Below are 249,403 nucleotides of genomic sequence, written 5' to 3' on the forward strand. Positions count from 1 at the left end.
GCTATTGCCCTGTTTGGCTGTATGCACAAGGGGGAATCATAGAATCATAGAATAGTTAGGGTTGGAAAGGACCTTAAGGTCATCTAGTTCCAGCCCCCCTGCACACCAAACCATGTCACCTTAAGGCTCTGTCCAACCCAGCAAAAATAAACCAGGAATAAACCAGGTGAAAAAAAAAAAGTATACAAACCAGTTAGATATCAATGCAGTAACAGAACGTGTAGGATGATTGGTAGCAGTACCTAATTTCAGAGCTCAAAGGTAGCATAATCTGTTAATTTATCTATGGCTGCTCTCCAGCAATAGTCAGAAGTGTGGCTGGATGGAGAAGGATATAATTGAAAGAAATCTACAGAGTTTACTCTAAGATTGGCAGTGTCAGCCAACAAAAGGGACCCAGCAGAGGAGGCCACGGCCAGGTTAGCTGCAGTGCCAGAGCAGGGCTGTTCAGCACCCAGCCACTGCTGCTTGCCACTGCCTGCACTGGTCTGCTCAGCCAGGGGTGACAATGAGGGGAGCAACACCTCCTTATATCCACCAGCAGAACCATACCTCACAGGAGAGGATTTCTCCCTCCTCCCACCTTCAAATTTCAGTGAATCTTGTTTGAAAAAAAACATGACTCTACCAATTTGTTCTTAGGTACATGTGATGTGTGCAGAAAAACTGATCACTGAAGAGCAAACTAGATGGGTTACACAGCTCCAGAGCTGGAAGACCTCATCTCTTACTGAAATCGCTGATTTAAGCGCCTGTTTTCCTTGGAGTTGCTGAAATGAAGTACATCCCACATCTCCTGCAGTTAAAAGAATTCCAGAACAGGAACAGGGGCAGAAAGAGCTATTTCTAAAACAAACAATATACCCCACTAAAAAACTCATGTTATAGCACATTCAGTGGCTGTTCCACAAATACTCTCACTCTCAGCAGCTGTTGCAGTGTCTTGGTTGGATTCCTCTCACCCAAGTTCAGTCTTCCCAAACAAGCCTTCCCTCCAATCTGAATTTGATCCCTTGGCCTCCCCTGCAGCTAGGCAGCTCCTCCAGATGGTGATTCAGAACTCCAAAAATTGCCCCTTAGGGCATTTCTGTGGCTCTGTAGTTGAATTTAAACAATCAACTGTTTTATAAAGTCCTACTTTGAGAAAACATCCTTTAACCCATTAAAGATCACTGCATTCTGTTACATGGATCATGAGACACACAGAAACCTAGATGTAAAATAAAACATCTTTTATTGTGTTTACTCTTGAGATTTCAACTGATCCTGTAAATCTGAAGCTGTAAACCAGCAGGGAGCTGTCTGGGGATGAGCCCTGAGAGCAGGATGCCGAGCTCCCAAGAACTCCCAGGGACCCCATAATAGAAATTTGTTAATGGCTTTGGCCTCATTTCTGTCTCCAAGATGTGGCAGGGCAGGACGCTTTTATTCCAGTAGTGTTACTTTTAAATTGAGGGTGAGAAAACCTGAGGTATCACCCTAGCTAGAGCAGCAGCCTTCAGCATCACAGTAAATAGGCCTTTCCTGGGCACAGGGGAGAAAAGGACGAGCAAGTGAATTGCTCTCTGGAGGCCATGACAGCCTCCCTGTGCTGCAGAAACAGCCCTGGGGCAGCCATCAGAGCTCACACAGCTTCCATGGAGGCTGTAAAGAAATGCAGCCACTTACCCCAAGATGAAGTCCTCAGCACTACAGCTTTGTCACATCAGCAGGCTCTACTTAACAGCAGCTCATCCCTCCAGGTGAAATACAGATCTTCCCAAAAGTGTACACTCCTTAAACTCTGGGTAAAAATCAGTATCTAGAACACATAGAATTGAATCCTTAGCTACTCAGAGACATTGAAATTAAAAGGGTTTTAAGACAAGCACCAAAACTTCTGGTAAAGTGGTAAACTGAGCTATTAACCTGGGCTGCTAGTGCTGTCCTCTTTCTAGAAGGTTTAGGGTGGTTTTCTGGGAGATTTTTGGATTTTTTTTTTTTCTTTAATTCCCTGTTCATGGTGGTGGGGATATTTCTGCTCATTCAGGCCCCCCGAAGGAGGTAATTTAATTTGCCAGTGGGGTAACCAAATCTGTACTTAACCTTATGACTTGCAAGCATTGGAGTCTCCATCAGTGGTGAGTGCTCACTAGCTGTGGCTAATGATGAGGTACCTCTGCAAGGGCCTTTTGTCCACACAACCCAAAGCAAAAAGGTCAGTCTTGCTGAGCAGTGACATGAGTCCTGTTTGCCTTTGCATGGCTGATGGTGGAGCTGTGCCTGCTGTAGGTCTTGAGAGCAACAGAAGCAGGTTTTTGGATTGAGCTTTGTAGATGTCTGTTAAAAGTATCTGGTGAGTGATTTCTACCTGTTTACCCACTTGCGAAGCATCTTGGATACAAGAAAAGAGCATGGCATGAGCTGGCTGCTGAAAGTATCCATGTCTTTTTTTTTAATTGTATCTGAGCATCCCTTTATCTGTCTGATTGTCAGTGTCCTTTGAAAAGTATTGCTTTTGGAGGAGGGAATTGTAAATTTGCATGTTGAAGCTCTGATACTTGAAGTTTGCAGTAGAATTAAATCTGAGAGTCATATTTCCTGGTCAAGCTTTTCTCAACCCTGCTAAGGTCTGGGCACCTATCCCTTTTGCTTGAAGGGACTGGTCACAGCCATGGACCGGTGGACCAGGAAATGAGTCTGTGGGAAGAGCTGTTCTTGCTTTGTCCTGAGGTGACATCATCTTCTGAAAAGAGAACTGCTCCTTTTGAAGTGTGTTTTAACCCCAGCTTTTAGATCACCTTCATGTGAAGACTGTGTCCTTCTTGGATGTGATACTTCCCTTTCCTCCAGCCCCAGTTCCTACAGCCTTCTCAGCTGGTGCTGTTTCCAGAAACTGGCTTTGTACGTGTTGGTGAGAAGGCATCTCAATCTATTTCTCAAAAGGCAAAACTGCCCCCTCATGTCTGGGGGTCTGCCCACCTAAATCTTGCGAGGGGCCACATGGCAGAGGGGTATTTCTAGAAAGACTGTAATCTGGGGAAGGGAGGCATCAAGCTGCTTGTATGTGACCTCAATCATAGCTGTGTATCTCTCTGCCTCATGCTGTGGTTTCTACTCTGTTGGTAATTGAACTGAAATCAAAACACAACCGTATCTCTCTGATGCTCTGGATGCTAAATAGCAGTATTGTGACTAAATCGGCGTTACTTCAGAGAATCACTTTAATATGACAGAATTGGAGCAATCAGAGGATAAACATAGATTCAAGAGTATCTGGCAAAGGAGCTGATTGGCATTCAAAGGAAAGTACTTTTGTTCAGCCTTTCTGCAAGGGGGGATAAGTATCATCCAGAGGAATGTGCTTGAAGGCTAGGGTAACTGCTCATTCCTGCTCTGTCCCTGACTTTTTACCCTGTGGCTTTATGTAGAAAGTCTTGCTTCCTGTCATTTTTTCCCTAGTTTTGGGAGCACTTACTTCCTTGGTCCTCAGTGCTATGTGAGACTGCTTATTTCACAAAGAGCTATGTGGTCAATAAATGCCTCCCCCTCCCCGATGCCAAACTAGCCAGGTTGAAGGACAGGGGATGTTTGGCTTGATAGCCAAAACTGCAGGGCAATGGTTGGAGTGACCTATTGGGATTTCAAGCAATTAATCCCTCAAGATAACTGTATGTCTTGCCTTCTCAATGATAAATGATGCCACAGTTCAGTATCGCTGCTACTGAGTGCTCCTTTGTGTTGATCTTGTGTGCATCCTGCTGTCTGCTGTCATTCCCATAATGCATTTTCACCATCTGCCACAGCCTTTAATGAGCCTGTGCTCTACAACCCTTGAACAAAAGAACTGGCCTTCAAGAGTGGGGATGGGGGGGAGGACACACACCAATCTTAAAGACAAAAGCCACTTGGGAACTACTTTTACTGGTTGGCTTGTGAAGGAAACTGGTGGTACAGGCATGGTAGGTCAGGGTGGGTAGGGAGAGGGGTGTTGACTTTACTGGATTCCGGCAGTGATGATAGGCAACAGGTGAGCATTTGATGATGAAGCTCAAGGGGTAACAGATGTTGTGGCTTCAAACTGCCACACCATGTAAATGGTGAATGGAAGGCTGATTGGAGGGGTACCTGACCCGGGTTTTTAAAACCAGAGTATCTTCTAAGTATGCTGTTGAGGATGCTAGGTTTACCAGGGAGGGTGAGCGACCCTTGAACTTGGGAAACTTTTACCGTAAGTCCATGGGTCAACAATTTCTTTTTTTGCTTTATTAAAATAATGGATTTTTTTTTTTCCCTTCCCAGTTTGAAATGAGCACAAAATCTTTCCATGTAGCATGAAGTAGCAGGGGGAAAGAAGTCAAGGCTCAGTCATGCTATCATGAGCACTCACATTTTAATGAGCTCTAAATGGTCCTGTGTACAGATAATAAAAATACAATCTGTTTTTCTAACCTCTTTCAGGATGCCAGAAAAAAGAATCCTCAACTTGCCCATTTGGAAATGTTGTTCTTTTTTCCTCAGCTGAGCATATGCAAATTAGGATTTTTGCAGATTTTATGGAGAATTATTCTAACTTTACCTGGAACTGCCTTTTATTACTCTACAGTCACATTAGCATTGCAAGTCAGAAGTAAGGCGTGGGGCTAGGTATCCCCCATCAAAAAATCATTCAATGTCACTTTTGTTTTTTCAAGTAGAAGTAATAGATATCTCAGAGAACTTTCTTTATGCATTCATTTAAAAACATATGTATTAACTAATATTTGGTTTCATTTCTGATATAGTCTTAGTTGGATCAACCTATGTTGTAGAGAAGAACCTTTCTGTGTGTGCATGCTTTATTTCAGCCTTATGATGGAAAGGATAGTCTGTAGTTTAGAGTTCTTGCTGTGGTATGTTGGCACTAATCTGACTCAATCTACATCAGGACAAATGAATCTATTGTTTCTGATCTGTAGGTCAAATCTGTTGCCTCTTGTAATTGCCTATATGAGAACTTCTGTGTGAAAGGCCTTTATGCTTCACAGGCTGGTTAAAGACACTGAGAATAGATTTTTTTTTATTTTTTTTTTTTAAACCAATAACTTCAATTTGGTCTTGAAATTTGGCTATCCTAACACTAAGGTGTTTCTTTCTCTACCTGTAGATGTTAACCTATTTTTACTGAAGCATTATATGCTTTGAAGTATGTGCCGTTGTCTTCAGTGCTATTCTTCAACATATAAGGCAAAAAATATAAGCAAAAATTTAAGGCAAAAGTGGCAATTATTTGGGTGCTATATGGGACCATCTATGGAAGTCCTTGCTCCAGGGATTTTCCTGGCATTCCCCTCATATGAGTAAAGGAGTGGGGGAAAGCATAGATGGAAGTGAAGTTCTGCATTATCAGATTTCCTACACAACTACAAAGCAATATGACAAATAATTTCCAGTGCTGCTCTTCTTGGTCAGCAGCTTCAGAAGTCTTTCCAAAACACCTTACTTATAATAGTAGCTATACACCTTGGGTGTCTGTCTCTGCTGTTTCAGAAGCTTTTGCCTATCAATACACCATTTCCCTATGCAAAGCTGCCAAACTGGTTTTGTCCTGCCTGCCGAGTTCACTTATTTTGGCTTACAAAGCCAGGCATGAGCTGGAAGAATCTCTGAATTTGTGTGGTGTGAAACTCCCTCAAATTTCATAAGCAAGATGAATACATTTGGATTGAAATGCAGTGGGAGTAACAGGCTGGGCACTCTCTTACCTGTCTATGATAAGTTATTTCCTCATGAGATGCAAGGTATTTTGCATAAGTCTTGTGATATCTCTTACTTTGTTACCCAGGACAGGGTTTACAATTAATCCGGAATTGTCTTGTCAGCACCACCGAGGGCCCTTTGATTTTTGTTTTGGCAGTTTCCATGGCTCCGAGTTACTCACAAGAGGTGTTCTGTGAACTTCACATCCCAACTCAACAGTGTGTGCCTGGCTCCAGATGGCTTGCCACCCTGCAGGGTATTCCAGGTTGTCCAAAACTCCTGAAAATATTGCCAGTAACAACAGCCTGGAGACCGATGTGATTATCAGAGTTGCAGAAAGAGCAAGACTAAAGTCTGTCTGATTTGGGGAGCTCAATAATTTGAACCTGATTCTCCTGTACTCCAAGGAAGTGCACAATTGCTTGTCCACTAGCTATGGTGGGAAGCACAGGTGGTTTCTTAATTGCTGGGGTTTTTCTTGTTTGTTTTGCTTTGCTTCCCTTTCCTTGTGTAAGAAGACTAACAAAGCATGATTTCCTCAGGAGGGATACAAAAGGAAGGTTCTCTTCATAGGACAGGGGAAACATTTCCTGCCCAGCTCTAACAGCAGTATTCCATTAGTTCAGACAGTATTTCAGGTAAGCGGTGTCTCTGGGCAGTTGGGAAACTTCTAGGGGAAAATATTTCCCCTTAAAAACATCTGTTTCCATAATTTTCTGGCTTCTGCTCAGGCCCAAGATGGTCTCTCATCTACATCCACCCCTACTCCCTCAGGACGCAGGGGATGCAAAAGGTGTACAGCACAGGAAGGGAAGGCTTTGTTGTTCATATTTGTGATTAACCAGGCTTGAAAGGCAGCCTTAGTCTGAGCTGAACTTAGTTTTGGCCAATGGCTCTCATTCTGTCAACACCAATCACCTCATCCAACTTCAAGAAAGTGATTTATAGGAGCCCCTGCCTAGGTGCTCTTTTCAGTGAAAAAAAAGCCATCAACTCCCTCAAAGATAACAGGAACTTGGCTCTTGCCTCTGGGTGAGAGTGGCAAGTACCAGCAAAGCAGAAAGCTCTCTGGCAGGGCAATGAGTAACAGGGAGGAGCAGGGATGACTTGGTATTTGGAGCATGTCATTGCCTCTGTCCCAGCCTCCTCTGTAGATTCTTAACACGCTGGTTTGCTACTTGGTGCTCCTGCGCCACTATGGGGACAGCCTGCTGCAGCACAGGCTGGACAGGGTGCCTTCTGGCCCCTACTGAGCTGCTTTATCCAGGTAGGGAGCAGTTTCTATAGGTGTTCATGTGTGCAGGTTGGTTCAAGCAGGTATTGGCATCCTGTAGACCTGCAAGTAAATCTGTGCCTCAGTCCTTAGCTGCTTGGGATCCTCCATAACAGAAAGTCTTACTGCACACAGCATTACCCCAAGGAAATATGCTTTTGTTGCTGGATTTGTTTTCCACACCCCCACTTGGAGCTTATCCCTGCTAGCGATCTCCAACATAGCAATTCCTGGTGTGCAGCAAAGACTAATATGGAACGCAATAAATGTCATTAGAAAGAGAAGTTGGAGCCTTTGCTGATCTATGCTGAAGTGTTAGATGACAGATGGAAGTCATTAAAGCCAGGACTTCTACATCTGTATTGCCACTGAAGCTCAAATGCTATCTGCTGCCTCTCATTCTGTATAAATCATCACATGTGTATTATGTAAATGACAATACTATCACTGGTGTACTTTTTGGTCTTGTTTTTTGGTGCTTCTTAACTGTTCACCAGGAACTTCTTTGTAGTCATAGAATCATAGAATAGTTAGAGTTGGAAAGGACCTTAAGATTATCAAGTTCCAACCCCCCCTGCCATGGGCAGGGACACCTCACACTAAACCATGTCACCCAAGGCTCTGTCCAACCTGGCCTTGAACATTTCCAGGAATGGAGCATTTACCTCCTCCTTGGGCAACCCATTCCAGTGCCTCACAACCCTCACAATAAAGAACTTCTCCCTTATAGCTAACCTGAACTTTCCCTGTTTAAGTTTTAACCCATTACCCTTTGCTTGTCCTATCACTACAGTCCCTAAAGAAGGGTCCCTCCCCAGCATCCCTATAGGTCCCCTTCAGATACTGGAAGGCTGCTATGAGGTCTCCACGCAGCCTTCTCTTCTCCAGGCTGAACAGCCCCAACTTTCTCAGCCTGTCTTCATACAGGAGGTGCTCCAGTCCCCTGATCATCCACATTATTATGTTCATAAGAGCATAATTATTTGTACAGGGTTACCTCTTGACCTGCTGGTCCTGGCAAAGGGGGATAAAGCCTCTCTCCTTATCTAGCTAAGTTTTCTACCTACACTGCACTGTGAGCTACTGGGTGAGAAGTCCCAAGTTATGGGAGGTTCTGCTGGAGAGACAGCCAGGAAAGGCAAGTGTGTGGAGGAAGCATTTAAATAGCAGAGAGGATTTTAACTGTGGAAGCTGAGATCCTGCACGTGCTAAGGAGCAGCATGATTCTTGGGCTTGTTAAAGGAAAACATGCGATAGATATCCCAGACCCTTTGCTTAATGTTTAGGATTTCCTGTCCAGGCTTCTTCGTTTATTTCAGGCTTAAGTAAATGAAAAAAGCATAACCCCTACTGGGGGCCTGTAACCACACAGCCTTGAACAAATTGTGAGCAGCAATTCCCAATGGTGAAAATCAAACCTGTGAACAGAAGCAGAGGGGAGAACATCTCATGGCTGCCCCAGCAGCCTGAGGGTGCTGTGCCAAGCTTTGGACCCACACCCAGCTGCAGGGACAGGACCACAACAAGGGGATCCTAATAGGTGGGTTATCAAGGCCAGCTGATGTAATGCCCAAGACCACCAGCTGGCTTGGTGTGAGGCCAGGTATAAGAAGCAGCTCTCCCTGCCCGTGGGTTTGGCTCTAGTGCTGGCCCTCCAGAGGGCTGCTGCATGCTCTTCAGCAAGTGAGCAGTATGGCTTTAGCTTTTGCTCTTCTTCTCTTATCATAGAATCCTTCATTAGCTGCTCTCCTGCCTTCATCCACCTTCCAGTGATGATGGCACAGCGATGTGGTGAACAGTGTCCTCTTGCCCAGAAAGGGGAATCTCGCCCCTCTTGCCTGTAGTGCTGATGAGTTCTGAAGCATGTTTGTAGGGTGTATTTGGGTGTTCCTCTGAGCTGGTGACAAATAAAACCAAACGGGAGGTGCTAACAAAGGAGGAAGGGCCTGTCTGCAACAGGAAACTTTGAGTGTAGGGACTTCAGGAATGAAAAGTCATCTCTTGTTGGCTTGCTGTAACTCATGTCAATCTCTGGTAGTTCTGTTTATAGATCTTGGATCCTCTTGTTTACATCAGGTTCATCCAGTCTTTGCACCTTGCATGTGAAAGGATCTTCAAAGGTTGGCACCCTCTCTGAAATTTGTGCTTTAAGCTACTCTTTTTATTATTATTTTTCTCTTAAAACAAAAAGAAATCTTCAGGCAACAGTGCTCTTGGTGGGTTTCTAGTCTGTAATTTCGAAACCCTTGCTCCTTTGTTACGTATTTCTGACACCCTATGGTAGAAAAACATACAGTACATTTAAATTGTTTACATCCTACATGGGGTTTGAAGTGGTAAAGAAAAGTATTTTCAATAAAAGAGCATTCCACAGTAGGGACTTAACCATCCAACCTCCTTAGGGAGGTGTAATGCTATGGCTTTAGAACGATGTGGGTCCTTTGAAGTCTTGTACCTAGCTTTTTTTCTGTAAGAAGAGCCAGGTTTGATTTCTCCTCTGGAAAACATATGAAAATTAACATATTGGTCTTGTCTTGACTTGGGTTTTGAAGATCCAACTTGTATCCATTTGTAGGTGCTGTGATACCTGGCTGAAAGCGTGCCACAGACTTATGAGGAAAGGCAGGAGATTCTATGCGCACAGTCTGTGTGCAGCCAAGGGGGCTACAACGCACCAAGGGAAATCAATTTGTTGCAGATGCTCCATTTGACTGAGCCAATGGAGGAAGGAGGACAGGCCATATTGTCTCTGACCTGCATGCCACAAATGCAGTTTTTTCCCTAACCAGCTTAATTTGCTGTGGAAGGTTGGGATGGATGGGAGCTCTCACTTGAAACCTATTCTGTATAGTAAAGAATTAGGCTTATCTGGCATCATTTCTGTTCTTCCCCTTTCTATCTTCCCTAGATATCAACAGGAGCCAGACAGGCTACTGAATGTCTGAAAACTGAATTTAGCAGCTGTCCTGGGTTCAGGAGTAGCAGTAATTTTTCTCCTTCTTAGTAGCTGGTGCAGTGCTGTGGTTTTGACTTTCAGCCTGGGAACAGCGCTGATAACACCGATGTTTTTAGTTGCTGCTCAGTAATGTTTACTCTGACCAAGGACTTTGTGAGCCTCGTGCTCTGCCAAGGAGGAGGGGAAGCTGGGAGGAAGCAGAGACAGGACACCTGACCCAAACTGACCAAAGAGGTATTCCATACCACAGCACGTCATGTCCAGTATGTAAACTGGGGGCAGTTACCTGAACGGGCTAGGTCACTGCTCTCTGGTCAGGCTGGGTATTGGTCGGCAGGTGGCGAGCGGTTGTATTCTCTTCCCTTGTTACTTCCCTTACCATTATTATTACTGGTGGTAGCAGCAGTGATTTGTGTTATACCTTAGTTACTGGACTGTTCTTATCTCAACCCGTGGGAGTTACACTCTTTCGATTCTCGTACCCATCCCTCTGGGAAGGGGGGAGGAAGGGGGGGGGGGGGGGGGGCGGTGAGTGAGAGAGAGGCTGCGTGGTTCTGAGTTACCAGCTGGGCTTAAACCACAACAGCAGCTAAATAAGTGAGAAACTTGTTGGAGTCCTTCAAGTTCTATAGTAAGCACTTAGTTTGCAAATCTTAGATGGGCTTTGATGTCAGCTTTTCAAAAAAGCTCCAAAGGATCCCTTTTCACTGCAATTATAATAAAAGAGAAAATACTTTTGATGACTTCTGAGACGGAACAAAAGCCTGTAACTGAAGTTCTTTTCCAGGTGCCCTATGCAAGCGCAGCAATACGTGGAAATTCAATCTGAAGGGACTTGAAGTCGGATTAAAAGGTTGTAGGCACTTGCAGGATTTCGCTATCACTCATTCAGAGAAATAGTTCTTAAAAATGAAAAGGTTTTCATCATGACACTGGGTCATCAAAAGTGGTTGCTTGTACTTTCTGGGGAAGGCTCTTTTGGGACTGCTAAGCCTTTTTCTGCCTTGCAGTTCCTCCCTTCACTGTTGACCTCTGGACTTTTCTCAGCTAAACAAACTTGACTCAAAGTACCTGAGCTAAAAGATCCCGATCTTCACAGGTCGGAGCATCTGCAGCTTCCACAGAAAATAGTGGGAAGCCTGAGCACTGCTCTGCTTGAAAGACTGACACAACCTTTTTGGCTCCTTGAAGCCAAACTGAAGGAGACAATACAGGAGAAATGCAGCTATGTCCATTTAAGGGGTAGGATCTCAGCTGCTAGTGAGATGTAGCTGAGAAAAATCTAATCACTGGTTTTTACTGCTGTTTGGGGTAGGGGAGGGAGTGTTTTTCCTACTTTCTTTTATCTGTGTAGACCCATTTCCATGAGTAAACAGTAAACAGAACCTATACTCCAGCCCCCTGTTCATGCTGTTATGCTTGGCATCCAGGGTGTGGAGGGTAAGGAGCTGCCATGTAGAACAAAGAACATTCCTCTTTTATCATTTGAAATGCTACTGTCTGGGTGAGTTTTGGTCTGTGGGTTTCTGCTGTTGTCCATGCAAAATTTGGATACTGGTAGCAGCCCAGACTATCACTCTTTGATGGCTCTGGGTTTACAAATCCTCCAGCTTCACTGTGCAGTTGAGCAGAAGTGTTGAGCACATCAGGAGAAAAACTACACTATTTTGGCTTAAACAGAGCAATATGGTTGTCCAGACCTAGCTACCTGGAAAACTGGCATCCAACACATGCTTTTTGAAACAGCAGAGCCCTGCCTTAAAGGGGAAAGCAAACATTTTTCAGGTGTTGGAAGACCATGAACGGAGGTGAGTGCTGAACTGGAAAAACAGCAGCTCCTTAGAGACCAGAAGCATTTTCTGTTTGGTTTGCCCTTAATGGCTTGGAGGACTGGTAACTAATGAGCCAGTACTTGGATGTGGTCCTTGCTGATAATGCAGCATCAGCTGTTTGGGACCTGGCTGCTCAGTGAAGTAAGGCAGGCTGTTTGGTTTCTGTCCCAGGTGCACATGTTCACACCAGGAAGCAAAATTAGAACTCGTGCTAACTGCCGTGGCTGCCAGCCATCTGTGTGCAGAGGGAGAGAGAGCGTGCCCTGGGCTCTAGGGCTGGGAGAGTATAGGCTCCAAGCTGGGGATGCTGCCTCTGCTGCTGACCAGACTGAAAGCACTGGAGAAGTCAGGCTGGCACTGACTTTGCTTTAATGGCCATTGAGGCTAGCTGGAGGTAAGTTTCATCAAGTGAAAAGTGAAGCCCTGACTCCAGACTGAAGAAGCCAGTAGAGATTGTGAAGGGGTAAACCCTCCCCTGCTGGGAGACTATGTCACAGCTTGTTGAAACGGAGACTTTTCTGCTTGCATGAAATGCCAGTGATGCAGGAGAAGTTTCACCCCTGTCCTGCATGCCTTGAGAGACCTGTTCTGAGGTTTTAGGACTACTCGTAGCTGTGTAACAGGGCTGCAGCTCTGGTTCAGATGCCAGAGCATCTCTCCTGACCCCACATCTAAGAGTCTGTGCTTAAGAAACACTGCATTGGATAAGCTGGTAGGGAATAACACCAGTCGTTACTGGCTCCCTACCTTTACTTTGGATGAAGCTCACTGCAAGTGAGATATTTATTCGGTGGAGGGAAGGTCGGAACACTGTGTACAATTGCATCCATTGGAGTTTAGAGAAGGGCTTTAGAGCTGAGCAAATAATGTTTGTGGTTTGCCTGTTCCAGTGTATGCATGACATCTCTTCTGTACATGCAACTCTGCCTCTTCTCCTAAAATCCAGCTGGGAAAATAAGTCAATCATTTCTCATCAGGCTACGAGAATTTCAAAACTCCTCTCCAGGGCTCCTTCAACACTCCTCTGCCTACATCTTAATTTCCTGTAACAGTCCTAATCTGCTTCCCATAGGTACCCGTGGGAGCCTTGTTATCGACCTCAACTGGAAAAAGGGTTGTTTCTACCCCTCATTATAATTGCTATTAACTGGCATAGTTCTTGCCTGTCTCCATCACAGGGGGCATTAACATAATAGGTCAGAGAAAGTGAGCTCTGCCTGTGGCCCTTGAAAGTGTCCCTGCAGCATGGGGATGGAGTGTGTTGGCTATGCAGGAAGCAGCTGGTCTGTCTTCCCTCCCGCTCGGGGGGCGTCAAGACCTGGGGCTGTCAGAAAGGGCATCCTTCAGCAGCATTTAAACCCCCACGTCTGGAAGAATGATGTGGGTGACAGGCTGAAACTTCCCATGGCTGCTGTTCCTTAATTGCCTGTTCCTGAAGCAGCCTCTGGGGAGAACTGGTGTTCAGTAGCTTGTTACCTGCATGGCTCCATAGGCTTCCTGAAGAGCCATTGGGTAAAAGAGATGATGAATTGTCCTTGGAACTTGCCTTTCGCCTCTGCCTTCCCAGAGTAACTAGGCACTGGACCTAGGGTGAGCTGCTGATTTAAACAGCTCTCACCCTCCTGCAGTGATGTGACAGAGTACACTGAAGTCTCGCCTTCCTCTCCAGCACTGGAAATACCCAAATATCAGACCAGGGCTCAAGTGGACTGGAAACAGATTTGGTGGCAGAAATGGAAGAATAGTGGAGTCCCATGTGCTTGTTCTAGGAGCAAGTCACATATCCTATGAGGAAGATCCTGGGTTAGCTGTGGCACCTGAAATATCCTCAGGATTTTTAGCTACCTGAGCTAAATGCATGTAGGGCAAGAGGCAAATGTAGCACAGGCTTGTCCAGGTCTTGGTCTGGACACTGGAAGGTGTTTCAGATGATCATGCCCTCCAGGGAGATGCATCCCTTCTGGGAAAGCAGCCTCTTTCCTTGCTGAGTGTTGCAGAGGAGAGAGATGCTTGTTCTGTGCCTGTGCTCTTGTATTTGCAGTGCCTTGAGCTAGTCCTTACACAGGCATTTGGGATGGGAGGGCAGACCAAAGAGACAGCCCTTCTGCCCTCTGCAGCCTGCTGGCATGGGCCAGCGATAACCACTTCTGTTGCAATAGCAGTCTCAATGTCTGGGTCTTGCCAGGTATATCCACACAGGGCTCTTGATCTGAGACAAGCTCAGTGTGTGTGCTAAGTCTGGGACAGGCCTGTAATTAAAATCTGACTGGTGTTACAGACCTCATTGCTGACATCTGCCCCGAGTATTTTCATGTGGCCATACAGATTAAGAGGAACGTGGAGGAAGAGATAAGAAAAATAAGCTCCTGTGCTGGGCAGCGGATAGTCTTTAATCCTGAAAGATCAAAAGTGTCAGACTTCAGTCTGGATAACATAGGACTTAGTGACTTGGTGATGTGCTTTTTTTTGGGGAGGGGGATAAGGGGTCTGTGGTGGTGTGTCAGAAAATGAGGTTGGAGAAGTACTCGTAGCACATGGCCAGTATGCAGAGCTTGCTAAGAGCCATAAAGACCTGTAACTGCATTTGTATGGATTATACAAATCCATGAATTTTTAACCCACAGGACCTGGCCATGTTGAGCTAGAGAAGCACAGAATTACCAGACTCTGCTTTGTGATGTGCTAGTACATGTCCTGTGGCTTTTTTTCTTACCCCTATTAGGAGCTGTCTAGTAAGGTGTTGTTGCGTTCCCACAGCCTGGGTTCTGATTGGTAGTGACGACTTTTTTTGAGAACAACCTCAATTGTACATTTAGGAGGCAGAAAAACTGCATCACCCTTTAAACTTGCTTCAAGGGACAGCATAATCAGGGTTTTATTTGAATATAATCCATGGATTCACTTACATGATCTTGTTTTCTTACTTTGGTGTTGGTTATATAAATGCAAGCAATCTTAAAATCCCAGATCAAGGTTTACATTGCTCACCTTTGCGAATAAACTCACCCCATCTTCATCTATTTCTCATTCTCTGGCTTAATGCTGCAATTTCAGGGTCCCAGTCCCCACAGGGAATAGCTCATCTCAGGCTGCTCGCTGGCATTTCACTGTCTGAATCCTAGCTCTCCCTCTTAAGTTTTGGCAATTGCTCGAATATCCCTGGCAGTACCCTTTTAAAAATGTTTCATCTGACTTAGCAAGCTAATGCCTCCTCTGGGACCAAGGGAACACTATTTCATGTGCTCATCCAAGCCTTTTAAAAACTACAGAGGCTGCTGAGGAATGTGACTGCAATCTATACTCAGAGGAGGTTGTGGCCAAATTGGAACACCTTATACATCATTAAATGTGACTGAAAGATAAAGGTAAAAATCATAAACCTCAAGGGATCAGGGCTTGAGCTAAAGTAACTGACCCCTCCACTAAGCTGTTGAGCATCCTCCATACCTCCTGAGAGTGAGGATGCCAGAGGTGCTTGTGATGCGATCATCTCACACCTGTAGCATTGAACCCTTCTTGCTTAACTGGGGAAGAGCAGTGAGATAACACCAGTTGAATATTTGTCTGAACTATGTTTTAGGTTACAAAGTTTATATTATTAATGTGGACTGAAGCCAGCCTGTGGAGGTCACATTCCTGTGGGTTCTGTACCCGTAACTTGTTAGACCCTGGATCTATTCAATGTGTTGTCTTTAAAGGTGTACAAAACCAGGCAGGGTGGGCAGATGAGTTGTGCTGTGGAGTAACCTACCCCGCAGAGACTTTATAAAAAGTGTTTGTAGAAATCCATGTTGGGGGGTGAAAACACATAAAATGCATCTTCCAGCTACTGGAGGCAGGGAAATAGCAATGCAGTTATTGAGGGGATCCAGGGCTCACAAGTGCCATTTGGGAAGTGTTGGAACAGCAGTAAATGAATTTCTGAACTCCAGCGTACTTGTGAACTGCTAACCTGATGTGACTGCTTCCTGGCATATAAAGCACTTTAAAAAATGCTTCAGCATGTGATTCTGCCATCTGCTATGAGATGGAGGCGTCTTCATAGTGGCTAATAACAGGGTTTCTCTCAGCAAGTTTCGTGTGTTCCTCTGCAAATGTAGATGGGCCCCTCAGTACCCTCCCCAGGCCCACTAAATGTCCTTTATCAGGCTGAAAGTCAGGAAATGATCCAGGGATCCATGGCCAGCCTGTGTCCCAGACCCCACCTATTGTAAATTGCCATTAATCTCTGGCACTGGGATGCAATACCTCTAGTGAAGGTTACAGGAGGAGGGGAGAGACACATGTAGCTCCACTGGCTCACATGTTAGATATTTAGCACAGGGGTGAAGGCAACTCTGCCCTGCTTGGCTTAGAACCATGGCTGGACCTGTCCAGTGCTTACTGGCCTCCAAACAGCCACACTTCCTAATTCAGAATATGTAAACTGATGGACATTAGAGTGGGTACTGGTCCTGGCTTGCCCCAGGTTAGTCAATATTCTCTTTCCTGACAAAGCTCAGAACTACCTTTCCAAAATGAAACATTCCCTCGGTTTCAGTCACACCGTGCATCTGCACTGGTGTCTATGCAGTGCTGACTGGAGAGTTAAGAGAAATACTGAAGCTTCATTAAGAAGTCTGCAAGCTGGAAATAGAGAGGAGGGCAATATGGCCCTGAGGGTGGGGAGTGGGGGAAGGTGAGGAGAAATATCATGTTCATGCAGAGCATTTGATATTTAAAACTTGGTAGCATTTGCAGGGTAAACTGATATCTGTGGTTCAAAATGGGATGTGAAATTCATCCCCAGAACTCCTGGGGATGCTCATCCTGTTCCCAGATTCAGTGGGACTTGATAGAGGTGCTACTTCTTGTCTGCAGACTATTTGGCACCAAGACCCATGACGTGACTACTGAGTCAAAACAGGATCTGTGACTCTCACCGAGTTACTTTTAAACTGGCTAAGCATCATCTAACACAGACACGGATGTGCCAGAGCTCTCATACAAAACATGCCTGATGTGTTAAAGTGTGATCTGGCTCAATAGCATGCCTGGAACACTCCAGTGATGTGATTTACGATGCAGATACGGTCTTTGCTTTGGTCCTGCCATGTCTCTTTATGTCTCCTGATGCAGAGCACCCTGTCACCGTGTGCACAGCAGCTCTTCAGCGTTGTGGAGTCATGCAAGTGGGGCAAGCTGCAGTGCAGCAGGCAGCATGGCCATCCAAAATGTGCCCAGCTGCCCTCTGAAGCTTCTCTGGTGCAAGAACCACAGCACTGATGTGTTAAATAAGAAAGTGTAGACCTACTTTTACCAGCTAATTACTGTGTCAGAATTGGTTAATTAGCCCATATCATGGTGAAAGCAGGGTCCTATATGTGCATACAGGAATTAATAGTACCAAAGGGCTGTGTGGTGGGGAAGGAGAAAACAACCCTGCAGATTATCTGGGAATATTGTGCACCCCAAAGTGTGAATTGCAGGGTCTGTTGGATAGTCCTGATTATCTATCATCTAGATAACCTCTGCCCTGATTTCTGCATGAAACATGGTACATCTGTCTGTGAGCTGATGTTTGCATTCACTTCTCTTAGTTTTGGTGGGCCAGTGGTGGGACAATCCCCCCCTTCTCCTCTCAATGTGAAGCTGATGAGAGCCAGTAGTGGGAATGGTGAGCTCCTTGCTCCTGCTGCTGAGCAGGTTGCATGGAGGGTTTCTTTGCTGCTGTGGAGTGAGTTGCTGCTTGGCAAACTCACAGTATTTACCTTATTAACTGGGTTTAGAGGATCTGTGAGGAGTGAGAAAGGTGTTTCCAGTGTGTGCAGAATGGAAATGAGCAGTAGGTAGAGGAAATTCTCTTAGCAGGAGCTTCCCATGCCTGTGCAGACCAGACAAATGGTGGGGGGCCCTCGGTTCTTTGGATTAGCTCCACATTTGGGCACAGTTTTTTGTCCTGGTCAGTGAACCTGGATGAAGGAAGCTGTCCAACTATTCTGTGCTAGGTTTGCAAGGGTGAAAAACCTGTGAAGAAAGTTACTGTCCTTGGTTTGACACAAAGCACAAAGTTTGTTCCACACGAAGTAGTCTGACATGAATAATATTGCTACTAACTCCAGGTGTGTGAGGAGGTGGTGGTTGAGCTCATCTCCTCTTTTTTTACCTCAGCTCCTCTTTTCAATAAGGTAGCAGGGTTGGGGTTTTTTGTTGGTGTATTTATTGTGATCATTAATTCACATAACACAATATATAAAGGACATACACCACCTTCTGCACTGTCTTGCTACTGACAGAATGATGGCAGTGACTAATGCTGTGGATCAGTGTGGGCAAGCATTACATATGAATATGTAACCCCCTCTGTCATGATAGATAAAACTGCTGAGAATATGGGTCCTCACTCCTTTGTGACTGTGAATATTTAATTCAAGAGATGGCTGAAGACATTATTTTTCCTGGTTTGGAAAAATGATACCTTGCTCTTCCCAAGTGATCTCTACCATTGCTGACTTACATTTATCCCATTATTGTGGTGAAAAATGAGGACTACACGTTTCCTTTTTAAAACAGCTGGGCAGCATCACCACATTAGAATAATTCCCCACACCCTTTACAACAGAATCTTTGTTTCAGCTGAGAAGAAAATATTCACAACATTTTTTGGATGAGAGGTGAAATAAAAAAATCTAAGGTAGTATTTTCCTTGGCAAATCCACCAACGGCAGTGCTGCCATCACCCGAAATGCATGATGTGCTCTGGGGTCTTACAAACCCTTACACAGAGTGACCCATGAAGTAAGTTATGTTAAACTGTGCCCTTTGCAGGGACCTGCCTTGCATCTTGTGCCTCATTGGATGAAAAGTGTCAGACTCAGGGGTAATCTGTAGCAATTTTGCAGCGTCTGGCCTGAGTTTGCTTTCTGCTCATTGCAAGAAGGGCAAGTTCCTTTCTCCCTCTGAGGGCTTCACATCCGTCCCTGAGCTCAGCTGGAGAAGTCAGGCTTGTACTTTACTTTGCACTGACTACCTTCTGGTGCAGAGTTTCAGTGACAAATGTCATCATTCCTGTTATGAGCATGAAACAGATGAGCTAAGAGAGGACTGTCTTACATCAGTTTCAAAGGAGAGAGACACACAAGGAGCCCAAGCAGAGTTCAGATGCTCTAGGGATGCGGTTGCAAATGATGCAGCTTTTTATCTTATCACCTTAGGTCAAGCTTTCTTTAAGCAGCTCAGTTGTTACTCCAAAAGGGGCAGTAAATTGTTTCCTGTGCTTAAATATTATATTTGGGTCAGTGCTGCTTGTAAAGATGCAATTCAGAAATGAAATGCACTTACTGGCTGCCATTCTAAGGATCCTGTGTATCTGTCTAATCTCAGGTTTCCCTAATGTTTTAAGAGCAGAATTTGAGAGCTATGTCAGTGGCATGCCTCTTGCCTCAGTTTTACTGCTGGTATTGCTTTGTGACTCTCCTTGGAGACCTCTATATGATCCTGCACACTCTAATGCTCCCTTCAGCAAAACCTCTTAAAGGATTACTTTGACTTGTGATAAAAAGTGTCAGGGAACACTTGACAGATCGGAAACTCCTAACAGAGCAGTCCAGTTTACTTCCTGGGCTTTTTTTTTTTTTTATTTTTTTTGGCTTCTTATTTATGTTTTAAAGCAGTCAAATTGCCTGCCATGCCTGGAAGGGCAGGTGGGATTTGGTTCAAGACTCAGTGTTTAGCCTAGAAGAGGGTGGGGTGGGAATGTGTGTATTGAAGCTTGTACTGAATGTATGTATGAAGGAGAAGCTTTCCCTTTGACAGCCCATGATATAAAGTCTTATACTGTGTCCTCTACAAGCAAGGCTGAATATCTTCAAGGGAAAACTCCAGAGGGCAGCAGCAGGTGGAAAGAGCAGCTGAAAATCGGCATCAGGCTCACAGAGGAGTGGCAGAGGCTGTGAGAAGTGGAGCTGCTCCCTGGACCCTACCTGTGTACGTGGCGCTTGCTGAAACTCAATCCAAGTCCCTCCCAAATGCAGGTCAGTGTTGTTCCTCCATGTGAGCAGAAGCTGTCAAGTCCTCCTTCTACCCAACACTAGCATGGGAGAAATTGTTCTGCCTTTTTGTGAGACTTGATAGCACCGTAACCTCTTGGCCAATGACTGGAGGCTAAGTACTGGCATTTGATGTTGTAAGTGAGGCTCCTGCTAGGGCAACTTGCTCACTCTGGGTGAGAATGAAGTTGCATTCAGTGACAGAGATTTGCAAGAGCATATGGTTGAAAACTTGTCACCAAGTCACAAGTAAAGACCTCTAACAGGCAGTGCTATTTGTGTATTCACAGAGTCTGTCTTCTATGTCATGTGCTTCATGGAGGATATCTTATGAGCTTAATTATTTTATGAGCTTAATTTCCTCTTCATCAGCCCAGGAGCATTCACAACTTCCCTGGGCAGCCCATTCCAGTGCTTCCCCATCCTCACAGTAAAGAACTTCTTCCTTATATCCAATCTAACCTAAACTTCCCCTGTTTAAGTTTGAACTCTTTACCCCTTGTCCTATCACTACAGTCCCTAAACCATGACTCTTTGGGGTTTTGTGTGTGTTTTTTATCCCAAACTTCGCTGTTGGCATTTTGAAAATCAAAGTGTTGTCCAAAGTCAGAAGAGATGCAGACCAAAAAAAGGGTCTGAATGTCCTGTGCCAGGTGAACAATGTGTGTTTGCACAGGGGACAGACTGGCCAGGAGACCTGACTGCCAGTGGGTGAGTGTTGAGTTTGGCAAGAATAGAGAGGCATGTGGATTTCATCCTAGGATTAGTGAACGAAGACAGACCAGAAATCTCAGCTTGGGACAGCCTTGACAGCATTCTGTTTTTATAGTAAAGGCATTGATAAAATTTACTAAGGACTTGCATTTACGTCCTCAAAAGCATTGATGTTTTTAAAATCCCAGAGGGAAACTGACCTCTCCCCTTTCATGCCCCTTCAATGAGAGTAGTGTTGGGCAGCATTACTGGTTATATAGGGATGACCTGGAGTTGCCTATCAGGTACGAGAAGTTCATCTCTCCCGTTTCTCTGAAATCCTTAACAACTAGTAACTGAGCTACACAGTAACCATGCAGGACTGATATATTAACTATATCTGAGCCTGGTACAGTTTGGGGTAGAAAGCCTGTGATCATACAGCTGAGCTTTGATAGGGCTAGACGGAGAACCAGACTGCCCTTGACTCATGAGTTTGGTTTTGTTGTATTTCCAGGCAGATGAGCTTGTTTTGCCCTTTCAAAGGGGGTGTGTGAACTTCTTACTGCAGCTGATAAGCCCCTGCGAAAGCCTGAGCACAGTAGCTCAGGCATGGTGGGTGCTGACAGGGTCGTGCAGCTCTTCCTCCTCCGGCGGAACTGTCAGGGTGAGCTCCTGCCTGCCCAAATTGCACCTTCTGCCTCCCACTTCAGCCAGTGGAACTAAGCTTTCTTTCCAATCTGGTGGTGTTTTGTCAGTGCTTCTGCAGTGATAAGGCGAAGATTTTATAGATGCTTTGGGCATGTGGTTACAGACAAACAACTCTGCTCTGTGTCAGGCTGGCCTCAACTTCTGAAGAGGCGGATGTGTGTGAGACTGCTGAAAACAGCTTTCTTTGAGCTCACCTCTGTGGAGCCTTAATGCCTGACAGGCATGCTTGCCTCTCCTGAGCATCATTTCAGCAGGCTTCAACCCAAAGGAGACAAGGTAAAGCTCTCTTTAGTCCCTTGGACTGAGTGTGTGTGAGCATGTGTGTGCGTGCCTGCGAACCTCTGCGGAGTGCAGGGGTGAGGACTGCCACAATCCCCCATGTCTCTGAGCTGAGGTGCAGCCCACGGCAGAGGCAGAATGCTGTGCATGGAAATGACAGAGCTGAAATGAAAAGATGACTAGCGGACAGGGGAAAAAACCTCTTGAATTCCAGTATGAAATTAGCTCCTTTTTATCAAATCTGTGCACTGTTTAGGACATGCATAAATCATATGTTAAAGGTGCTACAGGGATGAATGCAGAGTACATCTGTCTGCCTAAGCCTTTACCCAGGGGTAGACTGACTGGAGGGAAGGATAAGCACCCTGGGAGCTCCTGAACAAGAGACATAAGCCTTTTTGCTTAGGTTGCTGTATTACAGGACTGTCTGTACACAGGAGTTGGGATTATTTTCTGCTGTTGATTCAACTCCAAGAGCTAAATACCACCTCACATAATAAATGACCCAGTAATCATTAACAGTTTTAGAGGCAAAACTTGATGCTTTCCAATATCTTTTGCAAAAGATAAGCAGGGTCTGTTACCAATTTACAGGGAAAGTGAATAAAGAAATTCCTGAATGATTGTCCCCCTGGCCTCAATATATCTTCTGGGAAGAACTTCCTAAAGCCCAGGAACTAAGGCTGCAGAAGAGGAGACATTAACCAGGCCTGGTGATTCATTTATCGTTTAGGAGACACCATTGCTGCTTCATTTCTTTCATTTTCCACTACAGAAGACCTTTATTTTAATAGGATTACTAAGCATTGATATTTAAGAAGACCTAATCAATATTACATTTCCAATTCAGGATAATAAAAAACACACAGTAAAAAGAAGAAATAAAGCTGTGATGCCTTACTGTTCCCATGTCATAACCAGGCAGTATTACTGTACTGGAAGAGCTCCTCTGTGTTGCTGCGTTCTGTTCATGATGCTAAGGAGAAGTTTCAAGGAGAGTTGGGGGTTTGGTACAGCTGTAGCACATATTCACTCAAAGACTTTGGGGTACTTGATGGGAAGACAAAGAAGAAATGTTTCCTGTCAGGATTAATGGAAAGAGACTGGATTCACTTGCTACAGCTCATTATAGAGAATTAGCAATGACAAATCACGTATGGCTGTGAGAGGCAGGGTGCTCTCTTCACTTTTTCCTTCTCACTTAATGAAAATGAGTGGCAATAGGTTGATCAAATGCCAGCACTGGAGCCAAAACAAGCAGTGCCTGATGGCTATGGTGCTGGTTGCGTTTCTCTGGGTTTTCTTCTTTTGCAGAGGATGTTGTGCAGTGCTGCAAACAGATGTGCTGCCTGTTAGGTTGCAGCACAGTGTGAGGGCTGAGCAATGCCTCTGCTTCCAGACATGAGCCCAGTGCTGGCATCACCACATCCTGCCTGGTGCTACATCATGAAATGTGCCCCCAGCCACATTTAACCTGCTGGCCCTGAGGAAAGAGGGAATTTGGCTTGAAACCCTTGGCTCCTGCCTAGTCACTCTCCGAACCATTTTGTAATAGCTTTAGTCTTGGCATCCCAGGAAAGATTTACAATAAGCCCTTCCTTAATGTTTGGTTTCACTTGCCCTTTTGAGCTAAGGTCAAGATCAGAGAGTAGGTAAATAGGTTGTTCCAGCTTGCAGACACCCAGCTGCCTTGTCTGTCAACTCTACCTCTGCTGCTAAACAACAGTTTATCAAAGCATTTGTTCTGTGTCCTTTTACTTTTTATTTTTAAAGCCACTAAAGAAAATGCCTATATTTAAGGCAAAGCACTGTGGCATCCGAATCATGCATGTATGAAACTGCATTGTAGTGCTTCCTGAATCAAATGTGTTACATCTGGGATGTAACAGGAGGGTTTTCTTCACAATTTTAGAAGAGAAGGAAAAAAATAAAATCCCAAGCTTGCTTTAACTTTGAGAGTTTTTTGCTCCAATGGTCAATTCTTGCCCTCCCTAGAAATGTCTTATTTTAATGTTGTGGAGGATTCTGCTAAATGAAATAGCCAGTAGGCACTGAAACTCTTTCCCAGTGTAAATACTAAAGGATGTGAGTGGGTCACATTTTGGTCTTTAGCTGGCTAAGTTATTGGTACTCAGCTTTGCTGGTTTGTTGTGAGACAGATTTTCCTAATCTATCATCTCAGCCATTCTTGCACCTCTTTACCTGAAACGTTGTCCACTTTCATTTTGTGGGGACAGTGGAGTTGGCACCATTTGTAAAGTCTTGTCAGTGCTGTGTCCAGGTGCCAATACCATGTTCCTGCTCTTCAGCATTGCCCGTCTAAGTGGAGAAAAATAGCCTGGTCAACCAGTCAGCTGCTGCTCCAGGAACTCTGGTTATTGAAATTACAGGAGTGAACTTTGATCCAAACTCATCAGACAACAGCTGAAAACAAGCAGGTCTTGTTGCCTAGACCTTACTGTATTAGAGGAAGGAGAAACTAATCCTGGTCCTTTCAAATAATTTCATGAAGGATGCACAAGGAACTTTCTGAAAATGTGCTTTAAACAATAGGAAAACAAAATCTTTAAGTTTCTAGAAGAGCACAGAAATAGTGAGATGGATGTGTCCCTTTTGCCCCTTCCAATCCCCAAGGAGTGGAACAGGTTGGCCCTGATATCTCTAACCCAGTTCCTGTGACACTGACTCCCAGTGTAGCCCTGGAGGAGCTCCTATATCCAGTGCTGTGCCTGGCTTCAGGCTGCTGGCCCTGGGGTGCTCCTAGAGGGAAGCCTGAGAGTGTGCGCTAGCTATAGGTCTTGGGATATGAGCTGATACACATAAAATCTTGAGCCTACTTGGTAAGAAAACCCAGAAGTGTTTCCTTTGGTGTTTCAGTCTCATTGTCAGAAAAGTAATACATATGAGGTTGTTTTCTTACTGTAAATTGGACTGTCACTGTGGAAAGGTCTCTTAATTTTCCATTTCTCCAGTGAGACCCATCATGTGTCTCCTAGCTGTGACTCTGATTATTTTAACATTTTCTCTCATTTTCCACTTAGTATTCCTGTGTGGCTGCTTATTATAAACTATTTGTTCAACTTTGCAGATGATTATAAGAACAAATAGCCTAGTGATGTACTGACCTTGTGTGTATCTTTGACAATACCGCAACACCCCCTTCCGTAGGACACTGCTTTTCCAGACAAGAAAACCAGGAAAGAGTGGCTGAATGCCATGCATGTGAAGAACACAGACATTTCCTTACTCACTCAACCCCAGATGTTCTTTTCCCAGGCCTCATATTCAAGCCTTCATTAGAAATTTAAGAGAAATGCTTTACTGTGGCTGCTGGCTTGGCTGCTTTTCAGGTTCAGAAAGAATCTCCTATATTCACAGGCCTTTCTTCCTTTTTCTTTTTTTTAATCCTTCTAGAAACTTCTATTATCTTCCTTAATAAACAGTACAGAAAAATATCCACATGTGCATAGTATTTTAGAGCTTCTTTGTAGCATGTTAATCTCAGAGACTAAAAAAACATCTCTTGGTCCCAAACTCATTTTTAATGGGATAGTAAACTAAGAGGATATACATGAGGATTATTCTAACCTTACCCTGGAGCTCTCTCCAGCACTATCTGGGATCTGTTATTGAACTGCCTTCTCCAGTGCTCTAGAAAAGATGTGCTTATCTTGATTTAACAAGTAATGATAGCAAAAGTCTGAGCTGTCATGCTCTACAAAGAATGGATTAGCTAATTGATTGTGAAAAGAAATACTGGGCTGGAGCTAAACACCCTTTGGGAGCTGTCCCCTCTTTGCTTTCTCCTTTAGTCCCTTGAGTATGTCTGTACATGGGTTGGGGTGGTGTTGGTGGTGCATATTAAACATAACTAACTCCTCCTCCTTCAAAGCACATGCAACGGACTGCTTGAGGTGAGCTGCTTCCTTATCTTGCACCTTTCCTCAAGCAGTCTATTGCATGTGCTTTGGAAGAGCAAAGAACCTGGTGAAGGTTCCAACCGAAACAATTCTATGATTCCTTTGATGTGCAAAGGCTTAACACACAAAGTCTATGTACTCCTCAAAACTTTGAGGGCTTAGGGTCTTAGATGAGGACAGCACCCTGCTCCAAAATGAGAAAGAGGCTTATTTCTGTTGAAATTCATTGCTTGCGGGTGGTAGGACTTGAGTTCACCTGGAGGTGATGAAATCCTAGCAAGCATATGTGAAACACACCCTTGGAATACCACAGATGCTCTTTTACTTCTCATCGCAGCAGGTTTATCTGTCTGTATAGCTCACAGCATGTTATTTCTCTTCCTTTCACAATGAAAATAGCTACATTTTGCTGTGAGACTCTGGTCTTGAATGCATCTTTATAGACTGCTTCCGGAAGGCATCACAGAATTCCCCAAGCAGAGGCGTTGCTGCTGTCAACAGCACAATAACAGTCACACACGTGGTTTCTTTCTCCTCTCCTCCCCTTTTCATCCACACCCACCTCCCCAGGATGAAATTTCTAAAGCCTTGTACTCTGCACAGAATGCAAACAGGCATCTGCTTAGTTACAAACATTTTTCTCTTTATTTGAAAATTTTCTACCCACCAATAAAAGGCAGCTAATACATTGCAGAGTATACTTTTCTTTAAGTATGCTTATTATACAGCATGTCTGAGAAAAGGAATGATTACTGGCTCTAACTTCCCACAACAAACAGTGAAGTTAATGGAATAATAAATTAAAGTAGTAGTAGTCCACATTATGTATAAAATAAATGTTAACAGAGACAAATACGATATGAATGATGACTGATTCAGTTTGCCTTCTCCTCAGGAGTTCAGTGTCTTAATAAAGTGGTTGCATAGGTTTTTATTAAAATGCAGCAGTGCTCTGAAACACAAAATCCACACAGGCTTTTTAACTGAGCAGTATTGTCTTCAAGAAAGGGGCAGTGAGAATGAAGGTGGTCTTCTGCCTCTGTGGTGGTTGTTGAGTGAGGCAGACTTCATGCTTAGCTGGCTCTGAGGCACTTACAAGGCCTGCCAACTGTTTACATTGTGGGCACTACTTATTTAGAGGACAAAACTCCACACACCCCTCAGTGTGTGGGAGAAGGAGGGTCATGCAACCTTAGTGTACTGGCCATCATCTTGTCATCATCCTATATAAGAGCTCATAGCTGGAAACTCAGTACCTGGGGCTTCTGTGGTGTTAACCCACAAGGAGGTTCTACAGGTCTTAAGGAAACTGCTGTAAGAGACTGGTCTTGTCAGTGTGCTTTCTTTGCTGTTTATCTGAACTCAGGTGGGTTCCACAGGATGGGAGCTGATCCTGTGCATGGGGTGAACATCAGGGTGCCATAGGCTGCTACCCATGCTGATTGGGCTGCCTTGAGCAGGAGACAAACGCCTGGGTGCATTTCAGAAAGTGCCAGATCTGCTGTGGGGATGTAGGTATTGAACAGGGACTATCCAGAAAAGCCTGGAGAAAGCAACTGGTCAAAGAAAGGAGCAGCAAGAGATTGGGGATTGGAATGGGATTTGAGTGGCACAGTCCAGACAAGGTGAAGATCCAAAAGCCTTTACCACAACAAGGATGCTGGCTCATGTTTTACACAAAGAGAAAAGTCAACCATGTTCTGAATTACAGAGTTGTAATTCCACCTTGAGGATCTGATGACTACAGCAACCACCTGAGCTTTGCTTTGACAATCGTATGCTCCTGGATGGAATTATAATCCTGTTGTATGTCTTGGCTGCCTGGAACTCTTTTCCCGTCTATCCTTAACACTGAGGTAGAAGTTTCAACTAGTATTAAAACTCACAAAAAAATTGAACACAATCTTAGTGGGCTAGTAGTTCAATGACCTTCAGAATTCGTAAGAATCTTCACAATGTGGCTGTAAAATGAGTAATTGAAGAAGCAAAAAAAGGTAATCCTAAAAATGTCAGAGCAATGGTATAAAAAGTACAGTACTGAGGTGCAAGATGTTTTCTTCATCTATTGGCTTAATAAAAAAAAAAACAAAAACAAACCAGATTTCCCTTTTAAATTCTCCCCCTGCAAAAAATAGCAGAAGCAGATTTTTTTTGTGACACCAGAGATATACTGGTATCCAAGTAAGAGTACATGATGAATTCCTAAAGGCATTAACTGTTTTGAACAACGATTTAAGTATAGATCATTTATATCAGTTGGCTTCAGTTGAGCATTGGTTTTATTTCCTATAAAAATACACGTTTACGTATATATAACTATACCTGTCTGTTGCAAAAAAAAAATCTGTGTTCCTGTTGAAGTTTATAAGGAAGATCGAAGTAATATAATAGTAGCAATAATCTTTACAAGGAGACATAATGACATATCATTCATACAGTATTTAAGGTAGACAAATTACCAATGTAATAATACTTTGTGCTTTACAACCCCTGTAATACTAAAGCAAGTTTATATTAATACGCAAATGAAGCGAGTTAAGCTACTGCTATAGGGGTTGCTGTTAGTTACCTCCACTGTACTCAATACCACTGAGTAAATGAGGTCCAAATTTCAGTTGAAAGAATGCTATTAGCTTGAATTTCATCCTATTGATTTAATTATTGCAGGAACGTGAAAATGCATTCAGTGTAAGAACGCTGTTAAAGCCGAAGGAAGAGGGGGAAAAAAAAAAGTTGTTCTTACAGCTAGTTTTCAAGAAATACTCGATGTTCCAGCTTTAATGCTACATTTTTAAATCAGAGATAAAAATCCATGAGTAAGGAAGACAGATACTGTTTATGAGTCCTCAAGGAGAACATTTCACTGACATTAAAGGCAACTCTGCAGACTCACTTGAAATGTATCAATTTGTAATCTACACATTTACAGGGGCTGCTCTGCTCTGAAAGCTGTTTCCCAATCTGTGCCAGAACATGTGAGGCTGTGTAGCATACTTCTGATGATAGACCTCCAGGCTCTGTTGCTCCATAATTGATTTAGTTATTAGTTATGCAGGGAGAGAAGAGATCCCTGAGGCTTGGTAAAACAGTATTCAGTTACTAAAAGCAGCCCTTTGTGAATTAATGTCATCCTACCAGCTCTTTCTGCTCATTATTCCTTCAAGTCTTGTTTTCCTGGACACCAGCTGTCACAGAGGAAGTCTCCAGCCTTTTCTTCTGCCTCCCTTGCTGGCTGAAGTTGCATGAGCACTGTCTGGAGTGTCTCCTTCACCACCTGGATCTCCCTCTGCAGAGACTGTGCAAGCTTTATTAAGGAATAAATCTATAGGTGATTGGCAGTCCCTCTTCTCTTTCCAAGTTATTAAATAAATTCTTGTTCTGCTGCTCACAACAGATGGCCGTGGCTATCTTATTGTAGCTTCAAGTTCTTCCAAATTGTTAGGATTAAATATTAATACATTTCTCACACTTGCTTTCAAAAAGAAGAAAAAAAAAAATCCAGGCAAACTGGAGTTCTCAAGTAGCATTATTTAGCACTTTAAAAAAGAAACAGGATGGGGGATACTGCTTGGATATTGTTCTCAGGGGAAGGAAGGAGATGAAGAACCTGTACCATGCAGGCAGCAGCACTAGCTGCAAGCTGTCTGCTGGGTGGAGGGCGGACTTTTAAGACAGAGCCACAGACCTGAGTGGATCAGACCCCAGATAAAGGCAACAGGGCAGCAGAAGCAGTCTGAGATGTAAGCCAAGCGACCACAGCTTGTGCAGCTTTAGCAAGCTCAGCGATGTGTGCTACACAAGGAGTGTTGGGAAGCTAGGTAAGCAGCAAAATTAGCTTATAGCACAGAAAATTTGTGCTCTAATCTTAGCTGAATTATCAGTATAATTACAACACAAACCCCACAAATACAAAGCTATAGGAGGTTTCACAGTGAATGCTTTGAACAAGTTGAAAAGCAAAGGGATTAGCAGCAGCAAGGTTATGCAGTTGTGCATGAAAAGGAAAAAGGCCACCAGAAATGCATCTGATAATTCAGTAAATATAGTTCATTCGGTTAAGAGAGTTTTACACATTTTATTTGCCATTGCGTATTTCAGATTTCCTGCAAGGCACTCGGGAAGAAAATTATGGCTAATGGATCGGCCTCTTAGGAGACCTTCCACTTCCCTCCTTCCCAGCTCCACAACGAGAGGCAAGATAGCAGGAATGAGAAAACGAGGGGTGCAGCAGTGAACAGACTGGCAGATGAAGGAAGGATATGCACGGGAGCTAGTGGCAACTGCCAAGACACACATGATTTTTAAAGTGGAGTAGCTTCTTAGGCAGCACAGCTTTTTGTTCTGGTGACTACTCTCTCCTGGGAATAAGCATAGTTTATACTATCAATATATCAGCCTTGCTACTTATAATCTTCTGTCAGTGAGACTATTCGTTGTTGACTCAAGCACAAGGATTGGGTGTAGATCAAATGACACAACCAACCTCATTTTCTCTTCCACAGGTTACACTGTGTGGAGAGCAAAGCAAGCACAATACAAGTCAGAGCCTGCTGAAGCTGTGAACCAACGAGCAAGCCCCAGGGACCACCCCTTCCACACTGAGGCCTCCTGCACAGGTATGGCTTGAAAGGCAAGGACCCCAAAAGGTTAACCCAAGCAGGCCATGAGAGAGAAAAATATGCTCATTTCTAGCAGTAAGACACCAAATGATCTCCGAGAGAGCCACAAACTCACTTCAAGGGAATGAAACAGGCTGACACTGAAACAACTCCATTTCAGAAATACAACGCACAGGAAGGATAACACACAAGGACAGGCTTTATCCTTTACAAAGCTCATCCATTATGAAATGTTGTTTTACTCGACCCCAATGTCAATGCAATGTCAAGAAAAAAGACACCCTCAGGTTATGTAACTGTAAAAAGTGAGCTGCTATGTTTGAAAAACTGTGACTAGAGAGGACCATGGGAAAGCCATACCAATCATGGCTATTTCAGGCAGTCACAGTTATGCCTTTGAAAAGCATTTTGGCTGCTTTTGATTCCATTATCAGGTCCTCAAATTTTCATCTTTGCATATTTACATACATTTACTATGATGTTTTAATACATTCGCCAGGAGTATTCATGTACACTTCTAGTTTCTGGACAGCTCTTATTAATATAACGGGATTATGTCTGTTATTACAAGTAATAGCAGCACACATAAAACTTCCCTTAGGATCTCAAAGGGCCATACAAGGACAAATTAGTTATGCTTTGCATCTTCTCTGAAGTAAAAAACATTATTATCTTCTTATGAGCAGTCCTGGACTGCAACTTAATCATGAGACTCTGTTGAAAACCTAACCGGTAGAATAGAAATTCTTCAGTTTATGAACACCAGGAAGCCTCTGAAATTAAATTACTTCTGATGTGCACTTTCTGGCTACACGCTGTTATTTGTAATATCCCAAACTATTACAGAATCTCTTTTCAGGTAGAGGAAAAAGCAAAAATAAAACATTTCTGTACCACTGGATAAGAAACCTTGAAGGATGGATGAAAATTAAGAAGACAGGGAAAGAAACTCTTAACCAACAGGAAGATGGAGTGACAAGAAAGATGACTGCATAGTCTAACTGCAGCAAATTTCAGTAACCTCATAAATAATACCACAGGCAGCTGTAGACCAGTAACTGTCAAACAAGCCATTATACCTAGGAAAAATATATGGTATAGGGCTCAGCACTGAACCTCTACACATATACAGAGGTTATGTCTGGATATAACTTACCCCATTTTAAATATGAAAAAAAATACTCTAGTTTTGCATGGATCCACATGCAAATGTATCCTTAACGCTTAAATTCTCAGCCCCAATGCTGCAAATACTGAGCCAGTATCAAAACAGAAGCCAAAATAAGTTTCAACTAGGAACATTTTCTGGTCCTGCTGTCTTTCTGTGAAATACTGCCAAAATCTCTTCAATGTCTCATAAGCAGTAAATTCAAGTATTTAGGAACAGCTTCACATAAACACAATCCAAATTCTGCAACAATAACACAGCTCTAATGTTGTCTGGATTGTAGCTTTTCAGCTATTTGACTTTCTTTCTTTAAAACACTTCAGCAACATGACAGTCAACGTTTTGCAAAGGAGATACAAAGCAGAGCTAATTATGGCAGACTTAATTTTTAGACAAAATGGGCTCATCGATGATCTTTTGTTTTCTCAGCTCAAATGTTTAAGCAGGTATTATAAACCAGTTGCCTTACTATAGGAAAGGTTAGAAACTAAGAGTATATTGCAAAACAAAATGGAAGGCTGCAGCACATGGGTGTAAATACACCAACCTACCTCCATCATACATAAACAATACAAATGGAACAATGTTCTCTCAATGCAACACACAGTGGAAAAGGCTCACCCTCCTGTCATTTAAAATAAAATCAAAGAAGGCACCATTGACACCTCTCACTCTTGTGGGATCCCAAAATTTAGTGCAGGTTCACCCAGGATGAGATTCCACATTTCTGGTTCTGTTGAAAACCTACTCTGGTGTAAAGCAAGATTTGATGGATCCTGCCATATGATCAAGGTGAAGGGTTAGCAAAGTGACCTGCAATGCATAATGAACAGGCACAAAATTCTGATTTCAAAGAAACTGTTTAAAATGCCCATTTACGGATGACAAATGCAGATTGCTTTTATAATAATAGTCCAGCCAGGTTTCTTCCAACAAAAGCATTTTCACCAGGAGGAACTATTACAAGCATTCAAATTGTCTATCAAAATGTAACTGCTAATTAAGAACAAAAATGACTGTGAAATTGCAATATAGGCTCCATTTAATTTTAGTGGGAATTCCAAGCCTTTACTGTCAGGAAAGTAACACCTCTCATCAGCTCTGCAGACACCAGAATGAGTCGCCTTTCATCCTTTGCTATTTCCAATTAATGATGTGGACTGTTTTCATACACTCAGCAATAATTAGCCATAATTGAATGTTCTGTGGGTTTATTTGGTTATACGACATAGAATTTAGCAAATATGTCATAGTGCTACAGAGGAGATTTTCTTCCCCCTTCCTCCCCCATTGTTTGATGCTTTTTATACAAAAGTACACTTTAATATTTGCTGTGAAAGGCTTCAATAATAACTGAGAATCCCAAATCAGCCTGTGCCTATACTCAGGACTAAGAAATAGCACTAGATTTCTCTTTTGTTCAGGTTGTGCTGGCAATTATGATGAGCAGCATGGTTGATTTAAGTGCGCTATGCCACCAGAACATAGAATGAAAAACAATGACATCTGGGATTTTTCTTCTAATGCAAACTTAATTATTAATCAAAGCTATGACACACTAAACATTGGCAAATGGCTTAAGAGCATCAGGAATTTATTTTTCTCAGTGGAGTCTTCAAAAATCTTTTAATAATCAGATGACAGGACTAATTTACATCTCTGCAGCCCCCCATTAGATTTTTGACCTAATACAGTTTGTAACATTTATTTTTAAGGCAGGGTTTGTTGTTTTGTTTTTGGTTTTTTTTGGGGGGGAGAGGGGTATGTTGGGAAGGGCAAAAATAACCAGCAAACAAGAGTTTGTAATGAAAGCAGGATAAATTTTTCAATCACAGATCTTTAAGCTCCTGCTCTCAAGACTTCTGCAGATTTTTTATGAACACTGAATAATTATCCAATATTGGGATAAGAAGTTCTTTTATTTTAAACCAAATAAACTACCATGCAAACAATAGATCCATCTATTAATCATAAATCATTCTACTGAGGCAGTCTAGTTCCTGCAATATAGGCACGTTACAATGACTGAAAATTTATTTTATAGGCACTGAGCAGTTTTTACTTAAAAAACAATCTACAGGTCTGTAGCACTGTGGTAGCTATTTTTCCTCATTCCTTTTTGAAGTATAGCACAGCAATTACATGTACCAGATGGCAGCATTTTATGCACATTGATCTGGACTACCTCTGAAATAGCAACTGAATGTTAATAAGGGGTAGCCAAATTGCTGAACTGCTTTCTCTGTATGTCCCTATGTCCTAAACATGGTTTCTCATTTTGTGGCTGGTGGTCTTGCTAAGACCAGGATATCACACAGTGTGCATTTCTGTACTTAGATAACATGACCTGAATTTCACCAGCAGTGGAAATCAGATCTGTATCAGACAAGCGTGGCTTAGAACGAGATTAATTGGCAACTCTTCTCAAACTTTCAATGATTAGATTTTATTTTTTCAACTGCTTCTTGTAGTTTCACCAGCTACAAAGAAATACGCACACTCCATAGAAAATACAAATGCTACTATTTTACTTGTAGTGTATTTCTTTCAGGAATCAAAAAGCAGTTTTCCAGCTTATTTCACCTTACCTAGTAAACTGTAATCACGACCAGGCCTGACTACTTGGTTTGAATGTGAATTTAAGTCCCCTACAAAGAATCCGTAACTCAATGTTCTTCTATCGGGATTAATGAGAAAAGCTTATTTGAGAGCAAATATGCATAAAGGAGGAATTAGATGCTCTGCACACACACAGACATACACATTCATATAGCTCTGAAAAGAATGATTGCAAAGAGCATCAGGGAAACATAAATGCAACCAAGCACACAGGCTGTAAATATAATTGAAAGAGTATCGCAAACTGGTCTGTGGTATATACAAGACAATAATCTATCTGTACATTTAAATACTTAGGAAAGAAAGATTTGAAGTAATAATAAATCAGTGACTGCCTTTCTCCCCTCCGATGCAGCACCTCCCGGTGCATTCTTCCCCTCTCTGCCTTAAAGTTTCTGGTTCTGATACCTTTACAGAAACCAAGTTTCTACAATAGGATTTTGCAATATGCTGGCCATAGATACCAAATTACCTAAACTACAGTGGTATTTCCATACACTCTATTTATTATTCTCTCTCTAAACCCTCTCCTGCAGGCCTGCCTACCTCAGGTTAGGAGGAACTGAATCCTTCCTCACCTCAAATCACCTTCAGGTGTCTGTAAAGGCTCTTCTCTTAATCTCTCCAGCCTGAATTTATTCATCTTTCCTCATTATCCCATTGCCTGCCACCTCTTTTCCTTTAAAACCTAACCAGCTAAGTACTCTCATCTTCCTTAGCCTCACTGGTTCTTATTATTTTTTCTCTTTCTTAGCTGAACAAAATCTCTTTTGTGATAAGCTTTTCTATGAAAGTTACAAATGAAACAAAACTGTGCTCTTACATTTTGAAAAATGCCCAATGAATACCTCATAAAAGTTAAGCAATCTTCAATCAGGTAAGGAATGACAGATGAAGCACAGAAAGATACGGGTGCTTTATAAGACAACATCTTATCTGGTTACTTGCACTGGAGAGTTAGAGGCAGATTAAATTGCATAGGATGCCACATGATGCACCTGCTGCCCATTTTTTTTTAAAGGGAAAACCCCCAAACTACATGTGACAATATGCACAATTTGAGTCAATGATGTAGCATTTAATTTGGCTAAATCATGTTGGGAAATGCAGGTGCATGGATGCTTGTATGCATGCAGCTTTTAGTGTGCTAGGCACTTACTTATATGAGCGTTACTAACAAAAGGATTTTAGCAGTAGAATAAAGGCTTTTCAGTGCCTAATCTCAGTGTGCACAGAAATAACTTCTGTTTAAATCAGTTAAGGCTGGATCAGACCACAGTGAAAGTTCACTGTAGGAAAACTTGCTACAAGAAAAACACCCACTTCAGCAAGACAATCAATTCTCACCTTAATGTATTCAATCTATATTAAAAACTAGTATTCCATGTGAACCTGAAAGACAAGTATTCCACATACATACTTACATAGATTGATACATACCTGTAGCTCTATCAAAAAGGATATGAATATCTCCTTCATCAACTCTGCAGGCAGAACTTTGCAACTGATCTTCCAGGTGCACCAATTTCTCACTTATTGCTTTACATTTTTCTCCCAGCTCTGCTGAAAATATGAAGAACTCCTACAAGAAGTTGGAAAAGAAAAGAAGCCATATTTTCTGCTGACTACAATTGTCTACATCAAATTTGCATCAAATTAAGGGGAAAATATTAGTAAGGGGAAATGATACTTTGCAGTGCTAAGACATTGCCTGAAAGCAAATTCCCATTAGAGAGACAAAAAGCTGTTACTGTACAATAAATAGGTGGTTTATGTGAAATGGAATAAACTTGTGGTCTCAGTCTATTTCTCAGCACAAAAAAAAGTCACGATCTCACTTTCAGCAGATGATTAAAGGGGTGTGAAGACTGAACTGCTCCCCCTCTTCCCTGTTGTCTCACCATAGCAGGGGAGGAAAATCTCATGCTGACTATGCCATTTAGGGCATAGTCAAACTGTTCATGTAAATATGATTTACACTGTTGGGCCATTTAAAAATTTAAAAGAGACACCACTTGTGGTATCTCTTATAAATACAAAACATACTTACTTTTTTGAGGAAAAATATGGTTAGAATACCTAGGGACTTTGTTCAACAGACCAGAGAAAATGCATCAAAGCCTTAAGAGATTACAAAATGAAACTACACTTTTTGTGTTATCATGAAATGCTTATTTTCAAGAGTAATGCTTCTCTACTTACTTACACAGATAAACTCTTTTTTTCTATTTTAAACTGAACATTTTAAACCAGTTGCAAAGTTCTTCCCCTAACATTTGCTGCACAATAGCATTTGTATCTTCATATTTTGTACTTTTTATTTCTTTGAGAAACAACCCAAAAAAGCAGAAAATACAGGAGGGGGAGAGAAAAAAAAAAAATCAATTTGGGCAGCACTGACACAAAGCCTCTCCTCTCCTTCCCAAGACATCATGAAACTGTCTACAGTGATTGATAAGGGGTACATGTAAGGAAATATAGTGCCAAGATGAAGTTCTGCTGGAGCCATGTTCACAAAAAAGGAGTCATTCATCTGCTGGAATACAGAAGAGTGGACTTTTTCTAGACCTAATCTATACACTCATCCATAAAGCCAGCTGCACATGTGGCCATATGCAATCTTGATAAAGATTTTCTCCTTTAAAAAAGTACTTGAAGTCCTTTGCAGTGATCTGTTGCTATGATAGCAGTCCATCAGGGGTTGCTTAAGAGAAATCAAACCTTCAAGCAAAGGCCTTCCAAAGAAATTGTGCTAATACTTATTGGAATGCTGCCCATTGTGAAACAATCTGATTTTTGGTAAACGCTTTCACCAGACTTCAGTTCTGTGCTACCCTTACGCTTCATGTCACACAGTACATACACAGAGTCAAGTGTCAGAAGAACTCTGCCTGCTGGCACATCCTCTGTTACAGCACAGAGCTTTGACCCTTCTGCTTTCCTAGGTCTTCTGCCAGACATGGCCATTCAGCAGACCACACGGGTATGCATCCAGCTGCTGCTTGAATCCTGGATGAGTGAGCTGGTTATGAAAGGTTATGTTGCAAACAGCCACAGCTTAGAGAAGCACAGTGTAAGAACCAGCTGGCTGAGTCCCTGACTGCATATGAGTCCCTAGCAGCCATCTTCAGAGTCAGTACCAAACATGAGAATCTATGACAGCACTCCACAGAATTTACAGACACAAAAGTGACCCAGTGTTTCAAAGATAAGAACAGGGGAGGAGAAGGTACACATTCTCACTACAGCAACTAGGAGTGTCCTTTTCTCAAGGCCAGGAACAGAAGACGAGTAACAAGTCTTCCATCCAGCTGCTAAATCATTGTTCAGCACACCAGCAGGACTCCGCATGCTATTAGGGAGTGGAATAACCCAGGCTATTTATATCAATAGAAAGCTTTTAGGGAACCATGCTGTGACATGCATGCAAGAACCCACAACAGTGGTCTAAGAGAACTTAGGTCTCAGGCCAGAAGAGTCAGTAAACTGCAAAACCGTAGTACTCTGAAAGCACATCTAAAATTCTGAGCATCTAGAGAAAGATCCAACTCAGAACACCGATTTTCTCTAACAGCTAATTACACCTAAGAAAAACAGGTCTTCACATAACCATCATCCCAAACACAAGAAAAACAAGTCAAAAATACTCAGTTTGTCCGTTAATTAAACGCTGTTATTCCTAAAATAAACTGTTCTGTGATCGTATGGCACTAAATATTGCTCTGACAGACAAAAGCCATAGGTGAAGCTTTCCAGACCAGCCTCTTTCTCAGACTGTGTACTCTGACAAAATGCATTAGTCCTGTACATATCCCGAGGAGCTGCTATGTCATAGTGACACATAAAAAGCTGATTCTTGCTCTTACAACATCAAGGTATTGAACGCTTTAGTGTGATCCAGCACTGCTTTCATTAAAAACTATTACCATATGAGATTTTGGATCACACTAATGCTGTCAAGGATGACACTTCTAGTCCCAACTTGAAATCATCAGTTACTACAGAGAGCAAAAAAAGAACAGTACATGTTACAGCACGCTCTTGAATACCTGTGCCATTCGGCATATTTAAATACAAAAAGCATTATAAAGATATGCATTACAGTAGGGATCCCTTTCTTTTTTAGTGTACTGTTGATGGCTTGAACATTTATCCAGATAATCTCTTAACCAATTAGCAGTATCATCAGTAGCTGTAAGAGAAGATCCATTTCCTCCACTTTAAAACTGCCCTTGCGTTTCCTGTCTCATACATGCAAATACTCAAGAGTTCACTGAGCAGCTAGTCTAAATGATAAGCACACTAGATGGATTTGCCCAGCCCTGCTGTGAAGATCCACTTTCCCTGTTTGCTGTGTCAGTGAACTTACAGGGCAAAATGGGCCTTTTAGACTAACCCCCTCACTGAACTTCAGGTGGGTTAAAAGATGCTGGAGACAGCATTTAGATACCTGGTTGGCAAAACAGGCTCCAAGCTGCAAGTGTGGCCTACCTCTGATGCACACAGACCCTGAAGATCCAAAATAAAATAAATATAACTACAGCCTGAAATCTAGTGTGCATAACTACATTATAAGTGGATAACTACACTTAATGGTGTACTGCTATATAATCTGATTTCATGTTTGACATTTTCTTTCCCCTTTTAAAATAAAACTTACAGCAAAGTAAAGTCCCAGGAAGGATGGTAGTAACTAACTCAGCAAACAAGACCTCCAAGGCTCTTGGACTTCAGGTGAATGCTAATTCTGTAGCAAAGGCATCTCATGGTGCTTCAAATCAGTACAAACCTGTATTGGGGATTCTAAGACTTGGTTAGTAGCTTCTAACTCACTGCAGTTCCAGGCAAGGACTTTATTGGTATACTGATATCACACTAAACGTGTTTAGAAATAAGAGACTGTAATTTTTATCACTGGCTTTAATTCCTTTGTCAACCAAATATTTAGATTCTCACTTAAAGTAAAACGTCCATTCTATCTCAGAAGAAAAACAACAGTGTAGTGCTCCTGAACGATCACATTTTGAGTATGTAATGAATTGTCTAAAAATATAACAAAAATCCCATTTACCCTGGAAATGAATATAAAATGAACAATGAGTACTAGGACAATGTGCTCAATGCAGATTTTTTACAAGAATAAGGGAAGCCAGGAAATCTGAGAACATAAAAATCAATCAAGCTTGTTTAGGTCTTTAAACACTTGAAACCCATTTAATCATATCTATAAGGCTATAGTTGCACTGCAGTGTAACTAAAATAACTTCATAAGGTAGGGGTTATATTCTATTAATCTTAAACTCCTAATAGGTATTTTGCAGCTTAATTCCTCTTTACTACAACAATAATCGTGTATGGATAAACTACTTTTTGCACCTACATGACACAGCTGCATTTTTAGTTGAAATGAGAAGTTCCTCCATGGTTTAGACAAGCATCATCCCTGAGGAACTTACTCACAAGCATCACATGAAAAATGCAGAAAGGTCATCATATGATTTTCCAGAACATGTATATATTGCCTTTCTTATTTTGGATTGGAAAGATGAGGTCATGCAGAGAACTCTAACTGAACAGGAGGAAGAGTTACAATAGGAAAAAAAATATACTGCTCTCAAAATATACAAGAATAATTCTAAAAATTCAACCAATTCCACAGCTTCTACCCCCAGGCCCTTGTTTGAGAAGAGTTCAATAAGCCAGAGACACAGATAGGAAAGATTTCTCTCAGCGCCGCTCACGCCTAGCAACGTCACTGGTAACATTTTTATTTGACATTTGTCTATGTAAGCAGGGAAAGAGCTATCGATGACACACAAACTATTCAGAACAGCTCCTGGTTGGAAAGTGGCACTTTACACTGATCAGCATCTCTGAGAGGAGAGTGGACTCTGCCTCCAGCTCAACACATTAATAAAATACAACTCATCCAAGCTTGTAGGTTATGTCAATGCTACAAGCTACTGTAAGATTTAAAAATACTTTGGTTATTTTTGTACTAACAGCACTTTCAGGAAGCAGATAGGAAAGACTGCAGGAGTCAGAAGAGAGCTGAGATGTAGTATTGCTTTATGGATTTTTCTGTGAATGGCTGACTGTAATCTCCCCACCCCCCTTAAGCAGGTGAAAACAGCACAAATGTGGGTGCAATTTGTTATTTTTTTAAGGTGAAATTCTTCTGTTTTCTCATGCAAAGTAAAAATTTTCATTCTGTCCCAGAGATGTGAGAGTCTGATGCAAGAAATGGGAGGAACAATGTTTCAGCTAATGCACAGCTGGAGCAACAGCATCTGAATTAAGGGCAGAGGAAAGGGCTTCCACTTTAGTCTTCTGCATTCCATTTTACCCTTTTACAAATCATTTTAGTCACCTGTGAGCAACAGCTCCTTGACAGAATTACTCAAGGAAACCGTTTGATCAGCTTTTCCAGTGCAAACATCTTCCACCCTCTCTTGGATCTAGTTCAGCAATTTTACATGGAAGAATCAGTATTGTAGTAGCTAGATTAAGCTAACTCTATTAGAGACTCTATTAGGGATTAGAGCCACCATTAGAGTCTGTGGTGGTTTTGCTGAGAAGCAAGATTCCCCGATATATCCTTAAAATTAATTCTTCTTACAAGAGGAATTTTTGTAAAAAGGTGCTGCCTTACTTCCAACTAACAATATCATAACCCCAGTAAGATAAAAGCCCTAGATGACCTTCTGCAGAATATTAAAGCCTCAAAGATTAGGAGGTTTACAAAGCATAAATCCTATCTCTCCTACAATCGTTAAAATAATTCAAAATAACAACTACAAAAAGTTGGCCTTGCAGATACTTCACACTATGGCACAAGGTTTAGAACAAGTGACTTATCGCTGGCAGCAGTGCCGCATTACCCTCACCCCTTTGCAGAAGTTAATGTAAACCGTGAGCACCTGAATCTCCAGAACATCAGGCCAGGGCACCTCTTAAATCATTTCTAGAAACAAAAATGCAACCATCCATCTGTTTGTCCTGCACAAGCAGATGCTTCAGTCACATGCAAGCTAAGCACACAGGCTTTCAGATAGTGAGTTACGCTGCCACAGACTGTCCAAAGTGCAGGTGGAGGCAGGACATTTGTCCCTGCATTGTGGGCACTTTGCTGGGCAGGCCTAATCTCTTACTCTGAAAATAAGACACGTAACTCATTACCAGCACCATTAAGGTGACTGGCAAGGCTGATGAGGAAGCAGCCAGGGAGCACCAATGCCTGCTCTGTGTCTTGCAGCACTCTTAAGCCCACTGTAACTCTCCTCAGCCGCCGTCTGTCTACACAGCTCTCAGCAGCTGACAGAACAGAGCCTGCTCCAGGGCTTAACTGCCCTTGGACCGAGCAAATCTTCCTACTGCAAATTTCCCTTGCTACAAACCAAGATGGCCACATTTCATTTTATCTTTCTTCATCACACAATGATAACGAACCAGTTGTCCTCTACATAATTATTTTTTATGCAACTGAAGCCTTTGACTTTCAACCAGATCAGGATTTCTAAACCTTTTATTTCTGTTGCTTTCCTTCAGTGTGTTCCTGTCTTCTACAGTGAGGTGCCCAGACCAGTAGTCCTCTGGAGTCTTTGACATTCTCAGCTAAGCACAGTAATTATTTCTGTCTTACAACTGACATTCCCATTAATGAGGCTGCAAATGACATTTGCCCTTTCTCAGATGACGGTAATGAATCCCACTAGCTGTAGTCCACTATAATCTTAGCTTCTGCAGTATTGTCATCTTAACTGCTATTTACCACGTGTATACATAAATCCAACTTTTTTCTTCCTCAAATGCAATTTGCACCTGTCTTTTAACACATCCCATCTTATTGATTTCAGGCTATTCTTTCAATCTATCAAGAACATTTTGAATTCTAATCCTAACTGAAATTATGTTGACTGGCACAAACTCCTGGCCTGCCTCCTTTTTAAAGGCAAATACCAAGTCTGCCTTTTACTGATCCCCTGAGACTTCAAGCTTCCTCCAGGAGTTTTCAAAGAGGTTTGTTAATGGTTTGGAGATTGCTTCTCTTGGCTCCTGTGCACTCAGAAGAAATTTCATCAGTCTAGCCTGACTTGAATACATCTTACTTGCCTTAGGATCCTTTTCTGTTTTCAGTTCTTGCTACCTTGAAGTGAATATTAAGAGCACTGCATTATGGACATAGTTTATCACTTTTAGAAAGACCAAAAGCAAAGAAAATAAGGAATAGGAAAAAATACTTTTGCCATCTGCTCTCATTTCAGTATTTTCTCATTCACTTTTATTACTAGAAGACACGCATGCTTTCTCTCACCTACCCCTTACATACAGCTTATTCCTGAACTCCCTTGACATTTTGCATGTCTTTTATTTACAATACCTTAGTACATTCAAGGGTCTTGCTGATGCACTCTTACAATGTGCAGCAGTACACATTTAGGCTCATTTTTATCCTTTCCCTTGCAAAATTCTTTTGGACCACTGAAGAGTTGCTGACACAGATACATAGATTGTTACCGTTTGCTTTTTTCTGCCCCAAAAGGAGGTGGTGCTGTATTATAGACACAATGTCTTCTGGAGGTTATCAAAGATCATCTGCTGATTCCTCATCTTACAGAAACTCTACCTGTCTTTTCTCAGAAGAGGGACCAAGGCTCTTTCCCAATTACTTTTGCTCTTATTACCTCTCACTTACAGACTGCTAGCTTGTTCCATCAGTCTATGTTTTTTTTATATATATATATATATATTTAGAAGACTGCAGCACTACAACACATTCCTCAGTTTCTCATATGCAACAATTCAGGCATAAAGCTTTCCAGACTGCTGTTTTGCAACTATGTCCTACCTCCACCCCATCACCACATGCTTTTCCCACATTCCCTTTGCTTGCACTGATCGCCTTCCCTCAACCATAGGGATATACCACCACATGGGAGTGTTAAATGACACATCAAAATTACAGCCCGATGCTGGCAATCCTTCCCCTCATCTTCCATTACAGCAGTGGAGGAATGTCCTTGGAAAAGCATCTACATAGGAATAGAGGTTTCCACTGCCTTCCAGCACCCTGCTGTGGTCTGGGTGACAGCCATTCTCATCTCTAGTAGACTGAAGATCTTCCCTGAGTGCAGATTCCCTAAAATGCAAATTTCCTAAACACTACTGCACTGACTCATTTCATTAAACTGGGACAACTCCTGCTCCTGCTGTGGGAGGATGAGGCTATTTACTGACTTATCAATAAAAGTTCACAGTGGACCAGGACTTGGAAAAGAAACAAAAGCACCAAACTGTTTTCTAGTGTCCACACCCTGGTGTGCTAGGAGTCAGCACAGCTGGGTATCACTTACAGGTGGTTTCTAGTATTGTTCACTCCCATCTCTGATCCTGAGTCACTAAGATGCAAGAATCTGAAATGACTAACAGGGTGCTCTCCTGCAGGCAGCAGGGAGACTGACAACAGTGGATTAGGGGACCAGAGTATCAAAGAAGCATTTAGGCAAAGCCCTGACATGGTAAATGGTGCTGACAGTTTCAGAGAGCTGTCTACAAGTCAGCATCAATCCAGCTGTGGCAGTGTGGTAGGGCCTGGCTTTTTAGTAAATTTCCATTTCCTTTATTTGAATCATTGCTCTCTATTCTCTTGATGCAGTTTTTCCCCCTCAAAATTTAAAACCGGCAAAGTTTCTCTGCCTGTGAGGACTCTGACGTATTAAACTGTTAGTGAATACTTCTGCAGTGGCAGCCCTCTGTGCCTGTGAGCCCTGGTGCATGTGTAAACCCAGAACACACATCACACGTGCTCTGGGCACATCTCCTGTTAAGCAAAGGAACAACTTCAGCCAAGGGCTGGGTTCTACTACAGCTTTCAGTACAGGTCACTGCTGGACACAAACATGCAGTTGTACTCTCATTTGCTTTGGTCCAGACCATATGGGAATGTTTAATTTCCAGCTGTCCTGGCAGCTGCCACTTCCAATGTGCCCTCGGTGTTTTGCCCCACTGGCAGTAGAGCTTTTTGCTATCTTATCCTGTGGGACTAACTGCTCCTATTTCAGGTCATCTGTGGATACAAGCACCTGCACAGTTTTGCTTTAATTCACAACAAAGTTCAACAATAAGAAAGGCTATCTGCATATTCTACAAAGTTCACCTTCACTCTAAAGGCTTCCTGGTTTTATTAATGCTGAATCCACACACAGCCAAGCAGTTTATCCTAGGTGTGCTCTCACGTCACAGTCTCCTTGTATGCAAGGTCAGCAATCCGAGTTTGGTCTTGCAGTTAGATTATCTTTCCTGGAGCATTCCAGTTGCTCCACAGATTTCGGATTCATGGTAACTCTGAGGAGTTATCCCAACTGCAGTTTTTATTTATTTAGTATTCCTTGGCTGAGCACTTGCCACTTGTACTTTACATGTGGTATATATGCTGTTATGGAAGGTGACTGGGGGTTACTCACCTGTGTAATTAATTTTCTGGCTGGACACAATGCTTGCATACTGTATTTCCTTAATATGTAAGTTGCAACCCAAGGCATACCAATAAAAAAACCAGACCAGACTGAATTAGTACAGCTCTTAGAATCAGTATAACTCTCCTTACACATCTATTATCTAAGCTTTTAGTTTGTGTGTAGACCGATTTTCCCTCATCACTTTTAGCAAATGCATCTCCTGCTACTCAATTATCCTAGACTTCATTAAACATATAGACTAGGACCTGATGTCTTTTTAGTTATGAAAAGAGTAAAAAAAATGACAACATCCAGTATTTTATTCAGATGAAATTCCTATTACCCACTGTGCCTAACAAGCCACAAAGATGATCACAGGGCTGGAGCACCTGTCCTACAAAGACAGTCTGAGAGAGCTGGTCTTGCTCAGCCTGGAGAAGAGAAGGCTCTGGGGAGACCTTAGGGCAGCATCCAGTGTCTAACGGGGGTCTACAGGAAATCTGGAGAGGTAGTTTGTACAAAGGCATGTAGTGACAGGAGAAGGGCGAATGGCTTTAAGCTGGAAAACGGTAGTTTAAGATTAAGCTATAAGGAAGAAATTCTTCACTATGAGAGTGGTGAGGCACTGGCACAGGTTGCCCAGAGAAGCTGTGGCTGCCCCATCCCTGCCAGTGTTCAAGGCCAGGCTGGATAGGGCTTTGAGCAACCTGGAAGATGTCCCTGCCTGTGGCATGGGATTGGAATCAGATGATCTGTAAGGTCCCTTCCAACCCAAACCATTCTATAATTTTATAAGTGTCATTAGTTCTGAGGCCCAGAAAAGTCCATACAATACCACTACACTGTCTAGAAAACACTTACCTCAGATAAACGACCCTCTGCTCCAAATGAAACATCTTCTGTAACCTGTTAGAGACAAAATTATTAAGTATACGGTAGATAAATGCTATATAAACAGTAAAATTTCAATGGAACTTACAAAAACCATATAGCACATTAAAAAATTATATAAGGAGAACAATTACGTCATTTTCTTTCACAAACATGAAACATTTCAATTACATTTATAATGGAACATTTGTAGCCACCCAATATTTAAAGCTAGATTTGAGTACATTTTACTAAAGCCTGCCTTTGGCTTCACAGTTAAAACCCACAAGGAATACAGCCTCTAATGCTGAAGGACTAACTACAGATTAAACCAAACTTTTCTATCAAGCTTTTATGGATCTATACACTATTCAGGAGTCTACAAGAATTTTCTGGCACAAACCCTGTAAGTGACTTCGGGCAGGACATACAAGAGACCCCACTGACGATTTGTATTGTTAACGCATGCTAACTATAGTCAATTCCTCTTTCAAAAATTGCTTCATCTGTGAAGTCTGTAAGAAATTAGCCAAAAATTTATCAATGGCTGAGGAGCAAAGAAATTTGATGTTAATGTTATTGTATAATCATTAATTCTTATCACATATAACAGTATTGATAATCTTGCAATAAGCTGAGATAGGGCTATTGCTTTGGTAGGAAAACAGTATCACAGATATGTACATATATATAATAAAGTGCAAAATCATTACTCTGCTATAAGATCATTATTATTGCTAGGTACTCTTTTTCAGTAATCTATCTGAAAAGAGATTGCTTAGATTTCTTTTTCCTGTAATACTGATTTTTTAATTACATTTTTACTGCAAAATGCACATAAGCATTAAGGTTACCGAGATGCTAATGAGGTAGTATTTTTACCAGTGGATACTGCATATCAGGATCAGACGCCACTCAGGGGCATCATACTGCACAACAACACATGTGACTGTACAACGATGATCTGACCCTTGTGTACAAGCCAGCTGCCTGTTGCAGCAGAAACCCTTTCCAGCTTGGATCAATACAAAAAACCACTCAAACATTGACTTTCAGTGATGCTTAATGCTGACATTTAAAATGAAGATTAACGTTTCTGAATTATTTTTGCAGCTCTACAAATACAATGTTTAATTAAAACTCAAACGAATGCCAGTTTATTTAGCCTTCTAGAGGCTTTGTCCTTTACACATTGAACATTTGCCTCCTGGAGCACAGGCTATCTCAATGCACAGTAATGAGTTACAGCCTGCTGACAGAGGCTTTCTTGGTGCTTGCTATCATTACATTCTGAAAAATGTAATGTCATATCCTGTGATGATCTCTTTTTAATGACAGACACCACATTAAATATTACTATCCTTTCACAATTGTCCACTTCGTATCACTTAGAACATTCAATATCTTAAAAACAGTGAGCCACATGAAGGCTTTACAATTACAGAACATCTTCCCAACACCAGAGTGCTCTACAGAAGATCTCAAAACATTGTCCCAGATGGCAAAACTGCATTATGGAGAGGTGGGGAAAAGACAGCAGCCCTTACTCTTACCTCTGCTCCCTGCTTCTTTTATGGTGAAAATGTGAGAAATGATCTACAAAGAATTCTGACAGGATAACTACCAAAAATGCTGACTTACAAAAGGTAACACTACTGAATTTTGGTTTTTACCTTGTAACTTTAATCACCTCAATTTTCTTGAAATCTAGTAGGTGTTTCTTTCCTTCATAGTGATTAAGAGGGAGCACTGCACAGCATGACAGATAGCAGAAGAAGAAGAAAAAAGGATAGGTCAGGAACTCAAGCCTGCAGGTGCACACATACTCATGTTCATCAAGATATTTGGCGTTAGGGAGGTCCCAGCACACACACACACACACACTCCATTTATTAGTTATCTGTTTCTGGTGTTATAACAAGGTTTTGCTTACACATACATTATCAACAAGCAAGAAAAGTAAAGCAACATATCCTAAGGAGTGGTAAAAGCAGGAGCTAATCTCTGAAGAGAAATTAAAGGTTACTGTATATTTTTAAAATCATCCAGATATATATCTTAATGTATAATAATGATCATAACAACTCTGATCTCACTCACGTCACCTGCGCAAAATAACTTTCAGTCAGTTTAAAAGTATGGAAAAATTCTGGGATGAAAACAAAAATCAAGCCAAATTAGTCATAAAAAGACAAGCTATAACTGCAGTGATGGGGCACCATAATTTCATTAAGATAGCTACCAGCTAGAGAGTATACACGTATATGGAAATTCAAGAAGCAGTATCAAATACATCAGACAATGAGCTGACTTGCACGTGGCTGAAGCCAGTAATAAAGTCTATCATTTTCTTCAACATATTTTTTAAATACTTGAACTTAATGAATTACCTGTATGAGAGGAGTACATCTTAATTTTTAAGTAACTAAGAGTGCTCCATGGGATGATTTTTGCTGGCCTCACTTTATTTATTTTTGAATTAGTAACAATGGGTTCAACAAGCTGAGATGCCCAAGCATGCGACTGCCTTCCCTGGTTAACCATTATAAAGGAAATTTGATTTACCGGATTATTTTGGGATGCTATAGTCTACACAACTGAGGAAAAGAAATTCTGTACTGTCTTAGAGAACACAGTTATGAAGACTATAAAATAACTGTTGACAGTTAATAAACCTGTGCCTCACACATGACACTGAAATATTTGAACTTTCAAAGAATTTATACCTTACATATTTTATAACAGAACATGTCATATTTTATGATCTAGTGGGGATATTTAATTAAAAATGAAAGATACTCCCTCTGCAATACCTAAGGATCTAAGTGAAGGGTGCTTTCAACTCATCTACTTTGCTTTTCTTATTACCACGTTTCTTGCTTGTTTCTTTGTTTTCTAATGAAACCTATGCAGTGAAACACAGTTCTATGCGAGGAAACTATATTTATAGTGTACATCAACAAAACCAGCATCCAATCCACAGCAATGCTTAGCCAGATATGACATGATAAATAACTGGAGAGCTTCATTTACAGCATTTCACCATAAAGTAAATCAATCACTTTGGAAAATAATAGACCTTCCAAGGCATATAGGCACATATGCCATAATTACCCTTTTCTATACTGTTTTGAAGCAAGAAATTCAATAACCTGTAAATACAAAGAATGCCACTGTTTCATTCTGCTTCAGTGACCAAGAGCACTTTCTAGAAATTCCCCAATGGGGAACATAAGTAACACAGTTGAAGAGAATAGTCATTTTAGAAACATGGCAACCACATCAAGCTACTTCTCACAGAGGGACAGGGCATCCTTCTTAAATAATATCAAACAAATACATGCTTTTCTACTAGGTATCCCCACTTACTGTAAATGGCTACAAAAAGGTTCATTACTAATGGGTAACAGTAAGTTTTTCTATGAAAGACATATGAATGACTATATTTAGAGGCTAAAAGCCACACCACTGTTGCTTTGTGGGGTTTTTTTTTGGCCACAAACAAAATTATTTTTAAATAAAAACAATGCCATACCCTAGGCCAGACCACTTAAATGCTCCGGAAGTGGTTTATCTTTCAACTAAGTCCATTTACACACCAAGAGAGATCCTGTCTTGCACTTCAACATGTTCAAAACTGGAAGTTAGAATGATTTGTGTGAGGGTTTTGTTTGCTTTTATATTCTGCCCTGTGATGAACTATGCTATTGCTCTTTTCCAAAAGTTTAGATACTGCCTGTCACTCATACTGAGATCCTACCAGCTTTACTATCTAAAGTGTACTTGTCTGCGTAAAATTACTAAACACCAGAACAAGTTAAAAAATCCTAGCTCCTGAAAGTATAAAAGCAGACCAACCCTAACTCCAGAACCAGAAGATAGTCTATACGTTGGAGTTGTTTATGGTACAGTCATCACTGATATATAACTTTGCCTCTTTGATCAAAGCTGTAGGCAGCACTGAAGCAGAGGAAGGCTGCTCGACTGAGCTGTGAAATACAGCTGTGCTGCTCAACTCCTTGTAAAAGCTGGAAAATGAACAGTCTTATACTAACAAAACTGCTTCTTTTTTTCTGTCAAGTTTGTCAGTCCTAGGAGCACTGTGGAAACAGAGGCAGGAATACTGATGGGCATTTTCATGTTTATATTTGTACATTAGCTTCTGAATGGATTTTGGCATGTTCTCAAAACAGAGTTTGTTCAGGGTACCAGGACAAGCCATATCCCAGGCAAAGGCATTTATACCACAAAGTTTAAGCACTTAGATGAAATGCTGGAGTTTGGAGGTAGTCTCCCAAAGTTCCCTCTGTGGTTGACAAAGGCAGAGGGAAGTTACCAAAAAGCAAGTTCAAAAAGAAGAGCTTAATGGAAGCACTGCAGGTATGCTTTCCTCTTCCGTTAAACATATGGGGAACCTGTCTGTCTTGAGTCCTGCACATCTCTCCAGAATCAGAAGTCACCTCACTTCAGCTGCCTAGATGTCATTTTACGATAGCAATGCTGATTTCCAGGCAAACGATCTGGAATTGCAGAGGTGAAATAGGCAATCATCTACAGTACAAATCTCAAGAGTACTACACAAACAGTCACAAACCCCAACACCACCCCCACCCCAAGATTCTCAGCTGTGCTTCTGAAAGGGGAATGCAGCTTTCCATACCAACAGAACTCTTGTTACTTCATCAGACTCATCAGGAATACAATAAGAAGGGGTTGGGGGGGGGGGGGGGGGGGGGTGCAAATCAAAGTCACAGCTGTTCCTCTCCAATAAAAATGCTGTCTATGTGGAATCAGCCCATAAACCATTTTCCCTAGGAAAAGGCTGCAAGCACTCTTGAAGCCCACACCAAGAATTTTACAAATGAGAAGTTTTTACAGTAAGGTAAGGGCCTGCTTTCCACTAAGTTTTAGCCAATATAAATGCAAAATTAGGCATCAGCTTTCAATGTAACACATGGTTCAACGGCTCATAACAAGAGGTGTAATTAAGCACACTTTCAGTTTTTGTCAGTGAAATTCCAAGATAATAAAACTGACAACTCGTGTTGGAGGGTCTTTTTGTCACAGTGGTGCTGTTGGGCTGATGAAGCTTATTAACAGCTTCTTTGCCTTGGCAGTGCAGTTAAGATTATTAGGTAGCTGTATATTTTTTTGAGCATGGATGGCATTCCAAAACAGAACGTGAAAACTTAGAAATTTGTCAAACCATTTATGTTTTATGACTTTTTTCCTTGTTTTGATACTTGTTGGATGCTGGAAGCCTACCAGCCATCTGAGCTAGGAAACCTTTGACCATTTCACTAGGGGAGGGAAACTTGTTCTCCCCCCCATTTCAGCTAACATACATCCAGGCTAACAAGTCAGTAGAACTAACTCAGCTCTGACACTCATCAATGAGATGAGGAACAGCTGACAGCTTGTGTTAAATACTTAATTGTTTTTCCTTTAAGTCCTGATGTACATTCTGTACTTATTGTCTGCATAATTTCCACATTTTAAAAAGACTGTGAAAAGAAAAAGGGTTGAAGGGCTTCTGAGAAGCTAGTAAGCTATTTTATTCATGTCCCAGATTGGAGGTCAGATATTAAATTCATACTTAACCTGCCCCTCTGACCCGTCACCCAGATTCAACTCCTCCTCTCAGAAAGAAAACTAGCAGTTTGAAATACAGCTGTAGAATATTTCAGATACCTCTTCTAGCTCACTGTGCTTGGGGCAGGGAACAGAGCCCCACTCTATGCCCTTTGGAAAGTGACCTTCTTTTCTTTTCTCAGAATCAGATGGGCCATCAGCAGTCATCTCCATCTCATCCATTTGGTTCTCCTCTTGCTCGAAACCACAGCAACTCGTTCCTTTCAGTTGAAAACCTCGGATCAACAGCTGACAGGCCTCCAAGTCAGCTTCCCACACTCTTTGGAGCAGCTGGCTCCCACAGCTGAAATAAAAGCCAAAAGAAAATAAAACTGCAGTTCAGGGAGAATAGTTGCTATTTCAAGAAACTTTTGGGGTGAGTGCTTATTATTAGTTAGGAAAATAAAAACAACAAAAGAACAACAGCAGCTCAAATGCTTCCACAGAGATAACACAAGTGATTTAAAACTGAAAAGCAGTAAAATTGTGGCCCTATTACAAAGCCAATACCATAAAAAAAAATCCCTTTGTGCTAAGATGTTGCTTCCAACTGTATGTTGTACACTGGCTATATGTGTCCTTCTCTGGATCAGACCAAAGACCAGGGTCCTGTGATCACAACCAGAGCTTCATTCATCCTACTGGATATACAGGCTCGTCACCCTAAAGGCAGTCATGTGGTTTTCCAAGATTTGATGTAGAACATCATGTACAAACAATCGCACTATTCATTGCATTAAATCAGCTCTAAGTTTTGGAAAATATATACACTGTATTTCTTGTTAGGCTGAAACTTGCTTACTTCAACTCCTGTGAATTTGGTTAGATCAAACTGTAATACCCTTACTTCCCCGCAGCCTTATACTTGTGTGTATTGTCCTTATCTCTCACTATTTTGGTTTTTATTTCTTTGTTATCCCACCAAAGAAAAAACAAAAGCATTACAAAATTCAAAATATCCAACTTCCTCATACCTTTAAGCTACTGATCATCTCTCAGAGATAACCCACTTATGTTACAAATACTGCTCCTGAGATCCATCCAATAAGTATTTCCACCTGAAGTAAATGGGAATTCTAGGCATAGATAGTTTATCAGAACAAGACACCGATTACTAAGATCACACTGCTCTCAAGAGATGCGGTCACATCTTCATTTAATACATGTTGTCTCTAAGGGCCAAAGATTAGGTTGCCTGCTAAAATATAGCAGATAAGTGGCAGAGGCCAGGATGGGCCTGAAAAGCACCGAGTCTCACGGCAGTACACACTTCCAGACAGATTTCAAGGCTAATATCTAATAACCTCAGTTTTTCACAGTGCTTTTCAAATTATATTGTTTACTATATAATTGTAAGGATTATAAGTGACTAAAAAAGGAAAATAACTATTTAATTTCAGCTTTTCTGACTAAATTAAATACCAGCTTATCTTTCATTCTAAATGAAAGAGATAAAGGAGCTGCACTGTTCACACTGATTTCATTAACCTAACAAAGGTACATTTTTAACCCTACAAACTCTACAAGATGTCAAGCTGTAAAATTCACACAGCAATATTCTGAGACTGAGAATAAAATTATGCTCCAGAAGCTGAGCTTTTTCATTTGTGCTTAGAGTCAGTATATATGTTTATTGAAGGCAGAATTCAGCATGAGGTCCACAAATTGGTCTCCCCCAAGGAGTTCAGAGTATTGCTAATTAGAAAGGAAAAAAAACCTTCACTAGATTACATCTGTGTTCCATCCAGGTAGCATTTCACCTATGAACCCAGAAAAACAATATACCCTCCACAGTTTTCTCTACTTGTCAGTCACATTATCATGGTTACACAGCCAAAACATTTCCTTGCAGACATACATAATCCCATTTACTTATTTTTTGAAAAAGTTTGCTTGCGGCTATATATGGTTTATTATTATAGGCTTCGAAAAGACACTAGAAACCTAAATCATGATTTCCAGTGGATACCTTCTTTTGGCTATTCAATTTAACAGAGAGCTCTACTGACAGAGTAGGTAGGGCAGAGATAGTGATGTATGCAGAATTCACAGTGGACAAAATGGATAGCAAATATATATAAATATATATATATGTACAGAGCAATGGTCCCTGGGCTGCTGTTATTGGGCCATGTCTCACCTCATCGGTCAACAACTGACACCTGTTTTAGTAATCCGAAGTTACTGAACATACCACTAATAGCTTACTTTTAGTTTAAGAATAGCTTTGTTTTACCACCATATCTGTAAAACTCTGATACATCTTAAACGAAGACACTGAGATGTTAGGATGAACTTTTAAATTTTATCAGTGAATGCATATGTACTTGGCTATACTAAACTTATATACCCAAGCCCAAGAACCCTGCATCTTTTAGTCTGTGTTTGAAATTCAGTGCCTAAAAGCATTTTTCAAACACACTTTTTGAATGAAAATTACTTGAAAGCTGCAAGCAGCTGACAAACACATACAGAAATTATTCAAAATTATGTTGTTACCAGCATGCAAAAATCTTTAGGCTTTTACATCAGGTGTGAAATCAAGCTCAATTGAATTTCAGAGTTTGGTTTATTCATGTTCAATCCACACTAAAAGTGCATTTGCAGCCTCCATGAAGCCAAAAATATGTGGATGCTTTTACTGAATAAAGTTTTTTCATATATGCAACTTTTCAAAATGATGGATCAAGACTGGATCAGATTTTGCATTATTCCTATACTTATAAATATTTTATGATATATCAACCTCTGGGTGTTATATGCCTGTCTGTATTTTACTAACAAAGTAACATATGTGGCAAGATCAGTGGAGGTGCCAGGATCAATTTGCTGGAATCCACAGCAAATCACAATCCACCAACCATTTACAGACCCAGCAACAACAAAGCATACCTTAATCACTTACAGACTCTGAACTTCCAAGTTCACATGAGTGCTCATGAGTACAAAGTGCCAGGCTTTGTACAAGATACAGATGAGGATGTTCAAAGAAACAGAGACAACAGTGGACTGAACATGGCACGGTAGTTACAGTACAATGGTTTAATTTGTTACATCAGTGACTAATTAGTCTAATCACTGTCAAGCACACTGAGGTATCACAGTGAATGAGCATTTTAAGGCCCGAAAGGAGGCCATGAAACAGATCAGTGGATATCCAAAATCTTCACCCTTCCATAAAGGAATCATGTAAGAAAAAAGCAAAAAAGAGCAAAAAAGAGCAAAAGAGGTTAGTATAAAAATGCAATGGGCAAGTGATTGATACCAATGTGGTTTAATAAAAAAAAAAAAAAGAACAAAAGGACTGAGTAGGTGGTAAAAGACTGTGAGAAGCCTTGACACTGAAAGCTAGCAGTTACACGTGATGTGACAGGACAGAGGGAACCAATGGAGAAAAGCAAACAAATTGAAATGATCAGAAACACAGAACTTAAGGGAAAAAGAACAGTCATTGCAGTGTCAACAGCTCTTTGAATGGATGAGAGTAGGGCAGGACTGCTTTTGTCAAGTCACGGTCAGGGAAATGGATGCTGCAGTAAGATGCAAGACTCAACCCGAGTAATTTTTTTAGCTGATGGATAGCTGGAACAGGTTTTATCTCAAGGACACTATGCATAAAGAATCTACAAAAGCAGGCCTAAGTTGACTTGAAGAATGGCCAACACATCCACAGCAACACAAAAGGATGCAGCAGGGAGTATTCTGGATTAGGTCAAGTTGATGATGATGAAAGAGCTGCCAGAGAAATTGAGATGTTTATGGACAGGAGGAAATGAATGCAGAACAGAGAGGTTTATCCTTGAGTTTTCTTCATAAAGCAGCAAATGAAATTGTAATTGCAGATGCCTTTACCAAGATTCAGGTAGTCTTCTAGGAAACAACACCGGAGAACAGAGGGTAAAAGGAAACTAGAGGTTATCTTCAATTTACATGTCACATTGGGTGAAATTCATGCCAAGAGTCATATCCAACAAGGATTCTCTCTCTTCCTTGAAATCCAAAGGATATTGCTTCTCTGTCTTTTCACAATATTCTCAAAGATACCAGTGGGGACTCTCTATGTGTCTCTCAGCACAACATTATTATAAAGCTATTTATAGTACTAACTGGAACTAGGAGAACATGACTTTCCTATTGAGGGCCCTGCATACATACAAAAGGCACATTCAGTTCCTGAACACTACAGCCTAAATAAAAACATGCCCATGTAAAAATAGCAGAGGCTTTTATATTAAACCCTATTGAAAAAAAAGACAACCAACAAACCCAAAAAAACTAAAAGCCACCAAACAAAAAAACAACAAAACAAAAACCAAAACCACACACACACAAAAAAAACACCCCCCCAAAAAAACCTCCCCCAAAATCTCTTCAAAAGCAAACTAGAATCAGCCATGGAGATGGCACTACTTTAAATTTCACCATCTCTAGTGCCCCTTGGTGACTGAATTGTTAAAAGTGGTTTGTAACACCCTGAGATCTACTATGTTGGTAGAAAAAGTTGCTTAATTTCACAGGAAATGCCTGTAAGACACATCTTGAAAGCCAAGAGAGTGAGTCTGAAGCTAAAAGGCTACATCATAAGACATCTATTTAGAAACTGCATAAACAAAAGCCAACTTACGCGGTGAAAGTAAGCATCACTAAGAAGAAATACTCTAGACATAGAGGGGAGCCACTCCAAGGTGCAGATTCAAGAAAGTATGAACTTACCTTTTCCCAGTACCTAGCACTCATGTTAACACTGCATTCACTGAACATAAAGGTGGTTTTCTCTCACAAGGAAGCAAACAAAATGCAACAAAACCAGCCTGGTAGAAAGCCAGGGATTTTCATTACAACAATTAAATTATTGGAAAGTTTTGAGGCTTGCAGAATCAAAAGACTTTATTCTATATTCCTATTCTTTGTCACTCTATTGTACAAACTAGGGAAAGTTTATATTTTGGTCACCCACTTCTATTTATATTTTACAGAAAAAGGAAGGAACTAGCTTTTCTTACTCTAAATTTAGTTATGCCTTTGTTGCCGTTTCTTAAGGCAACAGCCATGCAGTGAACAAAGGAGGCAAGGGAAAGACAGTATGGAATAATAATACTTGAAGGAAGGAAGAAAACCATATTGCTTTACTGGTAGCAGAAATCCACCCCTCTTATTTGGTTTATCACATTAACTCAGAGTCATGCATTAACAGCCCTTCTTAGATTTAAGAAAGAAGTATTTACTACTTCAGGAATAAGTTTGCCTTTCTCCTTCATTTAAAAAAAAAAAAAAAAAAAAAAAAAAGAAGAGGTTTCCAGCCTGATCAATTCTTCACCTTTCACCTTAGCTGTTATATTTTGTCTACAACCAATCTGTTGAGCAAACCATGGACTACAAGGTTCATGACCCCCTTACGTGGCTCATGCAAGGCTCTAGAGAGGGAGGCATTAACCCTGTTTTCCCCATCTGGCTGGTGTGCAATGGCAGACTGAAAAGGAGAATATATAGCTAGAGCTCATTAGATCACAGCTCTCAGCTGATGAACATAAAAGAAAGAAGAAAGGAGGTACAGGGAAAAGAACAGAGAAAACCTGGAGTCTGCTGAACAGCAAAACTTACTTTATTTTTCTCTTGCCCTGTGCTCTAGAATATAAAGTCACCTCTTTTAAACATCTGAAATAAAAGTCTTCTGCTTTTTTCCTTCTTGCAAGTCTCCCTAATCCTATAAACCCCTTCATAACAACCTCAATTTCACAATTCAATTCCTTGCATTGTGTATCTTTCTCTCCAATCTCCTTAGGAGCTGAAAATCTCATGAACTGTCTTCATATTGTTCCGATCATCTGGTTGTCCTCCAGAGCAGGAGACATTCTTCTCACTCCTTTATTTCAAAGCTCACTGACAACATTTGTTTGCTGTTCAGCACTATTATTGCACTTCTCCATGTAAGAACAAAACTCATTCCCAGAAGGTCAGAAGAGTCCACACTACCCTGGCCACATGTCAACCTGCTCTAACACTTGCCTTGGAGACTAGCTAGAACTCCTAGTCTGCAGTTCGAAGTACTTTTCTCCAGCACAAGCAATTTGCTTCTCTGACCTTGTCTTCCTTATAAAACACAGTAATATCTAGAAAACAAATAACTGACCCTCTTTAAATGTGATGTTTGACCTATTAGAGAATACTCTGGCCCAGAACCACAAGAGCCCCAAAAAGCAACCCTCACAATGCCCATCTAACCTAGACTCCTACATCTTCAACAACCAAACATTTTGCTCTGGTTAACCTTTCTAATACCTAAACCCGATGAGCCATAGACAAGTCCACTGTGTAACTTCCTAGACAAAAGACATCCAGCATACCAGACAGGACATGACAGTACAGCACAGAGATGGGAACGCTACTTCCATGTATCTTTAAGAACAGCAATAGCAGTGTCTCTGCTTTCCACAGCATCCCAGTAGCAAAGGCAAATGTGCAGAAAGGGACAGATTTGATGAAACACGTGAGCAGAGCTCCTAGGCCAAACCAGCCCTCAATGTGATAGCTTTGGCATCCTCCCCTCCTCTAATCAGGGATGTAACAGGGCTGAGTACACCTGGATGTGCAGCAAGCAGCATAACTGGAGCCAGGCATCCTGTTGAGTGATCTGACCTTTATGACACTCTTAGGGAACACCCACCAGTCTTTTAAGTTATGTTGGGATTAGAAGCTATGAGCTCTTGACTTTGTGAACAAAACAAAGAACAACAGTTCAATCCCCTCCTTGCTGACATCTGCCAAATTCCAGACAAAGCCTAGTGGAGAACCCCAAATACAAGCAGACACCTGCTTATCCAATATATCTAACACTGTAGACATCCAAGGCCCAGTATAAAAAAAGTCTTACAGAACAGAACTGAAATGTAACAAAACCACTTTGGAAGGAAAAATGCCATGCAGGAACGCAACCACTCAAACACTGCACAATCTCCTTAAGACTGGTGCTGCCTGCTGCAAGGACCTTACTTTTCACATCTCTCCTTGTCTGTCTGAACTTTCACTTCAGGGACCATGTATTTCTGCAGGTCTGACTACAGGGACAACCTCCATCAGTCTTTATACTCTTTCAGTTGAAAACTTAACTCTTCTCTTCCCTGACTCTCTTTCCCCTCCATGCTATTACCTAGCAGGTAACACTGCCATTTTATTACTCTGCCATCTAATTACATGTAGTAGCTTCAAGTAGTGCCTTTAGATGAAGATCCTGTGAAAGACCATGCACAGGATAAGTATATGCTGTACTACAGAATTAACTAGCTGAGAACATGAACATCGTGTGTTATGTTTACATGTATTACGTTCTATTTTTAAACAATTTTAATTGTACTGTTTTATCCTTGGTGAAGGACCTCATGATGATACATGGATGTGAAGATGTTCATATATGAAGGAAATGCCCTTTTTATATTGTAAAAATGCTTTCCTTTTAAAATAATAGTATTGTAATTGAAGCAAAAAAATCAATGTACCATGTAACTATTATATATTTCACAGTGGTATAAAATGAGGGACAGATTTTCAAATGTGCATACCAAATTGTCAAAGCAAGGTAAACAAAAGGGAGCTGTGAGTGTAGGTAGTTTCCTGATTTGCATCTGTAGCTGAATGATTTCTATCAGCAGCTGAGACATATTACTGAGAATACAGCCTTTTGTGCAGAAGGCAAGACAAACCTTGTATTAGATGGGAGGGCTGGAAGCAAAACACTGCCCAGGACTAACTGCAAGGGGCACCACTATGTCTGATCTCCTTCCAGAAATCCATTTTTCTCTCTAGTTCCACAGATTCTGATTTAATATATCATTGTTTTACAGCAATACCTGTATGTTAACAAAGTGATGAACCAGATGCAAGCTGTAATATTTCCCATAAATTCCACTCCACACTCGTCCCTAAATTATATGCAATGAAATCTAAATTATATGTAATGAAATCTAAATTATATGTAATGCATCAAAATATTTCTCACATGAAGAGTCATTGCATTCTCACATTAATACTTGAAATCAGGTTTGAGCATTTTGTACCTATGCATAATGAGGTTATATCACCAATTCTATATACTGTATAATTAAGGAAAAAAAGATAAAATGCATTCTATTATGATGGATGGATTCTAAGATTCCTAGGGAATCTTCTCAGACCTTTTAAATGCTATTAAGTTGAACTGGCTTCATAAAATATTTCTTAAAAAATACCTTCCCTTTACGACATTCAGATTTTTCAAAGCAGCTAACAACAACAAAGAAGAAACAATATTCATATAATAATATTCGTACTTAACCCCTCACAGCGATGTCAGTAAATAGAAAAACATAGATATCTGACAGTATTTTCTGTCAAATGTTTTTCAAAAATGAAGCTTATCAGCTGCACTCATCATCCACAAATTCTTCTGCTCAGTAAAACATTACCTACTGCACCCTGGATACTGTAGGATTAGAATCTAAACTAAAATCTAAAACCAATCTGCTAATAATCATGACATCTTTCTCCTGCCCACAGGAAAAAAACCTGATATCAGCATCTTGAGGTCTGAACTGTCACTTTGTATTTTACATGAAATGTACATATTTATGCCTGCCTTTTCTTTCTTAAAGGGCCTGTTCAAAACAAGGAGGAGGAACCATTTTTCTAGTGCTTAAAACCAACAATGGACATTTGATTAGTGTTATAGAAAACAAGACACCATACAATGCCAAACAATATTTTTGCTGCTTTCTCATCAATCCGCTACCCATTTATTTTACCCAGCACAAAACTTTAATCACGGCCTCTCATCTTTCTATCAATATTCAATGCCACTGTGTTATACTTATCTCCACTGGAAACAAAAAATGATAGACTGCTGCAGCTGATGGTTTTCCCTTTGACTCTTAATGCAAGGTGGATGCAGGAATGGGACTGACATGTCGAATGCAGGAAATTAAGTAGTTTACAAGGGAAGAAGGAATGCACCTTGTAGTAAGAACTTACTGCTCAATTTCGTCCCTGCATTTACTGTACAATTTATTTTTACTGTACTGCCTAATATATAATGTGAAAATTTAGTACCTGTTTTCAGGGCTATTTATTTGTCTTTAACAAAAGGAACAAAGTAATGGTCCTCTGCCCCTACCTCCACTGAAACATCGATTAGAAATAATCTATTCTAAGAGTAAAAAACTTAACTTTGACAGATGAGGAGAAAGCTACCAGGGAATTCTTCTTAATAAGCTGTCCACATAAAGCCAGCTTCTAAACGCTTGTTTATCATTCACCTCATTCATAATCTGATAAAGCACCTTCAAGTTTGGTCCTAACTCTGATAACTCAGTCTGCATGGTGCTTGCCTTTGGCTCCTGCAATAACAGCAATGCCCCACAATGTCATTAAACAGTCGGATCAGGTTGGTTGTTTTTTTTTGCCTGGATGGGAATTGCTGGAATAAGATTATTTTTTTTCTGCACTATTTAATATTTGATCCAAAATCAGATTTAAAGGAGAGGCATCAATTAGGCCCTCATTTTGGCAATCATGCATCTCAAGATCTATGTATTCATCTAAGCTCTGCTCAAACAGCTGAGCTGCTGCACAAGCCTAAATACCTTTGTGAGATCCCACAAAGGATTCTAGTAACTTCCACCGAAACCGAAGCAATTCAGTGGCTTTCAAAGTCAAAGACAGTTCTAAATCCAAGAAAATGCATTTGTTTCCAAAAGTATGGCACAGGAAGAAAGCACAGCATTTCCATTGAGGCCACATTCTCAGCTGCCACAAAACCACTCTGCTGCAATAGCAGCAATGGCTATTTATACCAATAGAAGAATGCATTCTTACCACAGAGCAATTAGAATAACAAGCCTGATCTCTCCTTGTTTATTACAGTCTCTGACCGCATGTGTTAGAAGTATATAGAAGGGATTTACAATTCTCCTATGATTTTTATTCTGTTCTCCGATATAAAATCCAACAGTTTATAGTACAGTCCTCGCTCTGAAAAAAAATAACAGATTCAGCCTTTCACTGTCAAGTGAATTTGGGAATGTGAATCGTTCTGTGTACTACTGACTGAGCAGAAATTAAGCACACATAACAACTGGAAACAAAGGAATGTCCTTTTAGAAAAGATACAATTGAGAGAGATTATATATTGTTATGATGTGGAAATGTACCTTGAAATTCAACCTCTGTGACCAGGAAGACACACCTGGGAAAATGAGTGCTTGCCAAATCATGATGTCAATAGACGCGTGCTTACGGAGTTCCTATGAAACGTCCAAGGGCACAATATGACTGATTGTAGCTGCAGGGTTAAATAAAGTCAGGAGCCAGATCCTGTTCTGGCTCAGAAAGAGCAAGAGAGAAAGGGCAGTGTCTACCGATCCTCCCTGGCTGGATCCCGTTAGCAACAATGAAGCCTGCGCTGCTGACAGCACACTCGGAATTGCTGGGGCTTGGGTGCCTTCCCAAAATGGTACAGCACATTCCTAGCAGCAAGTACCTTAAGTAATGAATGCTTTCAAATGCCATTGGGAAAGACCATCTGGGTTGTGTGCAAGATGGAGCTGTCCTACATCTTCGTACTCATGCTATGCAGGTAGTGATACTTTATTTCTGCTTCTTTAATTATCATGATGCTTGTGTCTAATTGGCCAGTCAGAACTTTGTGCAAAGTATTGTCCAAACACAGGGCAGGAGGATTTAGCAGCACTACTGGACAGCAGGCAGATGACACAGAGACGTCCATCCTCATCTTCCTTGACTGCTCTATGTTACTACTGTTGATGGCAATCCTGCTCAAGAGAGACAACAAAGCTTCTGAGAAATGCACAAACTGTTTTTAAGTCTTGTCTTCAGGAATGCACTCAAAGCCTGCAGCAGTAGGAAAATACCTCTGAACAATTTTCTTGCTAAGTTCAGAAAGGAGCAGGTCTTTCTCACTATGTATGTGCATTTATATGCAGCCACCAAAGGGACCTGGTAAGAGAGCAAAAGCTTGATGGCATAAACACAGAGGTGACGCACAGCTTTGCATATCCCTCCCTCTCTTCACATAGTTCTTTCTTCACAACTAAGATAGGTTGAGGTTTGCATTAAACAGCTCACAGAGAAGACAGCAGAGCAGAGCTGGGCAAGGAACAGGTGATGCTGGTGGGCAAAGAGGAGTACTTTGAAGAGTTTACATCCATTATGCACTCACTTTTCAGTAAAAATAAAAGACTGGGAAAGTCCCACAAAATTGCTGGAAACAGTCGTCTGCTTAAGTAGATGTCTTTTTATCCATTTTTCAAAATCAGTCCCTAGTTTCCAGAGTGCCTCTTACCCAACACTATGTTCTTAACAAAACATCTGCAAATAACACCAGCACCTCCTGTTGAATATTTTCTCCATTATCTGGATGGGATGATGAAACCACTGTCCTTTAGCTTGAACAAGTATCCAAAGGTAACTCCTCAGCATCGATAGCACACTGCAAATGCATCCTCGAAGTTGATGGTCTTGGACCTTATCTTCAAACAACCCCTGAAAATCCCAGGATGAGGTCAACAGCTGAACATTCTTTATGAAGCCCAGTGGAGCCATAAGGCAGAAATCTCTCAGAGCCATTGGAAATGGAAAATTACTAAAAAGCAAATAACTAAAGCTCTTTATATCAACCTTTCCTTCCTTAATGCAAATGTACATTAGCACAGGTACCTAAAAGAAAAATTTTATAGGCTTCCACATCAAAAACCACACAGCCTACTCTCAGGGAAGAGGAAGCCAGTATGGCTGTTGTCAGTCATGTTAAGCATTCGCCATTCACAAAATGAGATACTCTCTGCAATGAAAAGCATCCCTGATTCACAAACAAAATATGAATATTAATTTTAAACTCCAAATAAAATTCATGCAATTGAATCAAATAGAAAGAGATGAGAAAACAGATAGGGAAAAAAAAGAAAATATTACTTCTGCTCCAAAATAGGGAAATCTGAGCACACCAAAGCAGCAAAGTGATGTAGAATTACTTATTCCTGATGAGGCAAGAGTTTGCAGCATAAAAGACTACTGTGACATTAATGAGTTTCAGCACAGTGTTGAACTCTAGCTTTTCAGGCATGACTGATCAGCACCAGAACAACGTAGCCCAAGAAAAAGGCACACAGAGTAAGAAAAGATCCTAACAAAATACACAATTACTAACCAGCTAGAAAGCCTGTGAACTTTCAGCACATTTTCTTTATAAGCAATACTTTCTGGTTTTAGAAGGGGAGACCCAGCCTTGCCCTCTGATGATTTTTGCTATGCTAAGTATAAAATGAATGGAAGACAAAGAGTCTGGAGGGAATGGGGATAGGCAGGCAAGCTTTTCCATGAATAAGCAGCAAAATCCCGTCACCTTGTCTTTCCCAATGCTGCACACTAACTACTCAAGTTAATTCTGTAACTTTGAAAAAGCCCTAATCTAGATGAAACCTGAATTAATATGGACAGACTTACTAAAGGCTGTGTGATCGTGTGCTTTGCTTCTTCTAAAGCTTTAACAGATACTGGAAACCAGCCTCAAATCTGGCCTCTTTTTTTTTTTTTTTTTCCCTAAAAACAAATTTAGTTTCAATGCTGAGATTAGATTTAAACCAAACAGAGCCTTCCCTTACTTCTCGCAAATCAGTACAGTCATGTGCCACAGGTCCCCCACTTCCCAATTAAAAAGGAAAAAAAGAAATCAATTATTTGTGACCCAGCATCCCTGAACAGGCAAAATGCAAAAAGAAAGAAAACAGACAACAACTGCTAAGCTTGTAGTTCTTGTGCCCTTCTTCACTTCTTACTGTCTCATACAGAAGTCATTCATTAAAAATGTTCAGGGCACTATATATATATACATATATACACACCAAATGTACACTGGTGTAATACTAACTCGCCACTAGGACTTAGAGTGGAAAAGGAAATTTTGTGTTTTGTCGCCTTCCCCCAGACAACTGCTGGACCCAAAAGCCTCTCCCATCACACCTCTCCTTTTCTGCAAAAAAAAAATCTTCCTGCACACCTTTATCCAGCCGGTGAGTCCTCAGGAATTAAAAAGAACCCTCCTCCTTCCCTTGCAGCAAGCAATTGTTTTATCTCTGCAGACTCAGAAGGTCCTTGCTATTGCCACAAAAGACATGGAGAGTGCCATCAGTTCAACTATCTCCTGTATCGTGAAGACCATTAGACAGAACCAATGGGAATTTTTTTGTCCGGGGTTTTGTGGTTTTTTTTTTCATTTTCTCACTTAGTGGACAAAGTAGATTGCATTCTTTGTCCTCCTTCATTTTTACTGCTCTTACAAAATGCTTTTCCTCTATAGAAAGGTATAAATATTAGTTCTGCCAGTGCTGAAATACACAAGCTCATCTGGGGACCAAGAGTTGCACCCTGGCATGAGATGCGAGTTTGCCTACCAAATGATCTCTGCTGGCACATGGCACCCTAAAGATGAAATACGTATCATAATGCAGAGACATGATTCCAAGTTCTAAGCTGCTGCACTTCCAGAGAGATTATTTCAGTTTCCATCCCTGTGAGCATTAGCTATACTTTCCACATCCAGAAACAGAAGGAACAACAAAGATTGTCCCCTTTTCTACAGACCCAGTTAATCTAGATTAATCCGTTTGCCTGTAAGATTATTTAAATTTAAATTTACTAAGAGCTTCCAAGATACTACACACTGTCTGGACACTGAGGACGTTTTCAAATGTATTACAAGTGATTATGAAGATAATGCGAACCTACACTGTGGTCATGCAGTCTAAGGTATCTCAAAAAATATCTACTGTGTTTTAAAATTGATAATAGGCTTTCTGTGAATCAAGTGCTTAATTATATTCCTGCCATCCAACTCTCCTCCCTCCAACCCCCATGATATATAGAGAGGAGATACAGAGAAATAGGTGTGCTAAGGAATGAAGTTGGAAATAGAAGAAAGAAGGTAAGAATAAAATTTACAATGTGGAAATGAGACAAGTGGGAGACAGAGAAGCTACAATAAATGAAACACCAGGAGGAGAGTAAGAAAGCTGTCTCTCTAAGGATGCTAACTTCAAAATAGAGGAATTAAAGAAGAAGAGCAAACATTAGGAAAAAAGAAAGCACACAAATATTTAAAGCAGAGGAAAACCAAAGAAATAGAGCAAGAAAGGATACTTAATTTTCACAATGGTGAATCCAATTAACAAAGTAGAAAAAACTAAATTTTCAGAACTAGTAAAAAAGAGCATGTATCTCCCAATTAAGGCTGGGCCAATACAGCAACCAAAGAATTACCTGTAATTTATTAACTAGCACACTTAGCAGTTTGCTTTTCATTATCAATCCTTTTATTTATTAATATTTTGGGCAAGTAATCTTCCCTCAGTACAACAGTAACAAAACAAAAGATCAGTGGGATCTTGCCCATTTTTCCCCTCCCCTACAGAAATCTATTTAAAACACTATTTTTGTTTTCATGTTCCTATGTTCTTGTAACCAGCTACACAGATGAAGTGATAATCCTTCAATTCATAATATCATAACCTTTCCACAGCAAAGCGCTATGACATAGGCAGTTTTCAAACTAGAGTATCAGGAAAACATGAGCCTTTAAAAACAAAGATGCCGTTTCCATGACAGTGTCTCTCATGTAGACTAAAGAATAAGGTAACTGAAACAAAGCAAATGTACACAACAAAGAGAACCAATTCTCCCAAGTAAAGTGTCTGATCATTCTCACATGGGTTTGGTGACACTGCAATGCTTTTGCAACGTTACTGGGACAAATATCCCATATAGACAGGAACAGTAGAGAAGTCGTAAGTAGGTACGAGAGCTATGCATCCACAAGGACACACAGCCCTTTTGATGTGCTCTAAGACAATCTTCAACCAGCTTTAGGACCATCAACAGTATGAAACACTGTCCCTTCAGTGTGTCACGCTATTAAGAGCATTCACACCCAGCTCTGCTCCCAGAAACATTTCTGAAACTTAGTATGTTATAAAGGAGACTTGAGACATGGCATTTAGCTAATAGGGTGGATAATAAGGGAAGAGATTAACTGCTTTAAGACTGTTCATCTTCACGTAAACTGGAATGTGATGTGGTGGCAATTACTCTTGACCTGGATCCTTCAGGACATCAGATGTCTTGTCTGAAAGGATGGAAGTCAGTGAAGATGATGTGTTCAAATGCATTAAAAGCATTGCTTTCATGAGAAAACCACAAGTTTCTGATACAGAATGCATGCTCGGACTAGGAGTTTCAGCAAGCAGATTGTCAAGTGGCATTTGACTGAAACTCTTAAAAAAAAAAAATCACAGACGCATGAGATCAGGTAAAACACACCCTGGGTTTGACTTCTGCTTCTTCAGTAAATGCAAGTTGTCCTAATCACACACAATCCTCTTCCCACCTCAGTGAACAAGGAGCCACGCAGATGAGCACACCACACAGCAGGGTAAGACCCCTCTAAATTTCCTGTACTCTGCATCCGTGAGTTGAAAAAAGCCACCATTAACATGAAAACAAACATTATTGAACTGAAAATCAACCAAGACAAACAGTGAAAGAGAATCAATTAAAGAAGAAAGGTTTCACATACATTTGTGAAGCTACCAGGTGCTGTATCATTCAAAAATGGCAAAGCACATACCAGCAAGTGCATTTATTCATTTCCCCTTTCTTGCAGAATAACTCAGAAAATAGCTCAATAAAACACCTTTGTGTAATTGTCACCAGCTACTCTTGAACAATATTATTCCCAAAAAATTTCACAATTCCTATCCAGGAATTAGAAAAAGCCACTAAAAAGTCCTGTGTTCGTGATGAATGGAAGTCACATCATAATCTTTGGAGGCCTGGAGAACAGCACAATCACATTAAATTCCCTCAGCTCAAGAAATGTCATCTTTGCATCGGCTGGTATAAAAAAAGCTGTTTGCAGCCTGAGGCAGTTATGATAAGGGATTTAGAAGCCATCACCATGTGGGCCATGAGATATAAAGGAATGCATCACCGCCTATAAAGTGTCTGCTGCTCACAATTTCAGAGCTAATGTTCTCACAGCTGTGTATGACTTAGACCAGCTGGGAAGAAGAAAGGGACTAAATGAGTCACTAGAAGTATCTAGTATCTTGTCTAACCTGCATTTAACACTCCTGCAGCAAAACTGCCGGTAAGCAAAATAAGATCAGATCATTATCCACCAAAGGGATGGGGCTGTGTGCTCTCTTGGAAGCAGAGCGAAAAACAGTCTTGGGGACGTAGGCAAAGATGACATTACAGTCTTAGCTCTGCACTCCTAAGATACTACCAGCAGCTAAAATGGCCCTCAGTGCAACTGAGGCAGGTCACAGGTCACACAAATTACTGCAGGCCATCTGGCACTCCCAAGCATGCCTGCACTGCTGCACATGAGAGGGAAAAGCTTTTGAAAAGCCTTATTCAGCAGCTTTAGCACAGCAGTTCTCTAGCAAACATCAGGCTTTCTACACAATGACATACATGACACTAGGAGCCCAAGATGAAATCTTACCCTTACAGAAAATAAAAGTCTGAAGATGGCCACAAAAGAGCTTTGTCATTACAATGCTCAACATTTGCAAGCTTGTATTTGTAGGCTTGGATACCACAGACTTCAAACAGGGCTCTGGGTGGATGCAGGATGCTAGAAAGCTCCAGTTGGACACAGAGACCTCACAGTAGGAAATCATTACAGGCTTGAGAAATGTTTAAGGACCTAATTGTTTAATTAGCAATGAAGGCAGCTCCTTCTGGGGTTTCTGCTGCTTCAGGGTTCAATTCTCCATAAAAGGTCTGGCTCTTATATTCTGAGTGCATGCAGGATAAATGATGCTCCCAAGATTTTCAGTTTCGCCTGGCATTTCATTTGCTCTCTGCCTCCTTCCCCCTCAAGATGTATTTTCACTTGTGAGATGCTCCTTCATCCAGCATCATATCTGTCATTAATTGCTCAGGCTATAGTTCAGGCAAAACTTTCAAGTTAACATGCAATGTCACTCAGGAAATATTTGGTATGCCAAAACCACCAATTCTTAGGGCAAATGTCAGATCATTCACAGCATACAGAAAAGAAATCTTCAGATGAAGTTCTCTTCTAATAATTCTGCTACATTTACTCCATCTGCTTAAGAGTGCAAACTTTCACAGATTATCAGTTTCTAGTAAGTTTCACAAGGGCAATATATTCCAAATATGTTTCAATGGATTATCTAGCAGACGGACACTTGAAAAATATTATTTCAGCCTAAATCTCATGAAGCTGATTTGCACCATTAATCTTAGTTTGGCTTAGTATAAAGAAATATAAAAAAACAAAAAGTATAGAAAAAGTTTTTTATTTAATTTATAAAATGCCTTATTTCCCTCTGCTACTGCAAGAGCAGAGTAGCAGGGTCTCCAAAGGTAAGACTGAGCTGAAAGAAGCAAAGCCTTTTGCTGCATGTTTCAGTGATGTAACTGAATTCCTGGTTTTGCACAGCACTTTATCAGATAACTGTATTTACTGGGGAACATTTACTAGCTTCTGCAAGGGCAATGGTCTGAAAGATAATTTTTATTTTTTTCAATTTTACCTTGTTCCACACATTTGTTTTCATTTCTCCAGCTATCAAATACAATTCTCATAGAGATCAATCTTTCTATGCACACGTATTCTCACACAACCTCCTCTACAATGGAAGGGAAACAGACTGAAGCTAGGACAGAGATTTAATGAAATACAGGGCACACGTAAAATGTGACAGAGACACAATTGCTCATATCACATGACTTCAATGAGATATACAAGAGCTAGCAAATAACACAGGAGATGATGGATTTTCATGCAGAAATACATATTGAAGGTTTCTTAACCATTTAAAATGCAGTTGATTTTTTTGGTATCTTCAAAAACAAGTGAATATTTACAAACCCCAAGTCTAGACTTGTATTCCCACATCTAAGTACCTAACCAAACACAACTTAGCACCCTCTCTCCATCTCCATTCATTTCAAAGGTGTTTATTGGTACCCCACACACTTTGCAAAATCTGGCCGCTTCCACTTAATTAATGAGTTAGGAGATAGAAAGCATTTAAGCACAAAATCCCGACCCAAATTTTCTGCTCTTATGGCTTTCTAGCACTCTTTTGTGGGCTCAATTCATGACCCTCAACCATTCACATGACTTCAGCTCACTTATGGCAGAATTTAGTGGCTCTTTAAAGAGCTGGATTGCTGAATCATAGAATGGTTTGGGTTGGAAGGGACCTTACAGATCATCTGGTTCCAACACCATCCCGCAGGTAGAAACACCTTTCACTAGACCAGGTTGCTCAAAGTCCCATCCAACCTGGCCTTGAACACTTCCAGGGATGGGGCACCCACAGCTTCTCTGGGCAACCTTTGCCAGTGCCTCATCACCCTCATAGGAAAGAAGTTTTCCTAACATTTAATTTAAATTAGATAATAATCTAAACACTCTTTTAGTTTAAAGCCATTCCCTCTTATCCTATCACTACACGCCCTTGTAAAAACTCACTCTCTGGATTTCATGCAGCCCCCTTTAGGCACTGGAAGCTGCTCCAAGGTCTCCCTGGAGCCTTCTCTTCTCCAGGCTGAACAAGCCTAGCTCTCTCAGCTTGTCTTCATAGGAGAGTGCTCCAGCCCTTTGATCGTGTCCATGGCTCTTCTACGGACTAGAAGCCCACTTTAGTCACAGTAATGATGCAAAACCCCAGCAGAGTCTTCACTTGGAGTGGAAAGAAATGAGATGTAAAATACTTTCTGTGGAAGAACAAGGGTCACACAAGATACTCAGATGACTTTCAGTGAGCTAGATCAGACATCTGTAAGTAAACTTCTCCTGTGCAATCCCTCTTAAATCCCTTATCTCAGGTAATGAGCTGAAGTTATCTAAGCAAAACTTCTTGCACTTCAGATATTTATACAGACAGATGTCTTCACTGAACACAGAGTTTCATTACGCTAACTTTAATCTCTTTTGCACATCTCCTGTTTGCTAACAAAAGATAAAACTTTTGTAAGGTGTACCATAGTGTTCAAGGCTGGGTTGGACAGAGCCTTGGATGACATGGTGTGAAGTGTCCCTGCCCACGGCAGGGGGGCTGGAACTAGATGATCTTAAGGTCCTTTCCAGCCTTAACTATTCTATAATTCTATGGAAGTGATGGCAATGGTTATTTACACTCTCAAAAGAGCAGCTAATGATTTAATATATAAACCCTTGGAGTGGCTTGATACATATCGGTGACTGGAAAAGAGACAGCCTGCACCCTATTTACTTATTATTTGATGGGAGGATACCATTCTCAATCCACTGCTCAGAATATAAGCTATACTTCAAAAGGAAAAAAACACTGCCAAGTGATTTGTATACTTAATGGGTTAACTTTCTTTGGAGTGAAATTATTAGAGACTGAACATATTTCCTTTTTTGTCAGTGCATATTTTCCCCTTTTTTTTTTTCTGTAGGCACAAGGCTATTAAAAGAGTTTCTAGTCAAACAGATTGACATTCTATAAAGCTACTTGAGAAGAGAGATATTTCATAGGCTGCAGTTGAAAGTATTGCATTTGTTTAAAAAAACTGAAATCAAGACCCCCCAAAAAGGCGCTCCAGTGAATAAACTAGGTTCCACCCCCACCCTCTATTCCCCAAAAAAACAAAACCAAGCAAAAACCAAAAAATATCACAAGAGGAATATATTCAAAATTTTCTTAAAAAAATAAACAAAAGAGGAGGAGAGGGGGGGAAACATTTTCATTGACAAAACTGATGCCTTTTTAACCTTAATCTTCATTAAAGCTGTTTTGGTCTGACTTTTCTCCACTAATTCTCTTGTATTATAAAAGTAGTCAAAAATTACATTTCTAAGAGTTCTATCTTATTTTGGGGGTATTTCTTAAACTGAAGGGTTTGGAATCTAGGTTTCTACTTAGAACATTGCCTAGCAAAATTATATGTTTCAGCTGGAGGAAAAACTTTAGAAGCTTATTTGAATTCATGCTGCACAGATTTGATCCTCTACTGGTTTCAAAGGCATCAAAAAAAGTGCATCCATGAGCCAGATGCAAATTCTTCCTCTGTCTACAACGTGAACTTACAATTTACTCTTTAAACTTTCTTTAGAGAGTCTTTCTTTAGGTTATGATATACGTCAGTTGCTGAAGTGAGTAGATTGAGAGAGGACGCCTGCAACACCGAAGTGGAGCAGGGAGAGATCAGCGTCCAGGAGCCTCAACTCAGAGTGACAAAAAACATTGAGGAGGGAGCCTCAAGTCCTCAACAGGACTTGCCCAGGAGCCCAGCAGCTCAGCTCTCGCGAGCAGCTGACTCACTGGGGGCAGAGCCAGGAGGCTCGGCGGCAGCTGTGAGCCATTAAAAACCTGCCCAGGGAGCGTGGTGAGGCAGTTTGCGCAGGCAGGTGAGTGGGGTGACCGCCTGATCAAGAGGACTCGACTGGAGCGCAGGAGGAGGAAGGACTGCTTGCTTGTGCAGAGAGACGTAGACAGACCGATGGACCAGATAGGTCATGGTCACCACTCGATCAAAACCTGTAGTGAGGAATAACGTGGGTACCCAGACTGAGCCTTCCTGCAGACATGCGGCCGTGCAGGTCTCTGGCTGCAGTGAATGCCTGAGCCTGGTACTTGTACTGGAGAGAGCCAGTGACACTGCTTGTGTGCGGTGTCAGCAAGTAGATGACCTGCTAAAGGAGGTGGTTGAACTGAGGGAGGACGTAGAAAGGTTGAGAGCTATCAGAAAGTGTGAAAGTGAAATTGATTGGTGGAGGCAAGGGTAGAGGCAAGTGGTTGAACAAGTGATAGATCCCCTTCCCTCCTACCATCAGATAGAAGGAGTGAACTTAAGGGACAAAGAAGTATGGAGGGAGGTCTCTCCTCAGAGAGGTAAGCGAAAACCCTCACAATCCCTTCCTTCCTCCCAGTTGCCCTTGAATAACAGGTATGAGGTCTTGGAACTACAGGGCCAGGTAAATGGAGATGGAGGGGTAGATCCATCTAGTGAGTCACCTAGGGCTTGTCACTCAGCCCCAAGTCTTAGAACTTCCTCAATGAAGAAAAGAAGAGTAATTGTGGTGGGTGACTCCCTTCTGAGGGGAACAGAAGGGCCCATTTGTCAACCTGATCCATCCCACAGGGAAGTCTGCTGCCTACCTGGGGCTCGGACTGGAGATGTTAAAAGGAAACTCTCTGATCTGGTGCAGCCCTCTGACTACTATCCGCTGCTGGTTTTTCAGGTTGGCAGGGATGAAATTATTACAAGCAAGGCAAGGGCAACGAAGAGAGACTTCAGGGCCCTGGGACAGCTGGTAAGAGGGTCTGGAGTGCAAGTGGTGTTTGCCTCCATACCTGTTACAAGCAAAGGTGAAGAGATAAATAGGAAGAGACTGCAGATCAATATATGGCTACGGGACTGGTGCCAAAGGCAGGTGTTTGGGTTTTTCAATCATAGGCTGCTATATGAGACACCTGGTTTGCTGGTGGCAGGTGGGATACATCAGTCCCAGAGGGGGAGAAGGTTTCTGGGGCAGGAGTTAGCAGGGCTCATTGACAGGGCTTTAAACTAGGTAGGAAGGGGGAAGGGGAGATAACTGGGCTGTTGGGGACAAGCCCAAGAGAAACATGCTAGGGCTTGAAGAATGGCAGACTAGGGAGAACTCTCAATCTATTGTTTCGTTTGAGGGAAAGGATAGTTGTTTAGACCCTGTTCTGCAGGGCAAGAGTTAGCAGAGCTCACTCACAGAGCTTTAGGTTAGATTCAAAGTGCGAGGGGGTTGTAGCTGGGTTTGAACTAGTGGGGCAATGTTCTAGTATGAATGAAGACCAGAAGGCCTCCCACCTCCCAAGGGTGCCACTAGCGTGCTCTGCTCGCTCCCTGAAATGCCTGTACACCAATGCACACAGCATGGGGAATAAACAGGAGAAGTCTGTGTGCGGTCTAAAGGTTATGACCTGGTGGCAATTACAGAGACGTGGTGGGACAGCTCACATGACTGGAATGTGGTCATGGATGGCTATGTGCTTTTTAGGAAAGGTAGATCAGCAAAGCAAGGTGGTGGAGTTGCTCTTTATGTGAGAGAGAGACTAGAATGTATTGAGTTCTGTCCAGGGGCAGATGAGGAGCAAGTGGAAAGTCTGTGGGTGCGAATCAAGGGACAGGCTGGTATGGGTGGCACAGTTGTGGAGGTCTATTATAGACCTCCTGATCAGGACAAAGGAGTTGATGAGGCTTTCTACAGGCAATTGAAAGCAGCCTCACGACTACATGCCTTGGTCCTCATGGGGGATTTTAACTACCCCGATATTTGCTGGAAGACTTACACAGCCAGTCATTCACAGTCTAGGAGGTTCCTCCGTGCATTGATGATAACTTCTTAATGCAAATGGTGGACGAACCAACTAGGAGAGGGGCACTGATGGATCTGGTACTCACAAACAAGGAGGGTCTGGTTGAAGTGACGGTCAATGGCAGCCTGGGCTGCAGTGACCATGAGATGGTGGAGTTTAGGATCTTGTGTGGGAGGAATAGAATACCTAGCAAGGCCACATTTCTGGATTTCCGAAGGGCAAACTTTGGCCTCTTCAATCAATTGCTAAGGGAAGTATCATGGCAAAGGGTACTAGGTGGTAAAGGGGGTCAAGACAGTTGGTCAGCATTCAAGAACCACTTCTTCAAAGCTCAGGATCAGAGTGTCCCAGTGAGTAGGAAGTCAAGTAGGGGAGCCAGGAGACCAGCATGGTTAAACAAGGAACTGCTGGGCAAACTCATATGGAAAAAGAGAATCTATGGATTATGGAAGGAGGGGCTGGCCACTTGGAAGGAATATAGGATAGCTGTTAGAGGATGTAGGGAAGCAATTAGGACACTTAAGGCCTCCTTGGAACTTAATCTGGCAAGTCGGGTCAAGGACAATAGAAAGGGCTTCTTCAAACACATAGCGAATAAAACTAACACAAGAAGCAATATAGGCCCACTACTGAACTAGGTGGGTGCCCTGGAGACAGAGGATATAAAGAAGGCAGAGGTGCTGAATGCCTTCTTTGCCTCTGTCTTTACTCCTGCAGACTCTCCCCAGGGGACCCAGATTCCTATAGCCCCGGAAGGAGTCAAGATAAAGGAGGAATTTGCTTTGGTGGATGAGGATTGGGTTAGGAATCAGTTAAGTAATCTGGACATCAATAAATCGAGGGGTCCGGATGGAATACACCCACGGGTGCTGAGGGAGCTGGCGGAGGTCATTGCTGAGCCACTCTCCATCATCTTTGGTAAGTCGTGGGAAACAGGAGAGGTGCCTGAGGATTGGAGGATGGCAAATGTCAGGCCGGTCTATAAGAAGGGCAAGAAGGAGGACCCGGGTAATTACAGACCGGTCAGCCTTACCTCCATCCCTGGAAAGGTGATGGAACAACTTATTCTTGACACCATCTCTAGGCATATCAAGGATGAGGGGGTCATTAAGAGCAGCCAACATGGCTTTACCAAGGGGAAGTCATGTTTGACCAACCTTATAGCCTTCTATGAGCAGGTAACTAGGTGGATGGATGATGGTAGAGTGGTAGATGTGGTTTTTCTTGATTTCAGTAAGGCATTTGATACTGTCTCCCACAGCATCCTCATAGATAAGCTAAGGAAGTGTGGGCTTGATGATCAGGTAGTGAGGTGGATCAAGAACTGGTTGGAAGGAAGAAGGCAGAGAGTTGTGGTCAATGGGGCAGAATCTAGCTGGAGGTCTGTGACCAGTGGAGTCCCTCAGGGGTCGGTGCTGGGACCAGTGCTGTTTAATATTTTCATCAATGACCTGGATGAGGGAACTGAATGCACCCTCAGCAGGTTCACTGATGATACTAAACTGGGAGGAGTGGCTGACACACCAGAGGGCTGTGTTGCCATTCAGCGAGACCTGGACAGGCTGGAGAGGTGGGCAGAGAGGAACTTGATGAAATTCAACAAGGGTGAATGTAGAGTCTTGCATCTGGGGAAGAACAACCCCATGTACCAGTACAGGTGGGGGTTGACCTGCTGGACAGTAGCGAAGGGGAAAGGGACCTGGTGGATAGGAGGATGACCATGAGCCAGCAATGTGCCCTTGTGGCCAAGAAGGCCAATGGCATCCTAGGGTGCATTAGAAAGGGTGTGGTTAGTAGGTCAAGGGAGGTTCTCCTCCCCCTCTACTCTGCCTTGGTGAGGCCGCATCTGGAATATTGTGTCCAGTTCTGGGCCCCTCAGTTCAAGAAGAACAGGGAATTGCTTGAAAGAGTCCAGCGCAGAGCTACAGAGATGATTAAGGGAGTGGAACATCTCTCTTATGAGGAGAGGCTGAGGGAGCTGGGACTCTTTAGCTTGGAGAAGAGGAGACTGAGGGGCGACCTCATCAATGTTTACAAATATGTAAAGGGTGAGTGTCAGGATAATGGAGCTAGGTTTTTTTCAGTGATGTCCAGTGATAGGACAAGGGGCAGTGGGTGTAAACTGGAGCATAGGAGGTTCCATGTGAACATCAGGAAAAATCTCTTTACTGTGAGAGTGACAGAGCACTGGAACAGGTTGCCCAGGGGGGTTGTGGAGTCTCCTACGTTGGAGGTACTCAAGGCCCGCCTGGACAAGTTCCTGTGTGATGTACTCTAGGTTACCCTGCTCTTGCAGGAGGGTTGGACTAGATGATCTTTTGAGGTCCCTTCCAACCCTTAGGATTCTGTGATTCTGTGAAAGGAGTAATCTGGGCACCTATATGAAGACCAAACAAAAAGAAACAGTTTCTCAAGTTATTTCTGTAAGGGGAGGTGCTTGGAGGGGAGGAAGCCTCTTGAGCTCTTGCTTACTTTTTTTAATTACTCAAGCTGTATAGCAGGTGTAGTTAATTACTTGAAGTCCAAAGAACCTTTAAAAAACAAGTAGCTATGACAAATCTATTAGCATAAATACAAAGGGATTTTAATGATGGAATATCTTAGAGACTTCTTTTTGTCAAAAATATCAGAGATTTTCTCTTTCCACCAATATTAAAAGAAATTCTCTTCCCTTAATTACTTGGGATAAACTATTTTTAGAATAATAGCATCTGAACATATTGAAAAACTGTCACGCTGTTACAGGACTCAATCTTCACCATCTGGGAGCTTGGCCAGCACTACAGTGAGTTTTTGAGGAGTTTGGTTTGGGTTTATTTGGTGAGTTTTAGGGGGTTTCATTGTTGTTGGGGGGTGCTGTTTGGGGCTTTTTATTATTTATTTTTAATTCTTAAGAGAAGGATGAAAAATTTTAGAAAGCCTGGCAACACCACAACAGTCTGTTACAGAAGCTGATGGTGAGCCCTGAACTGCATCTTGAACTGCATGTACAGCTGCAGTGATACACTTTGACTTCGTGCATTTGTGTCCTCAGCAAAGGCTGGATGAACAGTTAACAGCAAACCTTTGAAGCCTGGTTGCAATAGAGAACCTAGACTGAGGCCCAGGTCTATGGGGTATTCAGAAAGGCAACCCTTGCATACAAAAGCAACAAATTATATTACAATATTTTACAATTCTTTCATCTTCTAAGGGAACTTTGAAATGGTCATCTACTGTTCATCAAAATATGGTTCCAAATAGTGCCAAAAAGAGGGTTTAACTTTTAATCATTCCCCTGAAAAGATACTTTTCACAGAAGTAGGATGAATACCAGCAGTTCAGCATGGAAATGTCTCCCAGAAATAGCAGGAAGAGTGGAAAAAAACATGCTGCAAGGTCATTAACAACACCTATCAAGATACACAAAAATGTGTAGTAATACAAAATACTGCTGCAGAAAAGTCCAGGTAGACAACCCAAAAATTACACAAAAAGGCATAAATAAATTAAAACAAGTAACAGCTGCAGAGACTATCTACTGAATCTTTGGAAGGTGGTGGTGGGAAAACATACAGATTCTCCAAGTATTTAATAGTTACAGAGAAATTTACTTGTTTCCGGAAGCCTGATAAGTCAATTGAATCTCTGCAGACTAGAAGCATCAATACATGTTGTTATACATTAGATTTTACTATTAAAACATTACTTTTAATATTATATTTAATAAAGAGTATGGTTTTCAAAACAACAACCCTCAGAATGTTCTTAAGACTTGTCTTACGCTTATGGATTGGAGTATATAGAACCATAGAATCGGCTAGGTTGGAAAAGACCTCTAAGATCATGAAGTCCAACCATTATCCCAGGACTGCCAAGCTCACCGCTAAACTATGTCATGAAGTAAAATGATATTAAGAGGGGGTTAGGCAGCACACAGTCACTCAACTTGATCTTGAGGTCTGTTTCCATCATTTTTCACTTAGCACTAAATTGCTTTTAAATTTAAGAGTTATGCAAAATAAATACTTCCATATTCAAAAGTATGAGTGATTAAATCTAAATATCTAGAAACCTCTTTTTATAAATATACAACCAAAAATAATGAGGTCAACAAGGCAAAATCCACTAATGTAAAATATTCATTATAACAGCACTGCAACATTTGCTAAGCCTATTTCAAGGAGTAGCCTAAAATTTAAGGGGTGATCTAGAGCCCCTTTCACACAGTAAGAGAAAGACATGCAAATGCTAGCATTTGGGGACAAAAAAAAAAAAAAGGAAAAAAAGGCAGCAGGCAAAAAAAGAAAAGGCATAAAAATAAGCAAATTCTGCATTAGGATTCAGTTCTTAAAATATCTTCATTGTTGTCTTGGTTTCTATTTGTTTTCCACAATCACCCAAAATGGCATCCTTTCAAAACTGTTATATAAAGACTCATTACTTGTTAAAGATGCCCAGAATTCTAGTATGGGATTCCTTGGCTCTGCTCAGAGCTGGGTTTTGCATAAGAACAGATGAGTGATTTTTCAACCAGCTGTCACATCCCAAATACTTCAGGGCTTCTGGATGTTCAAGAGCTCACACTACCAATTAAAGCACCTGCAGGCAGAGCTGGAGCAATGCACACCAACCGTATGTGTGATCCTTTTTCTTCGGCCACCCGACCAGAGCTTGAGCAATGCACACCAACCATACATGAGCTCCCTTTTCTCCGGCCATCCTACCACTGCTTCAGAGCAGTCCTACACACTTGAGAACACAGTGATTTTTCTTTTACCTGCATCCACTGGCAGGCTGGTGGCAAAGCTGCTGAGCACAGCCACAGAGATCTTAACAATAACACTTACAGGGTTTCCAGCTTTGAACCATTTTTTGTATTATACTAACACAAGTTACAAAACATACCTGAACACTTTTATGCATATCAGTGCTGTATTAACAAGAATTTTTAAGCTTACAAATGTTTCCATAATAATCATCCTTACCTATGCAGTTTATCCTCCAGTATCTCCATATACTTTTCAGCATTTTCTTTTACACTGGTGACTGCAAAATAAAAGTTAAAGTTAGGTAATGGTATTACTGTACAGTTTTTAACCAACTCATTTCTTATCCACAGGTTTTATTTATATATATATATATATATATATATATATCACTTTGAAACTGTAATTCCATTAATCTTTTCCATATTCAAATTGCAGTGTGGGTGTCTTCTCCCTGTTTTTCTTGACAGTCTATTGTATCCGTACTGCATTAATATATCTTGTAAATCCCACACACCTAGGTCCTCCCCTTTACCATCAGGAGAAGCAAGGAAGCTTAACTGTCAGTCCACGCACAAGAGTCCTTTCGAATGTTACGAATCTTGTATCAAACTTCTTTTGATAGAACCAAAACAGTATAGAATAGAAAGAGTTACTGCTAAAGACTGTTTTAGGATTTGTGATGGGATTTGTGGTTTGGCATTTTGGGTTGGTTTGTTTGTTTTTAAACTGGGTACCTAGATACTGCCTGCATGAGTCCCTACTACTTCTCTCAGAAGAAACTCCAATAAACCACTCATCATAACACACAACAATAAAGCCATTCCTCTGGATGACACTTGGTCCTCCATTGTGGGTATGAGTGGGGGAAAAGGTAAATCCCCTCCAGGAAACAGGAGGCTTTTAGAGAATAACTCTTTTCACATTACGATAACTTTTTTTCCCCTCCCTAATAGCTGCTTGCCAACTCCTAGTCTAGTAAGAGATTATAAACCAGTTGGTCAGTTTTAAACTCTTAACTCGTTGTACATCAGTTAAACATGCATTTTACATTAAAATGCATTCTACAGACAATCACTGTTTTGACGGGCAAAGCTTGCTACATGGATGAGGTACCCTGTCAATGTAACCATCCGTCTCCCCCTGTCTTCCCTACAATACAATAATACCTCCAAGCACATTTTACACATATCAAATACTTCATATTTCTCACTCCCCTGTCCTCGCTCTTTTTTTTTTTTCCCAGCACAAAATAAAATGTCACACACTAAAGCCTAATCTGAAAACTCAGCATTAACCAAATCAGCTGTGCTAAAGTTCTGTTCACACACACATACACACAGAGGATTTCACTAAATGAAGCCGCATGGGTATTACCATTAGCAGTGAGCATCAGAGTCAACCTAACATCAACTGTCTGCAGACAGTGGTATTTACCTGGTCACACAGCAGTTACACATCACTTAAGCAGTCCGCATCCTAATAGCATATATAGGACACATTTTGCAAAGGTAATTTACTTGGAGGGGGAGGGTATTTAATTTGAAAGAGATTTTATCAGAATAGCAACATCCCCAAAACCCTACAAATGATGACAAAAGCAACCAACCAACCAACCAAAATAAAACACCACAACCCTAGTACTCTGGAAAGCACCACAATGTTGTAACATCCTTAATCCAGGTTCACTGTCACAATAGGTTCTGCAACACATCTTGAGCCAGCAGGATTCTGGAAGATTGTATTTTACATAGACAACTGCATTCATTTGTATATTCACAGACCCATCTCACCGTGAGAAGAGTGCTGATGAATGTTATGCAAAAGGTTACATAAGGATAATGGCACTGGAGACTGAAAAAGTTTCCTCAGTTTGTAACAGTTCTCTAATGACTACAGGACTTACCAGAAGTTCTCTGTTTCTTTACCATGCTTTTATTCCTACGCTTCCTGCGGAACTGTGGAGAGCCTGCAAGACTGCAAGCTTTCCTTTAATGACACACTACAGCTTTATATAAAATACCACCACTTTTTCCAAACTCCCTATCAGCCAGTCCCCAGCGTGCTGACCTGAGGGCCAGTGCATGCTTTGATAGCAGATAGCTTAAAGGTGTATGGCTGCTGTACTTCCCCTTCGCTTGCTATTGTCATAATATCCTTCAACATGAGCTGTTTCAACTCAGGAGCTTATTCTTTTGGATAATAAAGTCAGCAGATATTATTAATTTTTGAAGAGGGATGAGAAGAGGTGGAGAATCTGTTTCACACTCACTTTGTTTCTAACCGATATAGTGACTTCTTATGTTACATGAAAGATAAACCTTGCTTTCAATTGCTCCTGCTGTGCTTGTCACTTTTTAATTGGGTATGATCTGATAGAGTAATTCGCACTTTCACAGTTCAGTCATGCCCCTACATGCAATTCTACAATGCCCTTGAAGCACACAGCTTAATATATCAGCATTACTCAATGACAAAAAGTAACGGACAAGAATACACCACTAGTCAAAAGTAGGTCAGTAAAAAGCTAACACTCATTTGGAAATCACCTCACATCACTAAACCCTACTCTCTCCTGTCAAATGTTTTAACTACATTAAAAGAAATGCAAACTTTGCTGCTGAAAAAGAAAGCTCCCCAGACTAGCTCTGTCTCCTTGCCTTCTTCTGCATGTAATTGGACAAGCTGTGACCTGGAGATTTTGTTGAAGGAAAACACTCCTTAAAAATCTTAGAGAGATTATTTCCCTCACAACAAACTGCAAGTACCACTGCACCAAATAAAGAAGTACTTTCAGCCTTTTAGATCATCCATTTGAAACAGAAGACAAGTAACAAATTAGCAGATTTTTTGTTCTAAATTAATGAATATATTCACCATCACTTCAAAGAAAAAAAATGCAAGCAGAAAGCTGTGCATGCCTTCAACCTAGCTAAGAAAGTACTAGATGACAGAGGGGAAAAAAAAACCTGCAATAATTTATGAGATTCTTTTCTGCATAAACATGCCAAATGGTTTATTTTTACATTTAAGTGAAGGGGATTGCTTTTTTTCATCAGTTCTCTGGGAATTTACATGCTTAGCTCTTATTGGCCTTAAGAGGGGGTATTAAAATAAGTATAAATACAGAAAATCAGACACCAGGGCATTTACTAAGATTAAAAAGACTTTTTTATGAAGCCTTAATTGAAAAAAAGTGATTCAGCACTTCTTTCTCTTATTTTAGTATACATTTTTGTTCCTCCTTACAGCAGCAGGAAAAGTCCAGTCTTGGAAGCACTCCTGGCCAGACGGAGCTGAGGGGCAATGGTGAGCTCCTGGCATGTCCGTTCGGTTGTTACAGAGCATAAATCTGCCATTTTAGAAGCTGTGTAAACATCTTCCAACAATTAACCTACATAGTGTTCTTCTAAAATAACATCATGTGATGTTTCTCCTCTAAAAGCAGGCCCACCAGGGTAATGATACCTCTATTACTATTTGAGCCTGCACATGGAAATATATCATCATTTTTGTTCTCCAATCTTGGTCCTCACAAATTGAGCTTACAAAGATCTATGGACCATGACATATGCTTTGGATTCTATGATCAGTGTTTTCAAAAACTTTGTAAAACTGAGTATCTGACTGAAGACACCTTGAACCCAGTGTCCATATGGAAGCTCCAGGCGTAGGGATGTAAGAGCTTGGCACCTCAGAAGAATAAAGGGCCTCAAAAGACTGGTAGCCAATATCACAGCAGTTTTTAAGTGCTAGCCCACAAGTCTGTAGTTCAGTACCAGACAAGCAACCCACACCCTGAGTCCCAGAGATGCAAATCCAAAGTTAACTTCTTGCTTTTGATTCTAAAAGGCCTTTTTTTTGTTTTTGTTGGCTGTTTTTTGGGGGGGGAGAGGGGGGTTGTTTGTAGGTGAAGAGTGGGGGTGAGCCATTCTATGGTTCTGTGAACAGTGACACATATTTTTACACAAAATCAAAGGCTGGAACAGCCACAACGGCTGCTAGCAGATGCAGACCCAGCACAAAAAATACTGCCAGACATTACCTGCCCTCAGAACAAACCTGAAGCCTACACAATTAGCCTCTCCAATCCACAAGCATTACATTCCTTCTCAAATACTTTAATAGTCAGGTAAAGCAAAACTCTCACTGGCTTCAGCGAGATTTTTGTATGATTTAATGATCTAAGATGAGATTTCGCTCTTAACGATAATGTAAAAATAGAAGTAACGGATGGATATGCATTGATTCACCTATGATAAACTCTTGAATGCAGAATTAAGAGTGAACAAGGTTGACAGGTTGCTTGTCCTGTCACTGTACAGTTTTTAAATGCAGAAATTATTATTAACACTAAGAAAAATGCAAAACCAGAACATGATTAGTTGAAAATATCTGATGTTTCCTGTCATGGAAGATGTGCTGCGTTAATGTGTGAAGTTGAAGTCTGAAAAACTGCAGAATGGCTTCGATATATTTAAAAGTTAACTTGAAAAGACAGTCAAACTTCAATGATGACATCTCAGACACTCAACTAGATGTCAAACTGATTTACCAAGCCCCAATAACAAGAGCTTAGATTACAGGATTGTAACGCATTTTGCATCTTGCAGACAGAAAGAAGAAAAACCCAAAGAATGAGCTCTGCATAAAGAAGAACAGCCTCTCTCCAGTGCATTACTTCCAGGGAACTTGATTAAAAAGAACAAAAAAGGCCAGGATTAAAGAAAAGGAAATAGATGCCTCAATAAAGACATGCAAATACTCGAATAATTAGAGCTAAAATTCTGGGTTAAATCAAGCCACCATATTCTATGCAGGTTTATTGACTGCCTTCTAGTACTGAAGTAAATACTGAGATACGTGGCTACAGCCCATCTCTTCCAGCAATTATGGTTTGTTATAAGGAATGTGATAATCTTCTAAATACCACTGCAGAAGAGCACAGAAATTGCCTCAGGAAATTACTGCCACCAGAAAGGAAGGGGCCAAAACTTAGGAGTCATCTAAGACTCCTAAGACACAGATTGGCTGTTCTGTGAATAAGAACACTACATAAAAGTGAAGTGGAAAGACTAAAATCAGTACTGAACATCTATGAAATGAAAGCCACACATGTAAAGACAACCCAAACTTACCTGATGGAGTTGAAGATACCATCTACCTAATTGGAAATGATTTCATAACACAACCGCAGGCTTTCTTCCTCCTTCTAAAAACAAGTGGCTTGGAGAGCAGGATACTGACTGTCCTGTCACACAAATGTAAAGCAGTGCTTTGCAGTGACATACCACCAGTGGGTAGCTCTAACACAGCAGTTCTGCAGGGACTGAGTTGTATGAATGCAGCAGGGCTGTACTATGTGGGGCTGCTAAACAGCCTGAATCCCTCTGGATAGAACAGAGTCTGCAGCAACTGCTGGGTGATTTGCTAATGTTGACCTTACCATAATCCCATTCCAAGAGGACAGAGGGCTTTCATGGATCTATTGTCAAATACCACTCCACTGCTTTCAGAGAGAGGCACTATGTTGCACCTTGACCATATGAGTATTTCTGCCATCAGCTTCAGTTGTCTCTCCAGCACTTGTTGTCAACTGCTCTGATATCATAGGACAACTCTTCTGATATACAGAAACAAACAATTAAAGGTTCTAGCTCAAGCATCAGTGTCTTCAAACACTTTGCTCTCTCTTGTGTTTAAAATCTCACAGTATACTGCCACTTCATACCCTTCATCTTTGCTGAGGGAAGTAATAAAAATATATGAAATAAAAATATATGAAGAGCAATAAAGAAATACAAAATTGGCAGAGCACGGGACAGCGTAACATTTTCCCTCTTACAATGCACTGAAACAGGAAAAGCAGAAAAGTACAGAGTGAACAATTCATCTTCCTCAGGAATTTCCCTTTGGGGTTGTCGACACAGAAGGTCTGCTGTTAACTTTCTGTCAAGTACATGGGTACATCCTGAACAGGAGGAAGCATACAGTCTAACCTCTAGACATGCTGGGAGTGGGTGGGCAATGCTATACCCAAGGCAATCAGTTTCCTCTCTTCAGGATACACCAGAAACGCCAAGAACCAACTCATTTGGAGAGATGACAGTGATTTACACATAGCAGAGCATGCACAAAGCACATAGTGAAGAACGTGCTCCATTTGTGTCTCTGCCTACAAGGCTCTTTACATATTTACAGCTTGCTTAATTTTTAAGCCTTGCTGCAAAAGTGAATTTGAGCCTGCAATGAGTCAAGTGATACCTTGCCTTTGTAAAAAAATTATAGGTAAACATATATAGTATATAGAAATACTGATTTTAAAGAGAAGCCACATCCTGCCCTCAAGGTAGTTGTCAGGGCAGATACAAGCTACAGAAAATCCCAGCATGAACAGAAGTTTGACAAAGAAAGAAAACCCTAGAAAGCTAGATCTTATAAAGAGAAATGACAGGCGGCGCCAGCAGCTCTGCCTGTAACAACTTACAATTCTGTCTCTCTGAGCATGGCATAAAAGGTTTGCAGAGCAGACGAGTGGGGAGGGGGAACCACCCTGAATTAAAAGGCACATCTGAGAAACAGCCATTCCAGGAATTTACCTCCTGAAGCTTCTTCATTGTATGTGCTACATTTCATCCAAAGAGACAGGTAACCCTTCAAGTTCTGTGATGACTAAATTGCCTAAATTGAAAAGAATTACCATACTTTCACAAGGTTTCTAAGGCTGCTTTCACATTTCTGCAAAACCTGGCTAGCCTGACACACAATGGTTCCTCCCGTGCTAGATATGGGAGACAGGAGCGGAAGGAGGCAAATTACTTTCTAAATACTTTCAGTAAATAATCTACCTTTTAAAGAAAAATCAGCTGAAATGTTACAAATTGTTTTATTACACAGCATTAAAGCAAGCACACTGCTTCTAAATTAAAGGGGCGGTAGGTGAAATATTGGCCCAGCAGAGACCAGAGCACTGATGTTACATGACAGTAGACCTGCCTTGATACTTATGGAGACTATATAAAGCTTAGTGAGGGTTATCAAGTAATTAGCACAAGACCACCCACCTGTCCAGCCATGGGTCTGGGATCAGCCTCCAGGAGTTCTATCTTAAATGTCGCTCTTGCACACACCACCTCTGAGGTACCGCAGGCCAGGTGCAGAAACTCTTATCACAGGTTTTGTTACATTTCCATAAATGATTCAAAAGCTGCAGATGTTTGGTGTGCACCAAATGAAGCTTTAAATTGGTTGCAGACCTAGAGAAAACCATTCCTACTACTTCATACGTCTAGTACCGGATGGTAACATTCTCCATTTTACTGCAAAAAAATCTGAACTCAAACCCAAACTCTATCTCTGCTTTAAACTGCTGACATAAATAAGCCAACTTCCCCTGAAAGGTCTTCTTCATGACAGACAAGTTGTACTTTATTTAGAAAGATGCAGAACCATGCACAATTCTTAGCTCCAGAGTGACTGCACAGCACCAGTTTCTGGAAGGATGCTGGACATCTGCACTGAGAAATTCTTAGGGGCAGAGCCTCCTAGATTCTCCTACAGGCAAAGCAAGGGCTGAGTTTTACTCTCCCATCCCATTCCATGGGTAAGATCCTCCTGTTTTGCTAGCTTCTCTGCAGTCACCCAAGTTACTGTTTACACAGAACATTACACAACAGTTTATCAACACACCTTAGCACTGAAATTACCATATCCTCTCCAAAAAACATGAGGAAATTTTCCTTTTCCTTTCCATTCCTATTTCCCTTCCATTCTTCACTGTGCAACTAGGGAGAAATGAAGCAGAAGGCTGAGGGAGAGCGAACAATCTGCTTACATTTTCTTCACATTTTCTTTTACCTGGCTTTCCTCTCTGACAGTTTGCTACTTATTACTTCAATCCTCTGCTGACCATCTGTTCAGACCCCCCCCAAAAAAAAAACTTTTATTTTTACTCATTTATCCTTGCAAAGCAAAGCCTAAACATCAAGGAAAGCCAAGTATCCACCTGCCCCCTGTGGATTGTCAGCAATCACAGGAGATCATCTGGAAGCCATTATACAGGCTAAAAAGGCAACAAGACTCAACATGTGCATAGGCACCAAGAGAGTTCAACCCTTTTCCTCAAATTGCCACAAGATTTTCCTGAAAGTAAGATTTATTTTAACACTGTTAGATTAAAAAAAAAAAAAAAACACACACACACAAAAACCCACCCCAACAATCCACAAAGCCAAGAACAGAATGAGCCCTTTACATAGCTTTCCAAGACAAACAGACCATCAGGCTTTATGCAGGAGCTAAGCCCCATGACAATAACTGACAACACCTAATGCCTATATTATGAAAAGAAGGAACAGTTCAAACTTCTTTTGGCTGAGGAGACAAACTGTGCAACAAGAGAAATCGTGATTCAGCTTTTAATGGGATACCTTGTGGCTAATAGGGATGATCCACTGACCATCAGACACAGTGACACCTGGTCAGCAACACCAAGACTTCTAAAATGTCCAGTAGCTGTTTTAAGTTATCCCACAGTGGCTGTTACAATGAAGTTTCAAGTAGACACTATTACACCTAATGTTTTAGCCCTTTACAACCAAAAATTGATATTTAATGAGTAACCCGCTGGCTTTTCAATTCAAGGTCACAAAGGAAAGACTGACAAAGATGCCTTTGAATTACTCAAACTCCTCCAGATATTTTTCTCCAAAAGGACTCTGCAAAATTTCATGCTACTCTTAATAGTGCTAATTACCTTTTCTCCACCTCAACATGCTGGCTAGTCATGATATACAAATTAGGAGGAACCCAGGCACCTACAGACAAAAAGCCAGAGGATAAAACACATTTTGTACTTCAACAAATACAATTATTTAATGCAGAAGATGCTTGTGCTCAAAAAAATTCTTTATGGAACAGTAACACAGCAGTGCAGCACAGGAAAAAAAAAAAGAAAAAAACCCCAAACCCCAAAAAAGTAAAAAAAAAATATGGGGGGGAAGGGAGTGAGGAATTTGCTCCCAAACGCTGCCATAGAATCTGGTTACTAAAACAGATGAAAAGGAGAGCTGAGTAAAAGCATGAGAGCTTTGAAAAGCAAAAGAAAAGAGGGGGGGAAAAAGTGTTAAAACAAGGCCAATGTTACTACTGACAAATGAAAATGACAAACATTTATCTTCAATCCAGTAGAACAAATGGCTGCTAAGACATCAGTCCTTCAGATTATTTTAAAGACAGCAAAGCAGAGCTCAAAAGTATATACTGAAGTAATAAATACTGCAATAGTGACAGAAAGAGGAATATTCAACACTGCAAGCTATTTTTTAACAAACTTGAAAAGACATCAAATAAAGCATCAAGCTCCTGTACCAGTACTTACAAATGATAATTGCAAAAAGCACTCACTTGTGGTTTTGCACTGCTGTTCTCTCCAAGGATCTAGAACAGGTCTTCAAACTACAAAGAAGCATCAATTCCTGTTTTGAAAAATAGCTGACAATGCCCAGCGATACAAATAAGCAAAGTGTCCCACATAAACCCATACACTGCAGTTTTTAGAAGCCCTTTGTAAACTACGTGTCTGCTGATAGCTATACCAGGCATCTTTTCTGCAATGCAATTACAGGGCTTCTAAATACGAAAAAAATGGGAAGCTGAGCAGAGCCTTTTTCTGCAGTCATTCCAGGCACAAGGAATAAAACAGACAACCTTAATATATTACTTTCCTTAATCCCTAATAATCTTTGCCCTGCTGCTTCCTTCTGGTACTATGCAACCTGCTCACAACTGCTTATGAGTTTCATTAAACTCATCAGCAACATTTGGCTATACTTGACATATCACCGTAAATATGATGCCTTAGATCATGAACATGCAGCAACACCTTAAAGACCTCTACTATTAGCATACAAAGCTGGAGCAGATATACAAAATGTAACTGGGAAAATTACAGCAGCTGAGCAAAACAGATGGGAGCTGCAAGAATGTAAGTGCACTAAGTGCCCACACTAACACTGAGCACCCAAAAGAGCAGAGTCACAGACACGAGTGCACACTGTTGATTGCGACCTTTTATGAACTACTTTCAAGACAGGATCATTAATTTAAATGGCTGACTTAAAAAATACTGCTTTTACTATAAAATCTGTGTTACCTTTCTTATTAACTTTCTAGTGCAAGCCTCTATTATACTAGAGCTCTTGAAAGCAACAGATTTAGTATCTCTAAGCTAAGGCAGTCCCAACAAAGGCATAAGATTCCCCATAAAATGATAAAGTACATTTTATAAACGAGTTGCACATACCACTTCTGACTGCACAATAAACAAGGGATTCCAATGACATTCCAATGGAAGACAAAACCTGCTACATTGCAGATTATCATGTAATTTCCACCTATGCTGCTCTGTATGTCGTAACTCTTTTTCTTTGACACCCTCTTCTGTCATCAGAGCCAGACATAAGTCTGCATCTTCCCCTTATCTGGATAAACTATAGAATACTTGAGTTCCCTCTAAACTTTTTTCGGGGTGGGGGGGGGGGGAAGGTAGACTTACTTCATACTTTGCTTACAGCGAGAATGAAAAAGCAGCCTTATTACTAGTTCAAAATCTCTTTCTAGATTGAAGCAGTTTCAACATCAATAGAAAAATCTTTTATTTGAATTAAACCCTGTTTGAGTAATGTCCATAAAAGAAGGGAATTAAAGACCTTGCCCTTCATGGGAAGTCTCATCAACATTGCTACTGTAAGTAGGATGAGTGGTTTCGCTCTTCATAGCGGCACAATGCTTTAATGCAGTGGCTCTTACCCCTCAAAAATAACTATTTCTGGTGGACCTGACACTTTTTGTTGACTGTTGACTGTGATTTTCTTTTTTTGTACATTTTGCCTGCCATACTAACCTAGCTGCCTGACTCACAAGTCTCCACTGTTTGTCTCATTTCCTCCTCCATTCTTTTTTCTTTTCACTTCGCTGACTTTCAAATTCCTCTTTTTTGGTTCTTGTCAGCTTTGCTCTTTCATTTTAGTTGGAAATCATTCATTACCACAGGGAATTTTACTTCTGGTTTTGCTCTCCATACCGAACTTGCAGTGCTTCAGTTCCTGCCAGAAAAGAAAACTTTCAGTGCAATCTAATAAGGACTCCCAAGTTGGTAGGTTGTGGACACTACTGGTTATTCTGGTGATGTTGAAATAGCTTCCCAATGGCTGCTGTAGACTCTTTGTACAATAGCTTAATTTAACATATTCTAATACCAAGTGTTCTTTAGGTATGAATTCACATGCTTAATTGATCTAATCTTCATGACCCAAATTATTTTTCAAGAGGCACCTGGAAAGTTTTAATTTAAGTTTTAAAGACATGAGTCCAACTGTGGTAAAAGTCAACATCCAAATCTTTAGGACATCCCAAAACCCATAGCAACAGCACCAGTGGTATTGTGAAGCTGCTCCAAAATGTACAAAATTCTTTTTAGACAACATCTACCTGTTTCTCATCACTCCTTCATGCTAAAGCTAGCCAGGCAGATGGAATTGTCTGCAAGCCACCAGGCTGGACCACACCAAACTGGGGCTGTGATGCCTAGGGAATGAAATTTTTCACTACTCCCACAGCCTGAACAGAGAGAGGATGACTTGGGTTTCCTGCTCAGCTACCCAGTCTAATTACTGGGCAGTTAACAGTATAAGAGAGACAGTCTGCCCAGGAACAGACTGGAGCAGTGCCAGAAAGAGAAGTGGATCAAGTCAAATAGGAGGGGAAAAAAAAAAAAAGTCATAATGAAGAGCAGGTTAGAAAGTGCTGATGAAAGAACTGAGCCCAAGGGGATACTTGTTGGTCTGAGCTGATCTGCAGCTTATCAGCACATTACAGCCCCATTTCCAGGGCACTCTGAGTTGAGCCAAGTGCTCCAGCGCACCAGACTGGTGTTCAATTGAGCTGCTGCCTCTCTGCTTGCTGACCGATATGTCAGTTGAAGAGTTGAGTGATTTGCCTACCTTTGGTGCTTTGGTGGCTTTTTCCCCCAGTTGAATTCTAAGGGTTGGGCCAAAATGCCCACAAAGAGAACTGGACATGTACCAGTCTGTATGTTTATGCAAAGCTGAAGAACATTCAGTGGTTTTCTGAACTTTAAGCCCTCCCATAGATTTTGCTGCTCACACCAGATCAAGTTGTAGAAGCGAGAAACGCTCACACAGCAAAGCTTCCACAGTGCTGGATTGCAAGAGGCTTTTTCAAAGCAGTGTTTGTGCATTTTTGCCATGAAACTTCCAGTCATATCAGTAGGAGTCACACAGCTAAATTCCTAGGCAACTTTCGGTAGATGACTTACACTTAAAGGAGGATTAGAAGAAAATACTTCTTAAACCATTTCCCATGTAACATTATCATTCTTAAATTCAGAGAAATGTGGAATCATTTGGGGAAAATACATGATTCACTGGGTATCAATTTTTCCATCCAATTAGGTTGGGCAGCTATGCTGAGTTTAACACATACCCATACTTCCCCCACCCTTTCAACAGAGTGCATATATTAAACACAAGTTAAGGCTTCTGGGTTTTCAACTTTGTTGATTTTACATTCCTTTTGGGATTTAAAGTACTGTTTTGTTTAATTATTTTTCCTCTACTCATCCACAGTATTGAATGACAGTAATAATGAGCTCAGAATCATTGTACAAATCCCAGCAGGAACCATTCATAGTTTGCTAATAGGACATTATATTTGCATTACCAAGTTTAGTTCAAAGCACGTTGTGTAAATTAGCTCTGAGGGTTACTACTACAAATCTAAAACCAGAACATCAGGTCAATTAGCACAGCTCTAAAGCACATTAGTTTGGGTGAAAACATAAGGGGTATGATTAAAGTTCTAGGAAATCCTCTCCCTTCTCAGGCTAAGTACCTCTCAAAAGAAGCCTGGGTTTGCTTCTGGGAGAAATCAGAATGCCTCAGCTCACAGCAGTGTGGTCTGATGCTGGTGACCCCAATGCCAGATAAGCAATGCTAGCCTGTTCCAAAGAGGAAGGCAAAATTAACTTGCAGGAGGTGTGAAAATCCTCAGAACACTATAAAGGATCCTCAGAACACTATAGAGGTTCCTCAGAACACCACTTTCTTCTTCATCCAAATTAAAAAACAGTTGAGTATGAGGAAGACTTGGAGGATCTAGGAATTTAACATAAAATATATTGCTTATATGAAAATGCAGCTAACACAGAAAAGCTATTTAAATTCTACCACTGAGATAAATGTAGCACCACCAAGCCCACAGCCACAGACCAAAAAGTCACAATTCAGTAACGATGAAAGGAGGCTTACAACTCCCTAAGGCAGGGAGTTCCCAGTAACCAGTACTGTAGGACTACTTACCTTTTGGCAAACAGCATACATATACACACACACACTATATGTACATATATACACACGCACACACACAACTATGGAAGTAGCTAATGAACTTCAGAGACCAGATACAGCATCTTTGGATCAAACTGGTGGAACAGAAGCATACAGACCCAACAGGAGAAGGAGTATCCTAATGAAGTTCTGCCTCAAGACTACAACTCTGATGAAGCTGAAGGATGTTACATTAGAGTAAAAAAAAAAAAAAAAAAAAGGGCCAAAGGAAATTATTTTGGTCAAGTCAGTTTATTGGTTTAAACCCTCTAGTCAATTCAGGTCAGTCTTAACAAGCCATCAAGTCAGCACAGTATACTTCTGCCCAGCCAGATGATCTTAAGATTCATTCCTTTATCATTTGGTGGTTAGCTTCTGAAATTTTAGCTAAACAACTGCCTTATAAAGCTGCTTATTTGAGAAACACTAACTCAAAAATACATCCTAATCTTTGCAGGAACATACCTGAAATAATAGATAGGTGACTTAAAAAAATCATGTAACCTTAAACCAAATTATGGGATTTCCATTTACACAAATAAATCACCCAATGGACAGGTTTCATAATCAAATAAAATTGGTCATTCCTCATACACTAAGACAAGTATAGATGTGACACAGAGGAGGATTTCATCAGTAATATTTATAACTCCTTTCTTTGTACCACTGTTTGGCAACTGCCTAATGGACATACAGGAGCTGAACTCACCAAAGCTCCTGACAAGACCGGGAAGAAATGACTGTAATAGATGCAGAACCAGGTTGAAAAGTATTTAAAAAAAAAATAAATAAATAAAAATAAAAAGAAGAGAGATACTGGAAAACTGATTTGGATGTTTGAGTCGAGTACCTCTGAAATGCTTCCAGGCCCATGAACATGACCAGCTAAATGGCTGTAACCTCCTGCTGAATGAAGCAGGGAGAATGAAAGGATTTGCCTGCACAAGACACTGGGCATGCTTTCTGGGAGAAGGCAGCACACAAAAGCATAACAGATCCCACCCTACCTGCAGTGCAAACTGATGTGTGAAACAGAAAATAGGCTTTTAGTGAATTACAAACAGCTGGCAAGGACTTACAAGTACTCAGCTGCGTGAAAAATGCTCTGTATGGAAGATGGTAACACATGAAAGATCAGAAACCACACATAAATTGAAAGAAAATGAATGTATTGTCAGAATACAAACAAGCAAAAGGGATATTTCAGAAAATAAGCACTGTAAGACTCTTTACTATTACATGAAAACTCAGCAGCAAATACAGATGAACTAGAGTGCCCCCCAAAGTAAAAGCTATTTGGTGTAATAACTGCTTCTGAAACCAGGTAAAGTAACAAAAATCAATAGACTGCTTATTATATCTACCTATATAGTAGCACAGGAAGGCTTAGATTAGCCTTAGAAGGATTAAACTACAAGCACAAATGAATTTGCAGAGGCAGGGAAGCAACGTATTATTGCAAGATTCAATAGGATCTACTGTAGAGAAAATTCTGTCTTTAAAAGATTATTCTGCTGAATTTGAATCTTCCCGTTTTTAAAAATCTTCCCATGACTCATTTTCTTTCCTTATTTCAGTTACAGGTGTTCATTTCAATTTGCTGGTCTTTTTCGCCAGGTTCATGGCTAGCGTTTCTTCCATCACATTTTATATCCATTAAAGAGGCAGAGAAACTGCCAAGTATTTTATTTGGGAAGGGTTTTTCTGTCATTCTGCGTTTCCACAGTCCCCACAGAAACATCAGTTAGAAGTTTCTCTTTAACATATACAAACGCACAAATGGATGGGAATCTGTGTTAGACTTATCTTCAAAATGCATCCACTCAGGGTCAGGGCAAGCACAGAAGGAAGGAAAAGCTTCTCTGCTTTGTCTGTGTTTTACATGAGACTGTCACTCTGACATCACTTCCCTAATGAGTGGTGTAACTATTATTCTAATTATGCATTATTCCAATTTTCAGCATTTTTAAAACCAAACTGCCTAAAGAGAAAGGAGATGTCCAAAGGGGAACCATTCCCTAAGAAAACACATTTGAGTAGTAGCGATTAAATAGTCACTTTCTAAAAAGTTGTGAGGCAGAATTGCTTAATAACGATTCATTTCAAATGATCCCAGAGAACCTCAGCTTTGGGTTGTGTTTTATTTTAATAGCTTCATTCTCCTTGGTCTTCCCCAGAAGATATTTAAACAGGAAACAACACTGCAGTCAGCAGCAGGTAGCAGGCACTGCTTCATAAAACAAAATGGAGCGTATCAGCAAAGGAAAACAGCTGCCTAACCTTGGCTTGTGGCATTGCATCTTTGCTCAAGATATATTCTTGTGGGAAGTTCTGTGACATTTGGACAGCTACGGCTCTTTGAAAAGCATTAAAATATTGAAGTTTTCTTCATTATTTTTAATAGAATTTTGAACACTTGTTCTTCCACCAAACTGGACAATCCGTAAGTTACTGACCAGCTGAACTGGTCAAATAGATAACAGGGGCCAGGTACAGTCATTTCAGAAAACTGTGAACACTTCTACTGCCTGAAGTTACCACCTCTTTCTCCTGGGCTTCTTCACAATTTGTTAAAATCCATTCTCCCTGGTTTAAGGAGCTTTCCTCAAAACTTCTTCTATCTGCCTTCAGTTAGTACTGTAGTGATCCATTTTTCTACCTGGAAAACAGGAATTTCTCATTCACGGAGGCTCAGGACCAGAAGCATACCATGCAGCAGCTACCCCAGGGGATGGCCTCCAACGCAAAGCACCCTGGCAGGACTGGAGCCCTCCACAGAGTGAACAGTGCCATCTTCTGACCCACTGTCCTGAGCTCCAGGGGCATGCCAGCCTCCTGCAGCCAGCCAGGCATGTAATGACTTACCCAGATTCAGATGGCTGCACAGACCTGCCGAGCTTGCATGGTGCAATGAGGAGCAGAAAGGCAGACAAAACCAAGGAGAACAGGAAGAAACCCTTGTGAAACAGCTTCTGTCACCCTGCCATTAAAATCACCTTGTAGTCTAGCAAGAATCATCTTTGATTAACCTTTTATCTCCTAGCCTCCTTAGCTAAGAAATTAGCAACAAAGGCATTAAACGGCATTGGATTTCTTGTATTTGATTTGTATTGTTCTGAAACTTCATCAGTTCTGAGAGGTGTTAAATGTAATCGGCTTTCTACCATGGCACGGGAAATACAACACAGATATAACTGATGCCATTTATAACAAAAATAAAAGTTACTATCCTAGTTTGTCAATTATTTGAAGAATATTTGTTGGTTTGGCCTAAACTGTCCAAGAAACACTCCACAGTTTCAGTGCTTACCTGTAAGGCGTCTTTTGTTTACAGTGATTTCTAAGAAAGGAATGCTACTCTCAAGTTCATTTTTATGATGGACTTCAGTCCAATTCCCTGAGGGTAATTTCATCCTTAGAAACAACACAATAATGCAGAGGTTCTTCAGACAGAGAAAAAATATGCAGGTACCCTAACAGGCTATAAATCCTCTCCAGAAACTTCTGCTGTTTTTTTAAGACTCTTAAATTGTGTGGATTGGGTAACCAGAGCACTCCAGATGTGGAGGAAGGGACCAGATGGACAACAGAAAAAAAAAAAAAAAACCTCATCCTTCACTGTTCAGAAAAGTCTATTTCAGGAAAAAATCTTTTACAAAAAGCATGGAGGCAGCAATATACTTTGGCTGCCACAATGGGAATTCTAGCTGATGGGAACCACAGCTACTTCAGATCAATGAGCTTCAGAGTAAAGTGACAGCTTGTAGGTCTGGACTGTATTTAAGGGCAAATCTCAGCCTCTTGTAAGTGTGCTTCATCCTCATGTAAGCGTGCTTCATCCACTGCAGCTGCTGAAACAAGAGCAAGGATTCTCATTTTTGCCTAAAAGAGAGAGCGGATGAAATGTCTTCTGGACCGGTCAGGATAGTTAATAGAAGACCCTCTTTGGAATTATTTCCTGGCAAAAAGAGAGCAGCTCTCAGGCTACTCAGCCTTCTGCCCTGCATCAGATAATCCCTACCCAGCAGCCTCCAAGATGATGGCGGCATGTTATCTCTTCCACGAGGAAGTTCTTGTGCCAAGGAGGTTCCTGCATTTAAACTATGGAAAGGAACTGTGCCTACCTTTAAACGAACACATTCGCTGCTGGATCCCAAAAACTAAGTGATGTCCTTCACTGAGAGAGGAACTGTTTCACCATTTAACACTTAAATGAACAGACCCAGAAAGACACAGGTACTGTGTCACATCAGCCAAGAGAATACGAGGCAGAGACAGGAGCTGAATCCAAATATCCAGCTGTTCAGTTTGTTGCTCCAAACTGTATACTGCTTCAACAGACCAGCAAGCTAAGTCTATTAAAGACATAACCAAGATTAAGGCTATTTCTAGTGTTACACTTCTAAAAGCATTACTGAGGTGAAACCAAACCCTGCCCCTCAGCAGGACATGCTGCATGCTGCCAACACACATTTGACATAAGGTGATGGGCCAGATCACTGAGTCACCTGAAGGACTGGAATGGTTCAGAAGCACAGTGGGGATATCCTTGATACCAGAAAGAGTGTTCAGGGACATGGCTTTCCAGCCCCCTGCATAGGGATAACACCACCCCTCACCAAAGGAGACCTGAGACACGCCAACAGTTTGTGGAGGGCAGGGCACCTTAGGTGGCAGATCTGCCAACTGATTGTGATTGACAATGCCTACCAAGGGGGGCCTCAAAGGGAGACTGCAACTCGCAGAGGTCAAAGCAAAAAGTTAATCGGCTGGTACATACCACAGAAACAAACTCTCATTCCTCTCATCCTCTCAGCAGAGCTCTGCTTCTGACCTGCTTCCGACCTGCTTCACCCCCCCCATTTTTTTCACCTCTTTCATTCACCCTTCTTCAAAAGACTGCTTTTTAGCAGTCTTTTTAGAAGTTATTTCTTATAACTTTTTAGAAGTTATTTCTTCTATCTGCAGTCACAGCTTTAAGTATCTGCATCAACTGTCTATGTTCCTATTGTGTTAGTGTCAGCATTCACCTTAACCCAGAAACCACACACAGAACATCTGCAGCTAAGGTGGGCTGCTAGGGAGGGCAGCCTTTGGGGAAGGAAGCATGTCAAAGCATATCATAGGCACAGGAACTGCTGCAGAGACAGCAATTTGGAGGTACCAAGGTGCTTCATTTTGACTCTGATAGAGAGTGGCTGGAACAGAAGGGGGAAGATGGCAAAAAAGAAATGGGGAAACCCCCTGGCACTAAATGAACGTCCTTGCCTATTCTGCATGGACATAAAGGTTTCTGGGTCTTGGAAAGAATAGCTGATGTAATTAATTTCAGCAAAATCCTGTTTTAGCTGCATTACTTAATATGCTTCCAGCTCAATCCTACCATTCCCTCACATACTCAAATGGCCAAAACATACAAAGGCTGATCTCAGCGTGAACAGCTGTTTCTAGTGCTGCATCAGCACAACTCATCACAGGCAAGTTAGTTTTTACAAGGCATAATAAGGAATACTCATTCCAATCACAAATCAGATGATATTTCAATCCAACACTTTTGTTTAGATTTCATCCTACTACTATAATTTTTCACATTTCCTTTTATAACTTTAATGGAAATTTTCCACCCCCAAGCGCAATGTTTTCAGACTTTCTAGTAGAACTAATAAAAAAAAATAAAATTAAAAGAGATCCCTCAAAAAGCCCCTTGAAAAACTTGTTTCCGTTCTGATCAGCTTTAGCTAAGCTGAAGTATTTATTGACTTACCACTGCAATGAAGAGATAAAAAGAAAACCAGAACATCCTCAAGAATCAAAGAAGCACAAAACACGAGAGCAGGGGGACCCACCTTAGCAGAAGCAAGTGTCTTCACATGCAACTTACCTTAAAAACACCCAAATCCTTCCAAGAAACCCTGCAAGCCAAGTTTCAAGCACTTCTGTTAGCTGAATGTGATATTCCTCATAACAGACAGGAAGTCCCCTCCTTCTGCAGAAGGCATATATATGCTTCAGAAATGAATTAAAACTATCCCATTACTCACCCTGATGTTCATTTTTAGTAAGTTCAGTTTCAAATTCTCTCACTGATGGTGTTTTGCTTTGAAACCTTTTTCTTGGTCATCTGCTGAGATCAGCATCTCTCACCATTTCCAGCTCTTGGGGAGCAAAATTAGAAGTCCAAGGCCTCCCTTTAATTGCTCTTCCTGAGCAATTAATCCTTTTCTTCAATAATAATGGATTTTGAGTTCAACAACCTCCCATAGCATTCAGTAATGCTACTAAAGCTGCTCTTCAAAATAACCCCAAAACATCAGCATACCGCATAAAAATAATGAAAATTAAAGACAGACTCCTTTTAAATTGTTGTCGGGAACAAGCACCAAAACTGTGAATTTCTAAAGAAACAAAGTCTTTCCATCATTTAAAGGATTCTCTCATGTCTTCCATGAAGATCGTATCAGATTTGACAGAGAGAGTATCAGAACAAATTACTGATGGGGTGAGACATTGCAGATTGAATGAAAGACTTCAAATAGATAGTGCTCACAGCACTGACACTGGAAAAAAGGAAGCAAAAATCTCTTTGCCTCAATCACAGCTCCTTTGTCCACTTGCATAGAACTCCCAGAGTCTGGAAGCCTACTGCTTCAACTCCTGATGAGCACTTATGGTTAATATTAGGTAACTAGCACAAGAAGATGTAACAAGGATAGAGCAAGGGGTCAGAGGGTTGAACTCCTAATGACAACCAGTATGGTGGGGGAAGTCAAACGTAAAATGTACTGGTTCTGGGGATCAACTGATATATACAGAATTGGCTCAAAGAAGACTGCAAAGCCGTTGCAATAGTTTTCTTGTATAATACCCTTCATGCTGCTCTCATACAAGTAATCATAGATGGATTTATATTTATAATAATTTTAAGAAGTAGGAAGTCACCATTTTCTTTACTGAATAACACTATTCTCTGATGAAACTTAAAAATGTATGAGTCTCAGTAGCATTAGTCTGTATTTTTGAAAGAACATCACTATTTTACATTATTACCTTCACCTCTTACTAATTTGTTTTAAATTAAGCAATAAAACACAAAACAAAGATAAAATCATGCTAGTGCAGATAAAATATAAGTTAGTCTTCCATTTGAATGCTTCAGAAGCATCTAGAAAAGGCATAAAACAAAGAAAAATATTCAGGTCAAGTGAGGATAACTTTATCTTTCGTGCTGATAAACAAGGCTTTGCACATATTGCCTCAGAACGTGGTTTATCTAGTTAACACAAACAGCTTTGATATGGGAATTAGGGACAAAAATCACTGCTTGCTAATCTCTTGGTTGTTTTAAATCGAGATAAGCTAAAAACTGTGATGGGCAGTTTCGAAAAACTACCAGTTACTTGTATAAATCATATCCATTTCCATCTCAAAATATTCCTCAACTTGCACTTAGCAAGGAGTATTTGATAAAGCTTGTTAGAGATCACATTTCAAAGAAAATATATGTTTTGGGAGTACAGACAGGCACACAAATAATATCACAATAATGATGCAAAAGCAGGACTACTTCAAAGAAGCAAGATTACTCTTCAAGTTTATCAATCTGATTCTTTCTCCCTAATCAAGTCATTTACTGCTCTGGACACCATTAACAGATCAACTTAGTTCAGCAGTCAAGTACATCAGTCTGAATTGAATATTTTTCTGAGTTCAAATCACGTTGTCTGGATTCAGGCTACTCCAGACTTGGACCATGAGAAAAAGCTTCCAAAAAAAAAAAAGAAACTTCATCAATCCAAACATAGGAAATGACATCCCCATGAGACTGGAATAAGCATGGTGCTGACTCATGCGCTATCTGGCACTATACACACTGTTGACCTCATTCGACCTCAAGATTTCTGGCTGGAGATGGGTGGTCAGAAAATGAATTTGCATCTGTGTAACAGACTGAGCATGATAACAAGACAATGTGAAGGACAGCATACATCTCCCATTGAGGTGAACTATTTCATTAGCCTACAGCTGGTGGCCCAGGTGAGCTGGTTGATTTTGGTAACCTTAGACATACAAACTGCTTTGAGCACTACTGGTAGCTGCTGTCCTCAGTCTTTCACCTGCATAAGACTAACGGATCACCATGGTACATTCACATCTAGGGCACAGGAAAAAGATAAGCCTGACTTTGTGTACCTCTGGAAGGCAAAGAAACAGAATGAAATGCGACAATACCTCCTATACCTCACTCAAGGCTTTTGTGACATGTCACAACATGCTTGGACAATATCCATTATCCCACAGATGGACCTCTTTGGCATCCACTCCCTCTGCCCCCTCAACCCCTCCCCCCCCCCTTTTTTTTTTGTTTTTTTTTTTAAAGCCAAGAACAAACCTAAGGTACAAGAATGCATTCTGATTCGTATGTGTAATTATTGACCTACTCCTACTAATTGTTCAACCATCCCTTCAAAAAGAGCTTGTTCTGTAAGACAGGCCTACAACTGACTTGCAGAGAGTCCTATCCATCCTTACAGATGCGTGGGGATTTGGAGGATTTTAAGTGAACCTCAGCAATTTTCTCTTCACTGTCTGCGAACTTCTTCCAGGAACTGAACGTACTGTTGGAGCACCTCACGCCTGACAAAGTCACCAGGGGTCAGACCAGAAAAACCCAGACACACACAGGAGGTGCGACATCAGGAGGCAGAGAACAGCTGAAATTGCTCTAGGAAGAATCTCCTGCAGAAACATAATCAGATTAGTGAAGCCACAGAGATTTTATGAGTTTACCAGTAGCAAGTGTTAGGGGAAAATCAGAGCGGAAAGTTATATTTAAAGCAAGAGAGCCAGCCTGTGAGGTGAGCCCAAGCAGCACCACTGAGCTGACCACCCAGTGGAGCAGAAGGAGAAAGAAAACCCAAGAGAAGAATTACAGCAGCAGCCAAAGTTTTGCAGTCAAAGTGTGATTGCAAATTATTAGGCCAGCACAGTGCTTTGAACCACAAGCATAATATTGTGTACTAAGTGTTCTCCAATCACACTATTTAGAGATGAGACAGGGTTCATTTTAACACTGCCCTTCAATACCAGCAAGAAAATTTTACACTTTTACAAAGTAAAAAACAGTCCTGACAGAATAAAAGATGGAATAAACCAAGACAGGCAGCATACAGATGAAGTAATTTTGTTGTAAAACATTGGCTGCCTGGAAAACTGTGCAACTATTTATAAATATAAATTCAAAGTCAGTATCAAAAGAAAATCAGAATTTCCAGTTTATTGTTTTAAAACCCTCAAAATTCTCTAGTGCTAGTCAAGATACAAAATATCAGCTCTTTTTTGTTATGCTACTGAAAATCAATGAATGCAGTTTTGGACCATCCACTGTGTAAGAATCTAACTAGAAAGTAAAACCAAACAAAATCAATAAACCCATCAATGTTAGCACACAACACCTCAGAGCTAAGGAAAGACCTTCCTCCTGCAATTGTAATTCAACAATCTCTCTCTTTTATTGGCTGTCTCAGTTTATCAGTGTCTAAGGATGCTGGGTAGGTTTTTACCTGCATTTTACACTTTTTGATTATGCAATTCTTCTGAAACATACTGACTGAAGAGACCCAATTAGTGTAAAATTCAAATTTGTTTCCTTGTAATTATACAGGCCATAAAATTCATTGCTTTCAGGCAGACTTTTACCCAGAAACAAGTGAAGTGCCATCACTTTATCTTCCTTAGTTACAGTTGTGGTATTACTGGCCAAGAATTTTCACTAAATTCTAAGACAATTCTCATTCCCTCTGAAGAACAACTTCATAGGTCTATAGCTGTAGTCCAGTTATAATAATTATTATGCAAATCCCTCAACTCCGCATGGTTACCCAGCCTTAGAACTCATTACAGACTCATTAGAAACACAGTTGCTCCATCTTCTCTTTCAGATACTTTGAAATTTAATCATTACCATGAACTAGGAGATAATGCTGCAGTATTAACTTTATACTCATTACAAAGCTTTTGTGCGGGTGCACAGGATTCTTTCATGCCTAATTTGTTATTAATCATACTTTATAGTCACTGTTGTGGGTTTGTGGGGTTTTTAATACAAAAAAAATAATCTTCCAAGTAATTCTCCCTCGCTCACACATTTTACCAAAAACATTGAGACAAATAGAAATCAATTACTCTTCACAGAGACTGGGATGTTAGACTCCTACTTTTAATTTCTTATTTTCTAATGGGACTTAGAAAAGTTCAGAAGAGAGTAAGGAAACAAGGGTTAGGATAAGAGGGCAGACACCTTGAAAGAGGGCAACATCAGCAGCTGTGGTAGTTACTTCTCTCAGGGGCACAGACGCTGACGTAAGGGAAGCAATCAGGATGCAGGACTGACAGGATGAAATGCAATACTAGAACATTGTGCCTTGATTTACAGAGGTAAGAATTACATACTAACCTAAACAAACAGGAAGTACCTCCAAGATACTGAAGCACAGAAGTAAACTGCAAAGACACTGCAAAAGTATAAAAAGTTATGATTCAGGTGCTGGGATGCTGTTTAAACCTGGAGAAGTTCCAAATTTCTTTTCTTTTTCTGTTATTACTATTAAGAGTATTGCATGGAACAACAGTCAAATCTCAAAGGTAAATAAGGACTGGATGATTCAGACAAACCTTCGCAGTAAAATTGGTGACTTGATTCAATCTTCAAAAATGGAAGGGATTTTAATTAGGCAGAATTGACAGTGATAAACAACAAAGATGAAAAACAGATTCCTGCTGCGGACATGGATTCTGCTTACCTAATCAATGTAATTAAATGCTTAAAATGTCTTCATACTGGAGCTGCACACAGCAATTTCCCAGGAGAGGTGCAGGGAAATTTCATTAGGAAAACACCAAAAGGTTTAAAAAAAGTCTAACATTATTCTTTACTTCACTGGGACAGGCAATGATGGGCTTCACCTACTATATAGTTTGAACCCCCACAACAGCTTAATCTGTTATGATCTCTTTTTTTCCAGATAAATGAAAAAGATATCACAAAAGGTACTGAAAACCATTATCACAGTAAACTGGAGAAGAATAAAAGCAATCACAAGTTCACTGGAGAATGCTGATGGCAACCCAAGTTTGGAGATTATACAATGAACTTCTGCAAAACTTCACAGCAAGGCTGTTTTATCAGGCAATACAAGTATGCTGAAGACTGGGGAAAAAAAAGGAAGAGGGAAGAAAGCAGGACAATCATTCAGTGGGTTTTGTGTGAAAGAAGTGGCCTGTACATGCTCACTGAAGGATAACTCAAAAAGGCATCTAGCCAAGCTATGAAACAAGGCAGTAAAAGCAAAAAAAACCCACCATTGCTGTCTAAAAGTGACAGAATTAAGGATGAAAATAAAGCATTCAAACAGAAAACCAAGATATATACACACTTACAAATAGACATGCTTTTTTTATTCTTTTATGGAAAATACAGGGGAGGGTCTGCAAAAAAATTGCTCGGTGCATAATCAATACATTCATATCCATACATTCGGCAGCAATCAGCATTCCAAAAGTAGTCTCTCAGTAACTTCATGAAGCATGGTTTTGCATTAACAATTCAATTCTAATCTCCTCCTCCTCTAATTTCCCCAAAGAGATTCAATAAAGCAACTTCATCTAAAATATCCATCTAGAACAATGACTAAAAAGGATACAGTAAAAACAAAATAAAATTGTAGCGCAGAGGCTGATCTGACCACTAAACGTAAAGCATGAGAAAATAACTGATATATCCCTTTTGAAGTGATAGCAAAGCAGTCACCAGAGTATTAGAAGTCACTCGACTGCCTGACTACTGCAACAGTAAAAGACCTCTCAGATCAACAAGCGTTTTGTTGAGATCTCTGACATCATTCCTCTTCAGGAGTGATTGATTTGAACATGCTTCCCTAAGCCACATATTGAGTAGTCAAAACTAGCAGCATAAGTCTTCAAGTTATAGTTCAAGGTGAAAAACATGGGGGAAAAAAAAAAAAACAAGTATGAATCCCTCTTCTATAAAATCTAATGTTCAACTTCAGTGTTTAACAGGAAGCTTCATCTGTTTAGAAACAGCCTCCTACAGATCATAACAACTACTCTTTTAAGAGATCATTTTACAAGTCTTCATTTTTACTTTCTTATGGAATTAACTGACTGAAATTGGTCACTTATCTTCTGAAGCCGCCATCTTTCCCTTACAATAGCATTGATATTTCCACCACACAACTCTTCAGTATCACGGACTGGAATTCAACAAGGAAATAAGCAATAGGGATCAGCAAAATTCAACAGAACTACAAGATCCATTTTGTCACAAATCCCATTTATGTTACCAAAAAATAAAAAAATTAGACAGTCTTAGACAGTCTGCCTCTTCCAGAACACTACAAAATCATCATGTGACAATTCAAATTGTACAATAATAAAGGAGGAAGGGGAAAAAATGCTTAGTTTTGCTACAATGCTAACAACCTCTTCAGACTTGCAAAGCTTCTGAAATGTCAGTTGTCAACATCACAAAAAATGATGCAATTGTCTCAAATCCCCGAAGTCCCCATTTCTTAATTATAAGAACTGCCTGCTTGCCCAGAGAAACAAAAGAGAAAGCAGAGAGAGAAGGGACTGGGACTCAAAGAGAGCCTCAAATTCCTTCCAATCAATAGGGTGTTTAAAAAAGATATCTGAAGGGACACGAGTGAAAAATAGCAATTAAAGGAATGAAAACCAAGGTTAAGATTCTCCACAGGATGCCTTATTATCATTTTAAGCATCATAGATACCAGGGAGTCTAGCCTCTACTAAAGTGCCAAAATTGTTCAGCATATATGACTTCAGCTTCCAAATCATACTGGACCTTTTGAAAGCCGTGACCTCTTTGCTCAGTCACTAAGACAAGCTTTTGTAAGATACCCCTAACCAGAACAAAATTCTCTTCAGGATAGGAAATGTGGTTGTGGTTAAGACAAACCTCCATCTCTTTTCCTTTCTCTCTATCTCCACCACTACAGGTAAGGGGTTTTGCCATGTAGTTTAACTGGTTTTATTGAGAATACAGCAACTTTAATTCCCAAGAGAGGTAAAGAAAAGCCTTGCGCAGCATAGCCTGACATCAAAGTTCTTATGATAAGTGTCATCTTTACAGGGGATGTTTTTCTATGTTATAATTTTAATTTATTCCATAATTTCTACAGTAATTTGTAGATGTGTGTCTAATGTCCTAAGAAACCAAAGCTATTTTAGCAAAAATGACAGACAGTGCTGACTCACTGTTGGCAAAAATGGAACAGATACAAAAGTAATTTTCCACTCCTCTGTACTGTGAGTTTCGATGATGTTTCAGTAGAGATTAATGGGCACAGGTTTTGTTTTAGAAACAAACTTGAAAAACATTCCCAAGAAAAAGACACAGGGAAACTAACTTTTTACAAATGGATTCTCTATGTTGCTACTTTTGTTTGTAGTATTTGTTAATGTTTTAAAAACATTTAAGTATTAAACTGGAAGTAATTAAGGACTTACGTAACCTGTAGCATTGAAACCTCGCAGAAAGCCTTTAATTTAATGCAATACACCGATAGATCTTTCTAACCAAGAGGAATCAGTTCATAGCAAAATACAAAGGACTAATTTCAAACATTTTCATCTCTACTAAAATGCAACCTACTCCACAAGCTCTCTGAGGACACAGTATGTCATCCTGGCTGTCTAAACCATTCAATGTGCCTCCAAGTTCACTAACCCTTGAGTTCTACCATCAGCTAAAGCCTCCTGGATTTAGTATCCCTGTTTTGGCAAGGGCACGATGCTCAATGTCTACCTCAGGTATCAATCCACTCAAAATGTTCCACTGCTCACTAGAGAGGAGAGGAAAAAAAAAAAAAAAAAATAAAAGAGATCACCAGGAAATATTACTGTCTGTCCTCTTGACTAGAGACAGAAGACTGGCGATAAAACTAGGTGCCCTTTCCTTCCCTGGCAACTTGGATATTCTTCAACAAATTGAAATCTGTTAGTCTATCCCTCCAACTGATACAGAAATTAAATGCTGCCTATACTTTAAAGGACAACCATATTTGCTTGGTGTTTTGGAGGCGAGGGGTGGAGGGAGGGGAATCCCTTTGTCCTGTCTTCAGGACAGGGGTGCAGGCTATGAACTCAAATACAGAGGAACATTTCCCTAAAGGTCTAGGCTAAATACCTAAGTTCTGGAGAGACATGAGGCTAAGGACTCTCTCCTTAGCCTTTCTTACTGGCTAAGTCTAAGCAGTTGCTGCAGATCCCCACCTAAGGCACTAATTCTCTAGAGGCATTGTACAGGATGTGTTGTACCACACACTGGACAGTCTAGCAACTAGAAGCCAGCGATGGGCCTTGCAGCACCTAGTTATTTTACATCAAGTCCTCAATAACTTATTAAAGACCAGTAGAAAAAGCCATGTTAGGTTGGCTGTGAGAGACATTAAGAGAGCATTTGCTTGGTACACACTAAGAGCAAACTCAGACTAAATGATGTAACAGTCTCTCCTGGCCTCAGCCCTGTGTAAAATGATCTTTACTACCAAGGGCCGAGAGACTAATTAATTTGTGCTTTAAAAACCCTGCAGAAACTTGGAAGAATGATGCTACTCTGCTCACAAAGCATTCATTCTTTGGTTAACTTAATTCAGCCTCCTTCTCCCTTAGAATACACCAGTGTACCCCCCCCAGTAGGATACTCTGAATAAAGCACAGAAGTAGGAGACACCTTGCAGTTTAAAGCTGAGGACTGCGTATACTGCTTCAATGCACTGTTTTTTATATTCTGTATATATGAGGCTAACTGAAAAGCTAAGGAATAAATTAAAACTTTAGATTGTAATGAGACTAACAGTTTTGCCTTTTGGTCCTCTCTGTTGTCCTCAACATGCCAGAAGGTTGGTAACAATACATGCCTACTCATCTGTGGCAGATTATCATCACCTACAATAAAAAAGAACTAGGTACAACCGGAAGACTTAATTTCCTTTCATATTATCAGGAGATTAAGGCTTGCTCCAAACTAGGGTAAAATAAAACACTGAGAGTACCCTACCATGCCTCCTGCTCAAAATCAAAATCTGCCTCCATCTAGGCAGTTGACAAAAAGTACTAAACACTTAAGAACAACTATCCCAGATACTTGGGTACTGACCCTGACACTGGGAGCAAACTATCCCAAATCAGTCCTAACAGGCCATGGCTTGCCAGTCTGGGGACCAGTCAGACACTCTCCACCAGTACTTCTGTGCTGAAGTGAATGGCACAAGAACAATTTGCCCTGCCAGTCATCCAAGACCATAGACCTTGCACAAGAATGCAATTAGCAAAGATACAAATCCCACTACATCAAATACACAACTGGATAACAAGTAAAACTACCACGTTGCTCCCTGGGACAGTTTTAATCTTGGATTATAACTAGAACAAAGCCTGGCCTTAAATCAGTCTTGATCCATATTTTTTTTTAGTTGATTTTCAAAACAAGTGATTCTCTTTGGAGAATCAAGCTATCTGCCAGAATATATTCTCTATGTTCTGACAGCATACAAAATAAACACTATTTAAACAGTTATAATCTACCAGAATTGTATCTTTATATTATCTTGATATCTATTAGAAAATAGTAAGTGAAGTTCCTATAGATATTTTGATATACCAAGCTCAGCTTGAATGAGAGTCCTTTTTAAATAGCACAAAAAGAACACTGCAAACTGGTATTAATTCACTAAATAATTTACTTTCAATGACTCGTGTACATTTGAAGGAAGCTAGATTTATCCAAAACTATTTTAAACTGATCAGAAGGAAACACTGCCTCAAATTAGGGACTCAACACAACCAGTTCTGGGTCCCCAGTTCTTCCCAGATTAGAGTTATGGGAAACCTGTGTGTCCAAACACAGCTTTATTTGTAGACTGGAAGAGGGGAAACAATTTTATTATAGTTTAACTCAGTTCCTCAGTGTTCAACAAACCAGTCACTAAACTGAATCAGTCAAACTGAAACAGAAAATGATCTCACAGCTCATGCAGCAGAGGCAAGAAAGATAAGGTGATGTCAAACGTTCAGTTTCAAACACACTGGGATCCCAGGTGGCTGGAGTACAAACTCCCCTTTTAGATCAGCAGCTGCATTTCCTGTTAAAACTGTAACTGGACATAGCTCTGTTCTGTGCAGGAGCAGCAAAATACGAAAAACGTATTTAACACGTCACAGCAAGCTTAGTTCTTCACTGCTTCATACTAATATCAAACCCAATTTCAGACCATTTGCTTTCACTTTCGGTTCTAAATCCAACCCAATTTATACATTGATGGTCTGTAGCTGGTGGCTGGGATCAGTGCTTGGTGCAGTGCTGCACTGCGCAGGGCACCAGCGTGGAGCACACTGCCAGGACAGACAGCACTTCCCTGGCCTCTTCTCCCTCCATTATCTATCTTCTTGTATGTTCCAATACAGAGAAAATACAAACCACAGTTGCAATTCCCTCAATGCACCTCAAAATAATAAGAGTTTACTGCTGGAGTGCTCTTCCTTTATCCTTCCCAAGGCCTCATATCCTGATGGCAACCCCTCACCCTTTCCAGTGTGAGGATTTATTTATTTTAATCACAAGCAAATAAGGCACACCTACAGAGCACCAGTTCTTATAGCTGCCATTTCCCCAGGGACATCTCCACTGCCAAGATATTCAATTTGATGTTAATAAACCAAAATGAGTCAGCAGAAATCACTCCTATCCCAACCATTCTCCCCCTGAGGGTGTCAGCAGATGTTCAAAGGACAGATCATCAGCAGGGCATTGCCAATCACCTCAGTGTTATTTTAACCTCACTTACTTGTTCAGCTTTTAACTGCCTACTTTATAAAGAGGGGATAAAGAAAACAAATCTTTTCCGTGAATATAGTTCACTCCTGCAGAGATAAAAATCTAGCGAATCGCATTCACATTTGCATGGAAAAACATTCATTATATTGCTTTATCACCTGAAATGATACAAAACCACTGTCATCCGAATCAATTGGTCTCCTGTTTGCTACACAATATAGCACAATAAAGCTCAGGCGGTTTTGACCACATTTGCAGTTGCATCAATTCCCAGAGCAGAGAGCTGAAAGTCCCCTCTCTGCAGAGCTCTGGTGCAGGCACATATGAAATATTGCATTCAGCTCTGGACACCTCATTACCAGAAAGTTTACACATCAGAGAGAGTTATTAGAGAAGCAACAAAAAATGGTAAGTGCAGACTGAAGAGATTGATTACATCAAAACATTAGAAGTTAACTGCAAGAAGATTGGCTAAGGAACAACTTTCCCAGGGACACAGTAACGGCCTGCAAATATTTGAAGTATACATATGCCAATAGGAAATAAATTATTTAGGATGGCAAAAAAACCTAGATACAATTAGGAATAACAAGCTGAAATTAAGAAAGGTCTCCTCTTGAGAAAAAAATAAGGGTAATAGAAGACAGGCTTTGGGAAGTCTATCGCCTGGATGACTTAATAGGTCTTTTGTATCTCTACCTCCTGTAACTCCATGATAATAATGATGGAGCAAAAGAAAGGAATCAAAGTATGAAATCCAATTAATTCTTTGCCAGTAGGCAAACCATCTTTATCAGATATTTTGGCTTAGCAATAAGCTTTAGCTTGGTATGATAGATCCTACCTGTCAGTTCCTCAGATGTAGCTTTTTGTAAAGTCTTCGGGGAAGACAAGAGTATTTTTATGCTTTCATTAAAACACAGACTACATCCATCAAAGGAGGAAGTACATTAAAAAGATCTGTGGCATTTTCAGAGTAATCTGTGCATGTGACCGGTGCCATATTTAGCATTATCTGTTTTGTGCATCTAACGGACAGCAAACCCTTTGGGGCAGAAATCCCATCCTCCTCTTTCTTTCTATTATACAGCGCCGAGTGCGTTGACAGCGCTCAACAAATAATAGCCAGTTCCAAGGGAGGGAAGTCTGTGCTAGTACACACTGTGCAGTGTTATTGTCAAGAGATAAGCCCTTCCATTAGCAATGGAGCTGGGAGTCTTCATGTCCGCTCCAGTAGAACAGTAATTCCTACTTCTCCCAGGAAGAACTTTACAAACAGAAAATAACCTCAAAACATTAAAAAAAAAAATTCTATCATTTGGGTAGATATTGGAAACAGTGACAAAGAGGACACAAATTATTTACAAAAGAAATAAATCAAATATTGAGACTAAAATATAGCACTTGGGAGGAAGAATCCTCTTTAAACACACATACAATTTGTATGCATTGCGATGCCATCTTTAAAAGCAGTCAGGCATCACTTCTCAAATAACAATAATTAATCACTTGGGGGTACATTTAAAACAACCCATACCAGTGTATTACTTTGTTTCCCAAGCAAGTATTTCATCCAGAGTTCACATTATTTTTGACACTGCTTTGGCTCATGCGAAACTCTTGCAGAAGCAGGTCCCATTTGAGGAGCCAACGAGTCTGCTCTCCATTTTACTATCTGCCAAAGTGAAGTTTTGAAAGAGCACTTAGGGACATACATAGTTATATATTGATATGTTACCCTTTAAGGTGCTCTGAATTAAAACATTACAAGCCACAGACTATAAAATCGGTGGGAGCAAGTTATTGCTGGCAGCCTGCATGGTACACCTGGATACTCCTCTGACAAACTCCGCCTTTTAATACTTAATATTTCATTCACATTAATGTATTACAGAACTCCTTCTGATTATAAATTCCAGCTTTGAATCACACACAACTAACAACACTACTCGCCATCATACCGAATGAGTTTTTTCTGGGCAAAGATGCTGCCTGTGCTGCTCTTAGATGAACTTTTTACCAAGAAGCAATACCAGTGACAGTTGAAATACTGATGGCCAAGAAAAGGACAGGTTTTTAAGAGACGTTTTATTTTTCAAATGATCTTAGTTAAGCGTATGAAACACCTGTTTTATACTGCTCCCTGTGTGCAAAATGGGTATTCAGCAAAGTAATTTACATTAAAGTAGTATAGTGATGGTGATGAACACTCCTACCTAATTTGCCACAGCCTTCAAATGCTGTGCGCATTTACAGAGTCACTAACTTCAGAAATATTTGCACTGTAGCTTCTCTTTCCAAGGATAATATTAGCTAGAAGAATTTAAAATACATATTCAAAAAATTGCATTTCTCTGGCTCAGAATCTTTAATACTCACTCAAATGTATCCCAGGTTTTTATGGAAAACTTGGGAATTTTTCTGTTCATAGAATTTTTTTTTCCTGTCAAAGTTTCATTTAGTATGAGAAATACACTTAAAAAAAAAAAAACAAACAAGACTTTGCTGAGCTGGAAAAATAGATTTTGTTACTTTTCATTTAATGATTAAAAAAAAGACCTGTCTAAAAAGATACTGAAAGCAATATATAGACAATACGATGCAAATCTTATTTTTATAGTGTTCTTATGCCATTAAACAGCCTAGATTCTAGCTGAAGACAACAGGACTTCAGCCCTTGGGGTAACTTACTCCACTGGACAAGCCAAGTGAAGAGAGACTCTTGAGACACGACAGTATTAGCTATCTTGATAATATAATATCGATCTTGGTAGTTTTATCAAGTTAGCTTGCTGCCAGCTTCACCACCTCCACTGTCAAGTAGCACTTGCAGGCAGATACATTTTTTAGAACTCGCAAAAGTCAAGGGCAAAACCAAGTAAAATGACAGAATTTGTAATACTGGCAAGAAACAAGATCAAAATCAAACAAGCAAGGAGAATTTTCGTTGCCTCAAGTGATTATAAGTATTTTTAATAGTATTTGTCAATATTAGGTAGAAATTCCATCTACAGTAGTTACATATCTGCCTTGAAAATTAGAAACCCAGCTGAAGATAAACAACTTCTAACCTTACATTCAGTTCTGTCAAACCTAATTGAACCTTTCACACTGCCCTGCGATTGACTTGAACATCTGTGGTAACAACCACTAGAAACTCACAGAGAAGCTGACCTTCTAAATTATTTAGGGTAAAAAGAAATATTAAAGCCACCATTTCAGCATTATTTTAAATATTTACCTACACTGCATGCACATCAAATGAGTACACTTTGAGCAGCTTTTTAAGGACAACTGCCGAAATTAACTTCCTTCCACCTTTCTGGATGGAAGACAAACATACATCCCAGCATATACAGACCATACAAATTGTACTAAGCTGTACTCAAAAATCAAGAGAAAAAAGGCTTGATGAGAAGTCTTAAATAAGTTGATAGCTTAAATAAACTTAAAATAGCTTGATGAGAAGAGACTTAAATAACTCATGTCACACAAACCAGTGGGAAGATTAATTGCTGATTGCAAGTCTTGGGGTTCAAAAGACACAGGGGCTCCATTTTTTAAAATTCTCATACATGGTATTTCCATGATAGTTTGGTGATGATGCGCATGTACTTTATAGTGTCATATTTAACGTCTCTGTAATCCATTAAGATGACATATGTTGTTAATGTTGTTTCAAGAGCTATTCTCATTCTTTCCTTAATTGTCATTTTAGTTGTGCATAAAAAGGGTTCAGAAACCTGCACTCATTATAACTTTCCACATTTCATTTTATACCACGTCCTCCTTCAAAGAAAAATGAGAAGTCCAGAGAGCAATGCAAGTCTAATGGCAAGTTTTACAGTCTTCCACACAATAGAATTAGTAGAGTGAGCTCACAAAAAAAAATAATAGAAGGGGAAAAAAATCTCAGTATGGTTGAGTGTGAAATTCAGATTTTCCTCTTATTGCTAAATAAATGGCTAAACTCTAGCACTGAAAGAAAAATGGCTGCATATCTCAACATAACAAATCATACTCTGAAACAGTAATTCGTCTGCAACATTTGTATTGATTCTCACAGATAATAATATCTCCCCCTAAAACATATTTTCCATTGTTTTCACTCCATTGATCAGGAATGTTTTATAAACGTCTCGATCAGTCTGATGTGGCTTTCAGCTACACATGCACATCCTGCAACCTTGTTGAGCTCCAAAAACACACAGGTGTGCATGCTAAGTAAAAAGAATCCATATTTTTACTACAGGCTTTTTCCTTCTATATATCTGCTGTCTTGCTAAGAACATGCTACACTAGATTTACAGCAACAGTTAGCCGCTTGTACCATCTACAAAAGATTACCTATATAAAAAAGGAAGGTTTTTTTCTCAGTACATATTTTACATTTAGCAAATTACTGACATTTTTAGATACCTTGTTGATACAGACCCAGATGATTTCTTTTTTACTTGAAGCATTCATTTGACCTTCTGAAACTAAGCATGGTTGTTATGCACCAAATAAACTGCCTTAGCAAGCTCAAATCCCACAAGCAACAAACAAAATGGTCCTTCCACCTCTGTCAGAAAAAATTAGCATGGACAGAAGGCTAGTTTTATGCACTCAGGGGCTATACAGAAATAAATCTACAACAGTGCTAATGCACCCGCTTGTTTTGTCCCTGTACTGACATTAAAGAAGATTCATCCTCTGTGAAAACGCACTTTATGCAGCTCAGTCACTCATTACTTTACAGACATTTAAAATTCAGTTTCGTTGCATTTTGCAGCATCACCAGCACTGGCCAAGGATAATTCAGTTTCAAAGCAGCATCCTGATATTTTGAAGTTAGGTCAGACAATGCCCAGAATTGTCTGGTCACTGTCTCAAGAAACATTAATTCTCTCAAAGGGTCTGTTTACAAGTGAGAAGATGGATCCATCCACCCCAGGAAATCTGGTGCAGAGACAAGGAGGGCTAGAGGCTCTACTCCTCCACCACCTCACTCTGTGAAGACACAAGTATCCAAGACTGCCATGAATAAAGTCACACACACAGACCTGTAGATGGGTATCCCATTTCCCAGACCACTGTATTTACTATCTGTTTTGCATTGGTTGCTTGAAGAAGTTTTAGTCAGAAGCCTCTGCAAAACATTCCGTGGTGCTCAAAGAAATGAAAAAACTTAGCAAAGTTTCTACAAAGTCTTCTCGCCAGTTGTACTTATCACACAGACTATACGCCGTCCCATTCAATACCTTAAAAGACAAAAAAATGCCTCACACTTCTCAGTACTCTGTTTTTAATAGGTATATAGGAAATGTAAAATATCATTATTCCATTACACAGCAGAAGTAGCACAAAATACTTGGTGTATTTTGCTCTCTCTGTGCTTCTATGATAATTTCAAGAGTCTATTATTAGTGGGATTAACAAGGTTCAGCTCAGTCACATCAATTTAGCAGCACACATGAGGTCTGTGAGCATACCCGTTTGTGACACTTTTCCACCTAATCATGTGAGTTGGTCTTTTCCTCTTGCAGAGTTAACTCGTTGCCTGTAAGTGCAACTTGAACAAAATTCTGAGTTCGTGAGGCATCCTTCTCCGTTTGAAACAACTTCACTCTTCCATACTGCGCTACTGCTTTAAAAATTTACCACCAGGAAAGGTGCTGACACAATATCCTAATTTAAATGGTTATTTTTTTTTTCTCCCTTGTTAAATCCTGAAGTATTTTGAATACAGCACCAGGGTATAATAGAATGTGAATAAGTAATGAAAGATAAAGAAAGTGGATTTAAATAAAATATCCCCTATTACCATTCTTAATTCTTATCTCTTGTGAAGAGGACAGCCATCTGGATTATTACAGCAAGGTGTGCATTCAAGAAGAACCCAGCCAGGACCAAATGCAATTCAAAGCCCAAAACAGCAGCCTTCAATCAGGTTTTAAAGGAGGACGCTTGGCGACCAAGAAATGCTGCAGCCACAACCACTCTCCCGCGGCAACACCGCCCTCTCGCGCTGCCACCTCGGCCTCTCCCAGCCTGTCATTACTTTAATTGCAGATTAATTACAGCCTTTCGCCAAGGTCAAAAGGAACATTTGGAGGCAGCATAAACGCATTATGCAGAAAACACATAATGTTGAAAAGCTTTGGGGTATTTAACGTAGAATTTGACATTTGCTGCCTTGATGAGCCCAGAGCTTGCCTCCCACGGTGCAAACCCCTGTGGTAAAGCATCTCTCCCATGCACAAAAATAGTGACTATTTAACCCCCACAGCAAACGACATTCAGCAAACATTAGGCTTTTCCCTAAATTAATCATTCTTGAAAATACTTTCTATTGAAATTAATTCTTTTCCAAATGAGACTGGCCAATAGGGTTACGCTACCTGTAATTATGTGATCTTTGAAAAAACATCAAACTTTTAACTGGATTCAATTCAAAAGCAATGGAAACTGCAGTGAAAAGTGGCTGTTGAGTCTAACCAATAAATCATATAAATTGCATAATTACAACTTCCCGTGGCTCCAGAGTCAGTTTTGCACTGGGAAAGGCAATGAATGATAAAGCAGAATCAGTTTTATAACCCCTAGGTTATCAGGACACAGAGGTGACACAACAGGCCTTCCCCTCCAGAGCACATTCAGCTACTGGGGACCCAACACCCCTACCCCCTGTCCTGTGGGTCAGCAGAGCCAGAGGTGGATTCAAATCCTAGACACAGGAGAAACTGAATCCAGACAGTTCCCTAACTGTAGGGCCACTGACCTCCCACTTACTCTTTTTGGGGGGAGAGAAGGGAAAGAACTGAACTGACCTCATTCTGCAAGTTTGCAAGGGGAATAGACCTAAACATTATTTTTGGCTGAAGGAAACATTTCACACATTACTAAATCAAGAGCTTCTTCCAATCTACAATACCTCCTCTTCAAAGGTTTTCTTAGTTTTTGTGCCTCCTTGCTGTCCCCACTAAAAGGCTTTATTTTCCTACTCCTCCCCTCAGTTTTCCAGTTTATTACACAAAATGAAAAATAAATTATTTAGAATAGAATCATAGAATAGTTAGGGTTGGAAAGGACCTTAAGATCACCAAGTTCCAACCCCCCCTGCCATGTGAAGGGACACCTCACACTAAACCATCTCACCCAAGGCTCTGTTCAACCCCACCTTGAACACAGCCAGCGATGGAGCATTCACAACCTCCCTGGGCAACCCATTCCAGTGCCTCACCACCCTTACAGTAAAGAACTTCCTTACAGCCAATCTAAACTTCCCCTGTTTCAGTCTTAACCCATTACCCCTTGTCTTATCACTACAGTCCCTAGTGAAGAGTCCCTCTCCAGCACCCCTATAGGTCCCCTTCAGATACTGGAAGGCTGCTATGAAGTCTCCACGCAGCCTTCTCTTCTCCAGGCTGAACAGCCCCAACTTTCTCAGCCTATCTTCATACGGGAGGTGCTCCAGCCCCCTGATCATCCTCGTGGCCCTCCTCTGGACTTGTTCCAACAGTTCCATGTCCTTTTTATACTGAGGACACCAGAACTGTACACAGGACTCCAAGTGGGGTCCCACAAGAGCAGAGTAGAGGGGCAGGATCACCTCCTTTGACCTGCTGGTCACGCTCCTTTTGATGCAGTCCAGGATACGGTTGGCTTTCTGGGCTGTGAGTGCACACTGAAGGCAGCTCATGGTCGATGAGAAAATGAACAACACCCCAAGTCCTTCTCCACAGGGCTGCTCTGAATCTCTTCTCTGCCCAACCTGTAGCTGTGCCTGGGATTGCTCCGACCCAGGTGTAGGACCTTGCACTTGGCATGGGTAAACTTCATAAGGTTGGCATCAGCCCACCTCACAAGCGTGTCAAGGTCCCTCTGGATGGCATTCCTTCCCTCCAGGGTATCAACCGAACCACACAGCTTGGTGTCATCAGCAAACTGGCTCAGGGCGCACTCAATCCCACTCTCCATGTCAGCGACAAAGATGTTGAACAAGACCGGTCCCAACACCGATCCCTGAGGGACACCACTCGTTACTGGTCTCCAGCCGGACAATGAGCCATTGACCACAACTCTTTGCGTGCAGCCATCCAGCCAGTTCTTTATCCACTGAGTGGTCCATCTACCAAATTGGTATCTCTCCAATTTAGAGACAAGGATGTCATGTGGGACAGTGTCGAACGCTTTACACAAGTCCAGGTAGATGACATCAACTGCTCTACCCCTGTCCATCAGTTCCGTAGCCCCATCATAGAAGGCCACCAAATTGGTCAGGCAGGATTTCCCCTTAGTGAAGCCATGCTGGCTGTCACCAAGCACCTTGTTGCTTTTCATGTGCCTTAGCATGCCTTCCAGGAGAATCTGCTCCACGATTTTGCCAGGCACAGAGGTGAGACTTACTGGTCTGTAATTCCCTGGGTGAATACCAGATTTCAAATTTTTCCAAATCCCTGGGATTTGCAGTATCCAAATCACAAGTGCCCCCCGCCTAGTCAATGGAGGAACAGCCCCTTCCGTTTTCTTCTTCATTGCAGTTGATTTACCACCAGTCACAACTGAGCTGAGCCAGCACTATACCCTGCCAGACAGGGAAGTGCGCCTCAGTGTGCTCTGATAATGCAGCCACAAAGCGAGCAGCAAAACAAGAACTGGCATAAGGCTTCTCGTAATACCTAGTTAAGCTGGCGTAGCTGATGATACAAGACTCCAGTGAATGCTAGAACAGTTTAATGTTGCTTTCTCTCTGTTAGCAAATTGTTCCCATTTTCCAACCAATTTACAAGCCCATATATCTACTCTGCTGTTATAACTGTTTACAGTAAATCAGATTTGCCTGTGATTGTTAGAAGCAATAACTCTCAAAGGGGGTAGCAAGAACATATTTCAGTCTAATAAACTAAATGATGGCACATTATGGTCCCTTTTAAGGAATGCTTTATCAAAATCCATAGGGAGACTGTCATTCCATGGAGGTGGGGGAGGAGGGTGGTGGCTGTTGAAGCTGGGAAGAGTTAAAGAGCTTGCTGCCACTCACACACAGTCTGCCAAAACAACAAGAATGTTTGAAGAAAGCCATCACCTACAGTAGGAATGGGGAACAAAAGCTAAATGAGTTTTGCCTGTGCTAGTGACCTTTGAATGCTAGACAGTCAGATAGCTTTTCTTACCTAACCTCTTATAACAGAGTTAGGCTTGGACAGCAACTCTTCTATTACTGTGGTTTTTACTTATTTTGTAACATTACAAACTCACAGTACTCAGACTCAAACTATTCCCTGAGGAATACCCTATGTATTGACACAGAATTCTTCATTAAACAATCATTTTGGGTAGTTTGTTTCCAGGAATGTATCTTCTTGCCTTTTTAAACTTTACAGCTAATGTAATTTGCAGAAATACCTTGGGTATATAAATTTATCACAAATTCTACTGTTCAGCAGCAAAACACAATGGGGGAAATGAAGACAAAAAGAAAGAAATAATTCCAAAGCCAAGTCACTTTGGGCTCCCTGATGCTTAACATAGGAGAAATACACCTCTGTGGGATCATCGCACTCTGCCTTGAGAGCTCAGTACTTCATCACAGCTCAACATGGTCCTTTTTCTAACGGGGAACTGAAAGAAGAGATAAGAACCTGGAAAATGCTGCTGAAAGAAACACACATTTGTGATGTGCAAAGGCACAACTAAGCCAGGGTTACCCAGCCACACACCCTTTAAGCACAACATCCAACAGGGACAACATGTAGGGTAAGAAAAATAGAAGGTTTGTGACAAGGAAACTGTACAACAGCGTATGCGCACACAAGAGCCAAGCAATGTTGTCTCTAGCCTGGTTATCATTAACACCTTATGGCTAAAGAGAGCAGTATATTTACTGAAGGCACGTCACTGCAGCATCTGTTCTGGGACAGAAGAAGGACCTGGCAGTACAGAACACTACTTAGCTAAACTGAGATGAGTCTCCTTCTGCTTTGAGAATTTCAGATACACTGCTGCTGCAGCCGGTGAAATACTGCAGGTTAGTCCCTGCTGGTTTACACTGCGCAAATAGTAAACCACAGCCTAAAGAGTTTTCTATTCCTTAGAATAGTGAGAAGGTATGTACACATGAGAATGAAGCAGAAATAGCTTCCCATTTGGGGTCAAGCCGAAAGAGGGTAGGGTTTAGATGAGATGTTAAGAAAAAAAATCTTCACTATGGGGGTGGTGAGACACTGGAACAGGTTGTCCAGAAAAGCTGTGGATGATCCATCCCTGGCAGCGCATAAGGCCAGGTTGGGTGGGGGCTTTAAACAACCTGGTCTAGTAGAAAGGCAGTTAGAACCAGACAATCTTTAAGGTCCCATCCAACCCAAACCATTCTATTATTCTCTTTCACTAAACTTGCACACTGGAAAAATGCTTGTCATCAAGAATTGACATTTCTCATGCAACCATCTAACTACCAAGTCCACAAATCATGCAAGTAGAATGAAGACTCTTTCTGTAACTCAGTTTTGCTACACATGGACTGAAACAAGAAACCAGCCTGACATGTTTTTTAAAAAGATGTAAAGCATCAAATATGGAAAACTCAATTTTATCTTTGTTTTTCCCCAGTTTAATTAACAGCAAAGTCTGTCCATACAGCTTACTTCGGTAACCATTTGCATCAGAAAAACTATTAGAAATGAGAGAATAGCATGATAAATTATTTTGCACATACACAAATACAAATAAGAAGACTAAATAAAATGCAAAAGGATTGAACAGAGATGAGGAAAGATAAAAGAAAAATACATGTCAACTGGACTTAGGAAGATGAAAGCTTACAATCAAAGTAAACACAACAATAGCAGAAAGAACAATTAAGGAAAAAAACAAAAAGAAAAGTTGTAAACAATTTAATACCCAGATTTTAAAGGTTAAAACTTCTTTTCTGCTGCAGAGATGCATAGCATTTATCAGAGATGGGGAAGTATTACAGCACATCCTTTGCAAAATGCTTAATGCTGGAAAAAGGGATAATAAATAAACACAGGAATGCCAAAGACTACAGACTCTGGAGGTTCAGAACAACTCCCAAAACCCAGGAGAACTTTAAAAGATACAGATTTTCTCACTTCTTTATATTTCTTTGAAAGGCATAAAAGGATGCCTGATACCCTACCTAGGGGAAAGCTACAGAAGGAGAATGAACTAATAAATGTATACCCTGATGGTTCTCAGCTGCAGTACAGCATTTTAGCACTGCAACAAAGTATTCTAACACAAGAAAGGATCCTGGTTGCCCTAGTACTTTATCCTGCAAAACTGTGAATACATCTTCCATTTAGACCACTGAATATTGGTTTTCAAGGTCAGGCAGACAGCTTGTAAAATGCTCTAAGCTTTTAGAGTGTTCCTTTTTCTCCTGCAGTCTCTATCTCCCTAACCAATCCACTCATACGCTACACAAGTAACCTCAGCAGGGGTCACCATGAGAGGCAAAATACAAGCAGCATAAGAATGAGATAACACGTACATACTGTGCCTTTGAGGAATTAAACAAGTCTTCTCTGACTTGGGCATGGCAGCTTCTTTCAAAAATAAACTTTTCAGGTAGAGAGTGCAGTGGTGGTGAGTTGCACACTGCCCTGGGAAAGGTGTGAAACTGTGTTCCGTGTGATTAGGAGCTCAGATGAACAGAACTTCAATGAATTATTGAACTGTAAGGAAATAATTTCAGAGTATAAACTGGGTAAGAAAATAAATTATGCAGAGTTTGGAAAAAGTACTGGGAGTTAGTAAATTAAAAATTAAAGAAAACAGGGGCAGGAAAAGAACCAGGAGTTGCCACAGAACCCAGTGAACAGTAACACCAACGGAAAGTGCTAATAACATTCTGCATTGGGCTTCATTCACCTACAAAAAATACCAAAATAGGAATAACTTCTCTAGTTACCATATTGATGAAACAACAGTTCCAGCATACAAGTCTAAGAGAGATTATTGAATTCACTGATCCTGGTCATCTCTGAAACACAGGCAGTAAGATTTCTCTGAATTAATTCCAGCTGGAACCAGGTATAAAAAAAAAAAGAAAAAAAACCCAAACAGTTACTGGAAATTTACAGCAATCTTTGCTGAACTCTGGCAAAAACTAATTGTCTTGTCAGTTAAAAGGTGAATGACTCACTTTTTAAACCTAAGGTTGTCAAGCTTCAATTGCTAACCATTAGAAGTGATCATTTCTGCTTTGGTGTATCACCATAAAGATCTTTCCACTATCAGTTCTGGTCTATGAGCAGGCAGTTGCAGACTGCCATCAATGATCTCAGATCTCTGTTCATTAAGCTGAGCAGACGCACTAAATACGTTAAGCCTCCCATGACTAGGCTGTCTTCCCAACCCTTTCATCTCCTATTACTGCGCTACAAATTCTCTTCAATTTTTGAAAGTACAGACTTCATTCCATCATTGAGTGCCATCTATGACATTCCAAAAATAGATGAAACAAATGTTAAAAATTTTCAAGTTCTAGCTTTTGCCAACATTAGACAAAAAGCTACTCACAGTGGGAAAAAAAAGTATCTATTTTTTTATGAGAAAGACTAATTCAAATTGCAATCTAAAATTCCTTTTATTATTTTTTTTTCCTTCCAACTGCTATATAAACAAATTCTGTGATCAGTACAAACACACTCCCATTTTACTCAAGAAAAACTCAAGTCAAGGGAATGGAAAACGCTCTTACTCACCAGAACAAAAGTACAATACTGTCTCAGGCTGCCTGCAATGGCAGAGGGTATCATACCTGATTCTAACCAGTCTCGTTGGCAAAAGCTATTCAGATACACAGACTTTATTTTTCAATGTCTTCTGGTCTATAACCCGCATTGGAAACAGTTTGTAGGCAAAATCTTTTTGAGTCTTGGCCGATTTGCTCATGAAACATCTTCAGGCTATGACACTGACACGTCATCTATATTTTTTGGTGCTGGCGAGGGACTGAGTCAGGTACTTGCAGAAACTGCCAAAACCTCTGTTTCAGCACCAGAAGACTGCAGGAATGTTGTGTCCTGCTCTAGTTTTGTTCTTTTTTAAGTTTTCCCAAGATTGTCATTACCCAGCACATAAAAAGAAAGCACACTGAGAAAAAAGAGCTATGTTAGCAAATATTCACACCCATGTCATAATGCCATCTAAAGTGCTTAAAAGAACACCACCATTCTGGATATTTCAGTCAGTGTCTAAGGCTTATTTAAAGGCATCTCTCCCACTAGAATAATATCGTCCCACTTAAGAATGTGGCTGACCACTTAATGAGCTCACGAATGATGGTATATTACACAGCTTTTTTAACAGGTAGTGAACAGAGCGAATAAACTTCATATTGGGGATTTAACATTTTTTCTCCTGGGACATGCAAATTTTTATTTTGATTGCTAGATTAGAATTTGCAAAATCATTTTTATACCCACAAGACTGTATACTGGAAACCTGAGAATACAAGAGCAATATACGTTTCACTCAGGTCATTCTACTGCAATAACAAGACTAAATGCTACAGATGATTCTGTTGGAAATACTACATTGCAAATACTCAGACTTACAAAAATATTTTTTTTCTCCTAACTACAGAGAACAACTATCCTAAAATAGAAAAAAACTTACAGAAGTCAACAAGATAGAAGTTCACTGAACTAAACCCCAAAGTAATTAGCATTTAGCTTAAAAATTACAAAATAGAAAGTTTCTTTCACAGGAGAGGCCTACCAACTGCAAAATGTATCATTTTGTGATAAAACTGAAGGATTTCAAAGATAAACGAATTTCTGACTAATTTCTGCTCTTTCTTATGTTGACAGCATTTCCATCAGAGTAAGTGGACCTGCACCCAAGCATCTTAGGTCAGAAATGGATGCTGCAGCTTCAACATAGCAGAATGCCAGAGGTGAAACTGGAAGCAAAATGCATTGATACCAGTGGACCAGAATTTCTGTCTCCATGCATTTTCAAAATTCTCTCTCAAACAAAACATTCAAACTCAAGAGCAAGAGATTTGCCAATTTCGGCAGGATTTAACATTTTTCAAAGCTTCTTAAAATCAAGCCCATAGGACACATGGCTAGTGCCTATTTGCTTTTCTCTGGCACAGAGCACAGATAACTCTACTCTGTACAGTGTTTGAGAATACAGGAACTGGAAAAAAAATTAATAGAGAATATGTTACTATGACTTCTTATCTAGATATAGGATTGTTTATCTGCACAGAAGAACACATAGTTTCAGTCTGTCATTTCCAGCTTGCACTGTTAATTATGTTTCAGTGCACCTCACTAGATAAGAGGTATATTCCAGCCAAAAATGTATAAAGGTTGTAGTCCAAATTATGCAATGTGTCCTCCAGCTGATAATTCCAACATGTACTGAACTGTCTAATCTTCTGCAGCTTGGCAAACACTGTCTGTTTATCTTTACCCAAGCCTTCCATATGCACATCAAACCAAATATACTTTCTGCAAATACAAAGACTGAATCTTCTTTTCATTTGGTATCATTGAAAGTTTGAATTATATTCTGTCTACTACAATATTTTTGTATAAAGAAATATACCAGGATTTGAACACAACAACAAAATAAGAGTAGGCTTTCAAATACCCAGTTTGATGTATTTCTTACAGAATCATAGCCTATCAGTTGACATCTAACAGGTACTCAGAAATAGTAACTAATCACTAGCTGCTGCACATGGACCACAGATTCTGCACAATTACTGGTGGCAAAATCGCTGGTCTTATACTATAGCCTCCTACTACCACCTCCTGTGCTTGAGTCTGCAGACCACAGACCTCACAACATAATTAATTGTAACAGAAACAGTCATTACCTCAAGTCCTCATACAAGGAAACTGTGGCACAAGTCAACTGAAACATGAGCAAACTCTCTTCCTTCTCTAATAAGAAGAGAAATCAAACTTAAGGGTACCAAATTCTAGCTCCTGACTCCAGGCATTAGCAATTCCTTGGTTTTCTGCCACTTACTCTGGTTTATGTCTCCAAGGATAGAGGGAGGACGAAATTTATGTGATGAAAGCTTTAAATTTCTGAACAGGAGATACAAGGTACTTAACTCTGCTCTAAATAATAATATTTCCATCATCTCACAGTAATCAGTTAGGATTTAATAGAAGTACAGAAAGGACAAAAAGCTTAGAGAATAAAGAGCAAGAATTGTAAATTATAAATATTCTCTCTGGGGAATCACAGCCAGAACAAATAATATCTCTCTCTTCCATTTAAAGTTTCTGTATTTCCACTTGTGTATCTTGGTGAAAGATGTGAATTGGAAGAGGTTTTCTACAATAAAGCCTTTTTTAGCATAACACATGTAGTATTAAAATAATTTGGGGGATAAAAACCAGCTGTTCTAGGGAGGATTACAAATTCAGTGTTTTTATTCCGTTTTTAATCAACAGATACTATGCCTTCTCCATCTTTCCATTACTCCAGATTTGGTTATACTTCTCTATATCTGTTGGTATAAAGCCTGCAGCATTCTTGGAACCCTTCGGTTGTTCAAGTAACAAACTATACAGCAGATAGCCATTTAATTCATTTTAAGTGTATAATTATTAAGTAAAAAGTCAGTAAAGGATAATAATATTCCTATTTTACAGTACCTTAATTACAGAAACCTTCATTTAGCTCACATCTTTATTACTGTATTTGCAAATACCTCAAAGAAAACTTTGAGCCAATTAAGAGCAAGACAGAATGAGGCAGAAAGAGCCTGCATCTGACAATCAGTAGGAACAAAATCTGGAACAAACAAAAAACAAAAAACAACCTGTATTTCATGAGGGACATGCTGTATTCCCAAGGTAATGGTAACTCAAGGGTTTCTTTTGTTTAGATGTTCGTACTCCTAGAGGCCATATCTAAATATTGCGAGTTGATATCAAAGCAAAGATAAAAGATAATGTCTCAGAAAATTATCCGAGTTTTCATTCAGTCAGACAGAAATTTACCATCAATGTAAGGAGGTACAGTTCTTTACAAATTGCATGCATTTATGCAAGCACAGAATTAGACTTGTATGCTGCAACTCAAGAACACTGCCAAAACTCCTGAATGAAAACTTCCGGGTGGAAATGTATTACTGTGCTAGATTTTGCATTAAAATACATACACGTGAAAACATAACCCATAACTAAAAAGTTAAACAATATGTTCACTCTCTGGTTCTGCAGCAGTATAACCTTGTCCTAGGACATCAATTTTACATCAGTGATCCCAGATGACCCAAGCCAACATTTTCTTGCTTACAGTGAAAAAAATAAATAAAATCCAAAACATTAACTGAATGTAAAATGCTGCACTATTTTTACCTTCAATCTGCAGAAAGGCTGAATCTTTGGAAGGATAACTGCCTGAAATTGGCTTCACTGAAGTGCTACTTGAAAACAAAGTGACACTATTCCTTAAATATCCAATCAATCTCTATACTCATCCTCAAAAAGAAAGTCCATGAGGCAAAGAATCCTGAAGAGCCCTTTGCCCATTTTGGGGACCTCAAAATATATGCATGTTAGCAACACCAGGCCAACTGTTTACCCACTTTTTCAATAAGGCTTTGGGTCTTTAACAGGTCAAACACTGGTTTCATACTTTTAACCATGTTTCAAGATCAAGATTTCAAATACATGCCATAATCCCATCCAACAGGTCCAGACCAAATACATACAGTCCATAGGTATACAAAATGGCTAAATGAACTGAACCTCAAAACCAGTTACCTGAGTGTACCTCCAGTTACCTCACCTGTGAGACAAGGAAAGCAGTATTTACCTTGCTTTGAAAAGTAATGCCATTCTATCTGTTAAGTGTAACTACATACATCAGCAGTTTTCTTAGTTCTCTTCTGAGCACCCCATCATCCTCGGACACACTTCACCTTTCTGCCTGCCTCCAAGCAGCTTCAGTCAGACACAACTTTACCTTTCTGCTTAAACTGTAATTCTCTTAATAGAATGTACAGGAATGACAGCTCTACACCATCAGGAAAATGAGAGCTTCACAACGAAATAAATCAGAGAGTTCAGTAGCATGACAATACTATCTGCTCAAACTCCAGAAGTGGTAAACGTTAAAGAAGGTCTGTTGGAGATCACCACGGCTAGTGTCATGCAAAAGTAGTTGCACAGGAATCTGTTCATCTGGCTGGTGCAAAGACGCTTTTTTTTTTTTTTTGGCATCTTAGCACCTCTTTTGTCCTGAAAAAAAAAAAAACATAGGCATAAAAAAAAAAAAAAAATCAAAAAAAAAATAGGGAGCAGTTCAATCAGCCCAGTACCACAGAAGATGCAGCTGCAGAATTGGAATCTAATGAAGAATGGTTAAAATTGGTGGCATACACTTCCAAATTTATTCCAGATTCATTAATCTATGTTGCTTCATACGATTGCAACTCAATCAGCTGGAGCAGCTCAACTAAGAGAAGTAATGCAGAAGCCTAGAGCACAAGACAGCAAACTAGGAATAATTTGATATTTACAGACACCTCAAAACTTTAATGCACTGTGTATATAGCTGGCAATAGCATTCCAGGTAAAGAGGAAAAAGTTGCCTGGCATACCATCAAGACTTTCTGCGTGCTTGTTTGTATGTACACCAGCACACTAAAGTATGCACATTCCACTGTGGGTTGAGGTTAACCATCTCTCATTGCAGCAGAAGGCTGTTCAGTAACACTTTTCAACATCAGGTTGCACTTCCACGATTCCAGGAGAGCCACTTTATATTTCTGCAGCGCTACAACTTAGAAAGCCTTCCTGTCTATTGATTATCCTGGTTAAAGAGATCATCATTTTCCCTGATAAGAGACAGCTCAAAACTTCTGACCAAGCTTTATTTCTTGTACCTGGTATATAACCACCTCTACAACTAGAAAAAATACCAGGTTGTTTGATGAGCTGTTATTCTGTGTGTAATTAGGTCACGCTGCTACCTACAGAGAAAGAGTATAACACAGATATATTAAACATTTCAATAAAGTTAATACCATCAGATCTCAGAAGAGAGAGAAAAGAAGCTCAACTCTGGGCAGCAACAGAGAAACGGCCTAATCAGAAGACCCCCATAGATATCAGTGGGCTTTGAACCAAGCTCCTGTGTCAGTTCAAGGTGCCTGAACATGTATTTCGTGTTTCCTGAATTACAGATATTTGCATCTAATTATACAGAATGGTCAGATTAAATTTAATACCTCCATTGCATTTATACAAACTAAACCACTATCCTCCAAGTGAAAATTATGAAGTATTTTACATATTTAAATGAACAACAGCAGACAAGATGACCTTTATAATCACCATTATAAAAAACACATTATAAGTGACTCAAGACATATAGCAAGCAATTATCCTAAACCAGACTGGTTTCCAATCTTTTCAATCCTGACAAAAATCAATGTCTAAAATACAAATGCATTAAAAGTTTTAATTTCAGGAAGAGCTTAGCAGAACTTAATCATTATATATTTCTAAATTCTACAGATAATAGTTATCAAAAAAAGCAATTCCATAACACAAAAAGCCCTCAATTACTTACAATTAAGTATTATTTAACAGAGATGATATTACTAAAAGAATTATTTTACTTATTTTATATAAATTTTTGTGGAAGTCTGATATGGAATGAAAACCATTCATCTGAATTTAATCCTCAAAGCTGGGCAACAACTCAAAATGCAATGACTACCATCACAAAATTGTAAGACAAAAAGATGTATATGGGTATACTTAACCTGAAAGATCCCAAGTGCTTTAAAACTGACTGAAGAAAATGAGAATCATGCTCACAATGAAAAGCAGATAAGCATATAATATGCATAACAGTACAAGTCCAAGCAAATGCAGAAATACCAATTTTTCAAAAGAAACAGCAGAGAGAATACTGATGAGCAGAGTGCAATTACTCATGCTGTATTTGGCCATGACAACACAAAAGGAGCTCTGCAAGGTTAGGCTTTTTGGGTTTGTTGTTTTCTTTTTTCCTTTTCTCTTCTTACGTGGACCTGGCTTTTACATGTTGCCTGACAGAGGGCTGCTCAGCACTATTTTGGAGTACCAGGTGAATGTCAGCCGAGAATAAAGGATGCTACCAGCTGCAGTGCCAGTCCTATCCCTGCATCATCACCAAGGCTTTTATACTTTTTGGTGAAAGCTAAATGGGGTGAATGCTGGCTAAATCTGACAAGATCGCCGTTTAGACAGAGATGGCTATAGGCAAAAGCAATAAGCCATTCCATTTCACCATTCACTTGAATAACAAGCTATATAATTCATATAGGTATGACATGCAGAACATAATGACCTTGCACAAATTAGAAGTGGACACACAATGAGACTGCAAACAGCTTTCTCCTCATGGAAGCCCATCTGTTACACATTGCATGGCTCTCCTTTAATGATTTATTTAAACAGAAGCAACCAAAAGGTTTAGCTTTTCAGTTTGGAATCAGATAATCACTTACACACAGGATGAACTGTGGAAACAATATGGAAAACCTATTTGATGCAGAAAAACCAGCACTGAGGAACAAAATTAAAAACACCACCTGAAAAATCAGTAAGCAAAACATGGAATTAAGTTTTTTCTCATTTCATAGGCAGATACTGAAATGTTTCAGGTTTTTTTTAAAGTAATGATAAGCAGTATAATGTTTTTAATAATCTTCATACATTTTCAAAAAGCATTACAAAAATCAGTTATAAAGAAAAATACACATGCTTTTGTAGAATGGCTTTTAGTAAAAAGCCAAATTATTAAACTAAAAAAAAAAAAAAAAAAAAAAAGAGTTCCCAGTGGGAAGCACATACTATTATAAGACTTTGAGCATTAAATCTGCCAGAATAAAGTATTTTTGAAAGAGAATAAAAACACTTTGCATTAAACAGTCATTAACAGTTTGGTAAGTCACATTCTATATAATTGCATATGCAGTACAGAGCCTACCTTTCACAAATATTCCCATATGCAAAGCCAATATTGCTTTAAGCAGCACCACTAGTGATTTCTGCTGTCCACCTGATATTAAGCTTTAGACTACTTAATTACATCCTCCACAAGAGCCAAATACACAGCTTTTTAAACAATGACTATAAAAAGACTATGAGAACTTTTGCTATTTTTTGAAGTACATTCTTAACATTTTTATTCATAAGTAGCCAAGTTAAAACATCTTTTTTTTTAAAAAAAAAAGGCAAATTAAAAAATAGATTCAAATAGGTTTCTCTTCTGTTAGAGGACAGAAAGCTATGAGGTATTTTGTGCAAGCTCACAGAGTGTGCGATTGAACAGGAGAAAAAAAATCTGAGCGTGAAAGAAAATTCCAGCATCCTAGGAAAAAAAAAAAACCTCTGCTCCATCTAATTCATTATTCAATAAATGTATCTGTTCAATCCCAGAAAGCTTCACTCTACAAGCAGGCTGGTAAGAGCTTTAGAACTTACACAACCAGTTTCTAAGGTTATAAACCTCAATTATGTGAAATGACAGTTGAGCAGTACAGACTGAAATACCAACCTCCAAACTATGGTTTAAAAAAGGGTTAAAAAAGCTATTTTGATGTGTGGGTTAGCCTTTATTTTGTATTTCCTCTAGAAATTAATTCAGTATAGAAATTCTACTTAAGATGACTTGGCAAGCACAGCCTAGCAATTAGATAGCAAAATACTGTCCCCCCACCACAGTTCTGTGCACAGATACATTATTTACAAGGAAATGCGTTCCCAAAAGTGTAAAGTAGAGGCAGAAAACAGCTGAGTGCAGCCAGAAAAGGAATTCACCAAATAAGGCAGGAAAACTTGCCTGTCAGTACTGGTAATGAGGAAACCAAGAGGGTAGGTTTCATTTCCTGGGTTACAAATGTGAATCAATCCAAGCCAGAATTTATAAGCAGAATCCAGCAGTTTTGGCAGACAGGCAAGTAATTAAGCTTCACTTGTCTGGAACATGGGTTTTGTTGGTTCGGGCTGCAAAGCAGTTCTTTTCCTTGCCATAACAGGACCTTCCAATTTTGTAAGGCGGGTCTGCTCAACAGAAAAGCTCAGACCTTCGGTGATTTTTCCCATAAACTTTGTATGTCTTAAGCTATAGAAATACCTGCAGTATAGAAGAATGCAAAGCTCACACAGAGTATCACTTGATTTCAAATCTGTTTACTGCAAGTCATTAATTCAATCATGACTGATGCTGCAGCATCAACTGGGAAACTGTTTCATCGCCATTCCAGGTAAAACTGCATGACCTCCGAGTCTCTGGCTCTCCTATCTGTAAAATGGCTGTAACAGTTCACCACTTTCTACCAACTGTTCTGATGTCCCCAGAAGAAAGTGTCTAAAGGGCAAATTAATACTATTCTTCCTAAAATGCTCATACGTGGTGTTACTTGTCAATGCTTCTGTTATCCAATAGGGAAAACATTTTTGAGTATCTCTAAAAATATGAAAGGATTTTTGTCAAATCTCCATTATAGGTAGTACTGACAGCCCTCAGCGCAGTAAGCCAGGCCTGATTTTTGCACTGCATCTGCAATATCTTTTATACTTGGGCAGCTGGCATAGAGTGAGAAAATTCATTAACATGCTAATGATGTGTCCTACTTAAAATTCCAGCTCTGATTATTGTGTGATTAAGTCTCTTCCCTTGACGTCTGCTTCCTTATATCTGCATTACTGTGAGAAATCAACAATTATTAATGAAGTAAAAAAATAGGTTACCAATTTATACACAAGAGAAAGACAAACATACACACACATTTCAGCATTTCAATGTTTTCCAGACAAAGCAGTATTACCTTCAGTAAAAAAAAAAAAAAAATATATATATATATAAAAAAAAGTTTTCAAGAAGTTCACAGGCACAAAAGATAACAGTTCAAGTGCCAGATGAGAAACAGCCATGTGTAGGAGCAATACCTGCACAGAAGGTTTTAAGGTTCTATTAAAAAAAAGGGAGGGCTCCCGATGCAGAAGAAGTAGAATATTATGCCCTGGAAATAATACAAAAGCAAGAATGAGAGGAAACAACAGCTCCAGTTGATCTGATTACTGCTCCCAAAGAAAAACGAAGCATCTCCTTTCTACAGCAAAAGACATTTAAACCAACTGACTTACTTAAACTAGCATTCATTTGCCTTCAAAACGAGGAGACCAAGAGACCACTTTCTTTGCATTACTTTGAGTAACCTATGTTTAGTTACAGACAGACACCTATTTCATTGTGTTGAGCCAAAGCATAGCACAGCTGTGTAGCGAAGAGGAATCACAGGTACATCCCTACTGCACACCAGGACACAGATCAGCCAGCCTAGCCCAGATTGGTTTTGCTGTTTAAGTTCACATAGCCTGAAGGGTTCCCTAATGAAATCTGTGCAGGCAGCTAGAAAGAAAAGCCAGAGGACAGTAACATCCTCAGCTAGTAGAATTAGGTGGAGAACGGATTTCTCTCACTGGCTTCTAACTATAAGAAGGAGAAGTCAAACTAACCAAGAACGGGCTTCACCAAGCAATGGTACCACTCATTCTAATTTTACCCATGGCACAGAGCAGCTGAGCACATGCTGCACTAGTAGCTCAAAGAACAGAAATCATTTTTCTGTGAGACTACACTCTCCCAAAATCACACTATCCCCAAAACCAAGGGGTCAGCACACCCTGCATCACAAGCCCCATGCCCCTGCTGTATCCCTTGTGCTGATGTTGGACCTCCCACCAGGCACTAGTGGGTCTCACGGGGGCACTGATGCCCACGTTGTAGCAGGCTTCTGGGCTGCGCTGGCATACAGGATGGGGAAGAAACACAAGTAAAAGGCAAAACCACCCTTCTCAACAGCAACACAGATTTTACTTGTGTAAATGAACCACAAAGCCTGAGGACGTGCATTAAGTCAGCTTGGCCACCCTGACTCAAATTTCACCTTTCACAGTGCAGACAAAGCCAACACAATTATCTACAGTTCTTTTAAACAACAGCCAAAACGAATGGTAACAAAATCGTATTCCAATTGTTCATGCTTTTTTCTCCAAATATAAAAGTACTTTACAAAATAACAACTGGTTCATAAGGGTGGATACTGTCTTTGAGATATAATCTAGATACTGTTTTCCAGAGTGTACCAGAAGGCTTACGTTCAGTTAAATGTGTTGTTACCAAACTCATACTAGTGCTCTCAAACCTACGTGAGTTTTCATTTGTTAAAGGAGAAAACGGTGCAGACAACACACAAGGAGGGCAGAGATGAGGAAAAAGAAAGATCTCAGATTTTCATTTGTGTCTCTGACTAGTATCTGCTTGATAGTTTTATTTTACACAAGGATAAGTTTCTCCTTGCGCCTACAGAATCACAATAAATTAAAAGAATAATCCATGTAGTAAACACAGTATTTTGCAATTTACTGCCATAAACTCTAGGACAGCAGAGGTCAGGCCAAGAAGACACCTCATTCCAGCTACATATATGCAAAATGGAAAGAAAAAAATATCTGTGAACCACTACCAATTCTGTTACATCAGCTAGAGTCTTGCAGAGGTTTTGTTTAAAAACCTGCTGCAGAAAAGTACAAATGAGAAGCACATGCATATTATCAAAAGTTTAATTGTCCTAGAAACAAAGGAGTGGATTAGAAGGTCAGAACCCTCTTCAACTCACTTGGAAGCCCAAGCAATGAGGAAGCATTGCCTGGTGTGTATTTGCAACTTTGGATCACAATGCACTGATCTGGGGAATCTCTTTTAGAATTTTTATCTAGTTTCTAAGAAAGCAAGTTTTTCTCTAGTAGCATGTGTGCATATATATATTCTTCTATGCATTTTTAAAACATTGTTGTAAGACATATCCAAGTGCCTACAAAACTTTGCTTCTAGGATAGCTCTGCTTATCCATCTGCCTATGAAGAAACTTCATATAATTTTAAAACAGAGGTGCTTTCCTCTCTTCAACCACCTTATAAGATCTGGAAAAAGGAAAGACATTTCAAACCACAAAAGCTTTAAAGTAGCTCTCAGATTTATACTTAGCTGTTTAGAGGTAACTATAGTAACTGTACATTTGTAGTCAATTAAATGTTACTCAGCCTTTTCATTTAATCAAGCAGCAAGGCCACTTTATCTGCTTAACTTCAGGAGAGGATACAGCAGATAAGAGGCTAAGTCAAGTATAGGAACAACTGTGCTGTTTGTTAATTTGTCAGTAGCTTTCACAGTAATTCCAGAGAACTTCTCCAATTTCACCATGACACTACAACCCAAGCACCCTGCTTACAGTTACATGTGAGATGCATTTGGCAAGCTGTTTAAACCCCAACTCAAACTAAATTTACAAAGACAACTCTTGGCTTCTGAACCAGCCATCCCTTGCACCTTGTATATTCAGACTCATCACCAAGTGTTTTATATATATATATATATACACACTAAAAATTTAGTTACATATCCTAAATACATTGCTATTGTCACAGCCAGCCACATCTACTGCTTCCACATAAAAGACCACGTTTCTCCGTATGTAAATGCATGCACAATATCATCATCACTATTATAAAAATGGGCTTAAAAAACAAAGTTTTTGGGAACAGGGCTAAGAGATTTCAAAAATCTGTATGTTGCTGGGATACCCTTCTCCCGCTCAGACTCTCTCACCTCAAGGGGAAACAGCTGAGAGCATATTCAGCATAATGCTTATCTAGGTCCTGGCCAAACTTACCTCAGAAAGATCAGTGCATTTCATGAAATTCAGGATGGTTCATCAAACCCTGTAGACATCTAGGATCTCATGACTGAGCAAAAGCTGCAAGAGCTTGTGAACTACTTACCAAAGGCAGTCTCTCCTTCTTCAAGCTCTTGTTTCAGTCTGGTGTAATCATCTTTGATTCTCTCTAGTTTTCGGACATTTCTGGCACTCAGAACCAACAGTTCATTGAGAAGTCCTTCCAGCCCCTCCTTCTCTGATGTTAATGATCTTATTTCTTCTGTTAGGTCCTTTGCAGTACCAAAGTTCCTTCCTGTGTGTTTTGTGGGGATAAGGGGTAGGAACACAAAAGAGACAATGAAGCAGATACTTGTAACATCAGTAGGTTACACAGCAAACAAGGGAAATTAAGCAACTATAATTCTCAAAAGCAACTGAAAGACCAATCTGAGGGGGGAAAGGGCAAAAGAAAAAAAAACTGCTTTGCAAGCATCCATTTCAATAATATACTACAAAACCAATCGTGACTGTAGCAAATTTAACCTTATACATACAGAAATACTGTGTTCAAATTGCAGATATAATTTACAATTTTGAAGAAAACCTGTTCCTAAGGGACCATACTTCAAAAAATGTCATACTGTGATTCACTGATCACTACAGTGTGATCTGTCAGACCATTTTCTTCTCTCGGAGAACACCTCAACTTGCAATACTTTTGAAATAGATGCTGCCAATCTACTAGAACCTGAAGTATTTCTTCTTGAACAAAGCAGCACTATGATGTTGCTCCTAATAAGAATCAGAAGACTGCTTAGAAACAACACACAGCATTTCCTAAATGGCATGCAGCCTGTGCAAAAGCTGTCAGGAGATATTCTTCTGAGAGACTATACTTGAAAGTCACAACTCTCCAGTTCTGGTTCTCCCTGAAGCATAAAACCTCATACACAGGCAGAATACCTCAGTATCACCAGCTCACACTGCTCTGCATTTTTTAAAAATGACTGGCTCCTTTGGACAGGGATCCACGTCAAAAGTTCAGTTCCCAACTGGCTTGCAATATAGCCAAGCAACGTTTGCCCACTTGACCTTTTTGAATACCATTTTTACAAGAACCTGAGAGGAATGTTTCCTTACTTCACAGGGAAGCCTTGAGTATATATAGGCAATAACAGTCTGAGATGCTCAGCTATTAAATGATTTTTAAAGTGCAGTAGAGTAACTGTTGCAATGCTACATTTATACAGATGAACCTGTGTTTTCAGTGATTCAGTTGCTTGGGGGGGGGGGAGTGGGTGGAGAAAAAATAAACAAAAAAAAACACTTTAAAGAATACCAATTTCCATGTAGACTTACCCAATACAAGATAAAAGACCTATAGCACAAGATCTAAACTCTAGCATCATCCTGACTTAGCAAGAATTTGGTGGTATGATATAATATATTAATGCACTTAGAAAATTTAGTCTTGAAGCAAATATAAAGCACATTCAGTCACACATGTAAGACATATAATGGCTTCTGAAGTGCATGCAATGACTTCAGACTCCAGAAATAACTATAATACCACTAGTATTATTAAGATACAAAGATGTCCTTTGGCTTTTGTTTCTGGAATATTGTAAGATGTTGCTTACACTCAAGAGAGCAATTAAAAAGTATAGTTTAGAAAATTGAGGCATAATCCAAAATATTAAATCCACATTAGAGTATTCTAAACTGTGGCATTACATCCTTTTTACCTGGTGTCTCAAGAGTGTTGGTCACAAAGTCTTAAACAGGAATGTTTTGCCTGCTGCTCAGTTGCTTCAGGACAGAGGAGTGAGTATTTACACTGGTCAGAAACCACTGTCAGCTGCTGAAAGCAGCTTCACTCCTCCAGAATGTAAGAGTGAACAGAAGCACTTCCAGCAAATAACTACAATCATCCTCCTGGAGGAAAGAAGCTGCTGCAAACTGAAGTGGCTGTATGGAGACAAGTGTGCCAAAGGGAGACTGCACTTCCAAGAATTTTGAGAAAAATGGTATCAAACAAGATAAATCTAAAGACTGTACATGGCAAAGTATGGTAGCTTTTGTTTCATTTTAGTTTAGTCCTAAGGCTATGGTAGTTTCAACCAACCACTTTTCCCCACTTAAAGCTGGCACTTTGTTTCTATTTAAGAGTTCAATTCTAATTCTCAGATAAAATCCTGTTTGCCAGTTCTGTCTTATAAAGAATTCTACAATTAAATAACTATAAATATGCTTTACAAACAATAGGATCTCATGGTTTACCAGTGCATTTACTGGGAAACAATAGTGCAATTTTTGTTATCCAAATCTGTCACACATTCCCAAGCGGGCAAAACACAGCAGCAAGAAAAGTAAGACAAAAATCATTGGGAAAATGGCAATGATTCAGATGCTTCTAAGGCAACATGACTTACAATTCAACATGCCACCTTTATTCACCTGAATTCATCTCAAGCATCAAAGCACAAGAGCCTTAATAAAACATGAAGGCAAGAGATTCTTCATTAGAATCTGGAACCTGCTCTTGCATTTTAGAAGTCAACAAGAAAAGTAGTACGATATTACATATTAAAGTCTTATGCATACCAAATGGATCTTAATTCCCAGAGGGGAATTTTATATCAAAACTGAGGCTATGAGGAAATGGCATTAGATACATACCCAAAATCCAAAACACAGGTGCTTGATGCAGCTACCCATGACAGCAGAAGTGTCTGGAAGTCTGCCGTGAAAATTCAGAAGAGTGTACACAAACTCATGCACCACAAGCGCCATGAGTGAGCTCCTGACCTCAATCATAGCAGCCAAAATAGCTGCTTTCTAAATGCCATGAGAAGGTTGATTTAAAAATTAATATATAATGTCTAGCTGCCAGCATTAAAAGACATGTCCTTTTAGGTTTGTTTTTTTCTTTTTTTATTTGTTAAGAGACAAAGTCACATTTAGTGCTGTAGAAACATTCTGAAGATGTGTCAAAATATTTTATTCTGCTAATATCCTGAAAATGCTGAAATTCTTTTGATGATAAAAGAATTATTTTTCCTAAATGAACACAATACCTGTTCCTTTGTCACCCACTCAGAGCTATGTTTTATACAGCCATACCACTGGGAGAGTTCTAGCTGGGTGATACAATACAAATAAAGTCAGTCCCAATTCTTCCCAGGAAACTCAAAAATCACTGAAGCTAACGGAACTGTTCACACAGAAAATCTGTATGGAGACAGTAAAAGTAAGGAACGAATAGCCTAAGATCAAAGCTTAGCTTTTTGTCTAAACCAAGACAGAAACAGGGATTTTGAAATGGACCAAAGGGCAAAATGCTACTTTTCCCATCCTTCATCCTGTCTCACAATGATGCTTACTACTAATGTGCAATTTTAGCCACTTCATACATGTTCATATAAACACATTGGGAACAAACTGGTACACCAAATGAGGAAATCCACAAATTCAGAAAACTGTTCATAAACCTCCAGGATTGAAAGTCTGATGCTTTATCAGAATCGTAAATCTATTCCATTTCAACTTGAATACATGGAATCAAGACTGCTTGGGTAATCATGGGAAGTAAAGATGGGATTACAATAAAATCTGAAATCATTCACATGAACTCAACCAAACTGATTATACTTCTACAACACTGAAAAATCAATTTTTAACTTTCCAGCTAATTCAAAGTATCCAGTGCTGTTACCAGGTTGAATTACATGTTTGTAGTACACTGTCATAAGGAGCTGAGCAGATACTCAAGAGCTGAGCCTCTTGATACTTTCAAGAGGCTGAACAGTACCATTACCTCGAAAGACAGCAACAAAATCCCAGTTTAAACTTCCTCCTTGATCTTACCCTCTGGGGCTATCGCTTCATATACATCCTTCATAACCCACTCTCTACAGTGGGTCATATCAGGTAAGTGGCTTGATGTGAATGCCAAAACCACCAGCCAAATCAAACAAAACAACCCACACTGGGAAAACTAAAAAAATTATCCCCAGGCACAAACTAGCTATATAACTGCTTTTATTCACTGCAAACATAAGTACATATTTATTTTCCTCTCTTCCTAGAATTTTATTTGTATGGCTATAGCTAAATAGTGCTCTGCATATCAAGTATACTTTCTCTATACCTAGTTACATGCCACAGACTCAAGTCCATTATAATAGCTCATTGTTAGGTTTTACTGTATTGGCCAGATTGTTGCCCATTTAGTAGCCTCAAACTAACATATGAAGTTGTTACCATTTACCAAAACCAAACTGACTAAAAATATGGTTGACTAAAAATCTGTCCCATTTTGTAAAAGCTAAACATGTTATCATTTAAGCTTTATTAAATATTTCTCCCCTTCAAAACCTAAGACAAAGTTACCGGCCCACAAGGCTTTTTCTTGTATTTATGGCAGAAATTACATAAGCTCTTAGTTTTCATTACTTACACTTGAAGTAGTGGTAAGTCCCATCCCTACTGAAACTATATCCAATGTAGTGTGAGCAAAGGAGACATTTTTCCATTCACAGAAAAGCATACATAATGGACACTGGCTTGAACATAGGAAAGAACAGACTGGTCATTCTTTATTATTACCTATAAACTAATTCTTCATAGTCTAACACCATTACCTTTAATAATACATAAGAAAGTGAAAATTTCTATTTTAGCTTAAGGCATTTGCTGCCATGGTATTTATCAATGGCACTGGAATTCAAGGCTGAAAATCCTCTACCCTTATGATTAATGAGAATACAAACTGATTCCAACACCAGAAAAAAAAAAAAAAATGAAGAAAATAAATATCATTCAGCTGCTCACGAAGAAAAGAGAAAAACCTAAAACCATGACAGAAATGTGAGATTTTGGAAGCACTGCCGTTATGTTTGCACCTCTGAAAAAAAAAAAACAAAGAGCAAATGAGGGACAGCCTACAATCTCCTGAAACATTTCACAAGAATTCCAGCATATCTGAATCACAATTACTGTTTTAAGCAATAACGTGTGCCAACGCTTTCATGAAGCACAATGCAACTCAATGATTGATGTGATCTTGAAAGGTAAAGTAAGAAAATCCATCTAGAAGCAGGCAAGAGACCTCACAGACATACATTTGAAGGAGGAATTCTCTGCCACAGAAAACCTTGTTACTACACTGAACCAGTCACCATAGAGCAACCAGGAACCACCACCTTCCCTCCCACTCCTTCAAAAAGAAAGTGAGGGAGCATAAAACCTCAGCAATAATAAAATTTCAAATCAATAATAACAACTCAGACTCACGTGAAAATTATCAATGAGAACATGCACAAAAAGCTGTAGAAAAAGGCAGAGGTTTGAAAGACAGCAATTCAGCAAGACTGAGACACAACCTGTTCCAAGGAGCAATAGCTACTGGTGACTGTCAGGCCACCAGATGCCCTCAAGTGCATGCACTTGGGTTGGTAAGTATAGCCCAGGAGCACATTAGTCCCCGCAATTTACTATGTGCATCAGCCAATAAATGGTTGTTGCAAGTCATGTATAATTTCTTAAAACATTATAAAGGATGCCCAACTGAGAGTGACTCCAAGGCTCACCCAATAGCACAGGCACATGAGCACACAAGCTTCCCTACATCGTCACTTCCCCTACCCCATAGCTCCCACTCACCTTATGCTTTGGTTTTTACATCTCCCCTCTCCCCTGCCTTGGCCTCCAACTCATTGCTGCTACCAGCAGAGAGGAAGGAACATGCTGAGAGTTGGGAAACAGCCTAGACTTGATCTCCATGATCTTGAGGGCTGCAGGAAACCATTAACTCCTTTTTAACCAACCAGGCCAAGAAAGAAAACCAGAGAAGGATGAGAGAGAGAAGTATTCATGCCACCTAGGTTTAGGCACCAAAAGCACATGCACTGGGATTCTGAGGTTTGTTAACTTGACTCCCAGACAGCCAGCGGAAAAAGGGACATCACTGCCCCCTTCCACAGACTATACAGGGGTTCTCTTGAATCCCCTCCAGATCACAGAACAGCCATTTTCCATGGTGTGAGAGCACCTTCCCTTCACAGAATCATAGAATTCCAGCTTTTACCATCTAACATTCCTCCTTTGAGCAGAAAACCCTGGAAACGGAACAGCCAGAGAGACTACTTGACCTTCTCTCCTGCTCCAGGCATAGTAGCTTAAGTAACAGGAAAGTAAAAGAGTAAGTTGTTACATGACTGCCTTTTGCAACAGAAGTAAAGATTTTCTGCTGTCTGGTCACGTATCATGCTGGAACTTCAGCTACAATAAATTAGCCTTGAAGCTCACTGAAAGCCAGTAACATCCAGCAGTCTCATTTGGAAATGAGCTGAAAAAGACAAATAGCATAGCTGTCTGAGGTCTGTGTGACTGAGACTTGGGTCTGGGGGCTCACTGGCGTTATGTTTGCCAAAAACTGCATCACTTGCACCCATACACAGTGGCAAATTTTACTTCACGGAGCATGAAGTGACTGTTGTGGGAAGACATTCCAATACACAGTATTGTATGCTGGAGACAGACATTGCAATAGTGGCATGAAGAAGAATTAATCTTAATATTCCTCTGAACCATTAACGCACACCACTGCCGCCAGCAAGAATCTGCATGTGCGGACCCAGCTATGTCATCTGACAAGACACAGAACTCAGACTCCAATTCATCAAAAATTAAGCCTTCATAGGGCTGGAGACTTTCCTGTTACAGTTCTTTTCTGCGACATGCAGAACTTGCCCTAAACAAGCATCAAAGAGGCAACAGTTCTAGCGTTAAGTTTTGTGGAAATACGGTACCTAGTATTCATGTCATACTATTTATACTTCTACACTAACACAAGGAAAAAACTCTTTTTGTTGTACCACTGCAATCATCCCACAACAGCATTTCCAAGAAGATCCCTCTTGCAGGTATTTAATGAAATAGAGATAGCGCTAATCACAGGATGATGACACACAACCTCTCACCAGTATAGAGGGTTTTAAGATCAAGAATGTTTTAAATTTCTTTTTAACTACTTACAAGTCACCTCATTGTAACTTCTCTATTTGGATATAATTTGTGTTTGCAAAGACATAAGGAAAGTTAATGACATGCATCTCAGATAACTACATAACAAACTCAGCATTTCATTCATGCCTGCTTAGCTCCCTGCTAGCCACTTTCTGCCTATGTAGTCCAATGCTATTATGCATTCTCAAGAGGAAAAAATTCACATAGATCTACGAAGACACTGTAAAAACGTATCAGACAACCTCTTTTATTATTCAAATATAGGAAACATGAAATGACAACTAAAAATTCATTTTAGCTTACAAACTTTCTCCTATTCCCAAATCATTTTCTAAGGAAAAATGAGAAACACACAATTTCTCATATACAATTTGCTCTCCTGCAAAACAGCCCAAAGTAGGTAAATAAATTTTAGTAATATTTCTACAGTTACATACCCACTCTTTTAGCATACCATCCTATCTAAATTTTCTTACTGGTTTAGGATTATTTCATCTGCAATTTATTCCCCCAAAACATTTCACACTCAATAGACACACAATGCTAACAAAGAACAGAGCATTATGTGTTGTGCTCTTCCCGTAACTAATGACAGAATTCTTATGAGCATATTAACAACTACTGCAAGAAGCAACTGTTACAATATCACATGCAGGTTTTTAAGTGCTGACATTAAGGTGTTTTGTTTTAATAAAAAACAACCCTACTAGATGCTAAATCATAACATTTCATCGATAAGTATTTACAAATGTGTATGTCAACAGTAACATCTCAGGCAATCAGGAGCACTTGTTAGCTATAATTAGCTGAAGCTACAGACTTAAAAACCATGAACAATATTATAAGATTCTACTAATTATGTTTGAAAAAAATTCTGGACTAGCATCTCAGGAGTATTAACTGAAAGTCAGTTATCACAACAGGCAAATGCCTGCAGAAGTAAGGGAGTTGTTGATATAAAGGATCCGAATTGTAACCGTTGACAAAAATACTTCTTGAACATTTGAATACGTGCTGCTTCTCTCTCCCCCCAAAATCTCACTGTGATTTAATGACCGTATTTATTCAATGGCTTTCAGTAATCAAAAGATTCACAAAGTTTCTTTCTCCTCCAAATTGAGCTTTATGCTTCTTCCAAGGACAAAATAACAGGGAGAAGAGACATTCACACATGTAGCATCATCTCTTATATCTTTACAGTATTATTATAGTCTTAAAATTAAAGGTATTGTATTGACAGAACTAACAGAACTGTTATACTTACATTGCATTAATTGTAGTATTTTCCTCACAAAAAAAGAAAAAAAAAAATCAGTTATATTCTTAATTTTCTGGTGCAAGGACACCAGTACTGTAAAAGTGTGTTTGGTATAGGAAGTACAGTTCACATAGAATATAAACACTGCCCTGAAGCTATCAAGGTAGCTATTAGAGGACGAGTTATATTATCATGCTTTCCAAGTCATCACATCATTAAGTCATTGCATGTAAGCTCCGAGTATGCATGTACCACTTAACAACTATATTCTTAAGCTCATAGAATCATAGAATAGTTAGGGCTGGAAAGGACCTTAAGATCATCTAGTTCCAAGACCCCTGCCATGGGCAGGGACACCTCAAACTAAACCGTGTCACCCAAGGCTTTGTCCAACCTGGCCTTGAACACCACCAGGGATGGAGCATTCACAACCTCCCTGGGCAACCCATTCCAGTGCCTCACCACCCTAACAGTAAAGAATTTCTTCCTTATATCCAATCTAAACTTCCCTTGTTTAAGTTTTAACCCGTTACCCCTTGTCCTATCACTACAGTCCCTAAAGAAGAGTCCCTCCCCAGCATCCTTATACCTAACTTAACTTTTATGATACACTAATACAGATGTGTGCAACTGCATTCAGTTACCTTTCTCCTTTGACACTGTTCCAAAATCACTGAATTCTAACTGCTTCCTCAAGAAAAATGCTATGTTAAAGAAAAGTGATGAAACAGCTGTTTAGAGTTGATCTCAGTATCCATCGGTACTGTTGTTTGATGTAACTGTTAGCATGAATGATCTAACCGCTAGATATAAAAGCGGAAATAACAGATATTTATCCCTTCCTCATGCGTCCAGACTAAATTAAAACCTCTATGACCAAACCTTATTGTTACTGCATATTTAATATATACACTATAATTCCCTCTGTATTTCATGCTACTCCAAAACTGTCCCTAAATAATTGTGTATTACCCAATTGATGATTCTCCCACCTTATAATGATTTAATATACTCAAGGTATTCATTAACAGCTGCCTGACAGTTCAGGGTATACATAGGTAAAGTATCTTGTTTAAAACTTAAGCAGTTCTTAAAAGGTTAAGACCTACTTCTTAACTATGCCTTATTTAAGAAATGTCATTCGTTTATGCCTAATACAGGAATATACAGAAACTGAATAATTCAGCTTTCTCTATATTATCCACCGCTCACTGTTTTTGCCCTATTAAGTTAAAAAAAAAGAAAAAAAAAGGGGCTATTTTTATCTCTTTCTTCCTCTTTCCTCTTCTGCATTTATAAAATCTTTTCTTCCTGACTTGCTTCTCTGCACACTGCAATTAATTCTGCACCCTGAATTTCTGATTTTATCATTTCATGCTTTAAGACTAAAATATAGACTAAAATATTTCCCTTCCTCCCTACCCCCCCAGTCCCCCCCCGATTTTTTTTTTTTTTCCTTTCAGGTCTTCAGAGAGCTAATTTTTTTTATTCCCATATTTCCCCCATATCCTCTGCACACTATTCTTCATGTAACATAAACAAGAGCCATCACATCAAATAAACGCATCCATATCTTATGGCAAGAGAAAGGAATTACAGTATCCACTGTCCCCATACTACCTTTTGTCCGTGATTTTTAGCCAGCTCCCTCCAGAATTTTGCCTTATAACAACTTAGGATTGTACCACAGTCATTAGAATTCCCTGACGTGAGAGTTTTCCAGGGTAAGAATTTAAAAGAAATAAAAAAAAATTAAAAAGAAAGACAAAGGAACAATGCTTATCATCAGTATTAAGAAATCACACTGACACTTCTTAAAAATGCATAGAAAGGCAATCATAGTCCCAGTGCTGTGCAGTTTATGGAAACATCAGCATTAAACTGTCTTTTGAATTCATCCCTGAAATAAGAAACCTCTTTTAACATCTAAAAAGTATAAAAGAGTTATGAATGTTTTGAAGATCATCTTCAAGTTGTCATTTACTCTGCCAAAGCTTCTGAGGTACATATTTTCTGGCCAACTGCTTCCTGCTGCCAGCATGAAGCAGTTGCACGTCCAGTCTATGGGATATTTTGTTCTCAAGAAAGTCATAAAATGATTGTGGAAAACTTTGACCCTGTTTCTGAAAGCAAGAAAATTACCTACATTCAAACAGCCCACAGGCAGAGAAGGATGATTGTTCAGCCCACCTCTCAAAGTTGGACACAGAGAAATAGAGTTTCTATTTCAGAAAGTTGTTATTAGAAACAAGGAAAATGAACATGCTGAGCACCAATACAAGAGCTGGTCCTTAATCTCCTTTAGGACTTTGCTCAAGCCTGGTGTTATCCACTTCTGGCAAACAAACCATGTAACACTGCACAGGGATTCATCTTTAAAAAATCCGTGTGTGCCAGTGCTAGATTCTTGTATCTAATTGAGAAGGTAAATCACCAACACATAGCTACAATATGTCACCTCGACATGTATTAAAACCCTCTAGCCTTTCTTTACTTGGTGTAACACTGGAAAGTTCCTTGTACTCGGGTACAAGGAATTTTCACCCCTACTCAGTTTCCTCTCTGAGGCAGGTGTCTAGCAGAGACACCTACTTACACACCTGCAAACAATATGCTGAATTGAAATAGAACAGAAAACCCACCTCTTCAAACTTAGGAGACAGAACTGCGCTTTGCCTTCTTTCATTCAAAAACAGTGCAGTAATCACAAACAAATGGTATGTAAAGCTGTTACATATCAGGCTCTCTAATCACATCTCAGTGTTTTACTGGTTGTAAATAACAGGCACAAGTGCTCCACAGGCCAAATTGCTCTTTTGCTGCCAGCATTAGTTGTTTAATGATCTGAACAGCAGAAGGTGCCAATTATTGTATTCCATTTAAAAGTGTCATTTAAAGCCACAACTGGAATTATCATGCCTTTCCTGTCAATTTATGCTGTTAGCTAGTATATAAAGTTATATAGGCATATAACTTGTCAGGTCCAGGAACAGCTATTGATAATTCCTTACCAATTTCACCTATGGAAAAATATGTTCTTTGCATGTTCAATACCTACCACACAGCATCCTCTTTACCAGTATTTCCCAACCACATAGAGGGGCCTGAAACACCTTACACAACACAGGAGACATCCTGGTTACCCAGACTTGCCATAACTTCAAGGGATCTACATACGGGAACATCAACTTTCCTAGGAAGTCTCAGACATTAAAAGCTCAGCAAGTGCTCTAACACATCACTCATCAGTGTTAGTCTTTTTCATTACTTAAAACTTACCTGAAACAGCCAGCATTTTTGCTTCAAGTAGAGCTGGTAGTTGAGTCTCAATATCACTCACCTTCCTCCTCAAAGTACTGCAGAGTTTCTGACTCGTGCAAACCTAGATCAAGGCAGACAGCCATGATATACAATTGATTCACTGTAAAATATAAGGCAATTTAAATAGGGCTTCAAATGTTCTTGGTTTACAGACACAACAGAACATCATACAGCAAGGTAGAGAAGCTTAATAAAAAGTGATGTTTTTACAGAAATACCCAACATGAATCAAAATTTCCAGGCTTCGTCGCACATTCTATCATAAAAATAGGGAAAAGTACTAGTATTAGCTACCTGCATGAGAAAGGACATGTATCATTACTAGATACTGAGACTGCACATAGAAGAAAGGCCATCTTACAAATAAGCCAGCATATGGAGTTTAAGATGCCGTAGCACAGAATGTACAGTAATTCTTATAAAAAAAAAATAGAGTACTGCTCATCTTAACTGAAAACAGGCAGAACAGCCAGAATTAATGCTCTACACAGACAATGAATAAAGCTAAACCAGGACAATACTATACTTTGTTTCACAACCAGGAGACACAGCTGACTGGGGCTCAGGTTTATGACTTTCTTGCTCTCTCTTTTTTTATCTTTTTAACTGCAAGTTTTTTCAGCAATGAATCAGGACTGGTATTAAGAAACATCGAGAGATGGGAGGAAAAATAAAAAAGGAAGTTACGCTGTTTCTGTACTTCCCATTTAAGACTACATTACCACTGCAGAAGGACTTCACACAGCATACAAAATTCATACAACTCCCACACACTCAAAAATGTTAGCGTTTTTCCATACTGCACCATTTGGGAAGGAAAGCAAAATGAACAGGAAAATCCCTCAACAAGCTAAGGTAAATCCCTTGTTCTGAAGGCAAGCATCAAACACTTAAAATTGTAGCTGACACTTGAGAAAACATTGTATTCATTGGAACCAAGAGTAAAGCAATAGTGAAGATCGGCACCAGCCAGTTATGAAGAGATGTGAAATGCAATCTACAGAGGAAAGTTTCCCTTCCTACTTGTCTTCTCTGGCCACAAAAATAAGTGCATACACCACGCTGTGAACAGAAGCACAGTTACCACTTCAATTTCTAATAGCAAAAGCCTACAGCTCTAATGGCTTACCTGCTTGTACAATTACAATAATTCAGCTATGACACTAACTAAATCCTTTTAAATGGATGAATATCCCCTTGCTTCAGCTGAGAGCATCTGTTAACCTTTTCCTTAAGTCAACAAAACTACCATGCTTCTTTTGATGCAGGCCAGAACACAGTTGGCTTTCTGTGCTGCAAATGCATATTGCTGGGTCATGTTGAGCTTCTCATCAAAATAACACCTCCAAGTCCTTCTCCTGAAGGCTGATCTCTATCCATTCTCATTGTAATGTCACCTCTCCCTGCCTTCCCTTTAAATCCTGACTCTTAAGCTCTTGATTGATCCTTCATCCATTCCCACACAGAGCAACAGAATAAATCTGAAAGTTTTTAATGACTTTGTTCTAAGTAGTTCTCTCTCTTTAGGGGTACTGAATGGCTCAGTGAACTGCAATTAGACAGGGAACCTTTCAGCTCCAGGAAAACTGTATGAATATATCCCATGCTGCTAGTAACTTCAAGTCATTACCACCAGACAGCTGTTTGGCAATTATGCAAAATAAGCTGGGAGGTTTAATCAGTTTCCAGTGAAAACTGTCCACTTTTGTATGCACTACCATCAGAACAAAGCTCACTGGCACTCTATTAACGGGCAAAATGCAGGAACCAGAGGCTGCTCCTCTTAAATCACAGAGATGATTCTTCTGGAACACGAGATAAGTACATTACCAAGCCTCTGCTTGTATCTATGTCACGTGTATTCTGTAAATAAATGAACAACATTAATCTTCAGAGCTATCATATGGCACAGTTCAACAAAACTAAATGAGCAACTAGGAGAGGCAAAATAATGTAACATCCTCTAAACTAATAGTACTGCTCGGACATTAGATCAGTTCTACTCTACAAGCTCCAATTCTTTTCATTTTTTTCTAATTATTTTATCTTAATAACAGCTACAATTATCCATTACAGTAGCTTATTCAGACACTAAGGAAAGGTTATTTATTAGCTGACAAAAATGAACATTCACAAAGCCAGCTTCCTCTGTTGTTCCCATTCTTCTCTAACCAGTCTGACTGCAACCACCTGTGCCCTCAGCAATGCCCTTTCCCTGGTGTCAGTGACCAGCTCTGCTGTAGCCCATGGTCCAACGAGCTCCAAGTCTAAAAAACCCTCCCTTTCAGTGAAGTTCTTTACAGGCAAATATTACTTTCTTTGGTGGTTTGTGGGGGTTTTTAAAGAAGACTATAAAAAATAAAACACAAAACAAACCAAACAAAAAACAACCCCACACAAAACCTAAAAACCGCACACAAACCACAAACAAGATGCTCTTGTTCAGGAATATTTCTTACGAGTTGTGTTCAGACACATAGATGCTACCCAAAAAAGCAGCCTATCTGAAACCAGTAGGATGCTGTTTAGCAAAGATATGTGGAATCAAGATGAAAAGCAGCAAAATATCAAAAGAAAATTTGCCTATTGTCATCCTCTTCCATCTTTCCAGCATACGATTTTAATCTAAGGCAGCAGAAACAGGGACAAGGACACTGATTAAAGTGCTGAAATTTACGCTTCCTCCAACCATTTCAAGGAAAAAATGATAATAATAATTTTTTAATAACCTTCACATTTCTGTACAACAGCACCTTGGAAAGAAAGAGAAATTCACTTTACACTGCCTAAAGATGACAGTCCACCTGGATCTCCCATCACAGCACAATCTTGCCATTAGCAAAAGCAGATACTAATTTCTGAAGGGTGGTGGTGGATAAGGGGGATTGTTCCCTTCATTAGCAGGCAAATTTTAGCTTTTGCAGCCTCAGCTGAAAACAATACAGATAAGGCAGAAAAGGCCATAGAAATACCAGTGGCACAGGGGAACAAAAAGACCTTTGACAAAGCAGTGTTTTCCCCATACAATGAAAAGGTTTAAAAGATCAGCTCTATTCAGCTTCAGAAAAAAATTAATAGGATGAGACAATCTGAATAAATAAACCAATAAATGATTTGGAGGAGTCTCATTATGTTCTTTCTATTTATCTTCTCTAATAAATAAAAGACCTCACACAGGAATGGAATGAAATTAAAATAATATTTTATCTCTTGAATATTTAAAAGAGCAAACAGGCTGTGGAATTCTACCTTGCAGACCTCAATTGTTATCCGATGTTTCAGGTCTTATTGAAAAAGTCTCTAGATACTATAGCTGTAAAATAAAACTTCAAAAGACACACATTTTCAGGGTAGAAGGTGAAATCTGGTTTAGCTTGCAGATGGCTTGAAATAACATATTACTAAGGTCCTCAATGTCTCATTCATTTTAGTAGATGATCTGTAGGTCAATTACAATCTTTTCCTTGATACCTTATTCATAATATTTTTAAAAATAGGGGAAACATCATGTTATAATGGTGTATAGTATTTTTTTTTCCCCGAAATGTGTGCATAAAGCAAGGAATAGAGGAGAATAAGCTCAAAATTATGTAGGAAAGGAGGGAGGGATATTGAGATGCAGCCTTTGAATAGTCTTCTGAACAGTGCATGCCAAAAGCATTGGTTGAGATGATTAGAAAGAATAGATTGTAAAGGATAAAATTTTTACTAATTTTGATGTGTGCTACTAGAGAAAGAACACGAAAAATAAAGTTTATTTCAGAGTATAAATTCATTACTGATCAAAAGCCAGGAATATTTTCCACTCCCTTTTCCATATAGACCAATATGGGTCAGCTACAATAAATGGACCTTTTTTTCTAGAGCTCTCTTGAAGCAAAGATGTTCTGTGACTCGCTAAAATAAAAAGAAAATTTTAGTATTCTCTTTCTCAGAAGGAGGCCATGAGAAATAAGAAAATTAAAGAAAAAGTATTAACATCTCTGGTTAGAAACAAAAGATACGCTAAATATTCCATATCACTTTTCTTTATATTTTTAAAGGGGAATAAGAATGAGATTGCTAGTTTAGTATTAGTGTGGTGGGAAAGATAGGTGCTTCATTTATGCTTTTCTTTTACATCAATGAAACCAGTCAGCTAGGAAAGTAAGAGGCTCTATATGAAGAGTGAAAGCATTAAGTTGTGACCAGAGTTCACTTTCATTTCATGAAGCTGAGGATTCTTTTCCTAACTTTTCCTAAATAGAGACTAGCAAACATAAACCAAAAACCAACAAATTACTCCACCTGCTTCTTAAACGTAATCTCTGTGGCCTGTCTAAATATAAAAGCTGGGTTTTTTTTTTTGCAGTGTATGTTTAAAAATGTTTATATGCAGAATCTGTTTAGAAGAAGTGCCACAAAACCAGCGTTCTAAAACACAGACCATTTATTAAGATGCAAGCTATTATCTGCTTCTCAAAATATTTTGAAGAACTGAACACTGATGTGTACTTACTTTGGCAGTAGTTTCTTTAATGGACATGGTGAACGATTGCTCTTTTTCCTGAAGGCTAGAAGGGATTAAAATAAAATAAAGTGAAGTTGACTTTCTCTGCTGATCACAGACTGCTACACAAGACACATTTTCATATGGAAGCACAGAGGCTTTAAAATGACTCTCACTATCACAAAAGAGCCAAAACCAAGATAAAATCTGTACATTTGGTTTTAGTGTTGCTAATGACTAACCAAAATTTTGTCCACCCAATTTCTACCCACTTAATTCTGTTTGTTTGCAAAACAGTTCATACACTAGCTTTACAGTTCCTTATTGAGTGTATATGCATTTTACTTATCATTTGAACCACTATTATGATTTCTTGTGTAACCCCAGTATCTTAGGAGTTCCCAGCAGTGTCCAGGACTGATGCTTTGCTAGGCTACCATCCAAACACCTAATATAAAGGCATTTCTGACATAAGGAGTTTGCAGTTAACTGTTCTCTTATAACCCAGTTTCCAACCCTGCTAGGGAAAGTTCAACTACAGTCACTTGTTCTAACAGTAATTTTATATGAAATATCATTACTCGGTTTAATTTCATAAAAACCTACAAAATACTTGTATCAAATTGATACAACAGCGAGCAGAAATTGAAGCACTGTTCATGCTTATACGAAGAAATTCAAAGGTTTTTTTCACATATAAAACCAAATAGGTTTATTACTTTGATATTACCGAACCTAACATAAATATTTATCTTTTGTGCTTGTAAGTAAATTCACAAGTTACATTTTTAACTTGGAAAAAAAAATAATCCAAGTCAAGTCAAACATTGGGGGTTAGTATAGAGATTACTTTTTCAACTTTAATACTTCCCTCCCTCCTACTCAGCAGGCAGTCTTTCATACAGTGTTCAATTACGTTATCACACACTATTTGGTTTTCTGTCAGACACCTCAATTCAATGTACATGACAGCACTCCCCACAGCAGCATTACAATTCTTCTTTTTAGCTGCGTTATAAAAATTGTACTTCTTTCACAGTCTACTGCTAATATTCTTGCCAAAGAAAGAACTATTAATTTATTTCTGAGCTTTTCTTTAGTGTTCAGCACTGAAGTATCCAAACATTTCAGAAACATCACAGGGTTTACTTCAAAGATACTCCCTCAAGAAAAGGCATTATTGTATTCATTTTACAGGTGAAAGAAACACAAGTCACTGTTATTCAGAAAGTTAAGACTGAATGCCCATTTCGACATGCACACTATCCCTGCTGCCTACCTCTATGCATTTCAGTTTTCTTTTGAAATCTTACTTCTTCATATTTTCCAAGCATAGCATATACTGAGTCTTGTTTAAAGAGTCAGAATTTGTGTTCAGTCTGAAAGCCAAGCACACAAAGTTGGACTTGTGCTCAGTTACTGACCGCCTACAGAAAGGCTGGCACACAGGAGACAGCCTCAGAGGCAGAAATCAGCTATCTAGCATATCATTTAATCCCATTAATGAGACAGCTATTTGTATCACTTTCCCTAATACCCTACTTCATGTAGCACACACCTTTTCAATATACAGCCAGCAAGGCCAGTCACCTCATTACCACCACAGCATGCAGGGGTCCCTCCAGCTCCAGATGAGGCAGTCCCCTCAGAAATAGCTCATAACAGTATAAGTCAATGCCTGTGTAAGGCAACAAACAGAAATGCAGCTGGCTAGCTATGTAAAAGTGGTTTAACAACATTTCCCACATAGCAGTCTCCAGTTTCTCTCTTTCTATAGCAATATATAGGCAAACCACAAAATATCACATGTGTAATGATGCCATTATCAACTTCCTGCTTGCCTCTGGGCATGCCAGAGGGAATGAACTATTCAGCCATTTCTTTTCTCTGGAGCTCTCAGTGACTTTCAGCATCTCCCACAGTCAGTGTCTGAGCTGGTCAAGTTATGTGAAAAAGAGCTGGGCCTTGTGCACAGATGTCAACAAGGAGCAGCAAGGCTAGTGTGTAATTGTATGAATAATGGGCGACTGATTCAATTGTTCTGAAAATGCCTTGTAAAATTCAACTCTAGAGACCCAGGCCATAATAAAATGTAAAGTGCAGTTATAGCCAGAAGAACAATAGTATAAAGATGGCACCCCTATTTAACAAATGTCTTCCATGCGCCTTTCCTCTTATCTGCTTACTTTTATTCACAGAAAGTCACCCCGGTTCATACAATGTTTCACTCCTCTGCAGAACTCACACAGATAACAGGAAGAGAGATGAATTTTTAACTTCTTTTTAAACCATACATTCAAAAGAATATTACAAACTAAGACCCAGTTGTAAAGTCTACATTGCTAACAAGGATGCACAAGCCCATGAGGATTTTCACATCCAGGTACCGAGCAGAAAGAAACAGACTCTTTATACCCAGATTACTTTTTTATGTGCATCTTTCAAATCACTAAAATAAATAAGGAAATCACACACTGCTATTACAATGACAGCAGAACTAGAGCTTTAAGAGAATTTCATATTAATCTGACGCATATCAATAAAGAATATAATTAGTAAATCATCATTTTGACTCAAGCTAGCAATAGCTACATTAACCACAGACTTGAATCTGAAGAATCCTTTGTTACAGTTGAAGCATTCATGCAGACTCTTACAAGTGTATTTGCATTATTTATGATATGAATTCCACAGTAGGATCCTGTTTTGAATCCTTGTTTGCCTTCAGAGTGATACTGTGGGAATCCCCTATCCCTTTACAGGTTAGCCCATCATATAATTCGCACAAAGCAATCAAAACCATGTATGAACCAACCACAGTTACCAGCTATGACCACCTTTTAACTAAGTTTATTCTCAGGTTGTTTTCTTCTACCACAAAACACCATCATGGAGAAGCCCCTCACAAGCTTTCCAATTAACTGACAAGTTAATGACCCGCAACATAACACAGGCAGTCAATACTGATTCATTCTACTAACAAAAGAGCTTTAACAGCCATGATCTTTTAAATGCAACTTGAACCAGAAATAGTACGTTCTTCTACCACCACCCTGAAGCATCATATTTCATTTTAAGAGGGTATTCTGTCTGCTTAAAAGGTGTTTTACTTATTACTATCAGGGAAAACAGCTTTAAAAAAAAAACTCTCTGAAACATCACTGAATTCTTGCCTGGGAAGACATCCATAGTTTTTGACTCATTCTTCTCTGGCAAAACAGCTAATCAAGAATTTGACTGCTTGTCCTCACGGTCTCTGCTATCTATTATAAGGACCATTTAGAAGTTACTTCTCAAATTCAATATAAGCTAACTCCAACACGGAGAAAGCAAAGTTCTTGACCCAGCTGACAAGGACTAGAATAAGACAGGAATTCAATTAACACAAAATTAACAGACTAAACACAGGAGAAGAGAGGTTTTCAACACTTGCAGAACTGACAGCTACCTATACACCATGTGTAATTTCTTCATTCATGCGGATGGCCACGTAAGCCTATCACTTAAATGGCTTCCAATGGATTTACATACATTAGGATCCATAATGAGGAGAGAAGAAAGGCATGTAGACTTGATGCATCTTAGGGCCTCATTGTATACGCACTAGACCAAAACAGGAAAGCGGGAGCTGAGGAATTACCCTTTCTGGATAAGAAATTCAGTAATAATTTGGTAAAACATGGACTTCAGCTGGAGAGCTGCAGGAGGATATAGAAATGCTGCATATTCAGGAGCTGAGGCTGGCTTGGCACATATTAAAATTTTTGCTGTGTTTTTTTATTATCTCAATACTTCAAACAAGACAGTGCCTTTTAAGTATCTCATTTTAGTGACCTTAAAGAAAGATAGGAATGAGTATGTTGAACTGTAATAACACAGTTGCAACCTGATGAGATGATTGTTCATAGTCAGTAATGGTACGCTGGCAAAGTAAAGAAAGCCAATTCAAAGCAATGGGGGACAGAAGGAGGACTGGGAGTCAGGTGGTTTGCTGCACTCATTCCTCACTTTATCACAGACTTTCCACATGACCACAGAAGACATTAAATGTCACAATATAACAGATAATGTTTAAAATGTCTTTTAAAGAATATCCCAGGAAGTTACAATTTATATGCAGGAATTACAAATACTATGGAAGTGGCTTTGTTCAGACGAAGGCTGTCTAGTACAATACTGGGAAGAATGGCTTTCTACTAAAGGAAGGCATGTTTCTGAATGTCTTTCCTTCCACTTTGCTAGTATACTTCCCTTTGCATACCAGGCTATTGTGTATTTATATTTTGCTTCCTCAGAAAAAATTCAAAGAACGAAAATGGGCAAAAGGCAAGTCATGCTGTTCTCTACATTCAAAATATATAAATATACATATTGCTTAAACAGAAACAGTTCCTGTATTATTGACAAAATATATATACAGTAACAATTAAAAGTAGTCAGAATGCAGTTTCCATAACTGCACAATAGAACATACCACACATGGTACCAGTGTAAATAAATATATTCTCTACTCCAAAGTCTTATCTTCATACAAAAACTAAGCAGCCAGACTGAAAGACAAGAAGATACCCTTTAAGAGCAAATAATCCTTGCATTAGTGTCACCTAAAAGTTTATTCTAGATACTGGAATTTCAATTCCTATCTCCACACCACAGCATAGTGCTTAAGCAAAAAGAACTTCCATTTCTTTAAAATTAAGCACAAGAAAGAACAACCTAAAATTACCCATGCCTGAATTTCTAATTCAAGAGCAACAGTCTAGAAGCATATGCTCAGATTATAGACACATGAGAAAGCATGATGGGCTGAACCCTCAGTTCATATAAGTATGTATCCCCTCCTGGATAAAATTAAAGAGTATTTTCTTGACTATTAGCAAATTTAAACAGGTTAGAGTATTTCTGAATTTGGCCCAGAGTAATGAGACTGCCTGCAAAGGATAACCTCATTCTAACAGCTGCAGCCTATAGAGAGCATGACTTTTCCAACTTTAAGTTTTCTAACACAATTCCTTTTTCAACTCCGAAGTCACAAGAAGCTGTACTCTCTTAGAAGATAAAAATGCATAAACCAAGCCCTACAACAGTAATCCTGCTTTTAACAGCAAAGAGAAGTTGACCTTCCAAAAAAGCCTTTGTCCAGTCCTTTGCAAAAGAAATTGGAAGTGCCACTCAGGGAACATTTGGTGTAAACACAGTCTACATTAAGACAAAAATTTAACAAAAATCATTAAGTCTAGGGACTTCACTGGACCTTTAAGGAAGAAATCCACAATCCAAAAATAAAGCAATCAATCAATAACTTTGTTGCACTTTTACAGTTCCCTTTATGTGCATATCTCACAGAGCTTTGAAGATAAATCAGAAAAAAAGCTTTTGAACAAAACTATACTTAACAAGAGGCAGCTTTAAGCTAGATATGTACAACCAGGACAAAGAAAAATAAGAAAATCTACTTGTACCAAAAGTTTTCTTGAGTAAAATCAACAGATTCCTTATTACAGGTAACACATGCAGGTTTTTTTACAGGGTTAGACCTACAAAAAAGTGTTGCTGGCCCTACACTTCTGCTTAAGAATGTTCAAAGCCAGATGGCATTAAATGCATTAACAGCACTTTTTGCTTTCTTTTTAAACTCTCCACCACAAAGTTTGATTCTACCTAATCAAGAAAGACACTGAACAACAATATTTTCATTCTATGTGATCTGTTCATAAGGCTGGCGGGGATATGTATTTGGGTACTACCATACCAGGAAAGCAATTTTTCAGTCAAGCAAGTTCCTTTTCATCTTCACCCAATGATCCATAGGACTTTAAACAATGTGATTTTCACAGCAGCGTATCTCCATGCTTGGAAGCAAATTCATCCATTAAACATAAGTCCGGGTTTTATAAACAAACTCTGATTTTTTCCTTAGATAACGCCACACACAGAACACTTCCGAGATGACAGAGCTCGTTAAACAATAAATCCACAAAATTTCTGCTGAACTGATGTGGTGAAAAATGTAATTTCTCTATCTAAACTTGTATGCGCTCTTGAGATGTGGACTTTGACACTAAATAGAAAGGGAGAGAACTTGTATTTAATTCATCTGAAAATGAAATTTGCGGCAGTTGCGAAGATTAGTCACCTGAATTAGCAGCAAAATGCAAAATGTCACCTTGGAAAGCTTCCAACCTGAAAAATTAATCTGATCCGAGATGAAAATTATCAAGAGATGTACTTTGAGGTACAGAAGCACTGGACCTTCTGCAAATTTCAATCTACAGAGTTCTCCAAGGAATATGAATGAGAACCCAAAATTACGCACCTAGCTCTGAACCACTAGAGAGCTGATTTTGCTCCAGCAATTTGCTCTTTTTCTATCATGTGCAGAGCAGTTTTTCTTCATTGTTGCTCTGTGTCAAGGATCACTTCAATACATGTGCTCCTCCACTCAGAATTCTTCAAGAGGCAGAGCCAGAAGTAGTTTCCCACTGTCTTTGTATAACATCAGCTTACCCATAAGGTTTCCCATTGACTCATGGGTTGCTGGGTGACTGCACTTGCTTTTGTCGACTCTCAAAGAGTCACCTATACAAAGTGAACCATAACAACTCATCATACTGCTCAGAAGCTCTTATATACACAAGAACTTTAAACTGAGACAACCCTTATTTGCTGCAGTACTGCCACACACTGGCCCCAGTTATGGGAGGTCTGCAGAAAAATCAGGGAATTAGATGACACTTCACAATTTTCTGGTAAGCATGATAAATAAGATTTATTTTTTTTTTAATACCTGAAATAGGAGGACTAAGGCAGCACCTCAGTCTGCACAGTATGGTAGCTGGGGTTTTAGATAAAAATCACTCCAACAGAAAAAATGAGTTCACAGTCACTTGAAGGTGCTGCTGGCATCTTTAATGATACCACCGAGCTGAATTTTCATTGGCACGTATTGGAAATCTTCTGGTCCTGTGTAACACACCATTCAGACAGCCGAACTGGCCGTCTGTTTCAACCAATCATTCATGTGGTGTTGTAGTCACTCTTTGTCAGCTGCTGCTGCAGAGAGTGGTTGTGGCAGTTGCTGCTCCCTGAAACAGGAGCATCAGACTGAAAAAAAAAGGCACAATCAAATAGCTATCTGCAGCAGCAGTTGATCACTTTCAAACTTTCCCCAGACTCTTTGATGTGTCAAGAGATACCCATTCTCCTGCTACTTCTGTCTGGAGTGCACAAAAACTAGAGCTTGCCCACAGCAGCTGCAATTATTCTCATAACATCCATTGTACTTCACAGACTGAAGGGGTCTGTTCCTGGATATTGTTGTTAGCTGTTTCTCTTTCTTATATACAAATGACTTCAGTATCATACACTGATTGGGACAGCTGGTCATTTTTCCCTAAAGAGAAATAATTCTCATCATATGCATCTCCAGAGGAATCCACACATATATGGCCTAGACTTTACAGGCTGCTACATCCTTCTGGATGCTGTTCAGGCAAGCAGGGGGAACCAGATGCTCAGCAAGGAAAACCAGATCCCTTATCACACTGCAGATGTGGATACTCAAGCAGGTGGTACTCATCTTTCTGTTGTGACTTTTGCCTTCTATAAAGCTGCTTGGAAGGATTAAAAACTGCTTTTAAGATTGCTGTAAAATACTTCAGGTTGGTAGCAGTGGCTCTGTCCTCCACATTGGAAGACTTACTCTCCTTTCCCTGCTGTGCTTCCAATACATCCTGTTCTTCCCAAGGCAGGCCAGTGCTTGCGGCACAGTAGCAGACTTCACAGAAGCCCTTTTTCCTCCCTGTAACAGGGGTCCTCACTGGCCCTAGCAGGATCAGAATCACTATAAACTGCTAAGCCACAGAACAAAGGACTCAGCCCAGATACAGACAACTCAATCAAGAAGCCCTACACCCCAGTTTCCAACTCTGGCAGCTCTTGTTCAATGACTTTTGTTCGCACGTTTGCAGGAAGCAAATTCTTTACATGTGACAAAGCACAGACATGGTATGTCATGCCAGGCTTTCAATACACAGTTTCTTCCCACAAGCGAGTTAAAAAAGAAACAAAGCCACTTGCCCAAGGAGTCCACACTTCAATCTTCAGCAGAGAACAAAGGAATGAAATTAATCCTAGGTAGACAAAATGGAGAGGAACACACCTATCTATCCACAAAAAGAAAGCTGAGCCTCCTAATCATTCAGATCACAAAGAAAGAGGCAAATCTCTTCTTTCACCTATGACTTGGCTGCAAGCTTTTGTGAAAGGCTAAGACACCTTTTTTGAGAAGGCAGAGATGATAGCCTCCTCAAAACACAAACCCAGCTGTGGGACCAGCTGAAATGAGACAATCCAATTATCAAAGCACAGGGTGGGTTATGACTTTCAACACAAAATTCAGTTTTCCCCTCAAAAAAAACCCTTGTGGCAGAGGAAGCTGGCTATGCAGCTAATCGTCCTAAGGGAAGGAGGGCAGGAGAATTTCCAAGGCAGAATCCTCCCCAGGTGCCAGGGAACATCTTCTCTGGCTCTGCTCCTCTGCCACAAGCTCACTGATACAGGTTTCGTGAAAGTGTAGCACACCAAATAAAACGGATCAGTGGACCATTAAACAAGAGAACTACAATTAAAAAAACAGGGCACCAAACTACCATCATTATCCCTAGCTAGAGTAGCAGCAATGATATCGGCTATACTTTAAGAACCCCATAATTGTGTTTTGGCTTGTCTCATGTACCATAGACAGACATGTTTCCTACCACAGAAGAGAGTTTTAAAATTCTCCGTTAAGCTTTAGAAACAATAAAAATCAGAGCAGCATGAAAGGGCCCTAAGTCAAGACAGTAAGGAATTGTCAAAGTGACCTGTGCATCATCCTTGTGTCACAGAAGATGATTTATCACTGACTGAAATTAAGTTAACATGAACAGGCCTGGGGAGGAACTGGAGCTGTCAGAAGCCTTGAAGGCTTCCATGCCCAGAGCTTACAACTGGGACAGATGTGAACACCAGAGAAAGCAGTTCCAGGAGCTTTGCATCACTTCGTCAAGTGGTGTATTTCAATTCCTGCAGACCTGCAAAACTAAAACAACTGTACTACTGAGGTGATTGAGAGCTCTCTCTCTTCTTCATTCCTATTACTTGATGAAGACCTAGCTGTGGAGGTCATGCAAGCTACCTGTTTTGTCTGCGCAACTGCCAGCTCAAAACACTTGTTTTACCATGCATACCCATAAGAGGGAAACAAAGGGGCTGGGGGGGGCAAATCACTCTTCTCTCACATTTTACTTATATACCCTCCTTTTCTCCTTTTTAATATTCTTCTTTCCCTGGACTCTTGATATTCCACAGCAATTCTATGTGGACTGATAGTGTACTGTGGTTGTGAGAGGGAGAAGTATTTTTAAGAGGAAAAAGAAGATTGCCCTACAAAGCAGGGAATAGTACAGAGAAAGGAGCCTTTCATCCTCTCACACAGCCCAGGAGCAAGAATCTTACACAGATCAGACACAAACAAACATGCTTACACCACCATCAGGGAAATATAACTGTACCTGAGAAGGAAAGTGGCTATTAGGTTGTGACAAGTGATGGCAGAAGAGGGAAAGACTGGTCAGAAAGGCAGAAAGCCTTTCTGCCAAGGGAGCACCACAGGCTGACATCTCCCATGGCAGAGACATGAAGATGAAGCATGTGAAAAATCATCCCCCCAAGTAAAAACCCACAAGTAAATTACATTGCATGAGAAGGTGAAAGCAATGGTGACTTGCTGAAAACAGCTTCACGTATAGCCAGTCGAAGGCCCAGCTACCGCCCCCTGCCCCAGCACCAAATGAGGTCAGAAAATGTTTCATATCAATACAATGTGCTTTGAGGTCTATTAAACCATCAAAGTCTTCACGGTCCAATTCACAACACAGCACAGGAGACCCTCCTGAAAACATTCAGGAAGATCTTATAAGAAGAAAAAAATTTAGATTATTTTGTCTCTAACTTACCTACTGACATCACTTTCTACTTGTGATTGAGCACTACTAAGGTTGTGAAATCAGGAAAAAAGTGCAGACAACAACAAAAAAAAAAAAGCTTCAAACCCCCAAAAGAAGTAAACCCAGAAATAAAGACTCTAAGCGTATCTGGCATTAAAAGTACAATTCAGTTCTCTGCTGTACCATGCAGGAACATTAGCAGCCTGCACACTGTCATATACACTTCATGATACTATAAAGCCATTTCATTCATCTGCTCTTTGCGTTTGTGCTACCCTCCTATTCACAGAGGATATTTTTGATACGTGTGCATTTTCACATAAATAGCCAAAGAAAACCTCAAATTACGTATTAAATACAGACTTTCCTGGATAGACTGCACATTATGTAGCAAAAACCAGGTATATTTTTGAAATCATAGGGTGCAGTTTGTTTTTCTTCTTCTAAACACATTTCTTCAAAATTTTGTTGAAAAGCTCATGTGAATAAACATGGCTGCATTCAGAGTTCTTAGTAATTTCACATAGCTTGCTAATCACTAATTTGTCTAGAAATATCACGTGGACAATATACTCTGAAGAACATCAACACAATGTGTACAAAACAGTCTGTCCTGACAGCCCATTCTGAATGCCACTTTTCATCAGTTAATGTTAGACTACATATAAGCCTTTCTTTCCCCGTCTTTTCCCAAGTAAACCAACATCTCAAAAGAACAAAAAAAAAAAACAAAACCCCAAAGCCACACACAAAAACAATAAAAAAAACACAAAAGAAACAACCAAGACAAACAAAAAAACAACACACAACACAGCCAAACACCACCACAAAAAAAAAACAAACCATACAACCTTTTTTGCCTTTATCAGGCTTTAGCCTCAGATGAAGTTGCTGAATGCTTTGAGTATATTCTAATAATGTTTTCAACCCCCTGAGCATTTGTATCTCACTTTGAATTAATCTGTCAGATGAGCTCCAGGCATCACTAAAGCAGAGTAAACTGACTGCATAAAACTTCAGTTCTGTGCACCACTAGGCATGACAGTACTATAATAACTAATGCATAGAACAGAGAATTTCCCTATCTTCAGAAAATCCCACATACCCACTGCAGAACAAATTCCTACTAATTAAAAATTGGTCCATGGGAGGGGTAGAAGGAGAGGTGGAGTATTAAAATATTTTGAAAGATATTTAATTGAATTTCTTTCTTTCAGCCAGCATTCAGTGCCCAAACAGTAGTCCAGATGGAACTGTGCAATTTAGTTTAAGGATCACATGCTGTACAGTTGCATATATCTGTAGATATGGAAAAAACCACAATGCCAAATGAAACCAAGTATGAACGTAAGAGACATCCCAGTTTGCATTGTGAAAAGAAACAAAAAAAGGAAAAAACAAGTATTGAAGAGAGCATGTCAAATAATTAAAAACAGTCTTATAGATAGAAGATCCAAGTTACACCAGTTAAAAACATATTTCTGAAATGGTGTCCTCTTCAGTAGAGTATGGAATTTACACATTTTGTTACATTTTGCAATCTCCAGGAGAAAGTACTTTCCACTGAAATATTCAGTCCTATTTTCCTCTGATTTCAGTACATCATTTTTAGTTAAAACACTAACATATGTCACAGTGCACACAACACCAGCTGTTCCCACCTTTTAAACACATCCCCACACAAAACGAACTGAGCTTTTGCACTGCAATTTCCTCCTTTTATAATAATGATTACACCCTTTAGTTTACCAAGGGCAATTAGGCCTGTCTGGATGAGCAAAACTACACATACTGTGGTCTCAACCTTGATGAAAATCCCTGTCAAAACACAAGCTAATGCATTTGCTTGCACATTAACCAGCCAGGTTTTAACCTCAGCTTCCAAAAGCCCACAAGAAAGAACCCAGGGTAATATTTCTCAATTCTTCAGACTCAAAACATACTACTGTTACTGACAAAGGCTTATTTTCAAAAGTCCACCACAAACAGAAGATAAGACAAAACAAAGAATCTGCCTGAAAATAATGAAGTTTGGCAAGAAAAATAAGCTTAGAAAAAATCCTTAGCCCAATATTACGCTGACTTGCGCTCTTGCTTCTGCACACTTCTATCTGGGCAATTATTCTTCATTTAAGATGTTCTCTCAACATTCCCTGAAGTTTACTTTAATAAGTTGTTATTTAGTAGCATTTAGACCAAGAAAAACAAAATAATTTGTATTTTATAGTGAGCTACAAGCCACTCAATACAATTAATTTTAGCACAGATTGTCTTGATGCTTCAGACTAGCCCTGTGTAATTCCAGTACTGAATGCAATTCATGTACCCAACAAATAATTATGCCAAAGCACATTACAGCAGTACTTAGGACAATGCAGTTAGAATACATAGTATCTTGCAACCCGATAGCCAAGAGACTGTAATTTAGAGCATATTGATACTGAACAACTTTCTGCATAAGCACTGATCTTTAATAAATGTGCATGAGTAATAGCTTTATTTCTCATACAGGTAGCCCAAACTTTAGAAGGCATTATTATTCATAAAATAAAAAGTACATTTCCAGAAAAATCTATTCCATATTAAATATCCCAAGACTTTTTAATTTAAAACTAATATGCTCAACTTACTTCATCAAGTATCTTAACCTGCTACCTAATACACAATTGCCGTTCACAAGACTAATTTAGGATAGCCAATACAATTCCAGCTAGATATGGGCCAAAAAAATCCTTGGAGACAAGCAAAACTTAAGACAGATAGGGCCCTGAGCAACCTAATCTCACCTGGAAACTGAGCTGGAGTTTGACAAGATGACCTCCTGAATCATTCTATAATTGTATGACAATGTAGGGGATGCCCATAGGCATACAGGAAGTATATCCACACCATATGTCTTACTATCTGCTACTGCTTTTTCTCTTACAGAAAGAGAGAACACAACATGACTGGATGCAAACATAAAATCACTGTACCTGAGGTATGATAGACTGCACAGCTTTAAAGGAAAGAACATCCAGAAAGCAAAGCATATCCTGGGCTGTACCAAAAGGAGCGTGACCAGCAGGTCGAAGGAGGTCATCCTGCCCTCTACTCTGGTCTCATGAGACCCCACTTGGAGTATTGTGTGCAGTTCTGGTGTCCTCAGCATAAAAAGGACATGGAACTGTTGGAACAAGTCCAGAGGAGGCCCACAAGGATGATCAGGGGACTGGAGCACCTCCCATATGAAGATAAGCTGAGAAAGTTGGGACTGTTCAGCGTGGAGACCTCATAGCAGCCTTCCAGTATCTGAAGGGGGTCTACAAGGGTGCTGGAGAGGGACTCTTCACTAGGGACTGTAGCGATAAGACAATGGGTAATGAGTTTAAACTTGAACAGGGAAAGTTCAGGTTGGATGTAAGGAAGAAGGTCTTTACTGTGAGGGCGGTGAGGCACTGAAACAGGTTTCGCAAGGAAGTTGTGAATGCTCCATCTCTGGCAGTGTTCATGGCCTGGCTGGACATGGCCTTGGGCAACATGGTCTAGGGGGAGGCATCCCCACCCATGGCAGCGGGGGTTCAAACTTGATGTTCTTAAGGTCCTTTTCCAACCCAAACCATTCAAGGATTCTATGACTGAGGGAAGAGATTTGAGAACCAAAGGCAAGCAAGGGGCTGTATGATAACGTCAAGTGGTTGAGTCACACAGCTGGACTGGAGATGTCAGTCTGTGCTTCCAAGACAGCTTGTGCACTTTTCAACAGAGCAGCAGCTACAGCATATACAATACCTGAGCAGATTTTGAGTGGGATGTACAAGACCAAGAAGCCGCATCATGTAGAGAAAACACCTACAAGATGTTTTTAATTCAGGGCAAGCCACCATCTTCTGCAGACAGGAAAGCTGCTGAATAGACAGTGAGTGGTACATTGCTTCATTGAAAGACTGCATCAGCCATGTTGTGACACATTCCTATCAGCTCACTTTGAAGTTGTAATAGAAGAAAGGAAAAAAAAAAAAAACAAAAAAAAATAACTCTTGAGGGACAGTTGTCAAATCCCTCAACAGATATGACCACCATATCAGTCTCTCATCTCAGCTGAGTGCTATAATCATCGATCCTCCCCACTTTCACTCTCCCAGAGTCAGGGCTCCCATTGCCTTCTAGCCTTTTGGCAGATTTCTGCTTTTGCATTACTAGATACATTAAGACCCAACTTAAGAACTGTGATGGAACATGCTTCCTGCCAGAACACTGAAATCCTTGGCAGATAAGAGCTTACTCTGAGATGGTAGGTTCAGATCCAGTCAGTCTGCAGAGGACCTGAATGCAGAGCTTCCATGTTCTGAACCAATGACTCTAGCTTCCAAGTGACCATGCCATAGGTGGACATCTACACCACTGCTATTAGTTCTGGTCAGAAAAGGCTTTAGGGTTTGACAAGAGCACCTAGCTATAAGCCAATATAGGAGATTTAAACTGTTCCCAAAGGTTGTCACAGATGACTGCCTGAGTGGGCTTACTTGCACAACCCAACCCAGCATTCATCTGTCTCCACTTTTTATAGCAGAATTCCAGGCACGGTAAAGAGAGCAGAAGCACCCAATCATTGTCCCAGGTGACACAGAGCTGATAACAAACAAAACTAAACCAGAAAAGTTTCATTCAGTGCATCTTTTAAAAACGAACAGAAAGGAAACAAATTAATTCTAAGTTTTCATTTAAGTTTTGAACCCACTTTCAATAGTGCCTGTTTTCCCTCTAGTGATTGTGTTATTCATGGTGCTAACAAGCAAAGAATTCTGAGCAAGTTCCTCCTGAACCAGTACTAATTTAACTCATCTTTAAATCATTTCCCAAAGAGTTAAGGGCAACTCAAATATTGCATCAGCATTGTGAGAGGGGAAAAAAAAAAAAACTAAATATTCTTTCATAAATAAATATCAAACTGAGAGAAAAATCAAAGCCTGTGTTCTGACAGACTGCTTGAGACTTTTTATTCCCCAATCTTGGAAACACAGGTATAAGATACTATTAAACAAAACTAAACTTAATTCAATAAAATATTTCCCATAACTTAATATAAAATTTTAACCAAACCTGAAAAGAGATGAATATGTCCTTTACAAAATGTTCTGCTGACTTTAAATAAAAATATCTGTATAAATTAGCACACATGAGCAGCAATTTCTTATGAATGTTAATATAACCAAGCTAAATCCAACAAACATGAAGGGAGGAAAAAAAAGGCAAGAAATGTAGTTATTGCTTATCTGGAAGAAATGCAAGTTCGGATAAACAGAGATTTTATTTTGTCCTGGCGACACAACACTTTCAAAGTTCCATCACCAACATCCCATTACCTGCCAGTACTGTTTAGGCTCTGAGCACTTGTGTTGCTTTCATAAATAAAGATGAGGTTATTTCCAATAGGTTACCAAGAGTAGCTACTTTTCCATTTAAAGGAACCATACACTGTGCATTTACGGGTAGGGACCTCAAAAGTCTGCACGCTGCATCCTTCCCCTGCTACCTGAAGCCCACCATCTGAGTGTAACACTCAGAATTTATTATGATTGGAAGTTCACTGAAGCAAGAAGCATCTCCAATATTTATTCAGATGATGCCTAGTACTGACTTCCAGGCTACGAGAAACATGTTGTAATTACTGCAATTACCAAGCTGGGGATGGAGGGTACAGGCTGGCAGGGGAAATCCACCAGTTAAAAAGAAATAGTTTAAACTGATGATAGGTATTAGCAGTTAATGGATACATAGGCTTTCTGTAAGTGGCTCTTTACCATAAAAAGTTATTAAGTGCAAGACCTGCAAATAACTACAAAGTCTTTCTTCCTGAGAAAGTATATTAATATTAGAACTTCAACATCTCTCCTTAGAAAATTTTAAAGTGTCTGAATTCAGCTACTTTGCTTGCGCAATTATGAAGAAAACAACTGACAGCAAATTCAACATTGTTTTGGGAAGATACAAGCCTCTACATTACTGACAACATGCTGAAATTTTAATACCTCTTTATTGTCCCCGGAAGATCCAGACTGAATGGAATTTGATAGGACAATGCTAAAGTGTCACCCACAGCCTTGCTTATTTCCTGTAGTTCTCGCAAAGAAACACAGCCAAGTAAAGCAGTCAGTTCACAGTCCTGTGACTGAATAAGCCTATCTTGTTCTTCAATTTCTCTTCTTAGCTGTTGATCTTTTGCTTCCAATATGGCCAGTCTTGCTCGGAGGTCTTCAATTTCCTTCTGCAGAGAGCAAAAACATGAGCTTACAACAAACCCTGTTAGAGAAACCCTTCTACTCTTAGACAAATACAAGTCCCTAGAGTAGCATGAATTAAGGTTCTCCAATTTAGCACATTAAATAAGAAGACATTCTTTTGATGACACACAATAACTCTTACGTTTATCATATTTAAAAACTTTAGTGCTAACAATCCGAACACCCCACCTCCATTTCAATACCAAATTTCAGGTTCTTCTTCATCAGCCACCTTTTACTTTTAAAATACAGAGCTACTTTAATCAAAACAAAATCTCAGTTCAAGTATGACAAGAGAATCTTGCTACAGACTGACAGATAACGTGATCAACCATATATCTGTCCTCCTGCAGAGTATCTCTGCAATGGCTTCTCTAGGCTTTCAATCCAGCATCAGGATGTAAATTGCAAATCACTGACTGCCTAGCAAGTCCTTTTGATTACTAGTATTTAACTTAAATTAAAAGCATAAAATCCCTCCCTTGACTTAAAAGGACCACAGCTTCAAACCTCAGTTGCACTTGTCTTGCTAGAGGTTCAAATACCATGCATTATGGTTCTGAAGTTTCTGCAAAAGCACATTCTAATTTTTCCTTGGAAAGACAACAGGTAGCTTGCACCCTAGGAAGGAGCACTTCATGAAGGAGTCAGGGTTGACGAGTTAATAAAGGTATTTAATACCTAGCCCTTGGCTCCTTTGTCCCACCTGAAAAGTGAGGCTAAAAAGAAAAAGAAAGAAAAGAAAAAAGGATAACTACTTGCTATTGAAGTAGTTTAAAACCACCCTGGAAAATTGATTCTATTCCTAACACTTCATACAGTTTCTGTGAAACTTTGCAAGCCACTTAAACTACTACCCCCACACACAGTCACGGACTGAATGTTCACTATCTTCCATAGAACCAGAAAGAGGGGTCTCTGAAGTGCTACCTATAGACTCTCAACAGAAATCAAGGCTGATAATTCCATATTCTGATTATATTCAGTCCAGCTAAAAATAGAAATTAACAAAAAAATAAAATTAAAACAACCTCAAAACAAAACCTTTCACAGGTAAATAATTAGGCATTACAAAATTGACCTTAGAAATGACCATATAGCTTTTTATAGCAATTCACTTCTTCATTCTCTAGCTGTAAAATGGCAATAAGAGTACCTCATCACCCAAATCAATGTGGAGATAAAATTAAGTGGTTTTGAATCACTCTGATGCCATGTTGATTAATGCTGTAAAAAGAGCCCACTCACAAATTAATACATCTGAAACGAAAAGAGGGTTTGAGTGACATACAGTAAAATGGTGCTGAATAATGAGTAATGAAGACAAAAATGGTATTCTGAATATCTAAACAAGCACTTTGCATCTTCAACATATGCAGCAGGAATCCAGAAAAAGAGGCATGTTCATATAATTGAACACTTTCATAAAGCATACATACTATGCACAGATAACCAACTTAAGCACTTACTTGCTTTTTGAGTGCTTTGCTTTCAAACCTTAATATGATTTTAATATTTTCAGTGTATTTTAAGTGAAATTTAGTTGTCTAATGCTCATTTTGTCAACAAACATACTTTCAGGTTTGCTGCACTGCAATAAGCTCCCTGAGTATCACTTAAAATGACAAGAAACAGTCCTAGCATCTTAAAAGGTTGACTGGCTCCAAAATTTCAACTTATATTAGTACTGGCACACTAAATTCATCAATTATTTTCCTCCTTTTTGGTTTTAGGTTTAGCAACAAGAGAACAGAATGGCCCATGTTTCAATCTACAGGCATTTGTCAATGACAGAAAGGTCAGCAGGCCAAAAACATCAGTTTTATTTCTTTCAGTCTTAAATTAGGCTTTTAGTGTGCACAAAGGACAATTCTGTCTCTGTTACCAGTTTGGGAATAGTGCCAAAATCTTCATAGGCCCTACTTTATACAAAGACCTTCATACTCTGTAAAAACGTAGTAATTGCAATCACTCCAATAAGCAACCTACATGGGAACAGAAAGGGAGATAAACAGAATTTGGTTTTACAAACACACTTCTAGTACCAAAGTGTTTTTGCAACATAAATAGATAGCAGAAGCACACAATCTGCATTCACAGAGAGAAAGCTGTTCCAATCAGGAATAGTTCACAGGTATTCTTGGGAGAATGGAAATTTAGTCAGTAAACTGAAATTCTTCTGCCTTCTTTTCCAGAAATGCCAAGAAGCTTTTAATGGGCTCCTGGTCAGCCTCCAGGGACAGATAAAAAGGACTTAAAGCCTCAGTGTGGAGCAGCAGATTATATTCGGCTCACTAAACATAAGCCGGAGTTGTACTTTGTGGACTTGAGTTTAGACTGAGGTTTCTGTAACATGACAGCTAATGAGTACTGATTGTAAACCTCCAGCTTCACTTATGGGCTGGTGTTCTCCATGAAACACAGATTACAGTAGAAACATTACTATGTAAATTTTAGATACTGTCATACGCTTTCTAATCACTGAAGACAAAACGCAGATCCAACAACAGAGAGAGAAAAGGAGGAGGAAAAAAAAAAGGAGGAGGAAAAAAAAAAAGGAGGAGGAGAAAAAAAAGGAGGAGGAGAAAAAAAAAGGAGGAGGAGAAAAAAAAAGGAGGAGGAGAAAGGAGGGGAGGAGCAAACCGAAAACAAACAACACTGATGTTTTCAGATCACAGGAGATTTTGGAAAGGAGCAATCCTTAAGGGATGCTTGGAAGTCACCAAATGCCATAGGTCAGCCTTCTTTTCCAGAAGCTCAAATTAGTGATAATTTTGATCAAATGCTCATAAATAGCATGCCTGTGCAACACTGTGACTAATTTGTTCCTAGCATAACTACGTAAGAATAAAGATTCACATGGAAAAGTATAAAAACGTTACCTGGCGTGGAGTCTTAACTACAGTAGTTTTCAGTTGAGTATCTTGAGGTAGCTGGCTAGACATCTACGTTATTAAAAATGTCTTTCTGAACACTGATAATGTTGAACTATACTCTTACATATTGATGAAATAAATTAAACAGTACAAAGGTGAAGACTAGGATAGAAAAGACATTTTTTCATATAGGTTAGATTTTGCAATAACCAGTAAATACTTTGCTCTAGTTCTTTCTGGTTTTCATATACATATTTGTGTGTATACAAATAAACAGATGATTATACTATCAGATCCACCAAAGGAAAAATAGTATCAAAAATAGTGGGATATTAAGACAAGACCTAGTAGCTCTCTAAAGTGTCACATTGCCAAGTGTGATTGCCAAGGAGGCGGAGCAAAGACTTGCACTAGCCAGTAAATTGGGATTTTTTGAAGGACAGTGAAAAGAGCTAAATTTTGCAGAAAAGACTTACAGATTAAAAACTGGACAGAAGCCATCTTAAAAGCATTCCATTTGCCAAACTACCGCATTCTGACATCACATGTCAGTGTAAAGTTACTGCTGGCAAATGTTAACAGCTCCATGATGATTCCTTCATCTTTATGAAATGCATCAACCATCTTTCAGGAACAAAAGCTGGTAAATTATGTATTTACAGTCAATTCTAACCAGAATCAGATGAAAACTTTTTGTCTTTGAATAAAAATTTCTGGAGATCAGTGAAATAGTAGAATGGCAAATTAGAACATAGAGAGGACACTTCAAAAGATAATGAGGGAAGTTAAAGCATGTACACAAGCCACCGAGCCTTGAAGTTCTGCTTCTCCATAATGAGATTAACTCAGCTCCTGTGGCTGCCATCTCCAATCATCACTTAGATATCAACTGGACTACAGCCAAGGCTCTAATTGCTGCACAGAAGCAAAGTCACTATTACAATAAATGTACTGAATTGTGTGACAGCTTACAAGCTTTTCCCCACACAGCACTGGTGCTTGGAGAACTTTGCAGTCCTGTTACCTGTAACCACTTCTTTTCTTGAAAAAGTTGGTTTCGTTTTGTGGCTGAAACCTCCATCCTCTCCTGGTAAGTGGACCTCAAAAGTCTATGTTCGTTTTCATGCCAAACTTGCATTTCTTCATTTCTAACACTTTGGAAAAATGAAAAAAGCTAAAAGTTAGCATTATTGCCGAGTACCAACATCTCAAAGACTAAAAAGATCAGAATGTTACATGTTACCTTCAGAGTCATAACATTCCATCACCAGAATGATTATATCTTAAATGGATGTAGTTAGAGAACAAGAGATTTTTCCTTGGCATATCTTCCCTTATTATCTCAAACATTTACACTGTTTTTACAACACGCTGAAGAAGGAAAAAGGAAAACTTGTATGGCTTCAGGCTTCCCCCAGCTTTTTCATATTTCAGAAATTTATACATCACTGCCTTGAAAGAGAGAAAACTAAGGCACATAATTTCTATCAATACAGAGAAAAATCTCTCTTAGACAGAAGTTTAGAAACTTGCCAAAGCCAATTTTGCAGCTTCTGACAGCTTTCGGAGACTACATTAGAGATCATCTGGAGTGTTTACTTCTCCATGCCAAATTTTACTTCTCTGCTGCACAGTGAGTTCTTTCAAAATTACAGTCAGTGGGATTCCTCACAGTGGCCAGTACAACCCTCAGCTGTAAATCTTTGCATGATTGGACCCCCAAGGTAATCAGTGTACTGCATTAAGTGTCAAGTCTATAATCAGCCTCTCAAAATGCACCTGCAAACAATGCAAACCTTTGATCTTGCATGTTCCTGCAAAAGGGCATGCATGCTTGCAAGGCCAACTGTATTTCTGTGTCCATCTCTATAGAAGCAAGTGCATTACCACATAAAGGGTACAGATGCATTTCAAGATCTTGTTTAAAAAACATTCTCAAAGAATGTTTCTGAAGCATGATTTCCCACTGTAATCATACAAAGCAAATGCATTCATGCCACACACAAAATACGCATCACAAGTCTAGTTTAAGCACAACTAATAACACACTTATGATCCCTATGCACAGCTGTTTAACAAGTGTGTAGGACAAAAGGTTCCTGTCTCTTCTGCAGGACCATCAGAAGACACACATGCTTTTATTCCCTTTCTGTGTGCTGAAGAATGTACTGAAAAGGCAAAATAACCCATGGCACTAAGATAAATGGCATTAATATTTAAACAAAACATACATAATGACAGCACAACTGTATTTCTGTAACAACAAAATAGCTCAAAGGGACACCTGCAATGTGAGGTCCTAGGTCATCACTATATATATATGCCTTACAATCATTATAGGTTGCTGTGGCTCCAACCAGCCACACTTGCCAGCAGCTCTGAAGTCACCTTCTTTTAGCAAGAGCTGCATCTTCCCAAGCTCTGTATGCAATAGAGATTTCCGAGTAGTTGGTTGAAATTAAGAAACATTCCACAATAAACATATGTTATTCTCAGAATCTCCTTGGAAATCCCATGTACATCTGCCTATTTGGGACTGAGGGAACAGAAACAAGACCTCCTGGATCTCTCTAAACTTGGGTGACTGCACAAACCCAGATTTATCTTGGGTATTGTTCCTAAGCTAAACATAACCAAACCTGCTCCTACACCTGCCACCAATATCCTCTCAACACCAAATACACTCACCTAAAAACTAGTCTCATAATTTAACCAACAAAACCAGGGCATGAATTTCAGTTTCATGTACTGAACAAATAACCTGCCATACGCACTTTTTATTTCAAAAGTTGTTTATTTGCAAAAAGATGAGACTGGCTTAACTACTGTGAAACTGCAATGATTTGGTCAGATGGGGCTAGCCTTGTCATCTTTCTAATTCTCCAGTGAAAAAAGAAATCTTGGGTATATTGGTTTTGTTCACATTCAGAATCAAAATAAAAACTGAAGCCTACAAGTTTTTTCGTGAAGAAGTGGTAACATTTTCAATCTTGTCCTATCTAAAAATACTGTTGGAAAAGAAAGATTTTGAACACCTGTATTGAAGACAACGGGCAGGCCTGCTGCATCAACAAGAGTCAGACCACAAACAAAGCAGCGTGAAAGGCTACAAGAATCAAGCAAGAAAAAGAAAGGGTGTCACAACAAACACAAGCTCAAAGAAAGGAGTATGCACAGGACACAAAAGTGAAGAGGATATTCATCTGACCCTGAAGAATGGCATTGCTCTCAGACCTGTGCAAACAGATATACAGATATAATCAAATAACAGCACTAGTTTCATAAATGTATATATTATTTATTCAGTATATTATTATACAAAAAATATATCTACATTATATAAGAAAAAAGAAGCAGACTATGTTCTTCAGGGATGCTTTAGTACTTAGTATCTGTGACAATAAAAACAACAGCACCTCTAAAGCCAAAATCATTATAAAGCAAACACATGTCAATGACAAAATACAAGATGTTGTACCCTAAATCATTAAGGAATGGCAAAAAAGCTGCTTAGGGCCTCAGAAGGTAGAAGCAAAAAACTCTGAGGGCATGCAGTTTGTTTTAAACCTGTCTTATTCCTAAATACTATAAATAGAGACTAAAAATACCCTTAAAAGTCTCAAATTTAGCAATGAAATCCTATTATCTGTGCTGGTTTTACCCAATTTTCATGTCTATCAAAAACTATGTATTGACTAGCACACTGAAGCCTTTCTATGTACAAGCTGCCAGAAAACAAAAGATTTTTCTTCTTTCATTTGTGCTATTGCATTTAAGAATAGCTCCCAATATCTATGAAGAATCCTCTTGCTTCTAATAACAGTAACTGGTAGCATAGCTGAAGACCAACCTAGAAATAGAGAAATTTTTCTTCTTAAGCTAACTACCCCCCTTGGGTCATCCGGCGCATCTTCATTCCCCTAATCTTTGAAGCTGTTATCCCTTCAAGAGAAGGTCGAGAAATCATTTTTGTGACTTTGTACAGTGCTGAGCACATTACTGCCACCTAACAAGTGATGCATAAAAGGAAGCTCCCAAAGATCTGTTCATTTGGGAAAAAAAAAAAAAGTTTTTACTTTATATTTAAATATCCTCTCATTGCTTGTAAAGGAGCATCAGAATTAACTCCACAGGGAACCATTGCTCAAGCTGCCTTGCTGCTGTATGCTCAAGCTGCCAAGTGTCAAGGATTCAATCCCATTCCTACTCAATAACAGTGAGAAAAGTTCCATTTAATTCACCAGTTCGACATGATCAATGTTTCTCAGGGCAATTCTAAATGAACTGTAGAAAGAAAAAAAAAAAGGGAAGGTGGGAGGGGATTTTCATAAAAAAAGCTCCATATTGATATGTTAGAAGGTCCTTAAAACTCTTTATGAGAATTATTCATGAATTGCATTCTGTACTTAGACAAAAACAGAAGCACCATTCTACATAACAGGGAATCAACAAACTTACCGATGATCAGCAGCCCAGCACAACGCTGCTTGAACTTGGGTAACAAACCGGTCCAAAAAACTGCTAACTGAAGGATGCCTTGAAGGAAGCTGAAATTTTAAAGACTTTTTCTCTTTCTCCAGTTCTTCCAGTTTCCGTCTAAATTTATCAGCTAGAAATTAAAAAAAAAAAACAGAAACAAAACAAAACAAAAAAATCACACAAAAATTTACTCATCAGTGACAAAAAAAGGTTCCATTTTACGTGAAGAAGAAATAAAGGTCAATCAACAAAAAGTAAAATCTACCTCACAGACAGTTCTTCTCCTTTTGATAAAATATATCAGTGTTTTGCTCAAGGATGAATTGCTAAGACTACAATGGAAAACATCAGACAAGCAGGATGCTAAGCTACTTTCTTCTATGACAAGGACAAAACTGCAGGCTTCTCAGCACTTTCACAGAGTTTTAATTTGGTAAGGCTTCAAAGAATTGGTTCAAAGTTACAATCTGTGCTTTTCTCCTAGAGAAACAGCTCTGAATTCAATTCTAAGAAAGCTCCTACTCTTAGCTGTTTCAGTTTTAAAACACTCTTAGATGGCAGTTACACATTTAAAGTCTGACCTTTTAACAAACTGCATTGTTATTAGGTCAAGAACTGAAGAATCATATATGATCAGCAATATATTTCAGCAGAAAATGTACAAGTAATTATAGCATTTAAACAATTATATCATTCCAGGCTGTGCTGAATTATGCTTATTTTATCATCCAACAAAAAGATTTACTTTTAACTTTCATTAAAAGAAACAGTGGTCCTTAAGAGATTGACTCTACCATAACTATAAATTTCTTAGAGTAAATATTTCTCTATGTAAGACATTTCTTTGTTTTCTTTCCCTGTGTAGAAATTAAAGGAACACAGTTTCAATTACAAATTATTATTTCTGGAACATATATTCTGTACTGTGCCAGTATATTAGCAAAAATCACATCCATGACAGATAAGAAGCCTGGCTGGTCCTGGCCAGAACACCTTTGATGATACATTAGTCAAATCAGAGAGAGTTGAACTATCCTGCAAATGGAAAACCTTTACAGTTCAGTACTTTCCCCACGACCTCACTGCCTACAATTTTGCACAATTAGCATTCCTTCCTTTCTAACATATCAATACAGCATGTTACTATCAGAATAACATCCATCTGTGCATGCTTTTTACAGCTTATTTTCTTTATCCTCAAAGGGGTTTTAAGAATAGGGGTTGTCTACATTTGCTAGTTTAGTGAAATATCCATTTTCACAATCATCTATCATTCATACTGCTCTCCTTTCTGCTTCTGCGCTGATGGGGTGGAATAAAGACACAAGAACGTACTAACTAGACTAGATCTTCTCCCTGGGGCAGCAGACTGTTCCAGGGTAGTTAAACTCCTGTTGTCGTTATTATTAGGGTGCAAAATACTGCCAGAAGGCTCTAGTCAAAACGATCACCACACAAGTTACTGCAGGGTCCAGGCCTTGCCCCAGCAGCCATATGTACCTGTGTGTGTGTTCTCTTCCTGCAAAGGAGAAACATGTTTTCAGCCGTGAGGTTGAACTACACACATTTTTCAAGGACCACAGCTGTCTGATCCCTAGCACAACAAAGAAACTCAAATTTGGGCGCAGATGAAGATCCCTAGCCCATACTTTGACCAGAAGGACATAACAGCATTTGTAATTTGCATAGAATTTCAAAGACAGCCATCAAAAATATCACTGCTTAAAACAGAAAAGTGTTGGATTGTGATCAATGACTACTGAATGCCAAAACCCATAAAAACACCTCCTTTCAGTCAAACTATCCACCAATGAGCTTTGTGTGTTAAACAAGCAGGAGTTGAGAGAGCAAGCAACTCTCTACCAGCCATTTAACAACGTTTTCACTGTTCTCCAACATAATTACGCTTACACTGTGTTTGTGCGTCCAGTTGTTTCATCATTCTATTCTACCCATTCTGGCCCTAGAAACAGGCTATTCTGGGAAGGAAAACAGATGAGGGGATCCACCTGCCAATTCATTCTCTCTCTCATTAATTCTTGGCTATGTCCTGCTTTATACATTCCAATCTACACAGTATTCAATTAGTTTCTACTAACAGATGTTTCTAAATAATTTGTTCCACTGGCATTTTATAAGTACTACTGCTAGCCATATCCACTTGTTACCTCTCAGCACTAAATGATTTTTTTTATCCTTTCAGCATTGCAGTTAGGGGTTATGCGTCAAGAGACTCCAGCACCACTGAGCTGAACACTGCAGCACACAGCTTTTGAGTCTCCTTTCCTGGAAAGTTTGACCTGGCTGATGTCTTCAGTGAGTGGAGAGATCAAGGCTCCTCAGTGCCAGCTGCAGACAGCCATGCAAATAAGGCTCATTTCAGTCCAGCTTTCAGTGTTGCAGCTCAAAAGAGATCTGGGTCAAGCAGAAGTAATACAAGCAATCAGAAGTCTAGCAAGTAGTATGTAAAAAACTTGACAGTAAGTAGGGTTCCTTCATCTAGCGGAGATAAAGACTGAAGGAAGTAACTTCCAGTACTATTACATACCAGGAAGCTACAGAGAAGTACGTAATACAGTGCTTTTCACCTCTCCTCAGAACTTGGGTTCCCAGTAACAAACCTGAGCTGCAGTAAAGGAGGTGAGGAAAAAAAATTACATATAGTAAAGCACTAAAACTAACTGCTTAGGATAGACAGGAAATCTCCATCAGTGCCGGTTTTCAGGTCAGACAAACATCTCTTACAAATAGCTCTGGCACAGTTTCTAAGGTTGAAGCCAGCAAGATCAAATATGTTCTCCTGAGATCCCTTCCCACCTATTTTTAGGATTTTCCAGCCAAAAAGCAGATACAGAAGGCATTTGCTATTCATAAGCCATCAGACCCAAGGACATCACTTCTACCTCCATTTTAGTCTTCTAAGCATGTGATTCCAACACAGAAGAGACCTTCACAAAATCACAGAGGTCACTGATGGACGGAAACACCAAAAGAAAACACACACATGGATACCTACACACACAAAGGCTTAATACTTTAGTGTTCTGTCCCACACTTCACCTCAAGTCATTTAATACACAGCTTACATGAAAAAAAGCAACATCCCATTTGAAGTTCTTAAATGAAGGAACTTAGTGTATTCAGTAATGAAGGAACTTAGCGTATTCAGTACATACTGTTTTACAGACAAGTATCTGGAATAAGGCTTAATTCTCTTAAACAGCCTTTTATTTCACTGCATTATGTTGCCAACTGCCTTGCATCAGTCCTACAGATACCCTATACAAAGCTTCTGCTTCACAGAATCATAGAATGGTTTGGGTTGGAAGGGACCATAAACCTTATCTAGGTCCAACCCCCTGCCATTGGCAAAGACACCTTCCACTAGATCAAGTTGCTGTAAGCCCTGTCCAACCTGGCCTTGAACACTTCCAGGGATGGGGCATCCACAACTTCTCTGGGTCACCTGTTCCAGTGGCTCACCACCCTCATAGTAAAGAATTTCTTCCCAGTATCTAATCTAAGCTATCCTTTATTAGTTTAAAGCCATTGCCCCTTGTCCTGCCACTACATGCCCCTGTAAAAAGTCCCTCTACTTCTGTGTAAACAGCAAAAGTTAACCCTTAAATTATCCCCCATCCCAATCTGTTACTGTCTTATGCACCTCAAACATCCCACTCAAACTGAAGTCAACCCAGAGTACAGGCCTGGAAGATGCTGACTAGCTGCTAGTTTCAATTAAACAGCAGCAAGAACTGCACTGTCTCTAAAGAACGTGTTTTGTAATAGCTTTAAGCAAAGGAAGCAATTTAGCAAATTTTTAATTTACCATATGAGAACATCTGGCTACGTCCCTACTTTTTACATATTCTGATATGTATTTTTCCCTATAACACAAGGTTCACTTTATCAGAGCTATTTATCATCATTTAAAACACATTTAAGAAAATCATCATAGTAAGGGTAGAACCTCATTTGCTACATTGCATATATTTACATTTATTTATGTCTGTTCTTTGCTGATAGGTGAGAAGATGATCAATCCTGCTATTCTACAAATTGCCGGACATTTAAAAAAAAAGTATTTCTTTAGCTAGTTCAACTAGGGTTCTCTTTTCTCATGCTATCTATGGTTTTGGTCTCCAAGATATACTATAGCAGAAAACGTCAAATGGAATTATGAATTATTTAAACACATACTCTATTAGTAATTTTAAACCATTCTTGGTTTAAGCCATTAATTTTAAACCATTCTTATTAGCTATTTCTTTTGTGTTTTTTTTTTACCATAAATAGAAAAAAAAGCCAACAACATTCCTTTTTTACTTTGCCTACACATTAAGAACTTTGACATCATCATGCTCAAATTGCACCATTCATTTTCTAGAAGAGACTTACATAAGCTAAAGCAATGCTAGAAATGCTAGAAAGTGGGGAGTCTAATGTGGAGTCTGAATACGTGACTGAAATGCAGCTGGAGATTAGACTGCTAAGGAGGGTGTCTACAGCCCAATTACTAGCACTGCCTTCTGCAAAATTACTTGAAGGAGAACACGCAAACCAAGTAATATCCAAATGTGACATGTAAAGACATATACTCTGATAAGAACTGAAGGCATTACAAGCAACTGGAGTATACCTGTGCCCTTAATTTAAGAATAAAATAATGAACCATTTAACAGTGCCAAAAAGATACACAGCAGGAGATAGTCAATTCCTTGCGAGTCCTAACACATGGATATGTGTAAAAGGGAGCTTCAGATTAAAACTGGATATTTGAGCAGCTAGCCCTTAGAATCATAGAATAGTTAAGGTTGGAAAGGACCTTAAGATCACCAAGTTCCAACCCCCCTGCCATGGGCAGGGACACCTCACACTAAACCATGTCACCCAAGGCTCTGTCCAGCCTGGTCTTGAACACTGCCAGAGATGGAGCATTCACAACTTTCCTGGGCAACCCATTCCAGTGCCTCACCACCCTTACAGTAAAGAACTTCCTCCTTATATCCAATCTAAACTTTCCCTGTTTAAGTTTGTCCTGGGTTCAGCAGTAGCAGTAATTTTTTCTCCTCCTTGGTAGCTGGTGCAGTGCTGTGTTTTTGACTTTTGGCCTGGGAACAGCGCTGATAACACCGATGTTTTTAGTTGCTGCTCAGTAATGTTTACTCTGACCAAGGACTTTGTGAGCCTCATGCTCTGCCAGGGAGGAGGGGAAGGCAGGAGGAAGCAGAGACAGGACACCTGACCCAAACTAGCCGAAGAGGTATTCCATACCACAGCACGTCATGCCCAGGATGTAACTGAGACTTACCCAGAAGGGCTGGGGCGCTGCAGGGTTGGACAAGGTATCGGTCAGTGCTCGGTCAGGTGGGGTGGGGTGAGTTATCAGTCGGCTGGTGCTGAGGTGTTATATTCTCTTCCCTTGTTATTTCCTTCATCGTTATTATTATTGGTGGTAGCAGTAGTGATTTGTGTTATACCTTAATTGCTGGACTGTTCTTATCTCAACCTGTGGGAGTTGCATTCTTCCAATTCTCCTTCCTATCCCTCCAGGAGCAGGGGGAAGGCAAGAAGGGGGGGGAGTGAGTGACCAAGCTACATGGCTGGGTTTAAACCATGACAAAGTTTTAACCCTTACCACATGCTGTCTGGTCACAGGTACACAACAAAGCCTTTTCCACCTTCCATTCAGCCCTGCATATGGAAATCTTTGAAATGAGCTCCACCACAGACCTATGCCCACCCTACTGACTATGTGGACTAAAAGGAGCACATCTGCAGAGCAAGACAGTTCAGTACTGAAGACCCAACATCTGCAGTTCAGAGGGTCTTGCTTTAGACTAGGTTAAGTGTAGCCCCATGGACCAAAGGCCAGTTAGTAGCTGGAGCCCCTTGGGTAAACCTCTAGAGCACATCTTCAGACTTTACCCCACCTGCATGAAACCAGTCCATGCACTATAAGACTGCTCTACAATGAAAAGCAAAGTAAACGAGACTACTGGGAAATTCCCTTCAAAGGCTTTCACACCTAATTTTAACTAACATACTATTTGGGCTGGGGTCCTTGGAATCTATCCAGCTGTCAGCAGAAAAAGTAGCTCCTAGAAATGCCAGTAAGCAGAGGCTAAACCTTTCCAGAGAAGGCTATAACCCCCTGGGTTACAGAGCCAAAATTTGTGTTCAGTTCATAAAAGGCTAGAGCCTAATTGCTGCTACAGCAAAGTGGAAATGAAATTGCCCAGCTTCCCCACCACTTATTATTTTCCATTCAAACCAAAAAGGCAACTTTGTAAAATTCAGTCTAGCTGTGCTCCTGAACTATCAAGACTACGTTGAGGAACAGCTGAGCAAACCAAACTCCTGGCTGCTGAACATCCTTTGAAGTCAGTAGTAACTGCTACAGAATCCACCCTAAAGCAGGAGGGCCAAAATCTGTAGAGTGCACTACAACTCCCAGAAGTCTTTGTTTTGTGTGTATTCCTCAGTTGTTTGGCACTCAGTACAGGTGGCAAACCCTTGTAATTCAATGTTTGCCTCCAATTCTAGTGCTATTTAAAGTTAAGAGTAGTAACCTGAAAAGCACAAGAGAACTGGTCTCCTGCATTCCTGGCCAGACTCAAAGCATCGGAGCAGCCAAAATGCACAGCAGTGACCTGATGTCACATTTGATGCCGTAAGCTTCACCTGCTGCAGGTAACATCAATGGGAGGGGTGGGGAAGAGGAAAGGAAAAGGAGAAGAGGAATATAGAAATAGGAAAATGACAACACACACATGCGCACACACAAAGGGTCCTACTGCAATAAAATTACAATAAACAGAGACAAATGGAGAGAACAAAGCATCAGACATGCAATGAGAACATTGTATCATAATTTCAGCACACCAGAAGCAGCTTAATCTCCACTGCTCTTAATCTGACATTTGTATTTTACATTAGAGCATAAACTAACCACTTCCATAATTTTCTAAATGCTGGAGTAATAACATTTAAGTTTCTGATACGCATAAGAGTTGCTGAAATAGTGAGCAGTTTTCTGTATGTGACAACCCCGTACTCATCTCTGTAACTGCATGAAAATAAAGGCACAATCCCATACAACATCTGTATGCATCTGTAAATTCCTTTAAACACCACCAGAGTTTTAATGTGTGGGCATTTTTTTTGAAAACATCATTTCTGCTTTAGTCAATTCACAATACAAAATAAGCAGTGCCCTGTTGGCTGTTTGCTTTTCATAGTCTTTCATATCAAGTTTCCAATGAAATCACCAAGATGCTTACATTTCCAATATGACTTTACAATAATTTACAGTAACATCAAATGAGACAATAAAAGGAAAAAACAAGCTGATTGCTTGTTGATACCAACATTATTCTGCAAGCAGTGCTGACAAGTACTGTCACTACGTATGAAATGGTACAGAAATAAAGAAAAGTATGTACTGCTGATTCCAGGCTGAATCGGCATTTTTAAAAAAGTAAGGCTGTGCAGCACAATGGCGTAGATACCTATTTTGAATTAAATTCTACTCTTAAAAAGATCCCTCAAGACAAGGAAGCTAGCAGAAATCAGTGCAAAGCCACACAGCTCCTTCTTTTATTGGAGATGGTAGAGGAAAAATTTTGGTAAAGGCTTCCATCAGCACGGTTCAAATACATGAACAACTGTCAGCTATATATTAATATACCACCTGTGGGTGATTCAATTCCAGTTTACCACGGTCCCTTCCTTGTTTCAGGAATCTCTAAGCCAACACCTGCCTTTATTCACTGCCTCTGAATAAAGGCCATGGCTTGATTAGAAGACAGACCAGTCAATTAACAGTGAAACAATGCTACACTCTACAACTAATTGCATTCTATTTTGAGATACCAGTCACTTTTATAAAGCAAGTTTCTAAATAATAAGAAATTTTAAAATCTGATGGACTGTATCTGGGCTTATATATCAAGGATTTTCTAACTAGAGACACAGTCAGATTATGTTGGGATTTTTTTACCAGGCTCTACTTAAGCACATACTGTGAATGTAAAGTGCTTTGTTCCAGCTGTCAAAGAAAGAAAAGCCTCCTTTGTTACTGCCTAACCTGAATTTACTGAGAATATCATCCCAAAGCACATCATATGAAAGATTTTTTTTTTTTTGCTACAGAAGTCCAAAACTAGTATAGATAATATAAGAAGTATTCCACAGAGGCTTATCTTCTTGCTTTTAAAAGCCATCCTGTAAAAAAGCGCAACAAAGCAGCACAAAGTCCAGGCTAAAAACACCAATGAGTAGATGCAGAATTGCTTTACGTTGAAGTTTGAAAGAAAACAGCACAGATTTTAAAATGTGGTGAATGTTATATTGTGCAATGTCCCGTCCCACCCCCAAGAACTACAGTATGTAAACAAATTGACTTGCAGTTTTTCTTAAGCCACCAGCACCACCAAAGCCAAAATGCAATTAGACAACATTATCTTCCTTCTGTGACAAGGTACACTGATAAAAAGGTATCAAATATTCTTTCTCATAGAATGGATATTACCCACAGAGAACTCCAAAGAGAATACAGCTACATGCACACATCCCCAAACCAATTACTCTGAAAACTGCAGTGGGGAATCCTATGGGGAAACTTGAAGATTTGCTTTAGAAACAAAAAGACGAGAGGAAAAGATAAAAGTCTTTGTGGTAACTGAGCTGAAAACAGCAAATCCTTTCATAATGAATGAGTACCTGGACACCAGCATTTTGGTTTTGGGTGAAGAAAATATTTTAAATTCCTCTTGCTGCATTCCCCTTCATGTGTTCCCACAATAGCACTCAATGTTTTCTTGTATTCCAGGTCTTCACTCTCACATTTAGTACTCTACATAATCTCAAATACATACACCTAATTTCTCCCTTCATTGCTCCTTCCTTATCTCCAGTGTTCTTCAAGAACTAAACTTTTACCCTCAGATTAAGCTGATACCCTTCCCAAGCACTCTGGATCAGTAGATGCAAAACCAAAAACTGATTCAAATCTACTAAAGATGCTACCTTAGTCCAGCCTAGCCACTTTCCCAATTTCTGCCATCCATGTGTGTTCTAGCACCCAAAGGTCACACTGTTTTCCTTCATCCAGAAAAGGCCATACTCTAAGAAAGTAAACAATACAAGAGAACAGTTTACAACATCTGTAATTTTTCTCAGACTAATTTGCCTGCTGTCAGCCAAAATCTAGTCACAAATTCTAACATTTCATAGAATCATCACAGATGGTTTGGGGTGGAAAGGAACTTTAAAGGTCATCTAGTCCAAAAAGCTTAGATGACCTGCTCGGAAGCTCAACATCCTACATACAAAGCATTGTAAGAGTATCTTGAAGTTCTCTGTTTCCCCATCCTCACTCATCCACCAGTACTTTCACAGAATTTCTTATGGAATTACCAACAGCTCAAGAGTATTACAGGAAGAAAAACAACAATTAAGAGTTGTTTGATTTCCCTATAGGAAGCTTACAAAACAATTTATCCATCTGCTCTGCATTGGAAAGACTGACATGAACACATGAAAGTAGTTAATATACAAAGTCTCACCCACATAGGTGTATTTTTCTTCCTACTGGTTCCCATGAGGCTCTCAAAACACTTAATGCTAACCAAAAAATATCACAGGAGCCTGCAGATCTCAAGCACAGCATTAGGAAAAGAAAAAAAGAAATAAAAGGAAAAACAACCAAACAGAAGCAGTTACAGGCATCATCAAGAGAACCCATTTTAGTAATTTCTTTTTATGCATCTACATCTAGTAACATTTTCAGACAACAAAAAAAAGCAGAAGGGGTATACAGCATGGTTTCCTGGAAAGGGTTCTGCCCATTGCTGTGCCAGGTGGCTTCAAGTCATACTCCCAATATTCTCTCATGACCATGGATTTACAGTGATCTCAGCTGCATAACCTCATTTCTTTCAGCTTCTAGGTCCTCTGCCTGTAAAAACTTGGATAGTAACAATTGCTCCACAGGGGCCTCATCAGACTTAATTAACTCCTGTGTGAGATCTTCAGATAAAAGCATTGCTGTAATTACACAATCTGAACTGCTTCTTGCATAAGAAACCTTGTATTATCCCTTTCATAATTTGACCTTTTCTTAAAAGTTAGTGCCCTTTTGTTCTTTTACAGGACTCTGTTCCCTATAAAAGACTACTGCCTCTGGGAGTCATCTCTTAATTTTCTAGTTTCAAAAGCAGATAAAGCCCAGCCTTTCTTTCCTAGTTGAACAAAAGGGATCATGAGGATTATTTAGTTTTTTTAATCACTGTCCCCTACCTTCCTCCCTTTCACAAACATGCCACTATTTTTCACATTTATGATATTCTTTTAATCCTGGCACTACAGCTGTCCCCACCGTCTCGGCACAGATCTCCTGGGAAGTGTTCCAGGCAGAACTACCCCTCAAGCACACAGGGCACTGAGCCGAGCTGTACAGGAGGTTGTCAGCAGAGGGCAGTGGGGAAAAGATCAAAAGGCTCTCCAAGCAAATTCCACAGTCCCTTAACTCTGCTCCTCCTTTAGCGAAGCACTTATGAATGAGACAACAATCTATTGACCACTAAACGCAGACAGAGGCTCAGCTGGATTATGTCCACACAGAAAAAAGAGCCCACCCAACAACAGCTACTGCAAAGAGGCATGACCTCCTCCAGCATGGCGATCCACAGAATAGCCTCTCCATTTCCCACCCCAAGTGAAGCACAACAGTGTCAAGGCACCTTTGCTGGTCTCCATGCTTTAAGCTGTGAGACTTTAAAATTTTATATACAGACTCGCTACCTTCTTCCAGCCTGAGCCCATGAAGTTTCAATGTCTCCAGCAGCTTTTCCACCTACTCATCAGAGCCTCCTCAGCATGGAAACTAAAACTGCTAGACCACTGTCTGTATTGACCGAGAGCCAGAGTGGATGGGGCTCTGAGCAACCTGGTCTAGTGGTAGGTGTCCCTGCCTATGCTAGGAAGGTTGGAAGTAGATGATCTTTAAGGTCCCTTCCAACCCAAACCATTCTGTGATTAAATCTCCTGTACCATGTGTTAACTACAAATGAAAACACTGCAAGAAGTAAGTTTTTATTAGCATACAGCTTCACAATAACTACTCTCTACTTTCCTCATGAGTTACAATTAAATAGTACGTCTACAGTAGCGGATCCTGCTGTAAATTTCACTCCATGCCAGCACACCCACACCACCTGTTTCACCATAGCTAAATAGTATTTCCATCCAGCCTTATACCTTGACTCTGTCCAGCACCACCCCCTACTACTGAAATTATTTCAGCAAAATGTCTTGGAAATAATAAGTAAAGGTTACATGAATATCTCTCAACAGCAACCTCTCTAAACTTTCTTTCACCTTCCAAATACCTCCTGCAAATGCAACAGAAGATAGCCGAGCTCTTTTCCCACCCACACCCATTCAACTCCTTCACCTTAACTGGACAGCTTCAGAAGAACTGTGGTAAAATATGTAGATCAGACAGATGGCATTTGCTGCTCTTTCATCAATCCTGCTGCTCAATAGTTTTAAAAAGCCACGATAATTCACTACTTGAATAGTGTCAGATAGACCCTGGGTTCCACTACAACTTTGTCTTCTCCATTTTGTAAGTGGAATTATTTTATTCACAGGAAGCATCAGAACCTTCAGCCAGGGCACAAAAAGATATTTGATTACAACAAGATACCCAAGATAACTGACTTCTGTTCTTTGCTTTTCAATTTCCCCTCAAAAAGCACAATCCTCTCTCTGCGTTATTCTGGCAGATCTGAAAAACAACTCGCCTCTGCACTTTCCACCTGGAACAGTGGGGCAGGGAAAGTTTGGCCCTCCCTTACAGTTCTTTTTATATTATCCACCCTCACTGTAGTGTGTGCTCGTAGCTCCTTGTACCTCTCCACAACCAGAACTATATCTGACCATTATTTCTTTAATATATTAATAAATTATCAAAGAAGCTACTCATGGATATCTATATATCTATGTACAGACACATCCCTCCACCTTTGGGTGTGCATATTTGTATACACACATCCTCCCATCCTTATGGAAGACATGTCTTCCTTGCTGTATAGTGAAAACGTTTGTCTGACTTTTATTCCTCTTCTTTTCAGAGACAAATGTTAAGACAAAAAGCAAGGTTAAAATGCAGAAAACCACTGTTACTTGGTTACAGAACAACAAAGGGAGGGGGGAGAGTAAAAACAATAAATTTTACTCTGAAATATCACTATTGGATGTCTGGCTTGCTAGAATTTCAGTTCATCAGTGTTCAAATTGCGATTTAGGCAGTGGTCATTTCTAAGCAAGTTCTTCCTTAGTGATGGAAGATATGCAAATAACTTTTATCATGTTCTTTACTAGAGGCTCCACATTTCAACACATATCTTCTTCCAAACAATAAGCTCCCGTCAAGTTAGTGTTCCATCAAATCTGTCAATTGCAACTCATTTGGTGCCACAGGACAAGCCGACACATTGCATAAAGGTCAAGTGGAAAAACATCCCTTCCACTACATCAATGTCGTAAGTTGGTAAAGGTCACTGTCCAGTAATTGCCACTATAGAAAATAACTTTATAGTAATCTACATGATAGAGGAAAAAAAAAAAAAAAAAAGAGCAGTTCCTTCGTTTCGCTTTCCAAGACACAAGCTAACATTACTGCCATTGGCTCGCTGCTTAACCTACAGGCCTTATAGCTCTCAGAAATACAACAAATATAATACACAAAGTTACATGAGGACAACTTTTCCATTAAACCATGAAAATTAAAATTTCAGCATTTATTGATAGCAACACATTACAACTGTGAAGTTCCAATCACAATAGGAGCTCAGTGAGATATACAGCTTTCTATTAAAACTCCGAAGACTGTAGTATGGCAAGTGATGATATACCAATTTTATGGACAGCTCATTTCAAGCAGACCTAAGTAGCATACCTACAGTTAAAATAGCAAAATACCAATATGCTCTTGTAGTTTAAAACAAACAAAAAACAAACAAACCACCTTAAAACCCACCAAAAAAAAAAAAAAAAAATCTGTTGCATATTATTTTTTAGCTCCCTGTTCCTGTATAATAATTTATTCTCTCATCAAAACATTTTTCTACTTCTCCAAAAAGATGTTCCACTATCATTTGGAACATCAGCAGTGTGTTACAAAACAAAAATAATGTATACAAATACAGGAGTTAGTATTAGACCACTTTAATGCTGGAGCTGAAATCCTAAGGCTAAGTGAGCAACAACCCAACTTACATAGACGCATGATCCTCATCACCCGAGGAAGCCTAGGCTGTGCCATGCAATGGTGGAAGAAAAGGGCAAGCAAGATGCTCAGGTTCCCCTCATCTGACTACATCTATCAAAAAACAATTCATATATGACTCAGTGTACTCTCAAAAGATTAAAACTTGAGCACTAGCATATGAGATTCAGAACCAGTATCATCAAGACAAGTTTGGAAAAAAAATCTGCAGTTAGGAAGAGTAGTAGAAATATTTTACACACTGGACTGTAAATGCAAAAAAAACCTTAGAACTTTTCTCACCATAGCATTTAATCAATGCTCTGACTGTTAGCACTAGACTTCTGGATTTGCTGTAAAACTGCTTAGGTCTTAACAGATTTTACACGTCAGCTGAACATAACCAAAAAATTGTGTGCATCCTAACAAGCTTTAATCAAGAAGAAACAACTTTTTATTAAATTAACAAAAAGTTAACCAGAGACAGCTGCAACTCTGTCCCTAAGATACAGAGTAGACATTAACTGCCTGAATGCCTCCAGAATGAGGCTAATTATAACATCATCAAAAATGGGAATTATAACATCAGAATTGGGCCATTCCATCAATAAATATTGTGAGAGGGAAAGTACAGGTATCAGAGCCACATGCCTCTTTCAAAACCTTACTGCTCCCTTAAAAAAAAAGGTCTGGCATAACATAATAACATATAGCTCCTTTCATAGGTTTTCACTTCCACAGGGAAGCGGGGAAGCTGGAAGCTGGCCAAGGGACAGGGTGGCATTCTTCACAAACCTCTTCAATGCCACTTCAGCTGCCACATGCAAGAATAGGAGTGATGCTTGTTTTACCCTCTGGCACATCTCCTAAGTGTGTCAAATTCAACGAGTTATTCAAAGATACTCAATAACAACACTATCAAGACCTTAAAAAGCCATAATGGTTTCTTTGGTGACAAGTACTATGAATGACGGCAGCACCACAAATGGGGTTGCAAGCAGCTGCAGTAAGGCATATCCAAGGAGAAATAACCTAAAAGACTTTAAAATGTTAACAAAGCATTGTGTTTGACACATACCCCTTGAGATGTGGATGCTTTAACTGTTACTGCATTAACACAATACCATATATTCCCCCCCCCCCCCCCCCCCCATTCTGGAGAATGTTACTTATGTTTGGAAACTTCATCAAGTAGATCCATTACTGTGTAAATAAAATTTTCCCTTGGGCAGCTGTTTTCTACCTGAAGAGGTGGAAGTTTAAAAATCCATAATCTAAATGTAAAGATTCTGATATTCACTGAAGTCAGTGGGATTTGCAGGTGTGTAGCCTATTTGCAAGCTGGAGCACTTACATGAGCCTAAGCTGCAGAAGAAAAATGTTTGATTTCTTTTTTTTTTAAAAAAAAGGGCTAGAAATAAAAGTTGACAGACAATATCTTACACTTTTCCAAGCACAATCCAGTAGCACACACATACATACAACAAAACATGGGCACGTTAAACCACTAGAAGAAACAGAAAGTAGTAAAGTGACAAGAATTGCCAGACTAGATCAGACTCAGGTCCATCCAGAACAGGATTCTGCCTGCAGCAGTGACAACTGGATGTTTCAGCATTTCAAAAGATGGAAAGAAAGGACTACAGGAGCAGCCTGACAGCCTCTAGAAGACTACACACACTTCTGGTGCCAGAAAATCCTATGGATCAATTCAGCAGGCTACAGGATTTAGCAGGCAGCCATACCTTAATGCAATTACGTGATGATGGAAGTTAAGAAACGAACCCTCAAACAAAATTCTATTGTGCTAAGTTTACAAAAATCTTTTCCAGAAATACATTTTAAAACAAATTTAAGCAGAAGATGCAATGAGGTACAATTGTGTCAAATACAGGGAAGAGTACAATAAAAAAAAAAAGGAACAAAGTATTTCCATAAAGTTTCAAAGGAAGTAAGAGTCTGAATGTTATTCCTTCAGAAAACTCCTGTAGAATATCACCCTCTGTACAACTACCTTGTCTCCTACATTATAACCCTGTTATTAAGCTTCACTGTTGATCAAATGCCTTTATTTTCTCAAATTCTATAGTTCTCCCTGCCACTGCGATATCTGCACTGTTACCTTTCTAATTTATATTCACCTTCTTCTCCCACTGTTATTAGGCAAAAGAATTAACATAAAACTCACAAAAAGTTAGAAATAAAATCTTTTATAAGTAGCAAAAATATCTAGTCTAATTTAGACATTCCCGGTCACTCTATCCAGTTTCAGAAATCTTCCTTTGGGAACCAAATAAACCATCATCTGTCCTTATACTTAACCCAACTCTTTAAATTACTTATTTACCAGGGAAAGGATTAAGATATTAATATTATCCTTCCTCACCATTCCTAGGTTGGCTTTATTTTCTTCACACATAAACAAGACTTTGGCTTATTTACCTAAATCCATTAACAATGAGCCCTAGCTGTGAAACAAGTACATACATCCTCAAATCCTAGCAAAAGGGATTGGAACAGGATTAAAATCTTGCTGGTGGCTGGCCACAAGGCTCCCATCAGGGCAGAATGTGAAGCTCACCCTCTCTGGTTATAGCACATCTTTTTCTTGGGAAAAAGAGAATGCAAGAAGTATATGATTCAACATAAACATTTACTTTAAAATAAATAAATCAATCCCACTATTCTTCCAAAATCAGAATCTCTGAGAAGACCAAAGACAAAAAGTGTAGGCAAAGAGCAAGTAAAAAGTACAATCCTGTTCTCCCACTCCCAACAGACCTGGACAGCAAAGGGTAAGTTTCCTTAGGCTCCTGGGGGGCTCCTGCAAATAAAGGAACACAGAGAAACACCACCTCCTAGGAAAAGGTCAGTAACTTCCCAGTCTGGTGAAAATTAACTCGTTGAGTGAAAGGGACAAGGAAGAGGCACCTTGTCATCATGCCCACAATCTTAACTTCAGATTACAGGTAAGCAGCAGAATTACTACCTTGCACCAGCTCAGAGTCTGCAGTCCAGAGGACAGTTTACAACCACAGAGATGCAGCACAGCAGCAGGCTGATAATATCCACTACCACCCCCAGGATACCACAATAAACCATTGAAGAGCAAATTCAAGCCTGCTCACCAGGTGGTAAGCAGAAACAGCAGCAGCCCAGGCTAACAGCAGCTGCTGGCTGAACAAATATGCGAGAAGGGCACAGGAGAGGAAGAAAATGTGACTCATGGTCTTCCCAAAAGACACTTGCCAAGCACCTTCCTAAAACACAAAGTGGATGAAAGAAGAGTTACTGCTAGAAGATACTCTACTGTTGCAAGATGCCAGCATGGGAACAGAGGACATCAGAATGGGAGATATGGGAAAGCAAGCTTCTTGCCTTACAGTCACCGAAGTTCCTCATATCATCCTATGCACAGGATGCACTCTTCTTCATGCACAATTCCCATGCCTGAAAGACTGGAAATCCTCATTTTTAAAAGAGCATCTGCTGGGGCTGAACTTGCACAGTAGAAGCCTTGCATGTCCTCATGACCAAAGTTAATGTGGTAAGGAAACAGCCATTTGGTAGCCCTTTTGCCAGAAAAGAACCCCAAGCAGTGCATTTCTGAATGAACAAATGTAAAACCCTGAAGTACAGGATCCAGCTGGGGACAGTAGTTCCAGCAGATTCATTTTTCTCACTGGGGTGACCCTGATAATTAACACGCCCTTTTTCATTATGGTCGTTCCCACAGATTTCAGTAGCAAGTAGCTGCCTATGCTTGGAAGCAGCTGAGCAATAAGGAAGAAAGAGGCCATTTAAATATCAACTGAAAAACAAGAATGGCAAGAGCACCACCTGTGCAAAGACCATGCACAGGCACTACAGGACTGAACACATCATAATACTGCTAAACATACCCCAGATCTGGAGGATGTTCCTCAGTCAGGTACTCAAGGTCAAACTGGAGGAAGCAGGACGGTTGTGAATTTCATGAGAGTTGGAACTGATTAAATACAGCTTTCTGACCTTAATTCTGAGCTCCCAAGAACACTCTCTGACTAGAAATAAGCATTGCCACAGCTTCATCCTAACCTTCAAAAGAAACCTGCGGCAGTTAGTTAATCTCAGCTGAGCAGAATACTAACATCAAGTAAGATTCAGCCTCTGTACCTCTCTCCTGCAAGTTGGATTGGGTTGTTGCTTTCAACTTCTTTGCATAGAAGGGGCAGTTGGTATTTTTTGTGACCTTTAGCTGGCCCCAGCCTCTTCTGTGTACTTGCTTGGAAGCTAAGATGACAGGTTTGTGTGCTATACATCACTTCAAAAAAGGCCTCCAACTGTCAAGAGTCAATTGGCCTGCAGATGACAGTTAAAAAAGTATCTAGTATTTCATGCTGTTTTCTTGACTTTTCCAAAGGTTATCCCATGCGCACTTTGGTATAGGTAGCCTTTCCGGTTGCCTACCAGGGCTGTATAAATGTTTTCTTTGCTTTCACAAGAATACTTCAAGGAATTCTGCACCTCAGGTAACATTTCTCAGAATCCCTTTTAGATAGGCACTGGAACTACTGGGAACAATGTGTGCCACTGTATTACATGACATACATCTTGAATATTAAAAATGGACTTTGGTAATTTTAGGCAGACATACGGCGTATCTTAGTATGGATGGGGAAAAAATAAAGCCCATAGGAAAAAAAAAAGTATGAGAAAGCAGACATTCCTTAGAACTGAGAGACATCAACTATACACACCTGAACAACTAACCATCCATAAAACAACTCTTTAGATCTTGCTACAAATAAAGAAACACAAAACCCACAGCCTTACATAAAACAAATTAAAAAACACCATATTTATCTTGGCTAAGAACACCCCATCCTTCTACGATCTCTGCTCAAGCAGTGGGGAAGGTATACAAGCCACTGATCTACCCACACCTGTTACGTAAAGAAATGACTAAGTGCAGCAAAGGCCAGGCAGCACACTAAACTCTGGAGCAGGGAACTGGGAGTACAGAAATTTGCTTTTCTGACGGAAATAGAGGAGAGGCTGCTTCTTAAGAAAGGGAGAGCCAGGAAAGCTTTTAAGGGCAAGGAGGTTCCGTGTCTCCAAAGAAAGGGTGGGAAATTAGTTCTAACTTCTGAAATAAAACCTGATTTTGCAGGCAAACATTCAGTTTGTTATTAGCTGCTTTTAAGAGCACTCACTCTGAATGACAAATAGGGACCCTTCACAAGAAAGTTTCTATTCAGCAGTTAGACCCTATAAAATTAAAGCAGTGAAAAATGAGCTTCTAGACAAATTAAAACAGGCACAATGCGCAAGGCAGACTTCGCTTCTAACTCCAGAAAGGCAGGAGACACAGTGCTGTTTCTAGCACACAAAGGAGGCCAGGAAACGGGACTGACACCACTCATAGCAGTCCCTATAGGAGCACACAGAGGTAGAAGAAACTTCTTTCCACAGGCTTGTTGAAGTCAAGGTCCAAGTTTGCTTCCTTAAAGCTACAACCCAGGGGATACTTGTCCAACAGACCCAGGCCTGCTGCATTACACTCCAAAACACTCCAGCCCTTTCATGACCTACACCTCCTGTAGCCTGTAACTGAGCTCCAACTTGGATAGGAACAGAATTTCTTTTCCTCATCTGAGCAAACACAGTATTTTTAAGGATACTTCAACAAGCAAAACACATTTTGTTTCACATTTTTGGCTTCCCCCCCCAACAAATGTGCATGCCACAAAAGAAGAAAGTCAGTCATATACAGCTCTGCTGCCTTGCTGCCCACACTGTTTCTGAGTAACTCCCGTCTGTTTACACTGAGGTAGGCATTACCCACTCACACACAGACATGCAGCTTTGCCTTCTCCTTACTTGATTTAAAAGGAAAGGGCTCCCCCACCCCAAGTGAAGCAATAGAAATTAAATAGTTTTGCTGAGCATGTGAGACTGCCCCTAAATATTCAGAATGAATGGGTCAGTCAATACAACACCTATAAGTAAGCAGAGCTGAAGTATTTTGAAAGCAGGAGGGAAGAAACGCTTCTTGTATACAAAACCAGGCAGGTTCAACCAACAAGCAAAGCAGCATAAAATGAAAAGAATCAGATGTTTGGTAATAGCACAAATGGCATGAGGAATGAAGATTTTGCTCCTCTGCCAAATTTCTCTTCTCCTTCTCACATGGAGTCGCATGATTGTTTTGAAAATGTCAAACAATAAACATAAGAGTGATCTAAACGAAACAGCAGCATCCTACTGGATCCTATGTATTCCTTGATATGAGTCCTTGGAGTTACAGGTGGAAAAAAAGCATCTGAGACAGGAAAACTGCACAAAACTCAGAAGACTTATCTACAGGCAGACATGAAAAGACTCATGATGCAGAACAATTATATTGGAAAGCCATTCCAGTAGCAGTGCTTCTGCAGGCACAGTGCTCTGAAGCAGAATTAAATTTTAATTCTGGAATAATTCTATTTTGGACTTTTTTTTTTCCCCCCAAAGAAACATTTCTCATTCTCTTCAGCACCTTCAGTGTTTCTTTCCCTGAAAGATGCTGTCATTTTATAAGAACATTATGAAAATACACTCTCAAATCTTAACTCTTCTTGCCGTAGGTCCTGTGAGGCAGGTTGACACAGCATGACTGGAACCTCTTTGTCCAGAACGCCTCTCTATTTTCATTCTTATTATTGGTTAGATAGCACCAGAATAGCCAGCTGTTGAAGCCTCCTGTGATTGGGGTGATTTCAGCTCTTGCTCACAAGCATTTTCTCTAGCCAGGAAAGGTCATAATTAAAATATTTCAAACCAACACCCCCAAACTTCAATATGAATTTTGGTTTGATTTTAATTACTGCTGTGTGCTTAAAAGAGCTGAGATTTTTGTTTTATCCTTTTTGTTTCTTCTTTTAAAAGACAGGGCAGCAGATTCTCTATGAACTTGGCAACAAAGCATGACATTTGGCCTATAAATACCGACTAGCAGATACTGCTTGAGCACATTTGGAGAAGGTCAGAATCAGTGTAGCACCCTTATGCTACCAGAGCTACTTTCCTAAACCTGTAAACACAAGGCTTTAGTAGAATTACTAATGTGCTATTGTGCTTTCTGCTTCCAGATCACCAGTTTGACTCTTGCTCAGATTAAGCATTAAGAAATTGTTCCCCTTGAATGGTATTTGATATATGAGGAATTTTCAGCAATAAACCCCACTAGTAGGCTTTGCACTACATTAGGGTATACAGCAGGAACCTTTTCTCTCTGTATTCCTATATGCTCATCATTAAGAGAGTCATTTAATGTCAAATGATTCCCACTGAGAAACTCATTGCCGTCACTCAGAATTCATTTTGAAAAGAGCACAGCTTCAGCCCAGTGCACAGCAGCAGCCAAAAGTCATTCCACTACAATACCAGTTATTTGCCAGTATTAGGAGTCACCCATACCCTTGAGACTGGGCAGGTGAAGGTCAAAGCATAAAGGGGAGGGGGGGGGGAAATCCTTCCTTTGGTAAAACATTTGAATGTCATTTTGGGGGAAGAACCCAGCTATTTGAGCTCTAACAAACAGGAAGTTGTGTAGTTGTGTACGTCACAGCTTATGGGGGCCCGATTCCTTGCAGTCTTGAAGTTTCTTGAACTCTTGTCTCCAAAAAATTCAACTGTACTGATTTTTAAACAGGTCTTATTGTTGAGACCATTATCACAGGTCCTCCAGTCTATAGCACTGTCCCTGACGCTTTGGTGCAATGCAACACAAGCTTTGTATGGTACCATGGCACATACCAAGCTGTTTTTGCTCTTCACTTCCACTGACATATTTTCTTAAGAAGCCTAATGAACCCTGGAAAGCTTCTAACAACCCACACATTAACGCTTTCTCTCCAAGATGCTGTTTCTCCAGTAAGCTATCATCAGCAGGGACGTACTAAGGCATTTGGGAATGCCAGAGGTGTGCATGAATGAACACCCATAAATAAGTCAGGTAAGTACTATGTTCTGAAATGACCTAATCAAAAAGGCTGTTCATCTTTGTTTGTATTTGGTTCCAGCATCATGTCTGAACTATGCCTCTGATCCACAACATCTCACTTTGCTCTTTGTTCAACTTTGCTGTATCAAATCAATTCAACTCATTAACTTCATCTACTTTTTCATGTTTTAAAAATCTCAGTGAGTACAGAGATGTACCAGTCACTTCCTCAAATCAAAACCTACCAGAAATCCTGACCAGTATTAGACTGGTAGGATATTAACAGCAGAAGGTTTAAGCTCACAATATGTGGCATTGGTTCGGATGATCCCACTATCAGATTTCTTACAGACTTACTAGCTCTTTGTCCAAACCATGTTATTGTATAAGAGTGCTAGGTATTTGAAATTTCCCCTCTTCACCTTTTTGATTAACAATCATTGCCATAACCCTACCATTGTCCCAAGAATGCTAAAGATGTCCTTAAAACAGCATATTTGCTACCTTCACCTTCCACAGGCAAAAGATAAGAAACATGCAAAAGCTTGCATACGATGAAGGCAAGGAAGCACTGGAGAGGGCAGGCATGCCTGAAGAACTATGAATGCACCCCAGGATGAGCAGTTGGGTCTGGGCGTGTGGACAGGGAGGACAGGAGTGAAACCTCAGGAGAAAGAAGTTAATTAACTGGAGGCAGTCCCACTTTGCAGAGAAGTTTGGCAAATGATGGAAGGGCTGCAGAGATCTCCAATAAAAGCATCCTATTAAAGAATTCAAGCATACACCACCCAGCAATCAGCAAGGAGTGTTATCAGTTCCCCACAGAGAACTCACATTGGAACACTCCAGTGTTTGCTTTCAAATGACAGTGTCATTCAGCATCTTTTTAATCCCCAATTACACAGAAGTCGCATTACCACACCATCTAGAAGTTTCTGTCCAGGTCCAGTCATTTATCAAGCAGGCAACAATTAAAAAGAGAAGGTGCCTCCCACTCCCTTAAGATGTTTATATCCTAAGTGTAAGACAAGAGCAGCAAAATAGATTTCTAGTAGTTGGTTTAATTAATACTCATACTGTCTCCAGTGGTAATGCTGCAAATGAAAGACGATTTTCTTATCTGGAGTTAATATTCCTAAAGAGGAAGAGAAAGATAAGTCTGTCCTGAATATAAAATTGGGCTGCATGATTTTGCAAGTGCAAAGTAAGCAGATGGGCTGGGTGGCAGGAGAGCTGTGTCACTCACTCTGTGGGTACTGTCCAGATAGCACATCAACACTGCTCCCAAGCTCTATGCATCCATCAGAGCTCTATGTTTCCAACTGCAGTACAGCAAGTAAGCTCTTAAATTATCCACAATTGCTTATTTTGTTCGGAGTTTTTCACTGCTTGTTTGTTTGTAAAAGACTAGCTTGGCTGTCTGGGAACAGCTTGGCTGCATCACGGGCTGAGAAACAGAGCCCATCACAGGAGGGGTAGCCCGCAGTGTCAGTTTTAGACAGCAGATGGCCAGGAGTAGAGAAAGCTTCCAAGCACACGGTATGCCAAAACTTCAGCAATTTTCTTTTTGTCAAGCAGCTTCCAGAAACACAAGATGTAGCTGAACCTTTTCACACTGGCCAAGATTAAAATAAGAGAGCATAGTAGCATCCCACAAAATACTATCACTTCCTAAAAATATTTAGGCTGCACGGTCTAAGCGAGATACTGCATGACTACAGCAGCTTGCTCTCCAATATTGGCTAAGGAATTAAAGACACAGAAAACACAACCGCATTTTCAATGTGAGGGCATAAGCAGATCAAGAGCAAGATCTTATTCTACCTCAAAGACACACCTTTGCAAGATGAAAACTGAACAACCGGGTTAAAATGAGGATTCACATTGAAAGCATTTCAAGAAGTTGCCAAAGATACATGTGCTACACATGCAATGAGTAAACAAATATGAGTGAATGTACCCACAAATGTATAGCAGACCTCCCTCTCATAAACACAGGCGATTAAAATAAAAGAAAAAAAAAAAAAGCCATTCTTCTGGCCTTAAAAACACCCAACAACCTGAGTTTTCCAGCTGCCTGACAGCAAGATAAGTAGTTTCATACCTATGAACTGTGAAGGGCTGTAACCCTGCACAATAAATGGATATGGACAAAAAGTGTTCTACCTTTTCCTTTCAGACTGGTGTCTTCAAGAAACATGGACAAGGTGAAAAAGTTGCAGGGGTTGTGCTGCCTCTGTTTTTTTGAAAGGGAAGCCAGGGCAGAAATTAAGTCAAATTTATATTTCACATAAACACTTCCTTTCCTTAACCACCTAAACCCTTTTGTGGAGGCTAAGTCTGTCAAAGAAAGACAAAACTAACAAGACTCATGCAATGAAGATTTGGTTTTGAGAATTTGTACAAGTCCTTCCCCCCATCCTCTTAATAGCTTTACTGGAAAGTTATAAAAATATAAAATGAAACCCCAAAAGACTTACCTACAGATTTCAGAAACTTCTACAAGCTTGTGATGCAGCAAGGCTCTGAGAGTACAGCGCAATAAAAAGCCCTATTTGTCCCTTCCGCCCCAAACATACTTCCAACTCAACAGCCTGCAATTGCAAGTTACAAACTCACAGTAAGTCTCCTGTGTCACAGAAGCTCTGCTCCTTCAATGTCAACCCCACCACTTTTTATCTAACCAGTAGCCTCAGATGTAGAGCTTCACTCAGCTAGGTTTAAGGATTTTACTTGCAGAGGTATGTGCCATCCTGAAACAAGTAAAATCCAAAGTAGCATGTTCTTTGAGAGTTATTTCCAGATACAGCTTCTCCCAAATTCACTGTCCTTCCTTCAAGCAGCTAACTTGCCTTCATTTCTGTGTCCTAACAACCATCTGTCAAGCAAGCTTTTTTAGTTTGAAATAACAGAAGTAAAGCAGGGATTCTACCCAACCCTCATCTGTAAATAGCTCTTCCAAAGGAGAAACATAACAAAACAATAAACAAACCAAAACACACCACCCACCTGCCTGAAGACCAAATTAGTTCAAGTATTCAAAAGCTATGACTAGAAATAGCACTTGAAACAGGAAAAGTATTTTTTTCAAACAGCTATACGTCTGGCCAGGACTTTGGGACTATTGCATAATTCAGTGTTCACAAGTACCACCTAAGAAGTAGCCAAGACCTCCCTCTGAATACTACTTAACAAATTACATTTTCAAGCCAGATACTACTTAAAATCGTACTCCACTGTTCTACTCCCTCTGCAAGTGAGCAAAGGATCTCTCTCTTCCAGTGTAAACGTACAGGAGACTAACTGCTACAAAGTCCTTCCTTCCTACAGTTCTGATTAACGGAAAATGCATGAAATAAGACTCCAACTCCTACAAGGCACAGGGTTCTGTCCTTGATGCCCTGCAGCTCTCGAGACACCAAAAGGACAATTGACATGAAGAGGTCTTAAAGAGCACAAGCAGAGAGGAGAGGTTAAAAAAAGAAAAAAAAAAAAAAGAAAACAAAACAACATAGGCTATTTTCCTGCAGAGCGCACAGCGCTCTGGCACAGTCCATGGCAGTTCACCAACTCATGTAGCCCAAGCCTTGATATCTCAGCTAAAATAACTGAAGGCTCACATGATGTTAAATGTATCTATAGGTGAATTTTCATTGGTAGGTTAGGTTTTGCCATAACAAGCATAAATGTTTCCATCTTCTAGCTGCCATGTTGAACAGATGGGGAGTTGCTCCGATCAACTCAATGACCTTCACTGGAGAGCCCCAACTCTGAATATGATCTGTACAGGGAAGTTACCCTTCCCTACCAGTTGCAAGCAATGAATCCATACACTCACATTCCTACAAACAAGAGCTTAAAATTGATAATAATTTATAAGAAAAGATCAGTAGCTCAGCAGAAACTTACTTCTGAGTAACAAGATGGCATATGAACCAATGGTGGAATTCAGCAGCAAGACTCAGTCCTGACAGTTACCAATCCCGTTGCCCCTTGCACCAGCCAATGTTGAGAAGTTCAAGCAGTAGCGAACAGGAAAAGGAGTTTAAATGTTTGGGCAATAGATTTGTACTGTGCAAAATACACTTGCTTCCACTACAGGCACAACTTACACAGACACAAAATAAGCTGCTTCTTCTCTTCTTTTTAACCTCCTGTATTCAGCAGTGCATTTAACCTTGGAGCTGTCAAGCTCCATCATTAATAATGAGCCATGACAACACTCCAAGTGATCCTTGGAGAACAGACCAATTTTTACTATATGCTATGCAAGGCAAAACACTTATAATATTCCCATGGTACCGTACCTGCTTTGAAAATACACAGTAATGTGGCCATCAAGAGGAGACTACAAGTAAGTACAGAAAAAATAAGCAACTTCCTGATATTTCATCACCTCAAAACACAGAACAAGGAATAAAACATGTAACATCCTAATGTTTCCTTTTTAAACTTAAGCCAGGAGTGAGAAGATTTGTCTCACTGAATGTGCATTTCACACAAACATTTCACAGCCAAGGAACATCTGCATTTGCAACAACCCATGGTGGCTATAGTAGAGAGGGGACCCTGCGGGTCTTGCAGCACCATGCTCAGGGTCCCCTAGCAGAGGAAGACGAACACGGCACAGGAGAACATCCTCTGCCCCAAGCAGCCCCTTCAACATTCTCCGAACAAACATACATGTGCACCCCATACACATGGGGCTGCCAGAAATACAGGAAGAAATTGTAGCTGTGTGAATGACCAACAGTCCTCTACACCAATACCCTAACCATGTTGGCAGGTCTTTAAGAAAGCACAGCACAGGTAAGCATCCTAGTCTTGTTGCCACAACCAATAGCACAATGCATCATTTCCATACTCTGTATGGGCACCACTTTCCTTAAGCTTCAGTTTCAAAAAGTTACTATAAACTAAGGGAGCTTTCAAAAAGCTCTAGAGAGCAGGAAAGCAGCAATATCAGACAGTAGAGGCTTGGCTTTCATTAAGTTGCTAAGTTTGCAGTTTCAGGCTGCAGAAACCAGTCCTAAGCACTTTGAGGAGTTTTAAGTGCTAACACATCTCCCTCTCACTGAACTGCTGTTAAAAACAGAGCCCTCTCTCCTGCAAGACTGGATGGCTCATAGAGAGCCAAAGTCAGAAAATCGCTTGAGTTTTTGCCAACAGTTGAAGCTGAAGAGCCTCTACCACTGAAGTGATAATAGTTACATATAATAATGTGTTTACTGACAATTCTGTTTTCCATTTGGGGATATGACCACCCATACCCCTCTCCACCTGCCCTCCTTCCCCTCTACTCACATCTTTCACATACAGGGTATTTTGCAGCTACTCACATCATACCAGATCACCCCTTCCCCTGAAGCACTCCCAAATCAGCAAGACCTGTGCTATCACCACACAGCACTACCACCATCTCCCATGCAAAACAGTTCTGCTCTTAACAGAGGACTCGCTCTATATTCAAAGAGGTCCCCTAAAATTATAGGGACAATAATTTTCTTTTTAGCATTACAGTTAAAACACCCTCAGCCCTCCACAATACACCCTGTCAGCTTCTCCCACTCCCTGATAATATATTTCCATTTATGTCCCACATCACAGCTCTGAATGTTTAGCAATTCCATTCCATGCTAGCAATATCTGGCAATAAGATCCCTTTAAAAAAGGCTAATTACAGATTCCACTTGAACAGAAATTGGTACTGGGCCAACCTGTAAGCTCTTTAATAAGCTTTCAAACCTCACTCTATGCCAGACAAGACTTTGCTCTCCACTAGGAACTGTGACATACCCCTAAAAGCAAAGGTGGAAAGCTTGCAACTGCAAGAGAACGAAGGAAGGTCACAGCTCTAATTCTTCTTGCAGCACTGCACCTTCTCCATGCAAGTCTTTCCCTGGAGATATGCTGCCTGTGATTCACAAAACAAAACAAGGAAGCCAGTTCAGATACCATGAACATAATGAAAAGTAGTCATAAAAAAAACAGCAGACAGTTCTATTGGACGAGGAACAAAGACCAGTATGACAGTAAATGGGTCAAGGACTCGAAGGACTGATAACATTAAGAATGCGTGGTCATGTGCATGCATGGAGCATGGCATTTCCTGAGAACACTTGTGTGAAGGTGGAGTTCTAGTTTTCAAAAGGATGAAGGAACATAAAGCAAAGTCTCTCAAGCACCTCAGTACCTAGTCCCGTATCAGGACAAATGTTTTCTGCCTATATATGCCAGGCATTGCACAGAAAACAACAATCTCACCTGTGGATGCTCCTCTCCACCTTTGCATTGCTGCCACACTTTTGCTGTCTGGAAGCTGTGCCCACAACACATGGTGAAATCACATTTCAGCCAGACTGGTGTTCTGAAGGGAATTAATGCAAGACTCTGCAGACCACCCTTTGTGCTACCTGCCTGACAACTAGGGTGGAAACTGGAAAGGGTAATTAATAAAACAATGGTCAACATAAAGATAGTCCTGTTTTGAAGACACAATACTAGCACCCAGGAAAACTACGTAACAACTTTCTGTGCAAACTTAGGCAAGTCATCCTTTTTCACTGTGGTCAACGACTATGTGGCATCGCAGGCAGATGTCACACCTGATATAGTAAAATACTCCTGTCAGAGTGGATGACTGCCCAGAAAATCCCATCTGTAATGCATGGGAACCATGCGCACTGTGTACACAGCTGTCAGGAAGTCTCCAACTGGGAACTCAACCCAGAGGCACTTAGAAAAAAAAAAAAAAAAAAAAGAAGAGTTACGAGCATTACACATGTAAAGCATACACATCAATAATGCTTATTTGACAGAGATTAAACCCATGGATATCTGCAACATCCTCAGCTTGTAACATAGCTAAAAGTTTTCCCCACTGGAAAAGGCCACACTAAAAGAATGACTTGCAACAGTACCAGACTTTTCTCCTATATACAGATGAGTGTTTATGAGGCCAGCAGAAACACTCTTGTAAAAGGGCTACACACCTACTCCCTGGACACTATTAAAACACGTTTCTATCGTCTTGAAGGACACCTTTGGGGGCAGGGAAACAGAACCGTGGTACAACTGCAAAGCTTCACACATTGATTTTGAAAGGCAAACCACAAGCCTGGCCACTCCCCAGTCCCCTAAAAGCTGAGAATAAAAAAGCAGCAGGAAAGAAACTATTTTTTTCCAGCCTTATTTCTCTGATGTACCCATGCAGATTTTACTGAACCATTTGCAGTGCTTCCCAACTGAAGACAGATCTAGCAGGAAGAATTTAACCTAGAACCTCAAGACTATCAAAAATACAAGTACCTGAATACAGACTACCATGAGAAGTAAGAAATCCAAGACGTATGTTAATAGATGCTCTAATTATTAACACACGCACACAGAGAGCTTACAGAAGCACCAAGGCATTTGAAATGAAAAGCACTATTCAAATACAGATATTTGCCAGCAGCTGTACCATCACCATATTCTCTAGATAGTGGTTTTCTTTCAGCAGACATCAAGTTAATCCCACAGGACGGTATCAGTCACTTTTATAATAGCTACTGACCTCATTTCTGTGTTTGAGACCTGCCGTAGTGTCATGACTAAATGTAGCAAGCAACAAATCACACTCTGTCAGCAGCCAGTGCCTGTCCTTTCTCTTTTCAAAGCTTTAATTCATTTCTGCATTTTTTAAAGTCATGCTGCTTCAAAACAGCTGATCCAGATGGTGGATATTTGGATTCCAACCTTCTCACATGGTGATGTGACTCAAGAAAATAAAAACTGTTGCTACTTGCTGCTGACCTACTTCATTCTTTGTTTCCTGCCATACATCAGAATAAACAATACAGTTCATTGAACTCACCTTCCACACCTACCCACCACTATATAGCAAATGTAAAATAAAATTAGGAGAGGAAGAAGGGGGAAGGGAAAAAACCCAGCATGATCTAGTGGGGGAAGGAGGGAACAACTCTCACCTCTATCATAGTCATCTTCCTCTACTGCTTTTTCCTGAAGCCTCTGGAGCCATAAGATCAAGGATTTTATCTGTGCAAAGAGAAAAAAGTTAATGATGAAGTTGCATTTTAAAAATACTTGCACTATTAACCTCTACATCATATAAATTTAATAGATTACTAAATCGCTAGAATGGCCTGACTTTGAGAGTTAAGCCCACATTTGTTAAGTGGACAGATCCATTTGGAACTCAGCTGAACTGCGGCTACTTGAGCCAAGCACAGCTTCAGTCCAAATGCATACAGAGAATAACAAACAATATTTCTTGAAAAGCAAAAGAGATCATGTGATTGTAGGATACTTTTTACACTTTGAATAAATCAAAGTACAGGCTATTACAGGATTCTGACAACACAGCATCTACTTCAGATCACATTGTACTCTGCGTGCTCTAGAGACCATTCTAACAATTTTTGCTCCATATGAGTTTTGCACAGAACAAATCCAGAATTTCCATCAGAAAACCATTTTCTTCTGTAAGTAAAAGAAAGAAATATAGCATGAATGTTTTGGGACAGGTATACTCATGGCACAGAAAACTGCGTTCACATGAAGCTTATGAAGTTTATTAAAATATAATTTAGGCTCATCTACCTAATGCTGACATTTACATCTTCAAAAATGTTCACACTGCACATGCTAGATGGGGGGGAGAATCAAACCACCAAGAATACCTGTATCACACACAGAGCACCCTTTCACACCCAAAAAAGAAACTTTTACCACAAAAGAGGTTTTATTTCAAAAGCTACTGCTCATTTTTAACATAAAGGGTTTGGACAAGAGTATTAAATTTACTAAAAGTTTGTAATGGCCTTTAAATACACCCCTGGCTTTACAAGTTTTTACTGCAGAAGAATTTGGTAAGAAGGTAGGTAGTCCTCATTGCCATGCCAGCCACAGCCTAACATGGCTACAGCTACAAGACTGAGAAGTACTTGCTTCTTATTAAATTTACACATGGCCTGTACCAAACATATCATTATTAGCACTGAAAGAGGTAAGCCTGGAAAAACAAGCAGCATACATTCTCATAGCCCAAAGCCTGAAAGTGCTTGGGAAAGCATTTTTCAGCACAAGAAAGTCTATGCTTCAGATATTTTGCATTTACAAGAGATTTCACTCCTCCCTGAAACTCCTTTATATTTAAATCTCTGTATTTAAATTCTAGATTGCATAGAGGAAAAATAGATGAAGCCAGCTAGCAACTTACCACAAACATTAAGTTATCATGACTACACAATCAACACACGAATTAGGTAAGACATTTAAATTAACCGTATCCCTTCTAAATATGGTATGTGAAAGTCAGAAAATAACTAGAAAAAATAAAGCCAGAAAACAATCAAAACCAGGCTATAGGATGCCCCAGAGGGAAAAAGCAAACAACACTGCACAACATTGTAAATACTCCCTTTTCCTCAGGGGTTTATTTTATTTTAGTTTTCACATCCTGAAACTCCAATCTTTTTCTCTGAGACTGGTGAGGAATGTGTAACATATTGAAGGGAGGAGCCATGAATCCTCACCATAAATTATTTTCTGTATGTTATGCCATACTTTTGATAGAGTTTTAAAGAAGCCTGCAGTAGGAATTATTCAAATGACATTTTTCATATATATGATATATAACAACCATCTGCATTGAGAAGTCAGCTTTGCTGCTGTTTGCCATGTTTACTCCATCATTTGCTTGCAGTGGCAGGTCATTTAAAGACTGCTTGGGTACCACAGCCCAGGCATATCCACAGCAAACTGACTGATGCTGTCACAGTATTTTCCATTTGCAGGCTTGTAAGATGTTTGGAGCTCATCTAATCAAAGAGCTGCTTCAGCGTGGCATGTCTTATAACTGTACCAGTGATGGCCACAAGTACAAAAAAAGCATAAGTTTAACAACCTTGGTATTGTCCCCTTTTCTGGACTACAGTTGCTTTTGTTCCTTTCTGAAAGTTTGAGACTTGCTCATTATCATTACAATATGAAGAGGCTTCAAATTAAACATATACAACTGGCTAATCAAGGGCAAAGACATGCAAGGGCACAAATCCCCAATTCTCTGTTCAATGAATTAATGACTACAGAAATAAAAGACAGAAATGTTTCTTTTATACCTATCAAAGAAGCATGATGAATAGATAGAAAAATAATTTCCTATTTTGATTATGGTTTATATTCACAAATTTACAGTGAATTAGTTTCCCAAACTGTCCCAGGCTTTGGGCACATTCTCATTCCAGGCATGAAGCCAAAGAAACTGCTCCATAAAAATGTGTGTGAAGCCTGTACATAAGAGAACCTAGCTTGAGTCCAAGATGCATCCTCTATGGAAAGTAAGTATCAGAGAGCATTTTAAGCCGAGATCAGATGTCAAAACAAAAAACCCAACCAGCCACTTAGGGCACTGTAAACAGAAATGAAATCAAGCCAGTATTTGTCTCCTTATTGCAGGCAAGCTCAAAATAGTTTCCCTCCAACACCCACCCCACCATCCTAAAGACTCTATAACAAAACATAGCTAATCCTTCTTAAAAGTTTCCCTTCCCACAAAAACAAACACAGTGAATGAGACTGCCTGTGTGGTAGATATATACGTGGGTATACACAAATGCAAAAACAAGGACTCCTGACTCAACAGCCCAGTACTCCTCTGGTGTGGAAGGAAAAAAGGTTCAATTCCCAGTTGGAGTTAGAGCAAGGACTTAACCCTCATTTTTCTTCATGTGGGGAGACCACCCATCATCATTAGTTGACAAGTTACTCTCATATGGATGCCTCACTCCAAGAACTTGGCTAAACTTAATGCATTTCTAGTTACGAAGTTTAGTGTTGTTAAATCATGGCGCATCAAGAAAAGAGTTCCTACCACCCTCAAATTTCGTACTACAGATATTCCAAACTGCAGACAAAACAGCCATCTGTGAAAGAAAATGGTATTTGTTGAATTCAGAAACTGATGTGTGACATATCGGAAATAAGAGGATCACAGTTTCAGTCGAACACAGGAATAGGGTACTATGAAAAAATATCACTTTTCTTTTTTTAAAGGACCAAAAAGAAAACCAAACCAGTTCTCACTTTTATTATGCAGAGTGCTACTGTAAACCTTCATGAACAACTGCGATAAAAGCCATTAACATCCCAACTCCTACATCAGCTTTGACTTGGGCTCTATAAATACAAATGTTTTGAGTGCAAGGGAGGAAGCAAAGATGAAGTGAGATTACTAACCTTTAATGTACTACGGTTGCCAAGCAGGCAGTCCTGTAGCACTGGTTCATACTTTTTTATCAAAGTATCCCAGCTATGGTCACTAGCAGTAAAACTGCTTTCATAGCCTGAGGTAACAGAAGAGCCAGCAGATGCTGCATCTGAGGAATCCGCAGAATATGAGTATGTTGCATCTGTATCTGAGAGAGAGACAGTCTCGCAGTCCTGCAGTTTATCGTTCACTGTGGTCTCATTTTCATACGCCAAATCCTCACAGGGCCTAGAGAAGCAATGTAAAGCTCCCAAGTGCTCATGAGCGTGCATCATCTCTTCTGGCTTCTGTAGATTTCCTGCAGTGCTGGGATGTCGAACATACTCAGTTTCCTCAACAGTTGACTTGCCTTCAGAATCTCTTGCTACAGATGCTGAGTTCAGGGAGAGCTGTATGAAACTGAAACTTGAACTAAAGCTATCATGTGCCCCAACAGAATGAGAAATGACATCTCTGGTTTGATATTCACAGCTGTTACTCACTTCTGTCTGATCCAAAGCACACATGTTTGCAGGCTTGATCACTTTAGCACCATCACTTTTCTGCTGTGTAGAGCATACAGCAGAAACATCTCCTTTGTTTGTTGCTGCAGTGGAGTAAACAATTATTGCTGTGTTTTCTGACTGTGGACTCTTGCAACATGGAAGATTTTTGTGGCATCCTGGCATATTTCCAGTAGCGGACAACACTGTTACCCCATTAGCAGGAGCTACAGAACTACAGCATGAGAACTCAAGGTTACTTTGGCATTGTCTGCATACAGAGCAGCTCTCAAGGTGGTCACAGTGCTGCTTGCCATGCCTGAGCTCTTCTGGGCTGAATGGTTTGCAGGCACTCAGGGACTGAAAATCTACCTGTCGCTGAGCTTCTGACCTCATGTATCCAGGTCTTTTTGCCAGCTTCTTTTTACAAAGAGAGCCTGCAGGCATGACGTGCTCCTGAACATCTGGGGGAGGGAAAAAAAGTCATTAAAGTGTTTCCACAGTTTCCTAGGCTTAACATATTGCAGCATCTGAAAATAATCATTTCAGGAATTTCACACTGTGCATTGCTTTCTGTTTCAACAGAACAAAGACACTGACCATAATGCTGGTAGAGGAGAAAAGGTGTTGCCAGAGAATGCTGTGTATATTCATTCACTTTCTAAAGAGTTTGCACCTGCTTTTAAGCAAACTCACTAATGTAACTGGGACACAAACCTGGGTACAATGAATTGCATCATCTTCCCTATTCATAGCACCACTCTTACGCTTTTTCATTCTCAATTTGCTTAGCAGCACAGTAAAGCACAGTCCTGGTCAAAGTCCCCCTGATCCAGAATGATTTTCAGACTTACGAGGACATCTAGGATAGGACTGAATTTTCACCAAAAAGATGAGAACCATGCAAAGAAATTTTGTGCATAATCTGTTGTTACTCACATCCAGTTTCTTGTGTTCATATCCATGTGTTATCAGTATGAGCAAATGACTCAGATTCTGCTCCCAGAACAGATACAACTCTGTAACAGTCTGCAGCTGCAGATGTTAGTCTAATGAGATATTTTACACATTGTCATGTAGCTTTACTGTACTACCTATTGTTCAAAATATAATGTTAATGGAAAAGGTTTGCACACAGGACCATTGGTACTAGAAAACTAATGCCACCATATAATTGGTAGCATTACTGCAGTATTGATATCATTAAGAAAAAAGCTCAATAGCTCAATTTCCCCACACAGACCTTACTTACATAGGTGAAAAGATAGATTTACTGTTTGCAGAGCAGAATAGAAAGAAGCAAGATAAAAATAAAAAATTAATTAAAAAAAAACAAAAAACAGAAAACAAAAACACCACACACCAAACATTAAAAGTGGGACATCAGAATGTGGTATCTGGTCTTTGTTTTCTGCATATATCTAGTAGAAAAAAAATATGGGTGAAAAATTACATGGTGACTACTTTCAAATTCGCATGGATTTACTGCTGCTAGTCAAAAAGTATTCCATTCATCTGTCCTGCACACAATCAATGAGAACACAAGCTCTACACCATGATCCGTTTTGCAATACAAAAACATATTGACTGGACCTATTTACCAGAATCACCCTTCAAAGAGATCTAGTGACTACCTGAATCATGCCTTCAATTACCTGCCCCATGGAAACGGAATCAATTGCCCAAAGCTCAGGTGACAGAAACATTCTCATCACCCACACAGGGCTCTTCCAAAAACACAAGTTTCCAATTTTTTTCTTTACATGCAATAAATTTAATATTCATCTCTAATTACAACCCTTTGACAATTTTTACATTGATATATATGCATGTAATCTAAACCCCTCAAAAACTCCTAACACAGGTTTCATACACACCTCAATACAATGACATCCTATATAAAAACTTAAGCATTGGACCTGAAACTTCCCAGAAGAATTTTTCCAACATTCACTACACTTTCTCCAAATAACCTTCAACAAAAGCAATTTATACATTTTCCGCATCCTACAACAGTGGCACATCTCACCATGTGACTACAGTTAAGCTTCTGTATTCTGCTTCCTACCACCATAAATTAGAATACCCCAGCTGCCTCTTACATTGCCTTTTGTCAGAGGAAAAAGCATCACAGAAATCAGAAATAAAAAGGTCAGGGAGTCCATCAGCCTGCCTCCTATAAAAAGACACTGAAATACTGTACTGGGAGTAATTTAATCGAAGTCTTAACAAATAGGAACTGCTTTTGGAGTAAGGGAACAAAAATTGAACAAAATGTTCTTTAGAATTTAATTCTTTTAATTTATATACAGAATAACAGCCTAAGTTTCCTTTCAGCAGAAGAAATCAGTCATGCAGAAAAGTCATTCTAAGACTGGATATACTTTATCACCACTTACAAAGACCAGTCACAGGCCTCATCTGTAGAAACGGAAAAGGTTCTTTGGTTTAATTAAAATCAGCTTAAAATTGTTCTCACTAAATCACTATGAATTTCTAAAGCAGACAGATAATCACAGCTCTTTAAACACCAAATTTAAACTAAGCTAATGTAAGTAAGGTTTAAATTGGCCAAAGCATAGATATTCACACAAAGTGAAATGGATGCGACTCTACAAATTCTTGGAGCCAAAGTGGTACAGTTGCAGTACTTTGAACTAGTCCATGCAAAACTCACCCACTTCGGTGCTCCTCTAGACAGGTTTACCATTCAGCTCCTTTACAGACTCCAGGTATGCTTTCTGGCAAGTCCAGCAGCACAAATCCTTCACCTGGCTACCAGACCAAAATTACAGGCCAAGCCACAGGCTGTTCAGCAGATGTTACGAGTAGAGGGCTGCACGTCCTAAGCCCCAGAACAACTGCATCTGAGCTGGTCAGAGCTGCACTCTGCATAAGCCAGAGAAGGAGGGAACAGACACAGAGCTGGGACCAGCACCTCAACACGAACACACACACCTTCCCCAAGGGATGATGGAGGGAGAAGGTGGCCACAACCTGATCCCTGATTCCAGCCAGAGAACAGTCGTAGTACCCTCAGCCACCCTGAAACCCAGCCAGGATGCTACTATGGCTTTGGGTACCCTGTGTGCTCTTTACCCTTCTGCCATATCTCTTTTTTGAAGATCAGAACAATTTCAGTTGTTTATCATCATGTATCTGAAATTAGTTACAGAAACTTTGGTTTTCTGCATAGACTTCCAACCATAGCTTGCTTTGTTTGCACATCAGATACAGAAACTCCACTGAACTAATTCAGCTAGATTACTAAAGAAAAGCAGGCCTCAAATTTTTCTTGCAATTCCCTCAGTTTCAAGCACAACAAATAACTGATGGCAATTAACTTCAAGGCTATCAACACAGATCCCTGGCAGTATCTTGACAGTGAAGTAACTGAAGGAAATTAAAATACTCCAACATTACAACATGCAACACATTGTATGACGCATGCACCTGGGAAAGAGTCACAAACAGAAGAGAAGGGCCTTTCAATTATAATACTACAAACTAATTTTTAATATGTTACAATCTAGAAGATGATGGAGTGTATATTCTAATGTCAGACTACACAAATTGCTTCAAATACAAATTTTGAAAGCCCAGAAATAATTAAAATAGCTTTTTCACCATAACAAACTTTCCTAGCGACCAGCATTTCATAAGATCTAACAGCTCAGAGCCAAAGCACAGTGGACAGGGAAAGGGGGAAGCCTATTGTAAAGCAAGGCTTGACCAGCAATGTTGTTCACAGCTGTACCAGTAATCAGAAAGAGGGAGAGGTAAAGCCAAAGAATGTTTTCCACTCTGCTCAGTGGGAAATTGGGTACAGTGGGAATGACCACAATAGTGGCAGTTCAATTTTCTCACCAAAGGCTCCAGTATCATTTGTGGACAGACAGGTTTAACTACCTTACATATTTATGAAGTCCAATAGGATTTTATAGATCAGCACAGAAACTCCGAAGCAACTATCTCCCCAACCCTGCTTTAAAGACACAATGCAAAATGCTTGCAAGCTCATTAAGTCCTCCCTGAAAATAACTGAGAAATTATACGTACAGTTTTAAAGAGAGCTCAAGTATATGAATACACCTATATTAAACACAGTTTATTTTTATTAGAATAACAAATTCACCTTCAGAGCATTGGTAGGTGGTAACTGTGGTGTGGAAGGAAAGACACTTGGTCATATTCAAATCCTACTATCAAAGCACTGCTCCAAGCCATTTATGTAGTGCTCCTTCTGTTAGGGAAGCCTTAAACATCTGCATAAAACTGTATGCCAACAAAGTGAGATGACAATATTCATCATTTACAAATATAGACACACAAACATTTAACATACCAGTAAAAAAATAATCTCCCAGGGATTATTTGATCTGGCATGACAATAACCATTACTGTTCAGTTCCTACATCATTAAAATATATAAAATGTTTCAGGTTCCCAATTAGTTATATTTTAATTCATTTGCTGAATTTCAAAGATACCACCAACTCTTCAAAATAAGATGGCACTGATCTCAACACAGCCTATGTTAAAACAAACCACCACCGTCGCCTTACACAGGTAAACTTCCAAAGAAAGTTACTTCTCAATAAAGATTTTCATAACTCTTAAAAAGCAAAGGTCTCAGACAACTTTTTGACCTTACTAATGGAATGTTAACAATGCTTTATCTAGCATTTTATAAAGTGTATCTACAGAACAGAAGCAACGGCTGAGCTACATTACATTTGATACCATTTGCAAATTATTTCCCCACTAAGAGTTCCTGTGATTCCTAAGGTCACAGACTGGGTTCAGTTATTCAACTGCTAAATTTCCAAGACAGCACATACACGATATTTTCTGAAGTCATTAAATGCACGTTAGTTTCCATTCTTCATTAAAAACTCTTCAGAGTTGTGCATTTTAGAAGTCAAAGTGCTCTTCCATAGCCAGTGTTTAAATAATTGTGTTTGTATTGACACACTCCCATAACACACGTCATTGAGTTGTTACATTTGAGCCACTTACCTCCTTAGCACAACTCATTTTATGCTATGATGAAATTACTGCACCTCTCACTACAGTAAGAATCACATTAGCTGATACCAGTTACAATATGCCATAAACTTCTTTTTTCCCCCTTCAGGAAAAATGGTTTTAAACACAGGTTTGCCTAAACACTAAGAAACAAAAAAAAAAAAGAAAAATAGCTGTTAAAAAGCAAGCTGATAAATATCAAAAGCTTCCCATATCAGTAATAATCACCTATTTAGTCAGGGGGAATAAAGAATTTGCTTAATTACATACTGTAATTGTGCTTGATACTACTAAGACTTTAAAACACATCTGCATCATCAGTATTCAGCAGGGCACTGACTGCACATAAAGCAGGCTTTTTTCTCAAGCAAGTGCCTTGCTGAATCAGGGCCTAAGCACCTTGATGTGACAGAAAGAACAGAAATATGCCTTTCTGATCTTTTCAAATTTAAAAATACAAGTAGCCAGCTTATGAAAGCATGCAGTCACAATGTAAAGGCCTATTTGATAACTAATCAACACCCTATGGCTGGCAATCTGAGACCTAAGGCTTGGCTATTATAGGAAATTGCATTCCTCTAAGCTGAATGAAAATTACACCTCCCAACTTCTTCACTGTGGCATTACAAGGAAACACATTTCATTGGCCAGAAAAGTAACTGGCCAGATTTACTCTAGAACAGCCAGGTGACTCTGCTGTCCCAATTAAGCAGGAACACTTAGATCACAGAATCATAGAATGGTTTGAATTGGAAAGGACCTTAAAGATCATCTAGTTCCAGACAGTGGACCCCCTGATGTACAATAAAACACCCTGGGGGAGAACACAAGCAGGTCTGGAAAAACAAGCCAGTACCAGCACTGGACTCCTTCAGCACACTCAGTAACAGAAGACTTTTAACTTCCTCAAAAATATCCAGCCGAATTTGTTTTAAACCTCTGAGCATAATTATTTTTAACTTACAGTTCAGTAATTGAGACTATTATCCACTTTCCAAAGAAGCAGAAGGACACACAAATTGCAAACCTAGCAAGAATTCTCACAATAGAGAACCAATGCTTATTTTTACACAAATGTCTCAAGCATAGAGATGTTCTGGTTCTTTCAGTCAAGATCTGAAAACAGTTTTAAATGTTACACAGGAACAGGGGAACAAGGATTTTTAATAGAAATGGTGAAGTTTGCTTAGGTCCTAAATTAATTTGCAAACAACACAATGGGCTTGCAGTCATCTCCCATAGAAGTACTTCGCCAAATATGCATGTAACTATGAAATCAGTACACAGCAGTCCTTTCAAGAACGGTCTGTTTAACACACCACACTTCTCTTTCATCACTCTGTCTACAGAATGACAGTGTGGATTCCCACCACTTCTGCTCAGTCAGATCATCTACAGCAAGACTCTAATATAAAACTCGTCAGGGGGAGAGAGAAATTTAAAAAAGTGAAGTGTGAGAGCACATTGACAGCAGTCAATTTCTAATTCAAGCACAGTTTGAGTTCTCCAGCTTGGAGATTTGAATTTTTAATTTCACCAAGAGAGTGGGTTCCAAATTAAGCAGCTGATGCAAAGTCAGTCTGAAACCAGAATTGAGCTTACTGAAATAGAAAGTAATTTTCTCTTAACAGCTCAGTAGTGATCACACCTAATGAAAATAAAACAATGTGGCAGTTCCTATATTGCCAAGGGTGAGGAGTCAGAATGCTTTTAGCTTTACAATTTAATATCGAAGAACCAGGACAAATGCTCCTCCTTTGCCTGCTGAAGGAAGTTTACCTTACATCACCAGTCACGCTTGTCAGGATGCGGTGTCAATGCTGTCTAGACAGCAACAGGGATGGAATGGACTTCCAGACACCAGGAAAGCTGAGCAATAACTTCCCACAGAAAGCACAGCACCTCAGGATGCAGCCTGAATACAAGACACTGCTTAAGCCAGGCATGTACAGAAACTGCAATTACAGCAATGCATGTCACAGAGCCCACATGCAGCGAGGAGGCAGGCAAATGAGCAGCACCAGTCTCTCACACTGCTCCCCCAGAAAGAAACTCTTAGGGCTTTGCATGAATCACTGCAACTCTTCATGCTCCCACCAAATTTCTGTAGTCTTGATATCCTCCACTCTCCGCTGCAGCGATTGTGGATTGTGTTTCTGCTGGCTAACAATTAATCACCACACTGAGTGGCAAGATAATTCTCAGCTGAACTCATGAGGCACAGACTGCAACACTGCTCTCCTATCCTCAAAAACTACACAGACAACTTCAGTAATACATGTCCTTGATAAAGGCCAGCGGTACTTTGCATCATCAGTCGATGTCATAGCCTGCAATGAGTCAACCTTCATGCTCCAGCAAGCTCAGTGCAGTTCCCTTAGAGACCTACACTGGTAAGCAGGAAAGCAGCACACAATATCCCTTTTGAGGCAAGAATATGGCTTGACCTTTACAACTCGTACCCATGGCAGTAAACAGACAAAACAGAAACAAAAGATTTGTTTTATGGTGCCCGGGACCAAAAAAGCAAAGACATCAGTTATATCATTTTCCTCTAGCATAGAGGAGAAAACAAAATGGTTCAGGTGCAATTCTGGAATTACCGTGTGAACAAGTGTCGTGGTTTAAACCCAGTCAGGTAACTCGTTCACTCACTCCTCCCTACTCCCGGAGGGATGGAGAGGAGAATCAAAAGAATGCAACTCCCACAGGTTGTGATAAGAACAGTTTAGTAACTAAGGTATAACACAAATCACTGCTGCTACCACCAATAATAATACTGATAAAGGAAATAACAAGCGAAGAGAATACAACACCTCACCACCAGCCAACCGATAACTCCCCCCCCCCCCCCCCCCAGCCAGACCAAGTACCAACCGATACCTCCTCCAACCCCGCAGTGCCCCAGCCCTCCCGGCTAACTCCCAGTTACATCCTGGGCATGACGTGCTGTGGTATGGAATACCTCTTTGGTCAGTTTGGGTCAGGTGTCCTGTCTCTGCTTCCTCCTGCCTTCCCCTCTTCCCTGGCAGAGCATGAGGCTCACAAAGTCCTTGGCCAAACCAAAACATCGTTATCCACTCTGTTCCCAGGTCGAAAGTCAAAACACAGCACTACACCAGCTACTAAGGAGGAGAAACATGACTGCTACTGCTGAACCCAGGACAACAAGCTTTGGGAGAAGTACTATAGTCGATGTTGCTGAAACTGCAGCAGACTACTAACCATTGGCAAGAACACTTGTCTTCTAGCAGGTAACACAGCTGCTTATAAATAAGGTGGCACAGAAGTCTCTCTGCTTAGCTCAAGTTACACCACCAACAAAAAATTAACAGTCCAGGAAAGAACATACTTTCTCTCTACAAGGTAACTGCATTGAATTACAGAATTTACCAATGTGGCAGCACAGAATGATAATTGTCATTGATACAGAGGATGAGAAGACCTCACAGAAAATGCTGAAGAGCACTCAAAGAAGGCACCTGCCAGTGCTAGACATCTAGCAGTCCACATCTCCCCACATAAGAGCCCTGGCATTAGTGGTCAAACTTGGTATTTCCTACCCACATCACCAGGTACTGCAGGAACACTGCCTTCAAAGCCAGACTCCTGGGGATCCCCAAGAGTCACCCAACACACCTCACACCACAACTGGAAACTAACAACTCAAGAGGACCAAAGCCCTGTCTTCCCACACATCCAAAAGCCATGCCCACTGTGGGAGGACATCATCAACACCAACAGATCTACTTTCACTGTCACTTGTATCCATTCCAATTCTGCACGCTTTCCACCACTCCCATCAAACCCTGACTTCTTTTTCACCAGCTTCCCTTGCATTTTTTATTCCCAATTAGTCTCACAAACCAATTGCGTATTTATCTTCAAGTAAGTGAAAAAGATAGCTGTACCAGAAATCTTTCCACTTGCTGCTCTAGACTTCACACTGAGGGTCATGCTTGATGCTATACCATCTATAGCACTAACCAGCCACAAAGCTCCCAAGCAACATTCAAAATCACACAGAAACACTCTCTTTCCTGATATCACTCCTCAACACCACCCCTTTAGTCCTTTTTGGTTTATCCTATTTGTCACTACCCCGATATGCTCAAGCCTCCCCCATACCCATTAACAGGATTCCCCTCACAACAGCTATCAAGCACCTTTCAACTTGACTCCAAAAGTCTCCTTTACATGAGCTTCCAGACTGTCCAGTTCCCCATTCTCCTCCAAAGGACCCCATCCCTTTCCATGGTGGAAACCCTTCCTGCTTCACTGTCCCCATCAGCAGGGCTCGGAAATTTCTAGGCTTCTCCAGGTGCATTTAAAAGGAGCCCAACCCCACTTCAGCTGTGCCCACTGATTTCATTGCTTGCCCCCAGGTGCTCTGCCTTTTGACTATCAGGACTGCAACCAGTTCTCAGGGCTCTTGTTACCTCTTTCACAGCACACACATAGTTTGTTTGAGCATCTAAACCAAACCCCACTCTAAAGGCACACTGGCTCCATTCATCTCCTTTGAGATCAACTCAATAAAAACACTCTTGTAAGAGCTTCTTTCCCATGACTCTAAATCACTGCTATTCATGTCTAGGAAATCAAGACAATTACCTGCCACAATTTACTCTGACAGCCTCCCTGGGCAAACATACATTAGCTAATAATACAGGTTATACTTATTAACATATACCTATGATGCTCAACAAAAGCCCAGATTTTTGCCAGAGGATTTTTTAACTTACTTCTGCCACATGCTATTTGTAATTCACTTAAGTATTCCCACCTAAGTACAAGGCCATAGGATCTGCCACCTTTCACTGAACCTCACCTGTCTGCTTCTATTACCCATGTAAATTAAAGCACAGTATTATCTTCAGAGAAACTGTACCCTTACTCATGTTCCTAATGATAACTTGCAGATGTTTCTTGGGTGCAAGTACCACACTCTGTGTGTTACTGTAATGAAACAAAAGTCCTCAGCAAAATACTTTAAGTTAAAAAATAATTAAAAGTAAATGCAAAAATCAGAGCTACCTTTCAAAAATATTCTCTGTATTAAGATTGTCTTGAGTAAGCCAACCCCCTTTTTTTTTTTTTTAGGTCAACATATTCTGGATTCAGTTTAGCATTTTAAATGGATTTTAAAAGGTGCAGATTGTACCATATGGTGTTAAACACACACACCTGAGAAGATCTGCCGCAGAAGCAAAAAGCTTGGCAGAGAAAAACTTTGAGCGTCATTCAAATTGTTTTCCAAAATAAATACAGATCATTAACTCATTATTTCCCATACTGTTTGAGTTGTTTTTTGTTTTTTTTTTTATTTATTGCTTTAGAAAACCTGAATTCAGAATCCAGGATTAGGGGGTCCTGTGCAAAGTCACTCACATTTGCCTATCACTTTCAGTTGTTTGGAACAGCCTCCTAGTTCATACTACTGTAGCAACAGCAGGGAATTTCTTCCCCGGCTTCTTTCAGGTTTACACATAGCACTACTGACAAGTATTATTGTTAAAAAGTAGCAGGCAGAACTGCTGTAGCTTCCTTTCAAGGAAAGCAATGCATTTTCAGAGACATTTGATCTCACGAGTCCTGAGGTACTGCAGTAACCTGTGGTTAAAGCAGACCTCATGAGAAGCTACACAATTTACCCAAGTCACAAAGTACACCCAAGACAGAACTAAGGACTTACGCAGGACTCCTGAAAGACAGCTAGAGAGAAAGCATTTTCACTATAAGGATACACCTAAGGCTTTGTACCTTTACAGCTCCTGTCTTCATGGAAAATATTTGATTCTTTAAAAGCAGCATCTGAATAGAATTTTATCTGAATAGTCTCAAAGCTATCAAACCTTACAGTCGTAGATTCCCTCCAAGGCAAATCCCAGCAATAAGGCCATCCTGTGTGGAATTCTGTGCAGCGAAATTTCATTGGAAACTTCAGGTTTAACTTACATTTTCACCAGAAATTTGAAGCAAATACAAACATGATATTTACATGACTCAACTTAACTTACCTATAATATGACTTGTGCTTGCTTATGTCTTTGTATTCCAATTTTTGTAAACAAATCTTTACTAATCCACGGATCTGGTACAGGAAAGTATATTTATAAAATATCTGTGTCAAGTAAGTCCATCAGGCTATAAACAGAAGTTCATGAACAGGCTCCTTTAATTTCCAAGTGGCACACTGCTACCTTTAAGCTGGAAGCCTTTTAAATCCTGTCCTGACTAGGGCAAAAGGGAAACTCACAGTATTCTGAAGGTACCTGCAAAAGTTTCACAACCTGAAAAACGTCCTTTCCCTCCAATGCTCAGTGAGCAGGAACATCATGCATGAATAGCCTTATAAAAACAAAGAGGTGCCAATAAAACTGTGAGAGATACTGAGAAGACACATGGATTTTAATTTCTCTGTAATGAAAGTGTCATAGTGCTTTACTGAACAAAAATGTATGAAATGTCTTAAACTTAAATTACCTTAAAGCCTGAGTCATAAGCAAGGACTTCTCTATCAGAGAAAGCCACGGAGGCAGAACTAAGAACATCTTTAAGGTTAGAATGCCCTCTTTGGGTATAAAGATATATTTGCAGCAACATTAAATTTCAGCAAATACAATACTATTTTATGCTATAGGAAGAAAGTAAATCAAAGAATGCCAAGAGTGGTACTCTAAAACTTCCATTAAAGACATTATAAATGGCATTTGATTACCCTCTACTAGCAACAACATTCCTAAGATGCTACATACGAATAGTGAGGATAACAGCAAACCATACACAACAGTACACAGGGGTAGGACAAGAAAGAGACGGGCATAACTTAAGAGACGTTCAGACTGGATACAAAGGAAAACCTTTTCACCCTGATGCCCGCCAAGCAGTGGAGCAGGCTGCTCAGAGAGGTCATGCAGTCCTTGGAGGTTTTCTAGGCCTAACAGGGTAAAGCTCTGAGCAACCTGGTTCCACTTCAGAGCCAGCCCTGCTTTGACCAGGGAGTTGGACCAGAGACCTCCTGGTCCAACCCAAGCTATCCTATCTTACCTCTAAGCTTTAAATACATGTCTCAGGATTTGCAGTATTCCACTAGTTGTTTGTATACACAACAACAGTTCAAGAGTTTTACATGTGAAGATGCATCCAAATTTGCAAAAAAGCAATTTATCTGATTTAACTCCACAAAGGAGCCACAAGGAAGTTAAGCAATAGTGTTGCCACATCCTGGAAGCTGGAAACAGCTGACTTTCTATGAACAAAATTAAGAACAAAGTTCAGTACTTGAAATAAATAGGTTCACAACCAGCATTTAAGCATCCAGCACAGACAGACACACACAAATCACAAACTTTAGTGATGGTCAGTGCCTTAAGCAAGACAGACACAACAAGGCATAACAACACAATAACACCTATGTTCCACAGCAGCAGACCTTTAGTGGTTAGCTGGTGATAAAATGATGCTCATGAGCATCACTTAAACGTCACTTTGATCTACCGCTGTTATTTCACAAAATGTTTATTACTGAGACTCTTTTATTGCTTGTACAAACATTGGAGAGCATTTCTCTCAAGGCATCACTCAGTTTGCTATTATTAAAAATTATTTTGATACCTTTTCCTAGGCTGCTTGCCAACTGGAGGCCAAGACAGAGCCATCTGCAAGACTATAACTGTCTGAAGACACTTGCCTCTCAGAAACATAATCCGTTAAATGGTGCTAAGGGCATTAAATACACACACAGAGAAATATCACATTTGAACAGCTGCAATGAAATCTGCCTTTCACACAGATTTCCTGGCAAAGGAATGAGGAAGACAACCTCTGCGCACAGAATATTGCCTCTACTCTATTCTGTCCATAAAGTCTAATTCTAACATGGGCATGAAAAAAGGCAAACCTGAACACTCTTGCCACACAGCTGAGTCAGGCACCCATAACCATGCCACGAATGTACATGTTCTATGTAACTGAGTGCACAAATACAGTTCTTTCTATTCTCCTTCTTGGTTTTATATAGAATTAGAGAAATTTCTGGGGCTGATCTCTTTCTTCTTCCACTACTTTGCACTGTAGGTGCTCAAAATACACAGGCTGCTACACAGAATTCCTTAGAACAGCCTTAAGCTGTCCTCTGCATTGTCTTTACCTGGTTAGTTTGGGTTTTTTTTTTTATTATTACTACTTCTATTATTATTCCCTACTTAGCTCCCTGCATTGTAATCCTCCTTTTAAAAACTACTTTCATATTTTGTATCATGATTTTCAAGTCATTAAAGATCATTTTAGACAGCTAACATGTAGAACAATTGCTCCTAAGAAGAAACCTTGAAGACAGCAACCTCATGTACTTCTCAAATGGCTTGCACTGAACAGTCATGCCATACTGGCCTTTCAACATTAAAACCACAGCTAATCTAAACTTGCTAGTGCCACATTTAATGCCATTACTACATTACATAGTAAAGCACACATTGTTTCTATAAGACCTGGCAGCGCAGGAAGTAATAATATAAGAAGCACATGTGTCCAGACCCAGTAGATAGGTCTGGACATACCCATCAAAAAATTCAGTGCCACACCAAGCTCACCAGAAACACAGCAAAGCTGTTGCTACACACCATTATCAGTAGTTACAGCACAGCTAAATTATTTTAAAATTATATTTAATTAATTTGGAAAGTGAATTCCATGAATATACCCATTCTCTTCAACCCAAAGACAACAAACCTTACCTACTACACTCTAAGAAAAAGCAGGTGCTGGTCATTTTTCATCTTACAGCAACCAGAGACTCCCTGACAAAGCAGGACTTTTCCTCTGTCCTCATTCTCACAGGAAGCAGAATTGATGCACTGCTCAGAGGGAACCATTAACCGCAGCAGCGTCTCTCATGGCCAAGTCTGTACAAGACCCTGACAGACTACAAGCATGGAAACACTACAGCAGCTGTCTTGCCATGAGCACGTTCAACTTTCCCAGGGAAAGGGGAAATGTAATACCTGTTGATTATTAACTAGTTTGAGAGCAAAAACACACAGACAACCATCTGCACTGGTGCTGCACTCCAGGCACTGGCGACCGGGCCCTTCTCACACAATTTCAGCAAGGGTCTCCTCAAGGTTTTCACTGCTTTAAGCAAATAAAAATGTACTTCTCTCCTAAACAAGGGGTCTGGCTGTACAGGACCAAATTTTCAGCACAGTGCTGTGGTAAAACACTGATGCCCCACCACAGTGCCAGCATAGCCTGGGACAGGGTGTCCAACAGCATTGCATCGCCCCAAGCCTCCATGCCACTGCTGATGCATATATGTCAGCACCCCTTTTGTGTCACTTCCACTTTGGACACAGCAACCACAAAGGTGTTAAAATCATGGAAATCTTGCTCCAGCAATATAAAGCACCACCAAACTCAGCTATTGTCTGTCCTGCTCTCCTGAGATCAGTGTGCCTATTGCTCTTCAAGACTGAAGCTGAGATGTCAACAGCTCAGCTCTCCTGATCAGAGCCTGAGCTATTAGAGCAAATACTGACAGATTAATGCACTGCTCAATAAAAGAGAATAGCCAAGCCTCAGCAAACGGCTGCACTGCCCATTCCCCTCCCCCCGCACCTGAGTCTCCATGGGCCATCAACAACAGGAAGCAGCTGGACATTAGACCAGCACATGAAACTCAACCTTATCCCTGCCTCAAGGTTTTGGCCAGGGATGGTTACTAACAGAGAAGGGTAAGCTTTGCTCTCCAACAACAGCGGAAATCAAGCCCTTCCTCATATGATCAGCTTAGCCCTTACAACAAAAAGTCACATATTTTACAGGGCTGAGGCTACCTGGATTCACCACACTGAACAGGTTTGGGGATGGTCCTTCCTTGAAACCCTGGGGTGCTCCCCTCAAGTCAAACATTTGCTCGTGAGGGAAGGGAAACAATCAGACCACAAGAATTAGATAGCCATAACATAAGAAAAAAGCCTCTGTCTATAAGCATTTGGCCTTGCAAGTAGTCTCCACAACCACCATTCCAGGTGCTTGTATATCTGCAGAAGTGATAAACCATAAAACTAAGCTGATATGCCAGTGGAAAGGATACTTACCATGATAACATTAAAAATGGGAAATAAAATACTTCTGGCATCCCACTAAAACAGCAAGAAAGCAGTTTACTAGCAGGAAAAATCATCTTTCCACTTCTCCTCTCTGGAGGCTTTATGGCTTTCCAAAACCAAAACTAAAAGACCCTAAGAACGGTTTATTTCAATGGACAAAACATACTTTTCAGACCCAAAGGCCTGACTGCCAATTTTAATTCCAAGAGCTACCAGAGATACGAGCTGAGCTACAGAATACTCTGCTCACCCCATCAATTTGCAAAGTCATGGAGCCGCTGTCAAACTTCATTATCGTCAGGCACATTAAAACATTGCTATCATTTGATTCTAGTTTTCCATCATCATCATCATTATTATTATCATGCAGAATTTAGCAATGTCTTGAAAAGCCACACTGATGCCACATGCCTCTCCTTACACAGATCAGGATATTTGCAAAACAACTTTAAAAAATCTAAGATCAACTTCTAGTTCCTGCCTGTTCCACAGATATTAACCCTTTCATTCTTACTCAGTTTTATAATACTTGACGTTTTGCTCCACAGGTTGCCTCAAAGGTGCTCTAGCAAGAAATTTTCCGCTGCAACAGTTTCCTGACCCCTCAGCAAAAGAAACCTCTCCAACCAACTCTTCTGTCGCTAGAGAGAACAGGGCAAGTTCACACACATCACATTCATTCTGCTATAAGTTTCAAGCAGCCACTTCTCCCATGCAGCTCTCTTCCAAGGAGATTTTATTATCTGAGCATACATACACTGTGCTTAGCAAATTATTGTTATACCTGTAGTTCTGATTCAGATGCTGTCTGATCTGACCTATAAATATAGGTAATGCATACACCTTTGAAACAAAAGGAGCTAGTGAAGCACTATTAAGAAAATGCATTTTCCACTTTCCATCCCTAAATGAGTAAACAGCTGTTTACATAATAAATATTTACTTTTCAAGGTAAAAATATTTATTTTTACATTTGCTGTTGTTATAAATAAACATATTGACAGAAGGCAAAAAGAGCAGAGTAACTAGACAATTTACTCAGACACCAGGGTTGCAAACTAACACACCTATTTGTAAGGCAGTAAGAGAGGAAGGAAAGGGAAGAGGGGATGAGAAAGAATAGAAAGTGCCACGGATCATACTCATTAGGCAGCAAGGTCCCAATTAGTAATTTATCACACAGAGACAGTAAGACTGGAAGGAAACACAGCTGTACGATGAAGGAGGGTCTAAAACAGAGGGAGCAGCACTGTACAGTATGTACAAAGGGAAGGCAGAATCCAAATTCTGCATGCCCCAAAGGAGTCGCGCTGAACAAAGAGGCAAGCACATGATCTCGGCCCTCTGCCTGCAGACTTCAGATTAGTCATTAAGACACTTTACATTCTCAGCGTCAGTCAATAAATAGGGAAGTAACTCCATGTCAAAAGCTAATTCAATTTCCATACAGAAAACTCATGTTTAACAAACAATGTCGACAGCAGATCTCAGATTCCACAGCAGCAGTAGCTATGAGGCCCAATAAAGAAATGTTTCTCCCTGAAAGCATTTTTCAGGTGAGCAGTTAACAGAATCTGTGCCCATGTGCTGAAAGAGAAGAAAACAGAAAATTAAATGGAGAGTTAAATATTTAACATTACACAGAATTCAGTAAACACCTCCAAGTAAGGATACTATCAGGCATAACATAGGCACAGCAGTCTTTGCTCTGTGCAAGAGGGCCAACTTTCTCCTCGTGTGACTGCTGATTTACAAAGGGCACATTCATCCCGAATACATACGGGTTTTGCAGCAGTTTTCCTTCAAGGATATTGAACAGTATTACAACATACCGTGAGCTCAATCGTCATCTAAGTGACACAGCATGAAAGGACTGCTCTCTGGAAAAAGATGCAAGATGCTAAGGATGAACTTGGAAATCACTATGGCAACTCTGCAGGTTCCTTTCTGCTCACCTTTGAGGCCGATATACTCCAAAGGAGGTAAGAAAACCCCTTTCCACCAGAGTTGTTAATATTTGGTCAGTATTATAATCTTATATATAATATTTATATATATCTATTATAATATTTGGTTAGTATTATGGTCAGAACCAGAAAAGGCCACAGTCTGTCCACCGCTCAATTAGGAAGAAGGTCTGCGCAAGGAAATCCAATGCTAAAATGACCCCAAAAAAATCATAACTCCCAAGGAGCACTCCCAGGAGTGTTACACACTCCAGTAAATCCCATTTGAAAGGTCAGGTGGTTCAGTAGCTGTTGGAGGCCCAAGTTATGGTGAGCAAAAAAAGCCTAACCAAGTGTGCCTAATTTGTGAACAAAGTTAGAATTAACCTTTAGGGTTTTCCCTTTTGTGAGTACAAAACATTGTTTGCAGTGCTTTTCGTCTTCCTGTTCATCACAATTAATTTATCCTGGTGCTAATAAATCCTCTTTTCTTACATGACCCCAGTACAATTCCAGAAGCAGCAGCTTAGGCCCAAACTTTTGACTTCATTTAACTGAAGAGAACAAAGGCTGATTTATCTAAGTTTGAAGAGAGAGGAAGCCAGCAGCAATACAATACTTGCCTCTTACCACTCTTTAGAGTGCTGCTGCACTGTAATCATCAGTATCGTGTATGAGAAGAGGTTATTTTCACTGCCTAATCTCAATGAACGATACAGAAAAGTGGTAACTTTAACAGAATAAGCACTGAGAAGCAAGGGGGGGGGGGGGGGAAGACATAGTTGGGTATGGTCTTAATCACAAGTATACAAAACACTGTTCATGAGCATTTGGAGGTTCATTTATATTCCCCCAACCCATCATGACCACAACATTTTAAGTAACCACAAACCTCTAAACTCAACTTAGTTCTTTTTACATCAAATATTTATTCTAAATATCCTTACTTTTCAGTTTCATAAGTGCTTAAAGCCCTAGTAAAAACCTGCAGCTTCAACTGGAAAACCACTCTCAGCGCCTTCCGTTTCAGCAATGACATGGGGAATACCCATACAACATTATCAGAGACTTCAGTAGTTACATAAGAAAATTTTAATAAAGAAGAACAGGCATTTCCATGAGTTACTGTAAGGCCACTAGCTTATTAGCAAGTAAAATGAACAAATACAAAAGGATAAAGCCAGAGATAATGCATCCTGGTGTACTTTGCTCATTTCTCTTAAATCTCTCATTTACTTTTAATTACCAGTAGCGCTTGCTGGTATGTGTTCTGCAGCATACTTTGTGAAAGCCCTTATTATAAAAGCACTTCACTGCAGAGCTCTTAAATCTCTATTCAGAAGCACAGCAAAAAGTTACTCAAGCACTTGTACACAAAGATTAGTGTGGATTACCAAAACATGAATGAGCTGGTTTCTACAAAACCACTGGCAAGGACAACTGAAGTGTCTGCAGAAAGTCTTGCTCGACTAATGGAGCTGGGAGAACCATGTATCCCAAACAACCCAAAAGGCAGTGGACGCACCCGGTGAGTGACATGTCTTTCTTCCAGCTCCCCTGGGAAAGGTGTAGTACTATTTTTCCCAGAATCCCCCCACAGCTCCAGCCTTTCACCAGCACCAGTGCTGGTAACACAGGCAGCCCTAGCTCGGGCCAGCTGATGGCTGTCGCTCTGAGGAAAGAGGAGAGCAGCACATCCGCACTAGAGGTCACAGTCTGATAAAACTCATGCATAAGAGTATATATGCACAGTTTCTCTATTGAGATGTCAGTTTCCTTTCTCTTTCTTTAAGCCCAGTTTGGAGGCAGCATATGGGTGACTGATACTTCCCTCTTTGCAGTTGGTCATTTTAAAAACAATAAACTACACATCTTTTTATCAATGTAACTGTTCTCACATTGGCTGAAATGAAATTGAAGGATTTTTTGAGTTAAAAAGATAACAAGCATGTCATTTCAATGTTCGAGCACAGTTTCTTAGACTGTATTTACTGTGAAATAAAAGCTATCATCACTGGGGTTTAAGATTAAATATCCCAAAACTTTCAGGCTGAGAAACGAGAAATCCGTATTTTTCCACCCTTAATTCCCCAGTGCTCAACAGGACTCCCAACATCAGAGCTGCCGGCCTTCCCAACCTGAAGGCTACACCCAACCGATCCAGCCGGCGCCTCCAGCAGGGAGAAGCGCTGCCAGCCCTGGCCCCATTAGGGCTCAGCGTCGCTCTCCTTCTCCGTCCCGGGTTACCTGCCCCACCGGGCTGGCGGCGTGAGGAGGGGAATGTCCCTCTCCCCTCCTCACGCCGCCGGCCCGGGCCGCCCTCCCCGTCAGCAGCCGCGGGGCCCTCAGGCCGCCCCCTCACCTGAGCTTGCCGCCTCCCCCCCGCCGCCGCGGCGCCGCCTGTCGGTACCGCCCGGCCGGGACTGCAGCCGCCACATCCCGGGCCCCCCCTCCACCCCGTTCCTCACCGGGGCGGAAAGCGGCCGTGGCGCCGGCCCCTCCCAGCCGGAGGCGGGCCGCAGGCAGCTCCACCGCCCTGGAGAGGGAGTGGGCCGCGGTTGGGCCCAGTGTGGAGCCGTGCACAGGCCGAGCGAGCAACGGCGCTTTGGGCAAGGCCGGCCCTTGTCCGTGCAGCGATCTCAGGCTGTACGGTCTCTGCTCCCTCAGGTCTGCAGCACATCGGCATTAAGTTAGGATGACGACGCTCGCACTCCCCATCTGCATCATCCTGACGGGATTAGCGCACAAGAAGAGCCACCTCTGCCGCACATACAGAGGCGTACAGGCTCCCTCTTGGGCATCCGAGCATCATGGGGATACGGCTATACCAAATATATATACCAAATATACTATTGGGAATCGATCTGCTTTCAAAGGTAGCTGCACTGTGCACTGGTTGGGTCTGACAGCCATAGTGTGACTGCTCATGAGCCCTGCTGTGGCACTGCGTTGTGTGTCAGATACTGACTTCATTAAGAGTGTGTGTACAGTTGGATAGCACGGTATTCATTGGCTTCAAGTAGCCAACCCTTCATACATATTTTTATTGGCTTTGTATCTAGATGTCAAACACAGACCCTTTCCATTTTGTTGTGCTGTCATTTCTATATGTATGTATGGGGTTTGGCTAGGATAGAGGCAATTTTCTTCATTGTAGGGCTCTGGTTTGGATTTGTGACCAGTGTTGACAATTCAGGGATGGTTTAGTCACTGCTGAGAAGTGCTTACACTGGCCTCTGGGCCTTTTTTGCTAATCAGACTGCCCTGCGAGTGGGCTGCAGCTGCACAAGAAGCTGTGAGGGGACACAACTGGGACAGCTGACCCCAAGTGACCAAAGGGATATCTCAGACCATATATCCATATGGCATCATGCCCAGCAGTAAAGGTTGAGTGGAAGAAGGAAGGGAGGGGTATGCTGAGAGCGATGGTGTTTGTCCTCCCAAGTGACTGTTATGTGTGATGGAGCTCTGCTGTCCTGAGGCTGGCTCAACAGCTGCCTGCCAATGGGAAGCAGCAAATGAATTCCTTATTTTGCTATGTGCATGCAGCTTTTGATTTACCTATTAAACTGTCTATACCTCAATCCATGAATTTTCTCGCTTTTACATTTGTGGTACTCATCTCACCAAGGCAGGGAGAATGAGCAAGGAGCTGCATGGGGCTTAGCTACCTACCAGAGTTAACCCACAACAATATACAGCAGATAATTTCAAGTCCTTTTTTGAAGATCACTATACCTTTCCTGAGGCTGTCCCCGTGAACTTACAGATCATTGCAACAATATAACTTTCTCCTAAAAACCCTCTCCTGTTTTGTGCCTTAGATAATTTTAATCCTCCATAATTTCCCTTGTATCTTCTTCTCCGTAGTTAACACATGCATCACCTTTTGCTGTCCCTAGTATTTCTTTACAGTCAGTATTCTCTCTATTGGTACCCATAATTGCAAGCTTTATATAAGCTTATGACTATCCACTGACTACAGCTTTTTATTACCTTTGCTAAAGTAGTATCTGCTTCAACCATGAATCACCATATCCACTATATTAGCCATGCACAAGAAATCAGTGTTTTTCAAGATGACCTCTATCCATCCTAGTCTACAAGAATGCTTCTACCTTCTCAGATGCATCAAATACTATTGTAAGTTAAAAATACCATCCTCCGCACAAGGAAGTTCTCATAACATTCAGAAAAGTTGCTAAAAAAAGGCTCAGGTTTCTCTAACAACTGACAGCTTACTGATGTTCTCTGGTTTCAGTCCATTTATTAAGAAATACAGGACATGCTAAAGGGAGTTTTGACCTCATGTTCCAGTCTGTGCCCTTCCTGACTTGTGGGAGAAGAGAGAGAGCAGCTGTGCCTCACATGCCAAAAATAGCCATGCATCCTTCTTCCTTCAGCCTTGCTGCAGTGAGTCTGATTCAGATGATGTCAGTGCTAGCTCCCACCAGTCAGAGAGAAATTTGTTGTAAAAGGCATTTGTACTGATGCAGACAAAGGGCCCATCTAGCCCAAGCCTTGTGTCCAGCTCAAACCCATGGCAGTTGCCTCAGCATCAGCAGGAACAAGGCAGTACACACTAAACTTCCCCTTTGGATTCTCCCCCTCTCTGACTGATATGTGCTCAGGGGTTTCCTCAGCTCAACTTGGTTTGTTGAGCCAGCACTCTGTGGTGGCTCTCATGCTCTCCAAGTGCTCACCCAGCCTCCCCTTGAGCTCACTTCAGCTTTTGCACACTCAACATCCATGGGTGAGGGCTTCCCCAGGTCTCACCCACTGCACAAGGCACTAGCTCTTTGTGCTTGCTCTGAGCACTGAGCTCTGTGGCTCACTGTCTTTGAGAGCTGTGAGATATTGTGCTTTCCTAATGTGCCCGTGACGCTGATGATTTCCATATGTGTTATGAAAAGGGATCATGTGATCCATTTTCCAAACTGGGGGATGCTAAGCTACTCAAAAACTGACCCTGTACAAAAGCGGCTCCAAACCTTTGATTATCTTTGTTGCTCCTCTCTACATCTTTCTGCTTTTTGGGATGATGGCGCTAAGTAAGGGTACAGGTTAGCTATGGATTTGTACTGCTATTCATGTTTCCTGTTGTGTTCTATGTTCCTTTAGCAATAGTCTGTAACATCTGATTGTTTTTTCTGACTGCTGCCACTCACTTAGATGATATTTTCTGATATGTTACTAACCCCACAGTTTCTTCCTCAGTGGCAACAGTCATCTCAGAGTTTTTTATCTTATATGAGAGGCTAGGATTATTCTTACTGATAGGTGCCAATTCAATTTATACACAGTGAATTTCATCTGTTCTTTGATTGTCCAGTCATTCAGCCTCATAAAGTCCTTCTCCACGTCTTTACAGCCAGCCCTCGTTCATGCTACCTCAAATAGCTTAGAATCAGAAGCAGACTTGTTTCATCTGAAATGTTGAACAGCAGAGGTTACCAATCAGTCCAAAGCTGATTCTCTAAACTAATAATCAAAGGAGGCATGGCATGATCGATATTCAGGGAAAAAAAAAACAACACCTTGTTAATGGGTTCTTTGCATTGTTCTGAATCTGTTCCAAGAGTTAAAGTTTATGCGAAACTTCAACACGTCTGCTTCAGGTGACTTTCCCTTGCCTCATGTATACTCACATTAATGTGCATATTTAACAGAAAATTCCCACCACAACAGAATCATAGAATCACAGAATGGTTTGGGTTGGAAGGGACCTTAAAGATCACCCAGTTCCAACTCCCCTGCCCTGAGCAGGGACACCTTCCACTAGACGATGTTGCTCAAAGCCCCATCCAACCTGGCCTTGGAATCTCAGCAGACTGTAAGTCACTACCTCAGTAGATTATCAGCACTATGTGTGAATGTGTGTGTGTGTTATATATATTTATATATTGAACATGGCAATCTGTTCCTTTACTAAGCAAGGAGCTGCCTTTTGGGCAATCACCCTTATTCAATTGTCAGACCATTGGAATGGAGTTGGAGGGAGATGGCAGATAGTTTCTACAGAAGACTTGAGACACATGAAGAAAATGATGCAGGAAGCAGACAGACTTCTGGTAGGTAAGAGCAGTATTCTTGGGTTTTAATGCTGTTTGAATTGTGCCCTGCATGGAATGTCTGATCAAAATGACATGGTGAGACATCCAGAGCTTACAGAGAAATCTACCCAGTTACAGTTTACCCTAATGCATTTTTGAGCACTACTTAGTATTTAGAGTGAGATGGATGGTGTAAGAAATTGCACGAAACATACCTAAGAGCTGATACTATATGGCTATCTTCTAATTTAAGTTATAGAGGAAGAAGCTGAAATGTTTTGCTATGTCTAGATTTTTAATTTTCATTATGATGGTGTATACAGGCACAGCTGCCTAAAGAAATGGCTCTGCCTTACTCCCTCCACTACTTCTCCAGTTGTGCCTTCTTTCTCTTCCCCTGTGCTACTGCCCGGTTTTTGCTGCAAGAACGTTTCTCTGGCTCTACAGTAAACTGGGAACAGATGTGGATTTAAACCTCTTTTTCTTTTTTTCCCACCAAAGCCCTTTCTCCAGTTGAAAGCGACTGTGAAACTACAGCATTACAGGCTGCATCAGAAATCCCACCAAATTCAAACAATCCCTCCCTGTGTACTGAAGGCAGGGCTGCTGCCTCTTCTCAAACAACTTCCTGTGCCCTCATGGAAGCTCGGAATTGCCTCCTCTGTTTTCCACTCCTCATCTTGGCCTCTTTGCTTCTCATTGTCTACACATAGCTGCTTCTTTGTGTGGTACTTTCGCTTCCAATTGATATCAGTGTATGAGAGCTCCCCCCTGCACCTGCTGCCATAGTGAACAGATTTCCTGTAGCTCTGTCCCTTATGACCTCTGCTTCATCTCATAGCTCAGCTGCAAACTCTGCTTTTCTTCTTCTTACATTCATCTTTGTTTTTCATTTTTTACCCCATCACTGCTACACCAGAGACCTTTTCTATTTCAGTAGTAAATAATGTACTCACCAAAACATACCACTGAAGGGAAGCCAACTCTACTTGTGAATTCAAGTCAAATTCGGGGGGGGGAGGCTTTTCCTAGCATAAAAATGAGGAAAGCCCAGACATGTTAGACTTACTAATTTTATCTCTCCAGGATCAAGACATCTTAATCTTTTCAAGCTATGCTTACATGTGGCACTGCAGCAGAAGAGTAAATAGCCATCATGCTCATGTCCTCATACTCTAGTATGATTTTTTCTCAAGCTGTTCTTTTCATCATCTCTCCTTCAATTTGAAAACGATTTGCATGGCATCTTTTGGAGCATGGCTTCAGCACAGACTAGGGAAGCTGCAATGAGATAGGAGGCCAGGCAGGGGTGGCTAGGGCAGAGCAGCAGCATGGGCTGGTACAGACCAGATATCTGTGTCCATGAGGAGGTAGGACACCCAGCCAAGCTGCCATATCTCACCAGAAGACTCAGGATAAGGGATGAAGGTAATCATGGCTGGCTGGGAGATGGCATCTTAGCTCAGTGGTTTGCTGTGGCCGTTGGCTCCTGCTCCTCACATTGCAGCCCTCTGCAGAAGCCAGATCCTGGCCAATACTTTTCCGTTACCTGGTCCTGCTGGAGCTGCAGCCTCTGAGCTGCTTCCTTTTCACCTACATACCCTCACAGCTCAGCTCTGCACTTTTTCTTTCCCCTCAATAACAGCTTTGCAGCAAAAACTAACACTTTCTTCCACTTTTCTTTCATTTTCACTTTAAATGTTCAGAATCAGAAGCACTCGTTTCACTTTCAGTGGTGAAGTTCATCCCCAAAGGGTTGTTTTCCATTGGAAAACAGTAAAAGCTTCTTCAAATACATAGCGAATAAAACTAACACAAGAAGCAGTATAGGCCCACTGCTGAATGAGGTGGGTGCCCTGGAGACAGAGGATATAAAGAAGGCAGAGGTGCTGAATGCCTCCTTTGCCTCTGTCTTTACTCCTGCAGACTCTCCCCGTGGGACCCAGATTCCTATAGCCCCGGAAGGAGTCAGGATAAAGGAGGAGTTTGCTTTGGTGGATGAGGATTGGGTTAGGGATCAGTTAAGTAATCTGGACATCTATAAATCCATGGGTCCAGATGGAATACACCCGCGGGTGCCGAGGGAGCTGGCGGAGGTCATTGCTGGGCCACTCTCCATCATCTTTGGTAAGTCGTGGGAAACAGGAGAGGTGCCTGAGGATTGGAGGATGGCAAATGTCACGCCAGTCTGTAAGAAGGGCAAGAAGGAGGACCCGGGTAATTACAGACCGGTCAGCCTTACCTCCATCCCTGGAAAGGTGATGGAACAACTTATTCTTGACACCATCTCTAGACATATCAAGGATGAGGGGGTCATTAAGAGCAGCCAACATGGCTTTACCAAGGGGAAGTCATGTTTGACCAACCTTATAGCCTTCTATGAGCAAGTAACTAGGTGGATGGATGATGGTAGAGCGGTAGATGTGGTTTTTCTTGATTTCAGTAAGGCATTTGATACTGTCTCCCACAGCATCCTCATAGATAAGCTAAGGAAGCGTGGGCTTGATGATCAGGTAGTGAGGTGGATCAAGAACTGGTCGAAAGGAAGAAGGCAGAGAGTTGTGGTCAATGGGGCAGAATCTAGCTGGAGGTCTGTGACTAGTGGAGTCCCTCAGGGGTCGGTGCTGGGACCAGTGCTGTTTAATATTTTCATCAACGACCTGGATGAGGGAACTGAATGTACCCTCAGCAAGTTCCCTGATGATTACTAAACTGGGAGGAGTGGCTGACACACCAGAGGGCTGTGTTTCCATTCAGCGAGACCTGGACAGGCTGGAGAGTTGGGCGGAGAGGAACTTGATGAAATTCAACAAGGGCAAGTGTAGAGTCTTGCATCTGGGGAAGAACAACCCCATGTACCAGTACAGGTTGGGGGCGGGCTGACCTGCAGGACAGTAGCGAAGGGGAAAGGGACCTGGTGGATAGGAGGATGACCATGAGCCAGCAATGTGCCCTTGTGGCCAAGAAGGCCAATGGCATCCTAGGGTGCATTAGAAAGGGTGTGGGTAATAGGTCAAGAGAGGTTCTCCTCCCCCTCTGCCTTGGTGAGGCCGCATCTGGAATATTGTGTCCAGTTCTGGGCCCCACAGTTCAAGAAGGACAGGGAATTGCTTGAAAGAGTCCAGCACAGAGCTACAAAGATGATTAAAGGAGTGGAACATCTCCCTTATGAGGAGAGGCTGAGGGAGCTGGGACTCTTTAGCTTGGAGAAGAGGAGACTGAGGGGTGACCTCATCAGTGTTTACAAATATGTAAAGGGTGAGTGTCAGGATGATGGAGCTAGGGTTTTTTCAGTGATGTCCAGTGATAGGACAAGGGGCAATGGGTGTAAACTGGAGCATAGGAGGTTCCATGTGAACATCAGGAAAAATCTCTTTACTGTGAGAGTGACAGAGCACTGGAACAGGTTGCCCAGGGGGGTTGTGGAGTCTCCTACGTTGGAGATATTCAAGGCCCACCTGGACAAGTTCCTGTGTGATGTACTCTAGGTTACCCTGCTCTTGCAGGAGGGTTGGACTAGATGATCTTTTGAGGTCCCTTCCAACCCTTAGGATTCTGTGATTCTGTGAAAAGCAAGGGCATTTTGGGTTAATCTGCAAAGAACTTTTAAGTATATATATTTAGTTCATCCACAGAACTGAAGTAATTGTTTTTTCACAACTTTAATCAGTGTGTAGCTTAGGTATACTGCCATGCCCTATCCAGAATGAGGTGTTCTAACTTTGATTGTGCTTTAGTTAACTCTGAAGGTAATAACTCTGGAACTTGCTGTGTGATATGATTAGCATACAGGTAATCTTTATGATAGATAAGTCAATTGAAGTGCTTAATGCAAAAGTGAAGTCACAGTCTGAGTTAGTAGGAGTTCCCACAGAGCTCCTAGAGACTTCAGCTACACCAGGATTTTGTTAAAAATAATAAGCAACTGTATAAAACTTTCACAAAACATGCGAATCTGAATGGAACTGATGAGACTTTACTGCGATTGTTGTTACAGGTGAATACATTTCACTTTCCAGAATCATCTTTTTCCTTGTTCATCCGCAGCTGTAACGGAGCAGCTGTAGATGCTGCTGGCATCGTTTTCTGATCCTGTTCCAAAGACAGTGCCTCAACTGGTGTCAGGGTAGACTTCAAAACAAGAGTAAAGCTGACAGTTCATTACCACTCAGTTCAAAATATTTATGGGATTAAGACTCATATATTATGGATAACTCAAAAACGTTTGAAGGCCTAATCCAGTGGATATACAAATCAAAAGAGTTAAGCCTTTGGGTATTTATTTTCCCTGGATGCCTCCCTATAAACTTAAATCAGTTCAAGAAAACTTGAACCTTCCCCAGAGACACCTGATCACTCGCAAACAAGCTGAGAATTCATATTGCTGTTCTCCAGGCTTTAAAATTGAACTTTAGGGCCCTTTACTCAATAGTAGTGTGGACCAGCCATAATTCTAAGTCAGTATATCAACTAAGAACAAAACTGGGAGAAATCAGGAACAATCGTGGTTTAAAAAGCAGAATAAGCATATTTTTTCTCAGCAGCTATCCTTTTTACTGTACTACCACCACCACCCCCCCCCCCAAATCCCAAATTGTCTCAAATTTACTAGTCTCACACTCTTTAGTTTCTACTGCTTGGCACAAGATTTTTTAAATATTACAGTACAACCAGTAAGGGAACCACTTTTCCTGCATCCATCTTTTTACATCTGGATACAGAATTATTTTCTATTGAACTGTCATTATTATTCGGGAGGGGGGGAGGTTGTTTTTTTTCACAGCATGTGTGAATTCAGATTTGGATTTATCGTTATGTGGCTGTAGCAGTCATTTTAATAGACTTTAATATGTCACCTTCCTCATGAGATTATCACTGTATACATCCATTGTATACATCCATTTTTCTGTGTGGATTGAGTGGATCACATAGAGGGGAAGGCCTGGGGTGTGGGCAGTCACAGTGACACTGGAAGAGTCCCTCACAGACACCTGCCACCTTCCCAGAGCTGTGGCAATAGCTTGTCCCATGATACAGCACTGGAACACAGCTGCTCTTGCTGGCTTCCCCATGCTATCAGTCCCCAGCTAACTGCATTAGTGCTGTCAAATGACCTGCTGGTGCTGCTGTGCAGGCAAAATGCTGGCAGAGGGATGATCCTGTGACTTGCCTGCAGCATGACTGCCATGCCCAAAGGAACAGTGGGCACTGAGAAGGCAAGTGTGCTGTGCCACAAGAGGCCCCTCAGAGCTGCTCACGTGCCTAGGCACAAAAAGCAGTCAAACACGTTAGCTTTGGCAACGAGTTCCTGCCACCTTTATTTTTCCCATTTTCATGCCAATATACCTTATGTTGGAACATTTAAATGATGTATTAAGCAGAAATAAAAGATAATAAAGGTACGAATATGTGAGGCATGTTCCCTGCCTGCCAGAAATCCAAAGGGTGCCAGAGAAGGACCACAGTCAGGGATTTGAAAGCCCAGTGCATTGGGTCTCCAGCTAGAGAATGGAGTCTGGCTTCAAATTCAACTTGATTCACATACATCTGTGCTGAGACTGTCCTTGGAGTTTACATCAGGAACCGCAGGTTATTCTCTGATTGCATGTGACTGCGTGAGCAGTAATTCCAGGGGATTTCTGCTGCAGTGTTATAACAACTCTTCTGTTACCTGCAGAGCTTGCAGAGCAGCTGGGGGAACTCGCTGACATAGGAAGACTGAAGGGCTTAATGTCTGGAGTTCACAATGTGCCTAAATCCAAGCTTGCGGCATATCCAGCAGATTCCCAAACATAGGATTGAGCAGGGTCTTGAGAGTTCATCTCATCCTTCTCCCTGCCCAAAGGAGGAGTCACACATCCAGCATCTAATGTGCTGCAAGTGACTGTGTTTAGGTGATTGAATCCCACCTTCTGGTTTTACCCCAGTGTAAGTGTTTTTACCCTAGGTGATGAAGGCTGCTATCTTCTTCCTTTGACTAAACTAAATAAAGTGAACTCTACAGTAGCTGATGAAAGGTCTTTTTTCCCAGTTCTTGAACTATTTCTATGACTCTGATCTGCTGACAGAAAACCCTTCAGTCTTCTTTTTCAGTGGGAACACTCCAGCGGGATACATGTTCCAGAGATGGTTTCATGTGGGGCTTTGATCACTACCCACTTCTCACCAATTGCATATCCAGAGACAGTCAACACCTTTTCTTCCATCACACTGGGAGTTCCTACTGAGTTGCTTCTCTCTTCTGAGCTCTCGAAAGTATTTCAGAGTCACTGCTTACCCTCTGAAAACCACCTCCTGTAAGTACAGCCTCTGTTCCTGCTTTTTAGATGTCTAATTTAGCTTGGTATCTTAGGACTGTACTAAGACATCACTTGCCTGGATGAGCTCTCTACTGAGCAATCCTGGCCATTCTAGGGGACCCTTTAGCATTACTTGCCACCTGGCCAGCGTTTGCATATCTGATGTCTTAGCAGAAATGTTATGTTTATTCTCAGATCTTGACAAAACCAGCAATAAGTCTTGTACTGCTCCACGCAGACATCACTACAGTAACTCCCATTCCTTAGCAGTTCTCCTTGGGCGACTGCACCTTTTCAATCCACCAGGTCTCAGACTACCGAATATTTCAGTCTTACACAGTTCTACTTTATTTTCTATTAAATCAGGCTGTTGTGTGATACTTGTCCAAATAACTGTCAGAAACCTTACATTATGATGGTCCACTTTCACCAAGCTTCTGCTCTCATCAGCACTGAATACTGAGCCTCAGACCAGACAAGGCTTGTTCTCATTGATGCCTTCTGCACTTACCACATCAGCATCTTCAGTTAGCAATTAATTGGGTTCTTTACCAGTAATTAAGTTATTTTTAGCGACTTTGTCCAGAGCAGAGGTTAAGCTGATCTGCCTTGAGTTCCCTGAGGTCAGCCTCCTTTATTGAGGAGCCTGTCATTAGCACAGCCTGAACTTCTGGGGTTGTGCCAGGACCTAATAGTCACCTAACCCAAACACTGGCAGAGACTTCCTTAGCCACGACCTGTGACTAGAAAGGGAGCAGGCAACCCAGGCCAACCAATTTCTTAATATTCGTGACATCTTCTCAAGTTATTGAAGACTGGAATGCACATGAGATCATAAATCCCAAGGCTGGGATAATTTTCCTCATAGTAGCTGGTATGGGCCTCTATTTTGGATTCATGCTGGAAACAGAGTTGATAATTAAGGGATGTTTTAGTCACTGCTGAGCAGTGCTTACTTACACAGAGTCAAGGCCTTTTCTTCTCACCCCATCCCACCAGTGAGTGGGCTGGGGCTGCACAAGAAGCTGGGAGGTGATACAGCTGGCACAGCTGACCCCAACTGTCCCAAGGGATATCCCAGACCATATGGTGTCATGCTCAGAACATAAAGCCGGGGGGAGAAGAAGGAAAGGAGGGACATTTGGAGTGATGGCGTTTATCTTCCCAAGTAACAACTACATATAATGGAGCCCTGCTGTCCTGGGGATGGCTGGACACTTGCTTGCTGATGGGAAGTGATTGAATTCCTACTTTTGCTTTGCTCATATGCACAGCTTTTGCTTCACCTATTAAACTGTCTTTATCTCAATCCATGTGTTTTCTGACTTTTACTTTCCTGATTCTCTCCCCATCCCACTGCAGGTAATGAGCAAGTGTCTGTGTGGGGCTTAGCCACTGGCTGGGGTTAAACCACAACGCTCATTCTTTATTGTCACTGGAAGATGGAACAGCTACACTGCGTAGTGAGCCTGGCCCCTCACTAAGTTTTGTCTCTGTCTAAGATTTCTGAAACATACCTGTTAGTCTTCCTGGTTGTTGGCCTAACATCTTCACTACTGTAGTACTTGCCTGAGAATGCGCAGATGGGCAACGTAGGAGGCATCCAGGCATTTCTGAGCTAACAGGAAGAAACATGACCTCTGCTGTGACCTTCACGTGCCTCGCTTGTTCACAGGTTCTTTTCTGACTGTGCTAAACCAAGAGCCGGTCCTGCTGGTGGTACTGTTGTTTCTGCCTGATTAGAATCATAAAGGAAATATTTCTCTGGTCAGTTTTACAAACCACACATAACAATTCTGGGAAACCTGGTTGTCAAAAATAGATTTACTTTTTAAGAAATAAACTATACATATTAAAAATTTTATTCTCCAGTTCCGGAAATGCCGTCAGATGACACAAAGATTTTCATTTGTTAATGCCTGGAAAGAGGAAAGCTGGTTCCATTTCAGACACCATCAGATAATACCTTTGCCAGAGGATGTTACTACGGTTTTAGGCTAAATATATAATATAAATAACCTGTCTTCTGCTGTACAAAAATATCTACTGGCTGGAAGCAATTATTGTGAGATAATACATGGAAGTTTGCCAGCTGGGCTTGTTAGGTTTTCTAACTCTACATTTATAATTTACATTAGTGCACAGTACTATCTCCTAGCCCAGCCAAGACCCCATTGCTCTATTTATGAACCTACTTTATGTATCAGTGGTAAAATTACAGGCTGAAGTAAACCATGCAGTGAATTAATCTAAACCAAATCCTTAGAAGAGATTCATTTCCATTCAGGAAATAAGCACCGTGTTTAAATGGACCTCATTCAAGGTGGGTGAATTATTATTCCAATTGTTCAGTCAGCTTTACATCTTGCCAGTGGCTCAATGCCAGCATTTACTTAACAGGCTAATAAAAGTCTGATTATCAAAGCCACCAGGTCAGCTGCACACTGGATGGCAGGCAGGGAGCAGAGAACCATGGAGAGCCACAGAGAGCGTAGCAGCCACCACCACAACAGCCACCTTGGTCAGACACAAGACCAAGGAATTACACTTTTGTGTTACATCATGTCCTGCAGTCAGTAATAAAATGAACCAAAAATACTCTCAAGAGCTCTCTGGGCCAAAGCACGTTTGGATGTGGACACAGTTTTCCCTTCACCAGTGACCTGTGGAGAGGGGCTAAGTGTGGGAAACAGGGTCCCATGAGCCTGCCTTGGGGATCAGGGGCCTTCATGGGGGAAGCAGTCACCCCTCCTGTGCTGTAAAAGGGAAGGGGGGGAAGAGATGCCCAGGGAAGGGCGGGGGGAGCATGTGACTCACAGGCTTTTGTGTTCCTGGTCCAGCAATAATGATCCTGGAGGTGAAATCCTAGGACTAGATTTCTACATAGAAAATAGACCTTTACCATACAACAACTGGTCAGCAACTTCAGTATGCAATAGAGCGTGCGTACAGAGAGACTCTGTTGTTGTAATGTTGCCTGTATTTTCTCAGTGTGATCACAGAGAACTGGTAAAATACCTTTGGGAACAAATGTCTGGATGGAGATAAAGCTGCATTTGCAGTTCATGGTTCCTGTGTGATTTGCTATGGAAAAAGCTAAACATTCAAAATGTTCAAGCTAGCCCCTGGCAGACATTTTCCCAGCAAACAAAAGCCATGGAAACTGTGCAGATGCCTGCTTGAAAATGGTTGGGTGAGAAAGTTTTGCTTCCCTTTTCACTTTTATTTCCTTATTCCTTACATGATACTTATTTTTAGAGTGAAAAAGGAACAGGAGCAAAAACGCTCACTGGCTTATTGAAGTCAGACCAAACACTTTGTAGCACAGAGGTGAGAATTTAGGGTGGGGGAAAGTCTGACCCCTGGGAGGGCGGTTAGAGGGAATGTGCTCTAATCTGTGCTCCCTATCCATCTGACATATGCCAAAAGACTGTGCAAAAGCAGGATTTGTACTAACTTTTGTCCCCAGTTCAAAGCTCATAAATTAGGATATTTATCTTATTGGCAGACCATGGCAGGAGATCAGTCTTCACAAGGTCTTTTGACAGCCTTAAAAACTGAGTGACCTTCTGGAGGCTCCAGTCTCACCCCACGGACTTCAGAGAGAGCCAAGGAAGGTCACCTTCCTCAGCTGAGTGCCCCAAGATGTGGGAGATGACTGGACCATACGAACAGCCATGCAAACAGAGCTGCTGTGATTCAGCCCTCGGGAAAATGACCAGAAAGGGAGAAAGTGGTGCATGTGGTTTGGAAGAGGGAAAAGCAAGAGAAAAAGGGAAGCTAAAAGAGAAAAGGGGTAAGAAATTGAAAGAAATTCAGCTGAGTGGTAAGAGGGAAAGCAACCACCGAAGGGAAGTAGCAAAGAGACTAAGGGGGGAAAGTGTTTGAGAGAAGAGATCAGGCAGAGGGAGGTCAAAAGCAGACAAGTGAGAATACTGAGCATCACGCAGAGGAGCTCTCAGCGCCAGACCCTGACAAAGGAGCAGCTGCTGCCTGCGGCTGCAGGAGCCACTGGCTGAGCCACCCTCCTGGGACTGGAGGGAGCCCTGTGTGAAGGACACTGCAGCATAGTTGGAAAATCATTCAGGGCTTTCCCTTGCTCTGTTGCCAAAATTACTACAGCATGACCAAGGCAAGGTAAGCACAGAGAAGCACCCAAACAATTCCAGTCTTTGGAAACACTTTTGGTTTAATTGTGAAATGCCTTTTGTATCTACTTGGAAAGTTACACAAACGCATATGTTGTGCAAATCCAGTGATTAAAAATCACTAGTTCCTAACAGTAAATACACTGCCGACTGGAAAAGTTAAATATGGTTAAGAGAAATAATGTGGGAGCCATTAGCCAGTGTAATCACTTTAATAGAGCCTATTATCTTTAATGGAGCTTTAACAAATACACAAACACATGTACACACAGTGAATATACCATATTAGAAATAAAGCTGTAGTAGAGCCAAGCCGCAGCTTAACTATTAAGACCATGGTAAAAGGCCTGCCCTTGCAGCTGGATTACGAAGTACTGTAAAACACAGTGAGATGCTTTTTCTCTTTGGGAAACCTTCCTGCTCACTGTGAGGAAGTGTTGCCTGAAGGCTGAGCCAGCACATGTGGGATGCGAGCATCCAGGCTGCGGTCGCATGGCGCTGAAGAATAACATGCTGCAGAGCTGCAGCGGGAGGCTGAGGGAGGCGGAGAGGAAACTCTCACAATTGCCTGTTTCCCCGCATCGCATTAAGTGACTGAGTGATCCCAGGCCACAACAGAATCACAGGAGTGAGTCACAGAGTTCAAAACAAGAGCATCCACTAATTGTTCCATGGAAGAGGCTCAGGGAAGTCTGAAGGAGGATTTTGTAGGATATTCTTTTATTCATTGTGAGCTTTGTAGTCTTCTGTAGCAAAGCCAGCCGTTCTGATCCGAGTTTGGTTTACCACTCATAGCCCAGGGAGGGCTGTGTTCCAGGGCAGGGCATCCCCCACAGGCAGGTTTTCTGCTGTGAGCCTGGAGTAGCTTTGAGGCTGTCCAGAAGGAGCTCTCAGACACCACCAGATGGCAAATGGAAGGAGGGGGAAAATGGCCTTATTCCCAGCCTGGGTGTCCCATCAGCTCTCTGCAGATGTTTCGGTCAGTTTGGTTTAGAGCTGTTCATCTACATTTCAGGTGTTCAAGGCAGGCAGATCATACTATCTCTACCCTCAAGCCTCTGGACTTGGATAATACATCTCGGTGATCAGCCCCAGAGCCTTACTCAATGAGGCTGTAGAGCCAGATACAAGATGGGGAAGAGCTTCAGGCTTCTGATGAAGGTTTAGTTTGTAGGGGCTGGATGTTACATCCTGGGTGATGAATGGGAATGAGTGGGAGTCTGGGAAGCATATGGATCCAGGGTCCTTCTTTGTCACGCTCTGTATCCTTATCTTAAGTTCATAGTGGAGTGCACTCCCTTTCCCTCACATAGGAACAACTCATCAGTGCTCCTTTGATGCCAGTACACTCTGGTCATGGGCAATGATGTATGTGAGAGGGATGAGTGCAGTTGCAGGCCCAGGGGGTTGCATGAACAGTTGGGGACACATTGCAAGTTAGGAGGAGGTGCGAAAGGGTATTCATCCATGGGCAGGTTGCTCTGGCGAGGGGGTCAGTGAAGATGGGGATGGCTTCCACAGTGCTTATTGTCACAGACTGCAAGTTCATGGCTGTGGAACTGCCTCGTGCCTGTGCTTTCACCCTTCCCTATCCCTTACTGACCACTGCACCCAGCAAGCTGCTGCAGTTGGGTCACACACAACCCGCTTGCTTTTATGGTGCTGATTCCTTTGATCTCTTTGGTCTATGCCTTGGCCAAAGAACCAGTTTGTTACTCCTTGTGGGTAACCCAGCTCCTCCATAAATGCTCTAACACCTGATTTGCCTGATCTGTGTCTTGTCAATTTCCCACAGCTTCACCTCTACATGTGCTCCAGGTTATTGGAGTCCAACTTCCAGGAACCAGGAATGCATAAAGCAGTCCAGGATCTGACATGCAGTAGTGGTATAGAAACCTCTTTCCAAGATTCATCTTAGTGCACACTGGGATACCATGTACTCATTCCTCTAGGTAACTCAGGTTCTTGGTATCTAGTTGCTGTCCTGCTGGTAGCCCTGACCTTTTCCTTCCTCCTGTTCTCTCTGTCCTCTGATGCATGAGGTCTCCTCCATTCTTATCACCAACCTTCTGCTTCTGGTTACATGAACCTGCCCAAGACGGAAAAGGGGTCACAGCCTACCTGCTGGTCTGTTGCTTTCTGAAATAAAGGCTATTCAGTATCTCAGTAGGCTTCCCTGAAAGACAACCAAGGCTTAGTGACTCTTTGGTTTGGACTTTTTGGTCATGCTCTTTTCAGATGTTGGTCCAAACGTGACAAACAAAAGCCAAAGCAGATAGATCAGAATGGGATTTGGTAGAGAAAAGACCTGTGCAGGCAGATTCACTTGGCAGAAGTTCAGTCAGCTGGTTCAGAGGAAGGCAGGCAACACCTTATGCAGATATAGTGTCTTCAACGAGATGATAGAGGCACGAAAGACTTAATGACCAACAGCTAATCTCACCTTTGCTCTTTTCTGAGAGAAGAAATTAAGGAGTGGCTGCTTCTGGACCTGTCCTCCTCCCATATGTCACTTGTGGGGAAAAGTCCATGCTGTCAACAGGAGCCAGGCGCATTTGAATTTTTCTTCTATCTGAATTTTTATGAAAATGAAGACAAACTTTTTTTCCCCCATTGCCAAAAATGTGGGAATTTCAGCAGGCTGGGAGTGGACAAAAATCAGAAAATCTTGCCAAAAATTGACATTTTTCTATGTTTTACACTTGGATTTAATCCAAAATCTATTTGGAGTAAAAGCACTTCTCAAATTATTATCAGAAAAGTGAGAGGGAGCAAAGAGATCTGCCAGGATGCAGAAGGAGCCCAAGTTGGTGGAAAATTATCACATTTGGGGACCATTTACTAGAATAGTAACACCTAAGGTCTTCTATTTAAAACAACAGCTTGGTCTCAACTGTCTGAAAACCCTCATTGCACTCCTGCCAAGTCATTAGCTTACAAAGCTCCAGGCCCTGTCTACACACAAGCCTGCCACCAATTTAACTAAAATCACTATTTAATCTATTTAGAGCAATCAGCACAACCCTTTTTGGGGGTAACCAAATTAACCTAAATCAATACAAGCCTGTTGCAAACAGAGACAAACAACTTAAGGACATCAACATCACACCCTACGTTAGCTCGAGCGGTGCAAGTTTTGTGGCAAGGCGAGAGCTCAGGTCAAGCCTGGGGATGCTGTAAGGGTCCTGTTTGAGCTGTAAAGCTGTGCTTGAAGCACGTTCAGTTGTAGCTTTGTGCTGAGGTGGCCAAGTTGTCTCTCCTGCACGTTGCTACACGCATAGTCTGGATCCCCACCACTTCTGAGCTGTGGCCACCTTCACCCTGCCCTCCTGCTGGCCCTGAGCCCTGTGTGAGAAGCCCGACCGGTTTGCTGGGGGAGCTTGAGGTGAAAGGCAGAAGACATAGCTAGCTCTGGTAGAAAGAAAGCATTTGGCTTCAGTGACCTGAGAAACCTTATTTAAACTCTATTCTCCTGAGCTGAAACATATGACAGCGTTAAGTATGGCCACGGCATCCTCCCTCCCCATATCTGTTGCTGCCTCTGCACAAACTGGCCTCAGGAGACCTGCTGCATCCTCCTCCTTGGAAGGAAGGAAGGAAACACCAGCAGCAGCAGCTGGCCCAGAGGACAGGCTGTTTTTCACAGCTCTCACCCACTGCACAAGCTCCTGGTGCTTGCTCTGAGCCTGGCTATGGACAGCTGCAGTTGACGATGTCTCTTGGCAGAGACAGTGAAAGGTTCCTCCATATCCGCCTTCCTTATGGCAGACATAATCCCACAGATCTCTATATACCCTCCCTAATGTAATTTTTCCAGGCTGAAGGATTACAGCCCACTGGACTTCCATAGTTTCCGTTCATAAGGAATCTGATCCCTAACTTTGGTCATCCTTTCTGCCTTTCTCTGAACCTTTGTGCAGTTCTGCTATATCCTTTTTGAGATGAGGGATCAGAGTCACACTCAAAAGCAGGTGATCCAGGGATTCACAGAGTGACATTTGTACAGCATACCCTTGTCTTTATTTCTAGTCCTTTCCTAGTAATTCCTAACATTTGACTGGATTTTTTGCGTGCTGACAAGCATTGATTTGATACTTTCATGGAAAAAAAAAACCACAATATTTTGATCTTGAAGGGGGCACACAGAGATTATTTTTCCCTATGTGTATCGCTTCACATCTACCTACACTCAATCTGCTTCCCCATCCTGTCACTCTGCAGTCTCATAATGCTCTTCTGCATTTTTTCAGTCAACTGCTGTCTTTACTACAGTGAATATCTCATTGTGAGAAAACTCTCACCTCACAGCACACCTCCTTCTCCATGTCTTTACAGGTGTGCTCCCTGTATGTGCACAAGTGGAGAGGGAAGCAGGCAATCAATAAGGCAAAAATACAAGTATGTACTCATACACCAGTTATTCTGTTTTCAGGTGCTGCATCAGCAAACCCCCATGGTAACACCCTACAGCAAAATGTGACTCCAAAAGCAAAGGAAAAGCAGCAATTGGAAAAGAAGCAAGGCCAAAGGAAAAACATGGAGAGGCTGCCAAGATGTGGAGACACCTTTGTAGATGCCTATATCTCTGTTTCCCTGCTGCCCAGAGGGAGCAACAATCTCAGAGCCCCTGATAACTTCAGGGAGAGCTTTAACCTAAGACAAAGCAGCAGGATGTGACTGTTGAGGTTCAGCAGGTGAGGGATGCCACTAACTTCCCTGCCAGGGCTAGGGATTTCAAAGTGTTTTTACTGAAGACAACAGCTGGAATCTCACCTGAGTTTATCCAGAAGACTGGGAGGTCATCAGTTCTCTCCTAGCTTTATCCACAGTGCAAGTTGAATCCCATATATTCAGAAGTTCATACAAAACCTCAGTCTTTGTTAAGCTGGGGTGGAAAAAGACATAAATCCCTCCAAAACCTGTGATCTTCCACAGGCACAGGAACTGCTCTAAAACAAACTAGCAGCTCCTTCCTCTTGTGGCTGTAATCCAGAAAGCAGTTAACATGAATGGAGTATCTGGCCCCCAGCTAAGCTACAAAAAAGCCAAAGATGCTCAGATACAACTGTGACAATATAACATAAAACACGGCTAATCTTGTATTGCAGAGTGCCTGGGCAGCAGTTGATGTCTGCAGCCACATGCTCAAACGCACCAGCCTTGCTCACAGGTTTAGATAGCCCAACACCCTGGAGTTGGGTGTAGGACAAGCAGGAAGTGTGTGTTGTTCAATGGCTTTCAGCCACAGGGGAAGGTTCTCACTTCTGAATAGGCCCTGTAGGAGAAGGACCCTTAAATTACCCTTGAATGGCCTTTAGGAGAATAAATCAATATCTGTGGTGACAGTGTCACCATTTCTAAGTCTGTTGATGCAATTTCATAAGTGACTGTTACCGGTGCACTGGGGCAACCCAAGTAACAACTCTGGTTGTGTTATCCCCTCCAAAAGCCCACTGCAGGGGTGATTCATGACACCTCTGCTGTGGTGCATACCAGGTCTCTCCCAGCCTGGGGCACCACTGAGAAGCACAGGGCAAGGAAGAGCTGATGGACCAGGACAACAAGAGGGACCAAATCACCTTTAGCATCAGCTGGGCAATGTTCCAGGGCTTAAACATCAGCCCCAGCCCTACTCTGTTCACAGAGTGCAGCACAGCCAGTTCTTTTATGCTACAAAGTTTGAAGCCACTTGTGCTTTCTACCTGAAGGGTTTCTGTGGCAGCCAGAGTCATGGCAGGGAAGTACACAGGCACATTCACACATGCAGAAGCATTTGATTTTATACCAGGAGTTCAACAGCTAAAAAAGGCTTGCATTTTCTTGTATGGGTAGCTTGATTGTAATATAAACTAAGGAATTTAGGACTCCAGTCTACAAATCCTTATTAGCACTCCTTAAAAGTACTAGTTCAAATAAGAGTATTTGTATAATTCAGAAGTCTGCAAGAACATGTCCAGTCGAAGTTTCTTATCGTTTTTTATTTATTTGTATTCAAACACCATACCACATATGATGAGATACAAAATAAACATAAGCCATTCCCTGGTATTCCCAAAAGCACTTATAGTACCAGTGTGATTTATACTGAGTATAACTTATTGCTAACAGAGGCCTACCCGAGTATAAAATTGAAGCTTAAACCACACCACTAACTGCGTTTATAAGAACTTAAAGAGCAAACAATGCATCACTTGTAACTGACCCACAAGCTTGAGTATTTCTAGAGCTGGACACTAGGTGGCAGAACAAATACATGTTCTCTAATTGACGAATATGCGTCCTTTAAGTAAGAGGGCAGGCCCAGAGACGTTAAAGTACAGCATATATCTAAAATTCATTGGAATCTTATAGGTGTCCTGCTTTTCCAGATCAGTTCTTGTAGAACGCAGGGCCTGCTAAGGTTGGGTTTAAACCTTTTATGTTCTTTACTATGAATATTATGATTTACACACACTCTCAGGTCTTTTGCCACAAATGCCCACAGTTCCCCTTCTTTTTAAAAGCAGGACCCTGGCGAACATTACCCCAACATTTAATAGATGATGAAAGCTTTATAGAGAGGTAAGAATCTCAACTGATCCCATGTGACTCAAGAACATCGCTGTAACTGCAAGTTTGTAGGACACTGCAGCAGTAGCTCAAATTAAGTAATAATAATTGAAATCAATTGCTTATCGCTGCTTTGCTCCTGTAAAGCAACGTTTCTTTAGCAGCACATCAACTGGGAGCCTCCGTGCGTAAAGGCTGAGCCGAAAAGTGGGAGAAAAAGGTCTGGGGGAAGGCAAAGGAACCGTTTTGCACCACGAGGTGTCAGCACACACCGGACCCGGCTGCCCACTGCTGGGTGCGGGGAGGCTCCAGACTGATGTGCTGTGTGATCTTTCATCTTACCTACCTTCCCTCACAGCCCTTGCATCTCTTGTCTGTCACCTCTCCCTTTAGGTGCGCAAAGCAAATCAGCCAGCAGTCCTTGCTGCAAGGAGAGGAACAACCCCCACTCCCTCCTAAAATGAGACTGACAGCACTGAACAATATTCCTGTGACATCGAAACACCTCGGTCTATTCACATGCATCCTTTGCCTGCCTGGTTCCTGTCCCCAAGCGTGCAAAAGCTCATTTTAGTAAAACCCTGGGCTATTTCCACGTAGCTTTGTCAGCTCTTCTTGTGGGGGCCTCCAGAAGAGAGGACCTTGAGGAAGAATTAAAGTGTTCAGACCATTTTGGATTAAAAGGGGCCTGGCAAGGTGGCAGGAAAGTACAGGGCTGTGGGAGAAATTCCCAGAGACAGATGATGCTCCATAAAACCTGCACTGCACCAGCAGCCAAGAAGGTTTATGATGGGCTCAAAAAGCCATCTGACCTGTTATGTCAGTGGAGGAGCAAAGCACGCACAGCAGCTTCTTTCTTTGGGAGGAATGAATATCTGCATGACATGAAAATACCACCACTAGAAGGTGGGGGGTAAAAAGAGGATGAACCCATGTGCCTGCACAACGCAATAGGGGAGACTCTGAGTTGAGGCCCCCTGGGTGGCTGGAGGGACACCAGTGCCAGCCTGCCCAGCCTGTGGGAGGACCTGGGAAAGTAGACACCACATCACTCACGGCCATGGTTCAGGGAGCCATGACTGGCTCCAGAAGTCAGCAGCAAGTCTCCTCTGCTTTGCTCTGCAAATGGGCCTTTCAAAGGGATTAATAAGTCAGGTAAAAGAGGTAGAGTTGGTGGGAAATCAGACTCCTCAAAGATAATGTTCTGCAGGACTGGAGAAGAAACATCTTTTATGTTTGTAGGCAATTTACCTTGGCTTATGATGATTGCAAACCTCAGACTAAGTAAGGTTTGCTCACTTGCAAAAGCAACATGAGATCTGCCCACCCATCCATCCATCCTGACACATGGCACCAAGGCCGGGGACATATGTACCAGGACTCTCCCCTCACAGCCAGAGCACTGTTTCTGAAGTTGAAGGTGCAAACAGACAAACTAAAGAAACTAACCAATTCCTCTTCCTGCATGGAGACATTTTACCGCAGAATTCCAGCTAAACCAGGAAAGGACTGAGCCCTAGGATGGACATGGGCAATGGCTCAAAAGAATGGTACTGCCTAAGAAAGGATAAGTAAAGAAAGGGAAGAAACAGGGCGTTGAAGCAGCAATGACAGCAAAACAGACAAGTAAACAGCACACAAGGAAACAGTGGTCAAAGTAAGCATTCCTGTATGTGAAAAACTATCTAACCATGCCTCTAACATGCAAATGGTGGTAGTTCACACATCGAGGTTTGTGGCTACCAATTCAGGAGCAAAGGGAACATGCATGGGAAGTTGGGTGGCTGGGAACTAAGAGCTTGTTGATCTGCGGCAGACTGGCTGGAAGCCTGCAAGCCCTTCTCAGTCCTGGATCCGCAGGTTCTCCACTGCTCAGAAAATCAAGTTCCCCTCATTTATAACCCACGGATAGATAGATGCCTTGGGAACCATCTGGTTGTTTTAAATTCAGTTTCTTCGGTCAACTCCAATCTCTTTTATAGCTGAGTCACCTGGTTTTGAAGTGTTGTTTCTAGTTCTTTGCAGGGCTGTCTTCCTGTCCCACGTCCTCCCCAGTCCCACCCTACCCCCATGTGCACCCGCTGCCCTGCAGCTCAGCCTGCTCTTCCTCTGTGATGTCCCACTCCTTGCCATTCTTCCCCCCTTTGTCTCTACCTCACTTCCTTCCATTTTGCCTCTCTGCCGCCTTCGCCCTTCCCAGCTAACCCTTTACTATCAACTCCAGGCTTTCTGGAGTTCTGACTAGTTTCTTTTCCGTAATGGGAAGTGGTAAACCACCCTACGACAACGCACAGTCTTCTGGTAAAAATCCTGTCACTTCATCTCCCCCTCCCTTGCTACCATCTTCTTTTTGTTTGTCTTGGCTACTCTTCTGCCTACTCTTAAATTGCAAATGCTTTGAGGGCAGTGCCAGAATCCGGTCCATAGAATTCCATAAGGCACACAATAAGCTAAATATTATAAAAGGTCCTATTTTAATTTTGATTTTGATTTTCAGTAAACTCACCAAAAATCCAAGTAAGCAGGGCTCTAAGTAGACAGACATACGTGTCCTGTCAACAGGAAGTTTCTCTTGCATAACTTCTCTGGCAGTTCTGGAAAGCAAATTGTGGCTGGCTTTATTTTCCTCACTGCAAATTAATAGGAAAAAAGTTAACACGTAAAGAAAAATCATTTCTGAGAAAGGAGATGATTGTAGAAAAGCAAACGATCTTTAGCACGCAGAGCTGCCCTTGTGAAACATCTGCTATGATGTAGTCCAGTACTGGCCATAGACCAAGCGTATCAATAGCTCCACAGAGTAATGGGATAAGAAATGGGAAAATTGCCATTGCTTGTTTTGCTGATAAATGTCTGTCACTTTTCAAATAGCTACAGGGTAATTGTTTTTTGGGGGAAAATATTTCCTTGAGCAGGACGTTTGCAGGCCATTAGCTATTTCCCATCGGTGCTGGTGTTTTAATACACCACATACACACTTTGCTCCCTAGTAGAAACTATTCACAGCTTCTGATTCCAGACAGACAGCCTGAAGGTTAGAAATCATGTCTGTCATTAAGAAGTTCTCTCTCACCTTAAAGAAAATTTATTTTTCAAAATCTTTAGAAACAGTATGTATTTTTTTGCAAAAACCTCTAACATAAAGATTGCCAGGGGGAAGGAAAAAGTATTCTTTATAGGTATCTGTAATTTTAAGATAATGAATGACTGTACAAAAGCAGGAGCTCTTTCACTACAGCTGCGGCCGCTGTGGGCTCATTCCACAGAGTGAAGCAGAACACAACTCAGCCACACACTGCCACGTGCTAGAGTTCATCTCACCCGTTTTCAAACTGTGCCATGAACAGTTTTAAATTCCACCTGATAGCTGCCAGGACAGACAAGAGACTGACAGACCTCTGTTTAATATCACATAATGCCTGTAATAATACCTGCTTTCACTTCACACACATACACTCAGCAAGCAATTACTTGCAGTAAACATAGCTGTGCCAAAAGACACAGAACCATATGCTCTTACCTGCATCAACTGAAATACTGCATGCTTACATTTGGGAGGGGGGGAGAGGAGGAAGGAAGAAAATAAAAAAAAAAACATCCTTAAAAAAAAATCCTTTTCCTTTCTTTCCCCTCTTCCCATAAGAAAAAGAAACAGG

General features: G+C 40.5%; 1 protein-coding gene across 3 annotated transcripts; it reads right to left on the bottom strand.

The window, feature by feature from the left end:
* Positions 1-22,283: 22,283 nt before the first annotated feature.
* On the bottom strand, positions 22,284-225,224 carry DISC1 (DISC1 scaffold protein). 3 transcript variants are annotated; one of them, XM_062641772.1, is made up of 14 exons: positions 225,061-225,222; positions 205,100-206,076; positions 201,829-201,898; positions 172,596-172,746; positions 169,162-169,291; positions 165,010-165,245; positions 149,019-149,073; positions 144,479-144,581; positions 133,037-133,225; positions 78,144-78,204; positions 50,834-51,077; positions 45,134-45,178; positions 35,240-35,397; positions 22,284-22,539 (listed from the first exon to the last, which is right to left on the bottom strand). In XM_062641772.1, exons 1-14 carry the CDS (start codon positions 225,134-225,136, stop codon positions 22,479-22,481), a joined length of 2,556 nt encoding a protein of 851 aa, XP_062497756.1. In that variant the 5' UTR covers positions 225,137-225,222; the 3' UTR covers positions 22,284-22,478. The 3 variants fall into 3 exon arrangements, 2 of the variants coding, with proteins under 2 accessions (XP_062497756.1, XP_062497755.1); XM_062641771.1 differs by lacking the exon at positions 22,284-22,539 and adding an exon at positions 27,517-29,689 and having other exon boundaries at positions 35,256-35,397; positions 225,061-225,224; XR_009969083.1 differs by lacking the exon at positions 22,284-22,539 and adding an exon at positions 46,816-46,891 and having other exon boundaries at positions 35,306-35,397; positions 225,061-225,220.
* Between the last annotated feature and the right edge of the window lie 24,179 nt (positions 225,225-249,403).

This window comes from Pezoporus occidentalis, unplaced genomic scaffold, assembly GCF_034315485.1.
Source record: "Pezoporus occidentalis ecotype Australia unplaced genomic scaffold, CSIRO_AGI_Poc_V1 ctg7, whole genome shotgun sequence".
NCBI classification, from domain to species: Eukaryota; Metazoa; Chordata; class Aves; order Psittaciformes; family Psittacidae; genus Pezoporus; species Pezoporus occidentalis.

Bases quoted from the DNA above. Each gene is read 5' to 3' on its own strand.
- DISC1 (XM_062641771.1), bottom strand. From the start codon at position 225,136: ATGTGGCGGCTGCAGTCCCGGCCGGGCGGTACCGACAGGCGGCGCCGC. The intron at 133,226-144,478 runs GTAAGTTTTAAG...CAAAACACACAG, and splicing joins AAAAATGCTGGCTGTTTCAG to GAAGGAACTTTGGTACTGCA. The intron at 45,179-50,833 runs GTATCTGAAATA...TGTCTCTAACAG, and splicing joins AGCACAGTGAGCTAGAAGAG to GTTACAGAAGATGTTTCATT.